The following is a 288,358-nucleotide window of genomic DNA, read 5'->3' on the forward strand; positions in this document are numbered from 1 at the left end:
TATCTCTTTTTGAACAGGTATCTCACTCTTCTGTATCCTCAGCACCGATCACAGTGCTTGGCACATAGTAGGGGTGCAAACTTGATGCCATGGAAATCGCACACTTTTGAGTTAGATAAGGCCTGAGTTCAAGTCCCAGTTTTGCCACTTGCCTTTGAACAACTTACTTCCTTAAGCCTCAGAATCCATATCTATAAAATGGGTAATAATATCTACTTTATTTTTTTAATTTATTTTTTAAAATATATTTTTATTGATTTCAGAGAGGAAGGGAGAGGGTGATAGAAATATCAATGATGAGAGAGAATCATTGATCGGCTGCCTCCTGCATGCACCCTACTGGGGATTGAGCCCGAAACCCGGGCATGTGCCCCTGGCCGGAATGGAACCTGGGACCCTCCAGTCCACTTTGCCAAACCTGCCAAGGCATATCTACTTTAAAGTGTTTATGTACTGAGATCATAGATGGAGAGCCCAAATACAGTGCCTAGGAAATTTTAGACACTCAAAAAATGTTAGCTCTTAATGATAAATATTTGCTGAATGATCTCATGGATAAAAAGAACTCTATTCAACACCCCCCCCCCAACCACCACCCCCAACCCTCCACAAAATAAACATGCTATATAAAATTTTCCTTTATGGATATCAAGACATAGCCGCCGTTCTTTGTTACAGTGGCAAAGGTTTCTTCCAGCTCTGACTTTGTGCAGCATGATCATAGCAAGCTCTGGTCTGTTCCTGGGATGTACACAGAACAAAAGTCACCGCCTACCCCCACTGCCATCCAATGTACACATAGAAGGAAAATGTGGTTACAAATAATGGGGAGGGAGTCTCACAGTCTCTCCCCCAAATACATATTAATTATCAATGGAATCCTCCACTGTACAGTAAAAAAATCTGACAGACTCCACCAGTGATGAAACATATTGGAATTATGTACCCCTACTATGGTACATGAGGAGGACACATATCTCCTGTGGTTTTCTTGCAGAGACTTCAAAACCCCAGTCTAGTCTTGAGAAAACATCAGACAAATTCACATAGAGGGACAGTCTACAGCCAGCATGTCAAACTTGTGACCCGCGGGCCGCAAGCCTTGTTTATTTGGCCTGTGTTAGCCTTTGAGTTTGACATGCTTGGTCTACAGAATAACAGGGGACTCTTCAAAAGTGTCAAGGTAGAGAAAGACAAAAAAGTAGTGGGGAACTGGCACAGGTTGGAGGAGTCTAGGGAGACATGAGAACTAAATGCAGTGTGGGACTCTGAACTGGACTGAATAAAGTGTACCAGTTGTTTGTTTTTTTAATGTCGAGGGCAGCCTCAAAGGGGAAAAGGATTGACAACAAAGGTCCAAATGAGAGGTGCATGGAGGAGAGAAGGCTAATCCCAGGACTTTGACCAATTGGAGGTGAGAAAGAGTTAGGAAAGGATTGAAGTCAAAGCTGCATTTCTTTTGTACCTGAGCACCAATGGTACATTCTTTCCTTCATCCCGATCCTCTCAAATCCAACCTGGAATAATGAATAAATCTGGGCCACTTCACCACAGTCTCACAGGAGCATAACTGCTCTTGACATTTTCATCAGCCATCAATATAAATATTAGCTGGCATACATAACACGGTAAGAGCTTTTTAGGCAAAATATGTCATTTAAGTGGAATCGCCAAATTAGGATGTAGCCTTAGGTTTAAGGTTTTCTAAAAAGTAAGCTCCTTGCTCCTCTCACATACCCAATTTCAGTTAAGTTTGAGTTTTAAAGTTACACACCAGTCCAAGGAAGGCTTTTATTTTACACTACAGGCCTGATGCACGAAATTCGTGCAAGGGGCTCGGCCCTCGCAGCCCTGGCTTCGTCCGGAAGGTCGTCCAGAAGGACATCCAGAAGGTCATTTGGCTGTCTGGTCTAATTAGCGTATTACTCTTTTATTATTATAGATTTGAGTGAAACTGGGCCCATGGAGGGGGAGTTGCTCAGACTCAGTGCACGCCCTGAAACCCGGCATGGAGTGATGTAACAGAACCACGCAGGATGCCATGCTGCCTTCTCCAAGCTGCTAGTATTCACTGCATCCTTATTGTCCTGACCAAGAAGAGGCCAGCTGACAAGTATTACAAAGAGCAGACACGTGGGCCCCACCTTGGCCTCTGAATCAGACTCTTTTGATGCTAAAGCTTATGCATTTCTTTTCTTTCTTTTTAATACTCACCAGAGGAGAGAAACATCGATGTGAGAGAAACACATCGATTGGTTGCCTCCTGCACGCACCTCAACCAGGACCCAGTCTGGGGAGGAGCCTGTAACTGAGGTACAAGCCCTTGACCAGAATTGAATCTGGGACCCTTCAGTCTGCAGGCCAATGCTATCCCCACTGAGCCAAACGGACAAGGGCTAAGTTTACACATTTCTACCAGGAAAGTATTCTGTAAGATAGGCACAGAGCAAATGCTGAGACCCACTATGCTTCAGGCCACACTGTGTGAGCATGTGTGTGCAGGCCCATGCTTATGCAAGTTTTAGGATTTCTAGAATGTATCTATGGAGGTGTACTATCTCATTTCCATTTCCTTCACTGTCCCCTTGCCCCCCTCCCTTTATTCCTCTTGCCTCTCTCCATTCTTGTCCTTGTCCACATCTCAGATTTTAGGGTCCACTCTATGTGGTATTTGGTCCCCTGATCTTTCCCAACCTTCCTGTTTTGGTGTACTTGAGGTGAGATGGTAGTAGCCTTGGTGCCAAAAGAATCCATTCAATCATGTATTTATCTATTCATGCATTAAAGATAATTTGGGGCCCTGGGGATATAATAACCCACAAGAAAGACAAGATCTTTACTTTCATGGAGATTACATATCAGGAGGGGAAGAGAGTCAATAGACAAAGAAAGAAAAATACAAAGAAATAGTAATAATGAGGAGGGTTGTGACAAAACTGAACCAGAATGATGGGATAGGGAGTAATAGGGGTAATAGGGGACTATTTCAGTTTGGGTGGTGAAGGAAGGGCCTATTTGAGGAGGTAACATTTACGTTCAGACCTGAACAAGCGAGATCCAGCTCTGCAAACACCTGGGAGAATTTAGTTCCAGGCCAAGAGATGACTAGTGAAAGGACCCTAAGGCAGGCTTAGTCTTGGCAAATTGAAGACAGTATGGCAGGTCATAGTGAGTAGGGGGGCAGAAAGTGGTCCCAGATGAATACGGATCATGTTAGGTCTTGTAGGGCTCAGTAATTGGTATGAAAAGACAATCAGTGGTTCTCGATAGAGGAGTTACAGAATCTGACTTATGTTCTAAACCAATATTTTGGCTGTTGTGTGGAGAATGGACTAGGGGTGGTGAACATGGGTCATAAGATCAAAAGCAGGGATAACAGATTAAGAGGGGTTGCAATTAATTAGGTAAAAAATGATGGTGCCTGGGTTAGGGTGGTAGACATGAGAATAGTAGGTGGATTTAGGATATGTTTTAGAAGAAAAGCTAATAGAACTTGTTGATGGACAAGCTGTGGGGAGTAACAGAAGGAGGGAATCAAGATTGCGTCTAGGTTTCTGTCTTGAGCACACTGATGTGTGGTGATATTACTGGTTGAAATAAGGAACCCTGGGAGAGGAAGAGTTTGGGGCACGAAAAGGAGAGTTTTGTTTTAGACACATTAAGTTTAAAATATTTATTAAAGAACTGACTGAAGCCCCCATCTTATTCTTTATATGTATCACCAGACAAAGGACTATGAAATTCCAGACATTGCCTTCCTTTTCCTTTTTTTTTTTTTAATCCTCACCACTCAGGAGTGTGTGTGTGTGTGTGTGTGTGTGTGTGTGTGTGTGTGTGTTTTAGAGAGAGAGAGAAACATTGATGTGAAAGAGAAACACTGATTGGTTGCCTCCCTTATGCGCCCCAACCAGGGATCGAACCTGTAACTTACATATATGCCCTGACCGGGAATCAAACTCGCAACCTTTTGGTATACAAGATGACACTTCAACCAACTGAGTTACCTAGCCAGGGCAACATTGCCTTCCTTTTCAACTCATTGTCAAGTAAGATTAAAGAGAAATATAACTGAATAAAATAGTCTTTTGTAAAACACTTCAGAGGTTTGGTAGTTGAGCCACATCCTTCCTGGTAGGCATCAGGAGCCAATCAATCACCATGTTGCAACCAAGCAATTGTTCAGGGTGCAAACTAATTAAAAATTTAATCCCATGATTTTCATCTTAATCTCGTTTCCCCATTAGCTTTAATCAATGCCCACAATTACAATTTAGCAGAACTTTTCATTTAGATAAATGACTGAGTAGGTTACCTAATTAGTCTGTTTGTTATGAACCAATTGATAACTAAAATTATATGCTAACTACTGAAGTCCACACACTAATTTTTAACGCATTTTATTAGCACAAAAACTATGTTTCTGTTACAAAAGAAAAAAGTCCTTCCTATGTTACACTCACCAATTGTTCAAACCTGTTTCTCTTAACTTTAAAAAATCAAGTTGCAGTGTGCTGTGTAGGTAAACAATACACTTGAGAAATGTAAGCCCACCTTGCCTTGCTCTATAACACAAGCAATAGTGAAAGTTGTGCCAATAAGAAAATTCCACAAACTTCTTAGCTACCTGGGAGCTTTTAAAATCACTAAGCAAAACTGAATGTGAGGATGTGAGAACTGGTTTGAGGAAGGGAGAACTTTTTAGCCTGTTCCAATGCCAAAGTGGCTGCTCACTGGGTCTGTGAATCATTTGGTGACCATCTTTCTTATCATCTACAGCAAAATTTCTATCACTTTCAAGTCCCACAGCACCTCTTAGGATGCCCAAACCCTTAGTTCCTTCAAGTAAAAGAGATCCTCATCTATATAATAAAAGCCTAAGTGACCATCATGGCAAATGACCAGAACAGCCAGTCGCTATGATGCGCACTGACTACCAGGGACAGATGCTCAACACAGGAGCTTACCCCTGGTGGCCAGTGCGCTCCCACAGAGAGGAGCAGCTGCTGAGCCAGAAGCTGGGCTCATGGCTGGTGAGCACAGTGGTGGTGGCGGGAGCCTGTCCCATCTCCACGGCAGTGCTAAGGAGCAGCGAGCCAAGCCGTAAGAAGCAAGCAGGCAGGCGGTCATGTGCAAGGATCCTGGACTGTAAGAGGATGCAGACTGGGCTGAGGGACACCCCCCACCAGTGCACGAATTTTGTGCACCAGGCCTCTAGTTTAAAAAATAAAAGTCAATGGCTCTGGACTCCTGTAACCTTTTCAGTCCCCTTAACAGTGCTATCACCACTTGGGTTTTTACTGCTATTTCAATAAGAGGATGCAAAGAGTGAAGAATGGTGCCTGCCATCAATGAAAACCAATGAAGGCTCCTTCTCATGCTGGACATGGTCTCAGGATCAGACAACCCACATAGATGGTGGTTAAGCACATTTAATGAATAAACCTTAAAGGAAATTAAAAACGGTTTTCAGGCTCAGGGGGCCTGTGCACACACACATTCATGGCAATGAAATTTTGGCCACTAAGTTCATTGTTTCTGCCCACACATTGCACCTGCCACTTCCACCGGGCCAATAAGAACCAGCTGTGGGGTGGGTTTTCAACACAAACTCATCCAATCTGCCTCCCAGCCATCTCCCCACATAGCCCTTCCCTTGACTGCCTCCCCGCTGACATTCCCTCACCCCAACGTCCCTTTCCTCAGCCCCTGTCTCACCGACAAGCCGCTGCGTGTGGACACTCGAAGATGCTCGGTCAGGCTTCGCTGTAGCAGAGGCAAGAGCAAGGAAGAGAAAAGGGGCAGTTTAGCTTCCAAGGAGCTCCAGGGCAACCGAAGAGGAAGTGACTTGGATTTGCCCCGGAAGCAGAAGTCGGAGCGGGTCCAGGTCGCCGCCATGTTGTGTGTGGCGGGCAGAGACTGCAGCCCTGAGACGGAGCTCAGATGCACCGCAGAGGAGACCCATGATCACTCTTTCTCTGTTTTCTCTCGTCCTGTCGTTCTCACGGTATTTACTGACCTCACTGGGTGCCAGGCACCGTGCTGTGTGTCAGGACCCACAGGGCACTTTCCCTCCTGGCATTCAAACCTCCTAGCAGTGGACACTGAAGGATCAACCATGCGGTGCCTGCTGTGGTTTGAAGCACCGAGGCCCACAAGGCATGTGGACCCAGTTGGTTTGGGGGCATCTTCTGAAATGCATTTCACATTGGCTATTTGGGCCAGGGAGAAGCAAGAGGTAGCTGGGAGGTAGGCAGTGGTGGATTGGGTGTGTGGAATGTGCAGAACTGGGTGAATGATGGGGTACCACATACTGGAAGGGAACACAGGAGGAGGAACAGATCTGTAGGAACTTTTGTGTTTAGACATGTTGAGCCTGTGGGACCCTCTAGTGGAGAAGCTCAGCAAAAGATGTGCCTATTTGGGCCACTTAGGTGAGAGGCCTGAGTTGGAAGTGCATGGCTTAGATTTGTTACTGAACTCAATGGGTTTGCCACTAGTGTTAATTTACTTGCTTTAAGCAAAGAGGATCCTGGATTCATATCCAACTCTGTCTCCCCCAAGGGAGGCCTAGCTTTTGCTTGTATATACTGTTTGGTCAATTGCATGTTGATTTCTTCTTTGCAGTTGGCTACCCTTTATCCGGTTGAGTTCCTATCAGTTCATCCTGGTTACAGCTGCATCTGCAAAATACTGTGCTACATTTAGCAAAAACGTTAAATGGAAAAAGACATGGAAAACAAGTTTGAGACCCTTGTCCCATCTAACAGATTTATGCATGGGGATGGAAACGGAGCAGAAATTTGCAAAAGATTGCCTGAAGGGGGAAATACCAGTTGGGAAGGAGGCTCAGGATGGCCTCAAGAGCTTCTCTAATTAAAGGAGAGCCGAAACCGGTTTGGCTCAGTGGATAGAGCGTCAGCCTGCGGACTGAAAGGTCCCAGGTTCGATTCCGGTCAAGGGCACGTACCTTGGTTGCAGGCACATCCCCAGTAGGGGGTGTGCAGGAGGCAGCTGATCGATGTTTCTCTCTCATCGATGTTTCTAGCTCTCTATCCCTCTCCTCTCTCTTCCTCTCTGTAAAAAATTAATAAAATATATTAAAAAAAAAAATAAAAAATAAAGGAGAGAAAGAAGAGCAAGTCACCTTAGGAGAAAAGCCAGGAGAGCATGGTATTTCAGGAGGCAAAGGAAAACTGCTTTAAGGAGGGGTAATTAACTGGGTGCATTTTCCTAAGGAATTAGTGAGATGAAGACGGAGAAACGGCATGACTAAACAGTCATGGCCATCAGCTAGAGCAGGTTCATTGGCGAGGTGGGAGGAGGCCAGCTTGGGCTGATATAAGAAAATGGGAGTGTGGTGATGAGAAAATGGAGACAAATGAGCATAGACAGGCCTTCCAAGAAGTTGCCTATGAAGAAATGACAATGATACTGGAAGGAGGATGTTAATATTTCTTATTATTTTTTAAGATTGGAGAGACCTAAGTTTGTTTAAATCAGTGGTTCTCAACCTTCCTAATGCTGAGACCCTTTAATACAGTTCCTCATGTTGTGGTGGCCCCCAACCATAAAATTATTTTCGTTGCTACTTCATAACTGTAATTTTGCTACTGTTAATGAATCATAATGTAAATATCTGATATGCAGGATGTCTTAGGCGACCCCTGTGAAAGGGTCGTTCGACCCCCAAAGGGGTCGCGACCCACAGGTTGAGAACCGCTGGTTTAAATGATGAGGATGAGGAGCGATGATCGAAATGACATGCCCAAGAGTAGTTTATGAGAACAAGTCTCAAGAAGGACAGGAGGAGAGAGGGTACTCAGAACACAGATGGAGGGCTGACCTCGGGTAGCAATCCTGGGAAAGGGAGATGTGGTGGGGGCAGGTAGATTTGTAGCATCTGTGCTGTTAGCAGGTTGTAGATTAAATGAATCCAAAGGGTACACCTGACTGCAATAGCACCCTAATTTTGAACAGTCATCATGACTACCTCCTGGAATTTGGTAGGAAAGAGCCTTGAGGGAAGGGGACTTCTTTCTAATTCACACAAAGTGGCCCTAGCAGACATGTGTAGTGGAATTTGGGCGCTGGAAGTTCAGGCACGTCCTGTCTCATGGTGTGTGTTCTGCCTAGAAAAAGGAGGTCGGTTTATTGAAGGAAGGGAATGGAGTCTCTGAGAGGCTTGTGGTCAGAGGAAGAGGTGTTCATAGTGGTTGCACTTGGGAGAAGGCAAAGAAGCACAAGCAGATGTTAGCCATGTAGATCGCAGACAAGTGAGGTCTGTATGGAAAGTGGGTGCAATCACCAGTGTTGACATTATCTCATTTCATTGAGGCGTTTCTAGCAAACAGAGGTAGCTTTTTGCCTCTGGTGTAATGTCTTGGCAGGCAGGTTGAGATGTCTAAACCTTACTGATCATCTTGTCTCCCACTGCAAACTTGTTTTCCATAGGGATGCTGTCCCTACAGGGAAATGTTTTGTTTTTGTGAAAGTGGAACCAGAGGCCATCTTTTAAAAATGCATCAGCTTCTAGGAATGTAGAGTAGATGTACTTTCCCCCTTTCTTCCACAAAATACTAAAAACCCCTGGACATCACATCAAAACAAACATAAGAAGATGGAAATGTGGAGAGAAGACAATGACTATGAATGTTGGGACCAAAAGAGCAACAGGGTGGCAAGTAACCTGGGCTTTCTTTTTCATCATATATCCCGGGGTTGGGGGTGAAGAAGCCAGTGACCCAGAAATGCTAAGGGATACAGACCCCTCAAAGAAGTGTATACTATATTATTCCAATGATGCAAAGTTCTCAAAAACTCTAATAGCGACAGAAATCAGATCAGTGATCACCTGGGAATGGGATGGGGGGAAGGCAGGATGGAGAGATTATAAAGGGGCATGAGGAATATTTTGGGGGTGATGGGTATATTCATTATCTTCATTGTGGTGATGGCTTCATTAGGGCATACATCTGTCAAAACTTACCAAGTTGTACATTTCTAAATGTTTGGTTTATTAGAGGCCACTTAAATAAAGCTTAAAGTAGAACCCACTACTGAGCTTTACCCAGTCTTAACCTTTGACATACGTATTTGCTGCAGAATTTCCCCTTCACCTGTATCCCTCTCAAACCTATCTCCCTCCATTCCCAGAGGTAAGTACAGTCACGCACTGCGTAACGATGTTTTGGTCAATGACAGACCACACATACTACGGTGGGGTACCATCTAGCCTACGTGCGCAGTAAGCTATACCATCGAGGTTTGTGTTAAGTGCACTCTGCAGTGTTCGCACAATGACTGACATTATGCATGTCTCAGACAGAAAGCGGACATGACTGTCCTAGGAAATGGAATTTTATGTTTATCATCCTCATGCATGATTATATATTTTACTATGTAAGCCTTGGTAAACGTCATATAACCTTGTTTTGCATCACTTCACATTTTGCATAAATGGAGTATCATTCTGTGACTGGCTTGCTTTGTTCATCATATTTATGAATCAGTTATTTAACCTGAACAAAATGTTGGGGTAAGTGTTGTTATTACCATTGTCCAGATGGAGAAACTGAGGTTCACCATGATGAGGTAAGTGGCCCAAGATGAGTGATGAAGCCAGGATTGAACCAGGTGTGACCTTAGTCAAGGTCAAAGCTTCAAAAGGTGACCACAGGTGCCAAAGGGCCGGGAGCTTTCTCCCGGGGGCTCCCTCCACTCCCTGGTGCAGCCGTGAGTGGCATCCTTCCCGGCTGTTCTTCTGGGCACTCAGGTTGGCCCAGGCCTCTCCTTGCCACATCCAGCTATGCCTGTGCCAGAGTCAAAGGCGAGCCCCTGTGCCCTGCCTTGCTCCTTCGACTTGATTCTCCCTGCCCCTTTGGCAGTCTGGTAAAACCTCTGGGCTCTTCAGCATAATACTTTTAAATGCTTTCCGCACATAAGATTACAGTTATACGGAAATACTATTATCAGAATGATGTTTAAAATCGTGAGAACAGTATGTATGCTTCTTTATTAATGCCTTACACAACAAGTTCCAGCGGTGGATTTAATAACCAATTTTGAAGGAGCACGAACGTAGGCTTTATTTCAGCATATCTGCAATAACTCCCACATGATGTGAAAAGATCTAATTTCTATTCATGACTATAGGGACTGATAATATTATTATGGTTTGCTGCTACTTTCCAAACTGAAAAATTAAATTTCAGAAGTAACAAATATATATATATATTTCCTCATCCAACTCCAAAGACCCCCCTGAGTCCCCACCATGAACGTGTTAGGAGTCTGTGGACCTCAGGATAAAAGTCCTTGGACTTGCACCTCACCAGAGCACAACCATGACGTGGAGGAGCTTGGAAGCAGCTGGTTTTGCAGGCAGAGTAAGCTGATCCCAGGGCCTCGAGTTTTACGTTCCAGATAATCATGTTTTCATTTCCCTGATCAAGAGCTACAGCGGGGCCTCATGCACTGCTTAACATACCGAGGAACTTCAAAAACAGATGCCTGACAAGAATAACTCTTAACTCGTAGATATAGGGCAGAGCACAATATCAAAGGCCTGAGCGAAGCTTTGCACATTTCCGATTGTCAGTGATCTAGTCTAATTCTGTGGTGCATTTGTCACAGACACATTTTTTTCCAAAGAAAATTATTTTATGGCTTAATGTGAAAGGAACCCCCCAGCAGGCTGCCCCCTGCTCTCACCAAAGCCCCTGGCAGGGCTGCTCTGGTTCCTGGCCTCAAAGAAGGCCCTGCAGTTTCCCAGGAGCCCACAGGGTCCGTTTCACACAGATCAGCACTGTGTTTTGTCATTTGTGAAGCTCACCGTGTTTGCAGTCCTGCTCTCAGTCTCCCCGAGGCTCAATTAACCACTGACGATTCCTTCCAGCGCAGCAGGGCCCCAGGCCTCTTCTCTCTGCCTCGTTATTTTATATAGTTGGAAATGCTGGCTTTTTAACTCAAAGATCAATTTTACTGCTTTTTTTTTGAGAGAGAGAGGGAAGCATACTTGCTCTTGGTAGAAAAATTAGAAAATACAGATAAGAAAAAAAGTCCTCCAACGTGGTTGTACCAAATTGTACCCCATCAGCAGTATGTGAGAACTCAGCTCCATGCCTTTGTCAGCATTTGCTATTTTGTTACTTTCATTTTAGCCACTGTCATTAAATCTGCATTTCATGTGTTTATTGGTACTCTGGACATCCTCTTTAATCCTCACCGGAGGACATGTTTTAATTGATTCGAGAGAGAGAGAGAGGAAAGGAGAGGGAGGGAGGAAGACAAAGAGAGAGAGAAAGAGAGAGAGAGAGGAAAGGAGAGGGAGGGAGGAAGACAGGGAGAGAGAGAGAGGGAGAGAGAGAGAGAGGTTGGCCGTTTGCCTCCCTTGACTAGGGCTCAAACCCAAAATCTCAGAATGTACCCTGAATGGAACCTGTGACCCTTGGATGCATGGGACGATGCTCCAACCAGCTGATCCACACTAGTCAAGGCTGGACATCCTCTTTTTTAAATGCCTGCTCAAATCTTTGACACACCTTTTAATTGAGCTGTATTCCTATTTCTTACTGATTTGCAGCAATTTGTTATAAATTCTGGATAGATAATAATATAATAATATTCCTTTGTCAGGTATATACTTTGCAAATATCTTTTCCAAATCTGTGGTTTGCCTTTCACTCTTTTAACAGCGTCTTTTAATGAATAAAAGATCTTAATGAAAATAAAGTCCAATTTGTTGGGTTTTTTTCTTTATGGTTGATGTTACTGTTAAAATGTTTCAAGAAAGACTTTGGGCAGCCTCACTGAAATGAGCATGCACTGTTCTGCTTAGCCTGTCCCGTGTAGGTCTGCAGGTCACCAGAAAGCACAATGTACAGAGCAGCATTTTTCAATAAAAATATAATGCAAGCCACATGGTAATTAAAATTTTCCTAGTAGCTACATTTAAATTTAAAAAAGGTGAAATTAACTTTGTTTTGGCGGTATATTTTACTTAATCTAACATATTCTGGAACTCAGGTCATTTCAATATTTAAAATGTTTCTTTGTTTTATTTTTTTCTTCTTTTTTTCTTTTTAATATATTTTTATTGATTTCAGAGAGGAAGGGAGAGGGAGAGAGAGATAGAAACATCAATGATGAGAGAGAATCATTGATTAGCTGCCTCCTGCATGACCTCTACTGGGGGACTGAGCCCACAACCCAGGCATGTGCCCTGACTAGGAATCAAACCATAACCTCCTGGTTCATAGGTCGACGCTCAACCACTGAGCCATGCCAGCTGGGCTTTTGTTTTTTGATTTAAATTCTAGTCACACTGGCCACATTACAAGTGCTTAGCAGCCATGTCTGCCTGATGGCTGTCATGGTGGATAGTACAATGAGCTGTGCAGGCAAATGACCTAGCTTCCAGTGTGACTCCATCAACGAATAACAAGAGCTCACGTCTGTGGACTGCTTCCTCCAGGCCTGGCTCTGTCCGTAAGAACTAAAGATGCTGCGTACTTAAGGGACACCAGGTCCCATACGTGGATTATCTCATTTAATCCTTCCCAAACCTTATGAAGGTGATATTCTGCCACCTGTGGTGGTTAATTTTATGTGTGCCTTGGCTAAGTTATAATGTTCAGTTGCTTGGTCAAATATCAGCATAGATGTTGCTGTGAAGATATATTTTATTATTTTTAAAATTTTTAGAATATATTTTTTATTCATTTCAGAGAGGAAGGGAGAGGGAGAGAGAGAAACGTCAATGATGAGAGAGAATCATTGATCGACTGCCTCCTGCACGCCCCCTACTGGGGGTTGAACTGGCAACCCCGGGCACGTGCCCTTGACCGGAATCGAACCCGGGACCCTCCAGTCCACAGGCTGATGCTCTATCCACTGAGCCAAACCAGCTAGGGCAAGATATATTTTAAATATGGTTAACATTTAGGTCAGTAGACTGATTAAAGCAGATTATCCTCCATAATGTGGGTGGTCTCCATCTAGTCCAGGGTTGGGCAAACTTTTTGACTCGAGGGCCACAATAGGTTCTTAAACTGGACCGGAGGGCCGGAACAAAAGCATGGATGGAGTGTTTGTGTGAACTAATATAAATTCAAAGTAAACATCATTACATAAAAGGGTACGGTCTTTTTTTTTTTTATTTCAATAGTTTTATTCATTTCAAACATTTTAACAAGAAGAATGTAAACACTAATTATTATAATTTGAAACTTCAAAAAATGGAGGAATCATAGCACAATAACATACCTTATATTGAAGATGGCAAAGGCAAAATAAAATTGCCTAACAAAGGAAAGGTACAAAAGCCTTTCAAATTAAACTTAAATATAATAAAATAATTTAAAACTGAAACAAACAGAAAAGAACAAAATGTGTAAACAGTAAATTAAACATTTTCTTTAGTGCAACTTCCAAATTATGCCTGGGACGTAGATGTAGATGGCAATGTAGACTGGGTTGAAAGGTTTTTGGTCTTTAAAACATCAACTTCAGTGGGAACAGTGTTGTTGGTCTCCTTTTTAGCTAATGCTCTGATACTGTGCTCTCCAGGGGCGTGTCTCCCTACATCACCAGGATAACGTGTCTACGCATTCCCAGGGTGATGTCGGGGGACGCGTCCGCGGGCATTACAAGGAGCCTCTGGAAGATTGAGAGGTTGTTCCTTCTACTGAATGGGCGGATATAAATCCGCCCACTCAGAAGAAGGAGTTGCGGCCGTGTTTCCCGACGTTGCCATGTTAACACTGCTGCTGGTGAAGGAGCGGAGGGGAGAGCAAGAGAACCCTCCGCTCTTTCTGCTCGGTGGGCCGGATAGAACAGCCAATCGGGCCGGATCCGGCCTGCGGGCCGTAGTTTGCCCACGGCTGATATAGTCAGATGAAGATCCTAAGGGAATAGGCTGAGGTCCCCCAAAGAAGAAGGAATTCTGTCTCTGGACTGCTTTTTGACTCAAGACTGAAATATCGCCCGGCCGGCATGCTCAGTGGTTGAGCGTCAACTTATGAATCAAGCGGTCACTGTTCGATTCCCGGTCAGGGCACACGCCTGGGCTGCAGGCTCAGTCTCCAGTGTGGGGTGTGCAGGAGGCGGCCGATCAACGATTCTCTCTCATCATTGATGTTTCTATCTCTCCCTCTCCCTTCCTCTCTGAAATCAATACAAATATATTTTATGAAAAGACTGAGTTTGTATACGCTTGCAATAAATATCCATGTTTTTGCTTAAAAACAAAAAAGACTGAAATATCGACTCCTGCTGGAATTTCTGCTAATTTTGCATTTTTCAGCCCCACCCCCCACCCAATCACAAGAGCCAATTTCTTAAAGTCAGTCTCTCTCTTCACACACTCACACACACACACAAACACACACACGCTGTACATAGAGGACATATATCCTATTGATTCTGTTTCTCTGGAAAACCCTAATACATCACCCATCCTAATTCCCCTCTGGGGAAACTGAGGCAGCCTGGCTCCAGTCCCCATACTCTCAGCCTCTCTGCCGCTTCCAGCCATTTGGAAAAATTGCTTTACTTTTCTAGTTTTTAGTTTTTTCATTGGTAAACTAAGACAAATAATAGCACCTATCCAGTAAGGTTGTTGTGAAGAATGTTCAAGATAATAGAATGCATCTGGCACATGGTAAGTGCTCAATAAAAATTATTGGTATTTACTAGTATTGATGCCTTCCATCTTAAAACACTCTGAGCAGAACTTATTACTAGTTGTACTATAGACATCAAAGAATTAAAAGAAAGGCCAAAGCTTAGAAAAGTGTATTATATTAGACTTATTGATCTCTACTAGATACTTGGAGAATAAATTTTTGCCATGCCTATGTCAATAAAAATTGCCATTTTTTAGGGAGTCCCTACCAGGTGCCCAGAACTCGGATTTCATCATCTATTGAAATCCTCACATTCATCCTACTGGGGAGGCATCATTACCATTTCCCAGTTGACACCAAGTCTCTGAGTGACTTGAAAAAGTCATTCAGTTTCTAAATTACAATCGGGAAAATAATTTTTCACTACCTTCATATTATCAAACCATGACATTGTTTTCTTTAATAATTCTTCAGAAAGCAGCTTGTAAGTGAATTGAAATTAACATCAAGGCCTTGTGGGGAAATAGAAAACTTAATCATCCCTTCTTCTCCCTTGTTTTATCTGCTGCTGGGTGCACACATTAGTAATTCAGTTTGAAGGCTGTCATATAATCTTATAATGTTTTTTTCTTTGCAATTTTGTGCAGGTAATCCTAAGGAGGATTTTTCATATTATTGTGTATGATCACAATTGAAAGTAGCTTATAAAAATGAATTGTTAATAACTGAGAGAGCCTTGTGTTCTTTGAAAATATTTGCTTTTAAATGAAAAGAGACTTCAGAATGTCAATACATTTCATTTTGCCCCCACCCCCTTCATTCTTATATTTTCCCCATCTCAAATTGCCATAATCCACAGATTAATTTTCAGGTATTTCTTTGAGTTGTGTTCATAAATGTCAGGTTTTACAGAAAGATTATTTTTGCATGTTTTAATATAGTTTTCTCCTTCATTCTCCTTTCTTTGATGTCAGGGCTGCATAAATCCAGTTTAATATGGCTTTCATTTGTGGGGCTTAACGCAGAAATCATTGTAAGGCTAAACCAAACCTCTTCCTGTTTTACAGTGATTATCTTTTTTCTGTCCAAATCAAGCAAGCCCTCTAGTTCAAGGACTTGTAAAAAATGAGTCTAAAGAAAGAGAAATAAAAGCTCCGAAGGTGAGCTCAGATTGTATCTAAGGGCTCCTTTATCTTGGCACCCACACTGTGAAGCGCCTTGTAAGCTGGTTATGCTGGTAGGGAAGTGGAAGTGAGTAGTCCTGAGCAGGTATTTCCATCATGTCCATTCTGAGGTTGGATGTTGCAATAGTCCTTTACTGCGGGGTCTCTAACCTCCCAGCCCCGGTACTTCTATGTCCCTGATTTTTGCCTGGCATAGTTACACTGGACTGTTTTGAATAATGTAGCTTCTAATTTTATATTGCAATAGTTATGTTCATAACTGGACCATTAACGGCTGTATTTCATTGTAAGGGCTGTGTGATGACCTAGGGTGTTATTAAATGGCACACTCACTTGAAATATTGCCCTTCTTCCTTTTTTTTGGTGATCTCTTGCCTTTCCCTCATTTTGATGAGCAATTCTTTGCCCTGCCTTTGAGAGCCAGGAGAAGACAGCAGCCGAACTGCAGAGGGTGTGCTCGGAAGAGTCTGGATTTATGATGCTCAAATTACAATCTCTGCACATTCATTAAGCTCCTGCTAGGTGCAAAGCTTTGTTCTAGATCCTGGGTATAAAGATTAGCACAGTCCCCTTAAGGATCCATCCCTGAGGTATAATTTACTACTGCTTTTCTGGTGCAAGTTAAGCAATGTACATCAAAGCCTCAGAAATGTGCAGATCCTTTGATGAGGTAATTCCGCCTTTATAAAGGTTACCTAGGTAACTAAATAAGGATGTGGGTAAATATTGAGCTAAAAGGGATGCTTATCACAGTTGTTTAATAATGAAAATTGGGAAACAGCCTATGTCCAATAGTAAAGGGTAGATAAATTAAGGTCCCTGTATGCCCATACAGTAGGATATTATACAGTCATTAAGAATGAGATTGTAGTTTGTTGACATGGAAGGACATTAATTATATATTGCCATGTAAGGGGGGAAGGTTATAGTAGTGTATGATTCAATTTTTGCAAATGAATATGTGAGTATAGTGCACTCGCAGGAAAAAGGCCAGATGGTTACTGAGCAATTGTAAAGAATGGTTATCAGAGGGTGTGTTTTCATTTTCTTCTCTTTGCCTCGCTTACCTGCATTTTCTAACTTTCCTCCGGAGATTGTGTGTTGCTTTTGAAATCAGACCATTCTATAAAAGTTATTTTCAAAGAAAAACAAAATTAGAGCGTTGTCCCTGGGCCATGACAGGGCAGCAGGCTGTGCAGGAAGGATACCCTCTGGTGGACATCCATTGTTTATGGAGCCACTCTGCTTTGCTATGACCCTGTCCCCTCTCACCTGGCCCTGCCCATGGCTTTATTTCCCAGCTCCAGAAAGCCATGCCTTCCTGCTCAGTGCAAATTACAGAACAGCCAGCAGCACTGGTCAGACAGACCTGAGTTTGCTTTTCCTCCTGTCACAAGAAAACTGGCGCCTTGGTGTCTGGCCTGGCCTCCTGGACGTGGCCTTAGGAGACCTCCACTGGGCAGGATCCAAGGTGGAAGAGAGTCCCTGAACCTCCAGAACTCTGAGCCTGCAGGGCACATACAACCTCTGTGGAATGTGAGATCATGGCTCTCCATCACCTACAGGGCAGCATGACTCAAATATTTACTAGTTGTCCCATTCCGGGAAAGTTTGCCTACCCCTGATTTAGGGCATCGTCTCCATTCTCTCCTTAATGAATCTGTTATTCCAGAAAAGCAATTCTCATGGGAAATGACTACAACTTCTGAAGTCTTTGAGTTGAAGTGTGTCAAATTCTGGCTCAACAGGGCAGCTTCTTTTACTTTCGTCTGATTACTCTTTCATGGCTTGTTTTTCACTCCAGGCAGCCTGAGCTGTCCTACCTTTGGGGTTGCAGATCTGTTCTCCATCCTCAGTGTGGGTCCAGCCCAGAGCCTCTCACTTTCCCACCTGGGGCCCTGTAGTCCTCTTCTTGGTGCTGGGAGTTGATCGCCCCCTAGAGGTGATTCTTTGTTATTACAGAGACATCAATCCTAGATGTATGAATGCTTGCCAGCATTTCCCTCCAAAGGTTCTTACATTCTCCACTTCCCAGCCCTCCCCACAGGCTCACTTTGTGCTCAGGATTGAATTTGCCTCCAAAGTTTTGAGGATTACACACTGCAGATTTTTCTCCTCCCAACAGCAGCCATCATTTCTAGCACCAGGGTGTCAGATCATCAAAACAGGCAACATGTCATTTGCATTTTTCAGTTTCCACATAGCTGCCAGTCTGACCTCTCTACCCTGCCCCATATTTTTTTGCCTTTTCATGCATTTAATATTTGGCCCTATTTTTTTTCTTTTCCAATAAGTGAAAAGAATGTAATTCTAGAAAGACATGGGCAGACGTATGCTTTTCTCTTGCTAAGTTTTTACTCTATAATGGTGTGACCAGTGAAGAGAAACAGAGAGACTTACACTCTGTCTGCTCTCTCCTCTCCTGCCAGTTATTTGTGACGGCTTGACAGCCAATGAAAGTCAATTCTTCCCCACCTTGCATTTTCTGCCTCCTGCAGAGCACAGCTTGTCTGGTTCCTGGGTGTTAATAAAAATAATAATTATTACAATGTGTTGAGCATTCACTATGAGCCAGAACTTAGCTAAGTGCTTTACAGGTAGAGGCATGAAAAGAAGGCTAGCTAGGGGCTCTCTGCCCTGCCCTGCCCTGCCTTCCCTTCCCTTAGCTGGAATAAGAGGTTGGTCAGCCTAGATTCTGAAATCAGATGGAAACAAATGAGGAGAAATGGGTGCCTCCAGGCCATTGAGCCAGGAGGGCGTGTCAGGGGGGAGAGGGAAGGGGCCTTGAGGTGACTGAGGGTGAGAAAACCTGACCTTGATTGTCTCTATTAGCAAGATTAAGTTTCCACTCCTGGGGGCAATAGGTTGAGAGTTCAGTTTCTTGGAGAGAAATCGATGGCATCTAAAATGGATGCTTGCTGAACAAGAGAAAACACATCATTCTCTTTGTAAAATATTTGAGTAACCCAGAATGTTAGAATGTGCCAGGCACCGATCTAACATTTTGTGTGTAGTTTAGGCCAAGGTCCTTAGTTACAGACAACAGAATCCACATTAGCAAGTTCATACCCGAAGACATCTATTAAAGTTATGTATTTGGCACCTTAGAGACTCTAACAGAACCAAAGAATCAACCTTGAATATTACTTAGACTCAGACCAGTACTGGGCTACCCTGGGATCAATAGAGCCCTAAAAATGCCTCCACTCACTGTAAGTCTCTTCTAACAGGAAGCTCTTACTGACACTTGCCCATGGCCACTCATGGTGTTTGGGATTGAATGTGCAAAATTCCTTCCCTTTTCCCCAGAGGATCTGCCTCTGTGCTTTCCAGTCTCCCAGCCAGGGGCCACCTCTTACACTGCTCACTTCCACATCTGAGTCCCAAGTGAGGGCAACGGATCAGTGGAAACCAGGCCACATGCCTGCAACCTAGCTGCAAAGGAGTCTGAGGAATTGGTTTTCCACCTTCGAAAATACAGGAAGGCATCCTGGAAGGAAATTGGTATGGGTGCTGAGTCAGCCACATGTGCAACTGAAATTTCCATTTTTCAGATGAAGAAACTGAGATGCTGAGGAATTGCATGTTTTGATTCTCTTTGAATCTGAGTGGTCAGGAACAAGCCCTACTCCTCCTGTTTGGGGGAATTTAGATTTATTTCACTGTTTTTCCCTTAGCATATAAAAGCATGTTTAAAAAGGATCCTCCATCAGGTAACCCACCCCAAATCAGGTTCCAGGACGTTCCTCCATCTCAGGAGCGCTGTAGCCTGCCATTTCTTTTCTGCATTTTCTAAGTCACCATCTGCTTGCTGGATAGAAGATGTATAATAGGACTTTGCTCTTCTCTTGGGACCTCTGACCTATTTATTACTTGTTGTGTGAGTTCTTCTGGCTGCCCTTCCATTTTTATGATGTTTTTCTTTGTGTCTGTAACTGCAACTTCCTATCTTTCTAACAACAAGGAGGCTATGATTTCAGATTGAAATCCTTATGAAATTGCTTCTTGATTCACTTACAAAATTGTTTCCGTTTGATACGTGAAGTTATGCTTCCTCTTCTAACACTAGAGAGCGGAGGCTGGATTGCAGGATGCATTTCCAGGAGAACAATTCAAGAGGTCGCCCCTTCTCTCAGAGGACAAGCAGAACTTCAGTCTAACCATCTTGGTGAATTCTTAATCTGTCTCAATTCAGACATGAGCAGGTTTGGCTGTGACAGCCCTGGGGAATTCTACTGTCGCCAGCCCACTCCTCATCCATCTTATACCTTGGAGACAGAGGTGAGGGCTAAAGTTAGGACTGACACTGAGACACATCATTAACAGCAATGCCTCAAATCAAACAAAACGCAAAGAAGGGAAGATAAAAGAAAAATCCTCGATGAAGGAAATCACTCACAATTACAACCTGAGTTCCAGGGAGTGGATTCAAGTCAACAAAGAACATTTAAATTTCAGTTCTAAAATGGATCAGGCAACTGGAAACTAGAGATGTAAGTTGTGTAAGGGGTCTAAGTGATCTGGGTACACACTATACCTGAGCCTCCTTTCCCTGCTAACAGAACACTGGTTTTGTTTGTGTAAATGGTCCAGCTCCCTTCATCTCAGGAGTGATGGGTCCTCTAGCACCAGCCCCACTGGGGGGTTGATCCTATCTAAGTGATTGGTCTGGGGCTTGCCATGTGACCTAGCTCTGGCCAATGCACAGGGGAAGCCTCCTGTAGGGCCTCTGGGAAATATTTTCTACCTGGGTAAAAGCACCAGGGCAGGAGAACGTCTTTGCTCCCTGCTCCTTACTTCCTGTCCTGAATGTAGGTTGTGACTCATGGAAAAAAAGGCCAAGAAAATGGCCAGGACGTACACCCAGAGCCTAGCAGGTGAGATAATTAAAGATCTTTATTGGTTAAGTCAGGGACCAGCAAACTTTGCCTGTGAAAGGCCAGATAGCTAATATTCTCATCTTTCCAAGCCCAACCACTTATCTCTGCCGATTGTGGCATGAGAGCAGTCACGGACAGCACATGAGTGAACGATGAGAGCAGTCATGGACAGCACATGAGTGAATGATGAAAGCAATCACGGACAGCACATGAGTGAACGATGAAAGCAGTCACGGACAGCACATGAGTGAACGATGAAAGCAGTCACGGACAGCACATGAGTGAACGATGAAAGCAGTCACGGACAGCACATGAGTGAACGATGGGAGCAGTCACGGACAGCACATGAGTGAACGATGGGAGCAGTCATGGACAGCAAATGAGTGAATGATGGGAGCAGTCACTGACAGCACATGAGTGAATGATGAAAGCAGTCACGGACAGCACATGAGTGAACGATGAAAGCAGTCACGGACAGCACATGAGTGAACGATGAAAGCAGTCACGGACAGCACATGAGTGAACGATGAAAGCAGTCACGGACAGCACATGAGTGAACGATGGGAGCAGTCACGGACAGCACATGAGTGAACGATGGGAGCGGTCATGGACAGCACATGAGTGAACGATGAAAGCAGTCACGGACAGCACATGAGTGAACGATGAAAGCAGTCACGGACAGCACATGAGTGAACGATGAAAGCAGTCATGGACAGCACATGAGTGAACGATGAAAGCAATCACGGACAGCACATGAGTGAACGATGGGAGCAGTCATAGCACATGAATGAACGAGTGAGGTGGGGTTCCAGTAGAACTTTTTACAGACACTGAAAGTTGAAGTTCATATAACATCCTCATTTCAGGAAATGTAAGAGAAATTCTTTCCATTTTTTTCCAGCTATTTAATCTATATACACTGTTCTTAGCCTGTGGGCAGCACAAAAATGGGTGGCGAGCGATTTGGCCCCTGGGTTGTCACTGCCGTTGGGTTTTCACTTACGGAAGCCGAGTGCCTTCTAGATTATTTGTTACCCAACCTTTCATTCCTCAGATGACAGAGCTGACGTCCAGAGAGGTGACACACAGCTAATGTGTGTGGGGGCTAATCAATCTAAATCCCAAAGCTCCCGACTCCAAGGCCAGGATTTTCTCCAGGATACACCGCTGCTTCCTGCTCATTCCCACACCAGTCATGATTCCTCTAGGCTGTGACATGTTCCTTCCTGTATGTGATTGCATTTCATTCACACAGAATATAGCTGGAGCCAAGAGGCCACTAACCTTTATTGAGGACCTGCCACATGCCAGATACTTCACATTATTTAACCCTACAAGTGAGAGGTAGGTATTAGTGTGCCCATTTCACAGATGAGGAAGTGGAGGCTCTGAGAAGGCTGCACCACACCCGAGTTCTCTCTGGGAGTAGATGGTAGGAGTCCCACCCAGCCCTTCCTGCCGCCCCGTTTCACCTCCTCCCCAGCTCCAGGACTCAGGGCTGGGTGTACCTAACGAAGGAGACACGGCCCCTTTCCTTTGGCCACTGAATACATGCAAGGAAACCCACATGCAAGGAAAGAGCCCACAAAGACATTTCTTTTTCTTCCTGAAGTTTTATTCTTCTAAAGTGAGCTGCTTTTTACCAGTTCTGGGAGAAGCTAGAAACCAGGGAAACGAGGACGTGCCATTCATCATCTTGGCCTCTAGAGGGCAGCAAGAGGCCGTGTGTATGAAGCTGCTCATGGCCTTTTCTCCCTTTTTCCATTCAATTCATTCAGGAAACTTGGGGAAGAGTATGTTTCAGCCTTCAGAATCACACAAGGTTCAGGTTGCTTCCCTAGGATCAGACATCAGGAATCCTCAAGTCAACAAATACTACTTGAACATTCATTAGGTCACAATATTACACAATCGGTGCATAGGTGGTGGAGGTACAGCAGTGGGCAGGGAAGACTGTGGTCCCTGCTGGCTTGGAGCCTGCAGTCTAGTGGAGTACACAGACAATGAGAAGTAATTAATGGAATCAACTAAATTATCAGAGATTGTGGGGACAGGAGGAGGGGGAGGGGAGGAACAAGCTCTGTGCAGATGGGGCACTTACTCCATCTAAAGGGGAAAAGCAGCCAGGCTTTCAAGGCGCTAAGGAATGAGGATTCCAGGAATAAGGAACAGAAAGAGGAAGAGGACTTGCCTTGTGCTGGAACCTGGCAGGCCAGCAGTGAGGCTGCATCGAGCCCAGGAAGGAAGGACACGTGACCACTCATTAATACGATAATGACCATGTGCTGGACATGCACTACGTACCAAGCACGGTGTTGGGAGTGTTATCTCTCTGCACGACCACAAATCTATGGCCTGCATGCTATTATTATCCCCATTTTACAGCCTCAGAGGCGTTAAGCCACTTGGCCAAGGCCACAAAGGGATTTGAACCAGGGCCTGTCTGACTCTAGCACCCATGCTGGTCCCCACTTTGCCAAACAGAGGCAGAACAAAGACTAGAATTCTGAGATCCTGTCTCCTGGCCAGGATTCTCCCCACAGTCTCCTCGTCCCCTTGTCTTACAGGAAAGCATTCTTCACTGTCAAGCCCTGGACAGAGCGGGGAGGCTGAAGGCAGAAGTTAAACAATAGGAAGGAAAAGATTTCTAGAGATTATCAAAGGCCAGGAAGCCGATTCCCAAAACTCACAGCAACAGTTGTCCCCTTTCAAAAGCAGCCCTTGTGAGAACACAGAGCTCTCTGACCACAGAAACACTCCTGAGGACCAGACGAAGAGCGCCTCATGCTCCTGAACGCTGCCTGGGAGCCTGCAGGAGTCAGTGGCTGGCTCTGGAAGCTGAGCTGACATTCCCGGGCCCAGGGAGATGGATGCAATTGTGGGCACTGGCATAACCCAGTGGTCGGCAAACTGCAGCTCGCGAGCCACATGCGGCTCTTTGGCCCCTTGAGTGTGGCTCTTCCACAAAACACCACGTGCGGGCGCGCATGTACAGTGCGATTGAAACTTCGTGGCCCATGCGCAGAAGTCGGTTTTCGGCTCTCAAAAGAAATTTCAATCGTTGTACTGTTGATATTTGGCTCTGTTGACTAATGAGTTTGCCAACCACTGGCATAACCCACCCCAATAACAGATCTACCTTGTGGAGTTACCTTCTGACTTTTGATGAATGAGGAAGGCCCTGGAACTGCAGGCTCAGGCCTGTGGTGTTGTCAATTGCAGGGTGGGACAGGAGTCCTCAAACTTTTTAAACAGGGGGCCAGTTCACTGTCCCTCAGACCGTTGGAGGGCCGGACTATAGTTTTTTAAAAAAAAACTATGAACAAATTCCTATGCGCACTGCAGTCCTAGGATGAGTCAGCTGCTAAGCAGGACAGGCAGTGGCACCTGGCGGGCCGGATAAATGTCCTCGGCGGGCCGCATATGGCCTGCGAGCCATAGTTTGAGGATGCCTGGCTTAAGAGGAGGGAGGCTACAGAGCAGATCTGTGTCTTCTTCCCCCGCTCAGCTCCCAGCCTCCTTCCTGCACCCCCCCAAACCCCCCCCCGCCCCCCGGAACTCAGGAACTCAGGAACTTCCCCCCGCCCTAAATAGATCATATTTACAGTTCATCTCCAGGGATTAGGACTTAGGCTTGTCTTTTGGGGCCGCCATTAACCCCACTACAACCAAATAATGGATGCAGGTGACACACTCAAGACAGAGCCGGGAACACTGCAAGTGCTCAGTTGCTAGGAGCGGTTACTGTTGTACATCTAGAGGTTGTGTCTGAGGTTAAACCGTGGAGGCTTGTTCGGCACAAGAACAGAAACCCAAATGTAGAAAGATGGGTCACCCTCTCCCTCAGGCCTCTGGCTGGTGGCCCAACTTGACATGCAGCATTTCCCAACGTGACTGAACTTGTTTCGGCTTTGAAATTCCCCCAGTTCTCTCTGTTCCAAACAGGCTTTGTGCAGAAATCACCAATTATGGCAACGTCTGCATTTCGCTTCACTAAAATTAGGCTCGAGGTGACCACTGGCCAGAGGCTGAGCAGAGTGAGTTACAAAACAGCCCATGTGGCGCCAGGGGCAGAAACAGCAGCAAAGGCGATCTTGATGGGTCATCATCTTGTCTGGTCTTAGGCTGAAGCCAGTTTGACCTTCTCAGGTAATGCAAGGGCATCAGGTTTAAAGGTCAAGGTTGTCTCTCATTGCAAAGAAAGGGGACCAGTTTCACTGTGAGAGTCAGTTCTGTGGATGAACCAGGTGGGGTGTGCACAGGTGCCAGGGGTGTATCTAGCTGAAGGAAGAATAGAACGAAAAAGAATGGCCTGGTCCTGAGGAGGTTGAAGAGGCCCGGCGAGGTGAGTCTGGGATCCTGACTCTCCCACGGTGTGGTAGAAAGAGAAAGGACAGCTACTGGTTCCAACCTCCACAGGCATGTGACCACGCAGAACCTCGATGTTCTCAGCCGTCAAATGGGGATCATCACAGGAATATTCCCTTAGGGACTTGGTGCTGTGTGGATACGCAGGTGGTGCTAAGTGGTGCCTTCTGTTATTCCCACAACTACCAGAACGAAGAACAATGGGCGGTGGAAGCAATTTTGGGTGATTGGCTCCAGGACAGTAGAAGGACCTGAGCTCCGAGTTGGACCTGCCTGTGTCTGGGATGGAAATGAAGCAGAAGCAGCGCCCTCACAGGATCCAGGAAGCACAGGGGAGGCATCTGTGCCGGCTGAGATCTCTCTTGTCCCAGAACCAGTTTGAGGACTGGATGTAACATCAGAAGAGTAATAGTTCATGATTGTTATGAAACCCTATCTATACCCCCAGGACCTCCCCAAAATAACTAGTGTTTGAGGTCCTTAATGGAAGTGACGTTTGAGTCGTGACATCACTGCTTGATGGCATTGACCCTGGGCTGATGGAGCTGGGTGGTCACCCTGTGATGAAGAACATTTACCCAGTATCCCCCAGATCTGCACAAAACCGCACAACAGAGAGGAAAGCCCACACCCCGCTCCTTACTATACCAGCTTCCAGGACCCTCAACCCCCTGAGGCCAACCTCAACAGATCTGGGCTTTAGTTTAGAGGAAGCTGTTTGCTCACCTGGCTGAAGAGAGAATCTTGAGTTAAGAAGCGAGTATTATTTTACCAACTCTCTTTTGTTCCATGGGTTCAGAATGGCTGTGGTAGTTCACTTTCTTAGAAAACTGCTCACTTGTCCTAGTGTGATTATTTTACTTTAAAGTTGAGAAGCACAGATCACCCTCACAGCCATCCCTTAGATCTATGGCAGCAAACCTGCAGAACACAAAACACAAATTGAACATCTAAAAGCAACCGGGGAGAAAAGAAAATCATTACACAGGAAAGGCCATTACACTGACATTTAACCTCTCTACAACCCCAATGGAAGCAGAAGACAGTAGAATAGTGTATTAAAAGTGCTGAGAGAGAATAACTGTCAACCCAGAGTTCTACAACCAAAGAAATAATCTTTCAAGCACAAAAGTGAAAAACAAAGCACTTGCTACTAGCAGACCCCCTCCACTACCAAAAGAATAGAGATAATCTTACTTCTTTCTTTCTCATTTGGATGCCTTTAATTTCTTTTTCTTGCTCAATTGCTCTGGCTAGAATTTCCGGTACAATATTGAATAGCAGTGATAAAAGTGAGCATCCTTATCTTATGCCTCATCTTAAGAGGAAAGCTTTCAGTTTTTCACCATTGAATATGATGTTAGCTTTGTGTTTTCATATTATTTCATAATGTGGTATATTACATTAACTGTCATACGTTAAACCATCCTTGAACTGCTGGAGTAAATCCCCTTTGGTTATGGTGTATAGTCTTTTTAATATGCTATTGGATTCAGTTTGCTACTACACTGAGTGGCCAGATTATTATGATCTCTGAATGCATAATAATCTGGCCACTCATATATATATATATATATATATATATATATATATATACACACACATACATACATATATATACATATATATATACATATATGTATATATATATACATATATATACGTATATGTGTGTGTGTGTATGTATGTGTGTGCATATATATATATATTAGAGGCCTGGTGCATGAATTCGTGCATGGGTGGGGTCCTGCCAGCCTGGCCAGGGGGAGGGGACATGGGCGGTTGGCTGGCCTGCCTGCTGCTCGAGGGGACAATTTGCATATTAGCCTTTTATTATATAGGATATACACTGAGTGGCAAGATTATTATGCGTTCAGAGATCATAATAATCTGGCCACTCAGTGTACTTTGTTGAGAATTTTTTCGTATATATTCATAGGGGACATTAATTTGCACTTTCTTTTCTTGCAATGTCTTTGGCTTGATATTACAATAATGTTGGCCTCATGTAATTAAAATTAAAAACATTCCCTCCTCTTTTTTTGAAGATTTGTACACAGAAAATGAAAACAAATTGCTAAAAGATTACAGAAAGAAATTTAAATAAATGGAAAGACATTAGTGTTAGGATTGGAAGACTTAATATTGTTAATATGGCAACAATCCCAAGTGACCTATAGATTCAGTACAACCAATCCCTATCAAAATTCTAGGTGCTTTTTTGTTCAGAAATTGAAAAACTTATTTTAAATTTCACATGGACTTTCAAGGGCCCCAAAATAGTCAAACAATTTTGAAAAGAACAAAGTTGGAGGGTTCAGACTTTCTGGTTTCAAAACTTACTACAAAGCTACAATAATAAAATCAGTGTGGTATTCACATAAGAACAGACATATGGATTAATGGAATTGAATTGAGTCCAGAAGTAAAGTAAAACATATATAGTAAAGTGATTTTGCACAAGGTGGCCAAGATTATTCAATGGGGGAGGGGGGGAATAGTCTCTTCAAAAAATGGTGTTGTCACAACTGGATATCCCTATGCCAACAATTAAAGTTGGACTCTTTTACCCCATATACAAAAATGAACTCAAAATGGATCAAACCTAACTATAAGACCTAAAATTATAAAACTCTTGGAAGAAAACATAGGAGTACCTTTTCATAGCATTTGACTTTGCAATGGTTTCATAGATGTGACATCAAAAGAACAAGTAACAAAAGAAAAAATAGATAAATTAGACTTCAGAAAAATTAAAAACTTTTGTGATTCAAAGGACACTATCAAAAGAGTGAAAAAACCCTCCAGAATTGGAAAAATATTTACAAATCATATCTCTGAAAGTGTAGCATTCAGAATCTCTTAAGAACTCTTACAACTCAACAACAACAAAATGACAACCCAATTAAGAATTGGGCAAAGGACTTGAACAGACATTTCTTCAAAGAAGATATATGACGGACTAATAAGCACATGAAAAGATGCACAATGTCATTAGTTACTCACGAAATACAAATTAAAACCACAATGAGATACCACTTCACACCCACTAAGATAGTTAAAATCAGTAAAACAGAAAATAAAAAATACTGGAGAGGATATGGAGAACTGGAACACGTATGTGCTGCAGTTGAATTATAAAATGATACAACTACTGTGGAAAACAGTTTAGTGGTTTCTCAGTGAGTTAAACATAGAATTACCCTATGACTCAGCAACCCCACTGCTAAGTATATACCCCAAAGAGCTGGTAACAAATGTTCAGACAAAATCCACACAAATTTCATAGCAGCGCTATTCACCTTAGGTGGACACAACCCAAATATCCATCAATCAATGAATGGATACAATAAATGTAGGATATCCATGCAATAGGCGATTACTCAGCTATAAAAAGGAATGAAGTACTGTCCTGTCTGGTGGCTCGTTGGTTGGAGTGTCATCCCATATATGGAAAGGTTGCAGATTTGATTCCCAGTCAGGGCACATACCTAGATTGCAGGTTTGATCCTTAGCGGTTGGGGCGTGTACTGGAGGCAACCGATTGATGTTTTTCTCTCCTTTCTCTCTCTCTCTCTTTCTCTCTCAAATCAATAAAATCTCTGGTGAGGATTTTTTAAAAAAAGGAATGAAGTACTGATACATACTACAACATGGATAAACCTTAAAAGTATTACCCTAACTGAATACATTCTGGATCTTTTATATAAAAGAACCAAAATAGGAAAATCCATAGAGACAGAAGGCAGATTAATAGGTGTCAGGTGCTGGGCAGAGGGGGATGGGAAGAATTGGCAGTGATTATTAATGGGAACTTTTAGGGAAAAGAAAAAGTTCTGGAATTAGGTAGTTGTGATGGTGACACAACATTGTGAATGTGCTTAATGCCACTGAGCTGTGCACTTTAAAATGGTTAACATGTGAATTTTGTTATATTTATTTTACCATCAAAAAATGTTTTCCAATAACTGAATCAAGCACTTAAAATATTTTCATTTAATATATGCATTCACATTGACAAGTGGTTCATGACTTTTAGAGGAATGATTTGACTTTGAATCAAAAGCATATTGGTTTCAAAACTATGTCCAAGTTAAATAAATCCACTAACTCTTGTGTCAACTCTGTATTATCAACATTGAATTCCAAGAAGTATTGCATACTCTAAAATTATCATTATCAACCAAGTGTTCTTCATATTTTTCTTGTGCAACCCTACCCACCCCTACAGCTGTACAAAGTTTCAGAGAGGACAGACTGGCTGAGCCAGTCTTGGGGTTGGGTCTACTCGATTTTCTCATTTTGATAAGCCCATGTGTGTTTTTATATTCGTTTTTTTATTTTATCTGTTTTTCAATGACTGTATTATGAAAAAAATAAAGAATTTAAAAAATAGGACATATGATCAGGTGCAAATGAAGGAACCCAGACAAGCTCCCTCCATGACCTTGGCCATTTTTAGAAGCCAAAGCAGGCACTCATAAGAGCTGAAGCTAGGCCCTGAACATCTCTAAACCCAAGTTCTGTGTGCTATAGCCTATATCCCCAATGGCAGAGGTAGAAGACGCCATTCTCCTAACGACTGTATGCAAGAATATAGATCCCTCATTCTGAGACGTAGAGACCACCCTCCTCAGAGCATGTGCTTAGCATGACACTAAAGATTTTCTCTAAGTGAATTGACACTCGGAAGCTTTTCCCCTAGGAGGAGGTGAGGAGCGAAGGAGGACAATCTGGATGAGTAGGAGAAACGCCCTTTCAAAGACAGAGGCCAGGCTGCACTGGGGAAGGTTGGGAGCTGAAGAGTTACAGGTTTGCTGAGCTCTGGTGACCACAGAGGGTGAACTCCAGGAACTCTTCAGCTCCTTCTCCAGCCAGTGTCATTGCAGGTGTTGAATTTCAGTCAAGGTGAGAGACTGTCCTTTGTCCTGGGCTCTCAAGGAAGGCTACCCTATTGCCCTTGACCTGGGGTGAGGGAGAGGGTCCTAGGAGCTAGAGTGACGATTGAAGGTGGCCACCACTACAGATTTTACCAACCTTAAAAATCTATAAAAAAGAGGCTGGAGAAAAATGGCGGCGGAATAGACAGACGTGTTCCGAGCCTTGTCCCGGAGCAGAAAGAAAGAACAGCTGAGGGTCGCACTAGGAGTGTTTGTTGGCAAGTTGGGGGACAGCTGAACTCCAGAAGAAGGTGGGAGACTGCTAGACGGGGTTCCCCTGACCTGGCAGCTCCCACTGCGGCTGGGTCCCTCCCGGAGCTGCGGGCTTGGATGCGGAGTCGCCGCCATCTGGAACCGGAAAGTGGAGCTTATCGGAAGCCTGAGAATCCACAACTGCGGCACCCACGGAACAGCTGCGAGCCCCAGAACAACGCTCCCCAATTGGCGCAAACACACGGGTTCAGAGGAGCTCTACACTCCACCACAGAAAGGTCAGATTTCGCCTAGGATAAGGTGAGGTCTCTGGTCCCAGCGCGAAAGAGGAACGCGCGTTTTGCGGGAGCTGGAGGACCAGGGAAGTCTGTGCCTAGAAAAATCGGTGGCTGCTGGGGCTGGCGTGATCTGTGAATGTGGAAGGGGGTCCTCAGAGCTGCTAACAGAAGGGCTCTCTAAAAAGCAACCCATTTTGATCTGAAGTGCAGGGACACCCTAAGAATTTCAGGGGTGTGCTAGACTTACGCGCAGCCACGGAGTGCGCACACTTGGGCTTTTTCCTCTTGAAATTCTTGCTTCTGATTACTAAGCCCAATTCATAGGTTCACCCAGTTGGGGACACCCTGGGAGACTGCAGGGGAAAGTTGTTTTTCTGGAACCTGGGGATCGGAGCGGGGAGAGCCAGCTCTGAGGCAGCCCACTCCCACAAACCGGGGAAAGAAGGCTCTAACACTCCCTAGAGAGGCCATAGATAAACCCGGAAGTCAATCCAGAAACACTGCCACCCAGGGGCTGAATCACAAATTGACTCTTGTGTAATCAAAAATAAAGGAATACGAATTAAGACACACCGCCTGCTTAAAATCAGGACTGGCTTACATCACTGAAGAGCAGTGGAACGCAGGGAACTGCAATACTGTCCGGACTGAGAAACAGGCGTGCCAAACAGAACAACAGAGGAAGTGAATGACCTTCACTACTCCACATTTTATTTTTATTTTTTATTTTTTTATTTTCATTTTTTGCATCTTTTACTCAAGAAACTAATTTTTTTCCTCACTTGATTTTACCTTTTTAATTATTACATTTTTATTTTCAATCCGTATTATTACTACTGCTATTTTATCTTTTTTTTTTTTTAAGTGTCATTTTATTTTCTCTTCATTTTGTTTTGGGATTAATGTTCTACATTCTATTTTTATCTTTCCTTTAGCATCATTTTACTCTATCTCAAATCTACCTTTATGCCATCACTCTCTTCCTCACTTTTCCCTTTTCAGTGTCCTGTTTATCTTACCCCTTTCCTGCTTTAGATTTTACCTATACTTTCTGTTTACCCCCTTTTAAAATTTCACCCTACTTATATATCTAATCTCCAATCCCCTGCTCCAAGTCCATACACACCTCTCTCTTCGCTGTCTTAACTATCCAAAAAATTGTTTTTCTCTCTGTCCTTTTGTTGTTGTTCGTTTGAATGTAGATTATATCGAATTTTTATGCTTTTTTGTGAGATTGTTTTGCTTATTCTTCTTTTGTTTATTTTTTTGTTTGTTTAGTGCTTCTGTTTTCCCTTGCCTCACTCAATATTAGTTGGTGTTGTAGTCTGTATTAATCCCCAGGTACTTGTTGCTGGCATTTGCTGGGATAAGTGATTGTTCTATTGGAGTTTTATCCCCAATATATATAGTCTGTTTCCCTTTCCCTCTTAGTCTCTTTCTTGTCTCTCTTACTTTTTTTTCTTCTTTTTTTCCCTTTTCCCAATTTCATTTTGACACCCCTTTTTTTTCTTCTTCTTCTTTCTTTCTTTTTCCTCTTCTTCCTTCTCTACTATCCCCTGATTTGCCTTTCTCTCTCTGGTGGTCACCTTTATTGGAGGTTATTAATATCGTGAATACATTTCTGTTCAGTGCCTTGTGTGTTGTACCTGGTAGTGCTGTATTTTGTGCCTTTAAATCGACGCAGGAGAGAGAGAACTACATAACCAGACACCCAGAGAAGAGAGACGATGGGGAGACAAAGACACAGCCCGCATATGAAAGAAAAGCAGGCATCACCAGAAAAGGAAGTAAACGAAATGGAAGCAAGCAACCTTCCAGAAAAAGAATTCAGAGAAATGGTCATAAGGTGGCTGAAAAGAATGGAAGACAAATTCGACAATATGAGCAAGAACCAAGAGGAAATGAAGAAGAACCAAGAAGAAATGAAAAATGACATCGCTGCTGTAAAGAACTCAATAGAAAGCATCAAGAGTAGACTAGAAGAAGCAGAGGACCGCATCAGTGAGCTAGAAGACAAGATGGGAAAAAATACCCAAGTAGAGCAACTTCTAGAAAAAAAAATTAAAAGGCAGGAGGAGAGCCTAAGGGAACTTTGGGACAACACGAAACAAAACAACATCCGCATAATAGGGGTTCCAGAAGGAAAGGAAGCTGAGCAAGGAATAGAAAACCTATTTGAAGAAATAATGACAGAAAATTTCCCTGATATAGAGAAGAAAAAACCCACACAAATCCAAGAAGCTCACAGAGTCCCAAGCAAAATGAACCCCAAAAGACCGACGCCAAGGCACATTATAATTAAATTGGCAAACACCAACGACAAAGTAAGAATCTTAAAAGCGGCCAGAGAGAGACAGAAAGTTACATACAAAGGAACCCCCATCAGACTAGCAACTGATTTCTCAACAGAAACTCATCAGGCCAGAAGGGAATGGAATGAAATATACAAAGTCATGCAAAGGAAGGGTCTGAATCCAAGAATACTGTACCCAGCAAGGCTGTCAATCAAAATTGAAGGTGAAATCAGGAGCTTCACAGACAAAAAAGGACTAAGGGAATTTATTACCACCAAACCAGCAATGCAAGAAATGCTAAAGGGTCTGCTGTAAAAAAAAAAAAGAAATAGGAAGCGAAGAAGGAACACAGGTGTAAAGAATAGGAATGGCGACAAATAAGTACCTATCAATAATAACTTTAAATGTAAACGGATTAAATGCCCCAATCAAAAGACATAGGGTAATGGATTGGATAAGAAAACATGACCCATATATCTGCTGTCTACAAGAAACCCACCTCAGAAAAAAAGACGCACACAGACTGAGGGTGAAGGGATGGAAAAAGGTTTTCCAGGCAAATGGAACTGAAAAAAAAGCTGGGGTAGCAATACTTATATCTGACAAATTAGATCTCAAACTGAAGGACATAACAAGAGATAAGGAAGGCCACTTCATAATACTAAAGGGAGCAATCCAACAAGAAGAAATAACTCTGGTAATCATATATGCACCCAATACAGGAGCACCCAAATACATAAAAAAACTCCTGGAGGATATCAAGGGAGAGATTGACAGCAATACAATCATAGTAGGAGACTTCAATACCCCACTATCACCATTGGACAAATCCTCTAAACAAAAAATCAGCAAAGAAACATCAATCCTAAATGACTCACTAGACCAGATGGAATTAATTGACATCTTCAGAACATTTCACCCCAAAGCCACAGAATATACATTCTTCTCAAGTGCACATGGGTCATTTTCAAAGATAGACCATATGTTGGGACATAGGCAAAGTCTCTTCAAATTCAAGAAGATAGAAATCATATCAAGCATCTTCTCAGACCACAGTGGCATAAAACTGGAAATCAACTACAATAAAAACAACCCAAAGAAATCAAACACATGGAGACTAAACAGCATGCTATTAAACCATGACTGGGTTACCAGAGAAATCAAAGAAGAAATAAAAAACATCATGACAACAAATGACAATGAAAACACTACAATCCAAAATCTATGGGACACAGCGAAAGCAGTCTTGAGAGGGAAGTTCATAGCTCTACAAGCCTACTGCAAAAAACAAGAAACAGGGGTAATAAATTACCTAACCCAACAACTCAAAGAGTTAGAAAAAGAGCAACAAGAAAAGCCCAGTGTAAGCAGAAGGAAGGAAATAATAAAGATCAGAGCACAGATAAACGACATAGAGACCAAAGAAACAATACAAAAGATCAACAAAACCAAGAGCTGGTTCTTTGAAAGGATAAACAAGATTGATGAACCTCTAGCCAGGCTCACCAAGAAGCAAAGAGAGAGGACCCAAATAAACAAAATCAGAAATGAAAGAGGTGAAATAACAACAGATCCCGCCGAAATACAAAGGATTGTTAAAAAATACTACGAACAACTCTATTCCAACAAACTGGACAACCTGGAGGAAATGGACATATTCCTAGAAAAATATAACCTTCCAAAACTCAATCAGGAAGAATCTAAACAGCTCAATATGCCAGTAACTATGGAAGAAATTGAAGCAGTCATCAAAGAGCTTCTGGCAAACAAAAGCCCGGGGCCAGACGGCTTCACAGGAGAGTTTTACCAAACATTCAAGGAAGAACTAAAACCTATCCTCCTCAGACTATTCCAAAAAATTCAAGAGGAAGGAACACTTCCAAATTCCTTCTATGAAGCCAGCATCACCCTAATACCAAAACCAGATAAAGACAACACAATGAAAGAGAATTACAGGCCAATATCCCTCATGAATGTAGATGCCAAAATCCTCAACAAAATTCTAGCAAATCGGATCCAGCAGTACATCAGAAAGATCATACACCATGACCAAGTAGGGTTTATCCCAGGAATGCAAGGATGGTTCAATATCCGAAAATCAATAAATATGATACATCACATAAACAAATTGAAAGATAAAAATCACATAGTCATATCAATTGATGCAGAAAAAGCATTTGACAAAATCCAACACCCTTTCTTGATAAAAACTCTCAACAAGGTGGGAATAGAAGGATCATACCTCAACATAATAAAAGCTATATATGATAAACCCACAGCTAACATCATACTCAATGGGCAAAAACTAAAACCATTTCCCCTAAGAACAGGAACAAGACAGGGATGCCCACTCTCACCACTCCTGTTTGACATAGTACTGGAAGTATTAGCCATTGCAATTAGACAAGAAGAAGAAATAAAAGGCATCCAAATTGGAAAAGAAGAAGTAAAGCTGTCCCTATTTGCAGATGACATGATATTGTACATAAAAAACCCGAAAGACTCTATCAAAAAACTAACAGACTTAATAAATGAATTCGGCAAGGTAGCAGGATACAAAATTAATGCCAAGAAATCTATGGCATTTCTATACACCAACAGTGAACTTACAGAAAGAGAGACTAAAAAAGCAATCCCATTTTCCATCGCACCAAAAAAATTAAGATACTTAGGAATAAACCTAACCAAGGAGGTAAAAGACCTATATGCGGAAAACTACAGGACACTGAAAAAAGAGATAGAGGAAGATGTAAACAGATGGAAGAACATACCATGTTCATGGATGGGTAGAATCAACATCATCAAAATGTCCATACTACCCAAAGCAATCTATAGATTCAATGCACTCCCCATTAAAATACCAACAGCATATTTCACAGACCTAGAAAGAACTCTCCAAAAATTCATCTGGAATAAAAAAAGACCCCGAATAGCCACAGCAATCCTGAGAAAGAAGAATAAAATAGGAGGGATCTCAATACCAGATTTCAAGCTGTATTACAAAGACACTGTTCTCAAAACAGCCTGGTACTGGCACAAGAACAGACATATAGATCAATGGAATAGAATAGAGAATCCAGATATCGACCCAAACCAATATGCGCAATTAATATTTGACAAAGGAGGCATGAGCATACAATGGAGTCAAGACAGTCTCTTCAATAAATGGTGTTGGGAAAATTGGACAGATACATGCAAAAAAATGAAACTAGATCACCAACTTACACCATACACAAAAATAAACTCAAAATGGATACAGGACTTAAATATAAGACGGGAAACCATAAAAATACTAGAGGAATCCACAGGCAGCAAAATCTCAGACATATGCCAAAAGAACTTTTTCAGTGATACTGCCCCTAGGGCAATGGAAGCCAAAGAGAAAATAAACAAATGGGACTACATCAAAATAAAAAGCTTTTGCACAGCAAAAGAAACCATCAACAAAACAACAAGAAACCCCACTGTATGGGAGAACATATTTGCAAATGGTATCACTGATAAAGGTTTAATTTCCAACATCTACAGGCAGCTTATACAACTTAATAAAAGGAAGATAAATGATCCAATAAAAAAAATGGGCAACGGACCTAAATAGAATCTTTTCGAAAGAAGACAGAAGGAAGGCCAAGAGACACATGAAAACATGCTCAAAGTCACTTATTATCCGAGAGATGCAAATCAAAACGACAATGCGATACCATCTCACACCTGTCAGAATGGCTATCATCAACAAATCAACAAACGACAAGTGTTGGCGAGGATGCGGAGAAAAAGGAACCCTCGTGCACTGCTGGTGGGAATGCAGACTGGTGCAGCCACTGTGGAGAACAGTATGGAGTTTCCTCAAAAAACTGAAAATGGAACTCCCATTTGACCCAGTAATCCCACTCCTAGGAATATATCCTAAGAAACCAGAAACACCAATCAGAAAGGATATATGCACCCCTATGTTCATAGCAGCACAATTTACAATAGCTAAGATTTGGAAACAGCCTAGGTGCCCGTCAGCAGATGACTGGATCAGAAAACTATGGTACATCTACACAATGGAATACTATGCTGCCATAAAAAAGAAGGAATTACTACCATTTGTAGACACCTGGATGGAATTAGAGAACATTATGCTAAGTGAAATAAGCCAGTCAATGAAAGAAAAATACCACATGATCTCACTCATTTAGGGATAATGAAAAACATTATAAACTGATGAACCAAAAGATAGTTACAGAGGCAGTAAAGCATCAAACAGAGTGTCTAATTACAGTGGTAAGGTTAGGGAGAGGTGGGGGAAATAAGAGATCAACTGAAGGACTTGTATGCATGCATATAAGAGTAACCAACGGATGCAAAACATTGGGGGGTGAGGGCAGGTATGGGAGTGGGGTGGGGGGGGCAATGGTAATATATGTACACATATAATACCTTAATAAAAATTTGAAAAAAAATAAAAAAATAAAAAAAAGAAAAAAAAATCTATGAAAAAGATATTATAAACAATTCCATTTAAAAATTTGGTGAAATGGGCAAGTTTCTGTAAAAAAGGAATAAAGTTGCCAAATGATCAAAGGAACAAATAGAAAATTTGAATTGTTCTATATCTGTTAAATAAACTGAACCTGTTAATAAAAATCTTCCTGGAAAGAAAACTGTGGACTCAGATGGTTCCATGGGATAATTCTTTCATATGCTTAAGGGAAAAATAATAGCAATCTTACTCAGATTCTTCTAGAGAACAGAAACAGAGGGACACTTCTCAGCTTCTTTATTGCACTAGCAACGTGATACAAAATGTAAAAGTGATGTTACAGAAAATAAATCAAGTACAGATAATTCTCTTCCATAAACATAGACACAAAGATCTTAAAATAGCAAATAATTAAATACAGCAAATTATAAAAGGGACAACACATTATAGGCAAGAGAGGTTGATTCCAGGAATGCAAGGTTTCCCTAACAGCTAAAATTGATCAGTGTAGTTCACCACATTGATAGGTCAAAGGAGAAAAAGTCATATGACCACCTTGATAGATGCATTAAAAATCACTGGATTCAAAGCCAACATAAAAACTCAATTATATTCCTATGTGCCAGAAACAACACACAGAAAACAACAATTTTAAAGTGAAACCTACAGTAGCAGCACAGAACATAAAACATCTAGGAATAAATTTAATGCAAGATGTGCAAGAACTCTCCATGTAAAACCATGAAACATTATTGAAATAAATTAAAGAACACGTAAATATTGCAAAGATGTTAGTTTTTCCCAACTAGAGAAGGTGCTAAACTCTACGAGGTATTAGAAAATGCAAAATAAAAGCACAATAACTCACTTACCAGAATGACCAAAAGTGAAAAGACAGTATCCACTGGAGTGACCCGAACATTTACACATTCCTAGTGGGAGAGCAAAGTCACTCACTGTGGAATATTACAATGCAGTAAGAATAAATGAACACTCTTGCTACAGGCAGCAGCATGGATGAAGGTCACAACATGATGTTCATGGGGAAAAAATCAGGAAATGAGGAAGATAGGGAAAACTGTTCTAGATGGGGGGCGGAGGAGGGGGGGCAACTAAAGAGACCTAATGGCCAGATGCAGTGAGTGAATTCGATTGTACTTAAGATTTTTATAAAAGCTATATAGTATGTTTTGAGGATAATTGGAGAAGTTTGGGAATGGACTGTGTGTTGGATGAAGTTAGTGGATTATTATCGATGTTGTTAAGTGTGGTAAAAGTGATGAGATTTGAATAGAAAAACATCCTATTCTTGGGAGATGTGTACTGATGTGTTTAGGGGTGAATACCATGATGTTCACAGCTTACTTTTGAATGGTTTGGTAAGAGGGAAGTGAGTGAATATATGTATATCCAGAGAGATGGAACCAGTGAAAAACGTTAACAGTGGTGAATCTAGGTAAGAAGCTACATGGGTACTCATTGAATTATTTTTTATCTTTTCTAGGAGCATACATCTTTTTCTAAAGAAAATAAAAGGAAAAACAAATGTAATGTCTATCAATTATAGGAAATGTGTAAAATAAAGCATAAAGAATGAAAAAAGCCACGGAGAATCCAAATAGACTTTTTACAGTTATAACCTAAAAGTAAATTCCATCAGTAGAGCAGAATATCTGTTATCCCTGTCTTTATTCAGTACTGCACTGGAGATTCTAGCCACTCAGTAATAGAAGAAAAAAAAAAAGAAAAGATTTTACAAGAAGAAACAAAATTGCCTACATAGAATCCCCAAGAGAATCTATGGACAAATTATTAGACCTCAGAGAGTTTGGCTGTGATTGCTACATATAAGTTCAATAAGCAAAATAAAATGCATTTCTATATCCTACCACCATAGACCTAGAAAAGTAATTTAAAGAAGATTCATTTATAATAGCAACAAAAATAAGTGAGCAAAAAATAAATTCAGTAAAAGATTTACAAATTGCTTTATGTAGCAGCCAGTAAGTCTTTATTAAAACCATTAAAGAAGGACACAACAATGGAGTGATAAGCTATGTTTATTGCTGGTAAGATTTGACATCATAAATATGTCAATTTTCTCCATATTGACTTCTAAATTCAATTCAATTTCCATCATAATCTCCAAAAGGGTTTTCATTCTACTTAAAAAATAGATTCTAAAAATATACATGGAAGAGCAAGAAAAAAACAAGACAATTTTGAGGGAGGTGGACTTTGTCCTGGTGGAGATAAAGCCAGTGTGGTTAAGATAGTGAGTGAGGGCCAGGAGAGAGACATGGATCAATAGGACCTAGAAACATATATGGTGGGTTTAGAGTCGCACATTCACATGGAAACTTGCCCGAAGTGGCACTGCAAGTCAATATGAAAAGGATGGGCTAGTCCAGTGGTCGGCAAACTGCGGCTCCCGAGCCACATGCGGCTCTTTGGCCCCTTGAGTGTGGCTCTTCCACAAAATACCACGGCCTGGGCAAGTCTATTTTGAAGAAGTGGCGTTAGAAGAAGTTTAAGTTTAAAAAGTTTGGCTCTCAAAAGAAATTTCAATCGTTGTACTGTTGATATTTGGCTCTGTTGACTAATGAGTTTGCCGACCACTGGGCTAGTCAAATAATCAATCATCTTACTGGGGAAAGAATATATCCCCACCTCCAACCAAACACACACATTACTCCCAGGTGGATCAATGACTTATCTGTGGAAAATATGTTTAGCGCTTCTAGAATAAAACATGGGAGAATATCTTTATTATTCAGAGTTTCCTTAAAACACACAGAGTGCAAACCATGAAAGAAAAATGATACATTTGCCCATCTTAACATTTAAAATGTTTATGGAGCAAACGCACCATAAATAAATTTCAAAACGTGAGCAAATAAAGATTAGCCTCCCTGGCTACCTTTTATTCATTTTCAGAATGTTGGACAAAGATGACTCCAGAGAGAAACTCACTAACTTCCTCCTGGGTGGGCATTAAACTGAGGCTCTAAAGAAAGAGTGGCTTGCCCAAGTCAGTTTGGTTCAGTGGATAGAGCGTCCGCCTGCAGAATGAAGGGTTCCAGGTTCGATTCTGGCCAAGGGCACATGCCTGGGTTGTGGGCTCCATCCCCAGTAGGGGGAGTGCAGGAGGCAGCCAATCAATGATTCTCTCTCATCATTGATGTTTCTATCTCTCTCTCCCTCTCCCTTCCTCTCTGAAATCAATAAAGAAGTACATATATTAAAAAAAAAAAAAGAGTGGCTTGACTGAGGCCACCGACGACTCTAACCGCCTGTCCAGGGTGCCCTCCACTGCACACCAAGCTTTCTCCTTGTTGTAGCTTCAGAGACTATATTCCAGGGAGTAGACATTAGTCACGACATCTGTCTGTCTGAGAAACCCAGTGGGTTCTAGCTGGCTCAGGCTCTTCCTTGCGTCTAGTCTTCCTTTATCTTTTTTGGTTTCTCCATCTTTCTTCCTCAGAAAGGCTCTAAGCACCTGGCCCAGGTCTGTCACTGTGGTGCCGGAGGTGCAGGGTTGAACAAGACGTGCTGGACCCCCCAAAGACACGCTCACCTAAGCCAGTCCTCTTGCTTGAGGTGGATGGCACGCAACCCACTTGGTGGGAAAGCCCACAACTGGATTAAGCCCCCCCGGAGGCCATGGGAGCTGCAGCGTAGAGGGGAGTGTGTGCAGGAGGGCCTACCCTCTGAGCAAGGTCGCCACCCTGACCCCCGCTCAGTGGAAAAGCCAGGCCTGTCAAGGCCACACGGGGAAGAGTCATCGGAACCAGGCTGGGGGGGTCCAGGTGGCCTTTGCTTTATGCTCATTAACCAGCCCCACAGGCACCAGGAGGGAGTGGGCTGGTGACCAAGAGGTGTTCACAGGCTGTTAGAAAGGCATTAATCTATTCTGCTTCAAATTAAAACATACGGTTTGAAAACCTAAATGACTAATTTTTCCACTCTCATTTTTCAACTTAAAAATTCTTTTAAATTAATATCTTATAGCAAGAGCATTTATCTGAAGGTCAGAAACTCATTGAGCATAGCCTCAATTTCATTTTTTTTCTGTTAAATTGAAGTGAAATTTAGTGCTTTAACCATGATTCAAATGCATGCATATCTTGATCTCAAAGCTTACTTTGTACTTTCCAAAGCCTGGAGGTACCAGCTCGAACTTCATCCTGGAAAAACTAAAATGAGACCCCACTACCAGCATGAAAATCCCTGACGTTACTTGACAGAATGGTGCTCTGGGCCCCACTTGGAGGCCCCCACCAGCCACAGTGATGTGGGCTTGTGAGGAGGCTGATGAGAATGTGGTTTCCTAGACAGCACCCTGAGTCTCTGCCTTGCACCCACACAGTGTACTAGGTCTCACTGCTCTGCGGGAGAAGCCCGGAATTAGAAGGAGGAAATGTCGGGGCTGGCAGGACCTAGGCCCTCTGCCTGCTTGGTTCCATGAAGGGGATGCTGGGCCAGGGTTAGGGGGTTGCTGGAATTCGCTGAAGTGGATTCTCTTCTCAACATTGCAGAAATGCTGGGAGGTACACTTTCTAGGGCAGAAAGTAATCACATTTTTAAAGAACCAAAGTAATTGCTGGACTCAGCAGACTCCAGAGGATTTGCCCTAAGTGCTTTGCAAAGCAACCCTAGCATCACCTCCAGCCCCTACCAGGACAGCTCAGAGTTGCTGATGACAAAATAACTGGCTGAAGTCTCCTGCGTGCCTGTAGATATGCGTGCATTTGAATCATGGTTAAAGCACTAAATTTCACTTTTTAAGAGGACTCCCGTGGACCCTGCCTCCAGGAGAGATGGAGGGGATTCTCCACCCTGGATGGCTGCTGTGTGAATTTTCTGAAGGCTTTGCTGGAATGCTATGCCTGTTGCAGACGGCATGAACCTGGATTCACAATCCCACCCACAGAGGGACCCTGCCTCCGTAGCTCACCCTACCCAAGCCCTCTTACCCCACCCAGGCTAGGGAGCCTTTCTTTGGGGTTGGATGACTCCTCAGGCAGGGGAACAGGTCTGCAGCCAAATCACGTGTTCACCCAGCTCCACAGACATCTCTACCTGCTGAGAACATTGATTGTCATTCATTCATGTCAATCATTCATTCAGTATTTATTGTGGACTGAGAACTTTGCTGTGGTCTGGGATACAGCAGTGATCAGAAGAAGCAGCCCCCACCCTTATGCAGCTTATACCCTAACCAGGACAGAGGCTCCTAACCACGGCACTATTGCCATCTGGGGCTGGATGATGTTTTTTTGAGAGTGGTGGCTGTCCTGTGCATGGTAGGATCATTAGCAGCGTCTCCATCCTTTACAAGTTGGATGCTAGTAGCAACTTTCCTTCTCTCAATTGTGACCACCAAAAATGTCTACGGACATTGCCAAATGTGCCCCGGAGAAGACACACACACACACACACACACACACACACACACACACACACACACACACCCTCCCCTCTCCCCCAACAACACATTTAACATGAGGTTCCCTATAGGAAGGGTCTTAGACAAGTTCTGGGTTCCAATGTTTGCCCTCAGGATCCAGCTAACCAGAGCTAATATTATTTTGTTGCCATTGACATTATTTTTTCCTTACATGACAACCTCAATATTAACCATCCTTGCCTCATATTATAGATGAAGAAACAGAGGCTTAAGAGAAGTTAAGCAACTAGCCACAGCTATTAAGTGAGTTGCTGACATCTGAACCAGTGGCCCCCGAATCAGCCTCTCTAGAGGTGTGCCCAGAAATGGGCATTTTGACATTTTTATTCATGGTGTTTTAATCATAGAATTAATTCTTCTCCTCCTAATCAGAATCACTTCCAAGCCTGTTGATTACTATAACGTGTGGTGATAAAGTTGATGACAATAAACACCTTGTCATTTATTTGGCACTTAGAAACCTTCAAAATACTTTTGACAGATTATTCGATTCCATTTTCTCAGTTATTCCCCAAATGCCCTTCGGGGTCTGCTCTGTGATTGGCCCTGGCGCTGTCTAAAGAGCTCCCCAAATTCACCAGCTGATTTTGCCACTGGGCGGTGGCAGAGAGAAGGTCTGGAGCTTGGCCGCAGCATCCATGGGACCTGGGCAAGGCCCTTCTCCTCTCTGAACCTTGGTGTCCCCGACTGTAAAATGAGGGTGTCAACCACCACCAATGGCTTCATAGATGCTGGGGAGTGGCTCCGAAGCTCCTTAGAGGTGTGTGGTGTGTGTGAGGTAGGGAGAGAGGGCTTGTGATGGAAGGGCCCCAGATGGTTCTTCCTCCCACGGCCCGTCCCACCAGAGCAGCTTGTCTTCTGTTTACAAGTCAAATTTCCACATAAGACCAGAGTGGGGGGAGATGTTTTTTTTTAATAACAACCATGAAAAAGGCTTCCCCTGGACCCTATGACCTCTAGTTTTCCTTTCAGCCCTAACATTTCAAAATAATGGTCATAATTTCCAACAATCCAGCACTTACCACCTGCCAGACATTGAGCTGAGCACTTCACACTATTATATTACTTAATTCTGTCCATTGTTAGATGGCAAAACTGAGCTTCTCCCAGATTAAACTCCTTTGCCACAAGCCACGCCAGTTCCCTGTTAAGACCCGGATGCACATTGGCTTGACAGCTGCACAGAACTGCTTTCCAGCTTGCCTGACCACCGGCCAGGCTATGGCACAGACCATGGTGCAGGAGCTCCAGTCAGAGCTCTCCCCACCCTGGAGCAGTTTAAACTCTGCCAGTGGTTTGCATGCATCTCCCTCAGGTCCCATGAGGGTACAACAGAGCCTTAGGGCTTGGGTTAAGGTCCATGAGGTAGGGTTGCGGGACAGAGTCAGGGCTCCTGCCTGTGCATTGGACATACTTACAGAGGTGCTATGTGTGCTAGGCACTGCTCTAGGGCTGGGAAACATCAGTGGATGACATAGACCCATATTCCTGCCTTCCTAGGGCCTGTATTCCAAAAGGGAGACTCAGGCCACCAAGACAAACAAGATCGGTAAGGGAAATTACATGGACTATTAAGTAATGTTAAAAGGAAGGCAAGAAAGGGGGCCAGGGAGTGATGAGGTGAAGGACAGAGGGCAGAGAAGGCCTCATAAAGAAGGTGACCCCGGAAGCAGAGACCAGGAGGGGAGGGCCCATTTCCCCCTATATCCTCTAGGTGGCAGCATTCCCCCATTTGCAGGGCGGCACAAGGGGATCTTCTACCCTACCCTAGAGGAGCACCCCTGGGAAGCTTAAGTCTGACGCTATGGGAACCAGGGCTACTCAGCTCATATAAACATTCTGGCTACAATGGGGACTCTGGAAAACAATGCATGGAGAATTTCTGGGGTGTGAGTATTGTTCTGTTTCTTGATCTGGGTGCCAGACAGACAGGTACGGTCACTATGTGAAAATCCATTAGCTCTAGTTATGATCTGTGTACCTTCAATAACAAGTTTTAAGTGACAGACACACCTTAAGAATTTCCCCTTGCCCTAACTGGTTTGGCTCAGTGGAGAGAGCGTCGGCCTGCGGACTGAAGGGTCCCAGGTTCGATTCCAGTCAAGGGCATGCACCGTGGTTGCGGGCACATACCCAGTAGGGAGTGTGCAGGAGGCAGCTGATCGATGTTTCTCTCTCATCGATGTTTCTAACTCTCTATCCCTCTCCCTTCCTCCCTGTAAAAAATCAATAAAATATTTTTTTTAAAAAAAAGAATTTTCCCTTAATCTAAATCATAGTTGTCATTGTTTTCCCACCTCTTGCTGATTAGAGCTCTGCCCCATCTTTCTTAAAGTTTGTTAAACACATTGGCACAGACAGAATGCCCATAGCCCTGCCTGACATGAAGGAAGCACTTCTAAGCGCTTTTTCCTCTGTACACACCACGATGCATCGTCTGTGACATCCAGTGTTGCTTTATTTACAGCAGAGACCTTCGAGACACCTGCCTAGCAATCTAATGGCCGGAGATCATCTTAGAGGCACCTGCCTAGCAATCTGATGGCTAGAGGAGATCTTAGAGACACCTGCCTAGCAATCGGATGGCCGGATCCTAGAATTTCATGATTCTTCCCAACCTTTCACAGATCACTTGCTCAGACCTATTTTAACAGAATTTCTAACAGCAACACACATTTCTGGGTCTTTCCAAAGTGCTCCCCTTAGTTTTTATAGAACTCACTCTCCTTTGTACTTCTAGGTCATTAGTTGACATGTTAGCTAATTAAAATATATAATCAAATCATGAGATTTCCTGGTATAAAAAGCCTTGGAGACAAACACAATGAGCCTTAAGTGAGCATACAACTTAACTGGAAGGGGAGAAAGGCTGAAGGCCACTAGAGAGGGGCCTGCTGGCCCTGAGGCCTCATTGGCTGTGGGCACCAGGAATGGAGAGCACAGGCCAGTCTGGAAAGTGGGTTCAGAGGAGGTTGGATCAGAGAGCTGCTATGATATTCTTTAGTTTTGGGGTCCCCAAGATTGATTTGTACACAACTACTAATGGGCTCGTGTACCCACTAGGCATTACTGGAAATGCTTGGTGAGGCTGCCTTTGGGAACTCAGGACAATAATCAAAGCCATTCATTGTGCAACTTCTGGGTACCAGGCCCAGTGCTGGGTGCCTTACATACACTCACAGTAATCCTATGACAGCCGGACTATCACTTACTATATAAATCCATCTAATTCTTTTTTTTTTTTTAAATATATTTTATTGATATTTTACAGAGAGGAAGGGAGAGGGATAGAGAGCTAGAAACATCGATGAGAGAGAGACATCGATCAGCTGCCTCCTGCACACCTCCCACTGGGGATGTGCCCGCAACCAAGGTACATGCCCTTGACCGGAATTGAACCCGGGACCCTTCAGCCCGCAGGCCGACGCTCTATCCACTGAGCCAAACCGGTTTCGGCTAAATCCATCTAATTCTGTGGTTGGCTCTTTGGGGGCTCGGCTGGGTGGTTCCACTTGCAGTGGGCTTAGTCACGTATCTGTGATGCACTGCCAGTGCAGCTCTACTTCTGGGATGGGCACTGTGGGTTAGGGTTACAATGGCCTCACTCTGGGGCCTCATCCGAGCACCTTCCCTCCTGGCCCTATGGCCAGTATCTCAGCATTCCTGGGTCTGCGTCACTCTGTTGGGGACCTAGGATACCCATCCCTTTATCTGGGGCAGCTTCCTCCTTCACACCCTGCCTTTGGGAAGGCCCAGGACTTGGGGAACCTCCAGTTAGCAGTGGTCCAGGTCGGAGAACCACAGAGTCATCAAACCACAGAGAGAGTGATAGCACAGAGCTGAAAAGTGGAGGTCAGCAGAGAAAGAGAGTGACTTGCCTACCACACCTGCCCTGTCCTCATGCCATCAACAATTACAGCTCATCATATAGCTATCCATGTCTTTAGGGAAGTGTGGCATCCCTCTCCTGGATGCCTGCTCTGACCTCCTCTCTAGTCCACCAGTGTCCACCTTGTCCCTCTCCAATATGTTCTCAATACTGAAGCCAGGGTGGGTCTTTTCAAGACACAAATCTGATCATATGCAACCGGTCTAAAAACACCCAATGGTCTTCCATTATGGCCTACAGGCCCTGTGGTCTGGCTCCTGCCTGTCCTTCAGGCTCATCTCACACAGAGTTTCTCCCATTTGTGTGCTGGAGCTGGGTCCTACCAGCTCACAGAGCCAACTGGTAAATATTCAGGAATTTATTGGTAGCTGGAAATTGACTGTGATATCAATTTATTTACACCAGAGAAATAAACAAATGCTAAAAATCAATTCCCCATGCCTTCCCCCCGAGAGCTGGTTGCAGCACACTGCTGCCCGCGCCCACTGTGCTGTTCCACCCCAGGGTCCGTGCACATACTGCATCTTGGCCTGGGGTACTCTTTTTTCTTCTTTGCTGAGTTTAATGTTATTCTCTTAAACCCCAGTCCAATTGCTACCTCCTCTGGGAAGCCTTCCTTGGTGTCAGAAGGAATTAAATCCCAGCCCTGAATCTGTTCTTCTTGGCTAGTATCACAGTTGCAATGTCACATGTTAGTATGATGAGTGATTACTGTCCATTTTCTCCACGGGAATGTAGACTGCATGAAGAGAGAGAACATGCCTGGTTTTGCTATCTTTGCTTCACTCAGCACAGTGCTTCATACATGGGAGAAACTCAGAAACCTTGTTGACTTCATGAATGAGTTAGAAACATGCACTAGGCAAGAAGTCCTCAGCATTGGCTTCTGAGGCAGAGGCTGCTTTTGCTCATGTTTTTCTATATTTCCCGGTTTCTTTTGTTAGATTTGTTTAGTTACCAAATTCTGACCAACGCGATGGGGTGGAAACTATGAACTCTGTTTGCAGCCATGGCACAGGTGGTCCTCAACGTGCTCTCTCTTCTATTTGCATGGCAGGGAGGAGAGGGGACACAAGACAGCAAAAGTCCAGATTCCTGAGATAAGATGAGATGCCCACGGGAGTCCCAGACCCTCCTTAAACTGTGATAGGAGCAAGATACACTTTTCACTGAGTTAATCCCTGAGAATTTGAGGTTGTTACTGCAGCAGAACGCAATCTACCCTGACCTACAAGACATTCCCAGCTCTACCATTCACTCCTATCCTTTGGCAAGCCACATCTCTCTGGGCCTGTTTCCCTGTTGGTAAAATGAAAGTGACCTCTGAAATCCTCCCCATGTCAAAATTCAGTTCTGCTTGTGTATTTGTTTTTTTCTTTCCTGACTAGCATGATATGCAGGCAGATATAAATGTTTGCTAAGTAGGAGAACCTTGTATTTTTGAAACACTTTCCTCAGATAAAAGTATTTTAATATTTTGGAAATTCAGAGTGACTACTCAGTTTATTTAATCATCCAATAAGTAGATTATTGATCTAAATAACAATGGTGACATTTTATCAAGAGACTAGGGAACCTTCCAGAAGGTTCCCCAATCTTTCTGCTCTGTCTGCCCTTGTAGTCTGGTGGCCCCAGCATTTCCAATTATTTTCAGGCCTCCTCCTTAGACTGTCTCAACTGTTCCACTCGGCTGATTCTATCAACCGCCTTTCTCAATAAAGATAACCTAGTTTTTCAAAGAGACCTCCTGATGCCTTTTCTTAGAGAGCTGTCATTAAGAGCTACTGCCTGAATATCAATAACCAAGAAGCAAAAATTGCATCTTTGATGTAGCCAAGGTGACCTAGAGTCCTGATGACTTAACTGGGTTCAAATGTCCTGAGGTCTACCCTAGCCCTGCCATGGGTTCACTGTGTGTGAAAAAAGCAAAAGGCAAGCTGTTCTTCTTGGGCTAGGGTCTCTCTTCCTGTTAAAGATGAAGGGCACTGATAGTCACTGTCATCCTAGTAACCATAGTAACAATGGACCACATGACAGCTGTCTGATCCCTATCAGACAATGTCTGATATTAAGTGCTCTTTATCCTTCCCCTCACCCCCACCCTAGATCCCTGCTACATGGCACTGAGGTCTCCCAGAGCAGTGGTCGGCAAACTGCGGCTTGCGAGCCACATGCGGCTCTTTGGCCCCTTAAGTTTTTAGCAAAGGCCAGCTTAGGAGTACCCTAATTAAGTTAATAACAATGTACCTACCTATATAGTTTAAGTTTAAAAAATTTGGCTCTCAAAGGAAATTTCAAGAAGGTGTTGCCTTCTCACACGTGCCCAGCACACCCACAGCACACCTACTCTGTTGACTAATGAGTTTGCCGACCACTGTCCCAGAGGATCAGCTCAGGCATGAGATCTGACAACATTAATTAAACCTTTTATTTCCCCAGAACACTTTGCATTGCCAGGCCCAGGAGCCAAGAAAACCTCCCAGGGAAGCTCTTGTGAGAGAAAATGCTATGTCTACCACCAGGGACTGAGACGCTTTGGCTTCACAGTTGGCAGCAAATGCAGCTCAGTAGGCAAATGTGCCTGGCATACAGCAGGCACAAAATAAATACTGGGAAGAATCAATTTAATCAAATGGAGCTATTTAGCAAATGGGACTCCTTCCAACTCACTGGAAGCCTTGCATGAGATGATCATGTGAGTCATTCATCCTTTCAGCAGTTACTGAGTGCCTGCTGTATGCACCCATGGGTGGCTCTAAAGCAGTGGTTCTCAACCTTTCTAATGCTGCGACCCTTTAATACAGTTCCTCATGTTGTGGTGACCCCCAACCATAAAATTAGTTTCGTTGCTATTTCATAACTGTAATTTTGCTACTGTTAATGAATCGTAATGTAAATATCTGTGTTTTCCGATGGTCTTAGGCAACCCTGCTAGCGACCCACAGGTTGAGAATCGCTGCTGTAGAGTCTAAGACCATCGGAAAACACAGATAGTTACACTACGATTCATTAACAGTAGCAAAATTACAGTTATGAAGTAGCAACGAAAATAATTTTATGGTTGGGGGTCACCACAACATGAGGAACTGTATTAAAGGGTCGCGGCATAAGAAAGGTTGAGAACCACTGCTCTAAAGACACTAATTCACTGAATGAAACCCCAGTCCCTGGGAGTGGTTAGGGCTCAAGGGCATGCTGGGAAGTGTGCAGAGGGGAGTCAGAAGGGATTGGCAGGGACCACGTCACAAAGGGCTTTGGATCTAACTGGAGGCTCTTGAGTTTATCTCAGGAGAATTTCTGACGGCTTATATGTGAGTGACAGTGTCAGCTTTGCATTTCAGAAAATTCCTTTTTAGATGTCCTGTAGGGAAAGGATTAGAGGGAGACTATTGCTTTGACCAAAGAAACCATGTTCTAGAACTTCTGAACACAAGCCTCAAGAGAACGGGTAGCTCCTGCTTCCACTTGGAACCTGGCTGACACACGGTTAGAAGCTCTAGCCACGTGGGCTAGAGTCAAAGTGCAACGGACGACGGCCCACTTGTGCTCCGCGGCAGTCAGCACCACTGCTCCCCATGTGGTCTGCCATCTTGGACATTGCAGCCCAGCGGACTGCAGCCCAAGAAGACACCATGTGCAGCAGGAAAACCACCCAGCTGATCCCAGTCAGCCCACAAACTCATGAGAAGAAACAAAATACAGTGGCCCCTTGAACAACATGAGTTTGAACTGCTGAACTGCATGGGTCCACATACATGTGTATGTTTTTCAATAAATGTATTTTCTCTTCCTTATGATTTTCTTAGTGACATTTTATTTTTTCTAGCTGACTTTATTGTAAGAATGTAGTACCTAGTACATGTAACATACAAAATACATGTTGTTTATGTCAGTGGTCGGCAAACTGAGGCTCTGTTGACTAATGAGTTTGCTGACCACTGACCTAGACTCTCGACTCCAATAATTACAGGCTGTTGTTGTTCCTTGTGATTAAGCCCCTATCCAGTGGTCGGCAAACTCATTAGTCAACAGAGCCGCAGATTGCCAACCACTGGTTTATGTGAATGGTAAGGCTTCCAGTTAATAGTAGGCTATTAGAGAGTAAAGCTTTAGGGGACTCAAATGTTCATGAGGATTTTCAACTATGTGTGGGGGGTCTGCACCCCTAACCCTGGCAGTGGTTTATTAGGCAGGGGTAGGTCCCTGGAGCACCGGGAGGCAGCAGGTGGTCGTCACTGCAGCTGCTCAGCAGGAAAGGTCTGGCTGGAGCTATCAGTTTGGGGAGTCATCAGCTTCGTGGGAAATTGAAAGCCCTATTGTGGATGGCATTGCCTTCTCACACGTGCCCAGCACACCCAGATCACAGCCACTCACTGCAAAGACGTGCGGAATCAGCCACTCCACATAATGAAAAACACCTCGCCGCACATCACTGTCGTGGGATCTAAGACAATCCTCCTCATGCCTGGAGTTCTCATCTCCGGTGAAGCATCCCTCTTTTATCTCCCCCTCCGCTCAAGTGTGGACTCCTGGCTGCTGCACTTAATGTGCCTTGTCCTTCTGAGACAAATCCTTCCTCTAAGTGTAAGGGGTGGACTTGAACCCGCAAACCTGAGTTTAGGTTCACGAGGACAGGATTTTTCTAGCTGCCCCACCTCCCCTCTGGGCCTCAGTCTCCTCCTCAGTAAGTGAACTTAAGAAGAGCTGCTGATCACATTAGAATCAGTGGTCGGCAAATCGCAGCTCTCGAGCCACATGCGGCTCTTTGGCCCCTTGAGTGTGGCTCTCCCACAAAATACCAAGGCCTGGACGAGTCTATTTTGAAGAAGTGGCGTTAGAAGAAGTTTAAGTTTAAAAAATGTGGCTCTCAAAAGAAATTTCAGTCGTGGTACTGTTGATATCTGGCTCTGTTGACTAATGAGTTTGCCGATCACTGCATTAGATAACAAAGGTGAATTACCGGTTCGGTGCTCAAGGAGATGCAGGTGTTAATAGAATCAGCCCAATCATCTTCACCAGAACCAGTGCCCTCCACCCGCCGCTTGCCTCTCTCCCAGGTAGCAAGCACCTGACAAATTCAAGCTCCTGAGCCGGACCTCCAGCTCTGTGTGCTTGGTTCCGAAAGGCTCCCGGAGGAACCAGTGTCATAGCGTCCTCACCAGAGAGGTGAACAGAGGGGCGGCGGCACCCACCCAGGAGCGCTGTTCTCACCGCAGCCGGTGACTGCGCCCTTCTCGGGCACAATGTCTTCAAGCATAAGGCGCCAGGCAAGGCCTGAGACCATCCTAAGGTTCCTGCCGCTTGAAGGCTCCGGCTGTTGGGGTGGGGGGTCCGGTCACGTGTTGGCGGGAAGGGTGCTCGCGTCAACGCGGTGCTGAGTGCGGGCGCCACCGCGGGCTCAGCTGGCCCCTCCTCTGACGTCCTCGCAGCCGCCCGCCCCTCCCGCCCCTCCCGCCCCTCCAGTGGCGGGAGAGCTGCTGGCGCCGGAGTCCGAGCTGCCTGGAGGCGGTGGGCGGCGGGGCGGGCCGGCCTGGACAGGTGCGCGGCGGCGGACTGAGCCCGCGCCAGGAGCGGGCACCATGGTGCTGTCGGTGCCCGTGATCGCGCTGGGCGCCACGCTGGGCACGGCCACCAGCATCCTCGCCCTGTGCGGGGTCACCTGCCTCTGCCGGCACATGCACCCCAAGAAGGGGCTGCTGCAGCGGGACCGGGACCCCGACCCAGAGAAGGCGAGACCCGGCGTACTCCAGCCCGCCCAACAGGTGAGCGGGCGGCGCCACGGCCTCCCCGGGAGAGGCGGGGTCTCCACGGTGCAGCGGCAGGGACCTGGGGTGCGGAGCCGGTGTCGCGGTTCTGCTTTGCGCCACAGAGCTGGGCAGGGAGCGGGGGGTGAGGGGGTGAGGGGTGGGAGAGGTGGGGGTGGCGGGGGGCGGACCTGGCTGAGGGGCCGAAGACGGCTGGGGTCGGCAGGGGGTTGTAATTAGGCGGTGAGAGACTTCGACTTGGGGGACCGGAGAGGAATGGAGACAGCCAGGGCTAAGGGGGAGGGAATGGGAAGGAGTGGGAAAGGGGACTTGGATAGGAATTGGGGCTGGGAGTGGAATGTGGGGGACTTGGAGGGGAGCGTGGGGGGCGGGAGGAGCGAGGAGAGGGAGTCTGGGGTGGGGAATGTGCGTGGAGGGGAATATGGGAGGGGCCGTGGGGAAGGTGGGGAAGGAGACAGGAAATGTGCAGAATGAGAAGCTTGCAGAACTGGGGAGAGGAGGAAGGGGACGGTGAGAGGGAAGAAAAGGTGGGGGAAGGAGGGATCATGGGCTGGTGTAGGGAGAGCACTCACATGTCTGAGAAGGGAAATCACTCCAAACCAGAGGGGAGGGGCTGCTGCACAGGTGGGGGCGGGGAGGGGGCTGCAGAGGGGTCAGCTGGACCAGGAGTGCCTGGGGTCTGGAAAGGCAGGCGAATGTGGAGAGGACTGAGGAGTCTGGCCTCACCCAGCAGCCCTCAGCTCCAGCCCAGCCAGAGGGGCTTGCTGTTGCCCACCCCCCCCCCCCCCTCGCCTTCCAGATGTATCTGAAGATGTCCCTGGAGACAGGAGGGCTTTTATCCTCTGCACTGGCTTGTCTCCAGAGGCCCTTTGGGCAGGAAATAAGTGGCGTCCCCACTGAACAGTGCACACAAGGGCCCTGGGAAGCGGTTTGGAAGGAGCCTCCCGCATAGGCTGTGAACCCCGGGATGCATCCCACGGTGGGAGAGCAAAATGTCCTCTGGGGATCGGAGGAGAGAGTCTGGCCGGCTGGAGCGTTTGAGGGCAGGGCCATGACTTAAGGACCTCCAAGGCCCTTGGATTCCTTATAGAGCTTAGAGTCCAGGAGTGGCACTACCACACTACACTTCCACTTTCCTATCCATCAATTATTCAAAAGCTCTGAGTCGGAGTTGCGTGGGGCCTGTGTCAGTCACTGTATAGTGGGAGCAGGAGGAAATGGCTGCTGTCCTTGAGGCACTGACATTCCAATAAAAGTGACACTGACACTGGCAGCGGGTGTGAGCCTGGAAGTCACCGGGAAATGGCAGGAGCGGGCTCCCTCCTGGGGAAGCGGGGAGCGGTGGTTGATGTGCCCTTCTCCAGAAGTTGTGGCCTGCTGCCTCTCAACCTTCTCTCCAGCCCAGCGCCCTAAAGGGACAGCCATTCTTCTGCCTTTCGCAGTGGTGGCTCTGCAGGCACAACCCCTCCCCTTCTCAGAGAGGACCACTGGGAAGGGGTTGCAATGAATGAGCCCTGGGATCCCTTCCAACTCTTCCATCTTATTGATGACCCACACAATGGCCAATAATCTGTTAAAGACAAACAGAGCATTCCCCTCCCAGCTGTCAATCCCCCACCACTGCTCACCAGGACACGTACTGTGCACTGTTCTAAGTGCTTTCCACTTCAGGCATTTAGCAACTCAATGAAGGACATAGATGTTGATCCCAGTTTAAAGATGAGGAAGCTAAGGCTCAGATAGTGTAAGTGACTTCCCCAAGGTCACACAGCTAGAGAAGTGTTAGAGCCGGATTCTGGAGTCTATGCTGTTAGCCTTCCATGCCACTCCCTTAGCTTGATCTGGGAGCTAGCTCACCAGCCAAACTCATGCCAGCTCCTCTTTGCATGGGCAGTCAGGAATTGTGACCCTCTTAAAGACACCAGCCCCTCCTGTTTCCCTCTGGCCTTTCACACAGATGGCTCCTTGTTATCCTTAAGTCTCTTTCTGTTCAAATTTTACATTCGCAGAGAGGACTTTATCTACTGCCACATGTAATAAAGCACCCCGTCCCCCATTACCCAATTGCCTATGTCCTGTGCACATTCTTTTATAGCACTTGTGACAATTGGATGCGATCTTTCATATCTGCTTACGAACATATTTCTTTCTAGCACCTACTCCGTATCTGGAACCCAGTAGGTGCTCAATAGGAAACTGTTGACAAATAAATGCATCTCAGTGTCCAGCCCTGTGGGATATTGTCCGAGTGATTTCTCCACATGTGCTTGCAGGCACCAGGCCTTTGCTAACCGGTGCTAGCTCAGCAGGGGCGCATGAAACGTTGGTGGGTACATGAGACTCATCCATCCACATCCCCTCCCCTGGTTTCCTCCCACGTGACAAGGATTGGGGTAAGCTGGGGCTGACTCTTCGGCTGTGAATGCTGGTGAAGCTGAGAGTTCAGCGTTAGTTTGCCTGCCACTGTGCTCAGGCTGATTCAGCCATGACCCAGATAGAGGAAACAGACAAAAGACAGCACAGTTGACATTTCAAAGAAAATGACAGAGGTGGTGGTGTGGTGGCAAGTGACAGCAGGGTGGTGGACCTGGCACATGTTGACAAGGGGGGAGGGGTTGGGGAAGGCTTTCTGAGGATGTTCTTTGAAGAGAGGGCATGGGGCTGGGAAGAAGGTTCTAGATTCCCATAGTCACTGAGGACTGGGATGTGTGAAGGATACGGAGTGACTGCCATGTCTCCATAGTCACTGGTTGTGCTTGCTAGAAAATGTCCTTGGATTTGCAGGCCATGCCTGGGAATCTGATTTCTGGCCCTGAGTGGTTGAATGAAGCTGAAGTTTGTAGTGATGGTGAAAAGAAATTTGAGGTTCTCCAGGAATTCTTAACCTCAGGTCCCTAGACCTTCCTTCCCACCCTCTCCCAAGGGGTCTGTGATGGAATTTAAAGGGCTCGGGGTCTTGGAGAGGAAAACCTTACATCGTTGTTTTCACTAACCTCTAACTGAAAGCTAGCATTTCCTATATGTAGGAATATAAACAACATAGCACAGGAGTATTAACAGTATCAGTGACTTCGTCCCTGAGGAGACCGCAGACAGCTTCAGAGCACACGGGCTGCTGCAGAGACTTCACAATGTCATTATGCGCATGTCTAATTCTAAATCATGGTACTTATTAAATCTCCTGCTTGATCCTATTACTTACTGAATGAATAAGGAGGCACACATAGAACTGTTTCACAAATTGATGTTATTAGATGTCCCTCTGTAGCCTCATATCTTTTAATATCAGCTTTTTCAAACATTTGGAAGAAGTGTTCCTAGGCTCCTCCAGACAGCTGAAGGAATCCACAGATGAAAAACGGGCCAGAGTCCTGCTGAGGAGGTGGGAGACGGTGGAAACCCTTGGTCATGCATCGCCTTTCATGCCTTCAGCCAGCGTCAGTAGTTCTTTGCTTTTCTGAAATATGAGTTCTGGACCCTTTATTCTGCCTCCTCAGACAATCCCTCAGCCTCACCATGGGCAGTCTGTTGGGAGACACAGGAATTCAGTGTCACTACGACACCCACTCAGGGTCCGGCAGGAACTCCCCCACTGTGGTCAGCCCAGCTTCCAAAGCTTGGTTATTGTGCATTGATGTGATGGGTCAGCTTGAGCAAGGAGACAGAGCAGAGAGGCAGAACAGGGTGTGTGTGTGTGTGTGTGTGTGTGTGTGTGGTCATCCCTTCGCTGCTGCTTCTGAAGCTGTCAGTGTGAGGCAGCCAGACTCATTGGTTCCTTCTCCCTGAATTTCCTTTTCACCCTTGTCTAGACTCACCGCATTTCTGGGTCCTTTTAGAGAAAGCCCTCTTTTTGGCTGACCTAAATCACTAAAGAGCGAGTGGGGAGAACTGCCCTTTTACTACTGCTCACTATCCTGGACACCCAGCACTTAGTGGGAGGTGGGTTCTGAAGTTTTTAGAAAGCTTCCGTTTCAGCATCAATGTTTCTCCCAACACAGTGCTTACCTTGTACCCTTCAGTGAATCTTCTGAAATGTGTGGCAGAGGTCCCCAGGCTGACCTTGGTGCTGTCACATTGAAGCTAACATGTGGTCAGAGGCTTTATTCAGGCTGCTTGGCCCCTCAGCAGGCTCCCCAGGCCGTTTCTATCAACCTCTACCATCCCCCACTGCCGATTACTACCAACTGAAATCCTACTTCCCTTCCTGCAGAGTAGGGAAGACTGAAGTGGCTTTGGATGGAATACTATGTGAGTCCGTTTGGGCCGCTAAAACAAAAGACCACAGATTGGGTGGCTTTTAAGCAACATAAACTGATTTCTCACAGTTCTGGAGGCTTGGAGGTCCAAGATCAAAGCTTTTGCAGATTTAGTATTGGGTGACAGCCTGCTTTTTGGACTTTTCACTGTAACCTCAGGGCGGAAGGGGCAAAGGAGCTCTCTTGAGCTGCTTTTATGAGGGCACTAATCCCATTTCGGAGGGCTCCACCCTCAAGACCTAGTTACCTCCTAAAGGCCCCACCTCTTCACCACATGGAGGTTAGATTTCAACATATGAATTTTAGGGGGCCAAAAGCATTCATATTGTAGCAAACACTAATAGATTGCTTCTGGGTTTTTGTGAAATAATATAAATAAGTGCTAAATTTGTATTAAACAATATACTATGTATAGTGGAGCCTTTTTCTCCAAAATCAGGGAGTGTATCTTTCATTTTTGTTGTATCCCTGACACTGTCTAGTGTGAGGCTAGGCACATGATAACTCTTCAACGTATTTGACTTAAATCATCATCATATTGTGACCCACCAAATAAGAGAGGGAAGACACAAAGGAGTGCATATTTTTAAGTTTCCATTTCCACAAGACTTGAAATCAAGCCAATTTATTTACGGTGCTATTATTAGGGGCTGGTCATGATGGGAGAGTGCTTCTGGGCTTTTGTTTATAAGCTCCGCCTCTTGACCCAGGAACTGGTTACGCAGGAGTGTGTTCACTTTATGAAAGAACGGCTCTGCATTTATGATTGTACTTCTCTCTAGGGAGTTACACTTCAGTATAGCATTTGTTAAATTTCGTCATATTGTGACATAATGTTTGTGAACATTAATTTCGTATCAACCAATATTTTTATTACCAGGAGGACTTTGGGGCCATAATCCGGAGCCGTGGCCCTCCTTTTTGTGGTTAGTTGCACACTATGGCCCTGGCCTGGCTGCTTTCCGCTGCTCCTCCCAGGGATGGGCCTCACGGCCATGCGTGTGGCCCTGTCAACCCTCCCACCTATTCTCTGCTTCCTTAGACCATTGGAGCAACATTCGGACCACTTGTCTGAACTCCTCCTCGTCAGTGTGAGGATGGACCAGAGCCCAGATGCTGCATTTCATTAGCTAATAATAAGTTCATTCATTAAAAGTTAATGAGCATTAAAGGTTAATGCTAAGCACTGTGATACAGCAATGAAAAGACAGGCATATGTTCTTTCTGATAAGTGGGGAGACAGACAATGAAGCCAGCAATTGCCAGGAAGCGTGTTCCTGGGAGGTACGGGGGCCATGGAAATGGGCATCCCACCTTCAGCCCAAAGTAGAACTTTCGCCAGTTCTGATTGGCTGCTCCGCTGAGGCCTCCCCTACACCTCAGGTATCACAGGAGGCTCCATGAATTGCAAACCCCACTCCTGGAACTGACTTGACTCTGGGCTGCTGTGAGGTCTCACCTCCATGGGATCTTACCCTTTAAAAGGATTCATTCCTCAGCTGGTCTTCTGGCCAGTAGTCTTCTGTTCATAAACAAGAAATAGATCCCATTTCCATAGAGAAATACAAAGTAGTGATAGTATAGCTAACATTTATTGAGTTCTTTTTATGTGCCCGGCACTGTACTAAGCACTTTAACCATATTACTTGTATCCCCATGAGCTTCAGAAACCTTTCCCAAAAGCTTTGGATTGCTTTGCTGCCTCTTACGCCCACCAGGCTTCAGGCACTGAGTGCAACCCAGGGCCTCCCAGAGACATTTATATAGTAGACATGTTTGGGCTGGTTGCTTAGCAACATGGAAGACAGTATGAATTTTTCATCAAGAAATTAGCATAGATTATTTCAAGGAAATGAGCACATACCCACTGGAAACACGAGGCTCTTGGAAACACAATGCAGCCCCTACGTCTGTGTCCACTAATCCCTTTCCTGGGGCAGGTCTTAGACCTATCACATCTTCCCTTCCCAGTTTCTCCTCTGGCACAGTGCACAGACAACTCAGGTGTGTGGCTCTCTCTTCACGGGATTGATGCTTCACTAGCACCCTTTGTTAACGCCAGCAGAAAACATTGCTGCATTCTCGGAAACATGCAGATGTTCAGAGACTGGTCCAGGTTACCCTCAAGCACCTGTGGTGCAGGAAGGAATAGAGAGGCCGTTGGACCACAGTGGAAGAAACACCTGAAAAAGAAATCAGAGGGGGCTTAAGGCAACGTCAGAAGGAAAGGGAGAGGCCAGAGGGGTGGGGAAGCAGCAGACCCAGGAGGAAATAAATAAAGAGCAACTGACCATCCAGAGTCTGGGACCAGCAGGACAAATCACAGAGAGCAGAGATGATCCCTGTATTGTCCACGCTATTTGACCGACAATCTCCCAGTAACCAGTAACAGTTCATCTCCCACTTCTACCTGAGTGCAACTGTGTTCACTGCCTCTGGAGCTTATTTCTTAGTAACAAACGTTGGGAAACCCTGCTTGGGGGATGGAGAAGAATAGCTTCACAGAGACAGGCTTTAAGAACTAAGGGATTCTGTATGTTTATGTCACAGTCAACATGCATATTCATACAACGGGCCCCCTTAACCCACTCCCTAAGAAATAATGTTTATAGATTTCTAAAGGAAAACAGATGAAAAGGGTAGCTATCTTCCTTCCTCTCCCCTCAGTCATGTTTATTGAGCATATATTCTGTGTCAGAACTGTGCTTGGGGGGTGTGGAACTGCCCTCTCCTCAATGACGCAGTGACCCTTTCTTAGTCCTCATGAAGCGTAGGGTGTAGTGGGGGCGACCAGAGTGAATAGAAGAAGAGCACGGAAAATGAAAACGTGTGATGCTATGAGAGTGTGAGATGGAATTGACCCAGTCAAGGTCAGGAAAAGGCTTCCTGGAGAGAGTGATGGCCAAGCTGAGAGCGGGAGCTGGAGAAGCTAACCAGGTCAATGGGGTGGAGTGTGAGGGACTTCAGGAGAGGAAGGAGCCTGTGCAAAGGCCCTGTGGCAGGAGAAAGCCTGGCACTTAAGAGGGTCTAGCAGGGGTCCTCAAACTACGGCCCGTAGGCCACATGCGGCCCGCCGAGGACATTTATCCAGCCCGCCGGGTGCCGCTGCCTGTCCTGCTTAGCAGCCAACTCGTCCCGGGCCCGCAGTGCGCATAGGAATTTGTTCATAGTTGTTTTTTTAAACTATAGTCCGGCCCTCCAACGGTCTGAGGGACAGTGAACTGGCCCCCTGTTTAAAAAGTTTGAGGAACCCTGGTCTAGGGAAAGGCCAGTGCACCTGAAGAGCGAGAGCAAGGGCAAGCTGGTGTATGATGAGGCTAAATAAGTGGGCAGGGGCCTGAGCAAGCAGGGCACTGGAGACTATGGACAAGTTCACTCATTCGTGCCTCAAACATTTATTGATGCCTATGTGAGGGGTATTAATACTTCAGGCACATCAAGAGAAGGCAGAATTGTTAGGAAAAGACAATAATGTTGGAAAAATAGAAGGCAACAGGAAAGGAGGAAGTCCAAATATGAGATAGGTTGACTCCGTAAAAGAAGCCACAGACACAGTCTAGGAGCTGAGCAGCGCGGCGAGGACAGGGCAGTATGGCCATCTCTCATTCTTAGGGTTGCCAGGAATCAGAACCACTCAACAGCACATAAGTATGCACACAGATGAGGGCCACTGACCTATGTACTGATGGTATTAAAGTTACTGTTATTTTCAAAGCTTTTTAAAAAATGGAGCTAAACTGCACACGAAATGAACTATTTTAAAGTATACATACAAATCAGTGGCATTTAGCACATCACACTGTTGTGCATCCACCACCTCCATCTAGATCTAAGGCATTGCCATCACCCCTGAAGACATTTTTTTTTAATATATTTTATTGATTTTTCACAGAGAGGAAGGGAGAGGGATAGAGAGTTAGAAACATCGATGAGAGAGAAACATCAACCAGCTGCCTCCTGCACACCTCCCACTGGGGATGTGCCCGCAACCAAGGTACATGCCCTTGACCGGAATCAAACCCGGGACCCCCCAGTCCACAGGCCGACGCTCTATCCACTGAGCCTAACCGGTTTTGGCACCCCTGAAGACATTTTCATTCCTCTCACCTCCCCCAGGCCCCAGCAGCCACCAGTCTGTTTTCTGTCTGAAGTGAACTGCCTGTTCTGGACATTGCACATCATTGGAATTATAAAACATGCAACCTTTAGTGTCTGGCTTTTTTTTCACTTAGCATAATGTTTTCAAGGTTCATCCATGTGGTAGTAGGTATTAGTATTTTCTTTTTATAGCTGAATGATATCCCATTGTATGGAGAGACCTCGTTTTGTTGATGGGCATGGGTTGATTCTACCTTTTGGTTATTGTGGATAGTGCTGCTGTGTACACTCCTATCCACGTATTTGTTTATCTGTTTTCAGTTCTTTCAAGTATATACCTAGGAGTGGACTTGCTCGGACTCTATGTTTAACTGTTTGAGAAACTGCCAGACTGCTGTCCACAGTGGCTGCACCATGTTCCATTCCCACCAGGAGTGTAGGAGGGTTCCAGTTTCTTCACATCCTTGCCAGCAGTTGTTATTTTTTTATTATAGCCATCCTAGTGGGTGTGAAGTGGTAGCTCATTGTGATATTTTCTAAGCTTTTAATTAAAAAAAAATCAAACTCTCATCCTATCTCATAAAAGTAATATGCAAATTAACCATCACTCCGCTACATCCTCAAGCCACGCCCACCAGCCAATCAGGAGCAAATATGCAAATAAACCCAACCAAGATGGCTATGGCCACAGAGAGCAGGAGGGAGGCTTGGGTTTCCCCGGCGATGGAGGAAGCCAAGCTTTCTGCCTGCCCTTGCCGGCCCAGGCCTCCACTCAAGGCTACAAAGTTTCAATGATAGAAGATACATAAACCCAAACAGAAATGGCGGCAGCCACGGAGCTGGAAAGAGCAGGAGGCTAGGGTTGCCCCCGATGATGGAGGAAGCCAAGCTTCTGCAGCCCTGGCCAGCCCAGGCCTCTGCTTAAGGCTACAAAGTTTCAATTATAGAAGATACATAAATCCCAACAGAAATGGCTGCCACCACGAAGCAAGCAGAAGGCTTGGCTCCGCTCCAGGCTACAAAGTTTCAGTTGTAGAGAATAAATAAACCCCAGATACCAGGGCCTCTGCTTGGGTCGCCAGGGGGCGTGGCCAGCCTACAAACCACCACAGGCCCCTCGCCCAGGCCGCCCCACGCCCCAAGGGAACCTTCACCCTGATCCAGGACACCCTTCAGGGCAAACCAGCTGGCCCCCACCTGTGCACCAGGCCTCTATCCTATCTAATAAAAGAGTAATATGCAGATTGACCATCATTCCAACACACAAGATGGCTGCCCCCATGTGGTCAAAGATCCTGCCCCCATGTGGACACAAGATGGCCACCACAAGATGGCCAGCAGGGGAGGGCAGTTGGGAGGGACCAGGCCTGCAAGGGAGGGCAGTTATGGGCAATCGGGCCACTAGGGGAGGGCAGTTAGGGATGACCCGGCTGGCAGAGGAGGGAAGTTGGGGGCAACCAGGCCTGCAGGGAAAGGCAGTTGGGAGGGACCCAGGCCTGGAGGGGAGAGCAGTTGGGGGGAACCAGGGCCACAGGGGAGGGCAGTTAGGAGTGACCAGGCCTGCAGGGGAGGGCAGTTAGGGGCAAACAGGCTGGCAGAGAATCAGGCATCAATCAGGCTGGCAGGGGAGTGGTTAGGGGGTGATCAGGCTGGCAGGCAGAAGCAGTTAGGGGCAATCAGGAAGGCAGGCAGGCGAGCAGTTGGAAGCCAGCAGTCCTGGATTGTGAGAGGGATGTCCGACTGCCTGTTTAGGCCTGATCCCACCAGACACTCCCCCCCCACCCCCCGCCATGCACAAATTTTGTGCACCGGGCCTCTAGTTTTTAAAATAATCATCGGTATCTGTCAAGTTTTCAATGAACATTTGCTCTCTGTGTTGAATGCCGATAACAATGAGTCCACATGGGCACATCCATGCAAAGGCCTCATTGTTCATGAGTCTCCAAAGAGGAGTGGAATGTGTGGCAGTCCTGGCTCCCCTGTTCTCCTAGCAAATTTACATCTGCTGCTCCATCCTTTAAATATGTTGCATGTTATCACTGTCACCTTCCCTCCCACCCAAGATTTAGCCCCTCATGGGTCCTGTCTGCCTCACCCAGGGACCTGGGGGGCTCTACAAACCTGGGTGCAATTGAGGTGATATCAACTATTCCTTCAATATAATTTTCCCGTGGATTGACATTACCAGGTCAGGACCATGCAGGGAGGAGCTTTGAACCTGTGTCAGTTCTCTGCACACACACTCAAACCTTCCCACTAAGGGGCTCCCTAAGTGCTAATTAAGTGAAGGGTGTTTTAATTGATTTATATTATAAAAATTCCTGGGAGATGTTTTCATGGTGTTTAAGGGTATTACAGTGGTATACAGTGGTTATTTTGGGAAGCTAATTGGGGCTTGGGGCAGACTTGGAATGCATTATAATTTTTCCCATTTAAAGTAATAGAATACAAGTGGCTGCTGTCTGAAATTCACTGGCCAGTATGTTTCCATGAACAGATGAGAGTCAGATAATGAGAGGTGGTTGTATATATGAATATGAATAAGAAAAAGGGGAAGGGTGTCCAATGGGAATTCTGTGAAATTGAGTTTTAGTGCATCTGGCATAGTCCCTGGAATATTTTGACATACTCCCTCGTGCTCCACTTATGAAGTCCAAGACATACTTTTTCTCCACAGGAAAATTGAAGTTGGCAGGTAGCAAGAGAAAGAGGTTGAATGACCGCAGGAGCCAGTGAATGGATGGATAGATGAATGGGGAGGAGGGATACTGGGGCTGTTGCCTCAGCTTGCAGCCAGAATAAAATCACAAGGTCAGGAAGCAGGAGAAGGCACTGAACTTGCTGGAGAATCTCTGCGCCTGCCCCTTGTGGCACACCAAGGAATCAAGACAAGCTTGCAGGGTGTGGCAGCCTTTCTGTTGGTTCCCTTCCTTTTGAATCTCCCATCGCTTGACTACTCTGTGAATAGTTTAAAACCCCTTTAGCCACAAGGCCAGTCAGATAATACCCAACAACCACGTTTGACTTGGAAAAGCATTACAAACCACACAGTTTGGGACTTGCTGCTAAGAATGGCATAATGAGGGAGAAGTAGGTAATTGAGGCAGGACAGTGAAGACCTGGCTTTTCAAATAAAGTGAAGAATAGTGTTGCAGAAAGGATGGCATTTGAAAATGAAAGGAAGGCTGGCAAAAGCCATTTAGTGGGGCGACTAGAAGAGTTGGTGGAAGGAGCTGCACGTGTAGAATAAGTTCAGGTAGCTCGAAGCTCAGTCTGTGTGTCAGCCCCTCCACCTTTCTCACAGTGCGCCCCAAGAATCTTCTAATGTGATCTCATTGCCAGCAAGTCACTTCACATGGAAGAAAGGGCAAGGCTATCAGAGAGACATATAGCAAAGGCAGTGATGGTATATCAAGAGATGAAACTCCTTAGGAAAATATCAGCAGGATCTGGAAGGCTTTTTGGCATGCTCCTTGCAATCTCGTCATCTGATGAGCCCGTCTCTTACTATGCAAGTGGGACAGATCCTTTAAGTGGCAACACGACTGTCACCCTTTGCAGGGCAGCCTCAAAACAAAGCACACAGAGACGAAGCCAAAAAGAACAGGAGTGAAGTGGAGATTAGGTAACCCACTGGTAACCACGGCATGGTAGACTTGAATTTGATTTTGGATACCTACCGGAATTAGTTCTATATAATAACAATCTTGGTTTTTTGAGACCACCCCAAAGGGGAAATTACCTCTTAAAATAAAAATGTTCATTTTATGATCAAGTTATTGAGATATAAGAGGAAGCAAGTTAGACTTAGACCCCAAACCTGAATTTGAATTTTGCCTCCACCACTTTCCAGCTAAGTGACCTTGACCTTGCTGAGCCCCACGTTTCTCATCAATAAAACAGAGATGATCACAATAAGGTTCTCTAAGGTAATGTTGATGACTACACTTTTGGAAGCACCCAGCACACTCCGCACTTGAATACTAATCAGAGTGTATTTTAGGCACCCGTGAGTCATTTTCTTATTTATTCTTTGTCAAAGGAATGACTTGACTACGTTCACTATGTAGGAAAGAGAGAGTCCATTAAAAGTATGCCAGACATGAAGAATGAAAGGTTTCTGTAAGTGTGGGAAGGGGAGCGCGAACATTCCACTTCTCAAATATTCATTCATGCAAAACTTATTTCTTGATCACCTACTATGTGCACGGCACTGAGTTAGCACTGAGAACACCTCAGAGACCGAGCAGACAACATCCCTTCCCTGCTGCAGCTCATGTTCTAGGGATAGAGATGTTCTCACATAGTCGAACAAATGATTACAAGTCTACAGCTATCTTAGGTGTGTAGGGGAGGTCAGTGGGCCTCCCAAGAAGGAATAACTGATGAATGCTCTGATCATCAACAATTTTGGAGATTCCTTAAACCTGTCACCCCCGAAGCCGACAGGTGGCTCAGGCAGGACACTGGCCCGAGCCTGGTTGTCCCCGTGGCCCCGAGACTGGAAAGTGAGGTTGGCACCACTGGTGTGTTTTCAGTTCCCTGGGTCTCGGCCTGAAATCCAGGCAACATTCTCAGTGCACAGCCTGTCCCTAGTAGAGGCACATCAAGGCCCTTGGCCTCTGCGGGAACAGAGAAGGAGTGACTCTGGCTGCTGCCACGGTTGGGAAGAAACCAAGTCCCTGTGACTCCCACAGGCAGCCTTGAGAGGCGGCACTAATCACAACTGTACGTGAAATGGTTACTGGATTAAGAAATGGCATTCATCATTAGGTTGCCATGAAAACAACTACTGTAAAAGGATTTGACTTACGTACTAGATGGGTACTCTTCATTCCCATCGTTTTACTTTTCCCTCTGCTTTATGAAACTTCCCTCAATAATCTACTTCGAATGTGCCGTCTGCTACTCCAAAACTCTTATTGATAGGGTACTCAAGCCATGTGAGCTATTACTATAAACCCTAATAATTAATCATCATAAAGGGAGAGTGTGTGCATCAGAGAATGTGTACAAACTGGCAAAGGTCAGGACCAACAATGACAAAGCCCTCTGTTTGCACAAGGCCAGATGGTTTCAAAACTGCTTTTGTTTTCCCGTTGGATCCAGCCTCCAGTGTGGGGCACTGTGCATCTTGAAGCCTTGATAGCTTCTGGCCAAACAGACACACATGCTGATAAGAAGGTGCAATTATTGTCCTCAAAAAGCTTGAAATGAGCTGAGGAAACAATATTTGCCATTGATAGTACCTTGGAACCAAATACCCTGATGTTACTGACCTTTAGTGACCAAATTGCATGTTTGTGACAACATTTGTAAACTGTTGGAATGTTGACTCATGTAATGCAGAAGGGAGATAGCGTAGGTTTGCATCTAATTTAAAAGAAGGAACAGCTACATCTATGGCTGATACTCACCAGCGTTGAGTCTGCCCGAATAACAGCTGGGAGGAGGATGCTAGAAGCAGCCCCTTAGTGGCTGTCCCTTGAAATCTCCTTGCTGACCACTCACGAAAGTCACACGGAAGACCCAGTTTGTTACCCAGTGATGCTCAGGGATTATGCTTTTTCAGAAGAGGTGACCTGAGCAGTGATCATGGACGTACGTTTTCTGATGCAGCTCTCTCTTATTCTTCCCGTTCCCTACACACTGCTCCACCCCTAAGCACTGTCAAGTCTTCCTTGGAGGAGTCACCTGCATTGCTGCTTTCCCTTTTTTATCTTGACAAGTATTTCCTGGCCTGGTCCTTGCTCCCTCTCACCTGGATACTCCCACCATGCCTCTGGCTGGACGGCTCACCTCCAGTTTCCCCCTGCATGCACCTGCTACATGGATTTACTGAAAATACTCTGTTGCTCATGTCATTCTCCTATTCATGAACTGTCAATCCCTCCACTGTTTATAAGATAGAATTCAAAATTGTTTGCTAGGCATTGGAAGCCATTCATGGTCTGGCCTCACATTCCTTTGTAAATCCATTTCTCCAACCCATCCAAACTTTCTCTTCGGCTGGTTTGCCAGACTCACAATGCCCCAAGTGTGCTCCCTGTACCCATGCTGCTGTCACTCTCTCCATTTGAGGCACCTCCCCCTCTCCTATCCATAGTTATCTTTGAATGTTGGGCTTAACCCCCTCCTCCAGGAAACCTTCTTGATGATGAGAAGCTCCTTCTTAGGCCTTCTGTAGCACACAGTCCGGACATTTGGCCTTTTAAGACTACCTTCTATGTGTATTTATCCTTTTATAAGTATGCATCAGGAAGGGCATATAGCTTTTAACTTGCTTATCAAGTCTTATTCATTGGCGGTGGCTTCCTGGAGCCCTAAGCTGGGCAGACTGTACCTGAGCACAGCAGGAAAGCATGCATTAATTGATTAGTCATGTCTGCCATGGGCATAGGTAGGAGAGCTGTAGCATAAGCACTTCATATTTCCAGTTTATGGGATGGTGTCCATCATTGGGTGGTAAACTTTCCAAGGACAGGGCCTTATTTATGTATCTTTTATTGTCTGTTTGGCTAGAAATCTGAAGGTTGCTTAATTGGAGGATTTTGGCTTAAAACCAAAATATAAGAAAAATCTAATAAAATAGTAATTATCCTGTTTTTAAGTCACACTTTCCAACTTGGCTGTTTCTAAACCTGCCAGGTTAGAAATTGATATGCCTTCAAGTGTCTGCACATAAGTGGGTGGATGTCTTCGGTTAGTGATTCTCAGGACTTATTTTCCTTAATGAAGGACGATATTCACGTGCTGCAAGGGTTCTACAGAATTCACCTCCTTTCTCTCCCACTAAGGAAAGCTTATCAGAATGCAGAAAGTATTATTATGTAAATAACCTTAAATGTGCTCTAACCAATTTTTTAAATGGGTAAAAAAAAGTATTAAATTTCAGTACTCAGCTATTATTTAAAAAATATTGGCATAACACAAAGGTTAAAAATTGTTGCCTTTGTAAATGGTTTCATCAATTAGCCGATCATCATAGAATCAAAAATTCCTACAGCTGATCTGGTAGAAGATCCAGAATTAAATGTCAAGGAAACTGGTATATAACGAGATATATACCAGCCTTTAGTACCAAAATGACTTTTCCACATTAAAAACCTAGCCCCCACAAAGGAGAAACTAAGAAAAATGCTTAAAGTATTCAAATGGACTCTGTTGGTTAAGACATAAAGATCAATATTAAACATGTATGTTCCCATCAGACAGAGTTATTTATGATGTATGGCTGAGATATCCCTCCGAAATATGGATTCAGTTTAACAGAAAGACTCTTAAGGCCCTAGTAAACCAATACAATGGGAGCGGGGGAGCAAGTGGAAAATTTGGAAGTTAAAGTCTGCCTGGGAGGCTTTGCTCTGAGTCAAATCCATTGCCAACAGCACTGCCAAGATGGCTGGAGATGGGAGAATAAGGATGAGGTAGGTGGGGTGGAAAGGCTGTGTTTGAGCCCCAGATTATTGATCAAAGGGGTTTTCTCTGACCTTTGAAAAATTCCAACTTTGAAATAGTGCTTACAACGAGCATTGAGGTTACAACATAATGTTGACATCTTGGCTCATGTCACAAATGAAACACATTTTCTGCACAAAGAATGTCAAGCCCAGATTTAGGTCTGAGCAGTAGCAAAGCTGATGCCCAAACATCTAGGCAGTTCATTAAAAAACCAAGATAACTGGATGCAGTAAGAATGGGGTCATCAAACTAATGATGTGGCACCTGCTAGCAAATAAAAAACAACCATCTGGACATTTTTATTTTTACCTGTTTATGGTTAGTATCCAAGACGTAGCCTCAGGGAATCAGGTAGAGCGTGGTTAGCAACACTGGCTTAGGGATGAACTTGGGTTCCGAGCCCAGAGCTGTCTGATGCGAGCTGTGGAATCTTGGACAAGTTTCAAACTCTCTGAGCCTTACTTTCCTTCTCGGTAGAGAAAAGAATTAAGTTATTTTTATTTATGTATCTTGGGGTATAGAATAAGAAGATATTAGGCACTTATTTATAGGGTTGCGTGAGGATTAAGTACAATGAAGTCTGTAGCACTTCCAAGAGCATCTGGTCCATAGGAAGTGGTCAAGGGATGGTGGCCTTATCAATGGCATTGTGGTGTAACTGGTGAAGTCCATGCAGGATCACCTATGAGAAGTAAATCTTTAGGTAGGATCTTGCTATTTTGTGGTTTCCAGTCCCTCAGAGTTTTGTTTTGTTTAATTCTGTTTCCTCGGAAAATGTTGGGATAATGGCAACACTCATTTCCCTCCTCTTCTCAGTGGACTTTTAGCTTTAGTTGCCCCTGCTGTTCTCTGAACATACCATAGACTTTCAAGACACTGCCGTGGCCCAAAATGCCATTCTCCCACCCTTCCACCTGTCAAACTGCTGCCCAGGTTTTGGGGGGACACCCTACCAAGAGTCAGAGCCTCTGAATTTCCTTAAAGTCACCTGTCTCCAACACACACACTGCACCTTGCATCCTCCCCAGGCAAAGTTTAATGTCTTTCTATATTCTCTGTCTCATATTTTGCTGGTCTCCATCATAGCAGTTATTATACTAATTCCCCCACTGCCCACTCCTCCCCATCCATATATTATGTGAGGGCAGTGACCAGTGTCTTTCATGGCCTCCATCACATAAAAGGTTCTCAATGTTGAATCATGACTGATGGAATGAATGAATGGATGGCTGGGGTAGGAGGTGGGACATTTGCCCCCAACCCCAGCATGCTTTTCCTTAAATCTCCCCAAGACCTTAGAAAGAGAACAGATCATTGAATGTTTGGTTCCTTGGTCTGACTCAGGCAGGGAAGTGCATGGATGATCTGGGAATCCTATATGCTCCACAGTCACATGCCTGGGTTCAAATCCCAGCTCTGTGTCTAGTTAATTGTGTGACTTTAGACTTATATCCTCTGTGCCTCAATGTTCTCCTCTATAAAGTGGGATAACAGTAACCCCTCCCTCATGAGGTTGTGAGGTTTAAATGGAAACCTAGGGTAAGATGATTAATTCTAGATATGATTTTTCTACAAATTTTGGGTTAAGAAGCCTTTAAATTCTTAGTAGATACAACTCTTCCTTCTACTCACCCCATTCCCATCTGTCTCTGTCTCAATTGTACTTCTATCTAAAATTGCCTTTTTTAATCTACTGGTTTCTTGTTCTCTATTCCACTAGCCATGCTCACTCCACGAGGAAAATGATTGGACAGTGTTATTTCGCAGCTGACCAGCATCTTAGAGATTTAATAAATACTGAACAAAAGATTGGAGGAATGACTACCAGCAGAGACAGGGTTTGCACTGAGCCTGGCTATTCCCAGCTGTGTCTCATTCCTGCCCGGTTGGAAGAGGCACATTTACCCAACTGACAGCAGGGCTAACCCACCAACAGTAGCAGCTAGGGGTTAAGACTGTGGTTGGCCAACCACACACTAGTCCTTTTAGATTTTATAATCACCACAGATGGGAAAGAGACTAGCAGGAAGTGAGTCCCCAGGGAAGGGATTTGAGAAAGGATGGGACAGACTTGTAATAAACGGAAGAGGTGTTGGAAGGGATAACAAAAGATGATGCCATGGCAGGGTTGCCATGGAAACACTGCTTGGTGCATGGACCAGACGATATGCTGCTTCAAAGTGAATTTCAACTTTGCAGCTTGAAATATGCTCTCCCCCTAGAACCTGACCCTGTGGGTTGGCAGATAAGCAGCCAAGAAGTAGAGATCTGGTCCCAGCAGCTCCCTAGGAGTGGAGATCTACCAGACAAATGTTTGTGGGGAGCCGAAAGGGCTTGATTTAGAGATGGGGAGGCTGTGCCTGTGAGCAGCTCACCATGCAAGAGGACATTTCTACATCTACCCGACCTTTCTCAAACCGGGCATTTTCATCTCAGCCTCCGGGAGTGCCCACATCATGGTCAGGTTAGGAGCCTCTTAGACATGCAAATTCCTCAGGCTCTACCTAAAACCTCTGAGTCAAACCCCTTGGGGGGTTGCTCTGGGAATCTGAATTTTACATTTTCCCAGGTGAAACTTATGACACCAAATGTGGGCACCAGCGTTTACAAGCCTGTTCCTCTGTCTGCAGGTGCTGGAGGGGGCAGAATAAGAGGTGGTAGGTCAGGCAGTGTCCCAGGCATCAGTTTAAGTGGCACAAAAGCATGGGTGAGTGGTAAAGTATGACTAGAAATGTGCGGAGGTAGGTAAAGGGGTTGGAGGCACAGCAGAGTGGCTCAATGTAGGGTTCTGGAGTGAGTCAGCCTGGGTTTGAATCAAACCTTTACTGTTCAAAAGCTGGCAATGTGTCCTCATCTGTAAGATGGGATTGATCATGGTAGCACTTCCTGATAGGGTTATTATGAGGATCCATTGAGTTCATATTCGAACAGTGCAGAACACAGGTGGACAGAACCACAAGGTAGAAGAGGCTGGGACTCTGAGTTGAAGAAAAACCAGCAGACCCTTTTCAGACTGTGAGAAATCAGCCTTTATTGTATTCAGGCACTGAGGTTTAGGGATTGTTTGTTACATAGCATTGACCTTTCCTGACTGATGCAAGGCTGTTAACAAGTGACCTGCTGGCTTTGAGGATTCAAGCAGTTGTTGGTGTGTGCGAGGATGCTCTACAGAGGGAAAGGGCAGAGGGAGTCAAGTCTTTATGTTGGTTAAGACCGTCTATGTCTATGGCTGCACCCCAAATTTTCTCTAGAAGAGTTATCTATATGATTGGAAGGAAAACTTGGAGAGAGGGTTGTTCCCATGCAGACTCAGCATCTAGGAGTTGATCTTTCCATGGAGGCAAAATTCCATTCACTTCTAGCTTCACTTATCACATATTGGCCAACACAGGGAGAGAGAGTCCTGCTTCTCCATTAGGGGAGAGTGGGGGCAGGAATGAGCAGAGGGACTGTGGTGCCTGCTAGTGTCCTGTGAATATCCTAGGTCACAAAATAAACAGGGGAAACTTTTCATGCTAAAACCATCTTATGGAGTCAAATACAAAATGTCACATGAATTTTAAGATAGAACTAGAAATTTCAAGAAAATTTCCCAACTGCTCCTGAAGACTTCTCGTTCCCTGGAGTAAGCACCCCCATTTTACAGATGAAAACTGGGGACAGAGACTAATTAATCAGACCCAATATTTAAGTAGCAAGTAATTGGACTCCAGCCAAGCTTGTACACTGACCACCAGGTTCTATTTCAAACTCCTGTATACATGACAGTGTGTGTACTGACCAGTATTAGAGCCCAGAGTGACAGGGGTGGTGGCTGCCTCTTCCCTGGCCCAGCTCCCCACGAGGGCTTCACCGTGCTTAGCTGCAGACCCCAGCTGCAATGGCCCATGTTTGGCATCATTCAAATACTCTGTGTCCATCTCTTCCTTCTCCTTTTTAAAGTTCGAGTATAAGGGGCAAAGCCCTTTTCGAGCTGAGTCTGCTTTCTGTGATGCTTTAAGATGGAGCCCCAACATGAAAACCCTAATCAATAAACGGTCCTTGGGTGAAAAAAGTATTCATGTCACAAAAGGGGTCGCCTCTCATCTCTGTAAAGTTAAATGTCTGTTTCCAGTTCATTAATTACATAATTAATTTCTCTTTTCCCAACATAAGCCTCACAGGGAAAGACAGCATCTGTCTTGTCACTTCTGTTTCCTTAACATTTAGCACAGGATCTGGCCTGTACTGGGGCTCAATAAATATTTGTTCAATAAATGAAGGTTTGCCCTCGTCCACCCCATGCCATTAATCTTACTTAGCCTGGATTACAGGAAAGCTGAGCCTGCCAGAGGCCTCTATCCAGGGATGTGGGAGGAAGGGGAGGAGCGGGGGAGGGGGGGGCGGGCATGCACAGGGCCCAGGGCATTACTGAGCCAGCCACCAGTTCGTGTGAAGGGCGACTGCTGGATCGGGGAAGTGTCATCTTCCAAAGGCCACTGAAGACACTCTTGGGAGGGGTAGTGAGGAGGAAGGGAAGAGAATTCTGTGTTTGGCTTCCAGCTTGAAGTGGTCAAGTCCCCCCTGGCCTCCATGGAGTTTTAACTCTTAACACATCTGGGTGACCCCGGGGTAGACACAGAATGTCCCTGTATGCCTCACACATCAACAGCCACTGAGAAGCCCCAGGGTGGGGGCATGGGTGTGACAGTGAGGCTGTGCCCTCTTGAAGCTGCTGGAGTCCGTGCAGAGCTGGCTATGATGGGGAGGAGGAAGTGGTCCAAGGCCCAGAGACACATAGACAGGGCGAATCCAAGGAGAAACATTGGAGGGTCTGGTGCCCCATCCGAGGGTGTTCCTCCAGCTCTGTGCCTGCAATGCCAAGCACAGCGGGACATTCCCTAATTGTTGAATGCCTGGAAACCTTCCCCGGTCCATCCTGCGTCTATGTTCCCAGGACATCTTCCCTGGGTTCATGGGACACTTAGAGAGAGAATCCCCACTTCCAAATCCTGCCACGGCTGCATCACTGTGTGAAGCACAGGTCCTTCCATGGGGATCTGTTCCCCTGCCCGCCTCCTTCCACCCAGGGGTTCTTGCTCTCCACCTATACCTCCCTCAACACCCAAACCTCTTTTCTGCTTCTTGGGCACTGAAATTTAAGCTATTTAAGTGTAAATATAGATGCATTTGAACAATGTGGTAGAACCAGGGTTTTGGAATGCAATACATAGAATTGTACAAGAGAACATGTTCAGTAATCAGCTGCTGCTCTCACTGCTTGAAGAGGCTCATGGCACTAGTCATCAGACTGCTCTCAGCCAGTCCAGGGCTATAAATCACCCTCCACCAAGGGCAGTCATTAACCACACAGGACCTTACCAAGGCCGGGCAAGGATAAACAGCGAACGAGGATGCCTTTGGCTGGATGCAGAGAGGTTTGGGGTTGCGAAGGGGTGGTATCTGACCCTAGGCAGAATTTCTCTACACCAGGGTCGTGACCTCCGATGATGCTGGTTAAAAATGCAGTGCATCAGTTTAGGGTGCTCTTGGCTGCAAGTCACAAAACCCCCAATGCAAGCCAGCTTAAACAAAGAGAGAAAACAAAGAAGCAAGTGGCACAGAGAGCATCAGAGGAAAGACTCCCTACGACAGGCCCAGGTAACTCCTGGGGACTCAGCCATAGGATGGATGGAGGAGGGATGGATGAACACGGCTGACACATCAGTGGGCCCTGGCTTGACTGATGTTGTAGATTCAGGCGGCCTTGGGGATGATGTTTTGCTTCCCAGGTCACACCCCTCAGAGCAGAAGGGAACCCCAGCCCTCCCTCTGCCTCCCATGAAAGGCCAGGTCATCACTACCCCTTCTGTGGGTGGAAGTCAGGCAGGAGGTCTTCTGGAAGACTAACCGGAGTGGTTTGTTTGCAGTTCAACATTAAAAAGTCCACGGAGCCCGTGCAGCCCCGAGCACTCCTCAAGTTCCCAGACATTTACGGCCCCAGGCCATCTGTGACGGCCCCGGAGGTTATCAACTACGCAGACTACACGCTGAGGACCACAGAGGAGCCTGCTGCATCCGCCAGCCCCCAGGCCCCGAATGACAGCCGCCTCAAGAGGCAGGTCACGGAGGAGCTGTTCATCCTTCCTCAGAATGGTAGGGGTCTGCTGCACTCACTGCTCCATGAGCGACACTCAGGGGGTCTGTCAGTGTCTGGGTAGATGCTAGGTGTGGCCAGCTGCAGTGTCTGTGACATTTGACCCTGGGCAAGCAGGTGGGCACAGAACCTCAGGATTACAGTCCTTTATTCCTGCTGACACATTGCCACATTGCTTCTCCCCAAAGCCCCTAGCTTTTCACTGGGAAATGGAAATGGCCTTTCAAGTCATATATACAACTACAGAGAGAGGGGTTAAAGAGTCGTGGCTAAAGCCATGGGTTCAGAGTCATGGGTCAAATTCTCTGCCCTTTTATATACTTGTGTGGCCATGGTGATGTTGCTAAATTCTTTGGGCCTCAGTTTCCTCACCTATAAAGTGGGTTCATACTATTGCCCACTCGGTAAAGTTGTAAAGTATAAATAAAATAATGCATATAAAGTGCTTAGGTCAGGGCCTGGCACTAGGAGGTCATACAAATATATTGTTGTTGCTCTTGTTTCTATTCTACTCATCAAAATCAACATCAAGAATGCAACCCCTTTAGGTGACAGTGCTGTGTTGGGCACTGGGGCAGGTATGCGAAGCAGTACGCAGATAACCCAAAGGAGCACGCAGGCCTTTATAAGGAGGTGACAGCTACAGCTGGGAGGATGGATTGTGTGGTTTGGGGTTTTGTTTGTGTGGTTGGAGGTGGAGACAGTAGAAGCAGAAGCAGCATAACCAGCTTTGTCATTGACCCCCCCGCCTCGCAAAACATGTCCTGGCCTGGCTCCAGCGCCCCTCCAACCTGGCTCAGAACCACAGTGATCAGCCTGGCATTTCCTGGAGAACAGATGCCCGAAGTGCCTATGGTGCGAATGAATCCTGGTTGGCTTTTAGCTCCCAGGTTTGCCAGCCCACATTTTAAATTCACCGACGAAGACCTGAGAGCTTACGGTTGGGAGGAAAACCATTTGCTTGAGGACCCTTGGGGGTGCTAATTATAATCATAATCATGATGGGCTCCCTTTTCTTGGGAGCCCCAGATTTCTCAAAGCTCCGATAAAGCCAGGATTGGACACTCTCCCCCAAGGAGAGCAGGAGAGCAAATCAGAGTCTGGAACTTAGAAGAATTCAGAACACATTAGTGTGTCTTCTCCTTTTCATGGTCCCTCATTCATGTCCTCATCCCATAAGGCAACAACCAAGTTCTGAGTCCACAGAAATCTATCACGAGTTGCTTGATTCACAAGCATGGGCCAGAGGGGAGGCGGATGCCAGATCCCTCAGACACTGTGCCCGTGACGTGCTGGAGGTGTCTACTCCCATAGGCCACAGTCCTCATCAGCTCCTTGTAGAGCTCAAAGTCCCCATTCTTTTTCAATTTTGTTTTGTATTGGTTTCAGGTGTACAGCTCAAAGTCCCAATTTCTGAAGCAGGATCCACTCCTGCTTCTCCAAGTGGTGCTGGCTTTGGTTTGGTTTTTGTTTTGAAGGCTGAGGTGGTCTGAGGGTGGAGAGCTCTGGGTGCCCAACAAGCCCCCTCTGACCCTGACCTTGCTGTGGTTATCCTTGCGGAGCCCTCGGAAGCCAACGGGTCCTGTGTGCATGTGTATCTCACTTTACACATTGCTCACATCCCAGCCAATCTGTTTCTTGTTTAGATGCACCAGGGATCTTTTTCACTACTTGCAGGAACCCAATAAGGAACCATTTTAGAAATCAAATACTCCTTTATATTTATGCCCTCTAAATTAGTTCTGAAAATAAAAAAATTTTAAAATTCCAATTTGCTTAAAGTGGAGTCTGCGGCAGCTGCTGGATCCTTTCCTTCCTGTATTATGTTTGAATAATGAGAGTCTTCCAGATGTTTGGCTCCTATTCAAGTGAGGGGCAGAGCGAGAAGTAAGTAGTTCTGGTTTTAGGAACTTCTGAATTAAAGATAAGGTCATTCATTCATTCAGCAAGTACTTATTGAACATGCACAACAATCAAGTCCACTATCTCTGACCTTGCCCCTGCATCTCCTCCTGACTCATTCTTTGATGCTTCTGTCCAGCCATGAACTACTGGGGAGCAGGGCCTGCACCCTGTGGGAGAGGTGGAGCCAGAGATGGGTTGGGGATGATTCACCTGAAACAGGGTGACCAGAACCACACAGGCTATGACAGTTTTTCTTACTGAAAGCTCAACACGGGTCAGGTCTTGGGCTAAGTACTTTCCCCATTTTATTTTATTTAATACTCACAGTAGCTCTAAGAAGAAGGAACTATTATCATTCTCTTGTAAAGGTGGGGAAACTGAGGTTCGAAGAAATCAAGCAACTTGTTCAAGGTCATATAACTATTAACTGGGCTGTGACGGTCTCTTGAAATAAATGCAAGGCCCAGGAACACAGGTGCTGCCACCATGATTTTGCACCTGCCGGGAAGCTTTGGGTTTGGGTTGGTGGCAGAGATGGCAGAGATGGGAAAGGTGTGATCTGGAAGAGAGGACCCAGCGTGGGTGGCAGGGATGGCGTTACCTTCTTAACAGGTGTGGTGGAGGATGTCTGTGTCATGGAGACCTGGAACCCAGCGAAGGCTGCCAGCTGGAACCAAGCCCCCAAGCTCCACTACTGCCTGCAGTATGACCAGCAGAAGGCAGAACTGTTCGTGACTCACCTGGAAGGTAAGCTCTCAGTTGACGTTCAGGGACTTCTATGGGTCTGTCTCCCTGGAGGAGCTGCACAGGGGGGATGGGAGCACCCACAGCTGGGGGCTGGTGCTGGATTAGCACTCTGCAGCAAGCAGACCCTGAAGCCTGTGATGCTCAGACACACAGCGGGTTTTCTGTCTCTCTCATATACCAGTCCAAAGTGGAGGTGCCTGGTGGGCAGACATCTTTCCTCCAAATGGTGACTCAGGGACCAGGCTCCTTCCATCTGTGGCTCCATAATCCTCTTGGGCCTCCCTGTCATCTGTATCCAGCAGGTGGAAGGAGGGGGAGAACAGGGAGAGGGCACAACCATTTCTTAAAAACTACCTGCACGTGCGATGCATCACTCCTGCTCACATCCCTTTGGCTGGAATCAGTCACAGGGCCACTGATTGCAAAGGAGGCTGGGAAATGTGGCCCATCGGGTGCCCAGCAAAAAGAACAAATGGGGTTTTGATGAACAGTAAGCCATCTCGGCCATGGGTGCCTTTGACATTGGATAGGGCTTTGTGCTGGACACAGAGTGGGTTCTGAATGGGTAGTATTCCTAGCACCAGGTGGTCTTTCCTAAGAGGGTCATGCTGTCTCTGGTCTCTCTACCCTGACAATTATGTTACTATCAGCAAACAAAGAAAACTTTGCGAAGGAATCAGGGGTAACAATGGGCTACTCCGTGGCTCCTGGAAGCTGGGGCTGGATAAATTGGATTTTTGTATTTAATTTAATTTTTTTGAGGGAGTATCTCTCCTTTTTATTTTTAAAAGATTTTTAGCATTTTTATATACTTTATTACATTTCGTCTTCACAATGGTCCCATTTTGCACATTAGGAAACTGAGGTCTAGCAACATCAGGTGACTTGTCTAAGATCACTCCAACTATTGGTGCCAGAGCCAGGACTGCACCCAATTCCCTTGAAGCTCAGTGCGGAGTTCTTTTTATCCGGACACGTGGCCTCAGTACTTCTCTTCCTGGGGAACATCAGCTACAGCGTCTCATGTTATCATTCAGAACCAGTCGTAAAAGCAGCACAGGTGCACATTTCCTCATTGCGAAGCATTGAAAACACCAAGGTTCAGGATATAAAACAACGTACTCAATGATCCACTTCACAAGTGGTTGTGTGACAAACATCTAAAGCACAGAACAAATGATTATGGTGTCAGCAGCAACACTAATGAATCACCTTGGGCAAATCTCAGACTCATGGGGTGGGAAGGGCTCTGGGAAGCACTGAGTCTTATCCCTGTTCTCCAAGGAAGACTAGCACGTGCTGACCTTGGCCCCTCAGGTGAGAGAGCTCTCTCTCAATGTCTTTCTGAAAAGTGATTCTACAAAGCCAAGGTGATCAGCTCTGGGCTTTCTCCACACACCTGAGGTCATGACCTTTAAGCCAGATTCTGCAGCTCAAAGCAGGGCCATGCTTCTCCCCTCCCTGGGTTCTCAAGAAGTTCCATGTCTGTGTTGCTTTGTCCTTGGCTGCAGCTGTGACCAGTGACCACGACGGAGGCTGTGACTGCTATGTCCAAGGCAGCGTAGCCAACAGGACAGGCTCTGTGGAGGCCCAGACGGCCCTGAAGAAGCGGGAGCTGCACACCACCTGGGAGGAAGGCCTGGTGCTCCCCCTGGCGGAGGAGGAGCTCCCCACAGCGACCCTGACTCTGACCCTGAGGACCTGTGACCGCTTCTCCCGCCACAGTGTGGCTGGGGAGCTTCGCCTGGGCCTGGATGGGGTGTCCGTACCTCTGGGGGCCGCCCAGTGGGGGGAGCTGAAGACTTCAATTAAGGTAGAGTTATCTCTCCCCAGGACAGATAAAACCAGTTAGTGGAGCAAGGTATGGCAGGACTGGCCAGTGCTCATGCTCATGGTGTGTGTGTGTGTGTGTGTGTGTGTGTAAGGAAGCCTGGAGTCTTGGACAGTGAGCTGGAGCAGACCCACAGCCAGGATTTGGGATTCCTGGTGTCTAGTTTTACTTCTAGCCACACAAAGACCTCCACTGCCATCGTGTTATGAGTGTGTTGGCTCTGGTGCTGGCGGTATCATCCTCATTTAAATTCATTTCTCATTCCTATGCTCCTACTATGTGCCTGGCACTGCAGGGAAGATGAGCTGCAGGTGGTGCTGTGCCTCCCCGGGTCCAGACAAGGGGACTGAGGCTTGGAGCAGTTCAGTCACTCATGCGGGGTCGCTGTCTGGGACATGGCGAGCTCTGCTGTGAGGCCAGGTTGCTCTGGCTGTAAGTCTCATGCCGTCCCCTCGCCACACGCCATGGAACGCCAGCGGCAGGCACCTTTCCTGGTGGACCCTGCCGGAGTGGGGAGTGCACTTTCACTCCCACCTGCTCCCATCTACATCTCTGCCTTGCCTTATTTTTCTTTTTCTAAGTTTCAGAAAATTGATAAACATTGCCAGCCATCCTCAGCTGGAACTGGGCTGCTCCAAAGCACACTCTCTAATTAGTGTGTGGTTTGGGATTTGTGTGGAGTCGGAGCTGAAGGCCCTGGGAAGAAGAACAAACGCTTTGGTTTATTCATCTGGTAAACCAGCTTTCTCCAGGGATGCCCCCTCACCCACCCCCCCAGCACTCTGGAGACTTTGGTGCCACCCCAAAAGGGCTGAGCTCCAGCCTATACAGGCAAAGTCTCAGGCACCAAAGCCGCTTCTGTCCTTCCCCTGGAAGAGTAAGTCACTCCTTCATTCCACAAATACCTTGCTGGATTTCTACCGTGTGCCAGGAACATTGCCACGAGCTAGGGACACGGCAGTAGTTAGACAAAGCCCTGCCTTTATGGCACATTCACTCTAGTAATCATCACACACGTAGCTGTCATTGTTGCACAAATATACTCTCACAACCATTTGGCCGGCTGGCCTGTTTCCTGCACACGTGAGCAATCTCAGAGGGCAGCCTGGAGTCAGCAGTAGAGGTGGCACTCAGTGTGTGTGGCAGGAGAGACCTTGTCCCAGCTGGAGGGTGTGTGTGAACAGGTGGGCGAAGCCTTCAGTCACTGCAGCCCAGAATGGGTTAACAAAGGTGCCAGCAGTGCCCCAGTTCTCACCGGAAGACACTCAGCCAAAAGTGGCATATGCATCACCAGGGACCATACAGTGACCCACTCCAAGGGAGGCTTGAAGGATTCATTGAGAGCTCAAGAGAAAGATGGGGGGAGGGGGCAGGAAAAGCCAAGGGAGAGCATGGATAAAGGAAGAGAGTTCCAGGCATACCTCGTTTCCTTGAGCTTCGCTTTATTGTACTCCACAGATGTTGCATTTTTTTACAAATTGAAGGCAAGACCCTCCACCTGCAGAAAGATTACGACTCGCTTTATTGCAATACTCACTTCATTGCGGTGGTCTGGAACCGAACCTGCAATATCTCCCGTGATGCCTGTATTTTTGTCAGCAGGCACTTAAAGCAGCAGAGCCAAGGGTCAGGTTAAACCCTCTGGCTGTGGTGCAGCCAGCTGGGCTTGTCTGGGGTCTTGGCACCTACACAAGGTGGTGAGCCCTTCCCGGGCTGACAGGTCCAGCTCCTTTCACCTGGGCTGCAGGGAGTGGAGCGCTCAGGCCTGGTCACCCTATGGCTGCCACCCAGGCCAACCATGGACTTCCAATAAGTGCCCTTGAATCAGCAGGCTGGTGCCCATCCAACTCTGCTGCTATCCCCCTGGGTGCCTGGACAAGGCCCTGGGCCTCAGTTTCCTCACTGTGAAATGAGAGTCTGGGGCAGACTCCAAGGACGCTGGAGAGCAATGGGGTTAGGACTTGGGCTTTGCGGTCAGACCAGACCTCCTTTAAAGGCTGTTTTGCTTCTTGCTGGCTACAGGACCTCAAGCAGTGACATGCTTTTCCTGAGCATCAGGATCTTATACCTAAAATGGGAACAAAATCAGTACTGCTCTTAGAGTTGTTGCCAAGATTAAATGGGATGCCTCGCCCTTCTTTCTCACAAATATTTTTTGTGTCAGCTGGGTGCTGGGTGCTGGGGATGGCTTTGTGGTGCTTACAGCCTAGTGTGACAGCTAATGTAATTACACCCGGCACATAGTAAGTGTTTAATTAATGTTAGCTGCTATGATTCATGACATCGCCAAAGTTCTGGCAGCTCCCAAATCATTCCATCATATGACTAGTCACTGGTGGCAAGTTGAATGGTTGGGGTCACGTTGAAGACAGGTTTCCTGGATGAGAGGTGTGACTCAGGCCGAGGCTGGCCAGCTCCTCCAACCAGCCTCACTCCCAAAGCCCAGGCTGGCCCCATCCATCCAGAAACACTGTCTCACTTAATCTCAAGTAGTGATGGGCGTTCCTTAATAACTCATGGTGATAAAGCAAACAGGTCTACAGTGCTGAGTGTCAGGCACTGTTCTAAGCCATTAAATGTGAACTCAGTTAACTTCTGTAACCCCACCGGTTGGTGTTATTATTCCTGTCTTACAGATGAGGAAAGGGAGGCTTGGAAAAGTTAAGTAACTCGCCCGATGTCATAGCTAGTAAATCGTAGGACTGGAACTCAGACCCAGAGGGTCTGGTTCTAAAGTCTATGCCAGTGGTTCCTAACCTGGGGCACATGCCCCACAGAGGGGCAATTTGATTTTTAAGGGGGGCAATTCAAGAATGAGTGATTAACAGTGAAATTTTTGCCTTTCTTATGGCAAAATATACAGTAGGGGCCTCATATACAGTATATAAACACATATTGTGACATGTTTATGCATCTCAGTCCTCTATTATGTTTTGAAAGTTTATTTGATATTTTTCATATCACTTCATATTATTTTTAAACAATTTCTTCCTTATTACTTCAACTATCCTTTAGTTCTTTTACTTTTTCTCTTTCATGGATGCCAAGTTCTTTGGAAGCTTGTTTAGACCAAGTTAATAGCCTTTTAGGCTTCCTCCATGTGAATAGGAGTTCATTTTTTTAATGATAAGAATTATATGTTGGGGGGGGGGGGAAGGGGCATCAGGATTTTAGAGATGCTTAGGTGGGGCATGGCCAAAAAAAGGTTGGGGACCACTGGTCTATGCTCTTAGCACTACCTTTGGACTGTGACAGACATCTGCCTCCTGTGGGGGCTCTTTTGGTCAATTTTGGTCCCCCAATGGATTTGTTAAAATTCCCGGTAAATTATTGTAGCACTTTCAGGGGAGACACTCTGTGAAGCTGCAGATGGGGATAGACATTTTGGATGCTTCTCCAGGCCTCCACACCTCCTGCCAAGTACAGGGATTACAGGCAGTCTCTGGTGCATTGCCTAACATCGTATGCCTGGCTTTTGTTGACATGGTTGGCCATTCTGTCGACTAAGCAGGGCCCTGCTCAGCATTAGTACATGACATTATTGACTCTCTCAGCTCTGTAGGGGCTGGAAGGAATTGTCTTTTCAAACAGAGTAATGAATCACAACTCCCCACGGCCCCAGGCACCGGATGGGTCAATGCGGTGGTTCTCCACTGTGCTCCCTAGACCTAGCATTCTGTAAAGATGCCCTAGGAACTTGGGCAAGGGCAGATGAAGGGTGAGAGGGAGTCCTGAGCCTCTGCCCAGCCACATCCTGAGTGGCATCCTTTGATCGGTCTTATATGTTGGGTTTGAATATAAGGTAACTGGAAAATCACATTTTGTGGCAAACGAAACAAACGCTTATTGAAACAGATGCACATGTAATCCTTCTGTGCCTCCCTCCCTTCTGCAAGGGTGGAGAAACCAGTGTTGACGGGTAAATGGTTTCTGGGATGCCCGTTGGATACAAGTAGTGGGACCCTAGCCTTACCATTTGTTGATGGGGCAGAAGCCACCCCTAACTGAAGGCATCTCTGACATTCTTGTGTTTCAGGAGCCTTCTGCAGGAACTGGAGAGGTCCTTCTCTCCATCAGCTACCTCCCGGCGGCCAACCGCCTCCTGGTGGTGCTGATTAAGGCCAAGAACCTCCACTCCAACCAGTCCAAGGAGCTGCTGGGGAAGGGTGAGTGAGGTGTGAGAGGAGGATGTGTGCAGAGGGAGGTAACACCTGGAAGACAATGGGGACAGGTGAGCAGGGAGGTGGCAAATGAGGACATTTGTGGAGTCAGCTCAGCTGTGTCCTCTACCCCAAGCTCAAATGAATTTTTAAAGGACACACACTCACTTCTTTAAGTTTGTATCATTTATCCATTGGCCAATCCCATCCGTTAGAGCCCAGGTATGAGCTCACACTTGCCGGGGACTCCCAACCTTGGAGATCCACTGGGAGAATGATCAGTCTTACTCCTGGGTCACAGGAAGCCAAGGGTCGGGCTGTAGCCATGGAGTGGAGTATCTGGTTATAGAGGAAACTTGGCCCAGACTTTTTACGACCTGGCTGGGCCCACCTCACAGGCAGGTGTCAGCATCCCAGGTTCCCTTCTCCTGTCTCAACTAGCCATTCCTGTGCTCCCCACACCCACCCAGTCTCTTCTCTTTTCTCAGCCTTTGCCAACCTGGCACCCCCACACCAGCTGGGTGTGGGTGATGGCAGAAGGTGTGTGGGTGCCTGGGCAGAGGCAGCCTGAAGCTTCAGGCATCTGTGCCCCACATACTCAAATAAACATCTCTTCAACATTCTGGAAGCCTCAGTTTCTCCTTCTGGATACTCAGCCCAGCCCCCAAGTCAGGGGGCCAAACAGGTTCTCTTGTCAGAGGAGGAAACATTGCTGGTTACCATATGGTACCTGGACCCGGAGCCAAGTGCTCATGGCAGCATATAATAGATAGATATTTATAGCAGGATACAAATAAAGAATTACCACTGCGTTCAGAATCTCTGAGCAAAAGCTCTTGGGTGAATGAAATCAGAAGAATTGGCCTTGCTGACAGATTCCTGAGCCAAAGGTCAGACATCAATGCCTTTTCCTCACCCCCTGCAGACACTTCTTTGCTTCTTGCTCCCTTTTTATAGCTCCTGTCAGGACAATTACAGCAAAACACTTTGTCTCTCAAATATCTGCTGAAATAACAAACTAACCACCCAGGGGTGATAATTATAGCAATAAATGCAGAGGAGCAATTATTCTCACATTAGCTTTGGGAACTTTGACTAATGAAAACTTGATCTGGGTCCCGAGCCTTGATGTACATGAAAGCTCTTCTGGTGGCCTGTTTCCCTGGGGGTGGGAGGTGAGGTGGAATTCCTAGGGGGGCAGCTCTATCAGTGCAGTGCCCACGGGCCAAGGCAGCCTACCCTGACCCTCCACGTGCAGTTGGAGTCCTCAAGTAAAACTTAAAAAAGAACAGAGGAGAAGAACTCATCCAACCAGCAGGTGACCCACTATCTTCATAATAGACAAACATGCTTGGTTGGAGAACCAAGGACATGAAGACATGGGGTGGCTTCGTTTTTCTGGACTGAATTTAAAATGAAGCTGCAGGATGTATGAGCCCTTGTCCTGGGCCTGGTTTGATGTGGGACGTACAGGCACATGGAAAGGCTCATGGCAAAGGGTGTTTTCCTGGTTGTCCGCTAGCATGACACAATCATGGGCCACCCACTGACCAGCCTTACATATTACTAGAGGCCCAATGCACAAATATTTGTGCAAGAATGGGCCTTCTTTCCCCTGGCTGCCGGCAATGCCTTTGCTCTGGCTGGTGCCGCCTTTCCGTCTTCCCACGCTGCCCAGAGGCCCGGAATGGCTGGGGCAGTGCGGAATGCCTGCGTCGTCACCATGGCGATGATGCAAGCGTCCCGCCCCTCCCCCTGCTGCTCAGTGCCTGCATATGCAAATTAACCTGCCATCTTTGTTGGTTAATTTGCATACTCACTCCTGATTGGCTGGTGGGCATCGCGAAGGTACGGTCAATTTGCATCTTACTCTTTTATTAGTGTAGATGCTATTGTCTGTTTTCCATACTTGAGTATACATTCTATGAGGCAGGGACTTTTGCTGTATTCCCAGGTCTAGACCAGTGTCCTCCACATGGTGGGCACTGAATAATTGTTGAATTAATTGGGGGGGGGCGCATAAAGAGGGAGTCTCAGTGCAGACCTTGAACCAGAGACCCTTTCTTTCCATCCCTAAGAGAGAGCATTGTCCTGGGCCTCACCACATCCCAGAAACTCACTCTTGACCCTTCTCTCTGACTCTCTTTCCCTCTGTCCCTGCCCAGATGTCTCTGTCAAGGTGACCTTAAAGCACCAAGCTCGGAAGCTGAAAAAGAAGCAGACAAAACGAGCCAAGCACAAGATCAACCCTGTGTGGAATGAGATGATTATGTTCGAGCTGCCAGATGACCTGCTGCAGGCCTCCAGCGTGGAGTTGGAGGTGCTGGGCCAGGAGGAGGAGGGGCAGAGCTGCGTGCTGGGCCACTGCAGCCTGGGCCTGCACGCCTCAGGCTCTGAGCGCAGCCACTGGGAGGAGATGCTCAAAAACCCACGCCGGCAGATTGCCATGTGGCACCAGCTGCACCTGTAGCAGCTTCCCAGTCCACCTCCTTTCTCGGGCACAGCCCTGCCCCTTCAGTCCCAGCTGTCCTCTGTGACCTCTTCTTTGTGCTGCATCCTCATAATGACACTCAGAAGACAGACATCTTTGCAAAGACCAGGACCCTATTCCTCTCTCATCACACCCCTGTGTCTAAACAATGAGCAGGAGAGGGCAGTGTGTGGACATATGGGTCACACTGGGGAATGCATTTTGCTGATCTGTGTCACAGAAGAGACACTTAGCAAATACAGACCATGTGCGGGTTTTGAGGGTGGGCATGTTAGTCCAGATGCAGAGAAAGCTGAGTTTGGGGAATAATAGATACAAAGAATGTGTTTTCTTAAAAGTGAACATTTCAAAAATGATGAAGAAAATAAAAGTATCCTGGATCTACTCATAGCATTAGAGATTGTTAGGGTGAGTTGGAATCTCAGCCAGCATGAAGTCATGCTCCCGGACCAGGCAGCAGTAATCCAGCAGTTCTCAAACCCTCAGTGTGTGAAGAAATCACCAGCAGACTCCTGGGCCCACCTGTAGACATTCCAAACCAGTGTTCCTGGCCGGACCCCAGGAGCCTGCCTTTTAACAAGCATCGGTGGTCTGGATGCAGAGGTTGGAGCACTGCGCTTGGAGGAATCCCTTCTACAACATTCCAGACAGGTTTTCACACCCTTAACACCCTGGGGCAGCCAGTTCCAGCACTGGACATCTCAACCATCAGTGTGACATTTGGAAGCCTGTAGATTTTTAATTATTTTAATTCTTAACATTTTTCATTTGTGCTTTTCAGATTCTGCTCTTGGAATGAATTTGTACTTTTTATTGAATAGCTTTATTGTTTTATCTCAGAAACAGTTTATATTATATTTGGGGGGGACCTTCCTTGAGAGCGTGGGATCCCCCTATTAGTTATTGGGCCCTAGTTGTCACATCCACCAGCATCACCAAAGTGACCCTCCAAGATAGACTCATCGCTTCTAGCAGTCCAGCCACTTCAGTAAGAATTCAGTTTGGGGCACATATTAATTTAGTCTATTATGTCTGGCTCCGTGGAGTTGGAGAAGGAAGATAATTTTAAATAGGAAACAAAGACTTTTACAAATGTGCCTCCCACTTCAGTTTTCAGGGCCTGTCGCTTTAAAATCAATAAGTAACCAGCAGCTAGGTTTCAGATTCCTACCTTATTATTCCAAATAGCTGTCCATATCATTAATTAAATGATGAGCCTTGTGGAGTGGATATACTTGCCCTTGAGCCAGGACTTCTGGGTTCTGTTGTTGGCTGTCTTCTAAGCAGGACTGATGACATGGCATTAACTGGGTCAATGCTGTGATTGATAGATGAAAGTGTGCTTGAAAACTGTAGGCACTCCCTGGCTAGAAGCAAACTCTGAAACCACCAGCAGATCATCTTTAAGCTTTAAGTTGGCAGCTGACAATGCCTAGAAAGTGCCAGAACCATCCCAGGCATTTTCAGAACCATGAATTCTGCATTTGGACTCCTTAATACTGACATCCAAATTCTGGGCCTTCCAATGTCATCCTAGTGCTGATCTAAATGAGAATTTCTAGACAAGGTGGGTTAGGGCTATCCTTCAACCTCAACAAGTCATTCTTGGCCTCCCCCTGAGAATCTGAGAAGGGATCTTATCACCCTTAGTTATCATTTTTCCTTTCTGTACCAAAGTAGAAAATCATTAGAAACAACTTCTACCTACCCTCTGAAGAAACAGAAAAAATATCTAATCCCTCTTTAATGGGAAAATCTTTCAGATAATTAGAAATCTTGATCACTAACATTTACCACCTCCTGCCAAGTTTTTTTTTAGGCAAAGCATTTGTTAGTGATTTCCTATATCATGTTTTTGAGATACCCTCACTCTGGTTTCCTTTTTCTTTTTTTTTTGGTTGGCACAGCTAAAAGAGAACAGAACATTCCCTATGTAAGCTGATCAGTACTTTCTTCTTGGTAACATCTGCTACTTCAATCTAGAAAAGTTTGGATTCTAGGCTTAAAATCAGGAAATATGGTTCCACTTCCTTACAAATCTATGTACCTGCCTTATAGTCACACCAAAGGATGCTTGAGATGGGTTGGGTAGGGTCTCTGATTCCAGAAATATCAACTCCACCCATGCTCATTCCACCATGAGGCATTCATTTCTTTGGATCTCAGAGGTTTAGTTTTCCAGAGTCTGTAAACTAAAGGTTGCCACTGATAAGAATCAAATGCCACCACAGAACATGTTGGGTGTCAGCTGTCATCTCTCTTACCAGACAGGCACAGAAATGAGATAGATTTTACAGGGTTTTTGTCTGGTGTGTTTTGACACCTTGAATAAAGTTGGCTCATGGGCCCTAAGTACAGTATTTGTTGAATGAATTAACGAGTGAAGGATGGATAGGGGAGTAGACAGAAAAGGACACTGCAACTGGCATAACAATCAGAGTCCTAGCTGATTTCTCCATGATAAAGGCATCAGAAATCCCAGTTGGCCTAGAAATTCATGACATTGAGTATTACCATTCACCTACTCTCAATTTGTAACTCTGTGTAAATGTCATTGATGATAGAAGAGAATATAATCGCTGTGCTTTTCTACCCAAACTTCGTCTTGGTGAATTTTATATTATTCAGAGATATCAGACTGCCAAACCCAAAAACTTCAGCACTCTTTACATCAGCTTACCTAGTACCAGATACATTTGCAATTTACTACCACATTAGCGTAATTGGGTGTGTGAGTGCATTTGATTTTTTGAAAGGAACACCTGGTCCTTTGCCAGGGAGTGTTTTCTAAGAAGGGCATGAAGCAGAGATGAAAATAAAGTAAGAAACCATCTCCAACTGGCTGTTGCCCACACGGTGATCTGGTTCTTTCATAGATATGGCAATGGATATAAAGAATTGAGAGTCCACCCTCATTAATCTTGGCTCCACTTCTTACATCACATTAATATCTATTTGTTGAGTGCCTATTGGTCAAGATCTTGCACGCGTCCATTTCCATTTGGGACATGACTCTTGCTGTGGGTTGAGTGACAAATCACCCCATGTAGAGAGCAAGATGGGGCAATTCCGTTGGGATGTGAGGAGTCCTGGGTGGCAGGCAGCTATTGCCTAAGCCAAACTGAGGTGAGGACCGTGAAACAAGAGATCTAGCCCTTGTGATTTGTTTCTGCCACCCGTGTTTCCTGTTGTCAATGCTAAGTGTGTGTTTGTTTGAAATTATGAACCTAAGCACAAAAAAAGACGCATGAGACATTGTAGTCATATGTCTGGTGTCACACTTTGGAGCAAAAACCTTTCAGTGGTAAATAAATAATTTCCAACTGGGTTAGCTACCTGGTGTTTTCTTCTTTTTACTTAACATTTAAGACATATAAAATGCAGAAGTAATAATTTGATAAACACTCATGAACCACTGCCAGGCTTTATAAAATTTGACAGATACAGTTGAAGTTCCTTCAGCCCTTTACTGAGGAGACCACCATCCTGAATTTATTTCTCACCACAAGCATTTCTTTATCCCTTTACTGCATGCACATGTAAACCCTGGGTGCCAAAGAGTATTTTTATGTGTTTTAAAACTTAATTTAAATTTCATCACACTGCTTTTACTTCACATTAAAATTTTGAGCTTAATCCATGCAGACATATGTAGCTCCAGTTCAGTGCATTTTTTGTTGCTGTATAATATTCCATTGTATGGATGTACCACAATCTCAGTCTGTTGTTGATATACACTTAGAGATTTCCTTTTCTTTCTTTCATCCTTCCTTTCTCCCGCTCCCCCTCTCACCTTTACTTTGCTGTTACAGAACCGCTATGAATGTGCAATGTCACCTGAGGCTCTGAGTCAGTCTCTTCTCATTTTCTTAATTGCTAATGGAGCTGGTAGTAATTTTCCACCCAAGGGTTTCTATTTTTCTAGAACCAATTGGAAGCACCACCACTGCAGGAGCTCTGATCCCTAGCATCTGTTCTGTCTCCCTCCCGGGGCAGGTGCCTGTGCAAGCTTCTCTCAGATATCTACCTAGGAGTGAGTAGGATTGCTGGATCATAGATTGCTCTGTGTGTGTGCATGCCTGCGTGCACCTTGGTGGTTTTGCTTGAACACCGAATCAAAGGGACTACATACAAGTAGGGATGCAAGTGCTCTGGGGGCTCTGACTTTATTGTTGAGAAGAAAAATCAGTTGGAAACTAGAGACTCCTCTTTCTCTAACCTCCCAAATCAAAAACTCTGGAAGAGTCAATGCAGCAACCGGTGGTACCTCTATACTCCAGATGGGGGGCAGGGACAGGGGGACTCCTTGAGCCCTGCCCCCTAGGCCCTCCTGGTGGCTGCTGCAGCCCTGGTGTACAGAGGAAGGGGCTCTGGCCTTAAGCCAGGGGCAGGGCCTGGGTTTTAAAATCAGTAGGGAATTAGCCAGGTCACATGTAATTAAAACTAAAGGTTCTTTAAAAGGATCCATAAAGGAAGCCATGAGATGTCTTCGCTTTCCAAGTCTGTGCATATAACTCCTTATTTTATATTACATACATATCACATTTTAATAACAACCAGGATTTTTATTTTCATAATAAAATTGGAGGAGTGGGCTTTATCTTGCATAGCCAAATATTATATAAACTATGTTTCATAGGTAACTATGCATATGGCCCATCAGAGCCCAAAACTAATATTTGAGAGTCTGGATTTATAGAAAGGAGAAATGGGAGAGAGAAGTAGATTCATTAACCACTTTATACAAGGCTTTCCACGGAATTGCCTTAAATACGCTCTGCTCCTGCGCATAAACCGAGTTAAGAGCACTGCATTTAGGAGCTGAGCACCTGCAGCCCGGCCTGGCTTTGTCTCAGGCCACCTTCATGGCCCTGGGCAAGCCACTTGCCTCTGGATGTCACTTTCCACATCTGTGAAATGAATTTGGGTCAAATGATCACTCAGGTCCCTTCTAGATTTACGTTTTAACATTTTGTGATTCTGTAGTCTAGACTTTTCACACATATTTTGGGCTCCAATCTTGTGCATAAAACAACTAAACCCACATACGTGTGCACCTGCCCTCCCTGCCCCATGTTGGTAATCCTCCCTGGCATCTTCTGAAGTCCGCCTGGCAGCCACTCACTCCTCCAGACAATGTGCAATGTCACCTGAGGCTCTGAGTCAGTCTCTTCTCATTTTCTTAATTGCTAATGGAGCTGGTGGTAATTTTCCACCCAAGAGTTTCTATTTTTCTAGAGCCAATTGGAAGCACCACCACTGTAGGAGCTCAGATCCCTAGCATCTGTTCTGTCTCCCTTCCGGGGCAGATGCCTGGCAAGGAGAGAGCCACAGGATGTAGCTGTGGATGGATTTAGGGGGTTGGGCATTTTCTTGGTGTGAGTGTTGCAGTACTGCCCCGGTGCTCCTTCCTTCATCTCCTGCAGGTGAGCCAGCACAGATGGTCCATCGGCAGCTTCCCCAAGCCAGAGCTGGAGGCAGGTGCCTACCTGGGAGGAGGTGGGAGAAAGCCAGTCCTGCAGGCTGGAAGCCAGACATTGCCATGGAAACAGGTCCTGTGGTGGCCGCCATGTGATCAGGGCCCTGTGGTGGCTGATCCTCAGCCGGATGTGATCTCCTGTCAGCGCAGCCCAGGCTGGAGCATGGCTTCCCTTCCCGGTGTTCCAGGGCATCCCGTTGACAAGTGGGTGATGGCAGAAATCTTATTTCAGAAACCCAGGGAGACCATCCAGGGACAAACAAGGAGAAACCTGTCTTCCCAGCCAAAACAAACCAACAAAACCTCTACCCAGGGGTCCTCAAACTTTTTAAACAGGGGGCCAGTTCACTGTCCCTCAGACCGTTGGAGGGCTGGACTATAGTTTAAAAAAAAAAACTATGAACAAATTCCTAGTGCACTGCGGGCCCAGGACGTGTCGGCTGCTAAGCAGGACAGGCAGCAGCACCCGGCGGGCCGGATAAATGTCCTCGGCGGGCCGCATGTGGCCCGCGGGCCGTAGTTTGAGGACGCCTGCATTCTACACAGTCTCTTTCCCCCCAGAGCCAGGTGAGGTGAGCTGTTAAAGCAGAAAAAGGATCTCTCTCTGGGTTGAGAAGGAACAGGTGTTCTCCATTCAGCAGAGGTGTCCATGTTGGCTGCCAGAATAGGGACTAGAGGCTCTGTAATAAAAGTCATGGGCAGTCCCTCACGGAGGGTGGCAGGAATTCTAGGTGAAAGAAGGAAACCCATCACTTCTTAGCACCTACTCCATCCTGATCTAAGAGGTAACAACAACAAGGATAATGATAAACAGTCAGCGTGTATTACCCACTGCTCTGTGCTCAGTACTAAAGACACAGACTCAGATAAGTGACTTGTCCAAGATCTCACTGCCTGTAAGAGGCACAGGGGGGATTTGAATCGGGCATACCTACCTCTAACCCTGACGTCCAGGCTCTGGCATATAGCCAGTGACCAAGTGTCTTTCTTGGGAAGGTAACAGATCCCAAGGCAGTAGCTTCAAAATGCTATCCAGAACCACTGACTCTGAGAATCACTAAGCTGGAAGGAGCTGGAAAAGATTTCTTCCCAGGGGGAGTTAGGGGGCACCTGCCTGGCTTGGGGCCGGGCATTAACCAAGGCACCAGAGCTAGGTGGAGGGGAGGAGAACTCAGGGCAACCTCCAGCTTTGTATAGAGAAGGGGCAGGGTCAAGGCCAGATGTAGTCAGGAATCAGGTGCAGGGTCATTCTGATCAAATGAACAAACCGAGACAGTGACAGGTGAAGTAGAAGAATCCAGGACTTCCACTGTGAGCATGCAGTGAGGGACACATACATGCTGGGAGGGAGATGGCAGGCACTAAGAAGGAGAGGTTAAGGAAAGGAACAAGGGGAGGCCAGTGAAGAGATGCCAGACAGGACGGGGATAGAGGTAGAGATTAGCATCTTGGAGGAAAAAATAACACTTACCTGTACCTTCATTAAATGTATGCCCATCTTCTTTCTAAAATAATTTGGGTAAAACATCACTGGGAACTACTGGGAAAAGACCCTTCCCCAGGGACCTGGCCCGCACGTGGAGAGTCATGGGAGGCAGTGGAGAGAGAATTAGAACAACCTTTCATCTGCAATAGATCTGTGTGTTTTCTCAAAGAGATTCTTGTAGGACAAAGCATTAGGGGGTAGGTAGATTTATTCATTATTATTTTTTAAAACATATTTTTATTGATTTTTTTTTTTTAGAGAGGAATGGAAAAGGAGAGAGAGAGAGAGAGAGAGAGAGAGAGAGAGAGAGAGAGAGAGAGAGAGACATCGACAAAAGACAACATCGACTGGCTGCCTCCTGCATGCCCCTCATGGGTGAGAGCCCAAAACCCTGCGTGTGCCCTGATCGGGAATAGAACCGGTGACCTTGTGGTGCATAGGTCGACGCTCCACCATTGAGCCACACCGGCTGGGCAGTAGATTTATTTTGAATGGTTTCAATTGCACCTCTGTTTGGCCTGACTAGTAGATGAGGCCTGAAGGTGACCCATTGGAAGTAGACTTGAATAACAGAAAAGTGAGAGCAGCATGAAGGGGCTCAGGGCCTCTTCTACTTCCTTCTAAGCTGGCAGCAGGCAGGCTGCTAATCTGACAGCAGAGGCATTGAGAGGGGACCCATTCTGAATCCGCCTGAGCACAGGCCAGGGATAGAGACAAGGAGGCAGGGATTCGACCTTGGTGAGTAAATTTAAATGCTTTTATTAACAATCTCCTTACATTACAAGGATAATATGACAAAAGGAAGGTTCTGCGTACATATTATGATAAACCAACATAGCTCTATTTGTATCCAGTGTTCTAGGTCCCGTCACACAGGTACTATAAAGCGTAGTCTGCAAAATAATAACATCGAGATTTTTTTTCTTTTTTAAGAAAGAAAGTATTAACATAGTCATATGTATGTGATAATAGACTCCCAGGTATCCCCCCTCCCCCACTATATTTTCCTTGATGATTGAAATGAAATGGTTCAGCAGCGTGGGGGTGGAGAGAAGGAGAGAGACAGGGGCTGAAAAAGACTGAATCAGACTGCTGGCTCTTCCGGAGAGGCGAGTGAAGACTGAGGGTGCCAAGGGCAGCCTGGCCCTTTTTGTGAGCAGTACTGTAACCGGCTGTCCCTGGACGGAGGGCCCGGTGCCTTGATGCCCCGTGGCTGCTCTCTCTCTGAGGTACAGTGCATTGTGGGATTGCTACCCGGGGGTGCCCATCCCCTGGCCATGGGTCTGATCCACCGCGGTGGGAGGAAGGCTTGGGCCAGGCCTGGCCTTTCTTGAGCCAGGCCCTGGAGGGTGTTCCAAGACCCAGTTGGCAGCTAGCTGTGGCTCAAGGAGACCCAGGAGGACTTGGAGGGGGAGGAGGTGGGCATTGGCAGAACAGACCCGCCCCAGACTGTCGGTATAGGGGTGGGTCTGCTGGAAACTGAGGTCCGTTGGTAGGATGGTGGGGAAGAGCAAGACGGGGCTCAGAGATGGGAGAGCCAAGAGGCAGAGGCTGGTCTGGAGCACAGAGGACGCAGCTGCCCTGTGTCCCCCTTCAACTGCAACCCCATCAGCCCCTCCTTCCCGCCTTCAGGGGAAAGAAACTACAGAGAGAAACCTGGAAGCAAAACGGGCTTCTGATTCCAACGGGGCTGCACCAGCCCTCCCTCATGGGGCGTCCGGCTCAGCCTCTGCCTCGAGTCACAGAATCAGAACAGTGTATGTGAACTAAACCTGCCTGTTACGGTGGCGGTAAGGTGAGGGGTTGATGGGCCTCCGTGCAGGAGAGGGAAGAGAGTTAGTTGTCCTGAGTACAGCCAGCAGCAGCAGCTGTGCAAAGTGGGCTGGGCCAAAGCCCTGCTTCGGAACTGGAATTGCTACTGAATTCATGAGTGTGCGGTATGTCTCCCCCGCCCCTCCCAGTTAGCTGACGACCCCTGCCCTGGCCAGGAAGCCTCTTGATGGTGGGCAGCACTGTCTGGTGATGCTCATGCTGCCCACTTCACTTCTCCAGTCCCTGGCAGACAGTGATGGAGTGGGTGAGGGAGGTACTCCAGAGGTTTGGCCTCTAGGGGGCAGTAGAAGCGTGGGAGGAGGGAGGGGCAGCATCTTTCCTGGACCACTCTTGGTCCAGTTTGCACCTTTCCTATGGCCACCAATGCTGCTTGCTCCTGGGGCGGGGGGAGGACGAGGGTATTTAGGGAAAATTGTGCAGTGGTCCCTACACCATGGGTCAGTGATCACGACCTACTGCCAGGCAGCAGCGACCACACCATAGGCTTGCAGGGGGAATGGAGGGGGCACTTCAGTTGGAGCTCAGGGAGTGAGTATCTCCTTCCAACCTCAGACCAAGCCTGCGGTGAAGGAGAGAAAGTGCACGGAGAGGGCCAGGACCCAGTTACGCTCCTCTCCACCACTCGGGGTAGGAGGCCCCATTCCTGGCAAACCCTGCCTGCTTAGCTCCCTCATCAGCCCCTGCAAAAGGCTCTGCCTCCTCCCTCTTTGCACAACACAGGCTTTCCCATTGCTCTCCCAGCTCTCTATAGACTCTATTTTTATATCTATTTAAAACATAAAAATGTATAAATATATAGGATATTATTTATAGATATATAGACGTGATTCAATCTCTTACTCTGTGTATACGTACTGTATATGTCCATATATACAATATATATGCTGTAGCATTTGTATTATACACTGCACATACCCCTGCTTCCATGCACTCTCCTAGGGAGACTGGATTGCATAGGTATTTCTAGGGCGATACCACTTGAAGGGATTGGGGTGGGGGAGAGCCAGATGGAAGAGGTGGGCCGTACCATTTTCCTCCCCAAAGGGCACTTTTACTCCCTCCGGCTAACACACAAAGATCACCTCAAAGGCTCCATAAAATATCACAGCTCCATCCACTCAGCTAAAGCACCCAGAGCAGAGGGCAGAGAGGGGTCCTCCTCCAGGCAGAAAAAGGGCCCTGCGTGTCTCTAGACATAGTCTTCCCTCAAGACCAGACTGGAACCTCAGACCCAGCACCACCTCCAGAAGGCCGGTATCTGGAATGGAACTGCCCCAAGCTCACCTGCCTGGGAACACACGCCTTTCTTGGTTAAGCAGCCCTGGCTTCCCTGCTAGGGCTGTCCCAGGCCGGCCTGGCTGGGCCTGCCCCTAGAAGAAGCGGGGAGTGTGAGTCCCAGTGAGACTGGAGCCTTCTGCCCAAACTGGGTGTTAGGACCAAGGAAAAACACGAATGCTGCTTAGAAATCAATCCAGACAGTAAGCCCAAACCGGCTCTAGATACCGAATTCCTGCTCTTAGAGGGGGTGGAGGAAAAATGAAGGGGGAGGAATCTAGAAGAGAATTTCTATTTCAACCCCCCAGGCCACTTGCTGGACCCCATGAGGCTCCAGGGAACAGCTAAAGTGACTCTAGCCCCCCAACCTGGGCTGGGCCAAGTCTGTATTCCATTTCACTCTCTCCATGATCATTTTCAGCATTCTACTGCTTTTCCACGTGGAAAGTATTTCAACATTCCCTTAAATAATTACAAGGTCCTTCCTCCAAATTACAGGATCAACAGAAGCAAGTCAAGGAGAAGGGCTAGGCAAGACGACTCAACATGGTAGCATGTGGGAAGGGCTGGGGCCAAGACCCCCAACTGTCCTGGAGTCAGGGTCCAGTACTGAACCCTGCTATCCAGGGATCTTGGAGCTGGAGCCTGTTCTCATTCCCAAGCGAGGATGAGGAAATCAGGCTCCAACCAGTACTATAGGATGTTGCCAGCAGTCCAAAAAAAAACAAACAAAAAAACAACAAAAAAACCAACAAACACACACACACACACACACACACACACACAAAACCCTGGTGATTCAGATGCCTGAACTCGTATTCAACCAGGCAGTCAAAACTTGGGGATTCTGACACAGCAAGAGTTCTAGGCAGGACTGGGCTGTCCTCAGTTTTCATGGATGGTAATGGTTTTTTTTCCTCCATTGGAGAGAAGCACACCATTTTAACCACAAGGGCCTCTGGTTCCCAGGCTCAGCAATGTATCTGCTAGGCATGATTGCCACCCCCCCCCAACCTGATCTCACTTCCCACCCCCTCCAAAAACCACAGAAAGTTCAATTAGGACAAGTCTCAAGCCCAGAGACACAAACATTTTATTCTAAGCCAATGGTTGTCACTCCTAGGCCGGGGGCTGAGTTAAAGGGCTCTGTCTTGTCTGAAGCCACCACATTAGGGATGTAACGACTGCCCAGCCACCCATTTTTTATACCCATCAAAGGGAGGCTAGGTTAGCCAAGCATGTGCCTCCCTGGACTAGACCCTGAGGGTCCCATTAACCCAAGAGTCCTTCTCAAGAAGCAGAGAGTGGGAAATGCCTGTGATAGAAATCACGGGTAGTCACATGCCCCAGGCACAGGACAGAAGCACTGAGCCTCCTGGGAGCATCCAGGCTGAGAAAAGCCCCTGTGTAAATTGCAGTGGTGTGTCACCCCAATTATTCCCTGGTTACTCCCTGTCCCAAGGGAAAGTGGCCTTCAGAGTATCTGACACGGCCTAGCTGAATCCAGCAAAGGGCATGCCCACCCAGAGTTTGGGAGCCTTGCCAAAGTTCAAGACTCCAGAGAGCTCATCCTCTCTGTTTCAGACCCTGGCTGGACAGGTGGCCACCCGTAGCCATCGCTCATGCTTCTATCCCAGAGGCAGGTCACTGGCTCCCAGCTCTCTCAGAAGGTACAGGCTGAAACTGGCATTGGCCCAAAGGATGGTTCCCTGTGCATAAACACTGAGTTTGACCATGGTCTCTAGAGAGGACACATTCGCAGCCCCTGACTAGATGCTCAAGCAGATACTCTCTTTCTGGTTTGCAAATGAGTGGTTTAGGGGGACTATCCACAGAGGGTCCCAATGCAGTGTGTGGGGAGGAGTGGAGGTGGGGCAAGAGAAGGTGTAAGGCATCTGTTGGCTAGAAGAACGGATCCCAACCTACTGTTTCTGCCTCCACCAAGGCCTGCCCACCTTGCCATCCACCTCTGCCTTCAACCCATCTTAGTCTGTGTGGTGGAGAGGAAGCTGGGGAGGGAAAGGTGGAACCGTGTGCTTTGCAATAGCATCCCACCTGACCACAGTTACTGACCCTGATGGGAAGAGTGGAGTGGGGGGAGGAGACATCAGCTTAAAGTGGGGAAGTGGAGTGAGGCTGGGAATTTCAAAGCATCAGAAAGAGCTCTGGGTCTTTCCTTGCTAGTTTCTTCTCTCTCCTTGTTCAGAGGAAGGTGGGGAAGTACATGTGACTGGGGAAGGGGGTGGGGGGCTGAATGCCACAGGCAGGGGTGCATTGATTTGTTGAAGAAGGCAGCATATGAGGCCTGGCAGTGGGACCGTTAGAGAAAACCAGGTTTTGTTTTTTGTTTTAACATGCTACATCACTGTTGAAACAAACAAAAAAAAAGTTTCAAAAATAATATATAATATATATAATATATTTATGTAATGAAAAGCTATCAACTAGCAGCAATGATTCTAAAGTTATCTTAGCACCAAGACCATGGGGGTGGGGAAAGGGACCTGTGGGGGGTGAAGGGACTGGCAGGACAGGAAGGGGGAGTGATATGTTCAGTGTTGATGACGTTTCCACTATGTTCTCTACGGTGGCATGAGGCCTCAGAGACAAGATAAACCAGAAGGAAGGAAGCCGCCACAGCTTGATAACGTCTGAGCCAAGCAGGTTGGGGACCCTGGGGCCAGATCACATGATCCCTTGCTCACCCTCTGTCAGCTGAGAGGGGTGGCTCCCTAATGACACAGACGATGCGGATCTTCCTCCCTCCCCCAAATATGACCTGCACCCATGGTACAGGATCTCTGCATATCCAATATGCATAAACCAAGTGTGAAAACATGAACAGAAGTTTCTAACAGCTCACGCACATTTAGAAAAACAAAACTCCCTTGCGAGGTATACTGGTAGTTAAATGAATGAAAGAGCATTGACCTGACTCCTCTAGCTTAAACCACTACTCGCCCCAGGGAGTTGGCCAGTGGCTACTTCTAAAGCTTATATCGTGGTTGTGTGTGTGTGTGTGTGTGTGTGTGTGTGTGTGTAGGCTGATGCCTTGAGAGTCCTATCTTACCCCTTGCTTATTCCTTTCTTCTAGGACATCTCTACCCTGTTCAAAAATGGAAGTGTTCACAGGCATAGATGCATCACCCAGGTTCCCACTACCTTCCTGCCAGGGGGTAGGGCTGCTTATCAGCCTGTTGCAGAAAAAGGACTAAATCTCTAGAGACTCTCATTTGCATAACCAGGGCACAACTTGCATTGACATGTCCTGCCACGGAATTCTGGCAGGCATTTCTTGATTATTAAAGGAAAAAAATACCCCGCCCCCACATTATATGATTATAAAGATAGAGTATAAATAATTTATGTAAATTGAATACATTTTTTTTTCATTTTACTTATTTTTAGCCAATAAATCACTGCCCTTTGGGGTCTGGATTTCTCGGCTCTTCATTTCTCCAGCAGCCCTGGATCTGAATAGAATCAGATTATTTTATCCCACACTATTTAAAAACAGGAATGCAAAAATGCTCATCCCCTCTTCTTTCCCCAGGATTTCAAGCTCGGTTGTCAGGCAATTTTGCCTTCAGTATTACAGGTAATAAGGATCCAGGGGGTCTGAAAGGAGGGAATGAACAACCCAGGGACGGGATTGGCGACAGAGGTGGGGAGTAGTGGGTGTCACAGTTTGACCAACACATGTTTCTAAGACAGTGAAGAAATGAGTAAAAATCTCTCCAGCTGAAGTCAGGTGGGAGAGAAAGTCAAAACACCTGATCCAGATACACAACCCGCCCTCCTCCAAAATCAGAGATCGGACTCAGCTGGACCAGCACGTCAACGAAGAGGCTGAGAAACCCCCATCATAAAACCAAACAAGAACAGGAAAGGCAAGGACTTAAACCCCGACCCAAGCCCCTCACCCACCCAGACAAGAACATGGACAACATGAGTTACCTAAAGGTGATGACAGAGACCCGTCATTTTAGCTTATGCTGTTGGCTGGCCGGTAGGTGGGAACACGTGTGGCCCCGGCACATGCTTCTGTGAGTAAAAATGAGTTGCCACGGATGTTGCAGCTGCCAAATTTTGTAGACAAGAGTCAGTTTCTGACATTATTCCTTTCTGAAAGTTCCCAGTAGCTTCTGGTGGATGTGTCACCTTGGTTTTAAAAATTTTTCAGTGTGGGTTTTTAATATATATAATATAATATATATTTATATAATATATCAAAGCTTGTGAGTATAGATTAAAAAAATATTCAACAGCTTAGTGACCTCTGTGACGCTGCTTCCCTAAATGTCCGGGTAAAACTCTGACCCGTGGTCTACGGTCTGCAGCACCGGCTTCTGTTCCAGCGCAGACATCCTGCTGAGGACCTCGGCAGACAGAGAGTAACTGTTGCCAGACTTCTCCTCAAACCAGCTGTCCAGGGCTCGCTTGGCGTCAAAGTTGGCAATGGGCGGGCCGTTTACTGCGATTGTCAACAGGTCGCTGAGCTGCTCCAGGGTCAGGCGGGAGCGGTGGTTCTTGCGAACTCGCTGCAGGGCATTTCGGCCTTTCTCGCAGCAAGCGGTGGAAGTGGGGAGGACCTTGAGGACCTGGATGATCTTGTTCAAGAGCGGAAACCTCTGTTTGTATTTGCAAATGTGGCCGATCAGGTCCTTGAAGCCATTTTTGGTATAGTAATCAGCCTTGAGTTCTCGCCACTCCATCAACAGACTCCCCCGGGGGTCCAGTCCTTCCCGACAGACATCCCGGGAAAAGGTCGGGATAGCCTCCAGGTGATCAAATATCTGAACCATATCCTCCTTGCCATAGCTCACGAGCTCCTCGCTGTTCCTGGGCCAGGCGGCTAGGTCGAACACCTGGCAGGCCTTCACAAAGATCCGGCTGCGGGAGTCGAATCTCTGAGCCAGGATCACTTGGGTCTTCTGGCAGATCTTCTCCCTTATGGACTGGAACTTGGCTTCAGCCACCCTGAGGTTCTTCATGGCGATCCCATTGAAGCTCTCACGGAAATTCTCCTCGAACTCCTGCAGGTATTCCCCTGGGCAATCAGCCAGTCGGCTGATCTCCTGGATGGCCTCCTCGATCTTGTCATCCACCTGAGACACCAGGAGGTACTGGCCCTGAAAGACGTAGGCCAGGCGTGAGAGCACAGCGATCACGTCCAGAAGGAAGTAGATGAGCTTCATGGACTGATAATCCATGAGGAACTGCAGCAGGGCCAGTGCGATGGCCGAGGCGTCCGCCCGCTGGGTCTGGCTGCTGACATCCTTGAGGTGGGCCACCACCTCCAGGTAGTCCTTGATGAGGGCGTTGAGGACATTCTGCTCACCGATGATCCACCTCACGGCCCGGATGTCCCCCAGGAACTCGGTCTCCTCACAGAGGGTAGAGGCCGTGGACCGCAGCTCGCACATGAGTCGCGGCGAGTACCGGTAGAAACTCAGCAGCTGCTTCAGGTTGTTCTCCAGCTCCTCTAGGCAGGGGAGCTCCTTCCCACTGATGGCATCCAGGATTTCTAGGTGTGGCCGGTGCACCATGAAGGGCAGGCACAGCAGCCAGGGCAGCGTCTTGCGGATCGTCATGAACATGCTGGCACGCAGGCTGGCTGTGATGTTGGCCCCGTCTATGCCCAAGCCAACGGTTGGCTTCTCATCCTGCAACCGGATACCCAAAGCAGAAAAGGCTCGATCAAGCGCCTGGAGATAGCTCTCTGTGCTAGAGAACCCCAGTTCCTGTAGGGACAGGAACTCTGTGGCTGGGGGCCCGTCGCTGCTGGTGTATTGAACGTAGACAGCCACCGTGTCGGCCAGCAGGTCATCGCTCTGCCCATCCAGGATGATGCTGAGGCAAGGTGACTGGCGGATGCGCTCCACCAGGTCTTCCCGCAGGGCCCGGGCGATGTGATGAATGAGGATCTGGCAGTCTCCCTCATTCATGTACTGGTCCACCACCTTGAGCTCGCACTTCCTCAGTAGCTCAGCCAGGGGCCGGAAGTCCAGGTAGGGCCTGCCCTCGAGAGCCAGGTGGTAGGCAGTGTTGAAGAGCAGGGTCATGTTGCGGCACATCTCCTCCGTCTTCTCGGGGTGCATGCGGAGCTTGTACAGCTGCAGGCACTTCTTGTGCAGGTTGCTCTGGCTGTGCAGTTTGATGGTGTGGATCTTGAACTGCTTGGAGCCGATGATGAAGGCCGAGGTGCGGGAGGACTGCACCGTGTACTGGCGGCAGACGTGGCACCACATCTCGTTGAGGGTTGGGGAGTACCGCAGGAACCAGAACTTCTTCAGCCACTCCTGCTTAAAGCGCCGGATTCGGCGCCCGGTGGCAGACGACATCTTGGAGGGCTCATCGGTGGCAGTCATCATATCGTTGGAGACCGATTCATCTGCCGAATCGACCTCCTGGTCATCGTCCTCCATGATGGCGGGGCCGGAGACCATGCTCTCTGAGGCTGGAAGACAAATGGGAAAGAAACCTTTACACCTGTGGGGGAACATAGACGTTTCCAAAATGAACAGGAAGCACTGCCCAGAAGGTAGGTGCTGCCACACTATGTGAAACATAAGCCAGTTCCTACAATGGACTGAACCCTAGCCAGAATGTATTTAGAAGCACTCTTGTTATCCATGTGTGGCTTTCCCTCTTTGTGGATTATCCATGGTGGCCACCATGCTCCAGGCTTCCTGCCCTCGCCCTCCACTAGTGGGCGCTCAAGGAACTTCAATGTTTGGTATCAACGGACCCGCAGGACCAGAGGAAGAAGCTTATCAAACATCCTTAAGTCAGAGAGCAAGGACATGAGACTCTTTTGTCCCACCATTAAGGTGGCCAGGGGTGGCGTGCTACCCTCAAATTGAGGCAGCTTTGGCATGGCCCCAGGTTATTTCAGGGTCAGAACACAGATGTATGCTTTGAATATCTGAAGCACCTCCTTCTGAGCTAAGAGATGTGGTTAAAATAGAAAGTGCTGTGTAAATACTCTAAGCTGCAGATGTGTACTGAAAAACCCTCCTTGTCAACCAGCTCTAAGACATCCAGGCAGCCACAGAGAAGGGCAGGAGCATGCAGCTGAATGCCCGGGATCCAGGTCCTTCCAAGACCCCAGGCAGGGAGATGGGAGCGTGTGGCAGAGCAGCAAGTCGGGAAGAGAAGAATGAGGTGTGCTCCTGGGCTGAGGTCGGGAGAGTCAGGAGCTCTCCCAGACAGGACTGGGCAGAGAGAAAGACTGGGTTCAGAAGTTGGGCTGTGGGGGTCAGACACCACTAGGACCACCAGAGAAAGGCAACAGTTCAAGAACACAGACACACCCCCTTCTGCAGCGGAATGTCCTTTATTAACGAGAATACAGGGCAAGACGTGAAGCACCCACAGGAGCTGCAAAGTGACCTGTCAGAGGCGGGCACCTGAGGGTGTGGGCTGTGGCCAGAGCTCACCTCCAAGTCACACGCCTCAGGTTTCCCCAAAGGTGGCTCCTGCAGAGAGCACCTGCCACCCTCATACTGCCCCCCATGTGCTCTTCCCTCCGACACCATCTCACCCACACCGACTTACCTGCAGGGTCTGAGAACTCTGGGAGCTCCAGTACCTGTGCTGGCAATACAGGGGGCTCAGGAAGCTTCCCAGACTTAAGCATGTCTAGTTCTGCCTGGAGTTCCCGAACCTTCTTCTTTAGGCGAATACAATTAGGACAAAAGGAGGTGGTGGGAAGCTCATGAGGGTCGGACGCAAGGGAGGCCTCAGCAGGACTGTCGGCCTTGAATGACGAAGGCTCCTCTTCTTCATCATCCATTGGGCCTGGCTCCGTAGAAGCCCCTTGGGGGGGTTTCCAGTCCACCTCCCCCTGGGTCCGGCTGACATTCTGCATGCCATGCGACATGGCCATTGCACACCGACTGTAGGCATCGCCCTGGTATTGGGGGACCTTCCTGATGACCAGCGAGGTGCTCAGGGCCAGCTGGCGCGCTTCCACCTTTGCAGATTCCAGAGAGGCCTCCAACACATCTTTGAAAATGAGGTCAATTTTCTTCTTCTTGGTCTGGGGGTGCATGTCCCCCTCGTCAAAGCCACGCTTGTAGGAACTTTTGCCCTGTTTCAATACAGGGAGGTGAATGGGACCCCTCAGTTCCTCTAGGTGATCCAGAGCCTGCTCAGACTTCTCCCTCTGTAACCGCTTCTCTCCTAGGAAGGAAAACCAGGGTGTGAGGAAGTGGGGAAAAGCCCCAATGTGGAGAAACAGGCAGAAAACAATGCAGGCCTCCAGTTAGGAAGTCGCTTGAAACATCCCTCTGGGTCTGGCCTCGTGGGGCAGGTGTGACAAAAAGGGAGAGGCGATCACTCAGTAGATCATGGGATCATAGGACCCCAAAAAGCAGAGAAATCTTTAAAGAGACAGTTTCAATGGAGTCTTATGTATACAAAAGCTCTACATTTATAAGTTGAGAAAAATGCTATGGGGGAAGGTAGTTGGAAGGTACTTGCCTCCTGGCTCGATCCAATGAATGGGTGGTGACATTCCGGAGAGCTAAGTGAGGATGGATTCCCCACCCCTCCAGGCTTCTGGTCCACTCCTAGCAATCAGAAGATGGCTGCTTCGACTTGGTAAAAGGTACACACGAAATACTGAGTCCCGCTCCTTCCTCCTCCCTCACACTCTGAAGTCGGCCCACTTAGGGCAAAGTGTGCCTAGAGCAGCCGTGGGCAAACTACGGCCGCGGGCCGGATCCGGCTGTTCTATCCGGTTCTCTTGCTCTCCCCTCCGCTCCTTTAGTTTGAATTTATATTAGTTCACACAAACACTCCATCCATGCTTTTGTTCCAGCCCTCCGGTCCAGTTTAAGAACCCATTGTGGCCCTCGAGTCAAAAAGTTTGCCCACCCCTGGCCTGGAGCAAATGTCCTTTCTATTTCTCCCAGTAGTCAGAAAACGAGCAGTCTGTGAGAAAGCGTGCCGACTGAGGCAGGAAGACAGCACAAGATGGGCCACCTTCAGTGGCTGCAGCTCCAAGCTGGCAGCCTCCAGCAAGGTAAAGAACAACGTGGCCACACTGACCCGAAGCATTCTCAAAATATAGCTGTTTCCTTACCTGGCAATACAAACAATGCTTCCTTTTCTATGTCTTCCTATCATGTAAATGACTTAACAAAACCTTGGTGAGCTCCCCAACAATGAATTATTTTAGCCAGATTTTCACAATGGCTGGCACAGTTTCATAAACTGCTCAGAAGTACGAACACTACCTGAGGGTGGGTGGGTGGGAGGGGGGAACAGTGCTAAGTGGGGAGTCCTCAGAAGATCCTGACAGCAGCCTGTGGAGCTTGGAAATCTTAAAGGCTTCCTAAACCAGGGGCAGGCCCTGGGAGATGTGACTGAGCAAAGACTTAACCTACTCATATGTTGTAATTAGGCTGCTGATAGCTGCATTTTCGAAAGACCTCTGAGGGAAGGCCAAAGGATCTCTGTGCAAACCAGAGCCACACTGTGGCCAAGCCTCGGCTTCCCACAGCTGGCATGGGATGGTGTGCCCTGGCCCATGTGTGACTCCACATTTCCTACAGGTAACAGCAAAAGCAAGTAACCTATTAGGGAAGCTCCTTTCCTGTCCTCACGTGACTGCTTAGGGCATGATCTCACCTCCAAGACTCCTGATACTCAGGCGCTCCCCATAGCCAGCATTTCTATAACAGCTGAGGGAAAGAAAGCGTGACGATGAAGAGAAGTTTTTAAAAATGCAATATGTTTGTGCAGATTATATATGACCCTTGCTCATTCAGAATCTCTAAACGACAAGGCCAACCTTACTGTTTCTCCTGGACCGATTAGGCAGCAAACAGCTGAGGATGTCTGAAGGTCAAGTCTGCTCATCACCAGGAATTCCTCATGCTACTAAGCTCAGAGAAAAGCTCATTCAAATGTGCTAAGATGAGCAGGCGGCCTCTTTGGACTAAAGGCTCCTGTGGGTCAAAAAAGACCTTCAAGCATCATGAAATTGATTCTAACACCTCCATAAAACATGGGGAAAACACCATGACGCAAATCAATGACTCAAAGTCGATCAAATAACATGAATTCTTTAAATACATACATTAGATGCTCCTATTCTTAAAAGATAAACACAAAGAAATAATTTCTACATTCTTCAGGAAGCAGTTCTTGGCACCAACTAATATCCCTATTTGATAAGGACTAATAATTCATGCTCTGGCCTTTATCAGGGCTCCAGCCTCCAATTACAAAGAAGCCTCTTTCCAAGTAAGACCTTAAGGGACTGAGCATGGGGGATCCCCCTTCCAGAGCAGGACTTGCATACAGATCTAAGACACCGCTACCCATTTCCAGTGTCTGCCAAAGCTACAGGTTGCAGAGACACAACATCTAAAGGCCACTGAGATCCACAACTGCTCACAAGGACTTCGGGACCTACCTCCTGCCTTGGCCCTGCCCCACAGTGGCTTTCAGTTTCCTTCCTGTTTCCTACTTCTCAGCCTGGCCAGGAAGAGACATGCCCTCCTCCTGTATCTTCACTTGTCTAGGTGTATCTCATGTCGAGGCTGTCTGCCAGGCTCCTTTAAACCACCCCTGCAAGCTTACTCCCTTGTCTGAGCATTCCCCTGGGGTCTCAGGGCTCTCTGAGGATGATGCAGCTTTGGAGAAGACCCTGGGGGGAAGGGACATGACAAATCCAGAAGAATTCAAAAAGATTATAGCCAAAGGATGGAACCTGTGTCCTCAGACATGACTTCTCTTGATTTTCTCCTCTTTGGTGGTATGATTCTTTTGGAGACTTCTTGGTTGTCTTCATCGTTTCTTCTTTTATCCATTCAACAAAGATTGAGCACCTACTATGAATCAGATGCTTTTACACGAGGCACCTCCAGAGGTCAATTGGAAACCATGGCGATCTCATCATGGAAAAATGCCTTACCAGCTGAAATCAGCATGTGCCCAACCCCCAGATCCGAAGAAGACAAGAGATGAGTATGTCTATTGGGTCTCTTCTCACTGCCCATCCAACCACCAGATACCTTTTACCAAGTCAGGCAGCCGCTGGGCACTCAATGTCCACAATCGGCTTTGTTGTTTTTTGTTTTTAAAGGTAGTGTAATTTCAGAGGGCCAGTCCTACCCCCTCTGTTCTTCTCTACTCATATTCCAAATGGAGCTTTATTTCCAAAAGGTAGGTTGGTCAGGGATATGATATAGTGGGGCCTGGGGATAGCCTTGGTTCCTGAGACCAAATGGGACTCTGGGTCTTTGAAGGTATGGTTTTAGTGCAAGGCAGTCCCATGGAAAGAAGGACCTGGACTCACCAGTTTGCCCTCGCCAAGCTGAGGGTGGAGTAAAGAGGCAAAGGGCTAGGGACTGGGGGTATTTTAAGCCATTTTCAAATGACTCATTTAAATGGAGCCCGGATGGACATCTCACCCACCAGGCCACTGTCCACACCTAAGGTCACCTCCCTCCAACCTTCTTGTTCTAATAGACACTTCTAATAGACACTGTTCTCTCACAATGTAGCGTTAGGACCTCTGGGAATGAGACCAGGAGGAAGCGGGGGCGGGGGGGGGGGGGTGGGACTAGTTTTGCCTGGCAGTTCATATAGCATTATAGGTTAGGGCTCAGACCCTCAACTCTAACAGATAGAGTTAGAAACCCAGCTCTGCCCTTCCTGGCCATACGACTCTGGGTGAGTCACTATATTTATTTGATGCTCAGTTTTGCCATTTGTAAGATGGGGATACTAATCCACATGAATCATTAGTTTTAAAAGTGTACAACTGAGGGCTTACAATGGTCAAGGTAGACATTGTTCTAAATGTATTCTAACCAGCTAATTCTCTCAGTACAGGTTCAGGGAGGCGCTCCTATTGCCCTGATTTCATGGGACGTGATGGAACACATGCTTAGCACATATTAAGTCCTTAGTAAATGTTACGTATTATTGCAGCAGTGGCAGTTTATAGCATTTTTCCATCACTTTGAGGGGGGGAAATAGGATTGATTTTGATTAAATGTATGTACTTTGCTTTGGAGACTTGCCTCTCTCCATGATACTCTTACGTTTATAATAAGACATTCATATGTAATAGGGTTTCTGAGACGGTTTCTCATGGAGGATAAGTGGTCCCCACAACACTGCCCAGAGCTGCTGCTCAGACCTGGACCATCTGTTTGTCCTCCGGGTCTCCCCATTGCTGGTGTACTGTATTTCCCATCCGTTTTCTTAGGACGCTTCTAGAGAAGCATTCTTGGCCTCCCAGGGGGCTTGGTGGCATGGGCATGGCCCTCACCTAGAGGGTGGGCACTCACCTCTGGTCAGATTGCGATGGATGGTTTCCTGGGACATGCTGTGCAGGCGCTTCATATAGTCCTCACTGTACCAGACCCGCAGCCACTCCCCGGGCCGGATGTCCCGGCATGCCCGGAAGTAGATGTGCTCACTGTGCTGAAACGCCAGAAGGTTCTGCTCCCTCTCCTCCCTGGAGATGAGCACGTACCTGGGGGTGAGGAGGACAGGTGAGAATGCATGAGCCACTCCTTGGTGAGTGTCTGCTGGTGTTGGGCAGTGACAGTGGTTAAAAATCCACCAGCATGTGGACTTATGCAAAAGTCTACAGGGCAGCTGCCCTCCTGAGGAAAGGAATGCCAGCTAGAGCCCATCCCTTATCTCAGTGTCACTGTTTTATGTGACCTTGAGCAAGTCTCTGAAACTTTAAAGTCTCCGTTTTCTGAGACTGGGCGTGACACCTACCCTGCCTTCCTCCCAGGTTCTTCTAAATATAAGATTCAACACCAGATAAAAAGGTGATTGAAAAACTGACAGATCACCTACTTTTCACTAACTTTTAACCACAGGGGTCCCCCAACACCTGCAGGTCTCTGATGGTGGTAAGAGTGGGTCCTTGAACAGTTTTCAGTATTTCACAAAATCTAGTAGAAATAACTCATGAGACAAGGGTGCCCAAGAGATCAATTAATAAACACTAAAGATCAAAATCTTTAAAAATGGGGACAGTGGGGACAGAAGAGGAAAGGCTAGCAACCACTGGTTAACTGAAGTTATTTTAAGGTAAGGAAAGTGAGGCTCAGAGAGGCTAAGTGACTTGCCTAAGGTCGAACAGCTAATAAATGGAGATGGAGCCGTGAGGTCTATTCCCACGAGAACTCATGGCTCCTATGTGGGCAGGTAAAGCACCCACTCAGCAAGCCCAGATGACCTTTAAAGCTCTGCCAAACCCTCAGAATCTATGGTCCTCACTCATCCTCCCTGAACTGACAGTTCTAACAGCCAACCTGCGACCTCACTCACCTCCAAAAGGTGAGATGACACATCTGCAGAGAGGTGGACATGTACAGACCAAAAGGGAAGAGGAAATTGTTTGGAGTTTGAGGGTTCTGGGTTACACCATTGTCTAGGAAATTTGTAGTAAAAAAAAAAACCCTTTGTTTTCCTTAGGTTATGATGATTTGTCTCAAAAGCCAGGGAAGAAACCAAAGTCTGTCTAACTGACATGATCCAAAGAATTATATTTGGGGCAATCCAGGAAATAATGATTCACAGAAAAAATCCAAATGGAAAACAAACGCATGAAGAATATTCAGCATCAGTATTAAGAAAGGCAAAGTAGCACATTGTCTCATTGGCACAGATTTTTGTTTCATTAATCCTCACCCAAGGATATTCTTCCATTTCTTTTAGAAAGAGTTGAAGGGGGAGAGGGAGAGGGAGAGGGAGAGGGAGGGGGAGAGGGACATTAATGTGAAACACATGGATTGGTTGACTCCCACATGCACCCTGACTGGGGCTGAGGAACGAACCTGCAACTCAGGTACATGCCCTTGACTGGGACCCTTTGGTGCACAGGCCAACGCTCCAACCACTGAGCAACACTGTCCAGGGCAGCACACATTGTTTTCTTAATGATAATATCTGTATTGGTAAAGGTGGCAAGAAAAGTGTCTCTATACTAATGGTGGTGAATAAACTGGCACAACCCTTTGGGAAACAATTGGCAATATGGACTCAGTAAGAATTTGTACCCCCATGTTCACAGCAGCACTATTCACAATAGTCAGAAAGTGGAAGCAGCCCAAGTGTCCATTAATAGATGAATTAGATTAAAAAATGTGATTATATACACATGAAATATTATTCAGCCATAAAAAGGAAGGAGATTCTGACATATGCTACATGAGTGAACCTTGATGGTACACGCTAAGTGAAATAAGCCGGTCTCAAAACAGCAAATACTATATGATTCCATTCATATGAATGGTCAAATTCATAGAGGCAGGAAGTAGAATGATGGTTGCTGGGAGCTAGGGAGCAGGGGCTTGGGGAGTAGGTAGTGGGGGATTAGTGTTTAATGGGTATAGAGTTTCCACCTGGGAAGATGGAAAGAGCTCTGGAGATGGATGGTGGTGATGGTTGCACAACAATGGGAATGTGCTTAATGCCAATGAACTGGACACTTAAAAATGGTTAAAATGGTAGAGTTTGTTACGTGTATTTTGTCAAAATTTCTGAAAAGTAAAAAAAATAAAAAAGAACAGTAACATACGGACCAAATATGCAAACTGCATCCCACCACGCTGTCTATGTATTGTTTATAATAGTGCAAAGGAAAAACATCCAAATGTCTAATACTAGAGAAATGATTTAATAAACCATAGTGTGTTCATATAATGGAATGCTACTCATCTGGAGAGAAATCTTTTCGAAAGATCTTTTATGACATGGGAAATGGTCCTCATACAATGGAGAGTGAGCAATAAGGAGGTCTGAAAGCTATTTACTCGATGGTTCCAGCATGTTTTGAAAACAAGCCCCAGTAAACCTGAAGGAAATATACCAAAGTTTTAAAGTGATTATCCATTATAGGTGGATCTACTTCTTTGTAATTTTCTGTACTTTCCAAGTCTTCCTCAGTAAGCTATTATTACTCCCATCCCCTAAAAACAGAGATGATGTACAAGAATGCCAATGCCAGTGTGGGTGGCAGGGGTGGCAATTGTGGCGGCCAGCAGCATTGCAGATCTACATTTGTGATGCCCTTTCCCATCTGGACAGTCCCCTGAGCACTCTGCTCAGCGCTGGAGGACGCCGTGACCTGATGAGGCGGACCACTCAGGCCCAGGAACCAACCCACTGTGGCAACAGGATGTCACACAGACCCCAGGAAGGCAGGGAAGAGGACACCAGCTTTGGCTGCCTCACCCATTTGAGAGAAGCAAGTCAGAGTTCCACCGGGAGGGTGTGCAGCGTGCAGGATTTATGGTGCTTAGATCCCAGAACTTGCTTTTGTCTGGGATCTTAGCCTTAACGCATCTGTGTTCTCATCAACATCCAACATGAGTGTGGGTCTCCCTGTACTGTGGAGACCACACCATGACCTCCGTGACACCCAGCCATGTCATTATTAACAAAGATTTCAGGGAAAAGAGAAATCTTTCCAGATTCATCTTTCCCAGTCTCAACTCTCCAATTGCAGGAGTCTACTTTCCCCCATATCTGAGATGTCTTTTGAGTATGCAAAATATTTTCCAGTCCCAATTTAACATGAGTCTTGAAGTTGACATCCAAAATTAATCAGCCTTGCGGTTAGCATGGAACAGAACTGAGGTAGACCCAAATTTTCCTCCTCCCGGACACAGAAGGCAAACCATTCATTCACCTTTTCCCTCACAGGAATTACTTGCATCACAGAGCACAGGAAAGAATACAGTCTCTCTTTTCAGTTTCTAAATAGCCAGCAAGCTCTAAAGACTGGAATTATTTTTCCCGGCACCCAACTTTAAGAGAAAAAGAGATGAAGGCCACCTAAGTAGCAGGGGTTTCTTCTAAAGAGCAACTTCTGAAGTCAGAACACTTAGAAAAATTCAAGTCCATTTCTCTTTCCACCTCCTGGTGTTCTCCTACACAACAACAAAAAGAAATCAATATTTAGGAAGAGAACCCAAATCTTTGTATTGATCACAATGTGGCTTCAAAGACAGATCAGAATTTGTTCAGCATCTGGTTGCATTTGGTTGTTTTGAAACTCAGCATTTGAAATATGATATATAAACTAGAGGCCTGGTGCACAAAATTCATGCAAGGGGCTTGGCCCTCGCAGCCCTGGTTTCATCCGGACAGTCACCCGGACCGTCGTTCTGCTGTTTGGTCTAATTAGCATGTTAGCTCTTTATTATATAGGATAACAACTCTTAGTGAATCGTAACAACTCATTCCCCTGAGATGTTTATGCTATATGATTTCTGAGGTCAAGCTAAGTGGAGCCAGCTAAGTCTCAACATCAATCACTGTACATTTCACAGTAACACCCGATGGCTTGATCCACTCACAGAACCCTCCTGTCCCCACACGACAATCCCTTTATGTAGAACCTTGCCTGTCCCATTCTATGGCCACGTGAGCAAGAGCCCTCCAGGCAATGACAATCTATTTGTTGAGTCTCCAGGTTACCACCTTATTGGAAAGAAGGCGCAGAGTATGTTAGGAGGGGGTGGGAAATGCCTAACAGACCGCTCTGCAGTTGTCAGTGCTCATTGGATGGCTTTCAAATAAAAGCCAACGAGTTGGGGACCTTAGAAGCAATTGAGGGGGTGGGTGGTAGTGGTGGGGGAGGTGTTCTGGACTAAACCTTTCATGATAAGAATGGATTGTTTGTATTCCAACCTCCTCGCTGACTTTGGGTACAGGATAGATGGGCACTAAGTCCACACTTCTGACCTCCCTTGCTGAGTTTTATTAAGGGCACTACATTTTCTAGCTGGGTCAGGAAACCACCAATTCTAACTCAAGAGCGAAAATAACCCACAGGGCATCTATTGTGTTGGAAGGGACAGATGAGGGCCAGGCTCAGACACTTCTGCTCGGTGGGTATGTCTCCGATGGCAAGGAAGCTGCACTGGTCATGGAGGCAGACATGGGAAAAGGATAACCAAGGAGAGGCTGGACTCTGTGTTCCTGCGTGCATTTAAGTCTCTGGGCTGGGAGGGTCTTTGGATCATGCATCCACTACCAGATGGTCACTCGGTCTCTGACAAAACACCCCCCGGCCAGCCCTTGGCATGGCTGGAAGCCTTGGACTCTTAGAAGCTGAAATCGACTGCCCACTCGTTTCCATCTCACTTTCCTGTTTTGACATGCTAGTCCCACAGTCCCCTCTGAAGCCAAGAAAAAGAAACTGGAAAAGTATCCATCAAAAGGTGACCCGTCTTTTAATATCTCTGTCTCCTCTGCCTCCAACTTGACCCTTTCTCTCCTCAGGACTAGAGGGAGAGGCATCTGTCACTGCTTAGTACCTTGACCTTGGTGGGAAAGACCCCAGGCATCTCTCACAGCATCTTTGCATCTCCTGGAAATCAGGTTATTTGATTTCATGGCCATGCATTTTGGCCAAGAATGGCAAAAAATGACTTAGATTCCAATGGAACCTTCCAGAAAGGGGATGCATCCTTGGTCAAGACCTGGGGGTTTTCTGCTTGGGAGAATCTGTGCAATTGGCAGTAAGCCAAGGCAATACATGTCAGGAGGCCCCTGCCCTGCTGAGGAGACCCCCCCAGAGGAGCCAGAGGAAGCCAAATCGCTCCTTTGAGAAGCCTCAGATCTAAGTGGGGAGGGCCTTGCCTGTGACAGACAGATCCTGGGATGAGTGGGGAGGTATCCAAACAGAGCTCATGCCTTAGGATAGTGCCTGGGCTCCAGGGCAAATGGACAGCCCCTGACCCTTCTGGAATCTCTGGCTGGAAATGGTGGTGTTTTTCCAGAACCACTAACTTACTTTTGGGGAACAAATGGTCAAATTCATTTAGCAACATCTCACTTTTGATGTGCATAGAAATTAAATATAGCTGAATAGTTTCATATGTGGATGCTTTGCTTCCTTCAGCCCTTCAGTTCCTTTCCTTCCCTCCAAGGGCCTCACATGGTTGTGAATACAGGGCATCTGAGAGCAGTGGGACCTGGGAAATGCCAGGGGCACCTGAGCCTTCTCGCCAGCATGCTTTCCCTTGGTCATCTAACCCCTGCTTTGGGGGCCTTGAGGTTTGCACAGGAAGCGAAGAAAGAGAATACACACCAAAGAAAGATCCTGGAGCCTGGGTGTGTTCCAAGTGTGAGATCAATTTCTTTTTATTGCCATCTTAACAAAAATACTTGGGAAGGCAATCTTTGATTCCAGCATCGGAGGGCAGGGCAATGCCAGGCAATAATCAAGCCACTGGGCTGTTACAGGGGAGTGTTCAGTTTGGGGAAACAGGAACCCCAAAAGAACCAGAGAATGGGGAGATGGAGCCAAGGCCATGAGGACAATGCAGTTGCCCTCCATTCTCCCTACAAGGGACAAAGCGTGGCCTGGGTGTAGAAGCAGCACTCTAGAAATGGCCCGGCGGGCACTGGGCATGGCAGTCCTCCCAGCCTCACTATGGCTCTAGGGGGCAGGCGTGGGAGGGTGAAGGGCTGGGGTATGAGAGTTTCTGCCAGGGTCAGTCTTAGTCCAAGGAGCAAAGAGGACACAGAGCTGAGTTGCACCCATGTCAGAGCTAAGCTTGCATCTGCCACCCCCCATGTCCCTTCCTAACTCTAAGAACCCAGCTCTCTCCTCATACTCCAAAACAAAACACGAAGCTACAGATATGTGTAACTGATGCGTATGCAGCCCAAGCAAGCAGAGGCAAGGCATGCTGGAACCTGGAACAGACAGGAGCTCTTCTGAGCTTTGGGCTTTGGGTACTTTTAGAAGCCAGAGGAGGGGTTTCCTTCTGGATCCCAAGACTTGGGCCCTTCCTCCCCTCAGCCACCCGTGAGGTGGGTGGACTCACCTCCTAACTGCTGCTGCTGCCTCCCACTCACACCCAGGAGAGCTGAGGCAGGGGCAGGCAAAAAGCAACACCTCTCCCATCCAGATCTGGCCCACGACAGAGGAGCTGGGAACATACACAGACCTGGCTTCCAGTCCTGCCCACCACAACTGGTGTGTCATTTGTCGTCTATGAAATGTGGGTGATGATGGCAATCAGGAGGATAATAATACCCGACTGGGCTGCCTCTTGGCTGCCCTGAGAACCCAGAGATCACACACCTGCAGGTGCGGGAGAAGCATCCAGTGCTCTCCCTACGAACGCCAGGTCATCTTCTTCCCAACGCCACCCCGTGCTCCCCACTCCACAAACGGCAAGCACAGCAGCTGAGCACACGCACACAGGAGGGCAAGCGAAGGCCAAGGCAGGGGTGCCACCCACCAGGGTCAGAGCCCTGGGGGAGGGGAGGACAGACCCCTCCTGGAAGGGCTGGGCCCCACCGGCCCATCCTCAGGCCTCGCTTCCTTTGAAAGCAGCAGAATCAGGGGCCTGAGAGGCTGACACAGCCCTGAGGCTGGAAAGCGGGGTTCCATTCAGATGCTCCCCACGTTTGTTCCCCCTTCCCTGCAGGCCTGCTGCCATGAGGCACAGACCAAGAGGAGGCTGCCCTCCAGGCCAAGCAAGCATCAAGCAGGGAGCTTTTCCTGCATCTTGAGCATCTGCCAGAGATGAGAGAGAAGGCTGAGTACATGCTCGGTCAGAGCATAGGGTGCCGACCTGCCCTCGGTGAGGAGATGACAATCCCCCCAAATCCTACAAGGGTCATCAGACCTGGACAGAAGAGACCGGCTCCTGTCTCAAGGCCAGACACCCTTCCTCCATTTCTCTTCCTCTCAATGCAGACTGGCCAGGTTAGAAATTGTGCTTTCTCTTCCGAGACCTGGTAGTCCGTGCAGGGGTGGGTGCTGGGGGAGCCAGTGGGGGCTCCGGTGGGGGAGCCTCGGCCTGGAGTGCAGAGCCTGTGGGAGCTGCTTCATCAGGTCCCTGCTGAGATGCCTGAACTGTATCCCGGATCTCTGTCAGCGTCTGGCACATCTGACTGACACGGCTGGTCAGCTCGGCCATGGCCTGGCTGATGACGTGCATGCTGTTTGCCATGTCCCTGTGCACAGTCACCAGGTCCTGGCAGAACTGCTGGAACATCTCAGTCTGCTGGGCGTGGGCGTGGAGGAGCTGCCAGTCAAGGCCCGTTCTGGGCGGGCTGGGGTGCGGCTGAGGGGTCCTGCAGGAGGCCTGGGCCTGGGGCGAGGGCCGGGGCAGGGTCTCTGGCTTAGGGCCCACGGTCTCAGATTGGTCTGAGGAGGAGGAGGAGCAGAGCAGGGTGGGCCTGGCCAGACGGGCCTCTTCTTCCCGGGACTGCGGCAGGGACACCCGCATAGCCTGCCTTGAGGGCCCGGGTGTCTCCTCATCTTCATCATCTTGGGGAATAGAACAAAGAAGGGCAAACAATTACATCAGGGAGAAAGGAGGCAGCCCTGGGCTTGGATCCACCACCCAAGTTACCTTAGCCTCCCCCTCCCCTGTCACCACTCAGCCTAGCTTGGCACACGCCCACTGCCCGCCCACCCGTAGAAAAACACCTGCTCCCCAAAGCGCTGAGGTAAGCGGGCAGGAACCCCTGGGGAGAGGTCTGAGCATGAGCAGCGCCCGGCCTCCTTTCTTTCACAGGAACAGCGAGTCTGGTGCGAGAGAGCCCAGGTCAGGGGACTTGGAGACCCCAGCGTCACTGACAGCATGTCAACCTAATCACCCTCTCCATCTCTCTGTGACTCAGTTTCTGAAAAGCAAAGATAACCACTCCTCTGTTTATCTCCTCAACCACTGGCCCACCTAGCAGGGTTGTTAGGAAGGCTACACAGAGAACAGACGCAAAGGTGCTTGGCAAAGATGACAGGGACACCTGCCAAAAAGCACTATGATGCCGCTCTGAGTCTCAGCCTCCAGGAGGCCATTTCTGAATTGTTTGGGGCCACCTTGTGGCTTTGCTGGAATCTGCAACTTTAAGTCACGCGGGGAGCAGGGAGGGGGATATTGACAAGCTGGAGAAGGGAGGCAAAGGATGGCGCCAGACAGACAAGCCCAGAAAGTGCCGAGCCGAACATCTACCTTTGCAACCAGCCCTGACGTCCCCCTGGGCCACTCCAGGCAGGCTACCTGGACAGGCATAGCCCTCCTGCCAGGAGTCTGATGGCACACAGGGACCGTCAGCCAGCCAGGGAGGGGCCCGGCCCCTGTACACACAGGCCTCGGCTTTCTTGCGATCAGGTTATGAGCTGGTTCCCGTGGCAGGAATAAAAATACACAGGCTGACCCTGCTGACAGGCACACCTGTACTTGAGGGGCTGAATTCAGAACCACTCCCGGCGGATGTGAGGGGAGGACAGACAGACTCATCTTGCCCCTGGCTGGATGCCTCCCCAGGGCCCCGGGGTCTCTCTTGGGCCAGCACAGTAAGAGCAGTGCCTCCCCATCTCTCTCGGTGGGACAGCAGCCATCCCCCTGGAATCGGGCCACCGTTCTGCGAGGCAGGGTTGGAAGGAGCAGGCAGGGCTGAGGTGGTGCTGCCCCCTCCCTTCCAGGGCCCCATTCCACCGAGCCCTGGCCAAGTGCTGTGACAGCTGGTCGACTGGTGGGGAAGGAGAGGAGGGGCTGGCCCAGCCTGCAGTGGAGGGTCCCGGGCCCCCTGCCCAGCCCAGTTCACATTTGGTAACCTCATTACCTTCCCTCTTGAGGAGACAGAGGGGTGAACCGGGCAGGATTTAGGCAACAAACTTAACTGGTGCTGGGCCCCCTTCTTTTTCTCATAATTGTACAGAATTGTCCTGGAATTTAACAACACACTGATACACAGGGAGCTGGCAGATCTGGGTTGGAGTCCTGGTTCTGGGGACCCCTCTGTTTCTGGAGTTCAGATGCCTCCTCATCTGGGAAAGGAGGAAGTTAGACTCAATCTCCACGTTCCTTCTCAGTCCTAAAAATTTGAGTCTGAACGGCCACCTGTCAGGAGCCCCAGCCAAACAGGAAATTAGCAGATCCCAATAGCAAGGGGCCCAGGAAGGGAAGGCCAGGTCTTTGTGAACCGCCCTCCGGTGGGCTGGCCAGCTTTTCTGGAGCCTCCTGCCCTGCTCATCTCTCAGAGGCCACATGGCCTCCAGTTGGGACTATGAGTTGAGGGTGGAGGTGGGGGTTGTGCCGTAGCAGAACTGAAGGGGGTGCAGCTCCAGCACAGAAGGGCTTCGAATGCTCCCCCTTCTAGTGAGCCCCAGCTAGAAACACACAGGGCTGGACAGGAGACACAACATCCTAGCCCCTGGAGTCAAAGTCTGTCCTGACACACAGGAAGCAGAAGGGAGAGAGGGAAACAAGTGCTGAGGGGGGAGAAGGGGCATGAGGGTGGTGTGGACTCAGAGGGGACCCCCTGAGCACAGAGGCAGGGATCCTGGGGGAGCCTCAGGGCAGGCAGCAAGAGGCAGAGTGCAGAGAGAAGTGGGAGAAGGCAGAAAATAACACAGAAATAAAGACGTTAGGAACAGACAGGAGAGAGAGAGAGGGTTGATCTCTCCATGGCCTGGGCCCTGAAGACTTGGCTGGCTTCCTCTCATCCCCCTCCCCCTCGCCTGCTCCACTGGGCTTCCCTGGCTCCTCTCTGTTCCTGGAACGTGCCAAGCGCCTTCCTGATGCGGGGCCTTGTACATGCTGTTCTTGCCTATGAGGCGCTCCCCTCCCCTCTGCGCCCCACGCAGTCATCGGCCTGGTTAACTCTTGCTCACCCTCTGCATCTCAGTGCACTGTCTCTCCTGGGAGCCCTCCCCAGCCCCTGGTGGAGAGCCTGTTCCACCCCGCTTACTCTCAGAGAGGCTGCTACATCATTTGCAGGGCCAAGTGCAACATGAAAACGCAGGGCGCCGTGTTCAAAAGCTATTATGAGTTTTGGGAAGGGAACAGCAGAGCGTTTAACCCAGCTCGGAGCTCTGGTTACAAGTGATGGCAAGGGTCATGCACCCGTGAAGTCAGCCCTCAGGACTCCTTGTACTGGTCCCTCGTTCCCTCATTACAAATTTCCTTGCGCGATTATTTACTTAAAGTTTGTCTATTCCCACGAGTCTAGGAACTCCCCGAGAGCAGGGCCGGTGTAGATTTTATACACAACTCCTGGCGCAGTGTTCAGGAAATATTCTAGAATGAATGAACGGAAAGGGGTGGAGAAGACAGAGTGGGACGAGGAGGGAAGAATGAAAAGATGGGCGAATCAGATGGGGACAGAAGAGAGAAGGCATAGGCAAGTGAGTGGGAAACCGCCAAGGAGGAGGCTAGGGAGCAGGCGGGAGGAGCCTGGGGAGGGGAGACGGTGGTACTCACAGCTGGTCGAAGGGCTGTCGGTGCCATCCAGTTCTGCCCTGGGGAAGTTGTGCCCGGAACGGGCCGAGAGCAGCGCTGACTCGATGGCCCGCTCATGGGCAGTGAGCACAATGGCAGGGCCCCGGCCCCCGGCCCCGGGGCCTGACAGGGACTGCTGCATGAAGGCCAGCTTGTCCTTGGTCCTCCGTTTCATGTCATCCCATCTGTGCTTAATGTCCTTGATGGAGCGGGGGACCTGGCTCACGGAGGTGATTTTCCGAGCTATGCCTTCCCAAATCTTGTCCCTGTCGGCATGGGACAGCCGCATGGTCTCCCTCCCAAAGAGAACAGCTTCATGGTGGGTCACCTCGGTGACCAGAATGTCCAGCTCCTCCTTGGAGAACTTGGGTTTCCGCTTACGATCGGCCAGGGGTGCCACATTCCTTGGGTGCAATATCCCACAAAGCACAATTGGGTAAATGACTGTCAACGTGGGTGGTCCTCCTCCTTCCTAATGCAGGCCCCCAGCTGGGGAGCCAGGAGGCACCTGGGCGCCCTCTCCAGCTCACCACCACTACACCCTCCTCCTACCGAGAGATCCTTGCACTACTCCTCGGGAGGAGGGAAGCCACACGGCGCACGCAGGTGGGAGCACTGGGCTGAGCCCACCTCTGGTTCTGGGCCTTACCTCTCAGCTGTGCCGGCCAGAGCAGTCACTCAGCCTCTCCCAGCCCACTCTCCCCATCCGGAAAAGGAATAACAACCGCACCAACCTAGGGGATTCTTCCAAGGGGGCAAAGGCACTGGGGTGTAAAAGAGCTTTAAAGCCCTGAACAGGAATAATGGATGCCTATTGGGGTTAGGATTAGGTCACTGCTTCTATACATGGCTTGGAGGAAGAGTAATTAAACAGGGAAACTATTCACAGCGGCCTTCCACGGTCTGTGGACTTGCTGGTGACGCTCAGAATTAGGGTATGGTCACAGAGAGCTTATTCTGTCCCATGGCTCTCTTCGTCCCCTGCACCCAAGTCCCCACCAGGTCCCGACGCCCCTCCCACAGGAGCGCTGGCTGGCAGCTGCTCCTTCTGGATGTAGGCGCCTGTGGCTTTCTGGCAGCTCATGGGTAGGATGTGAGGAGCCCATGAGCACCCACTGGACGGCGAGTTCCATTTCGATGGAGACCAGGAGTGACCTTAGCCTCCATCTGCATAGAGCAGCCTGGGGCCCTGGGCAAGGGGACAGCGTCGCCCTTCCCCCTTCTGGCCTGGCACTTGCTCTGGCTTTGAAACCAGTCTCCACAGTGTGGTTCTGTGTACCCTTGAACTAGTGCCAAAAGGTCCATCCAACACAACAACTCAGGGTGAGGAGGGAGACCTGGAACCTGATTCACTCTTCTGACTGCTGCCGAAGCTTCAACGGGAGGCCAGGAGCACAAAGACCCTTGAGGCCGGGCCTTGCCCTTGGACAGACCTGGGACTAGAGGCCCAGTCTCCTCTGCAAACTGTTTCTGTAAAACAAGTGTGGTGCTTCTAGTGCCACGTCCCAGGGCTGCCAGAAGGACTGCGTGCAGGGGGGTTCAATCTCAATGCTGTTGGCATTTGGGGCCGAAAATGTCTTTGTTAGTGGGGGAGGGGTGCCCTGGGCAGTATAGGAGGTTAATCAGCATCCTTGGCTTCTGCCCAAGAGAACTCAGCAGCATCCACCCTAGAGTTGTGACAGCCAAACATGCCCCTGGGGTGGCCCACCGATTTCATGACCGTAGAGCAGCCAGTGTAGGGCTGCCTTAGAGCCAGCGCTCACTCTGCGGGCGCCCATTCTCTTCCCGGCCCACTGCTTATTTGAAGAAACTCCGTTAGCTCCTCAGAAGACCCGAGGCAGGGACAGTGCACGTGACGGTGTCTGCAAATGGGAAAGCTGCACAGACGGCAGCTGCGCGCTAAGGGGGAAGGAAGCTCCCAGGATGAACTGGCTTCCTCCTCCAACTACCACCAGAGGGGCATCTCCATGGCAACGAACCACACACCGAGCCCCACCGACTCCTGGAGCCTCCCATGCGATGAGGACCCCACAGATGTGACTACCCTGGTGTATCCTGGATCAGAATGAGGCCTGGAGCAGAAACAGGACAGATCCCACACCGCAAGACAGTGGTGGCAGAAGCTGCCCACAGGCCTCAGGAAGCCATGCTGCTGTGCACAAGCAGGAAGGACACTAGCCCACAAGTCCAGGGTCACCCACTGACCCCGTGACCTTGTTCTGCCACTGACCACATGACCTTGCCTTGCTCTGGGCCTCGGTTTACCCAGGAAGCATGAAGACTGGTATAGAGCTGTGGTTCTCAACACTAGTGGCACATCAGAATCACTATGGAGAGCTTTAAAAAACACCAGTGCCCTGGGCTCAATCCCAGCCCAAGTAAGTCAGACTCTCTGGGGGGCCAGGTGGTCATTCACTTAGCTCAGATGATGAACCCCTGCTTTGGAACTGCGGTAAAGCCTCATCCCCCAGCTGCAAGATCAAAGATGGGTGGGGAAGTGGGACAGAATCAGCTCTACCCGACAAAGTTTCTGAAGTGACGGTGCAGGAAGGCCTGAATCAGACTGTCTCAGACACACTCTCCTTTGCTCGCCGACAGCCCCTACAGCAATAGGACAGGAGCAGAGGCCAGGGGCCTGCGCCACGCAGCCATCTGATGGCCCACCGGACGTGTGGTCCCCACTGCTATGCCTTTGCTCACAGTGCCTTCAAATAAGAGCCTGGCCCCCTCGAAGGCTCAGTTCAAAGGCCCCTCCTCTCTCATCCGGGCCCCACAGCACATGGTCTGTGCCTCCACTCAGTCACTGTTTCAGAAAAAGCAGTTTGCGTGGTGGAAGGTGTGTCCTGCGAGGGCAGGGTGCCCGGTACAGGCTCTGGCTCCCTGTAGGTGCTCAGGAGCGGGTGGTAAATTGCATGTGCTGAGCTGACATGCACCCAGTGGTCGGGGAGAAGGAAGTCAGGAGTGTGGGTTGCCTTCCTGGAGCCACTTTCAGGGCATGGCTGAGGTTCAGGTGGGAGCACAGGGATGCAGTGAAGCCACAGAGAAGGGGACCGGAGACAATGTCACACCCTCCCCACCTCAAACCAATGACTCCTCATTTGCTTGGAAAGTCTCATTGTTTGAATACAGCAAACTTCCTCTTAGGAAGTCCCTAACTGCCCTTCCTCCAAGCACAACCTCTCAGCCCCCAGTCTCCACAAGTTACAGAACTGCCCACAGAGGGCCCGATCCATGGTGTGGCTGTGGCCTGGGTCCAGCCACCCGAGGCCTCCCTTCCCTCCCAACCCAGATCCAAACCTCCATCACCAATCCCAAGTCCCAGAGAGAGACCACCAAAAGGGCAACAAGGCAAGTCAGACCTCCCACACCCATCCACAGACCCCTCGGGTGGGGCCCGGCACACGGCACAGACCAGCAGCCAGAACCAAAAGGGGAGCCTTCAGAGTTCCTGCTCAGCTCAGCCGCCTCTGGGCAACCCTGGCCAGTCGCCTGCTCTCCTTGGCTGGCCATAAAGGATGCTTCTAGCGCAAACTTCTGTCCCAAACACCAGACCACAGTAAAACCACTCTTGGAAGTACTCATGCCTGGGCTGCAAGCACCATCGAAAACTGTGCCAGGAGCCTCCTTCTCCATGGAGCCATTGAAACACCTGCTGTGGCTGCCCTGGGTTAGTCCTGCACCACTCCAGCAGGATCTGCTCTGCGAGAGGTGGCACAGTCCTGGGTGGAGGGAATGCTGCCAGGAGCCGGGGCCTGGGTACTCCAGACACACTGAAAAGTGTGCCAACTCTAGGGGTCCCTGTACCCGGCCCGTCTGGCCACAGGCCTCCTCCAGAGCCCCATGATGGAAAGACTGGGGGAGCTAGAGGGTCATCTAGAGCTAGACACATCTCAAACCCTGCAAACAGCAGTCCCGGGGCCTTTGGGGGTCCCCACCACTGGAAACCCCACAGGCCCAGCATCTTTCTTGTCTCTTTCCAGAGTCCAGGCCAGTCTCCCGGGAAGTCAGCAGAGAGCAGGACTCACCTCATCCAGTTGGCTTTAGTCTCGTCTGACCCGTCTATGGACTTGTAGCGGTTGTTCTTGTCCACAATCTGGAAGACAGAGAAGAAGGCTCATTCTACAGGGGGCTCTCATATCCTAGGGCTCCTCCCCAAACCAGGGCCCAGGGCCTGGCTCCATCTGCTACCATCCAGAAACTTCCTTTTGCCCTCCCGCCACAACGCCCCCACTGCTGCAGGGCTGAAACCCAGGCCTGGCCAGCAGCAGTAAAATCCAGCGCTCGCTCTCTCTCTCTCTCTCTCTCTCTCTCTCTCTCTCTCTCTCTCTCTCTCTCTCTCTCTCTCTCTCTCTCTGTTTCTGTGGGAGACAGAGGCTTTCCCTGGAGGACTAGAACATGGTTTGAGAGGGCTCCTCCTCTCCCAAATCTCTGAATGTTCAAGAGCCTCGGGGTTTGGGCTGGGCCCCTGTACCTTCTGTAAAACTGACATTCTTTCACTATCATTCCTGAACCAGAATTCAGCTGGGTAGGCAATTTTAAGCAGATGAAGTTTTATTCTTTTTCAGCGCTTCTGAAGATTGTCAAGAAGACTTGCCACGGGCTCTCCAGCAGCCCACTCTTAGTCTAAGGTTCTTTTGAGGATAACCTGTCTATGGTAAATTCTAAGACTTTCTCCTTATTCTTGATTTTCTGTACTTCCACCATGTGGTGATTCACTTTTTTTAAATGTACGCATTACTTGATGAGCAAGCACATTATTTGATGAGGACTTATATCTCCTTTTTAATTCTGAAAAATTCTCAGCTGTTATGCTTTTGAGTATAGCTTCTCAATCACTTTCTCCAGTCTCCTATTGAATAATTTCTATTGAACATATTTGGAGTAGTTCAATCTATTCTCCATGTCTTTTAACTACCCATTCATATCCTTCTCTTTCTGGACAGTGCTTTGGGAAAATTTCTCAACCCCTCTCCCAATTCTCTAATTTTCTCTTTAACTGCACCCAGTCCAGAGGTTGTCCATCCATAGAGTTTCTTCCTTTCTTTCCTTCCCTTTTTAATGAGTACTTTCAATGCAATGAATATTTTTCATTCTCAGAATTTTTAATTGTTTTTATTTCACATCCATCTTTTCTTACTCTGCCTTTTTGTTTCATGTCATGTTCCTTCTTTTTCCTATTCTAACAGCTTTATTGAAGTGTAACTGACATAGGTACCATTTGGTAAGTTCTCACAAATGTATGTATCCATTATCACAATCAAGAAAACAAACATATCCATCACCCCCAAGAGTTTCCTTATGCCCTCTGTAATCTCATATTTGTCAGCTGCATATCTTTTTTGGAGAAGTGTCTGTTCAGATCTTTTTCCCATTTTTTTAAATTGTGGTTTTTTTTTCTTATTGTTGAGTTTTGAGAGTTTTAAAAAATATATGTTGGGCCCTGGCTGGATAGCTCAGTTGGTTAGAGTATCATCCCGATACACCAAGGTTGTGGGTTTGATCCCTTGTATAGTCCAGGCATATACAAGAATCAAACAATGAATATATAAACAAGTCGAACAACAAATTGCGCGCTCTCTCTCTCTCTTTCTCTCTCTCTCTCTCTCAAATACATATTTTGGAATCAAGTCATTTATCAGATATATGATTTATAAATATTTTTATCTAGTCTGTGGCTTGTTTATTCATTCTCTTACAGATGTCTTTCTAAGAGCAAACGTTTTCAAACGAACAAACAAACAAAAACCCACTGTCTTGATCTCTTTAATGGATGCTCTCCTTCCTTTATTTCTTTGAGGGATCATAAGCCTGTGACTGCTGATTATCCCTCATTATCTGTTATCCCCATTGTAACAAAACCCCAGAATTACAGCTGGGCATCTGGTTACCTGTAATAACAGAATACATTTTTTGGCTTCTCCTCTAGCTAAGGTCTGGCCAATAGAATGTAAGTGAAAGTGTCATGTGTCAGTTTCCTGAAAACTTCTTCAAAAGACAACTGAGACATGCCCTTCTACCAGCCTGCTGCCTAGAATGCAGATGTGATAGGGAGCTCTAGCTACCAACTTGAACTGTGAGGCTAATCCAAGCAGAGAGAGTGATGAGCTAGATCAAGCTTGGTTCTCTGAGAACTCAGTGGAGCAAAGCCACCTCACGAGGTCTAGAATCTGTATCTATAAAAGCCTAAGTGACTGTTCGACCAGTATCTGTGATGCACACTGACCACCAGGGGGCAGATGCTCAATGCACAGGCATGGAAACATGGAACAGACTGATGAATCTCAGAGGGAAGGGGGGAGAGAAAAGGTGGGAAGAAATTAATGAAAGATCTTACATGCATACTAGAGGCCCAGTGCACGGATTCGTGCACCGATGGGGTCCCTCGGCCTGGCCTATGGGGACTGGGCAGAAACTGGCAGTCTGACATCCCCCGAGGGATCCCGGATTGTGAGAGGGCACAGGTCAGGCAGAGAGACCCCACTGGTGCACGAATTCGTGCACACGGCCTCTAGTATCTTAATAAAATTGTGTGTGTGTGTGTGTGTGTTTTTAAAGAAAATTGCCCTTCATGCCCCACTCTCTCAATCCTGCTCTCCCACCCCCAATATCTAATCCCTCAGCAAGTCCTTCAAATCAGGTTTCAAAAATGTTCCTTTCCACAGATTCCTGCTTCCCCCTGGTCTAAGCCATCACCAGCTCTTATCTAGACAACTGCAAGAGATCCTAAGTAACTTCCCTGATGCCATTCTTAACTCTCCACCAATTCTCCTCAAAGCAGCCAGAGGAATCATTTATTGATATAAATCAGACATGTCTCTCTCCAGCTCAATGTGGCATCCACTGCACTTATAATAAAACTCGGACTTAGGGTCGCAGCCTTCAAGACCCAGTTGACCTGGTCCCTGGCTACCTCATCAGCTTCTCTAGAGCCTCTTCTCCCTTCACTTTTCTGCAGCCACGATGACCTGAGAGTGAACCTTCACACTGGTTGGGTCTGCTGCCTACAACCTCTTTCCCCCCATTCTTAAAACAACAATAATCATGAAATATTTCAAGCATCCAGAAATTATAAAGAATAATGAAGCTGATAGCCTGGTACCCACCAGCTAGAGCCAAGGAAAATTACCACCACCCAAATCTGTCCCAGGCCTCTCCCTCCTCTCGCTTTAAGAAAATACCAAGATGTAGTTGAAGACCATCACTGCCTCTAACTCATTCTCCTTCTCTCCCTCCCCACAAGGGTAACCCCCACCCTGAAGCTGGTAGGAAGCCTCCCCATTTTCACTCTACAAGGACTGTTCTAAGAGCAATGGACAGAACTGCTCTGTGTGTCTGTAAAGTTCACAAAAATGGCTCCAAGGAAACATATCCTCTGCCCCCTTTTCCCACTAAACTTTGCATGGCTGGTCCCTTCTCATCCTTTGGGTTCCTGTCATTTAGAAGCTCCTCCTGGCCTGAACTGGAAGGGGTTTGTTTCCCCCCTGCCACACTCTGACCTCCACACACCTATGGACTTAGCGTTTTAACTATGACATCATCCTATTACATCTTGTTAGAAACCTACTTACAAGGTGCATTTTTGCTATTGATGGTGTTTACCTACTTATCAATTTGGTAACGGACTGTCTCCCTCACTAGACCATAAGCTAACGAAGGCAAAGCACATGGTGACTGCGTTCATGAGGGCACATGGCACATGGTAGAATATTGGTTGAGTGAATGAATTATTGGGTAAGGAGTCTTTTAAATAAAATCAAGTTACAGAAAAAAATTTGAAGAATGTTACTATTTTAGTAAAAAGGAAATGAGTGTTGAGCTGGCACTGGCTTGTACTGCCTATGAGAGACGACTGCAAAATATTCCAGTTTCACGAACCAGTCGTTAAACCCAGCCACTGTTAAAAATTAAATTATCTAAACTTACAATTCAGTAAGTCCTATTTTTTAAAGGGTAGTAAACTCTCAAAGCTTAGCACTTCCCTAATAATTTCCCTACATTTTACTGTGATCTATGTTCTTGAAGGTATTGGCACCTACTGTACCTGTACAACAGAAATACTATTAATAGTTGCCATTGTATTTCTCTTCCCCCTGCTCCTGCAGTGCCTTTATCTTGGCAGCTTGAAATCAGCCATGGTGGGAGCATTTATGTAAACCCAGGAAATAGGGACATATAATCCCACCACAACCCTGCCAGCAGGTTGTTAAGCATTTATCAGCATCCCATTATGCCTCTGTTGATATGTGCATAGAAAGGCTGGGAGATACATTTCAAACTCTCAGCTCTACCTCTGGAGTGAAGGAATGAGGTAAGGGCGATGAGGCTTTTGCTTTGTCTATTTATGAGACTACTATAGGCCCGGTGAAGGAATCCATGCACCAGTGGGGTCCCTCAGCCTGGCCTGTGGGATCGGGCCGAAACTGGCTCTCCGACATCCCCCAAGGGGTCCCAGATTGCAAGAGGGCACAGGCCAGGCTAAGGGATCCCACTGGTGCACGATAGGGGCTGGGGAGAGACGCAGGAAGTTGGCCAGCCAGGGAAGGATGGTGAGAGAGCTCCAGGGCATGTCCGGCCCATCTCAGTCCTGATCAGCCAGACCCCAGCAGCAAGCTAACCTACCAGTTGAAACGTCTGCCCCCTGGTGGTCAGTGCATGTCCTAGCGACTGGTCGACGGGTCAACTGTCTACCTCCTGGTGGTCAGTGCACATCATAGCGAGCGGTTGAGCAGCCTTAGCATATCATATTACGCTTTGATTGGTTGAACGGCCGACCGGTCGACCTGACACTTAGCATATTAGGCTTTTATTATATAGGACTAGAGGCCTGGTGCATGAAAATTCCTGCACTTGGGGGGGTCCCTCACCCTGGCCTGCACCCTCTCGCAGTCCAGGACCCCTCAGGGAATGTCCACCTACTGGCTTAGGCCTGCTTCCCAGGGGATCGGGCCTAAGCTGGCAGTCAGACATCCCTCTGGTAGCCCGGGAGCCCTCGGGGGATGTCCGACTGCCGGCTTAGGCCCGTTCCCCATCTAAGCCGCAGTCACATCTTTAGCACTGCCAGGAGGTGGGAGAGGCTTGTGGCTGAGCAGAGCTCCCCCTGTGGGAGTGCACTGTCCACCAGCGGGCAGCTCCTGCATTGAGCGTCTGCCCCTGGTGGTCAGTGTGCATCATAGTGACTGGTCATTCCCAGTCATTCCTCCATTAGGGTCAATTTGTATATTAACCTTTTATTATATAGGATACTACCTTGTGGTTTAAAACTCTCAGACAACAAGAGAAAACATGCAGCTCAGTTCCCCTCCCCAGCAGTCTCTCCAGACGATGCCCCAGTCTTCAAGGAACCCTCTCCTAGAATCTCATAGAACCCCATCCTTTATCCTAATCCTAATCCCCCTACATCATCATTTTCCGATTACTCCTCTCTCTCCTGGGGCAAATGAGAAGCAGCTGAAGACCTGGAAGCCAAGAGCAGGAATACCTAGTGGATGATACAAGCCATGGAGCCAGAGGAACTGGCTAGATCCTCAGCCTCCCCACTTACAGGTGAGCGGCCTTGGGCAGCTGACTTCACTGGCCATGCCTCAGTTTCCTCATCTATAAAATGGAGTAAAACCCAACCTCACAGCACTGCTGTAATGACTGATGTAGATTACTATTAGTGCTGTGATCAAGATTGTGATTATTAGTGAAGGGAACAAATGTTAGTTATGATTAATTCTGGGCAATGGGATGTCTGTAGATCAATATTGGGATGTGGTAATCAGCCTTTTTTGCAGCGTCAACTGTCAGAGAGGCCTGGGTGGGAGTTGTGCGGGACCTGGGAGCTGCCTATGACCTCTGTTGCTGGGTTCAGATCCGGAGATTAACTGAGGGATGTTTCTTGGCTTATCTTTCCCATCAAGCAGGATTTTTCTCAAATTAAGCATTCATTCATTCAATAAATATCACTGAGGAAGCAGCCACAGGCTCTTGGGATGAAATGGTGATCTAGGCAGAGAAGGTCTTTGCTCTCACAAAACTCACTGTGATATATCACCTGGTCAGTACTGTGGTGGGGAATTCTGTGGAATATGGGAACTCTAAGCTACAGCCCTGTACCTGGGAGTCAGTTGAGGACCTTCTTGGGTATGTGAAATCTAAGCTGAGGTCCTTTTTTTTTTCCTAAAATATTTTTAAATATATTTTTCTTGATTTCAGAGAGGAAGGGACAGGGAGAGAGATAGAAACATCAATGATAAGAGACAATCATTGATTGGCTGTCTCCTGCACACCCCCTACTGGGGATTGAGCCTGAAAGCCGGGCATGTGCCCGTGACTGGAATCGAACCGGGGACCCTTCAGTCCACAGGCCAACACTCTATCCACTGAGCCAAACCAGCTAGGTCTAAGCTGAGATCTTGAAGAAGAGGAGGGCCAGGGTGTTCTAGGCAAAGGGAGCAGCGACTGGCAGGATCACACAGGGCATGTAGACCATGTCATTTGTCAGGGATGAGCCCAGGCTACCCTGAGTAGAGATCGGGATATGGTCCTCCAGTCCTGGATTGAGATGATCCTGGTCACCCAGGGCCAGATGCTTGGCACCAAGCCTCCAGAAGCCTAGGTTCCCAGAGTCCTCCCTTTTATTATCCTTAGAGTTCAACTCCTTGGACCCTCTGAGCCTGGTAATTCAGAGACCAGCCCATGCTTTGAGAACTGAGATGTGAGAAGGACTTTCGCAACCTGAACCTGAGCAGAGAAGGATGATGAGCATGGTAATGGGATCCCTTAGCCTAGAGAAGAAGAGGCCAGAGAAAGCAGAGCCATCATCAATGTAGGAAGGACTGCCACACTGGGGAGGCAGGACCAGGACCAGCATGCACTTAGAAGATGCTGATGTTGTGAGGCGGTGAGCTCCTTGTTACGAGGGGAATTTAAGCAGTAGCTGGATGACCCTCTGTCTGAGGCTGAAGGAAAGATTTCTCCACTGAGTGCAAATCTGTCCTAAACGACCTCTAGAAGTCTGTCTGGCACTAAGATTGCGTGTGGACAGGTCCTCAGAAAATAATATGGAAGCACGAGTTTCAGCCCCCTGGGTCAAGCATGGTCCATGTGGACCATGATGTTCATCCTGACCGTGGTATCATTAATAAAGGCATCAATAATAAAACATCAACAGCTGCCATTCATAGAGCAATTTCATGGTGCCACATACTCTGTCTCATGAATTCTCACAACTCTATGAAGTAGCTACTATTATCATGCCCATTTTATAGATTAGGAAACTGAGGTTCAGGGTTGCTAGGTAACTTGCCTGACACCACAAAGGAAATGCTTGGGGAAACTGGAGTTCAAACTCAGGTCTCTGCCAGTATAGCCCATGCTCTTAAGCACTCTGCGGAGTGAGGGATGCTACCCACAAGCTCCCCCGGATGACCTTGTCAGAATCAACCAGAAATGTCCTGGCATCCTCTATGAACTCCCATCTTTTCCTCTGGTTTGAGCAAATTTGCTATGTGAACATGCATTTAACAGGAAGGGATATTCTGCTTTGCCACAGAATGTCTGCCGCAATCGAGGATTCACTGTTGGCCTCTCCTAAATGATGACATAACCGAATGCTGCGGAGATTGGATTTTCAAAAACCTGATTTGCTTGCAACTTTCCAGGAATCCATCAAATCCATAAAACATTTTGATTTTCAGCCCTACACCTCGTCTTAGAGCAGAGCGCTCACAAAAAATGATTTGTGAAGCCATTCATGGTTGACAAAGTGCTTTCGTACCTCACATCTCAGATGCTCCTCCCAGAACCCCAGGAGGCAGACAGCATCACTTCTGTTCTCCAGCTACTTCCCACTCCAGCAAACAGAGAAGCAGAGAGATAAAGAGGCTGGCCTGAATCTGAACTTGAACTCTGGTATCTGCTACACCCAGAAACAGGAACACTTAAGCTGTCAGGAAGCTTCTGAGATGATTCAGGTTTGGGTCCCTAACCTGCTGTCCATGGACAGACTAGGATGGCTACAATTAAAAAGGCAAATAACCACAAATGTCAGCAAGGATGTGGAGAAATCAGAGCCCTCATATATTTTTGGTGGGAATGTAAAATGGTCCAGCTACTCTGGAAAACAGTATGGCAGTTCCTCAAATGATTAAATACAGAGTTAATCCCAGCAATTCCACTCCTTGGTATATACCCAAGAGAAATTAAAAAAAAAAATGCCCACAAAGAAACCTGTACACAAGTGTTTACAGCAACATTACTCATTATAGCTAAAAAATGAAAACAACCCAACTGTCCATCAACTGATGAATGGATAAACAAAATGTGGTATCCATGCGATGGAATATTATTTGGCCATAAAAAGTGATACATGTTACAACCTTGAAAACATTAAGCTAAGTTTAGAAGGAAGTCACAAAAGACCATATACTATATGATCTCATTCATTTGAAATGTACAGCACAAAGAAATCTATAGAGATAGAAAGTACATTAGTGGTTGCTTAGGGCTGGGAGGGAGAGGGGAGAAGAGATGGGGTGACAGCTAAAAGACAGCATTTCTTCTCAAGGTGATGGTTGCATATATCTAAATATATTAAAGACCATTGAATTACACACTTTAAATAGGTGAATTGTATGGTATGTGACCTATATCTCGATAAAGTTGCTAAAAAAAATAAAATCTGCCACATATTCATCAGCAGCAATCAGATTTAAAAAAAAAGAGAGAAACAATCTTTTATCTTCAGCCTGAAAAGTATTCTCTAGAGAAACAGGAGGTTCCCCTATGAGTGGGGGGACCAAGTTCATTGAATATTCATATCTGGGGCTGGAGATTAGGAGCTTGAGCTTTGGTTTGAAGTCCTGGCCCCACGGTTAGCTGGGTAGCCCTGGACAAGTCACCTGGCTCTTTCAGCCTCGGTTTCCCAATCTGTACCAGGGACATAATAGTACCTAACTCACAGTATGCTTGTGAGGATGTAGAGTTAAGACACACAAATCTTTTAGTGCCCAATAAACGGCAGCTATTGTTGTTGCTATTGTGTTATCATCACGCAACAACCCGACCTAGCACTTGCTGAGGACCCCCCGAGGTTTAGGAGTACTGAAATAGGATCGAGGGGTGTAGATCAGGCAAGACCTCTACTGGAGGAACTTTCAAACATGAGAAAACCCCAAATTCCCTATGATTGAAGCTAGGAAGTTTATTAGAAATTATTGTTTCTCAACCTAGGGTCTTTGGAGATAGTCTGAAGATCTGAAAGTTCTAAAAATTTTTCATTCAATGTTTTCATTTAAAAAATATCAACATAAGGAACTAACCACGAGACTTCCATCCACACGAAAGTATTGTGCTGTGACCGAGTTGGCACTTGTGGTAGACGGAATTCTTGGCCCCAGTTCTTGCCCCTCCCTATCGCCCTTGGCCCCTTGGCCGGATGGATGACTCTGCAGTAGTTTGCTCCTTGACCTTGGATTCAGCCAGATTATTTGTTTGGCCAATGGGATGTTAACACACATGATGCAAGCAAAGGCTTAAAATGTGCTTGTGAGGATGGGCTTGCCCTCCAGGGCCTCTGCCTTTGCCAGAAGCGTTTTCCCAGGGAGGCCCTGCCCCTTCGGTCTGAGTCCAGAACAAGCACACGTGGGGCACACCTAGCTCCACCAGGAGGAGCCACACTCCCCGGACTGAAGCTGGAGGCAGAGCAGCCCAGCCACACCCAGCTAAGTCCACCAAGCAGTCAACGGCACATACTGTACACGGGCAAGAATAATGACTGTTGTCCTACACTGGGGTCAGCAAACTATGGCCTGCAGGCTAAATCCAGCCCGCCACCTGCTTTTGTACAGCCCACCAGCTAAGAATAGTTTGTACATTTCCAAATGGTTAAAAATAAATCAAAAGAAGACGATTTCAACGTGTGAAGATTACTTGGAATTTCAATTTCAGTATCCGTCAATAAAGTTTCACTAGAACCTGCCCCACCTGTGGCTGCTCTCACACCACCATGGCAGAGTTGCGTAGTTGTGACAATACACTGCATGGTCCACAAAGCCTAATATTGACTATCCGGCCTTTTACACAAAAAGTTGGCTGACCCCTGTTCCAGGCCACGGAATTTGGAGGTGGCTTGTTACACAGTAGCAGCTGACTGTACAACACCAGTTATTATTGATTAGCCTGTGAAGAAAGAACCGATGCAAACTTAATATGCACATGATGCATTTGGGCAAAAAAAAAAAAAAAAAAGACCAAGAAACATTATGGCAATTGCACTAACAGACGATTTCCCAGTGTTTCAAAGAGACAAAGGAAATAAAGATACCCACAGGAATGCCAAAGGCCGAAGAATCTGTCTCTGTCGTCACTACCATAGCCAACCTAGTCCCCGGAAAACGTCATCCAACACAGTAAGCTGACTTTCTTAATTTGAATTCTGTTGGGTTTGTGTAGTTCTTGTTCATTTTATGTTTGTAACTATGTCTTGGTTTTATAGTTGTTTAAAAGCTATAAGATGTGTTGTTTCTATCTAGCTTTAGGTGTACACCGTTTTAAGTAATATTAGAATAAAATTAATGTAATGTTGGGACCCCATGAACATTAAAAGTCACCTGAGCACAACACAAGTGAGGGAAAGCTATCATGTTATATTTTTGTATTTACTATGCTATCATGTTATATTTTATGTATCCTCTACTGCTGTAGAAGGGCTCAGGAGACAAGGAATGCAGAAGGTCAAGTTAGGAACTGGTTCATATGGAAATATAGGGCCATTCAGAATAGTTTTTCATGGTCTACTTTGGTTCCAATAGAAAGACTCTGAGAATCACAGACTGGTTCAATAGCATTTTATATTTTGGAGGGAATCTTTGGTTTTATTTATGATCCAAAAACCAAACTACCAGCATTTATAAAATAGTTATACAAGCCGAGCTCATTAAATATTTCTGATGTTAAAAGGAATCTTAGGATCCAGGTACATATTTTTACCCCTGGAAAGAGCTGATATTGAATCAAGAGTACCTTAAGGTCCATAACATCTTAGAAGAGGAGAAAAGGGACTTTTTTCTAGAATCTTCTTCCACATTTCCTTCTAAGCACACGCTACTTCTGCTATTGCCTATTACTATACCCAGCCTCAACATTACACCTGTGCCTCTGGGCCTTTGTACATGCTGTGCCCACAGCTTGTGATTCGTGTTCCCTCAATTCCTGACTCCGTACGCCACTCATTTCAACTCATCCCTCAAAATCTAGGTCAGGCCTAGAGGCAAGGAAACCCCAATAACAATGTGCACACCTACCACTTGGAGATCCTGGTTTCTAAACACCATTACCCACTACAATGAATCAGAGCTCCTAAGAGAGATGGCTGGAATACCTCTTTGCATCAGAAAGTAAGGAAGTGCTCAAATAATAATAAGAAGCCAGTGTGAACAAGCACACACTCGTCAGTTCTAGAGCAATTTAAACATTTAAAAAAAAAATGACAGTAACAGACTAGAACACATGAAAGAAAAGAAGAATTCATGAGTCCATACTGATACTAATGATAAACTGTAAACGGGGGATGAGGTGGGGGTGAATGTGAGCACTTAAAAAATTTTTAATCACTGATTTTTAGAGAGAGGGGAGGGAGAGAAAGAAACATCAACACGAGAGAGAAACGTCAATCGTTGCCTCCCTCCTATATGTGGCCGAACAGTGGATCAAACCCACAACCTAGGCATGTGCCTTGACCAGGAATCAAACACTCAACCTTTCAGGGTACAGGACGATGCTCCAAACCAACTGAGGCACACTGGCCAAGCTGAGCATTTTTTTTTTTAAAAAAAACACCTTTTAAAAAAAGAATGTCAAGTAATAAATGTAGGAAGAATAGTTAAACATCATTTTAAACTATGAATAATAATTGATACAAGCAAGAATCATTAATCGTTGGTGAGACCATCTGGTAAAAGACAAACTGGCACCTGTGCCTTCTGCCGTCCACAATGAGAAAGGCACAATGTCTGTACCGAGACACTATAATCTGAATGGACCACTAGGGAACCACCGAACGGTGGCACATTCTGCAAACAAGTGGCCTAAACTGGTCCCAAGTGTCGCTCTCACAGGGTGTGTGGGTATCCATTATACCATGACTCTCCTACAGGGTTAGCAGTTTTCACAATAAAGAGTTCACAGCAATTAACCAACAAGCAGGAAAAGCACTTGTTCACGCCGGTGCACTCAGACATGCCCCAACTGCCTCATTTGTCCCTTCTTTTCTTCCCAGACAAGCCCATTATTTCCCCTCCTCTGGGCTCCCCGCACTTGGGTAAAAACTGCCCGTTGGCACGGGCCTCTCTCGGCATCACAAATGTCCGCCTACACTTCCATCGATCCCGGTTACTTAGAGGTTTTCAGAGGCCTTGCCATGAACCTTGCACATCCAATCTCAAGTTTTAAAACAAATCCCCACTTTCAATAGAAGCTGGAATGGAAAACACTGCAACACCATTTCACGACTGCGTCCCCCCAGGACAGTAGGAGTCTGGCGGGCAGAGAGGCTGAATGACAGCAGGTGAGCAAGCTCACCACCCAGTATCCTCCTTATGGGGACCTCCGGGAAGTCTCGTGTCAGGGATCAGTACCCAGAAGGGCTGACCTGCTCAGGAGCTACCTGAGACTTCTCACGTTAGGGACAGAACACGCTGGCAGCTGCCCAGGCTGGCCCTTCCCGGGGGCTGCCAGATGTGGACCTCACATACTAAAAGCGCATATACAGGTCATTATGGTATACATTATTAGCCTCATTCCTGGCTCCATTTGGGGCCTCCACCCTTGTTTTTCTTTCTTAATCTCTCTCCCAGTTTTAATATGCTATCAGGTTATATTTTATGTATCCTGCTAGGCTGCCCTACATCCCTTCTGGAACAAGACTGGGTTCAAGTAAAAACTGAAATAGAAACCCTGTGCTGGCCTCCTCTTTCTTCTGCCCCTTCACCGGACCACATGGTTGCATGGCCCTCATCAAGCACCTCGTGCCTGAGCATAGTCTCCGGCCTGCTGTGTCTGAGGACAGCCTGGAGACCGTGGCAATGATTGATGCAGTTTATAATTCCCACTGAGCTGAGAAAGCAAAAGGAGGGGCCTTTCTTTTCTAAACAGCCTCAAGTGAGTACAAAACTCCTCCCAAGAAGGCCAGGCCATGAAGGAGAGGTGCAAAGTGGAACTGGCCATTCGGTCCATCTAAATCCAGGCCATGTCTCTACACCACACTGCACGCACTAGGACCAGCATTCCCACTGGTTGAGGGGAGACAGAGAGGGCACGAGAAAGATGAACAGAACAGTCAACCAAGGCCAGGAGGTAGGGAAAGGTGAGGTGAGGAAGGGAAATGAAGAGGAACAGGAGGCAGAATGGAAGAGTGGGTTCCGCAGTCACATTCTCCCAGTTCAGTGACTGTTTAGCTTTGTGAAGAATGACTCACCCTCACTAGACCTCAGTTTTCTCAACTGTATAACGGGTAGAATAATATCTACTTCACAGAGGCATCACTAGGATCGAATGGGATCTTGCTATAAGGTGCCGAGCAGACCCAGACACAGAATAAGTGCTCAATAAACATAAATTGCTACGCTACCATTAGTGCCACCATTTCTACTGGAGTTGTGGGAGGAAATATGTGGTGTTGGATGGGGGCCAGAGTTTGTGAAGGTAGCAGAAGGTCAGGAAAGGACTTCAAGTATGGCTTTGGAACACTGTTTGACAAATGAATGCAGTTTATTTAGAATGTGGGGCTTCCAGATCCTGATCCAACCCATCTGAGACACACACACTATATATATATATATACCCCCACACATACACATGCACACACAACATACACACATACACACACACACACACACACACACACACACACAACACGGGCCCTGCTTTCTTGAGCCATTTTGCATATTTGTTCTCTCAGGGCCTTTCAGGCCTCTCACTTCTCTGGATCGCGAAGGTCAAAGCCTTCACATGTGACCTCCAGCCACTCCCTCCCCTCTCCCATCTACATGCTACAGCTCATGGTCCTAGGAAGGAACCTGCAGGGGTGCAGTCTGCTGGCCTCTGGCCCCACCCCGGCACCATAGGCCATGCCCACCCCTGACCAGTGGAGCCGGTCTATGACCAGGCTGCAACCCCAGAGCTTCCTAGTCTCCCTTTCCTCCAGACCCCAGACTCACGCCTGGCTGTGTACCTGGGAAGCTGGCTGCTTTACAGACCTCAGCTTGCCTGGCTGCGCTGTCCCCAGGTGCAGACTCTGACTGTGGTGGGGGAGGAGGGGATCCTAGCAGCCCTCCCCTGGGCATGGCCCTAGATTTTCTCCCCCAAGATTTTCCTGCAGGCCGAGAAGCCCAAAGCCTCCTCTGTTGAACTTCTACCCATCCTTCAAGACCCATCTCCAATCTGCCCTGCCAAAACCAATCCCCTGCTCCCTGCCCTATAGCACTACAATCACCAGCAACACTCTGCCTGCATATCACTTGGTTGGGAATAAGCTGCCCCCTTCCTCATCCATCTCGGCCATAGCTGGACCACAGGTTCTGGAAGAACATGGAGCAAACAGCATGCATTTCTGTTAGCCCCAGAGCTCCCCACTCAGGGCCCAGTGCTTGGGAGTGGCTCTGTGTCTGTGAGGTTGGACACATAACCACACTCGCTGATCCACCTCCTGACATGTCTTTCCATGAAGGAATTCCTTAAGGCCCCATGGCGTCAAGGCTCCATCTTTGAAGGAGCCCAAGTCTACCATGTACCAGCTATGACAGTTGGGGCCACTTAACCTCTTTGGTCCTGGGTGCCCTCATCTGAACAAGAGGGCAGCAACCTCCCACTGTGGGACTGTTGTGAGGAGGAATGTAGTATGCACTGGCATATAACAATTGCTCAGGGAGCAGCCAGACTTACAAAATAAGCCAGCCATCCTCGCTGGGCCCCTCAGCTCACCTCCCACTCATTCACCTCTCAGTCCATAGCAATGTGGCTTTTGCTGGGAAACAGCCCCTGCCCAGGACACGGGGACCTGTGTGCGCTCTCAGGCCTCAAGCTTCTCACCCTCCACGGCACTGACCCCACGGCCACCCTGTCCTAGGGCTCCAGTTGCGTAAATGCATACATTTATTTGCTTAGTTTCCCCTGTCTCCCCGGGGCTGCAGGCCCACACACACCAGTGAGCCTCTGGGCAGCTCCACCTGGGCATCTGCTGGGCACCTCCCACTGTACTCCTCCCAACCTGAACTCGCCTTCTCCATTCTCCTCAGTGTCAGACCACCATTCTCTACCTCTCCACACGTCTTCGCGGATGGCCCCAAAACACATAAGCCCACTGGCTTAGTTTCCTATCGCTGCTGTGACAAACCTCCACAAACACAGTGGCTTAAAACAACACACATTCCTTAACTCTGAGTTCTGGAGATCCTAAGTCCTAAAATCAAGATATGAGCAGGACTGCGTGCTTTCTGGAGGCTCCAAGAAAGAATGTGTTTCCTTGACCTTCCTGGCTTCTACAGGCTGCCTGCCCTCCTGGGCTCCTGGCTCCTTCCTGTATCTCCAAGGTCAGCAGGAGAGCATCTTCCCATCTTTGGTCTCTGACCCTGACTCTCCTGCCTCCCCTTATAAACATGCATGTCATTACATTGGGCCACCGGGTAATCCAAGACCATTTCTCCATCTCAAGATCCTTAATATAATCACATCTGCAAAGTCCTTTCTGCTATGTAAGATAACACAGTCACAGGTTCTGGGGATCAGGACATGGGCATCTTTGGGGGGCCATTATTTGGCCAACTATCCTTACCCCCCTCCATCTGCTCCAAACCTCTAGAATATTCCTCCCATGACAAAAAAAAAAAAAAAAAAAAAAAAAAATGCTGACCCACCTCCTTCCCATATCCAGTGTCTCCATCTAACATTCTCAGGCAACATAAAAGCTTATCTATTATGCCTTATCTCTACTCTAAGAATCCTTCACTGGGTTCCTTAAGAATGTTCAAGTCTGTCATTAACGAATTCCTTTGACCCCATGTCTCCCTCCAGCCATCACCCTGCCTATGTCCTATCTCTCTCCTCGCTTCTTATCTCTAAACTAGAGGCCTGGTGCATGAAATTTGTGCATGCGGGTGGGGGAGAGGTGGGGGAGGGAGGGTTGTCCCTCAGCCCAGCCTGTACCCTCTCCAATCTGGGACCCCTAGAGGGATGTCCGACTGCCCGTTTAGGCCTGATCCCACCGGGCCTAAACGGGCAGTCAGACATCCCTCTCACAATCCAGGGCTGCTGGCTCCCAATCACTCGCCTGCCTTCCTGCCGGATTGCCCCTTACCACTTCTACCTGCCAGCCTGATCACCCCCAACCACTCCCCTTGCCAGCCTGATCAATGCCTAACTGCTCCCCTGCCAGCCCGATTGCCCCTAACTGCCCTCCCCTGGCAGCTTGGTCATCCCCAACTGCCCTCCCCTGCTGGCCCGGTCACCCCTAACTTCCCTCCCTTGCCAGCCTGGTCACCCCTAACTGCCTTCCCCTGCCAGCCAGATTGCCCCTAACTGCCCTCCCCTGCTGGCCCGGTCACCTCTAACTGCCCTCCCCTGCCAGCCTGATCTCCCCCAACTGTCCTCCCTTGCAGGCCTGGTCCCTCCCAACTGCCCTCCCCCGCTGGCCTGATTGCCCACAACTGCCCTCCCCTGCCGGCCATCTTGTGTCCACATGGGGGCGGCCAACTTGTGTGTTGGAGTGATGGTCAATTTGCATATTACCTCTTTATTATATAGATCAATCGTCTGAGAAGTGACTCTACTGCTCACCTCCATTCTAATAAGGTTTCCATCTCATCACTCTTCTGAAGGGGTTCTCCCATGCAGTACTATTGGCATTGGAGGCCAGATCGTTTTTTGTTGCAGGAGGCAAGCCTGTGCACTATGAAACACTGAGCAGCATCCTGGCCTCTACCTTCTAGATGCCCATGGCATATTCCCACCCTGAATTGTAATGGCCAAAAATGTCTCCAGACTTTGCCAAATGTCCCATGGGTGAGGGGAGAGGGGAGCAAATTACTCCAGATTGAGGACCATTGTCTTATAGTAACAGCTCTTGCTAAAGTCACCAATGACTTCCCTGGCACGAAATCCAATGGACACTATTAAGTCCTTTGCTTGCTTGGCTTCTCAGAAGAATTTGACATTATTAGCCCTTCTGGGCTCCTACCTGCAGGCTGCTCTTTCTCCCTTCCAGCATCAAGCAACCCTTCTGAATCACTAACTGTTGACGTTCCTCAAAGCTAAGTCATAAGCCCTCTCCATCTCTCATTCAGCCTGTTCTCTCTGGAGGTGCCCTCCACACCTTGACCGCTCTGACCATTTCTGCCCCGGTGACTTCAGAAGTGACACTTCTATACCTCCTTTCCAAGCTCTAAACCCCCTTATCAAAATGCCTACGTGACATCGTCACTAGGATATCTTGATGTCACTCCAACTCAACAAGTCCAAAACCAAGATCTTTCCCTCTGGCAATTCCCATTACTCAGAGAAAGGCGCCGTCCCTGACTTGTTGGGAGAGGACACTGCAGGAGTTGTTCTAGACGCTTCCCTCTTCCTTACTTAGGGCAATTAGTTTATTTCCAAGTCAAGTCTCTTTCATCTTTAAAACAGCTCGCAAACCACTTCACGTGTCTCCATGTCTCTGCTCCCACCCGAGTCCAAGCCTCTGATATTGTCGACTTCAAGAATAACCACAGCACTCTAAACAGGGTGTGGGCATCCATTCTTGACCAATGCCCTCACCACCCCCATCAGTTCTCCATGCTGTGGCCAAAGTCACCCTTTTGAAACAAATAAACTTTCTTGATTGTCCTTAAACTAAAGAACAAAAATCCCAATTTGGATCACTGGGCTCTACAATGGCCAAGCCTTCATCACCCCCTCCAGGCCCCTGTGTTGGCTGCACGCCAGGCACACTGGCCTTCTTTCTGTTGGAAAAATGCTGTGCTCTCTCTTGCCTCAGGGCTTTGCATATGCTGTTTCTGGATGCCCCTCATCAATCTTCACCTGGTGGGTATTCTCTTCCTTCCATACCAGCTCAACTATTAGGAAGCCTTCCCTGACCTCTGGCCACATACATTTTCTTGGTTGTTCCCTTTTCTCTTAGCCACTTTCTCCATTACCTTTCAGAGTCCTAATTTTCTATTTATTTATCTTATTCTTTCACCCATTCCCTCTTCACTACAGTAAACTCTATGAGGGCAGGACCGATGTCTGATCAGGCCCACCACTGTACCCCAGGACCAGCCCATCACCTGGCACAAAGGAGATCATCAACAAGTGTTTATTTAATGCATAATGAATGATCTTCCTACCCCCTAACCTGCCTTTCTCTACTGTCCCACATCCCCCATCTCTGTTCAAGCTTGACTCCTAAGAGTTGTCTTGGATAATTCTTCCTCTTTATATCTTTGAAAACCCTTCTTCCTCACCTCCACATCCCATCTATCACTAAATCTTGGAGATTCTCCCTCCTAAATCTCTCTCAAATATGCCCACCTCTAGCACCTGCATTTAAACCACCATTTTTCCTTACCCCCATCCCAGCTTCCCACTTAGAATCCCAATTCTTGGAGTCACGCCTCTGCTTGAAATGCTTCATTGGCTTCCCCTGGCCCATAGGAGGAATGATGCACCGACCCTGGCTTATTGAGATGCAGCAGGATCTGGCCCCTGCCTCCCTCTCTTTCTTATTTTTTTTAATTTCACCCAAGGAGTAAGGATATTTTTTCATTGATTTTTAGTGATAGTGGAAGGGGGAGAGAGAGAGAAAGATCGCTGCGAGAGAAACACATTAATTGGTTGCCTCCCACACCACACATACCCGACAGGCCTGGGGGTGGGGACTGGACCTGCAACCAAGGTATGTGTCCTTGACCGGGAATTAAACCTGTGACCCTCCAGTGCATAGGCCCATACTCGACACACTGAGCTACTCTGGCCTGGGCTCCCTTTCCTTGCCATGCTGCCTCGCAGGCTCATTGCTGCTGCCGCACAGGACTTCATGGAATTACTCTCTCAGCTGTTCTATCTCCAGGGAGCATTTTTCCATCCCCTTCTATTACTGCTATTCACTCTTCCAATCTCAGGCTAAAGAAAGTCTTGCCCAAACCCCTCGTGTAGGCAAACAATAATAATAATAGCTGATATTCTCTGAGTACTTACTAAGGGCAAGCATAACTCTAAGAACTTTACAGATTTGACTCATTTAATTTTCACCATCAACTATGATTATCCTGTTACAGAACAGGCACAAGGAGGTTAAATGACTCGTCCAAGGTCGAGGAGATAGTAAATAGCAAAGCTGGGTGACATAATGAACTTGGGCTCCAGGGCCCACATCCCCGAACACTGTGAACACGGCCGCCTCCCATTGCCCCCTTCAGTAGCAACAATCGCATATGCAAGTACTTGTTACCTCTTTATTATATAGGATCAATTGGGGAGAGGGGAGCAAATTATTCCAATTGAGGACCATTGTCTTATAGTAACAGCTCTTGCTAAAGTCACCAAAAGTCTGGAGACATTTTTGGCCATTACAATTCAGGAGGCAGGGACCCTGTCTGTCTTATTGAAGGCTTTACCTCCAGCAACCAGCCCAGCACCTAACATTACTGCTTTTTTAGCTGAATATCATGCTTTGCATCTCCACAGTCCCCAGCTCCAAGTCACCAGCTCCAGAGGAGGGCGTGCACAAACCTTTCGTAAATGCCACCGAATGGCCCACCAGACACCCACAAGGAGGATTCACAGGGAAATCGCTCCACCACGGAGTCTGCTGACTACTGCCAGATGAGCTCCTCAGCATGGACCTCAGCCACCAAGGGTTGCAGCCACTTAGCTAGCACAAGGGGACAGCAAGATTCATCATTCACCACTCTGGGAATGATGGCAAAAAACTCTTGAGCCAGGCCAGGCCAGCAGATGTCTCCCGCTGCTGGTTCCCTTTCATGTTCGTTGGCACCCTCTCACATGGCACTGCCCAGGGGACACTCACCAGCCAAGAGAAGAAGCCAGCTGATTTGTCTTGGGTGGAGATCTGTCCCTCATAAGGGCCGAAGATGTGGCCTTTGGGGATAACCTCATTTATGCACCGCACGTCATTCTCCCCATTGGCGTCCCTGACCACCTCCATGCCCTGTGGGATGGTGAGGGCGGCCCGGTCTGGGAGGCCCACAGGCACCGGCGTGTCCGACACAAACACAGGGGGACCATGTTTCGGGCATTCATCCACAAAGTACTCCTGACAGGACTCGCAGACTGGAGGGAGAGAAAGAGGAGGAATTCGGTTGTTGGGGGAGGTAGGACCCCCATGGAGAAGGCTGAAGGGCGGATGGGAAGCCCACCCTGAGACCAGCAAGGGCAACGGAAAGCACTGCCTGGCACTCCCGAGCCCAGCCCTGGCTCCACCCCAGCCAGCTACGGGCCCCTGAGTCTTCAGTAGCAATAACCCAGTATCTTCCCTGGGGGTTCAAGGACATGCCTGCCAACAAGGAAGCCAGTAACTGCCTTTGTTTCAAGTTTGAAAAAGTGGAAGAAAGAGCATACTCTGGAATCAGATAGGTCTGGGTTTGAATACAACTGTGCATCTGTGGGCTGTGGGACCTGGAAAATGCCTCAGTCTCCTTACCTGGAAAATGGGACCAATGACAACCATCTCAATGGCTAATGGGGTGGATTAACTGAGGCATGAACCTGTGTCTAATACATAAGAGATGAGGGCCTATCATTAGTATTAGCCTTACAAATTCCCTAAGCGAGATAGGGTCAGGGGTTAGGGGTGAAGGGAGGAGTAGCCCAGGAAATAGCCCCAAATTCCACTTACACCAGAAGTCCACTTGCTGGAAACTTTTGGGCATGATGAGGTCACGCTTCCCCTTCAGTCTCTTGGGCTCCACTTCCATGGCAGAGGGGTCTGGTCTCCTAGAACTGTCCAGGACAGGGGCCATTAAAGAAAGCAAAGAAGCCATCGGAGAGGGAGAAGGTGGCAGCTAGAGAAGCCGAGGATCTGGCCAGGAGGTCACAGATACTGAGCAGGTGGAAGAGCCCCAGTCAGCCTGCCTGTGCAGGGGTCAGTAGAAAGGTGGAGAGGGAGGTGTCCTGAGACCTGGGACCACGCCTTCTCAGCCACTGCTTGGTTTTCTCTAAAGCCTGTGCTCACCTCTGGTCCCAAGAGCTGCGCGGAGCAGCATAAGGAATGTGGGCAAGGAATGGGAACTCTCCGTAGGGTCTCCCACCAACCCGATCAACCCAGCCAGTGATCCCCCCTTCTCCCTCTCCTGTCCCCACACAGGGGCCTCACCAGGGCTGGCCATACTCCTGGTCACGGAGAGGTGAGCAGACTTCTGTCTTCACCACGGTCACCATGTCCCCCACAGCTGCCTTGGTCTGCGCCAAACACTCCTTCATGTTCTCAGTCATTCTGTTCTGGGGATGGGAAGGCGGGACCAGCACAGGAAGAGGATCAAAGAGATAGGGGAAGAGGGGTGAGTGGTGGAGAGGGCAATCGGGGGTCCTGTGGAATCTGGTTACCCTCCCTGCCATCCCCAGAGGAAGCTCTTGAGAACACAGACAACAAAAACAGCTGTAGCCTGGCCAAGAGGAAATGCCATTTCTATCCCGGGCTGGTCCTGGGGACGACTGGAGCCACCAGCCCCATGGGGTCAGGGGCCAGGGGCAGCTCAGGCCAGGAAACAGGGCTGGATAGCACAGCCTGGACCTCAAAATCAAAGGGAAAAAGAGTATGAGGAACCCGCAGGAGCCTCTGTACAAAGCTCTGCAGTGGGGAGCTGAGGAGGGATCAAATCCAGTCCAGCGGGGGCCAAGGGGAGTAGGCTGATGAAATGGGCTCTCAGTGCCTCCAGACAAGCCCCTAGCCCTGGGGCTGGCAGGGAATGCAGCCAGGCCCGCTTCGCCAGCTCTGAGCAGGTACAGGTGGGGCGTGGGGGTCCCCATGTGGGCTGGTCCTGACTCCAAGCTCCACCCTGCTATCTCTAGGGGAGTCTCCCCAGTTGCTGCTTACCGCCCTCTTCCACCACAGCGCCGGGTTTCAGCCCCTCCCTCAGCACCCCAGGATCCTCATGCCAAGCCAGGGTTACTCTTCGGGTCAGCGCAGCGCGCAGCTCGGGCTGGGACCGCGCTGGCCCCGGGACTGGGCGAGCACCGTGTGTGTGACTCACTACTCCGGGCCCCGCTGGCCACACCCCTGCTCCTCGGCTAATCAGCCCCCTGCTCCCCACCGGGGCCCCAAAGCCAGCGGCGGCAGAGAGGGGTGTGGGGAAACAGGACGGCCTGCCCCCTCCTCGGAGCTGGCGAGGGCTGGGGGCGCGCGGAGGGGGGCGGGGGCAGCCCCAGCTGGGCCGACCTGCCCCGCTGCTGCCCCAGAGCCCGCGGGTCGTCCCGTCCGCGTGTCGGCGGGGAAAGTGTGATGGGTCGCGATCCGGCAGGGCCGCGCACGGACCGGACCCAGGGGCGGCGCGGGGGGCCGAGGAGGGCGCGGGCTGGCTCCTTCACTCTCACCAACCTTCCCGGTGGGGCGCTCCCTGCCTCCCCGGCCCGGCCCAGCCCAACGCCCGCCCCCCGCCCGCCAGGCCCGGCATTCCTTGCGGGGGCATGTGGCTTCTTGCCGGCCCCGGGGGCACGCAGTTGGCTGGCGGCCGGGAGGGGGGCGCGCGGGGAGCGGGAGGAAGCGAGCGCCCAGGAGGGGCGGGTTGGGGGGGGGGGGCGCTGCTGGGAGGAATTCCAGCCCCTCCCGAGGGCTCGGCCCCCACGCGGGGCGGGGGGGGGGGGCGGCGGGCGGGCGCCTGGTGCGGGTGATAGCGCGGGGGAGGCTGGGCCCTGTGGCCTGCGGGTGGTGGAGCAGGTCTGCGACATGCGCGCGCCCTCCAGGCCTCCGCCGCTGACCCACACCGACTGCAGAGCCGCCTCCTGCGCCACCGCAGCGGCCACTGCCACCCAACTCGCGGGTCGCGCCCCGCACGCAAGCCCCCTTCCCCACCTGTGCGGCCCAGGGTGGGGGCCCGGCGTCTGCAAGCTCGCCTGCCTCCCGCCAGCGGCTCCACGCTTGGTGCTAGGCCGACCTCGTTGCCCATGGATGAACCTCAGCCACCCATAAGAGGCGGGAACCTAGGGCAGGAAGGTGTCAAGTGGCTTGCCCACGGGCAAGCAGTCCACTGCTAGTGAAGTCTGGACTGGAGCCTGGGGCCCCCTCGGGGTAAATTGGAAACAGAACCCCCAAACTCAAGCGTGAGGTTTCAGGCCGGGTTTTCCTCCATGCCATACCCTCCGCGGGATGACGCGGATCACCTGGGGTGCGTTCAGGCCTCAACCCAAACGTCCAGCTACCAGGCACCAGGCCAGCTACCAGGCGGGAACAAGACCCAGTGGATTTGGAAGGGGTCACTGAACACCCTGCCCAGAGGAGCGCTCTCTCTTGGATGGCAAAGTTCACACACAAGCAACCTGAGGCCACTGCTCTGGTAGTTAGAAGCCTGGGTTCCAGAGCAGCTCCTCCTGTGTTCAAATCCCACTAGTTAGCTGTGTGCCTCTGGGCAGGTGTTATGGACTGGATGTCCCCCCTCCCAATTTACATGTTGACACCGGAAGGCCCAATGTGCCTGCATTTGCAGGCGTCCTCAAACTACGGCCCGCGGGCCACATGCGGCCGGCTAAGGACATTTATCCGGCCCGCCAGGGAGGGGGGTGGGGGGTGGGCGCTGCCTGTCCTGCTTAGCAGCGGACTAGTCCTGGGCCCACAGTGCGCATAGGAATTTGTTCATAGTTTTTTTTTAAACTATAGTCCGGCCCTCCAACGGTCTGAGGGACAGTGAACTGGCCCCCGGTTTAAAAAGTTTGAGGACCCCTGATTTAGAGGCAGGGTCTGCCTGGAAGGGATTCTGGTTAAATTATGTCATAAGCGAGGGGCCCTAATCCAATAGGGCTGGTGCCCTTATAAAATGAAGAGACACCAGAGCTTGCTCTCTCCAACAGGTGAGGACAGTGGAAAGGTAACACTCTACAAACCAGGAGAAAGAAAGTTCACCGAATTAGTCAGCACCTTTCTCTTGGACCTCTCAGAACTGTGAGAACTAAATGTCTTGTTTAAGACACCCAGCCTGTGGCGTTTTGTTATGGCAGCTGAGCTAAGACAGCAGGTTATCTAACCTCTGTGCTCTGATTTCTTCATCTGGAAAATGTGGCAAATATTAGATTCTGTCACAGATATTTCCGTATTAGACCGAGATGAGTTTGAAAGGAGCTATGCAATCCACGGAAGAAAGCTGATCAGGAAGGTGGGCATGAGGGACATCATAAAGGGGAGGGGGGAGGACTTTGAATTCTCTCCCCTGGATTGGATTTGCTCTTTTTTTAAGCTGATCATTTGCACACTCTGGCCCTATATTAGAAACAGACTGCTTGGGACCATTTTGCATTGCGCTCCCCTGCTTTGGCCCTGCTGCCCTCCACCAGCCCCACCTGTGTGCCATGCTCCACCCGGCCATGGAGCCTGTGAACTTGCTGTGTCCTCCACCTGCACACACCTGGAAACTCCTACCCCATCCTTCAGCTCTCACTGCCCCCCCCCATACCCTCCCCAGCCTCATCTTCCTTTCCTCATGGCACTTGTCACACTTAGAATGGTCTTTCATTAGCCTGATTATTTGACTAGTATCTGTTGCTCATAAGAGATTATAAGCTCCCCAAGGGCAGCATGCAGTGCAGGCCCTTTGCCCACCACCGAAGTGCCTGGCACCAGGGCAGAACTAGCCAAAGACAAGCCAAGTGCTAGGGCATAAACTTGAAGGAAGCACCCACTCTCAAGGTCATGTTTTGAATCTTCTCTGCCAGGCCATGTGGGTGATGCTGGCATAGAGAGGCAGTGAGGTGCAGTGGAGAGTGTGATGGAATGAGACTCGGGAGGCCTGGAGCCTGATTTTGACAATAAGTTGTAAAGTATAAGCTCTGTGGCTGTGGGCACATCCCTTACCCGCTCTAGGCCTTGCTGTCTTCCTGGTGTAATGGGAATGATCACAATCGCCAGGTTATCCCCATGAGGAATAAACGAGATAAAGGCAGGGGCAAGGCCTTGGAAAGAGCCAAGGGCTCTGGGTTTGTATGAAATGTCAACATTAATCCGGCTCCCCGGAGGCAAGGGGGTGGGCAGGAAGAGGAGAGAGGACAAGGGATGGAGGGAAGAGAGACTCTAAAGGAAGGAAGGGAAAAGACAGAAAAGTAGGCGATAGCGAGAGAATAGAAGATGGAGGGGAAGAAGGAGGAAAGTGGAGAGAAACAAATAGGTGGGAAGAGAAAGGAAGACAGAAGAAACAAGGCACACAGACATTTTTCTAAGTCTTGCATGGTCCCGGGAAAACCATCCCCTCCTGAGGAAAGCATTCATTTGTATCTCAAAGTAGAGAGGTCTACAGGCCACTTCCTTTCATGTCTTATTTCTCATTTACAGCCCACCTTCATCACATAAAAGAATTGTGATGATTTAAAACACATATTCAACCGTGGAATAACCAGAGGCCTCCTGGAGAAAGAGTGATGCCAATTATATCAAGAATCTGTTTTAAGATAGTGACCCAGCTTGTCAGTCAGCACTGAGCCTCCTAGCAGCTAAAGCAAAAAGGGAAACATGATGGGTTGCATAGTACTCATTTGACACCCATTTACTGACTGTCTGAACAATTAAGTTCTCTCCATTATTAGAGGAGTCCAGTTGCCTAGAGAATCAGGATCAAGCCTCACTTGCATGACTGATGTGCATTATAACTCCTGTGTCTGTAAGGAAGGCCATAGGGATGGAGGGCGGGGAGGGGGGGAGAAATGGGATGTGGGAGGATCAAATGAACTTTCATTTAGGAAGAGAAAGAATATGGACTTATGTCCTTCACTGAGTCTATCTCAGCAGGTACTGTAAGGCCTGAGCAGGTGAAGCTCCAGAAACCATTTCTGCAGGCTGCTCTGACCCTGCTTGACCAGTGAGGGACTTGGGGGAGGGGTGGTGGGTGGGCCTCATGGAGGACTCCAAGCTGCTGGCAATGTTCCCTCTCAGCTGGCTCCTCTGAGTCTGGACATGCAGAGATTAGGCATGTTGCAAACCCAGCAATGAGATGCAAACCAAGAGGAGGGGGCCGAATGTGGCTCAGGAGCCTGCAGCTCTGTTTTCACCTTGGCGGCGTGCCAGGGTCCTGGAATGCCCAGCAACCAGTGTGGCCAGAGGGCTGGGAGTCTGTGCCCACTTGGTTTCCCTGGAGGCTGGCAACATGAGAATCTGGCAGGTCTGTTCTGGTACCACCACAGCATCCTCTGTTTGTGCCCTCTGATAACAAAGGAATAGATTAGGGTCCTGGCCAAGTCACACACTGACCTGGGCTGGGTGTCCTGAGCTCGAGGTGTCAGTGGTGGCTGTTCCATAAACTCTTTAGGTGACCCAGAGCAAGGTCTTGCCTTGCCCTGAGCCTCAGTTCCCCTTCCTGGAAGATATAAGGTCCAACATGGTTCTTAACAGTAAATCATGGGATTAATGGGGGAAGAGCATGTGATTGTTACAAGGAGTTGTTGAATGGAGAGAACAAAATTATGACTTGAACTTATATATAAAATAGATTTGCAAGTATATGTAGATACTTTTGTGATGAACAAAAGATTAAATTATTAAAAAGTGTTATTAAACCAGGCCTGTGTGGCTCAGTGTTTGAGCATCGACCTATGAACCAGGAGGTCACGGTTTGATTCCCGATTAGGGCACATGCCTGGTTTCGGGCTCAATCCCCAGTGTGGGACGTGCAGGAGGCAGCCAATCAATGGTTCTCACTCATCATTGATGTTTCTCTCTCCCTCTCCCTTCCTCTCTGAAATCAATAAAAATACGTTTGTTTTTTTTTTAAAGTGTTATGGAATTCATAGAAGCTCTAGGTCACCATGTGTTTTATTACTCAACCAACACCAGGATGGCCACTCACAAGCTATGTAACCTTGAGGAAATTAATTAAGCACTCCTGCGTAGTTACTTGGTTTCCCCACCTGTCCAAAGGGACGGTTATAAGAACCTATCTCACAGGGCTGTTTTATGTAGCATAATGCCTGTCATATATTAAGATAATATACTAGTACTAGTAGACTTATAAAAGTTCTTATTATCATTCATTTTATTTATTACTAGAGGCCTGGTGCATGACATTCATGCACTGGGGGAGAGGCCGGGGGTCCCTCAGCCTGGCCTGTGCCCTCTCACAGTCTGGGACCCCTTGGGGGATGTCCACCTGCCGCGGAGGCTGGAGAGGCTCCCGCCACCATCGCTGTGCTTGCCAGCCGTGAGCCTGGCTTCTGGCTGAGCGGTGCTTCCCCCTGTGGGAGCGCACTGACCACCAGGGGGCAGCTCCTGCAATGAGCGTCTGCCCCCTGGTGGCCAGTGTGCATCAAAGCCACGGGTTGTTCCACAGTTCGGTCTATTTGCATATTAGCCTTTTACTACATAGGATTTTGAAAGTCTAACAGACATCAGGTGGGCACACTGATGAAAATTTTTGACATTAAAAGAGGGCCTTCACAGCAGTATTTAAGTATCTTTTTAAAAGATACTTATCCCAATAGAAAAAATGGAAAAGAACATGAAAAAGCAATTTGCAAAAGAAGAGAGACAAATAGCCAATATGCTTTATGGAAAATTGTAAAACTTTAATACTCAAGTAAAAATTAAAACAAATAAATATCCTTTTTCCTCTATTAAGTTGGCAAAGATTAAAAATATGTATTCAGTGTTGGCAAGAGTGTGGGGGGGAAATACCCTCCATGCCCTACTCATTAGAATATAAATTGGTCTATCCTTTCTGGAGGGCAATTTGGCAACATATATCAAATGAGCAAAACCTATCAGGAGCAATCCCCAGCCTAGGAATATCCTAAGGACATAATTATGTTATGTGTAAAGATTTACCCGCCAGGTTGTCTTCTCCAACACTATTCTTAGTAGCAAAAATACAGAAAACAATGTAAACCTTGAAAACAGGAGAGAAGTTAACATATAGTATAACAATGAAATACTAGACAGCAGTTCACAATGCTTTAGAAAAATATTTATTGACATGGAAACACATGCTCGACATACTGTAAAATAAAAATTATTATTAAGGGAAAGAAGATAATTTTAAAAGGCTACGTACTGTATGATCCCAACTATGTGACATTCTAGAAAAGGTACAACCATGGAGATAGTGAAAACATCAGTGGTTGCCAGGGGTTAGGAGTTGGAAGGGATGCATAGGAGGAACACAGGAATTTCAGAGCAGTGAAAATACTCTGTATGATACTATAATGTTGGAAACATATCCCAAACCCATAGAATATACACCAAGACCGAACCTTAATGTACACTATGAACTTGGGCCATTGTGATGTGTCGATATAGGCTCATCAGTTGTACAAAACATACCACTCTGGAGTGGGATGTCCTTAACTGGGGAGCTGTGTGAGGACAGAGGGTATTTGGGAACTTACTGAACGATCTTCTTGATTTTGCTGTGAACCTAAAACTTCTCTAAACAATGAAGCCTATTTTTAAAAAATGAAAACTATAAAAAGACAGATACAAAATAATATCATTTAAAATGTATGTGTATAGCTATATGGATTTGCATGCAGAGGTCTGGGAGGATGCATTCTGGGGTATCAACCACTAGTGGTTAGTTGGGGGAGAGGGATGTGAAAGAGAGAGTTCCTGGTTTTTTTGCTTGTGAGAAAAAGAAAGTTGCTTAAAAATTCTTTAAAGAAACTCCTTATGTTCATTTACTTTAGAAATCGCTAGAAAAGATATCTAAGGTTTTTCCATCGTTACTCACTGAGATCAAACTTATTGGTTAGGAGGAAGGAGAGACCCAGGCATGTAAGTGCCACCAGATGCACAATTGATGAGTCAATCAATCAATCAATTGATCGATTTATCAATAAGGTCCCTGATATTTCCACCATGAAGCACCTGTTTTTCGTTTTCTGTATGATTCCCATTTTGACAGATTTCTCTACTAAACAGACGGCATACATTGTATAGGAATTCGTTCATTTTCCTAGTTTTTATACATAGTACACAGGTTGTGCAATAACTAGGGTTAACACACTGGTTAGTTGCTATCATTCTAAGTAAAAGCAAAGAAATTTGGCACAAAACTTTACTTGTCCTGTTGACTAATATTAATTAATAGGGAACTGTTCAATATTCATTAAGCTTCTTTATGTTTTAAAAATAGGTCGGTGGATGGCCCTGGCTGAGTAGCTCAATTGGTTAAGAGTGATGTCCTGATGCACCAAGGTTGCAGGTTCGATCTCCGGTCAGGGCACATACAAGAATCAACCAATGAATGCATAAATAAGTGAGGCAGCAAATTGATGTTTCTTTCTCTCTCCTTTCCTCTCTCTCTCTCTCTCTCTCAAAACTCAATAGGTAAAATAAAAAAATAGATTGGTGAAGAATACTATGCAGAAATAAGAATGAACAAACTCCAACTATATGCTATAGTATGGCTGAGTCATAATGCTGAGAAGAGAAATGAGACCCCAACGAGTACATATTGTATAATTCAATTTATATAAAGTTTAAAATAGGCAGAGCTAGGGTGTCAGAAGAAGAAGTGTGCATGGTAGTCCTTGGGAATAACTAAGAGGGACAGAAAGAGGGTTCTAGGATGTTGGTCATGCTCTACTGATTTTGACGCTGCCCCCCCCCCCCCGGGGTGTGTTAAGTTTGTGAAAATATATTAAGCCAAGTACATATTATGTGCATTTTTCTATATGTACTTATATGTGAATAAAAACAAAAATATATGGGCAGGAGCCCTAGGGGCAAAGAACTCCCATGGGGGTACCTCTGGCCCTGTGCAGCCCTGATTGTGTACATGGAGGAATTGTGGCTGATGGGGTTTCAGGCCTTCATCTACAGAGCAGTTCCCACTGAGCATCAGCAGTGAGCTGCCTGACGACAATAGAACATAGTCTCCCAAGATGGTTTTGGTCCCTCCTGCAGAACCTAAAGATAAAAAAGGTGGACTCCAACATAGGCAAAACTTTTATTAAGAGGAGGTTGGGAGAAGCATGTAAAGGTTTGAGAGTCAAGTCCAGGAGGTAGTTAAGGGTGGCAACTTTTTTATGTGTTTGCTTCTCACAGAGGACACTGCTGGGGGCTTACCTGGATCCCCTTCACCCTTTCCGCCCCACTTAACAGAACTGGACAGCGTTCAGGTGCCACACCTCCTCCCCCACTGAGATTCAGGAGAAGCTGAGCCCACTCTCAGCTCCAGGGTGGGCTCCAACTAATGGAAGCCAATTGTTGTAATACCATCCCCGTTCCCAATTAGATCATGAACCTGGCCTTTAACTAATCACCTTGTCATCTCCTGAGATGACACCTGACCTACTTAGGCCCATCACTGGATGGGAAGAACTTTTACTTCATGAGTCAAAGGAGAAAGCACACAACCATTGTTGCGAATGGCAGCCTTGTCCTGCAGAGGACCCTGGCAGGAAACACCTTTAGGACAAAGCTAGGGCATCAGAGGAGTGGGAAGGTGTGGCAGAATTAGAAAGAGGTTTGGTCTTTGTCCCCAGTTCCTGGCACAGAGCTCCTAAAACAACCTGGAATTTCCCAAGTAATTTGTTATTAATAAAGAGCCCCTTTCCATCACACCTGAGTTTATGCTAACAAGGTGACTTAGGGTTGGGCCCCTAGGTACCCTCAGGATGCAGCTGGTCATCAGAAAGACTGAGTAATAGAGTTAGAACTTTCAGCCCCGCCCACTGGCCTCCTAAGAGAGGAGGAGCCTGGAGATGGAGCTCTACAAAAAAAAGTTTAATTGAGTTATAATTGACATAAAGACATTATATTAGTTTCAGGTGTACAACATAATGATTTGATATTTGTATATATTGTGAAATGATTACCATAAAAATCTAATTCACATCTGTCACCACACATAGTTACAGGATTTTTTTCTTGTGATGAGAACTTTTAAGATGTACTCTCTTAGCAACTTCCAAATATGCAATACAGTCATATTAACTACAGTGTCCATGTTCTAATGTTACATGCTGTACAATACTTATTTTAACTGTAAGTTCATACCTTTTGTCTCTCCACCCACTCCTCCTACAACCAACCCCTGCCCCAGCCCCAGCCTCTGGCAACCAACAATCTATTGTCTGTATTTATGAGTTTGTTTTGTTTTCGTTTTTCTAGATTCCATATATAAGTGAGAGCATATGGTATTTATCTGTCTCTGTCTGACTTATTTCACTTAGCATAATGCCCTCAAGGTCCATCTATGTTGTTCAAAATGGCAATATTTCCTTCTTTTTTATGGTTGAATAATATTACACTATATATATATATATATATATATATATATATATATATATATATGCGCGTGTGTGTATATATATGTATATATATATACACACACACACACTGAGTGGCCAGATTATTATGATCTCTGAACGTATAATAATCTGGCCACTCAGTGTATATTCTATATAATAAAAGGCTAATATGCAAATTGTCCCCTCAACCAGGAGTTCGACCAGCAGGCAGGCCGGCCAACCGCCCATGTCCCCTCCCCCTGGCCAGGCTGGCCAGACCCTACCCACGCACGAATTCATGCACTGGGCCTCTAATATATATATATATACTGAGTGGCCAGATTATTATGCGTTCAGAGATCATAATAATCTGGCCACTCAGTGTATATGGATATATATATATATCCACATTTTCTTTTTTTAAATATATTTTTATTGATTTCAGAGAGGAAGGGAGAGGGAGAGAAAGACAGAAATTTCAATGATGACAGAGAATCACTCTTCGGCTGCCTTCTGCACACCCCACACTGGGGATTGAGCCCACTACCCGGGCATGTGCCCTGACTGGGAATCTAACAGTGACCTCCTGGTTCATAGGTCAACACTCAACCACTGAGTCATGCCAGCCAGGCAAAACCACATTCTCTTTATCCATTCATTCATCAATGAACAGTTAGGGTGTTTCCATGTCTTGGCTATTGTAAATAATGCTGCAATGAACATAGCCGTGCATATGTCTTTCCGAATTAATTTTTATTTTCTTTGGATAAATACCCAGAAATGAAAATCCTGGATCATATTGTAGTTCTGTTTTTAATTTTTTGAGGAACTCCCACAAAAAAAACAGTATCTTCACCACACGTAATTTCTTGTCTTTTTGATAACAGCCATTCTAACGGGTGTGAGGTGATATCTCACTGTGATTTTGATTTGCATCTCCCTGATGATTAGTGATGTTGAGCACCTTTTCATGTACCTGTTGGCCATCTGCATGTCTTCTTTAGGGAAATGTCTATTCAAATCCTCAGCCCATTTTTAAACCAGACTGTGTGTTTGTTTTTTTTTCTCTATTGAGTTGTATGAGTTCTTTATATATTTTGGATATTAACCCCTTATCAGTTATATGATTTGCAAATATTTTCCCTCATTCTGTAAGCTGCCTCAAACATTCTTGAACAAGATTCAGAGAGCTTCCTGGTTGAAGGCATCAAGGTGCTGGGGGAGGGGCGCTCTCGGAGAGACAGGGAGGTCTGCCCCCTCCCTAGCCCTATGCCTGTCTTCCATCTGGCTGTTTCTGGTGTGTCCTTTGTAATAAACCAGCAATTGAAAGTAAAGCACTTTCCTGAGTTCTGTGAGTGGTTCTAGCAAATTGCAGGCCTTGAGGAGGGGTTTGTAAAAACCCCTGATTTATGTTGGTCAGTAAGCATGGGTATCCCAGGACCTGTGACAAGAGTCTGAAGGGGGTGGGACGGTCGCAGTCTCATGGGACTGAGCCCTCAACCAGTGGGCTCTGTGCTAACTCCGGATAGTTTTAGAACTGAATTGAGTTGTTGGACACCCAGTTGGTGACAGAGTATCAGAGAAGTGCCTGGTGTTGGCAACGTCTCAGAGGCGGGGCCTTTGACTAGGGTTAAGGTGCTGAATAGGCTAGCCTGGGAACCTGCCCTAATTCTGAATTTCCTGTTACACCTCTTTGTTACTCAAGCTCCTTTAGGACAGGTTTCTATCACTCAGCCACAGCCATCCTCATTGGTACCCTGTCCTATCAAGGTGCAGTCCCCACATCCCCGTGGGTCCACTCCCACTGGGTCCAGAACTCTGGCTGTGGCAATGGTGTCAGCCTACAAAGGGGCAAATCGGGTGGTTCCACAGCATGTCACCCCCAGCCACCTGCCTCGCTGAGCCAACACCTGAGTTGAAGCTAAAGCCTGCACACGCTCTCTCTCTCTTTTCCCTTCCCTTCCCTTCCCTCCCCTTCCCTTCCCTCCCCTCCCCTCCCTCCCCTTCCCCTCCCCTCCCTCCTCTCCCCTCCCCTCCCCTTCTCTTCTCTTCTCTTCTCTCGCCTTGCTGGGGGGAGTGCAAACTGGTACCTCCATGGGGAGCAATTTAGCAATGGGAAACTTTTGAAAAAGCACATAATCTCCAATCCTGAAATTTTGCTTCTGGAAATTTCTCTGAGCCACATGTGTAAGATGTTCATTGTAGCAATGTCTGGATAGCAAGAGACTGGAAACAACCAATGTGTTCATCTGGAGACTGGTTAAATACATGACAGCCTACCCACACACAACAGGCAGCTGTTTCAGAGAAGAAAGCAATGAAATAAACTCCACTCCCTCCTCCAGGGACATCACCCTGGTCTGAGCCACCCCTCCCCCTGGTCTCCCTGCTTCCACTCCGCCCCTCCTGTCCGTTCTGCACCCCGCAGTCAGGGTGAACCTGTCACAAGGGAGGTCAGATCAGCCGGGCCCCTGCTCAAAACCCTCCACGGCGTTCCATCTCACACAGCAAACAGCAAAGCTCCTCAGGGGCCTGCCAGCCGGACACAGCCTGCCATCGCCTCTGAGACCTCATCTCCTACCGCTCCCCTCCCTCCCACCACAGACACCCTGCTCAGCCGAAACACAACACATTCCCCTCTTCACTGCACACTGGCTGTTCCCTCTGCCTGAATGCTCTTCCCCCAAATTGCCACAGGGCCGGCTCCCCCCAGGCCTTCAGGCCTTTACTCAGCCTGGCGTTCTCTGGCCACACTTCCCACCTCTTTCCTGGCTTGATTTTCTCCAGAGCACTATTGCCAACCAATTGATATACTCATTTATTTGTTGTCCGTCTCCCCAACTAGAACGTAGGCTCCAGGAAGGCAGAGACCTCTATCTGCTTTGCTCACTCCTGCATCCTCTGCCGCTGGAACAGTGCCTGGTTGGAAGTAAGCAACCATACATCCTTGTTGAATGGATTTCGTAATTGGAGGTGAAAACAAAATTGAGGGAAAGAACAGCATGTGTAATGTGAGAGGCAGAGAAAATGGTGGCCGAGAGCGTGTTTCTGGTGCCCGGCTGCCTCGATTCAACCCTGACTGCATCTTCCTGCCGCGTGATGCCAGGGCGTTCCCTAACCACTCGGAGCCTGTGGCCATTAACGGCACCTGCCTGATACGGTTTCACTGAGTTAACGTTTGTAATATATTTAGAAAGGTGATGGACACTAAGTAAGCTACACAATCTATACTAATAATAGCCTAGGTGGTCGTCATGCCCTCATGAGTCACACCCTACCATCATCAACATCATCACAAGATGGCCGTCACAGGATGGCCATGTGCACAGTGGAGGCAGGGCCCGGCGGAGGAGGCAGGTTGCAGCAGGGGAGGGCAGTTGTGGGCAATCGGCCGGCAGGGGAGCAGTTAGGGGGCGGTTAGGGGGCGATCAGGCTGGTGGGCAGAAGCAGTTAGGGGCAATCAGGCAGGCAGGGGAGCAGTTAGGCGTTGATCAGGCTGGCAGGGGAGCGGTTAGGGGGCGATCAGGCTGGTGGGCAGAAGCAGTTAGGGGCAATCAGGCAGGCAGGCAGGTGAGTGGTCCAGGATTGTGAGAGGGATCCCAGATTGAAGAGGGTGCAGGCTGGGCTGAGGGACCCCCACCCACCCCCCGTACGAATTTCATGCACCAGGCCTCTAGTGTGTTATATAAAATAAAAGTGCCCCGTTTTAATAAAATTAAAAGGACACCCATTTACATGTGCTCATGTATGAGCATTACAGCTGGAGGTTGTGACAGCCGCTGCTCCTGGGATTGAGGGCTAAGGGGGAGAGGGTCTTACTTCTCATTGAATTTTACACCAGGTGCATGCATTTCTGATTTTACAAAAGGATTAGTGGTTCCTAGGAGTTACTCATTATTGGGGCTGGGTGATAGGTACGTATACTCTTCTATCTACCTTTTTTGCATAATCAAAAGTAAAAATACATGGATTAGTATTCATAGTTTACAAATAAGTCCCAGGCTGCCTGGCCACCTCCCCCCAGCCGGCCAGCGAGTAGAGCAGGAAAAGAGAAGGCATCTGCCCAAGGAGGGGGTGAGAGGAGGGGGCTCCTCCCAACCACCTGCCGTCCCCCTGGAAGGGGACCCTGAAGTCCAAACAAATTCCCTAAGGCCGACTAACGGCTCTAGGATTCCAAGCACAGCCAAATAAGGCCTGGGAGAAGGGGGTGCAGCCTATGGAAGGCCAGGGTCAGGCTGCAAGCATCACAGAGCCTCTGGGCTCAGGGTGACAAAGTGGGAGGGTGGGAAGGTCATAAGTGAAAGAGGCCTGGATACGGAGATTCACTTCAGGATAGCAGAGGCCGCCCTGCACTGATGCCAGGAGACCTGGCACAGCCTCTGTTTCCTCAGCAACTCACCCCCAAGATGCCAATGCGGAAGGTGGAGAGTTAAAGCCATCTGTCCCCAAGTGGCGCCTATGGCTCTTGAGGGACAGGGCTGGGTACAGTGTGCTCTCACATCCTCCTGCCTCCTGCAGGCTGGAGCTGAATGGATGCTCCCAGACCTCCTGTCCCAAGCCCCTCCTTTCTAGATGAGGAAACTGAGGCCCAGAGGGGAAGTGACTGGCTAAGACCTCTGAGAGGAAGGCAGTGGGAGGCAGGAACCCGCCACCATCCAGCCAGTGCTGGGCAGCGCCCCACGCAGTCCTCCGTACGATCTGTGCAGTCTCCCACCTACACTCTCCCTGACCCGCTGAGCTGGAGCCTCTCCTTAGTGAGTAAGACCCGGGTGAAACACCATGTGGTGTTTCAGCCACAAGGAAAGAGGTCCCAGGCTGCAGCCCCAGCATCAGCCTTTACTTCCCCAGACTCCTTCTCCTCCATCCTGCCCCTGCCATTCTCACAGCTGTTTATTGGCCCCGCCTTGCCCAGCATCTCAGAAGTCACCTAACCCCTTGCTTCTCATGGGTGGTCCACAGACCAGCAGTGTTGGCATCACATGGAACTCGTTGGAAATGCAGAGTCTGGGATTTCACCCCAGACCTCCACAGAGGGAACCTGTCCCAGACTCTGTCCTCTGAGAACCCAGCTGCTGGTGAGAGGGAGGTGCTGGGGTGGGACTTCGCTGACCTCCCCGTCTCTGCTCACTCTGGCTGCTCCCCAGAAAAGGAGATGCCCAGGAGACTTGGGTGCACAATAGAGTTTGAGAAGCAAGATGCTCAAACTGCAAGATGCTCAAAGCCACGGAATATATGACCACCAAGCATGCATGAGGACCTCTATCGGGCAGCCAGGCCACGTTGCATCATTGGACAAGACGTGTGCCCATGTGTGTGCATGTGTGTGTGATGGGTGAGGTGGTCTGCCAGGGGTTCTGAGCATCCCTTCTGAGTATGTCAAATTGTAAGGCCTCACCATCCTGTGACCCAGAGCCATTTCGGTAGCTAGACACACAGGCAATCAAGTAGGTCAAGGCGACCACAGCATGAATACTGTGTGACGGCTCACTCCCCAGAGAAGGGGAACTGGCTTGTTTGCCGCTTGCTACAAAAGGTGCCAAGGCCTTTGCCCTAAGTTATGGTGCAGTGTCACCCACTGTCTGCACAGTCACGTCTGAGTCCATCACGTCACCCATGGTGGGGTAACCGGTGCTACCAGGCTGGTTGCTGTGCTGGGATAAACTGACTTACTGACCCATGCAGTCATGGCCACTTTTAGCACCTGTGTCATGGGATTGGGGTTCTTTCCTGACTCTCTATGTATGTGTGTGTGTGTGTGTGTGTGTGTGTATAGGTAAGTGTCTGTGCGTGTGCCATTAGTGGCCATTTATTAAGATTTACCTTCCCACAAACTCATGGAAAGGCTCGTACATGTGGCTCAGACTAGACCTTGATTGAAGGGACTCAAAGGGAACCTGGCCTTTCTTGAGTACCTACTTTGTGCCGGGCCTTGTGTCAGACATTCCACTTTTTTATTATCTCACTTAATCCTCTTCACAACTCTGCAGCGTGGATTATATCCTCTTTTTACATTTGATGAAATCGAAGCTCTGCCTGCAGCTCAGTCTCATAAGAGCAGTAAACATAAAATATCTAGACACAGGCAATAAAGAAGTAAACAAAGAGGGAGATGATTTCTGAGAATGATACCTGTGAGTGCAAGGTGGTGCGATCACGAATTATCATTACTGTCAGCCAAGCTTGCCCCAACCAACGGCTGTTCTGGGGCTTCTCCGGCCACGCTCACAGCTCAACACTGAGGAGGCCCTGTGGAACCGAGACGCTCCACCAGGGAGGTGAACTTGGCAAGGACAGACCTTCACCTTGGTCCTCCAGGAAGGAGGCTGATACTGGGCTCTGCACAGGGCGTTCCACATACACTGCAGAGGATACCCATTCATTCACTCCTGATGTGTTTGCATGCTATAGAGCACGGTCCTAGGTGCTGGGAACCCCGAGGGAACTAGGTCCCTGCCCTCATGAGGCTTGCAGCCTGGGTAGAATGTCTGTAGCTTTTCCTGCTGGTATCCACTCGCCCTTCATGCACCCACCTCCCTGGTGTCCTTCTGCAAACACTCCACTCCAGGATGGGAACGTGACCAAGGGCCAAGCGATCAGCACTCCTAGCTGCAGGTCACAGTGAAAGATGCAGGAAAGGGTATAGGGCCCAGCCAATCATGAGCTGCAGTTGGGGGCTGGAGGAATCCATTGATAGAGGGGCTGATGAAAGAGTAGAATGTAAGTGTGCATCGGCTGGCAGCCAGTCACTGTGCCACCATGTCGGACAACCTGCCCAAGAATGGAGCCAGTACAGAAGCATGCAGAGCAAGATGGACAGACCATGTCCCAATGGCACTGTGTAAGCCCCTGGATCCAACTGTGCCTGAAGCTGTAATGCTCCTGGACTTCTCACGTTGCTGAGCCCATCAATTCCACTTTTGCCTAATCCCCTTGACTTGAATTTCTGTCTGATTGTATTTGGTTCTTTCAACAACCTAGTGAGTACAGTTTGACTTTACTTGTTTTCAGATAGAAAATGGAGGCTCAGAGAGGTTAAGTGGCTTGAACAAAGCTGCACAGCAGGCATCTGGAGGCTAAGTCAAAGCCCATGCCCTTTCTACTACTTCACAGGGGGTGGTGACAGCTACAGCTGCGGAGTGGGGTAGGGTCCTTCCAGGCAGGGAGTGAAAAGACTTCCTGGGAGAGGTGGCCACGGAGGGATAAGAGAACGAGAACCTGCTCCGACCAGACACAGGGCTGTAGGAGGCGGCAGAAGAAAGGACCCACAGGTTACAAACGGGCAGCTGTTTTTCCCCCAAGTTTTATTTTTGCTTCAGTTGCCAACTTTGAACAAACTGAAGACTGAGTTTAAACCCATGGAAGTTCAGCTTTTCTGGGAAATCAGAAGCACTAGGAACACCAGGCAGACAGTCCAACCGTTTTCTGGAGCAGGGTGGGGTGGGGTAGCCCTGATCGGGGCATTTAACCGCCGGATCTCCAGCCAGCCTGTGTCACTCAGGTCCGTTCTCTGCCTGGGCTGCGCATCTGAGTTTGCAGCCTGCGTAGCAGGGACCACAATGCTGTGTGGACACTGTTCCCTCCGAGAGCCTAGCTGCTGGCGAAATGGGGGTGCTGGGTGAGGGCTTCGCTGGCCTCCCAGCCTCTGCCCACTCTGGTCTCCAGTGCCCAGATGGTTCCTGACACCCAGCAGGGGCTCAATAAATGCATGCAGTTGTCCCTCAGGACCGTGGGGAATTACTTCCAGGACCCCCAAGGTCACTAAAACCCTCAGACACTCACATCTCTAATACAAAATGGCATAGTACTTCCATCTCACATACGCACATCCTCCTTCTACTTTAAATCATCTCTAGATATATGCAATACCTAATACAATGTTAATGCTATGTGGATAGTCATTATACTGTATTGTTTAGGGCATAATGACAAGTAAAAAGCCTGTACCTGCAACCCCATGTACTATGTACAACTACATAGTACATGTCAGCAACAATATAACATCTTTTTTGAATATTTTCAATTCCCAGTGGGTTGAGTCTGCAGATGCAGAACCCGCAGAACCGGAGGGCTGACTGTACATGGTGAATGGGAGAAAATGAGAGGGTGTGAGCTAGAAGCTTCCAGGGCCACTTCACAGCGACCTGGAAACCCACTCTGGGGGCGTGGCAGGGCGAGGGGGCGGGGGACAAGCAGCGCTGCAGCCCCCAGGCAAGAGCAGCTTCGTGCCGAAGTGGGATGTGGGATCTGGAGTGAGAGTACTTGGGTGCGAATCTGGGCTCCAACGCTTCCTACTGTGTCAGCTGGGGAAGCTATTTCACCTTCCGTGCCATCAGGGACCCCTCCATAAAACAGGGGTAATAGTCAGATAGGGTTGTTGTGAGCAAAGTGGTAAATAATCAGCAAAGAAGGATCAGCGTGGGCCACCTCTTGCGCTGACTCACCGACCTTCAGTAAGTTGTTTCCTTCTTGGAGCCTCAGTTTACCCACCTGTATGATGAGGCAGTTTGCTTTGATTTTTCTGTGAGGACCTGCCTGCTCTGGTGACCGTGCAAATTCAGCATTCATGCAAACTCCTGGAGCTGCGCCACCAAGAAGCACCCCGTAGGCCTCAGGGGTCCCTCTGCTAAACCACTCCACCACTCAGATCCAAACAGACCCTAACGATCATCATGGTAAAGCCATTTGATTCCAAATTCCTTTAGATTTCGCCAAGTTCCAGCCCCAGGACCTGCTGTGGCTAATTTATCCCAAATCCTGAAAACCCAAAGGCACAGGGACCCAGCTGGAAGGGGCTGGCCCTCGGGGGCCCTTTCCGGGGTCCTGGGTGTCCTACCCTTGCTTCTCAGAGCACACAAGCAGGGCTCACCATGGGTGTTTCTCTGCGGCTGGCGCCTGGGCATCCAGCTGGCAGAGCTGTTTCCATTTCTCTCACACGCCCCCAGATGGGAAATGATTCATGAAAACCAAAAAGGTAAAATTAGCCCAAAGGCTGCCGAGTAATTTATGCAGCCAACGGCCCGGGAGGGAGGGAGGCCCACACTGCCAGCTCAGTGTGGCCTCCCAGCCTGGCCATCAGGAGCCTCTGTCTCTGGGGTCTTCTATTTCTGGACTCAGCCTCCAGGGCTGTTGGCAAGGCTTCCGGAGCTTTCTCTGACCCCCGCCTCCACACTCAATAGACCCATGCTTGCCACTCAGGCCCTGCTGAGTGTCAGCAGGTTGCTAGGAGAAATACAGGCATTTCATCTGCACCTCAACCTCAGGCGAAGTTTTCACCTCCCCTATTTTACAGGTGAGAAAAGTAGGTAACCAAAGGTAAGTGGCAGAGCCTGGATTCAAACCCAGATCTTGTGACCGCCGAGCCCAGTTGTCTCAATTGGCAAGGCAGAGGGTCCCCAACATCCCAGTCTCTTTAAAAGGGGGATATTGGCTCTGAGGCCCAAATCATGTCCCTTAAAGGAGGGTTAGAAAAGCAGGTATCCCTGAGGCCCATGGTCTCATTTTACAGGGCCCAGAGAGGGGGTGGGACTTACTCAAGGACACACAGCAAAGCTGTAGTGGACTCTAAGGAGGGAACTGCATTTCCTGAGTCCCACTGCAGAGAGCCTGCTGTCAGATCTTTTACAAATATGAGTTGAGTCCCTACACATCGGGGGCGTCACCAGAGAACTCAAAGCACCCCCATCTGGTTCTGCCCCAGGGATCTGCTCCCACTTTTGGAACCTACAGGGGATACATAGCAACTGGGAGGGCTCCTCAGAAGGCAGGAGGTGAGGCTGGCTGAAACCCTGCTCTGCACCTGTGGGAACCTGGGCAAGTCAGCGCACCTCCCTGAGCCCAGGTGAAAGACAGGCTCAGAAGTTGACAGGAAACTGTGTGTGCGAACCACCCAGCAGGCAGTGAGTGTGCCACAGGAATGCAAGGGTCCCGCATGAAGGTGGTCACGGTGCTCACCCTCAGCCCCTCTGGCCCTTGGCTGTGCCCAGGGGAAGCCCAAGACCAGCCACAGGTGGCATCCCACAACCAGCCATGCAGAGAGAACTTGCCTCTGTCCCCCGGGGCAGGCAGCTGAGTTCCAGTGTGACAGCTCAGAGCAGCACCACCCACTCCCAGGACACAGTTCAGAGCAGCTCAGTGACACCATCGCCCCAGAGTGATCACGGCTGCCAGGGCCAGAGCCCTGAGCTTAGCACTTTCAAACATGACTGCACGGGACCCTTCCCACCGATGCCGGAGGCTCAGTGCTCGCTGTGCAGTGAGGAAACTGACCATCAGAGATGCTGGGTCGCTTGTCCAAAGCTTCACATTCATTCATGCAGTGATCCATTGGACAAAAGTATACTGAGCGTCTGCCACTGTCAGATGCCATGCCAGGAAGGAGACGGGTATGCCCTTGCCCTTGTGGCCCTCCCAGCCATAAGACGCATTGTAGTGGCTCACGCACAACCCGTGGAGCCACAGGGCCAGGATCTAAATCCCAGTTTCACCCTCAAAGGATATGGCCTTGGGAAATCACTCTGCCTCACTTTCCTCAGCTGCAAATGAAAATAATAATGGCATCTACCCCCTGAAGTTATCCTGAGGATTAAGTGAAATATTACAGGTTAAGTCTTGCAATAGCACCTGCCACATAGTATGTGCTCAATAAACAGAAATGGTCATTACTGAGCCAGGACCCAAGCCCACATTCCTCTGATACCAACGACCATGCTCTTAACGCAAAGCTAGGCAAGATCAATGTCTTGGGTGTGGGCCAGCAGTATGATTGGTGAGGACCTGTGTCTAGGAGGAGGAGGTGGTTGGAGTTTCCCTGTGCCAGCCCAGCCCGTGGGCCTTTCTGAGCCTTGCTTTCTCCGGTCTTAAAATGGGCCCCCAGTGGCTGCTCTCCTGCCTCTCTGGGAGAAGTGCTCGGAGCCCCCAGGGTTGCTGCAGCCCCTGCCCACACGACAGGACAGGCTCAGAGGGCAAGTTCTCTCCCTCTGAGGGGCAATGACCTCAGCCGAAGCAGCCACACTCTGTCTCCTGCCACCTCTGGCTGTCGAGGAGGTTTGTGGCTGATGCTGGGGAAGGGCTGGGCCCCGGGCCAGCCATGCTGCTTCTCGCCTCTCAGGAAATAATCCCAGCTCTCTGCACTCCCTGACCACACGTGCTACTGCCCGAGGGCAAGAGGGCAAACAGGGCTGCCCAGCCCGGCACCTTCTGCCAAGACTATCACACCGGGTGGCCTGTGTGAAAGAGCTGAACGAGGAGCCAGATGGCCTGGGTATATTACTAAGCCCATCAGTAGCTAACCATGTGGTTTGGGAAAGTCACTTAACCTCTCTGAGCCTCAGTTTCCACATCTGTGAAATGGCCTTAGCCAGGCTGCCTGTTTCAGTGGTGGCTTTGAGAAACTGATTAGATGGTGACATAAAGGTGGTTTAGAACCTGAAAAGGCAGAGGGGGAGGAGGAAAAGAGCAAAAAAGGCCATCCCTTCCCACATGAAATATACAACCACATGCAGTGATTTGCCCCAGGCAAACCCATGCCTGGACCAGCCAGTGTGGCCCAGAGAGGCCCCAGGACTCCCAGGGGAGAGGCTGGCCCCAAGCTGCTTTCTTCTCTTGCCCACCGTGCAGGCCAAGGGAGATCAAATCCCCGGCCACAACAGGCCCCATTGAGAGCCGGTAAATCTGCCCGAGGTGTGGGGTTACGTTACCAGGCTCCTGGCCACCACCGCCAAGCAGAGGGTCAGGCTGACCTCCTTCCCTCCCCGTAGGCCCCGGTCCAGAATCTGCAGGGCCAACCTGGGCAGAAACCCGATGCCCGCTGCATTCCCAGGCAGCAGCCTCCTCTGGGAAATCAGGGGCAGTGGGATGAAGCCGTTGGCAAAGGCTGGAGCCATCCAGGCTGCGCACCAGGAACACAGGCCCTCTGCCCACAGCGCGGGGTCTGGAGCTGATACAGACGAGAGAGTCAGGACAATAACATCACTGGGATGTTACTATTTGCCTGGCACAGTGTTTGCGCTTTACACGTGTTAGCTTACTTGGTTGGTCTGCACAGCAGCTCAAGACAATAGCATTGATGACACAGATGCTATTGTCATCTCTAGTTGACAGAGGATGAAACTAAGGCACAGAGAGGCTAAGTAGGATCCCCAGAAAGACCGGGATTTGAACCAAGGAATTCCGACTCCAGAGACCACTCACCGCCACAGCCGCCCAGGAGCAGGGTTACTCAAACGAGCCTTTGGAGTAAAGACAGAAAAACCCGAGTGAGAGGGAGAAAGGCTGCAGGGCCACAGCCTGTTCCCAGCTCTCTGGGGACTGGTGGGGACAGGGAAGCAGACGTTCTCTCTAGCTCTAAAGAAGTGAACCAGGAATAGTGGAGGACCCACGGGGAGACAACTGCTTCTATGCAAAGGCCCAGTGGACAGACTTTAAGAAGTGTCAATAACTGTTTTAAAACGCAACAGGTTCCCAGAACCCAACAGTGACTACTCTAGATACGCCCAGGGAGGCGCATAAGAACAAAATCAGATTTAATCTTAAATGTCCAGCAGTAGGGGAATGGCTAAATAAGTAATGATGATCCTCTCCAAAACCACTGTGTATCAGTAAAAAGGAGAGAGAGAGAGAGAGAGAGAGAGAGAGAGAGAGAGAGAGAGAGAGAAGAAAAATTACGGCAGCTCACTGTGTGAAACCATGACTAGATTTCCTAGATCCAAAGGTGAGTAAAGCAATTTGTAGAATGACTACAGGTACTACATGACATGCACACACACACTATAATGGGTCATATTCCTGTAGTGTGGCAATGTACAGGGAAAGATCTAGAAGGACAGATAACACAGTAATAACTGTGAGGATGAACCGTTGCAGAGGAAGCTAAAATGTTGTGTTATCAGGAAGATAATATTTAGCTTTTTAAATAATATCTGATTTTTTAATAGTAAAAATGTACTTGTATTCCTTACATAATTAAAACTTAGTAAAACAACATAGAACAGACACAAGGAGTTGCCTTGGGAACAGTGAGCTACTGGTCCCTGGAAGTTGGTTGGGGTTGGGGGATTAGAGAGAATTTAAATAGCTCAAGGAGAGGTGGGTTAGCTGGCCCTTCTGAACCTCAGAGCTTCATCAGGAGCAAGGCCCTCAGTATCCCCGCAGCCAGAATGGCTTTAAGAAAGCACAGAGCCTCAGACCCTGGAGGAGGGAGAGGCGGGAGCTGTGGGCCCTCACTGTGCTTCAGTCAGCGGTGCACAGCCCAGCCACCGAGAGTCGGCCTCCTGCTGCCCAGCCTCTCGCTCTCCCCTCCCCGTGACTCCTGGCCATCCCCGTCCCAGCAGCCCCCAGCCTTGGCCTGCATGCTCGGTGTCAGCCTGACTCCCAGAGTAGCAGATGTATCCTGGGAGGAAGCCACATTGGGGGCGAGAGTTTAGGAAGTAAGGAGAACGTGGATGTGAAAAGCTCACAGGGCTGATCACCTCTGACTGTGATACCCACTGAGCCCAGGCAACTACTGAGCCCTAACCCCCAAGGGGCTGGCCCTAGTCAGGCACTGGCCCCTGATAAGACAACAAGCAAAGGTCAATGAAGTCCTTACCTTCCAGACAGCTATGGGGTGGAGAGAAGGGCCAAGAGATGTGAGTCTGAGTCCCAGCTGTGCCCCTGACTTCCTATAAGACCTTGACAAAATCTGAACCCCCTGAAGCCTCAACTCCCTCATCTGCAAAATGGGCTCATAGTATCTACCTTCCAGCCTGCTGTGTAGACGAAATGAGATACATCCAGATGGCCTCCACGAGAGCCACTCAGACTCCCACACAATGTGATGCCACCTCAAACGGAGGACCTCCTGCGAATCTGGGAGCCCAGGGCTCAGCCAGAATGGAGCCAGTCGCTGGCCCCAGGGAGGGACCGGGAAGGAAGCTGGCAGAGGGATTCTCCAGGCATAGAGAAGGGAGCAGGAGCCAGGAGAGAGTCTGAAAGGGCAGTGGAGCCTTTCTTGGCCACTGTCCTGGGCCGAGGGCCAGGGTGCTCGAGGAGGGCAGGGAGCCACTGGCAGGTGCCAGGGAGGAGTCTGGTTTCTACCTGAAACTAGGGGATTGGGCCCCTTGGAGTCAGGCCAGTGAGTCCTCACCTCACCGGTAGCCCAGGGAACTGGGGCAGGGACAGGCGACAGACCACAAGGGGAATCACAGAGAGGAAGAGCAAAGCTCAGTCACCGAGAGAAGCTGACAGGCTGCCAAGAGCAAAGGGCGTGGCCTTGGAGGGTTTGATCGGGGAGGTTGAGTGGCCGGGGCCATGCAGAACAGGCTCAGGAGGTCCTCTGGGGAGAGGGATCACTGAGAAGCCAGGAGGGCTACCTAGTACTCACAGTGGAAGCACCAGCTCTGGGATGCTGCAGCAGCAGGACAAGCCTGAGGCGTTCAGCTGCCCTATCCCACCTCAGGGAGACCCTGGGATGATGGCAAATAGTGAGTCCAGCGTGGGAGCAGCATGCAGAGAGCCCGTGAGGTCCAAGCAGTCAAGCCTCCAAGAACAATCAAGGCCACTATCAAAACCAAAGCACCTCCATGACGCTTGGCCCTAAAGCCTGCCCAGCCCCATCCCACGGATCCCAGGCAGCTGGACTCCCCCCTGAAAGGCAGCCAGCCAGCCTGGCCTGCTGTGTGGGGCCCAGCTGACAGGGAGCTGCAGGGAGGGAGCGAGCGGCTGAGCCACCCTGAACAGGGGCCCCGAGGAGGAGGTTGTAGGTGGGGCTGGCGGGAGAGGCGCTTCCCACAGCTCCCTCCCAGGCAGGCTGGCACTTTCCAAGGACTTGTGGCCACATGCAGGCCCAGGCACAGCATGGTCTGTTCCCAGCAGCCCCAGGACAGGGCAGGTCGGCTCCTCTAGGGACAGGCAGTTGCACCAGAGCCAAGGACCATGGCAGCAACTCCCCAATAGTGACAGTCTGCTCCCTTGAGCTGGCCCAGGTTAGGTCATAAGCCATTCCTCATGGCTTTAAACTAGTGTTCACTCCTCAGGCTACAAACGCAAGCCTCAGCCCTGGCCTGTCAGGGGGTTTGTACGGGAAGCAACTTTAGCCCATTGTCCGTGCTCACCTCTTAAACAGACCGCACACAGTCACACACCAGGCTTCCAGTGTCTGGCCAACCCCCAACCTCAGTCTCAAACCTCAGCCCTCCCTCCTCCTGCTCATACTCCTGCGCATGACTCTGGACTCTTAGGGGGTGGCCGGCACACCCACTTTGCGCACTGCACTGATTGCTTAGGGCAGTGGTCGGCAAACTTATTAGTCAACAGAGCCAAATATCAACAGTACAACAATTGAAATTTCTTTTGAGAGTCAAATTTTTTAAACTTAAACTTCTTCTAACGCCATTTCTTCAAAATAGACTCGCCCAGGCCGTGGTATTTTGTGGAAGAGCCACACTCAAGGGGCCAAAGAGCCGCATGTGGCTCACGAGCCGCAGTTTGCTGACCACAGGCTTAGGGCAATGGAGACAAGAGGATTCTCCCATGGCCAGCCAACCACACCAGATGCCAAGCCACTGACCAGGACAGCCTGGGAAGGCCTGCCACGCACACCGAAAATTGCCTGCCTATCCAGGCAGGACTGGCTCACAGGGCAGCAGGCTGACCTACGGGGCTGCTGCCTCAGTAGGATGAGGAGCACCTTCCTGAAGGCTGAAGACCAAAGGGAAGCACCCGCATGAACCTGCAGTCCTGTAAAGCACCTATTTAGCTGTGATCTTAGCTCACTTCCACTGCCTCCAGGAGAGTCTTTACATCTCAATTCCTCAGCCTGGCATTCAAGGCCTTCCCCATCTGGCCCAAATTTGCCTCTCCGGGGAGGTCTCCCCCACCTCTTCTCCAAACACCCAGGTCACTTGCCATTCCCTGAACCACAGGTGCCTTGCGTTGCCTGCCATTGTACATACTGTTCTTGGTGCTGAAAATGCCCTTCCCTCTTCTTATACCTGCAAACTTCTATTCCTCCTTCAAGGTCCAGTTCAGCTCAGCATCACTTCTGGGAAGCCTACCCTATGCTCTCCCTCCCCCATCGCCCACGGCAGAATGACTAGCTCCCCTCCCCACCACATCCCTGAGCAAGTAGGGCACTTCCTACCTTCAATCACAATTAGGATCTGGGCCAGAGCTGCTCAAACTATTTGTGGTAAAGTGACTTTTTAAGTTTTCCAATCTGTTGCCAACTGATGCTTTTGTAAATTACAATAAAACATGACGCGGCAATGTCAAGTTGCAATATGAGTTTCTCAATGTTTACTCTCCATGTCTACGCCTATCTTGCTGTAGAGCAGGAACACAGAGCTCACAGATGGGCAAGGGTCTGCAGACCACCCTCTCTGAGGCACTGGCAGGGCCCTACACCTGGGGTTCCCATCAAGTCATGTGTTTATGTTTGGACCTCCAGGGCCCAAGGGGGCGCTCTATCTACTGACCCAAAATTGGATCGGAAGGTCCCAACAACCCTGTAATGTGGGCAGTAACTGCGCTAGGCAGCCGCATTTTTTTCAGGTGAGCACATAGAAGCACAGGGGTTGACTGGCCTGATGCCACAGCTGGCCAATGTTGTATCTCCTATGACCCAGCTTCACGAAGCTGACATTTGGAACTGCAAGTCCTCCAGTCCACCCTCCCTCCCAGCACAGGCTCCTAACACCATTTCCCACGGCAGTAACAGAGAGGCAGCCCCATGCAGTGGTGAAGAGCTCAGACTCCAGAATTAGACAGACTGGGTTCAAATCCCGCCTCAGCCTTTCATAGCTGTGTGACCTTGGGTAAGTCACTTCAATTCTCTGGGCCTCAATTTCTCCTCTGGAAACTGAGGCTAATAACACCAGCGCCACGGAGCAGCAAGTGAGTGCTTCAGGCAGGGCCCACTGACACCTATAAGCCTCATTCAGGCTTGGCTGTTATTGATGTTTATAAAAAGCTGGGGGTAGCTAAGCCAGTAACATTGCCCTGGATTCTTCCTTTCTGCTCACCTCCCCCCAAAACCCAACCTCTTCTCTCTGGGGTAAATTCTTCCCTGGCTGCTAAACTTGCTGATTTCCTTTGAAGATTTCAACCTGTCCTTCCCTTCCCCAGGCTAAGAGGCTTCTCCTTTCTCACCCCTATCCCTGGGACACCTTGACCCTCTGATCCTGTTCACTTCCTCCCCTCCTCCCTGCCCCCCCCGCACCCCCACCCTGGCTTTTCCTCTGGAACATAGCTGGTCTGAGGAGGAATCTTGAACCGCCCTGGAAAATGCCACCCTGTTTGGCTCAGGGCATTTGAAGGGCTGGGCTGTGAGGTCAGGCACAGCCCGAGAATGCAACCTCCACCCTCCCCACCCACCCACCCAGAGCCCACCCGCTCTGTACCTTGGGCCATGACAATGCTGAGTCCACCCCAGCTGGGTTTGCCCCAGAGGCTCATTCCCTTCTGGGGCCGTGGGTCCCTTGGGCTGCTCCCCAGGCCCCTCAGCTGGCCGGAGACTCCCAAGCCAGCCATCTCCATGCCCTGGACATCGGGCAGCAGGATCCCTTCCTGGCCCTCGCCCCTATCCCTTGGAGAAAGTGTGAGATAGGGGAAGAAGCCACTCTGGGAAAGCTGACATTGTGGAGGCGGTTCCATATGTACTTGCTTGGTGACGTCCATACAAGTCAAGTTGATCTTCTTGCGTTCTGGTCCCACTCTTGCCTGAACCCCACATGAGCCTGGGAGAAGGAGCCACCCCTCCCCACCCTAAGTTCCCTCATATACGTTCCCCGGGGTGAACTCCTGCCACTGCGGATATTCAGCCGGCCTCTCTGCTCGGAGGGTGGCGCATGGGACTGAGCCAAGCACTCTCAGAGGTCCCCTTTCTGTTGTGATTTTAGGATGAGGACTGGATGCAGAGGGAGGGGTGCTAGATTTGGGGGTAGAATTTTAACTTGGTCACTCCCTAAGCTGTAGGACCTTAAGTAAGTCACTTCCCCTCTCTGAGCCTCAGTTTTCTCAATTGTAAAATGGGGGTCATGAGAACTGACCTGCCCTTCTTGAGCTAACCATAGGGCATTTGGGAGGTGATGGTGGGAAGAGAGTCCTGGAACCCCTTATGGATCAGGTGGGGAGGGGGAAGAGAGGGGGTGGAAGGGAAAGCTCTAGAAGGCACTGAAGGCCCCAGAGGCCCAGTGCCTCCATTTGCAAACAGGGTCCCCAGCCTTCTGCACCCACCTAGATCCCAGGCTGATGCTGAGGAGTGGGATGGCCAGCAGCCTTCTGCCCTGTCCACCTCCACCCCCTCACCCAGTGTCACTGCATTGGAGGCTCTTAGTCTGTCCAGATGGGCCTGCCAGTTCTTCGGCAGGGAGAGGGTCCTGGAACCAGCATGCAAAGCGAAAGCTTATAAATCAATCCTGTGTTTAAAGCACCCAGGGGACCAGCTAGGAGTTATGCAACAAGCAGGCGACTCCTAAGACTTCCTTTATAAATGTGCGTTTCTCGAGGTGATTGGAAAGATTAGATTACGGCTGTGTGACGTAGAGCTAGTCACTTAACCTTTCTGAACCGGAGTTTCCTTGTCCATAAATGGATATGGAAGCAAGCTCACGGGGCTGTCGTCAAGTGCCCTTGTGCTCAATACATGTTCCTCTTAAACGTTGGTCCTGAAAACACGGAAGGAAAATGTTCTCCCACAGAATGTAATGCAAAACTGACAATACTGTCTCCATTGACAGAAACGGAAACTGAGGCACAGACATGCTTGGCTTTAAACACAAGCCCATGTGGGGGGTGGAAGTGTCTGAAGGTGTGGTCTGTTCAACTCTGGGTAGAAAGACACCTCTCTCTCTCTCTCTCTCTCTCTCTCTCTCTCTCTCTCTCTCTCTCCTGATCTCTCTCTCTCTCCAGCAAGGGGTATAAGATAATGTCCATGCCCTGGAGCATTCACACCTGAGGAGGTAGCCCCAGAGCTGGCCCTATGCCACACATTGGTACTTGGGACTTCTTTCTCTGCGGTCTCCATGAAACCAGCACTATTATCACCCCTGCTTTCCAGACTAGGAAACTGGCCACCAAAGAGGGCAGCCTCTTGCCCAGGTCTCCCATCTGCCAAGTGAGTAGACAGAACTGACCCTGAGGCCCACACCCCTCTCCAGACCACAGCGCTGCCCCCATCCACTCACCCCCCTGGTTCCCGCTCGCTTACCCACTCCCTGCCAAGAGGCCAGCCCAAGGCACTTTGCCAGGTCTTATCTGGGGGTGCCCTGGCTACTCAGAAACAGAAACTAGGCACACTAGGGAATCTGTGGCCCCCAGAACTGTGCTCTGACCCACCCATCCTGAACCCCAATGTGGAGGACCCCCAACCTCCCCTTTTGGAATGGCCACCACCAAGCCCTCTTCCTCCTCCTCATTCTCTCCTACCCTGATGACTGCAATAGCCTCCTAATCGGCCTCCCTGCCTCCAGCCTCACACCCAAGCCGCTGCTGCTGCTGCTGACTTCTGGGACTTGGATCTCATCTCCATGTGGGCTTTCTCGTCATAAAACCCTCTGTGGTACCTGCAGCCTCACAGACAGAATGTGAACTTCTCGGCATAGTGGTCACGACATTTTACACCCTGGCTGGGGAAAAGCAGGAGGCTCAGGAGCCAGGCAGCTTGGGTTTGAATCCCAGCTCTGCCGCTTACCAACTGAGACACCTTGGGCAAGTTATTCCACCTCCCTGAGCCTCAATTTCCTGTTTCCCCTAAAGAATGGGGAAATAACAGTACCAATATCAGGGCTCTGCTGAGAAGAGTAAGTGAGAAAATACACGAAAAGCACTTTGCATGTAATAAATTCTTAATGGACTCATTCCACACATATATGATGTCCTACTATGTGCTATGCACTGCTCATATAGCAAGGAATAAAACTACAAAAATCCCAGCTCTCTAGGAACTTACATTATAATTAGGGGAGGGAGCCAAAGACAAAGTAAATAAGTAAAACATAGGGCATGTTATATGAGCTATGTACTAAGGAAGAAAAGCAGGGAAGTGGGTAAAGGGGTATGGGTTGCAATTTTAAACACAAAAGTGTCCATGAGAAAGTGATATGTGAGCAAATCTGATGGAGGTGAGGGAGCCTGCCATGGAGATAGCAGGTAAGATTGTTCTAGGGAGAGGGAATAACCAATGCAAAGGTCCTGAGGAACGGTCAGGACTTGCGTAGTCACATGATGATCATCATCATCATCATTATTATTATTACTATTATTCTCTTCCAGCCTCATCTCTCTCCACTTCCTCCCTTATACACACTCTCCAGCCAAATGAATGACGAGAGCCTCTTTAAACCCTACTATGTGCCACACCTTTATACAAGCCATCCCCCATGTTGGAATGCCTGTCCCGTCTTTGCTTTCCAAATCCTACTCATCCTTCAGCTGAAAGGCCTCCTCCTCAGGGAAGCCTTCCTTGACTTACGAGTCCATGGCCCTATCCCTGGCATCCTTCTGCTATAACCTGTAACTGCCCACCTCCCACGCTGGTCTGTGAGTTATATGAGGAAGGTCTGGGTTCCACACGGCTCCCCAAGCCCAGCACGGTGCCTAGCCCAGGTTAAGCACATGTGACTGACCACCTGGTGAGTGAATGAAGGACTGAAGGGCACCCTGGCCTCCCTCTTACAGAGCCTTAGCTAAGGGACGCCACCACGAGTATGGCTGCACTGGGGGAACACAGGCCTTTCCAACGCAGATACAGATCTGCAATAGGAAACGGGCTTTTTAAAAATAACAGCACATTTTTCTTTCTTCTTCATTGTTTTTTATTTTTTTCTTTCTTTCTGCATGGCTTATTTTTCCAGTGCAGCCTCTGGGCCAGCTGCAGGGAAGCCCTTCCCAGGCCCCATTCTGAGAACATGGGCTCTGGGGCCTCCAAGAATGCCAGAACCCCAGCAGAGGTGGAGGTGCACCAGATGGTTCCAGACCACCCCTGGCACCGAGGCCACCAGGCACCTCTGAGCTACAACTCCCCCTTGCTCAAACCCCAATGTTGGGGGTGCGGTGGGGGTTACCTTCTGGAAACTTGCTCTGCAGTGAGGGTTTTATAACCCAATGTGACGTTTCCAAAGGGACTTCTTGGTGGGTCTGCAGTTCTCTGCCCTCACTCTCAGAGGGCAATCCTAAGGAGATGACATCAGACTGCCGGGTTCCAATCCTGGCCATATGACTAATCCTGGATCCCTCACTTCACCTCTTGGGGACACCAGTTTGCCCATCTGTGAAACGGGAATATAAATCCCTACCGTGCAGAGCTGCTCTCTGCACAGGGATGTGACATGCTTAGTACCATACCCACACACAATAAGTTTTCCATAAACATTAGCTGCCTTCATCTTCATTATTCTCATCTTCGTCACCCCTGCATCTCCTACTATGTGACCCTTCCCTGGATCACATTCTCTCCAGATCAGCAGAGGCCTCAACGATCTGTTAAATCTCACACTCTTGCCCTTCTGGAAATAAATTCCTCCTATACATCCCAGTAAAATGGTCCTTCCAGGTAGACTCGCCGGCCCATGCCCCAGGGAAGCAGGGTCCATTAATCCTGTCCTTAGCCCCCAGCATGAAGTGTGCCCACAGTCAATGCTCAGGGACTTTTCAGAAGGTATTTATCGAGCAGCTCGTGTGCACACACTACAAATACAGGGGCATGCACAAGCCAACCCAAGCCCTGCACTGGCAGTTTATGACCTGATGAAAGAGAGGCTGCCAATCAATAATACACTAATAAATATAAAATGGCCACTAAGATGAGTGCTACAAAGGAGGGGCCATGGGTCCATGAGAGCCTGTAATGGGGGGGGTGACCTAACCAGGGAGGGCTTCCCTGAAGAGGTGATGCTGAAGTTGAAAGATGAAGAATGAGGCCTAAGCAGCAGCGTGGAATGCGTGGTCAGAACAGAGGACAACATGAGAAAAGTACCAGGCAGAACATGACAAACACAGGGATGCAAGATGGTGTCCCTATAGGGTCTTGAGGCAGCTTAAGGATTTCTGTCTTTCTCCTAACAGCAGTGGGAGTCCCTGGAGGTGTTTCCGGCAGCGGTTGATAGACTCAGATTTGTCAAAAAGGTCACCCTGGCTGCGGAGGATGAGACTCCCCCAGTCTGTGTGTACAGCTGGTCTTTGAAGAACGTGGGTTTAAAAATCCACATATAAGTAGACTCGTGCAGCTCAAACCCATGTTGTTCAAGGGTCAGGTGTACTTGCCTCTGCCTGGAACACTTCTCTAGCGGCTGTGTCAGTCAGGACAGACAAGATTAGGTTACGCTGCAGTAACAAACAACCCCCAAATCTCAGCAGTTTAAAATCACAAAGGTTTAGTTTTCGCTCATGTTGCATGTCCATCGTAGGACATCATAGAGCTCCACTCATATAGTGGAGCAGGGACTCAGGCTAGCAGAAGCAGCCACCATCCCATCTACTACCAGTTTCCATGCCACAGGAAAAGAGCACTCTGGAGGGTCCCTACCAGAAAGTAAGTGCTTTGGTCCAGAAATGACATGTATCACTATAGTTCTCAACTCACTGGTCAGTCACATGGCCCTACTCAAGCACAAGGGGACCTAGATTCAATCCTACCATGTGCCTGGATGAACTGGAAATATTTATGGGAGAGCATTAAGGACCACCACTCTCCCTCCCCCTCTTGCTCTTTACCAACCTTAGCTCATTCATTAGATCACCGCCGTTTCAATATTCATGAAGGAGGGATCAGCCAGTACAGCGGCAAACAAGGCTTGGCGTGCAGAGATCCAAGGAGGATGGAAGATGAGGCCAAGAAAAGGGCAGGGGCCAGATCACTCTGAGGCCTTTAGGTCATGGTCATAATTTGGTTCCTTATTTCAAAAGCACTGGGCAGACTTTTCAGTGCCTTAAGCAGGACATGGAAAGCCTGATGTAATCTTTGGAACAGACACTCTGGCTGTGAAGCTAATGCTGAGATTGGCATGGGGGAGAGGTTGCAGTTGGGCAGCTGGGAGGATCTTGCTATTGTCCTGGGAAGAGACAGCGGTGACTTCACTAAGAAGCTGGGAGGAGGAGATGGAAAGAAGTGGACAGGATCTACGTATAGACTTAAGTTCTCTAGATCTGGAGATGGAATGGATTGGGGTGAGGGAACAGAGGCATCAAGCTTTCTGCCTTGAGGACTAGTAGGATGGTGGTAGCCTTGGCCAAGATTAGAGCCCTCGGGGCGGTTTAGGGAGGAAGTTATGACAACCTTGGACCCAAGGTGTTAGTCATGACTATGAGATAGCCAAGAGGCAGGTGAAGGAGGCAGCTGAATAAGCAGCTATGACTCCTAACTCAGTCCAGTGGTCTTTACTTCCTTCATACTTGCCAATAACCTAGAATCAGGGAGGAAAGATAGAGATGACAGAAGCCTTCTTGACATTGAGGAGAACAAATTTATGAAACACATCAACCCAAGGGGTCTAAAGGACAGAACTGTAACTCAGGTCAAAATAGTATATAAATGACTAGAGGCCCGGTGCACGAAATTCGGGGGGGGGGGGGTTGTCCTTCAGCCCAGCCTGCACCCTCTCCAATCTGGGACCTCTTGAGGGATGTCCAACCGCCCGTTTAGGCCCGATCCCAGTGGATCGGGCTTAAACGGGCGGTTGGACTTCCCTCTCACAATCCAGGACTGCTGGTTCCCAACCGCTCACCTGCCTCTGCCTGATTGCCCCTAACCACTCCCCTGCCAGCCTGATTGATGCCTAACTGCTCCCCAGCTGGACTGATTACCCCTAACTGCCCTCCTCTGCAGGCCTGGTTGCCCCCAACTGCCCTCCCCTGCTGGTCCGGTCATCCTTAACTGCCCTTCCCTGCTGCCTGGTCACCCCCAACAGTCCTCCCCTGCAGGTTTGGTTCCCCCCCCCCCAACTGCCCTCTCTGCTGGCCTGATCGCCCACAACTGCCCTACCCTGCAGGTCTGCGTTCCCCCCAATTGTCCTCCCACGCAGGCCTGGTCCCCCCCTCAACTGCCCTCCCCTGCAGGCTGGTCCTCCCCAACTGCCCTCCCCTGCTGTCCTGGTCCCCCCCAACAGTCCTCCCCTGCACATCTGGTCCCCCCAACTGCCCTCCCCTGCAGGCCTGCTCCCCCCCAACTGCCCTCCCCTGCTGGCCTGGTCTCCCCCAACTGCCCTCCTCTGCGGGCCCGGTCACCCCTAACTGCCCACAACTGCCTTCCCCTGCTGGCCATCTTGTGGCGGCCATCTTGTGTCCACATGGGGGCAGCCATCTTTGACCACATGGGGGCGGCCATCTTGTTTCTTGTAGTGATGGTCAATTTGCATATTACTCTTTTATTAGATAGGATGGTTGTGATGGTTGATCAAGGGCTCCTGGGACAACTGAGGGGAGCCTTGCATCCTTGAGAATGTCACTGGGGAAGAGAACTAGATCCTGCCCCAGCTGCTCCTTGGAGGCCCTGATGGTTTGGGACTGGACGGACCTGGGTGGGGCCTGCCCGGAAACTCTGATATTCCCAGGATAGTATATTCGGCACTAATTCCAGGAAGAGAGAACACCACTTCTTAAATCACGCGTCAGTCGTGAGCTAGGCATTTCATCTCTGCCATTTCATTTGATCTCACAACTGCCTTGCCAGACAAGCTTTGTTGGCCCCATTTTAGGGATGGAGAAGCAAGGTTCAGAGAGGTCAGGTAACAGTACCACGTCCACAGTGGCACAGTTATTGGGGGGAGGAAGAATTCCAACGGACAAGCCTCTTTCCATTAAACTAATGCAAGTTGCCAAGGCTGTGTTCCCAGAAGAGAAGGTTTTCAGTCATGCGCCCACAGAGTACTCTGCTAGCTCACTTCTCAGAGTTGACGGGCAAAGACTATGCCCACTCCCCAGGGAAGGAGACCACAGCCTGTTCTTTCTGGTCCATGGATGCCACCCCACCTCCCAATACCTTCCTTCTCCTCAAGGAGAATGTGGGCAAAGGCAAGCTTGGGTGCCACAGGCAGGATGCTCCATGGAAAAATTATTTTTGCCCCAGCACAGACAAAACCCCAAAAGTTTATTGGGTTTCCAGGCATCAAGAACAATCTCTCATTATTGTCTCCTGTCCCCGTGCACAAAGAAAGAGGCCTGTTTCCTTTCAGCCACTCTAAATTATATACTACAGCCTTTCTCCACATGAAGCAAACGTGTAAGAAGGAAGAGAGGTTTAACATTTTTCTCCAAGTCCCAGCCCTTCCTGGGGGGGTCTAAAGCCCCAATCACCCAACCTGGTTCAAGACACCAGCAACTTTCCAGCCAGCTTCCTCCAGCGCCCAAGACATTAGTATTCTTATTGCAGTGACTTGCCTAGGGCGCGCTGGCCTTGACCAGAGAAAGGTCATTGGCCTCTAAGTTTCCGCAGTTTCTGCATATGAGAGTACCTTGGGGACTGAGGGAGCGGGAGGAGGGAAAGGTGGGGGATGAAGGCTAGACTCCTGAGAGATTTCCCGAATAGTCTACACCGCAACTAAGATAACAATATATTAAGGAAACGGCCTCCGGCTTGGCCACGTATAGCGGGAAATGGGCCGTGAGGGAAGAAGCTCCACCACATCCCGAAAGGCCGGAGCCCCGCACATCAGCCCCAGGCGCCCAGCCGAAAGTGCCCCTAGAAGTAGGCCAGCGGCCGCGGACAGCCCTCCAGCCCCCGGCGCCCCGCCCCGCGCGTGTCGCCGGGTTCTCATTCCGAACGCTGGGCCCGGGCCACCGCTCCTATTGGTCGGCGGCCACGTCCGTCAGCGGGCGGAACGTCCGCGCAGAGAAAAGGCTACATTGTAACAAGGCGAGTGAACGCGGAGCTAGCGGGGAGGAAGGAGGCGGAGGGGCGGCCCCCAAATCCCGCAGCGGCGGCGGCAGCGGCGGCAGGAACTACCTGCCGAGGGTTAACCCACCTCAGGGCCGGGGCGAGCCGCCCCCCCACCCGGCCCGCACCCTCGCCGCCCCGGCCCCCGCTCCGCCAGGGCCGGCCCCGGCTGCCCGGTCCCCCCGCAGCCGCTCGCAGCCCCTGCACCGGCGGACCCCGCGCTCGCTGGCAAATTGCCGAGCGCTTTCCGAAGCCATTTTCAATGGCCACATTGGCTACCGGGGCTGACTCACCTTCCCGGGAATGCTGCGGCATTCGCGGGGCCCAGGTGGCGCGGATGGCCCGGCGGGCGGGCGGCTCGGTGGAGGCGGCGCGGCCCCGGCTGGCGGCCCCCGCGGCGGGAGCGGCCGCGCTGCGGGCGCGCTGGTCCCTGGCGAGGCAAAGTTTCAGCGCCAGCCTCGGTGCGGCGGCGGCGACTCGCTGCTGCTCTCCTCCCCTTCTTTGACCACCATCTTATTAGTACAGGAAATGACATGGAAAACGGAAGAAAGCGGCGTTTGGGGCAGACGCGGACCCCCCAATTCAGGGGCCGGAGCGGGGACTCACCAGCCGCGTCCCAGCCCGGCCCGGAGAGAACTCCCGGAGCCCCCGCGGCCCCCGCCCGCGCGCGGCCAGGAGGGGGGAACCTAGCTCCTCGAACCCAAAAAGAGAGGGCGAGTTTTATAATCCAGCCCGCGGAGAAATCGAGAAAAAAATAAATAAATGGAAAAAGAAAAGGTTAAAAGAACTTTCCAACTGGGATACTTTCTCTTTTTTTATTTTTGGTCGGAATTAAAAGTTCTAGAATTTTAAAAAGTCATTCCGTAGTGGGGGCTCCCAGGCTCTCCAGGCCCTGTCGCTGCCCATTTTGAACCAAAGAGTCGGGGGGCGGCGGGGCGGTTAAAAGCGTTTATATTTTTAACCCCTTCGAAGCCCCGCCACCCACCGCAGGCCCCCTCCTGGACCCGTTTAACCCTTTGAATGCCCAGCAGTTTGGAGATACAAACAAGTAAAAAGGCGTCCCCCTGAAAGCTAAGGGTAAGGGTCTGGGGGCTCGTTTAAAATGTTAACTATTTACGTGGGGCTGCTGTTTACCAGTCGCGAAACGCACGTGTTCTTCAGACAGAAATTTGTTCTCGGGATTGAGATTCTGAGAACCGGGCGAGCTGGTCCCTGGCTGGCTTGGAAACGATGTTTAAGCTGCGCTCACCTGCTCGTTTCCTCGGTTTCTCCATCTGTGAAATGGGATTCAGCATCAGAGAGACTGAAGATTGAGAGGAAAACACGGGGAATTTTCATAAAGACAAGGTGCTTAAAAGTCAGAAAGGCTTCCTTAGGTGCCTAGAAAACCGAAGGGCTGTGATGGGGCGGAGGACACTGCGGGATGGCGTAAGTAGGCAACCATTCCAGAAAAATCCCGTCCCCTTGGAGTTTGTCTGCGAGGCTCGTGGCCCGAACTGCCAGGTATCTCCTGCCACGGAAGGCTGTGCTGGCTCTAAAACGGGGCCTTACCCCCTCATCAGAGGTTGACAGGAAGGACTGGATCCCAGAAAGGAGCGGGGCGGGGCTGCCCAGTGAGAGGCGGGGGCCCCACCCAAACGTCCGTGGAAGCCCTGCAAGAGCTGGCACTGGCGGCTTCAGGGTACCACCTTAGGGAGGCCTCCTCCCAAGGGGATGGAGTTCCATGTAAATCTATGCTGGCTGGGAGCCTGGCCCCCACGTGGGCGTCCATGGTGCGGCCCCAGGACCTGCTCCTGTCTCTTGAAGTTCGTTGGGAACTGGGGGAGAAGCACTTTATGTACCACATCGTCTGTTTCCCTTGACTTTGGCATCACAAACACAGCTTATTGTTACCGCTGTGTGACCTTAAGTGACTAACCTGCTCTAGCCTCAGTGTTCTTACCTGCAGAGTGGGGCACGCTAATAACCCACATTGCTGGCTATGTGTGAGGAGCCATGAGTGTGTATTTACAGGACCAAGTTGAGCTGCTCACAGTAGATGCTCAGGTAACAGTAATTGACACCATAATTATGTGACATTCAATACAACGTTACATTTTCCCGAGCTTCTATCTGCTCCATGCCAGGCAGACTATTGGGTACTGGGGAGTACCAAGATTAGTTAGACAAGGTCCTTTAAGAAGGACTCAGTCTGGCCAGGAGGTGGAATCACTCGAATTCATTCAGTCATTGATGTACACCCAGCTTTGCTAAACCTTACATGGAGGCTAATGGCTTGGGCAGGGGGAAGGACACAGAGGAAGGAGCCATTGGTTTCTTTTGAAGAGGAGGGTTAACCAAGGAAATGACATCAGAGTCTGGCCTTGAGAGGGGTTTGAAATTTCCACCAGTGGAGGGATGGCATTCTGACATCGTGAACAGCACGAGCAAAGACCTGGAAGAGCCCAAGTGCCCAGGCGTTTGCCAGCTGGTCAGCTGTGACTGGGGTAGAGAGTGGGTGGGACTAGAAAGCCAGGTAGATAAAGAGAGAGTGTGGTCACATCCTCCAAAAAAGCAAAAGGGTCTTTAAGAGAATGAATGAGCTGGTGAGGCCAGGAGGGGCTTTCTCCTGTAGAGCTGCTTCTATATTTGGGGCTGGAGCTGAGGAGTGGGCCTGAACTTGGGCATTGCAGGCTGAGGAGGGGGGATCACATGTGGGGTGCACAGAGACAACGCGTAGTTCAAGGATCCAAGTCGGAGGGGCCTGCCACTCCACACAGTAAGCTGTGGGGCATGACTCTTCCCCTCTAGGCTCCAGTGTCTTCCTGTGTGACAAGGAGTTTGGGCCAGCGGTGCCATGTGCTGCCCTTAAGAAGCTGCCCTGCAGGCAGGTGATCAAGGCCAAGGCACAGGAAGGAATCTGGAACAGGGCTGGGAGACTTGCTGGAACCATCTCAGAAGGGAAGCCCGAGGCAGCTCAAGAGTGGTATAGGTGCTCTGGGTCATTGTGGGCAGAAAGCGTCCCTGGGGCCTGAATGTAATCACCACAGGCAGGTATTGTGAGGCTGCGCCTCAACTTCCCCCAGGGCTGAGTTTTGCCTGAAACATAGAAGTAGGGATGGGGTGGGAGCTCCCCTTGAGTCCCCTGAAAACTAGTGGGGGAGGATGAGAAGAAGGGGCTGAAGGAATGGAGCACGTGGCACACACTTTTGAACCTCAATAATCCAAGGCAGCAATCATCGTCACTATTTTTACAGATGGGGAAACCATGCTCAGAGAGGTTAAGACAGTTGTCCAAGGTCACACAGCTAGAGGTGGGAAAGGACTCAACCCCAGGTCTGCCTAACTCCATTGCTCGGTGTCTTCTACTCTTGTACATTTCTGGTTCGTTGTCCTTTTCCACACGCAGCCTTTCAGCCTAATGGTTGCTGAAATATTTCTTTAATTTTTCCCTCAGACGTATCACACATAAAGAGCTGACCAGAACTTTGTGACACAAGGTCAGGTACTTGATGACCTCCCCCTGCAAAAGCTGTGCTAACAATCCTGTCACCTCCATGTCCCTGTGAGGACCCTGAGATGCTCTAAGGGGAATGACGCTCAGTTCTTTAGAAGGAAAAGCCAATGTGGTCTTTCTCATCTTCTAATAATAATGATACTTAAGCTGAATATACATACATCCAATGAGCTGCCAGTTAAACGGCCACATCACTGGAGATTCACTTCCCATTTGCTCTAAAACAAGAACGTTGTTTGTTGCATCAATTAATGACCCCTTCTAAACCCTCAACAGGAGAAATTTCACTCAGGATTTCGTGCCTGGAAAAACTAGTACTGAAAACCCATTGCATTTCCCTCGAGGAACTGGCAAACATCTCCCTCGCTAATAAGAAGAGCTCCGTAACTGATCAGATTTTCCTTTTTGCGCAGGCTGCCAGGAAGCTCAGGGCCAAATTCCCAACAACATCGGCCGTTGCTTCCTCCTCATTTCTCTGTTTCCACTTCTAATCCTACTGACTCAGCCGTGATTTCTCTGCCTTTTATTAAAGGTATCCCCCTTTTTTAATTGCAAGAAATAAATGTTTACAATAAATTCCCATTTGGAGGAGTTGTTGAAGGGACCGGGATTCCATGGGCCTTCTGTTAAGCCAGGCACAGTTCTGTTCTGGTCTGGTCTTGTCCACTTGCTCGACAGCTGAGGGATCCCTCTCTTGGAAGGAAGGAGGGGCTGGCTTAAGACCAAGGGATTCCTCGCCCAGCTGCCGACGACAGCTAAGATCAAATGCCCTGGGTCAGCTCATCACTGCTATTTTTTGCTCTACTGACAAGCAGCTTGCCTCTCTTCTGCGTGCTCCCCAGGAAGCACAAACCACTACCCCCTCCCTATTCCCCGAAAGTATCCCCCATTAGTTTCTCCTGTTGAGGCATAGCCCCTCTTTTCTACATAAGCCACTGCCACTTACAGACTGCTTACCATGCGCCCAGCAAGGAGGTGATGGGGGTGGAGGTAGGGGATAGTAGGGTTGGGGTGAAGGAGCAACTTTATTTTTTTAAACAAAGCAGTTTTAATTTTCATTTTATTTTTGTACGTTTATTTCTAATATATTTTTATGGATTTCAGAGATGAAGGGAGAGGGAGAGAGAGACAGAAACATCAATGATGAGAAAGAATCATGGGTCGGCCGCCCCCTGCACGCCCCACGCTGGGGATCAAGCCCACAACCTGGGCATGTGCCCTGACCGGGAATCAGACCAGCGACCTCCTGGTTCATAGGCTGATGCTCAAAAACTGAGCCACGCCAGCCGGGCAAGGAGCCACTTTAGATCATGAGGACAAGGAAGGCTTCTCTGAGGAAGTGGCATTTCAGTGGGAGTCCTAATGAGTGGAAGAGTTCCTTGGCCGGCGACACAGCCCCTGCAAAGGCTCTGAGGCAGCACCTCGCTGGGCTCATTGCATGAGGAGGCAGAAGGCCAGTGTGCCCAGAGGGGAGTGCGGGGAGGAGACTAAGGGGAGAAGTGGGTGGGTGTGAGCCATGCTTTTCCACGCTTTAGAATTATTGGAAGCGCAATGGAAACCACTGGCCACTTCACAGCCGGGGAGATGAGCAGGACCTGATAATATGTTTTCACACAACCACCGTGGCTGCCGTGGGGCTTCTGACGTTTACCAGTGCCAGGTGAGGAGGTAGGCATTTCGGAAACCATCTTACTTAATTAGATGTGGGCATGTCTCTTTCTCCCCGGCTGCCTAGCATCTGGTGCCCCTTCCAGTGACTGAGGAACTTCTCGCCTTCTGAGCCGTGGGGGGAAGCAGGGTGTGCCCTCCGTTATGCCCACGAGAGAAGCCAAAACCGATAGTAACTCCCATTCCCAGTGCTTCCAAAGACTGAAGGTTTGCCCCACCCACAAAATTCATTTGTTGAAACCTAATCCCAATGTGATGGGGTTAGGAGGTGGGCCTTTGGGGAGGTGGTTAGGTCAGGAGGGTGGGGGCCTTGTGAATGGGATCCCCTTATAAGAGACCCTGAGAGGTCCCTGGCTCCTTCTCTACCATATAAGGACACAAAAGACAGCTGTCTATGAACCAGGAAGTGAGTCCTTCCCAGAGACACTCATCTGCTTGTACCTTGATCTCAGACTTCCAGCCCACAGCAGTGAGAGATCATTTTCTTGTTTTGAAGCAGCCTAGATGGACTAAGACAGACAGCCTCCCTGTGTGTAAGGCACAGGTACATGATAGAGGCTCAGCCAATCAGATGCATTCCCCTGACTTTGAATTGGGAGCTAGTGACACAGAGGCATGGACCATGGGCAGTCCTTTCTGGTGAGAGCCTGGATGAGTAGTCACTTCTCAGCGCTGGGCTGCCCGTGGCTGGATGCAGCAGAGCTGGGGAACGGGTGGTGCAAGCTACAGTCCCCGTTGGTCAGTGTTGGCAGCGTCCTCACTGCACTGGCCCTGTGGCATGATCTTGGCTGTGGCTTCGGCTCTGTGCACCCCCCAACTGGTTCTCCAGCCTTTCAGAGGGTCATGAGCTACCTGAATTCCTTTCTGTATGTTCCTTGTCTGATTAAATTAATGCACTAGTTATCTATTGCTGCAAAACAAATGATCCCCCCCCCCCAACTTAGCAGCTGAAGATTATAATAAACACCTATTATCTCACTGTTTGGGGGAGTCGGGAATTCTGGGAGCCCCTTAGCTGGGTGTTTCTGGCTCAGAATCTGTCATGAGGTTAGTCAAGCTGTCAGTGGGGCTGCAGTCATAGGAAGGCTTGCCTGGGGCTGGAGGCTCTACTCCCAGATTCTCTCCATGTAGGGTAACCAACCATCCAAGTTGGCCCAGGAGCGAAGGGGTTCCCAAGACACAGACTTTCAGCTTTAAAACCAGGTCGATACCAGGCAAACGGGTCAGTTGGTTGCCCTATTCATGTTGCTGTAGCTGTAGGCATGGTAATAGGGCTGCTCATGACATGCCAGTTGATTTCCTTTAAAGTGAATGGAGAGAAAGAGAGAGAGAGAGAGAGAGAGAGAGAGAGAGAGAGAGAGAGAGAGAAGCAAGCTGCATTCTTTTTTAACCTCATCTCAAAGTGACATACTATGCCTTCTGCCATATTCTACTGGTCACACAGACCAGCCCTTGTGCTGTGTGTCGGGACTACAGGAGGCTGGTGACTGAAATCAGCCAGAGTGATTTCTGTTGCTCGTGGCATTAAGACCTAAGAAATTATGTAACATGTAGAAGGCTGCACAGCTATTCTCCAGAATTCCCAGCAGTAGACACAGCCAGGGAGTAGGCAAAAGAAACCCCTGGCTCTCAGGTGAGGCCAGGTGTGGAGCTTGCCTTGCAAACGGCCCTAGGTCAGAGAGAAGCTGGACACGTCACCTTAGTGCTGCTTCCAGACCCGACTCTGGGGGACTCCCTCCATCTCAGGGGACCTCGGTTGTGGAGGGTGTTGGAACCAGTGACTTCTTCCTAAGTCTCAGTCTCCTCATCTGGAAATTGGGGTGGGAATGTGAGATTCAATCATCACTCAAAAGATGAAATGTGTTTCTAGTGTTGTTCTTTTCTTCTTGTCCATTAGAGCGAAGAAAGGAGGGAGAACTGGAGATTGAGAAGATAGAGAGAGAGAGACTGTTTTCCAGTCCCAGAAACTCTAGGATAAGACTCCTGAATGCCACACATTCCTAAACCTGCAGGACCCCATGCTGATGAGGGAGAAGATTCAGGAATGCTGGGTGGAACCACACTGAGGCCAACTTCAGCTCCAGGGGAAAAAACTGCCTAAGAAACAGAGCCCTTTCTCCCCTCCACCCTGCTTCCCAACACAAGGGACTCCCTTGCAAATGGTGAGCATCCTGTGTCCCACTGGGATTATTTAAGTGGACTTTACTTTTTAAACAGTTTTAGTTTTCTAGAAAAACTGTGAAGATATTACAGAGAATTCCCATACACGTCACACCCAGTTCCCCTATTTTTAACCTTACATTAGTGGTGCGTTGGTGATGATCAATGAATCAATATGGACCCATTATTATTAACTAAAGTCCATCACTTATTCAGATATCCCTAGAGTTTGCCTAAAGTTGTTTTCTGTTAGCCCCCCTCCTCCCCCCCAGCACATTAGTCAGTGTGTCTCCTCAGGCCCTTGGCCGTGACCGTGACCAAACTGTCCTTCTTTTCATGACCTCAGTTTTGAGGAGTACTGCTCACGTACCTTCTAGAATGCCCCTCTATTGTCGTTCATCTAATGGTTTTGACCAGGGCTACGGACTTGGGGAAGGAAGCTATGGAGATTTTGCTGGAATGCCATTAAATGTATAGGATAATTTGAGGGGCACTGACTTCTCCACAATATTGAGGATCCTTCAGGATGTGGTATGCTTCTGCCTTGTATTCACGTCTTCGCTTACCATCTTCAGTGAAGTGTTATAGTTTCCTTCTTACGGACCTTACTATTTGTGGTTAGGTTTATTTCAAGGTATTGTATAGCTTTTGCTGCTATTGTGAGTAGGATCTGTTTCAATTACATTTCTCTTCTATATTGTCCTTGCTGTTATATTGGAGAGCTATTGATGGTTATATGTTTATATTCTGACTGGGGGCCTAGTGCACGAATTCATGAACCTTGAAAGAAACTGTGGGCCACAAGGCTGCGGTGGGCACAGGGGCAGGTCTCTGCCCATCCTCCACACCCCTGCCTGGCCCCTCTTGCCGCAGCCCCCAATCCTGTCTGCTGGCAGCCCCACTCCCGCCGCCGCCGCCACTCCCATGTGCTGATGGCGCTGGCCCCGCTCGCACCCACTGACAGCGTGGAGCGATTGGGGCCAGAGCCAGCAGTGGGTGCAAGCAGGGCCAGCACCATCAGCGGGTGCGAGCAGTGGCTGCTGCCCGATCACCCCTCAGGAGCAGAGGGAGGTGGAGAAGCCCTCAGGAGCGATTGGGGCCAGCAGCCACTGCTCGCACCCACTGACGGTGCTGAGCGATTGGGATCGGTGCTGGGTGCCAGCAGCGGATGCGAGAAGTGGCTCCAGCATGGGCAGCGGTGCTAGTGGGGCCAGTGCCGGCAGCAGGTGTGAGTGCCCAGCATGACTGCAGCACGTGGGAGCAAAAAATTTTCAGTAACCACCAGAGGCTCGCCCCATGACAGCAACCAGCGCCCCAGCTATTGACAGCAACCATCAATAGCTCTCCAATATAACAGCAAGGACAATATAGAAGAGAAATGTTCAGTTGTTCCGCCATTTGCTCTATTTGCATATTAGGGTTTTATATATATACTAGAGGCCCATTGCAGGAAGATTCCTGAAAGAACAGGGCTTCCAGCAGGCTTCTCTCTCGCCACTGCCACCCCTCCCGCCCCCTGTGCTTTCCCTTCCCTCCCGCCCACCCCACGCTTTCCCTCCTGCAGCTGCCCCTCGCTTTCCGCTTTCCCTCCCTCTTCCTTCTATGCTGTCTTCAGTCTTCACTCCGTCTGCGTATGCAAATTAACCGCCATCTTTTGTTGGGTTACTTTGCATACTCGCTCTGATTGGCTGGTGGGCATAGCGGAGTGATGGTTAATTTGCATGTTTCTCTTTTATTAGTGTAGATATTAGCTATCTTACTGTTTGTAACAATTCTGAGTTGTTTCTCTTGAATTTTTTTGATAGACAAAAGTAGCTCATGCAAATAATTTGCTTCTTCCTTTTAAATATTTATGAATCTTCATTAATTTTCCTCTATTATTGCATTAGTTAGAAGCTCCAAAAAATTGGCGATTAGGATGGAGATGACAGCACGCGTCTTTTTATTGGTAGTGATGCCAGCTTTTAGCAGGTTTTTATATATTTGCTGTAGGTTTTAATCATCTCTTTCTTATATATTTGGACATGTCCTATTTCTATTTCAGTGAGAGCTTATATTAGGAATAAAAGTTGCAATTTAGCAATGCCTCTTTTGCCATCTTTCAGAATCAGCACCTATTTTTCCACATTAACTTCTTAATGCAATAATTATCGCTCTATTTTGTTTCCCTGCAGGGTGCCAATCTGCTTCCTGGCCCAGGCACCTTGAAGGGGAATCTCTGTGCCAGCCTTTGCCCTCTGTAGCTGGGGTGAAGCTCACCTAAGACTCCCTAAGCTTCTGCCACCCTCCAAGAGCAAGGCACACACACGGAAATCAAGTAGTAAAAATGGGCTGGAATTCAGATGTCTTTGGAGGGGATGCTGTCTGTCTGTCTGGCATCTCCAGAGCTCCAAGGAGGGGCTCTGCACAGCTGTCACTTAGACTTGTAGGGAGAGGGTACTGATTGGCTGCTGACTTCTAGGGAGAGGGTACTGATTGGCTGCTGACTTCTAGGGAGAAGGTACTGATTGGCTGCTGACTTCTAGGGAGAGGGTACTGATTGGCTGCTAATGGCATCTCAGGATCTCAGAGGAGAGTATCATGTGGCTGGGACTCTGACCCTTATGGAAAGTGCTAGAATCTCCAAGGAATGCAGTGAGGCTGGTTGTGGGTCTGCTGAAGGAAGCTGGAAATAGGAACCGATGTCCATTGCAACCTATCGCCACTACCAAGGTCAAGAGCCATTGCTAGGGTTACACTGACAGGAATGGATTTAAGCAAGAAGGACCAAGTCCTTTCTCCCCGTCTCTTGCCTTGTGCTCTCCTTCTAGTCACCCTCAAATGGCAGAGAGCCAGCTGGCAAGAGAGAGATGAACTTTTCAGAGTGAACCCGGCATTGCAGAGCAGGGCACAGAAGAGGGGGCATGGAAATGTCTCAAAAGGGGAGATACTTGGTCCTGACAGTCATTGTTTCCTGCTCTGGGGTAATAGTCACAATGTTCACTGTGGGTGATGATATTAATTACTCCTCAGGTTGAATCACAGTTTCACCTACTCTGGAATCTAAAGACTAAATTATAAAATTAACCTTCATCAACAATCCTTTAACAAAATCATCAGGGGAAAGGAGGATAGTGAAAAAAAGAAATTAGTAATATATACAAATATAAAATATACACACATGATAAGCAAGAAGAAAATACACATTGGTACAACACTCCTTGCTTCCCTACTGGTCACCAGGCCATAGCTGAGTTTTACAACGTCTTTCTACTATTCATGCCAAGTTCCATTTTCCTTCAGCCAAAACCTTGGTTGGTTGGGGTGACCCAAATCTTCGTTTCTCAAGAGTCTGGTGTTCCAGAGGTCCAGCCTTGTGTGATTGCTGTAGCTTTACATTTTGGGACATGGAAGAATTAAGAGGTGACCCCAGACAGTCCTCTGGGTTTTAGACAGAGTGCATCCATTGTAGAGTAGCTGCCCAATTTATGGATCAGTTACCCCAGACCCGTGGTCAGCAAACTGTGGCTCGCGAGCCACATGCGGCTCTTTGGCCCCTTGAGTGTGGCTCTTCCACAAAATACCACGGCCTGGGCGAGTCTATTTTGAAGAGGTGGCATTAGAAGAAGTTTAAGTTTAAAAATTTGGCTCTCAAAAGAAATTTCAACGTTGTACTGTTGATATTTGGCTCTGTTGACTAATGAGTTTGCCGACCACTGCCCCAGACAATAGAAGAACCTCCTCTTGTGACTGTTGGTTCACGGCAGGAGGAACCCAGAGTCCCCATTCCTATTGACTAAGCCGAGTAGGCCCATTGCTTGTTCCAGGGTGGAAGGGTTTCTCCCTGGGGAACAAAGATTTCCAAGTTAGCAGAGTTCGAAGTTGTGGGGACAAGATGCAAAAATTCTGTAAGTGGTTATTAGCTAATAGGGAGAGAAGGCACACGCACTCTGTGTGTTCTGGCCCTGTTATTGTGGATATGAGAGGAATAATGCCCTGTTGCTGAGCATTTAACTGAGTCTTCCAAAGGCCATTCCACTTTCCAGTTAGGCCACCTGCTTCTGGGTGATAGAGTACTTGGTAAGACTAGTGATTGCCATGGGCCCAAGCCCATTGTTGCTATTTTGCTATGAAATTAGTATATTGTTCAGAAGCAACTTTGGGTATAAAATCATGATGACAAGGTTGCATCAGTCCAGAGATGACAGAAATATTGCAGACAGTGAGAGGCAGGGAAGAGAGAGTGTGTGCGTGTGTTTGGGGGAGGGAGAGTTTGGGGCTCAGTGAGTCCAAGACGATGTCTAAAATGAAGAAATCAAGAACTGGTACTACATGCAGGTCATTTGGAAACTTGGAGATGAAACAGCAGAGGTTCTGTAAATAGGAAAAAGAATCTTAGTCTTAGAGTCTGGAGAGCTGATCCTCATTTCCAAGATTCCTGCTGCCTAAGAAGCACAGTGGTTTCTGGGCAAATCAGAAAAAGGCGCCTCCTCCTTGTAGTACTTTACTGCCCTCTGCTGGAGAACTGGAGTAATAACACTACAAACATGGAGTGACTTAAAGTGTCCTCTGTTGGTAGAGTATTAAATTTGACAGTAAAATAATAATCACGTTTTCAGATTAATTTAAATAGGCTAATTGAAATAAGTGAATATTCAAGAAAATTTAATTGTACTGGACAAAAAGCTGTTCCTAAAGTAGTAACTAAAATTTCTATTGGTAGTTCATCTCATGGTAAAATTCCTGAACATGCAATGAACCTAAAGCAGTCATATTTTTGTGCAAAAAATTAAAATTTAAAGTTTTCAAGGCTGCATCATAAAATTTACAAAAGCCTCCATTAATCAAAAAAAGGGGGGATAGCAAGGTAATATCATGTAAGGAAAAATATCCTAAAAGTAAATTACATCTAAAAAATTTTCACTTTACAAAATTAATTTTCATTTGTAATGCTAACAGCAAGACACCCATGAAAAACACACATGGTGTCTAAATAAGACAAAGGGAAATCGTTTGGGCAAAAATAAAAAGGATCTCAAATCAATTATATAGAAAAAGATTCCTTTATTAACTTTTGGTCGAGAATATGTTTGTATATTTTCAGAAAACAACTCCAAGACCATGTGGATTCCTGAAACAGAGAGGAATTGACAGGTCTGCTCCAACCACGAAGACAAGAGGAGAAACAGTCCAGAGATGGAAGACGCTGACGACGCCTTGCCACGCTAGCAGTCAGCAGCTGTGCGTCGCAGCAGGTTGCCTAGGACCAAACCAGAGAGGGTCGGACCTGCATTGCCACCATGTGCCCACCATCCAGATATCATTGCTGACATGTACACTTAAGGAACTGTTTGACATTGAAACGGGGACTCAGAACTGTTGGACATTGAAATTGGGACTCAAACATTTTTTGTTATTATATGTTTATTTCTAGTCTACAGAGGCAACATTTTTTAAAGGAAAGAAATGGGGAAAAATAGATACAGAGGCAAAGAAGCATTGAACAGACTGTCAAACTACAGTGGGAAGGCACGGGAGGTTGTGGGGGGGCTGTAAGAGATCAACTGAAGGACTTGTACGCATGCATATAAGCATAACCAATGGATACAAGACACTGTGGGGGGGCAGGTGAAGGCATGTACTGGGGGGTAGGGGAGGCCGGGGGGAGGTAAATGGGGGAAAAAAGGAGACATATGTACTACTATTTGTAATACTTCAAACAATAAAAAAAAAGTGTCCTCTGGGTTATACAGTGCCTGGGTTATGAAGCCACCATGCAGCTGTCGGCAGTCACCAATCTGGCACTCTGATGGGATCCTTTGCCTTTGAGCTGTTAGGTGAGGTGGTTGTGTCGGGGTGGCCAGAGCAGCGTGGCCTGTCCTCCTCCTGAGTGCCGTCACCACAGGTCACGGAAGCACCCTTTGGCTGTACCTGCCTGCTAGATGCTTGGGTTTCAGGGGCTCCATCTGTGACATGTAGAGAAGAAATTCCTGGAAATCTATAATGTGCACTTGACTCTCTTCCTTGTTTGTAGGGAGCGGTTATAGCGTTAAGCCTCAGACTGACCTGCTGGCAAAGCCGCAAACAAGTCCCAGCTTAGAGGGCACAGCCCTCTTAGCATAATTAAGCTTGATCTTGTGACTGCTCCTTAGATCTTTCCTGGGTAGCTAATGGGCTGTGGGAGGTGCAGCAAGTGCTGCCAAAACAAGGGAAACTTACAAGAACATTGTAAATTACCTTGTTTACCTCTGACTATAAAATAAAGGCTCAGCTTGCCGTCTGGATCTGTTCTGTGGCCTCAGCCAGGCACAGAAGATCCACCTAGACCCAGCTTATTCTCTGTCTTGTCTTCATCCTTCGCCGGCCCTCCCTCAGGCTCGCCGAACCCTTGGCTGTGCTGGCGCGGCACACTTGTTCTAATGCTACTGCAACCCTCATTTCTGTCCACTGCACACAATTGAACATTTTCTTGGTGAACTCTGACAGGGTTGGGGGTGAGCTGTGAGGAAGTCAGATCTCCGCAAGTACATTTTACTCGGGCCTGAACTTTTCCACTCCAACCCTTGGCCTCCACTTCTTGGCTCTGGTTTCAGAAGCATTCATCTTTCGTGGGTGAGAAGTTGTCCCACTAGAAAGGGGATGGGAAATTCTTTGTGCTAAACTCAGCATTGCCAAGATTTTACATACGGCCTCTCCCATGGGTGTTTGCACGCAAAGAACATAGACCACAGCAGTAATGGAGAGATTCAGACTAAGGTTACTTTGAGTCATTAAGTTTTCCTATTTGCTAGAATCCTGACGTGTAGGTGGCCAATTACCGCACCTCTGCCGAGAACCAGTCTCACAGAGCCAGGCACCCACCTGCTCTCCCCCTGTGCCTCCAGCTGAGAGAGGAGTGGTGACTTTATGCAGGTCTGGTCACTGGAGCAGGGAAATGACATCCTTGGACAGGGCTTACAGAGTATTGTGGAGTCAGAGTCTCAGAAAGGGAGCAACTTTATAAGATAAACTAGAGGCCTGGTGCATGAAATCCTGCATGGGTAGGGTCCCTAGACCTGGCCAGCAATCAGGGCCGATCTGTGGGGCAACTGGCGGGGCTACTGGGGGGCCCTCTCTCCCCCCGTCCCCCGCTGGCACCCGCCTTGGCTGGCCTGGGGCCTGCTGGCTGGGGGCAGCTCCTGCATTGAGCGTCTGCACCCTGGTGGTCAGTGCTCATCATAATGACCAGTCATTCCACTGGTCATTCCTCCGTTCATTCGATTTACATATTAGACTTTTATTATATAGGATGGTCCACTCCTCCCCATCTAGTGCCTCAATCCCTCCACATTTTTTCTACAAGATTATCAGCTTATGCTTACATGCGCCCAAGGACAGGGAGCTCACTATCTGATAAAGTAGATCTGCCTGTCTCTGGAAGGATATGACTCAGGAAGTACTTCCCTCCCATCCTTCTCCTGCCTCATCCATCTCCTACATCTCAGTCTGGGTTCTGGCCCATGAACCCTGCTCCCCATGATGGCCTCCACATATTTGCAGGTACCCCAGAGTGTTCTCCTCTCTAGGGAACGTTGATTGATTAGGACTCTTGCGGATGCAAATGACAAAGCTCAGCTCTTGTTAGCTTAGGCAAAATAAGAGGAATTTATGGGCACCTTGGGATAGCCAGGGTTCTGCTGGGTCCAAGAGAGTCAATGATGTCATCAGTGTGCTGCTGTGTCCCTTGTCCCTGGCTGTGCTGCTTTCCTTCACAGGCAGGTGAATGATGGTCCCTGGCACTGCCAAGCCTCTGTCCTACCTGAGCAGAGTCCATCTCTTGTGATGGCCCCAAGGCACAGGTCAGGATTAACTACAGTTCAGAGGGACCAAAATTAGAGGTGGCTCAAGGAGGGTGTCTGTGCACAGGTCAGAGGTGAAAGGTCAGGGATCTAGTCTACCCAAAGGTAGAAGCCAACATTTTTCAAATTTCCAGCTGCCCAGAGGTCCATGGCACTGAGCTGGGGTGTCTCCAAAGCTGCAGGATGAGCCGATTATCTTCCTGGAGAGTCGATTTTCTTCAGTGGAAGTAATTTCAAGCACTATTTTTAGATTTAAACAAAAACAGAAACCTCATGGAGCGGAATGCAAAATTTGTGTATAATTTTGAGACAAAACCCAAGACTTCAAAGAAATTTCTCACTTGTGCCAGCTGCCTGGCCTGCTGGCTAAACGTGTTCATTCTTGTATTAGCAGGCATTTTGGGGGTAAGATGAGCAAGTGCTGGAGAGGGGTCCTGGGCCCCACAGTCGAGGGGTGCTGGGCCTGGGTCTCCACATAGCTGCAGAGGAGGCCAGTGAGGAGATGGGTCCAAGGAGGCAGAGACAGCTGCCCCTAAGTTGACTTTTTATTGAACTACCAGTATAACTTACATAAAGTACACAAGTGTTACGTGTACAGCTCAATGGCTTTTACAACCGTGTAACCACCACCGTTTACAGATCATTTCCAGAGCCCTTCAATCAAAACTCACCAAAGGTAACACTATAAGGGTAGGTTTATTTATACCCATTTTACAGATGAATAAACTGAGGCTCAAGGGAGGGCTGTGCATAGCAGCTAAGGGGTGGGACCAAGATTCATCTGTCTCTTACCAAAGTACATGGTGATTCATATAGGCTATAAAACAGTATTTCTTCTTTCCCTTCTCACCCCTCCTCTCACTTTCCTCCTCCTACACCGCTCCCACCCCAGCCTCTTCTTGAGGGCCCGTTACTATTTTGTAGATTTACCACCAGATGGAGCCAAAGGACCTGGGATCTAAGGACCTGGAGGCCTTGAGCCTGGCCAGTGGTCAGGATTTCCTGGCTTTAGCGGGGAAGCAAGGGGAATTCATGGATGTTCATCCTGGGCCCTGCCCAGCTGACATGGCAGAGGTGACCCCATCCCAGGCCCTAGACCAATGACACCCAGACAGACAAAAAGATAGAAGTGCAGATTGGGGCTCAGTCTAAGATAAACCCTGGGCTAGGAGCAAAGAAACCTGAGTTCTGGTGTTACCGGTCACATGCTCTCTGAGTCACCTACCTGCCCGACCTCAGTGAGTGGTCTTCCTCACCTACAAGGTAAACTCAGTCCCACCTCCATCCCTTTGCATTTGTTATTCTCTTCACCTGGCATACTCTCCCCTCCACAGTCTGCCCAGCAGTCAGCCAGCATAAGAAGCCCAGCTCAATGCCACCCTCCCCGCGCCCCTGCACTCCCCACACCCCCTCCCAAGGAAGGCTTCCCTGACTGAGTAGTCATTGAATTGATTATCTCAGCTGTCCAATGGTTTAGTGAGAGTGAGACTCCTGTCCAGGCTGCTGGTGTCTTCTATCCCTCTTCCTGGGAGCGACTGGATCACAGCGGGCAGTGAGCCTGCCTGGGCCCCAGCTCGGGGGCTTCGCCTTGTGCCAGCCCTGGGGGACCGTTGAGAGGCTGGGCTTGTGTCTTCCCTCCGTGTCCAGCCCCTGAAAAGTCAGCCTCCCAGAAGGCAGGTCAAGAAGGGCCATCAGAGCTCATTCATCACACAGCGGCCCAGGTCACGCAGCACCTTGACCACAGGCCTTGACTCCATCGGGCTTTGGGCCTGCAGCTCAGGGCTCCCCAGAAGGCCCTATGCCCAAGTCTAAGGACCTGGCCACACCCTCTCCTTGGCTGGAAACTCCTTGCCAGCCCCCTCCTCTGACGGAGCAGGTACACCAGGGACTACTCTCAGCCAGCAGGTACGTGGGGGGCAGTGGGGAAAGGAGCCTGGAGAAGCTGCCTTCCCAGGAAAAGTCTGTGGGACCCCCACCCCAAGCCCTAGCAAACGGTACCACTGTTGGAAGGTGCTAGAGCTGTTAGGTGCCCAGCGTTTGGAGTCAGACACTCGGGTTCAAATTCCTTCTCTACCACTTGTCATTGGCATGACCTTGGCCTAACCCTTAACTTCGGCAGTTTCTTCGCCTGAGAAATGGGAGGAGACACAGTCTTACTGTTTCTTTTACCGGTGGTTGTGCATTCAGCGAAGAAGCACAGGCAAAACTTTCAGTGCAGGCCTGGCTGCAGAAGTCTCATGCGCTCAGTCCCCGGGAGAGGGCATGTGGGGGGCCTGGGTGTCGATCAGCTGATAGCGATGCAAATGCACTACATGTAGATCTGTGGAGGAGAGGGCTGCTGCTTAGGGCCATCTCGCCAGCCAATCAACAGCAGCAGGTGCCCAGCACCTGTGGGTGTGGCCTGCCCAGGAAGAGGAGGAAGGAAAGGGGAGGCAAACAGGGAGGACAGGAGAGCTCTGGGCTGCCAGTCAGGAGATAGGGGTTAAGCGCGAGCTGGAAGATAATGAGCTATTTGAGCAGGTTGTGAAAAGCCAACATGAGTTTTTTCATCTGTGACCTAGGGCTGGCTCCTCTGCCTATTTTTCTCATAGGGTGGGAGTGAGGATCGGGTAAGCTGATGGATAGGACAGGGTTCTGGAAGGTTCTGGAAATGCAAGGCATAGCAAGGTCTCAGTCCTCTGGATCTTAGGGGCAATTTGCCAATCTGTATAGCTGAGGGCTTGCTCTTTTGATTATTCATATTTTCTAATTTTATTTTAGCCTTTGGGTGAAAAAATTTTTTAAATGTGACCTATTTCCATACTTTATTAAAGAGTATCCTTCGTGTAAGTTGTATTGATTCTTTTGAAATCTACCATGTGATGCCCAAGTCTGGGCCTTTAAAGAAAGGTTTTGGTCTCCTAACGCCAGCCGTCCTTTCTCACTGCTATCCGGGGATCTGCCTCAACCACTCTCCCATCCTGTGAAAGTTTCTGCTTCGAATCTGCTTTGTGTGTAAAGTATGACTAGCTGGGTCCTGAGCAAGAGGGGTTTGTGAGTCAAGTGCATGAGCTATAAAGTGGGCAACCTACGACATGGCTTTCTCACTCCCGGTCTTGGCTACGGAGCCAGGAGATGGGCGACCAGAGCCCTTGGTCTTAATCCAAGGTCATGCCTTCCTCAAGGACTCCTGTAGTCATACCCCTGCTCTATTGCTTCACCCCAGCACCCCCTTGCCCTCCCTCACCTGGCATTCTTCAGCAGCCCCACTACCTGTTACCGATGGTCATGTCTAGACCATCCCAAAGCACTGTCAACCACTTTCCAAAAGCCATATCTCTTCCATTTCCTTCGATTCAAGAAACCTTTTGGTGTCTCTGCAGTGCTTCAGAATAAAGCCCAAACTCCATTGCTTAGTATAACACTTCCCAAGGTCCCATCCTTGGGGACCCTTCTGGCCTCTCCTACTACCATCCCATCCCCACACCCTTTGCAGTAGCCACGAGAAACCAATATGAGATGCTACATTTCTCTGGCTTCCCGTGAGTTATTCTCTCTACTCTGTCCCCACTTCCTCACCTGGGAAAATTCAGCCCAGGTGTCATGTCCTCCAGGAATTCTCCATCACCATCTTCTAGGCTGACCCAAGTGTTTCCCCCTCCATGCCTCACAGTCTGTGGCAGGATTCTGGAGCTTGACTACCTGGGTGCAAATCTCAGCCTTGCCTCTTTAACCCCGAGTGACCTGGGGCACGTCAGCTGACTTGGTTTACCCATCTGTAAAATGGGACTAAACACAGTAGCCAGTTCATTATGTGTCAAGCTCCTAGTGCCATTCCTGGCATACAATCACCCAATTAGTGTGAGCTATTTTGCTTAATTACTGATTTCCAGTCTCCCCCACTAACCCTAAGCTTTTCAAAGGTTGGCCCGGTCTTCATTCATCTGTATTCTTCCTCCTTGGTGCTTGTGCAGAACCAGGCACATAGCAGCTGCTCAATGACAGCCAACTGTGTGAATGGAAGTCAAGTCCAACATTGGTTGGAAGGGTCCTTCTGCAGCATGAATGAACACCCGGCACTCTGTGCTGAGTTTTCCTTGCATGTCAGTCTTCTCCCTGAACCAGATGGTAAGTCCCCCAGTGGAGGGGAGCAAAGCTGTTCCTTTCATTGGCCGTGGTGCCAGGCACTGTGTCTGGTACACTGAGGCCTGGGTGGGAACCTAGAAGGTGAACCCAGGGTGCTATCCATGGTGCTGAATAGAATTGAGCCGTGACTAATTCCCCTCCCTGAGAAGGATGTTGGGAAGTAGAGGGATTTGCTTCAGGGAAGCCAGGAATGGATTTTTCATTTCCAGATCTCAGCCAGCACATTTTGTTCTGACATTTCCCTGGCACCTTTGACAATGATGTGATGTTGCCTGCACAGCTCTTTCCCCAGCCTCCCAAATTTCTTGGAAAACTGTCATATGCCCACCATCCTCTCCCGCCTGCAGGCACCTCCAGGCTTGGATGCATTGTCCAGAGACCTGGATTAGAGACTGGAGCACAGCTGTCCTTTCATAGAGATGCCTCATGATTTCAGAACTGGAAGAGACACTCATCTAGACTGTTCAGTTTACATACAGGGATACTGAGGCCCAGCCAGGTGAAGGGATTTGTTTAAGGTGACATGGCCAGGAAAGGAGAGGGTTCTGGATAGAGAGGGCTCTTCAAATTCATGGTATATTGATATGTTATGACACCAGGATGCTGCAGTCAGAGGTCTGGGATCACCCACAGGATGGAGGTCAAGGTATTTTCTATTTAGCTGCAGGGAATGTCCTTGATTAAAACCTAAAACCAAGTCCCCTTACCCTACACTTTATCCCATTTACCTCTCAGCCATTCTGTAAAGTTGGTGTTGACATCCCCACTCTCTAGATGATAAAACTGAGGCTCAGAGGGGGTGATGAGACCAGTTCAAGGCCACACGGCTGCCTCCCTGCCAGGGTTGGCATGAAGATCGTGTGAGGTGAGCCGGCAGGAGTTCCTGAAGCGAGTCTTGGTAATGAGAAGATGTGCTTGGAAATGACACCATCCTCTTTTCCAGCCTGAAACAAACCGTCTTCACATTTCAAAGTGGAAAAAGGCCTATCTGTTCACGCTTCTCAGTGCCTCTGTGATTCCACAGCCTTTGAGCACCATCTCCTCGGAGATAAGGGAAAGACGCTGAAGATCAAAGCCAGTGGGGCGGGTGCCTGGGAGGCAATGGGGCGTTGCTTAGCTTATGGAGGGAGAGGCTGAACGAGTGGATTTAGGACATCTGAGGGTGACTGGCCTGGCCAGAATAATGAACACCCACCGGACACGATCCAGGGCACCTGGGCTGAAACCCAGTCCCACTGCTTACAGCTCCGCGATCCGAGATCGAGTCACCTGTGATCCTGGAACCTCAGTTTCCATACTTGAAAAATGGGAATAACAACTCTTACCTGAGAGTGTTAGGAAGAGTGAATGAGATGATTCACACAAGGCGTCCAGCACCGTGCCTGGCTCAATAAGTGTCAATTTCCTTGTCAATTCTTGCCCTCCTATCCTCACCTACGTTTAGTCATCAAGCATTTATTCAGCACTTACTATGTGCCAAGTGCTATTCCAATTCCTGGTGACCTGGCAGTTAACATGGTCGGTGGTCGCTCTCACAGAGTTTACATTTGATTAGAGAAGTTAGAAAAAAAGAAACCAAAATAACAAAATGTTAGCTATTGGTAAGTGCTTCTATAAAGAACATTCAACTTCATTGTAATAGGGAGTGGAGGATGGCAACATCAGGAGAATCGAGTGGGTCCTTCTGAGGAGATGACAATGAGCAGAGGCCTGAATGGAGGTTTGGAGGGAAAAGCATTCTAGGCAGAGGGAATAGCAAGTGCAAAGGTCCTGAGGTAGGCACAAGCTTGGCACCCTGGGAAGGAAGTCAGTGTGGCTGGAGTATAGGCAACAGGAGAGGAGGTGGGAGAGATGGGCAGGACCTCAATCAGGTAGGGCCTTGTGGCCCTGTTGAGACACTTATTTATATTACCCTCTTCCAGTCTTTCGTTGTTGTTAATCCTCTCTGGAGGATATTTTTTCCATTGGTTTTCAGAGAGAGTAGAAAGGAAGGCGAGAGACAGAGATAGAGGAGAGAAAGAGAGAAATATCTATCGTCTGTCTCCAGCACACGCCCCCACCCTTGACTGGGAGGCAAACCTGTGACTTTTTGCTGCAAGGGCTGGCGCTCTAACCACTGAGCACACCGGCCAAGGCGAACCCTCTCCCAGTCTTGATGGACCCTCAGCTCTTGGGAACTCTTCTATTTTTCTGAGTCTCCTGGTAGGCTGTAAAGTCAGTTCACTAGGCAGGGCCTTTAACCTCAGCAATGAACCTCCACCCTGGGTTCTGTCCTTAAAATGTCAGAACAGGAAGGGTCCTTGGAGATGCTGGTCCAAAACTCTCATTTTGTTCAAATGGATCAACTGAGGCCCAGAGGCAGAAACTGACTTGGCCAGGGTCATACCATGAGTTAGATATCTACCAATTAGCATTCTATACATTCTGTCTCCAGTGAAGAACAAGAAGTAGCCCTAACTGGTTTGGCTCAGTGGATAGAGCGTCGGCCTGCAGACTCAAGGGTCTCAGGTTCGATTCTGGTCAAGGACATGTACCTTGGTTGCGGGCACATCGCCAGGAGGGGGTGGGCAGGAGGCAGCTGATCGATGTTTCTCTCTCATCAATGTTTCTAACTCTCTCTCTCTTTCCTTTCCTCTCTGTAAAAAAAGCAATAAAATGTATCTTTTTTAAAAAAAGAACAAGAAGTAAGCATCTTGGGCTGGTATGGCAGCTCTACGATCATCAGGGATCCAGGCTGCTCCTAACTTGCTCTGCCATCCTCAACATGTGACTTCCTCCTCAGAACCCAAGATGGCTGCCCCGGCTGCAGCCATCAGGTCTGCATTCCAAAGCAGAAAAGTAGAAGGGCTGGAAAAGAACATGCCCTTCTCCAAAAGGAAGTGGCCCAGGTGTTGCAGTTATATTACATTGGCCAGAACTTAGTCACATGGCCACCTCACAGCAAAGAAGACCCGGAAATGTAGTCTTTACCCAAGACAACCACTTGACCAGCCCAAATTGAGGGGTGTCATTCATTAGGACATGCGGGAGATAATGAGGGACAGCTGGCCGTCTCTGCCACAGTGACAAAGTTGAGACTGACCCCCACAGGTCCTGACTCTGTAGTGCTCTCTGCGCTGCCCTTTCTTCCTGCCCGCCCACCACCATGATGAGCAAATAGCAGCCAAATGTAGGGGAACCCCTTGGGAGAGTGCCCTGGAGGATGCAGAAAGAGGAAGAGGTGCACCCGAATGTGGGCCCTCCCACCAGCTGCTGGGCCTTCCCCATTGCTTGCACTGAGCTGGCAGGTGGCCTTGAGGCCCAGGACAGGGAGGCATTGCTGCCCTTCCCCGCCCCCCCTTTTTGGAGAGGCAGCTGGTGACATAGCTCCCGCAGCTCTGCATTGTTCCCAGTGAACAGGGTGGCAGGTTGGTGGGGGCCCACTGTGGCAGCAAGTGGAGGGAGGAGGGAGGTCATTAAGCAGCTGGCGAGGCCAGCCTGCCCAGCCCTGCACCCCACTCTGCCTCCCCCTCCCCCATGCCTGTGCTGGTGGCTGGACAGAGCATGGGCAGGGCTGGCCTGCGGCTCTTGCTGGGGACTCTCTCCTCCTGTCTGATAGGAACACCAAGAGCCTCCTGCTCCTTTTCCTCCCTTCCATCCCTCTCCCTGTCCCTCCCTCAAGTCCACCCCTCCTCTTTCTGTCCCCTCTCCTCTCTCTTCATTTACTCCTTTCCCAGTGTCTTACCACGCCTCTCCTCCTTCCTCCTTTTCATTCTTGTTTTCCTTTCTTCTTCCTACATTTTCTTTCTTCCTGTCTTTTTTTTTCCCCTCCCTCTCCTGCCCTCTTGGCTTCCCCTACCCCTTCACTGTCCATGCCCCACTCTTGTGGGTCCTCCTTGCAGCTGGGGCAAGACTGGGTCAGAGGCCCTTCGCAGAAGCCCCTTCCTCCCCGTCCAGCATCAGGGGTCAGGAGAGAGTGTGGCTAGCTGCCAACCTGTGGCCCCAGCCCTTCCCCAGATGGAGACAAGGGACTCGTGTCCATTGAGCTCCAACTACATGCTAGCCACTAGGATGTCACTTAAATTTAATTCATCTTCACCACAATCCACCGAGGCTGGTTATTATTCCCATCCTATCTAATAAAAGAGTAATATGCAAATTAACCATCACTCTGCTACACCCACAAGCCACGCCCATAAGCCACACCCACAAGCCAATCAGGAGCAAATATGCAAATAAACCCAACCAAGATGGCTATGGCCACAGGGAGCAGGAGGGAGGCTTGGGTTTCCCGGCAATGGAGGAAGCCAAGCTTTACGCCTGCCCTTGCCAGCCTAGGCCTCCACTCAAGGCTACTAAGTTTCAGTGATAGAAGATACATAAAACCAAACAGAAATGGCGGCAGCCATGGAGCTGGAAAGAGCAGGAGGCTAGGGTTGCCCCCGGTGATGGAGGAAGCCAAGCTTTCCGCACACCCTGGCCGGCCCAGGCCTCTGTTTAAGGCTACAAAGTTTCAATTATAGAAGATAAATAAATCCCAACAGAAATGGCTGCCGCCACGAAGCAAGCAGAAGGCTTGGCTCCGCTCCAGGCTACAAAGTTTCAATTGTAGAAGATAAATAAACCCCAGATACCAGGGCCTCCGCTTGGGTCGCCAGGGGGCGTGGCCAGCCTGCAAACCACCACAGGCCCCTCGCCCAGGCCGCCCCATGCCCCAAGGGAACCCCCACCGTGATCTGGGACACCCTTCAGGGCAAACTAGCTGGCCCCCACCCATGCACCAGGCCTCTATCCTATCTAATAAAAGAGTAATATGCAGATTGACCATCACTCCAACACACAAGATGGCTGCCCCCATGTGGTCAAAGATCCTGCCCCTATGTGGACACGAGATGGTCACCACAAGATGGCCAGCAGGGGAGGGCTGTTGGGAGGGACCAGGCCTGCAAGGGAGGGCAGTTGTGGGCAATCAGGCCAGCAGGGGAGGGCAGTTAGGGGTGACCAAGCTGGTAGAGGAGAGAAGTTGGGGGCGACCAGGCCTGCAGGGAAAGGCAGTTGGGAGGGACCCAGGCCTGCAGGGGAGAGCAGTTGGGGGGGGGGACCAGGCCTGCAGGGGAGGGCAGTTAGGGGTGACCAGGCCTGCAGGGGAGGGCAGTTGGGGGGGGACAAGGCCTGCAGGGGAAGGCAGTTAGGGGTGACCAGGCCTGCAGGGGAGGGCAGTTGGGGGGGACCAGGCCTGCAGGGGAGGGCAGTTGGGGGGACCCAGGCCTATAGGGGAGAGCAATTGGGGGGGGACCAGGCCTGCAGGGGAGGACAGTTAGGGGAAAACAGGCTGGCAGGGGAGCAGTTAGGCATCAATCAGGCTGGCAGGGGAGTGGTTAGGGGGTGATTAGGCTGGCAGGCAGAAGTGGTTAGGGGCAATCAGGAAGGCAGGCAGGTGAGCAGTTGGGAGCCAGCAGTCCTGGATTGTGAGAGGGATGTCCGACTGCCCGTTTAGGCCCGATCCCACCAGGGCAGTCAGACATCCCTCGAGGGGTCCCAGATTGGAGAGGGTGCAGGCTGGGCTGAGGGACACCTCCCCCCCCCCCCATGCACAAATTTTGTGCACCGGGCCTCTAGTTTTATAGATAAGAAAACTAAGGCTCACAGAGGCAAAGTGTAGTTTGAAGCCTCACAGTGAACTGCTGGGAGCCTCACTGTCGAGCCACTGCCAGTCCCAGCCCTCGTCTGACTCAGTCCCCATGCTTGTTTGGCAGCCCACTCCTCAGCCTTCGCAGAGATTGAGGGACCAGGAGAGGACCACAGCAGCAGGGCCCAGATATTTGTATCCAACTTCTTGGTTCCTCAGGGCTGCTCAGCCTCAAACTTCAAATAGTCTTCCCTCACCCCCTCCTGCAATAACCACCTGTCATACACAGATCCACACCCACACACATGAAATATCCACAACAGATATGACCTACCTGCACAGGCAGCAGAGAGCATACATAAAGAGAGTGATGGTGATGGGGATGGTGATGGTGATGGGGATGGTGGTGGTGATGGTGACGATGATGGTGATGGTGATGGTGACGATGATGGTGATGGTAGGATCCTGAAGGCGCTTTCTCCAGCCCCCTCACCAAGGCAGCCCGAGGTTTCCCTGAGCTGCATGCTCCCTTGCAGCTATGAGCTTAAGAAACCTAACGTGTTCCTATTACAAGTATTTTGCTGGTCTTTGGTGGGCTGGCTTCAATAGCTCAACATTCAGGTGGTGGATAACCTGGGCGGGAGGGTGGGGTGTGCACGGGGCAGGGTGCACAGGGGTCTTAGGAGGCGCTGGCAATGCAGTTTTTAGGCTGGCGGTGAGGCCTTAATTTGTTTTGTTATAAATAAACTAGAGACAGGGTGCATGGATTTGTGCACCAGTGGGGTCCCTCGGCCTAGCCTGCACCCTCTCACAATCTAGCACCCCTCAGGGGATGTCAGAGAGCCAATTTCAACCTGATCCCTGCAGACCATGCCAAGGGATGGGCCCCTAGTATGTATATAAGATCTTTGGTTAATCTCTTCCCGCCCTCCCCCCTCCCCACTTCCCTTTGAGATTCATCAGTCTGTTCCATGTTTCCAGGCCTGTGCGTTGAGCATCTGCCCCCTGGTGGTCAGTGTGCATCATAGCTACTGGTTGAACAGTTGAACAGTCACTTAGGTTTTTATATACCACTATATAGATTATTTTTAATGTGGATATGTTATATACATCATTTTATCTGTACATAATATATTTCACAATGACAAGAATAAATTAGAAAGTTAATATAAAAAAGAAAAAGGCTACAGAAGCTAAATCTCTGCCAGATGCCCAAGGATAACTTGACTAATTGGCGCCAACTGGCCTGAGACCAGCAACATAGCCTCCAGGCCATGAGCAGCCAGGGATTGGGGGGGGGGGGACATGCAAGACCCCCTGGAGGGAGGGGGTCTGAACAAGCAAACTGTCCTCTCCTCCACTCAGGGACCCCCCCACCCACCAGACCCAGGTCTTGGCTCTGCCTCCCTTGTGGAGAAGAGGGTGGCCTTTAAGTGTTTGTTTAGAGATGCCATGTCCTTAAATGGCTGGGTTTTTAAAATATGTATGTGCCTGCATCTAACTTCATCTCTCCAACCAACAGCTCGGCATCAGCAGCCAGAGGGCAGGCTGGAGAGGAGGTAGGGAAGGGAGCTGGGCCAGAAAACCCAGACGGCAAGGAAGGGGGAGACAAGGCACAGACAGGGGCCATGGGGCACATGGGGAAGAAAGTATTGGCCCAGCACGTCAGTGACAGTGCTGCAGAGAGTATGCATAAAGGCAGTGATGGCGGTGGTGATGGGACTCCAACCCACTGGTCTGCTTTTATCCACATTGTCTGTTTCTGGCCCTGGGCCTCAGCACCTGCTATTCCTTCTGCCTGGATCACCTTTTTTTTTCCTAATGACAAGCACCTTCTCTAAAACCCACCTTCTGATCAAGGCTTCCCCTACCCATGGTCACCTAATGAAGGACCCACCTCTCCATGCACCAGCTGAACGAATGAACCATACTGACTGCAGGATGGATTGATTGGAGTAGGTTTCCTTTTGACAGGCATTTACTATGTCTTTAAACAATGATTTCTGTTTTATGTTTGCTTTTGCAGCTACATCAGAAAATCAAATGGCACTTTAAAAGTTGTATTTACCGAAGCTATTTGAAGCAGGCCTTTCTTAGGCATGTGAATTATAGGTTAGATCATAGCTATTGTGAAGCCCTGAGAACGATTTCTGAAGTGTATCCAAGTCAGAAAGTGTATTATTTAACCAAAAGAATAAGCTTTGGCATCCTGGTTATTTTATTTCAATGAAACTTAGTATTATTTTAACAGACATAAGCTTTGATTTCTGAATTTTTAACCTTTTGGACTGGAAATATGAAATGGAGTCTTGTTTAAATAAAACTGAAATGGAACAATTTCAGCCTGGTCAATGAGAAACTCTAAATTTGGGGGTAGGAGGTTAATTCTGTTTTCATTTTCTTGATTTTTCATTGCCAAGAAAAGCAGTACAAGATTTCCTGCTTTTTAATTTCCCAGATGATTTGTAGATTTAGCACAACATTATTTATGGGAAAATATCAGGAGAAAATAACCTTTCTGTGTTAACAGAAGGAATTTCGAAAGGTATTATTCAATTAATAGTCTTCCTGTGTCCCTGGCCAGGTCTCTCCCTCTCAGAACCCTTTAAGGGATGCGCTGCTCCTCGAGCAGGGCCTGCAGAACCCCCTAGGAGCTCACAGCTCCTAGAGATCTGGCTCTGTCCTTTGCTCAGCTGCTGCCCTCAGCCCTCTGTGCTTCCGTCTGGTTGACCTCCAGTTTCCCAAACAAAATCTGCCCTGTGCTCTCTCCTGGCCCTTTGCACACACTGTTCCTTCTGCAAGGCTTGCTCCCCTCCCTCCCCCACTACTCATTTGCACCGCCTAGATGTCACTTCTTCCAGGAAGCCTTCCCAATACTCCTGAATGAGTGATGCATGCCGCTTCTCTTTGCTCGGATGGCTTCCCACATGCTCTCTATCATAATGCTTACCCTGCTATATATCATCTTGGTGATTCTTCAGCTCCTTGTCTGTCTCCTTTGCCAGACTATACGCTCTGTGAGGGCAGGCACCCTGTTTATTTGCTCACTGTTGGCTCCCTAGGCTCTACCATGATGGTTGACACATAATAGGGGCTCAATTAGTGCCAGGGAAACAAATGAATATGGGCTAGAACTTGATTAATATTCACCAAATGCTGGTGTCACATCACTTATAGTTTATCATGAATAGTTTTTATATGATCTCCTCTTAGTCATTAATTTGGTCAATCACTCCATCCATTCATTCTATCCAGCCATCCTGCCATTTATCCAACTATCCATTCATATATTTCTGTGGCTAGGCAAAAATATGAGTTTGAAGTCATAGTAAGTCTTAGGGGAAGAAGAAAATCAGGATTTTTTAATGTTAATATCAAACTCAGCAAATAGTAGGCACGCCTAGTTAGGGAGGAACAGAAATAGCGCAGAAATGGATTATCCAGTAAAAGCTAAAGCAATTCAAGCCTTACACCCCAAAATCTTAACTCTTCCCTCCCTCTCTTCCTCTTTTCTTCCTTCCTTCCTTGATCAAGACTTCTCTTTGATCCAGGCCCTGTCTGACTATTGAATCAAACCCAGATTTCAACCCTGAAGATGCTCTGAATGTATAGGGGACACTAGGTGATGCAAAGAACCATATAGAAGGTACAAAGTGGCCTATGCTGTAAGGGAGGCCTAGATAATGTTTCCCGAGCACCTGGAGGGAGGAGAAGGACGGAACACTGCTTGGAGGAGGGGACATTTGAGCTGGATATTGATGGATGGATAGGACTTAAATATATGAGAATGAGGGAGAGCATTCTAGAAGGAAGCAACCAAATGAGCCAAGACACAGAAGCGTGATAAAGCCAGGCAGGTCCAGAGAATGGGGCAGCCGGGGGGGGGGGGGGGGCGGGGGTGTGTGAAGGGGGCGGGGAGGCAGTGGGAAGAAGAGGAGAGGAGTGGGTGGGGAGGTGAGGGAGGGGCCTTGAGCCAGGTCACAGCCCCAGCCTTGGAGGCCAGCTGGGGAATGACAGATTGAGTAACTCATTCAGCTTGTCAGTATTTTTTTTAGCACTTGCATTGCCTGCTGCCTCTCCCCTAATGGTCTGTCGTAGCACCTGGCCAGCTGCCCCTGCCCCCAGCTTGTCTGTCCCTCCTCCCCCTCGTAGGAAGCAGAATCTCCGTAAAGGAGCAGATCATGGTGCCCCTCCCCACCTATAGCCCTCTATGGCTCCCTATTGTCCTGAGCATACATTTTAAGCTCCCTGTCCGGGACCACAATCACCACCCTCCTCCCACATACAGTTTTACTCCCCTGCGCTGAGGCCTCATGGGTTTACTTTCATTTCTGTGAATGTCCCTATGTTTTCCTCTGCTTAAGACAGCCCAGCCCCCACGGCCCCACTCTGCACAGGCTGCTCTGCAGATACTGATTCCTGGGGGGCCCTTCTCAGGCTGAGGTAAGGGCCCCTCCTACTGGACCACACCGGGAGTTGTTGCCTGTTCACTTACCTGGCTTCCCCACTGGACTGGGAGCGGTGAGGAAGAGAGGCTGTTTGGGGTGCTCACCGTTCCATCCCCTTCCACCTCCAGCCCAGGTGTCCCCCAGCAGGCCCTGGATTTCTGGGTCTGGAGGGGCCGAAGAAAAAGACCTTAGAGTGGAGTGGGGTGCCTCCACCTCCCTGCTTCCAGCTCCCTGCACTCCACAGGCCGGAGGGGGCCAGGTCATGAGGGGCAGCAGCTGCCACCACAGCCTGAAGGTGAGAGTCGGGACAGTTGCACTTGGGAAGGGGCCCTGGGAGGTCTGGCAGCTCTGAGGCTGCCCCCAGGCGGGGAGGAAGGGCCAGCAGGGGTAGAGGATGAGGCAGGGGCACCTGCTAAGGACAGGTCGCCACAACCCAGCCCCCAGGTTTGGGCGGGAAGGAGCCACCCCTTCTTGGTCTGGCCAGGATGCACTGTGATTTTGGACTCCGCATTCGTTTTGCCTTTTCTCCCTTTTTCTCTGTTTATTTTTCCGGCTAACCCCACCCGGGGCTACTCGTATTTTTGCTTTCTCCTGGTTCAACTGCTGAGCGGCCTTGTAGCTTTAACTGGCCCATTTTGTGCATGCCGGAAAGATCTTCCCTCCTGCCCTGCCACCCACCCCCACTCTCACCCCCACCCCCATGGGGCCTGGGAGTAAAAGCGAGAAGTAAGGCTGATTATGGAGAGAAAGGCCGCTGAGACAGACCGCCCAGGAGAAGGAAAAAGGGAGAAAGCAGAGACAGAGAAACAGAGAGAGACAGGGCCAGCCGCACAAGAAGGGTGGGAGCCTGGAGAATTCAAGACAGAAACAAATAATTGACATAAGAGAGAGAAACACCGAAAGAGAAAGAGACACAGAGAAGCAAACAGATGGATTTATATTCATATTGAGCGACAAGAGCAAGAGAGACAGGCAGCCACAGAGAGGGGGAGGCAGCCAGGAGCCAGACAGCAGAGGGGAGCAGTGTCTCCAGGGAGGCGGGGGCGGGAGGGGGGGTTGGTACATGGAGGTCTCCCACGAGTGTCCTGCTTCTCGGGGCCTAATTGCAGCATAGGGATGATAGATCACAGATTCCTATTATCTGCAGGAGACTGCTGGCAAGGATGTCAAAGTGCTTTGTAAATGTAAGGTCTTTACAAATGGGGGGGAAGGAGGAAATCATTATTCTGAGGAGGGAGGCTTCCTATGGGTCCCTCTGTCTGCCTCTTGCATTTCAAATGCGTTAGGGTGGGAGAGGACAATGCCTACCACACTCATTTGTCATTCAGTCCTGTGACATATTTCCTGACCGCCTCCTAACGGTTTGTCAGCCCCTTTCTGGGCTCTGAAGATAGAAGGTGACGGAGGCAGTTGCCACCCTCCTGCTCAAGGCCTTCCCTGTGTTAGGTGACCAGTAAACGTTGAATATTTACTGAATACATTGTAAGAGGAGCAGCTGGCATAACCGTCTCCACTGTACCGTGGCATTTGCTGTAGCGGAGGGGTGTCCAGAGGAGGGGGTCCCTACCTCCATCTGGGGGCAGTCGGGGACAGCTCCCTGGAGGAGGCGATGTGGGAGAAGGCCTTGAAGGCTTTTCGGAGTGGAGAAGCCAGGGAGGACTTTCCAGGCAGAGGGATCAGCCTATGCAAAGTGAAGGGGTATGAGTATGGGGAGGAGGGCACTCAGGAAATGGAGAGGTGGGGTGGGGGAAACAGGGAAATGAGGCTGGGAAAGTAGGCAGGGGCTGGACTGGGGGGGGCCTTGAATGCCAGACAAGTAGTTGGGACAATTGGTGGTGATGACCAGCAAAAGAATAGCATGACCAAATCTGAGTTTTTTCAGAGAAATCCCACTGACAGTCCAGATAGGAGCTGTGGCTGGGATGGGGGTGGGGACAGGGGCTGGGAGAACATGAGGAGAGAGGAGTTGGGGGACAGGGGCTGGGAGAACATGAGGAGAGAGGAGTTGGGGGGCAGGGGCTAGAGAACATGAGGAGAGAGGAGTTGGGGGGCAGGAGCTGGGAGAACATGAGGAGAGAGGAGTTGGGGGGCAGCGGCTGGAGAACAGAGGAGAGAGGAGTTGGGGGACAAGGGCTGGAGAACATGAGGAGAGAGGAGTTGGGGGACAGGGGCTAGAGAACATGAGGAGAGAGGAGTTGGGGGGCAGGGGCTGGAGAACATGAGGAGAGAGGAGTTGGGAGCAGGAGCTGGAGAACAGAGGAGAGAGGAGCTGGGGGGCAGGGGCTGGAGAACATGAGGAGAGAGGAGCTGGGGGGCAGGGGCTGGAGAACAGAGGAGCTGGGGAAAGCCCAAGGGAGAGAAGGAGGGTCTGCATTGGGAAGGAAGGTCCGCGGGTGGGCAGTCCTGCACTGGGCCTGCTGGCTGAGGCATTTGGCCTCTTGCACCAGCCCTGCTGCCTCTCCCTGGCCTGTCCCATAACCCAAGGTCCCGAAACCTAGAGATGAACTTCATGGAAACTCTGAGACCAGCTGACAAGGGTCTCAAACTCAGGTGCCTTTGGGGGCCATGGCAAGTGGCTGGGTGAGAGAGTAGGAAGTGGTAGGGCCCAGGCCAAACTGGGGTGTGCCTACAAATCGCAATTTTCTTAAAACGAGATGGTAGTCCAAAGAACCGGCGAGTAAATTTGTCCCTCAGGGTCATTAGTGTTTGACCTCTGACTTCACCCCTCCCCCACATTTCACAAGGGGGAAACCGAGGCACAGAGTGAGCAAGAGAGGAGTCCAAGTGTGAGCCCTCTGTGCTCCTAATCCAGCTGGATCAGCACCTCCCCCTCTGTGTACAGGAGAGGAAACTGAGGCTTAGAGAGGGGGAGTGGCTTTCCTGAGACCACACCGCTGTGGGGGAGGGCGGAGGGAGGAGGGAGGGAAATGGTGGAGGTCGGACCTCTTTCTCAGGCAATAGTCTTTTCAGGAAAATGGCTCAGCCCCTGGCTTCACCAGGGACTGAGGGGAGGAGAAACCTAGGAGGAGCAGGAACTGCTAATTGTGTGATAAGAAGTAATTGGTGGTGGGAGGGGGAGTGGGCTTAATGAGAGGGTGGCTGGGAGGGGAGACACAGAGTAAGAACCAACAGGGGAGAATGAGGCATCCGAAAGGGGAGGCGCTCCTGGTTGCAGCTTACCCAGGCCCATAGCTGCCAACCAGCTGCTAGACGCCCCCCTCCCTCCCCTCCACCAGGGCTGGGGGCAGCTCAGCCTCAAAAGCCCAAATCACCCAGCCTGGGGCCTGCTGAGCTGCTGATTATCTGCCAAGCTGGACCTTAGAGAATAGCACTACCATAATGACGCCTCCCACCTGCTCCAAGCTTTTAACTTGTTCAGCCACCAGCAAGCAGCCTGATCTCACTTGGAGACAATGGGCAGTGGCCTTGGCAGTGGCCCTAAGAGCAGAAAAGAGTCCAACAGAGGTTAAGGACAGAGGTTACCCCCCTGAGCCCCAGTTTCCTCTACTGTAAAATGGAGGTGTTCTCTGCCTCTGATTATCTTTTCAGCCTCATCTTCTACCTCAGACCTCCCCCTGGTTCCGTCCACTCTCCCCAGCCCCAGCCACACACTCGTCATTATAATTCTGATCCACAGGACGGTGGGTCAGCCCCTCTGAGGTCTCTACCTTTGTTCTGCATCAAATGCCAACCTGCTTCAGGCTCAAGTCCTCACAGTGAACTCCTCTTCTACCCACAAAGCCCAATGCCACCTCCCTGATTCTCTCCCAACAGAATGAAAACACTCCCTTCTCTGGGAGGCCACTGTTGTATGTAAATGACCGAAAGGGATTATACTTGTATCATTGCCTGTCTCTTTCCCCTCGGTCTGGGGCTTCCTCGAGGCCAAGGCCACTGGACCTTACCTATCTCTGTATTCCCGAAGCCCAGCATGAGGCAAACACACAGTAAGTACTCAAGCAGCAGTTCTTGGATCGAAGGATCGATCACATGAGCTTATGTTTGTTATTTCAGTGCCTGTTTCCTCCGCTGGACAGAAACAGGGACTGAGGGAAGCCACGGGGGATGGGGAGAGTGGGGGGGGGGGCAGATCTGAACTCTATTTACGTTTCTCTGTATTTCCTGGCACGGATCTCCACAAGGTTGGCAGGTGGGGTAAACAGAGGAAAGCGCTTTGTTCATGATAAAGCAAGATTTATGGGGAAGGAAAGAAAAAGGAGGAAATCCCTGGATGGAAGAGGAGTCACATGAGCACAGCATCAGAGTGTGTCTTTAAGGTGGTAGGTCTGTCTGTCTGCATGGCTGTGACTATCTCCGCATATGTGTATGTGGGTTCTCATTTGTGGGTGTATGTGCCCGTATGTAAGGATGTAGGTGTTTGCTTTGTGTGTGCACGAGTTACTGTGTGGCGTGTGGGTGCTATTGCCTTACTCTGTGTTACTTGTCTAGAGTCTGTGGTAAGTCTGCATGTGTATAACTGTGTATGTGTCTGTGGCTTGTGTGGAGGCGTGTGCCTGTATGTGTGGGTGTGTGTAGGCGTAGTGTTGTGTCAGGGGATGGACGACGAAGTAGAAGGAAGAAGAAAAGACAAAACTTGCGATTGTCAAATGCTAAGTATAAAGAGCAAGTACAGATATTCCCGGCAGAGACCCACATGCCCTGCCAATCCCATCCCCAGCATCAGCTCCAACGGCTCATTCCTTCGCTCACTGAGGCACCGATGCTGACTCTGCTGGGCTCTCTGCTGCTTGCTCCAGAGTGTCCTGTTTCCTGGGGGAAGGCAGGCAATAAGCAGCCACGGAAGTGTGCCACCAGCGCTATGACAGAGGGACACGGGGGATGTGGGGCTGCAAAGGAGGGGCCCCTCATCCAGTTGCGGGGGTCAGAGCCGGCGTCCCGGAGGAGGGGCCATCCCGCTGAGCCCTGGGACAAGCATCTTGCCTGGTGGCATTCCTGGCAGTCGAGGCTGCTGTGGACCTCTGCCCTGGAGGGGCTCCCTGCCTTGGAGGGCCCCTCCTCCCCTCCAGGTACCAGCTCGGCCTAATTTGTTGAAGTCCCCACCTTTGCCGCCTTCCGGCCCACGCTGGCAGAGACGAGGATTAGTCTAAGGAAGAAGCAGTGGAAGAAAACAGCAATGAGTGAAAACACTCCCTTTTCTGGGCTGCCACTCTTCTATGTAAATGAACGGCAATGGGAAAACGGAGAGGGCTCCTGGCACTTCCTCTCTGCAGGGGCCCTGGCCAGGTGGGCGCACAGATACGGACTTATCTGCATGTCCCCAGCCTGTCTATTAGCCTGGCGATTCCTGGAGAGCAGAGGAAAGAGGAACATTTTTCAGTGTCTTCCTCACCACCCCCACCCCCACCCCAGGACCTGTGTGGCTGGACAGACCTGCAAATACTGCAGCCAAGTGGGACAAAGTCACACCCAATTTGGCTGAAAAGAAAGCTGATTAGGAGACACACTCTGGGAGAGAAAAGATTGGGCTCTTGTGACTAATGTGATTTTAAATCGTTATTCATAGGCAGGTCTAGAGTTGTTTTTGTTTTTCATTTAAGAAAAACCCTTGATAGAATAAATGAGATGGCAAATGAGTCAGAACCCTGAAGGCTTTCATTTCGCTTAGTGTCTCTGTCATTACTGAGCACCTATGACGCACCAGGATCGGTGCTGCGCGTGCAGAGCTGGAAAGTCGTGCCCTTGGTGAGGTAGTGGGCGGGGATGTGGTTCAGGCCCCGGGGCTGGGGCTGCAGAGAAAGGCAGATTCTGTTTGGAGGGAGGAGAATCTGGAAGAGCTCCATGGAGGAGGTGGTATTTGAGATTCACTCTGAACAAGGAAAGGTGTTTTTGAGAAGAGATCAGCATGTGCAAAGGCCCGGAGGTAGGAACGAGCAGGTATTTTTCAAAGAGTAATAAGCAGCACCCTTTGGCTTTAGACCCAGATACTGGCAGGAAGTGGCACAGTGAACTCCAGTGAGGACCTTGTGCCAGCCCTGGGCTCCCGTCTTCCGTGACATGTCATGTGGCCTGGCCCCATTCATGTCTGCTCTCTGCGGGCTTGTGTATGGGTGACAGAACCAGACCGGAAATACGGCAGCAGAGATGAATGAGACGTGTATGTGCTCACATTGGTGCCATCCATGGATCAGATGCTGGTCATTAGCTCATCATGAGTGTTTGTGTTGTTTCTGGAGATGGGGCTCCAGGCAGCCACTGTCCTTCGGTTGCTCTACCTGATTGAACCCAATCTTCTAACTGTGGACGGGAAGTCCCTGCCCAGGGTCTCAGGGACACGGAGGTCACTGTTTCCTGAGTGTGAGACCAGAGATTGTTGCATGGTAGCAGTTACAGCTGTCCTTGCAGAAGGACCCGTCAGTGCTCAAGACGGAGACACCTGGAGCCTTGGTCTCCCATCTGGGAGGGGCTGTCTGGTCTGAGGCCCTCCCCGCTCTGTCGGCTGTGACCATCACCCACAGGGCTGGCCCCGGGGACTCAGCACTCGGAATGGGGTGGCCAGTACCCTTCCTGACCAGCACGGTGTCCCTCTTCTGGGGGTCCGGGCCCAGATCTCCACCACAGAGCCCCTCCCATGCTCTCCTGCACCCTCTCTCTCTTCTGTTCCTTCTCGGGGGCTCCAGCTCCAGCTCCAGCTCCAACCTGGGGTCTGAGGCTTCTCAGAGAAGATGCCCTTGAGGAGGGAGGCCCAGGCCCTGGTGGCCCGCTCCAGCAGCCTGCTCCAGCCTCAGTGACACTGGAGCCAGGTGGCCTGGGTCTGAGGGACACGGGCATGAGATGGGCCCTCTGGCAGGGAGCCACATCCAGGAAAGCACAGGTGCCTCCTATGGTTCCCAGTCCACCTGGGCCCGCATCCCCTGGTGGTGGGGCAGGAGGAGGCTCATTAAAAATGCAAATTTTCAGGCCTTCCACAAGACCTGCTAGATTACCTTCTGGGGCGGGAGGCCCGAAAACTGAAAACCGAAAACCGGTGTGTGTGTAGCAAGCTCCCCAGGTGACTCCTGCACCCACAAACTAGAGAACATCATGCTCCAGGGACAACACAGGTAGGGAAGCCCTCGTGCCTTCGGTACCGTCTGTGCCTGTCACCGTGTGTCCCTCAGACTGGGAGTCAGCTTTTCCCGTGACAAGCCCAAGCCTGAGCCTTCGCTCCTTTCTCCCCAGCTGCCTACACTGCTCACACTTTCCCCGCAGTTTCTAAATTCAAAATGGGGCTCTTTTGGCTGTGTACCAACTCCCTTCCCATTCTTCTGCTGCAGGCCAGCGGTGGGGGTGGGGGGCCCCTGGCCTGGCGCATGCCTCTGACTTTCTGGACACAGCCGGGCCTGTTAGCTGCCTCCTTCCACGAGTCCCAGTCCTTTCCATTCATTCCCAGGGGCAGCTTGGTGCCATCATGCTCACCTGCAGAGGGACCCCCATACTGGGCCCTGGAGCTGGCGCTGGGGTGGGGGCGAGGGAGTCTGACACCCACTCTGGCCCCTACAGATGGTCCAATGCTTCCTTTAGTAGGCAAGCTCCGTTGAGCACCTGCTGAGTGTGGTTGCTGTGCTGGGTGCTGGAGGGGGTGGGGTGGGGATGGGAGACTGTTTGGGGGCGTAGAAAGAAATAGAAGACCGGGGGAGTGGAGGAGCCCACACATGGTCTTAGAACAATCACAAAGCAGCATATGCCAGGAAAAGCGAAACACACTCATCTCAAGCCAGTCAGCACGCCACACGCCTGTTCGGCAGGCCCCAGGCTGGGTGTCTCAGAATGTGGGGTGTAGGGGGAAGGGGTCAGGCAAGAGACAAGGGTAAACAAGACGAGTTCTAGTCCTGAGGACACCAGGGACTTGCTGTGTGGCCTTGGGTAAGTTGCTTACCCTCTCTGAGTCTCCATTGCTCCTCCCTCTCATGTTCTCCCTCCACCCCCAGAAAATGGCAGACTTGAATCAAATTTGCCTGACATTAAGCGAGGGATGTGGCTCCTTGGTCGTCTGAGTAGACTCCCTGCTGGAGAGCTGACATCACCCCCAAACAGGCAGTAGAGGGTAATGGTTAGAAACCCTGGGATCTGGGTCACAGACCTCCATGGAAAGCCAGTTCCGTCCCTTACACATCAGTGTCTCCATCTGTAGAACGGGCAGATCTCTAGCACCATTAGGAGGAGGATTCCATTAGATAATCCTGACTGGGGGAGGGCTGCCTGGATGGGAGCTCAAGGACGGGGTGGGGGATGTTTAGGTCATAAACAAGGAGCTGGTTTTCCCCTTTGCTTTTACTCATTGTGACTTGCAATATTTACTTTTGGGGGGTTCACCTCTATGAAAGACCGCGTGAGGCATGAGGTTGGAGGAATTCCAGGATTACGGGGCCCAGCGCAGTGCCTGGCAGATGCTAAGCTCTCATGGCTGTTAGAAGACACGGCTCTTGCTTCTGATTCTTCCATTTAACATCTCCTGCTGCCTCCTTTCTCACCCTTCTCCTTCTCTGCCATGTTTACTCCCTGGAGACAGCCGGAGCCCTCCATTGTGCTGTATCTCGCTGGGCCTCTCCCACAAAAATTTGGTTCTGGGCTAAGCCTGACCCCTTCTCTAATAGGGCAACGTGGAGTTTAGGGCTTACCTGCACAGAGCTTACAGAGACCTGTATTTCAAGTCCGGTTTGCTATTCACAGGTTGTGTGGTCTGGGCCAAATTACTTAGCCTCTCTGTGCTTCAGCGTCCTCTGCCATATAAAGGATTAACAAACTGACATCATAGAGCTCTTGTAGAGACGATGTGAGCAAATGCATATAAAACACTTAGCACATACTAAGCAATTGATCAACATGTTGCTGTTCGCAGATGAAAGCCACGTGAGCTATTAAATGCCTTTTAGTTTCTTAACTTTAGCAGAGCTGTGCCCGGCATGGGCCAGTCATGTAGAAATGGTGGGAGTGAATAATGAGAACAATCACTGCGTGTGTGGTCAAAACAGAAGTTGCTGTGGAAAGGCAAGAGATGAGGTGTCCAGGGAGTGCCTGTCTGAATGTCGTCAGGTGCGGTGGCCTGCAGGTTGTCACAGAATGAGCTGCTCGCTGATGCTTGCTGAGCAGTCTTCCGGGTACAAGGTGCCAGGGCTGCAAGGGCGCATCCAATGAGCTGTCATCAGCGAGTGGCTCATTCTGTGACAACTGTAGGCCCATCACAACTGACGACATTCAGCTGTATGAGGGCTGAGCAAACAGATCTGAGCCCTAGAGGGTTAAAATTCCTCCTCCCTCCTCCCCTGTCTTCCTCCCTCCTGCCCCCTCACTCTCCTGCTTATGATGACCAAGCAGAAGAGAAAATTCCATCTGATCCCTTTTTATGTAATTGTTTTTAAGAGTTACTACATCCCAAGACTTGCAAAGGAGGGATTCCATCCCCCTTAAAAGTCTTGACTTAAAAGGGTAAATACGTGTACATATGGTCAGAATTGAAACATGCAAATGTAACCATGTAATCAATCTCGTGTAGACATAGACATGACCTACGGAGTGTGTATATTACCAGAATCCAGAGATAGGGCTAGGGAGCTGGGGAGACAAGCCCTTGTTTGTTTAAGCCCATGACAGCGAACCTGGAAACAGGATGCAGGGAGGCCCTCGGAGGCACCAAAAAGAACCCAAGCAACATCCCAGGAGAAATTTTCCACCCTTGGCAACCTCCACTAACTGGGCTTATTAACTGCCACCCGGGGGGCAGGGGACTCCAGTTAATTCGGATAATGGTCCTCCTTAGTGTGTGCACGTCCTTGAACTCCAGGACGGTTTGGGGTTACATTTAGACAGGCCTATGGGTGTTAAAAGAAAAAGGCAAAGTGAGAGGCAATAAGTGTTTATTTGGGATTAAGAATTGCAATTTGGGAGCACAGATTCAGGAAGAAACCCAAATCGTGTCTTGATTTCAGGGTGAGGGCAAGAGGTTTTAATGAGAAAAGGAAGGGGACAATTACGTCAATAGAAGGAGGAGATTCCTGTTGGTGCTGAGTTACTCGTTAGCTGCGCATTCTGGTTACTGGTTTTATCTTCAGAAAGAGAATTTATAATATCAGCCCTTGTGGTCAGGTTAACAGGATGTCTGCTTTCCTGTTAACTTTAGAAACAGCTGTTTGTAAAACAAAATTGGTTTGGCCCCGTCCTAAGGTGGTTTTGCCCGGTTCAAACAGCCCCCAGTTTCGAGGAGCAAGACATGCAAGGCTGTCCCTCGGGTATGGCGGCTCCACTTACGTCAACACTTCCCTGGGAATCAGAACCACCGAGTTTTATTTTTCTGTTATGTGCTTCCTTGTCATGCTAAGAAATTTTGGCCTATTAATGTGAGAGTATAATCATTCTAATTTAACATGTAATTGAGTAATTAACTTTGATGTGTGGGTGTCAGTTGAAATTTTACTAAGTAGACTATGGAAGGGAATTTTAGGTTCATCACATAGACACATTTAGTTTACTAGATGTAGAAGAATTAGTCAAGTACCCAGGGAGATTTTGTTAACAACGGACACATAGATGAAAAAGAAAACCTAACAGCTGATGTGAAGAATTTTTTTAGATATACCATACACTGAGCAAAGCCCCTAGATCACAAAGTAAGCCAGAACCAGATCGAGAACTCTAACATTGCTGGAACCCCAGAAGCACCCCATCCCCACCCCATGCCTCCTCCACTCACTCCCCCTTAAGGGAAACCACTCACTCAAAACATTAAAGTTATACACACAATAAGAATTGTTGAAGGCATGTTTAATTAATGACTTACATCTGTAAACGGGACCAAATATAATTTACAAACTGGACCAAATATCACTCAGAGACTTTGCAGAAGTGACTGCTAAAATCTGCTCCATGTAAACAGAAAAAGATTTGCAAGCAGACTTAAACGCTTAAGAGAGAACTAAGGTTAAGGATTTGGCAGCTTAATAAATTGAACTCTAGTTATTTAAACTCAAAGTAAACTTCTGCGTCATCTTTTCTGGGCACAGAAACCCCTGGTGAAATCACCACGAAACTTAAATGCATGTGTAAAGTCTGGCTCGAGCTCATGGCCCACTGTCCTGAAGGAATCTTTTTTAAATTACACATCGTGCTCATCTATGTACTTCCCTTATCAGTGGTTCTCAACCTTTCTAATGCCTCGACCCTTTAATATAGTTCCTCATGTTGTGGTGACCCCCAACCATAAAATTATTTTCGTTGCTACTTCATAACTGTAATTTTGCTACTGTTATGAGAATCATAATGTAAATATCTGTGTTTTCCGATGGTCTTAGGTGACCCTGCTAGCGGTTCTCAACCTGTGGGTCACGACATTAGAAAGGTTGAGAACCGCTGCTGTAGAGCCTAAGACCATTGGAAAACACAGATATTGACATTACAATTCATAACAGTAGCAAAATTACAGTTATGAAGTAGCAATGAAAATAATTTTATGGTTGGGGGTCACCACAACATGAGGAACTGTATTAAAGGGTCACGGCATTAGAAAGGTTAAGAACCACTGCCTTAGATGGAGGGCACATCCCAACTCCCAAGATATATTTCCAATGCCGCAGGCTTTACACCTGACCTCAAAGGACTCCTCCTACTTTGACACACGCAGAAGTTCTGATGGCTTCCTTCCCCCAGCTGAGCGCTGGTCCCCTGCTGGCAGGGAGCCTCGTATTGTCTTCACATCCATCTGCTGGCCTCCTTGACCGGCCAGACAATCAACCATGACGCCAGCATTTGGTTTCTTGGAGGAAAACAGCTCACACAATATGGGGAAGGCAGCTGGACGGGGAGGGGGAAAAGTAGCCCTAAGTGGGTGCTATTTCGGGAACAGTGTCTTAAGGTAATACGTAAGTATGCAGCTCATTAGATGCTGGTGAGAAGACATTGAAGGAAGTGCGGTCACATGGCCCTGGCTTTGTCAGCTGAACTGTGAGCTGCAGGGAAGAGAGTTAAAAGCCTTTTAGTGCTCAGTGCCCCTCCAGCAGAAGGAGAGGCTCCTGCTCACACCATCTTTGCCTCTACCCCTCACTTTTGCCCCACCCATGCTCTCTCCTTCATCTCAGAACCTGCCTCTGCCTCTGGGAGGTGACCGTGGACAGCCCCCCATCCTACCTCTCACATGCAGTTTGCCTAGTGACCGTCCATCCTGGCAGTTCCCTCCTAACAACAGGGCTCACTTTGCCTACAGCCCCTCCCCTATGCCATGCCTGAGTAGGACTGGACCATTGGAACCTGTCCAGACGGGTCTCAGACTCTGCACTTTGACATCTTTTCTCCCTCCAGCATCCCTTAGTCCTCAAGGATATTACAGAATCCAGGATCCTGAAAAGAACAAGGGTTTAGAGTCAGAAAGACCTGGGTTTGAATCTGGTCCCCTGAACTCACTATCTGTGTGACTTTGGGTAAGTCACTAACCTCTCTGAGCCTCCATTTCCTCATCTGAAACGTGGACACTTGCAGAGTTTCCTGGGGGTTAGCATGCTTAGGGATCCAACCAATTTCCTGGCTCAAGAAGTGGCGGCCCTGCCTCCCCATCCCCTGCTTGGGTGTGGAGGAGGGCGGACCCAGGGCTGCATGGGGACTCTGAGCCTGGCTGGCCGGCTCTGGTGCACAGGCTGGGGCTGCCTGGCGAGCACGGCTCAGCATGGTCTCTGCCAGCCATGCCCTGGGCTGTGTTTCTACAGCTGGAGAAGCCTCAGCCCCAGAGAGCAAAGAGGTCTCTGAGTCTCCACCCCTCGGTGGGGAGCAGCCCAACCCAGGGGGCCCCAGGGTGGAGGTGGGGGTAGGAGTGAGAATGGCAATCAGAGCTGTCACCCTTCTGAGGCAAGAACTGTCATTAGTTGTTCTGGCCCATAATTGGGATCCAACCACCCTCTGGCTCAAGATGAATTTTGGGACCGTGATTATCTGTGATTAGCCTCTTCGTGCTTCGGAATGCTGATTTCACAGTTCCCTCCTCTCCCGCCCAGCCCTTCCCGAGGACGCTGCCAGAAACACTCAGACAAGAGCGCCTTGCTCAGTGAGACACGCACAGCAAACTCTTGCCTCCACTTTGCTATGTTCGTGCAAGTCAAAGCCAGACACCAGGAAGTGAATGCCACTGAGCTGCTCTGGTTCTGAGGGGAAGGTGCCTGCCAGCCGCTTCCTCTCCTGCTAGGAAGGACACAGGCTTATGGAAATCCAGCCCAGATTGAGTGGCCTGGTGGTGCAGGTGCAGACGCAAGTCAGACCCGACTAGGCCCCCACACCTGCTCTGCCACTTACTGGCTGTTTGGCTTTGGACAAGTTCAGAAGCCCTTCTGGGCTTTTCTCGCCTGTGCAGTAGGGCTACCTGCCTCAGGAGGTGCAGGGAGGGTTTTATAGGTCAAGTCATTCAGCTGGTCAGGGAGTCACTGCCTCTTCACTGAACCCCTCCTATGTGCCCGGTACACACCTGCAGATGCAGGGAAACAGGACAGAGACCTCGGGCTCAAAACACTTCATTCTGGGGAGGCAGGATAGACCGGGACATTCACAGAGCACTCCCAGGGGCTGGTCACTGCGATGTGGTGAGCGTCACTTGGAGCTGGGGCCCTAGCGGGGGTGGCAGGGAGAGCTCTCGGGGAGGCAGCATTTGATGGGACCTAAAGGCCAAGCAGGGTCCAGCCGGGCGATGGGACAGCGAGGACAGAGCCCTAAGAGGTGGATAAGCATGGCTTGTGCCACTGGGGTAGCAGCACCCTAACAGAGGGGCAGGGGGATGTCATACAGGGCCTTGGTGGCCACGGTGAGGCAAGTGAATTTCATTCCAATCACAATTCGGGGGAGGCCTGGGGAGGGCTTTCAGCAGGAGTGACCAGATCCGTTTTCAGCTTTACAAATAGCACCTCGGACTTCTGTGCTTCCCACTGGCAGCTTCGGAAAATAAGATACCTGTCTCTTGCCTTTGATCGACGCTGTCCAGGCATTGCTCAGAGTGTCAGCTGATTCACTGACTTGTTAGGTTGGAGGTTGGAGGGGTCAGAATGATACTCGAACCTCGGCCAACTAGGCCAACTGCTCACCTGGTGCTCCAATCCCCTCTTTAGTATCTGCTCAGGTACCTGCAAGGATGAGGAACTCCCCACCTTTAATGCTAGTGTATTACCTGGAAAACACCATCTCTTAGGAAGTATTTCTTACAGTGAGTTGAACTTAACCTCCTCTCACTCACACAGAGCACCATCTATGCCTCCCCCATCTCACCCCCTCCCCTCAGAACTGCTGAGGCTCAGCTCCTGCCCTTCCTCAGGCTCCTCCCGGGGACCTGCGAGCAGGGGAGCAAGTTCTGGCAGCTGTGCCCAGGAGAGCCCCTGACTCCGGAGGAAACATCTGGCTGATGCTCTCCCTTCTGAGGTCTCAGGGTGTTCACGGGCCCCTCCACTTTGGGCCTCTTTCCCCAGTTCCTCTGAGAGGGACGGAGGACACAGGACAGCCCCGGGCACATTTGAACCCACTGCCTCTGCAGCCGACCTGGGCAATGCATGCCCACTCTCAGCATCATCCACTGCCTGCTCCCTCCTCTCTGCACGGCTTTCTCCCGAGGCTCCAGGGCAGTGCTATCTCAGGATGCTGCAGGAGTGGGCACGACTGGGAAGTCAGCCTCTGGGCCGCCTGGGGGAACAGAGGAACCAGAGGGTGCTGTCTACTGCCCTCTCATCTGCCTGTAATGAGTGCTTTCCAGGAACTGAGAGCGCCCTCCCTTTCGTTGGGCTGTGACTCTCTGCCAGGCACTGTGCTCAACAGGGCTGTCCGCGTAGCTGCTGACGTTATGCATTGCCCAGTCCCCTGGAGGGAGCGGTGCTCAGCTGGAGCACCCGGACATGCTGGTCCTGGGAGCGCTTTGCCTGCTTTGCCTCACTTCTTCCTCACACTAGAGGGCAAGGCTGTGGGGATGTCTGTTTTATAAATGAGCACATGGAAGCAGCTCAGAGAGACTGTGTAACAAGTCCAATGTCAAAAGAATTGAGGGTTGGCCAAGTTGGAAGTCAACCCGTCAACTCCAGAGCCAAGGTCTTTGCCGCTGAGCTCTAATTGCCAGGAGTTGCATAGCGGAGTGTTCAGCGACACAGATTTTGAAATCGGCCTCACTCAGACTCCGCCTTCATCATTACTATCCATTCTACCTGACTTGGGGAAAGTCACTCTGAACTGCTGTCTTCTTTTCTGTAAAAGGGAGATGTGAGTCCTACCTCACAGACCTGTCAGCAAGACTCAGAGAGACGTACGTGCCAGAGTTGCTGGTACAACCCAGCACCTTGTAAGAGAGAATGGAATGATGGCTTAAAAGACCATACTGTCCAGAGGCCCATGGCAGGGCTGGGGGCCACCCAGGGGCAGCAGTGACCCCTAATGCCCAGCAGCTGGGAACACCAACGCAGCCAGCCCCAGTCCACTTGGCTTCCCAGCCCTGCCCTCACCTGGCCACCAGGGGACTTATTTAGGAAACGGCGGGTTTCAGGCCAGCAGCGGGGCACTGCAATCTGGCCAGCAGCAAATTGCCTCATGCACAGCGAGATCAAGCTTCTTCCGAGGAAGGGTGTAATCATCACTGCGTTTTAGTGTTTTAGCGCCTGCATTGTGAGCTGGAGCCGCTCCTAGGGGGCCGAGAGCTGAGTAAAGCGAAGATACCGTGATGGGTAGCAGCTTATTGATTGGGGCTTTTCTGTTGCCTTGGGATTGCTGCTCAAGGGACAAAGCTGAAAGCACTGTGTGCTGAGTGGTCCCACATTCAGAACAACGGGCCAAACAGACTTACTCAGAGGAGTCTAAGCAGTCTACCCCCTCCCCCACAAGCCCACAACCTTATAGGGACTCTGAGCCTATAGAAATCAAGGCCTTGGGAGTCAGGAGAAATTCTGAGAACTAGGCCGCCATCCAAGGCAGTGTGATGTGGCTGTTCCCGCCCCTTCCCCTGGGTATTCTTCCACCAAGTCTAGTGAGACAGGCCCTAGAGGACAGGGGTGCCTAGAAGAGGCCCTTAGCATCTTGGCCCCTATGGGCATCTGTGGTGCCACCTCAGCTCTAGGCAGAGGCTACAAGCAGAGAGCTGGAGAGATGGCAGAGAGAGAGATGAGTCTATAGGGAAGGGGTGTTGCAGGCGTGCCCACCCCTGGTGTGGTGAGGATGTAGGGGTTTGGAGTGGGGACTTGGCCTGAGCCATCCTGCTGAACTGTAGATGAAAGGGCTGGTCCCCAATGAGGGGGTCCCTACAGCAAGAGGTGAGGGAGCATTCCCAGTGAAGAGGTGAGTGAGGTTCCCTGCCTCTCCCCTAGGAAAGGGGGGACGGGAAGAAGTATCTTTTCCATGGCAGGTCCTCCAAGCCGAGGCTGGGCTATACTTAAAGTAGATACTGAAATTGAAACCTGCATCACTCTGGACTGGCCTTACGTCTTTTTAAAAATATATTATTATTGATTTCAGAGAGAAAGGGAGAGGGAAAGAGAGATAGGAACATCAATGATGAGAAAAAAATCATTGATTGGCTGCTTTCTGTACGCCCCACACTGGGGATCGAGCCCACAACCTGGGCATGCGCCCTGACCGGGAATTGAACTGTGATCTCTTGGTTCATAGGTCAGTGCTCAACTACTGAGCCACGCAGGCCAGGCTGTCCTTATTCCTTCACAGAGTGCCTACAGACCTGTTTGGGTATCATCTAAGCATTGAATGGAGAGTAGGCAGAGCGGGGCTGGGGCAGTGATGGGAGGAAAATGAAGGTTCCTGATGGTGTCTACTTAGTTCAGACTATTCAATAGGAAAATAATGTTTGACTCTTATTTTGGTCTGTCTTTTAAAGGAGGCTGTATTATGAGGATAAAAATGTGTGTGAGAGGGAAACAGAGACAGAAAGAAAGCTTGGATCCTAAAACTCTTCAAGGGAAAGGATGGTTTTAGGTCATGAAACAAAGCCTTGGAAGAAGTTGGTGGACCAAACATAGGACCCACTGTTGGGCTAGAAGCAGAATCTGAGAAATTGCAAGTGAAGAGAGAAAGAGACAGGCTGACTGAGTATTTCCAAGCATGGATTTGGGGGTCACGCTCATCCACCTGCAAGTTGTGTGGCCTTGGCAAGTTGTGTAACTTCCCGGGTTACCTGGAGGCCTTCTGTACAAAATGTGGAAAATAAAACTTACTTTCTAGAAAAGTCACTGTGAGGGTTAAATAGTCGATGAAAGCATTTAGTTCAGTTCTCTGACAAGAAAATGCAAAAGAAACAAAAATAAGGAAGTGATGCTTTCCCTATACAAATATTTATATTTAAGAAAAGTCACTTTCCTGTTCACAGTCCTTTAATATGTATGCTGCGTGTACTTTTGAAGTCAGGTCCGTCTCACTTGGACTTACAAGATCCTTTTCAGAAATAATAGACACAGTGAGCATGCATTAAGCTCTTGCAGAGGGACACATTCTATTTGTGTTCAACTTGTATTAACCCAACAGCCATTGCTTATCATGAGGTCTACCTGGGTGACCTGGGTGGGAAGGTTTGCTCTTCAATCTAGACCTCCACTACAGCCTCACCTGGATGGGAGACCGTGAGTGTGCCATGTCCCAGGCTCCTGGGAGCATTAGTGGAGATGAGTGTGTGCATGTACATGGGCACCGACACCAAGGCCACCATGAGAGATGGGCACAGTTATCTGAGGTTCTGGGCACTCTTGTCAGAGTACTGAACTACCAACTGTTGAGTGATACTGGTCTTCTGCTTATTGTGATGGACAAACCCTACAGTGGCCCTCAATAATATCCTGTTTCCTGGTGTCCACGCCTTTGTGTAATCCCCTCCCCTTGAGTGTGTGCAGGAACTATTACTTGCTTCTAATCAAAAGAATATAGCAAAGGTGATGGGATGCCATCCTGTGATTATATTTCACTATATAAAACCGTCTCAGCAGACTAGAGAGATAAAAAGAGAGACTCTTGCTGGCTTTGAGGAAGTAAGCTACCATTTGCTCAAGCTTATAGGAAGGGCTATATGGCAAACCACCATGGGTCATATGTAGGAGTCAAAAGTGGCTCCTGGATGACAGCTGGCAAAGGAATAGTGATCTCAGTCCTTGAGCTACAAAGAGATGAACTCTGCCAACAACCCAAATGAATGTGGAGCAGATCTTTCCCCAGTCAAGCCTCTGATGAGACTGCAGCCCTGGCCAGCACCTGATTGCAACCTGGTGAGAACCTGAAGCAGAGGACCCAGCTAAGTTGTGTCCAGACTTCTGACTTACGGAAACTGTGAGATAATAAATGTGTGGACAGTGTTAAACTTCGTATTTGTTGTATTTGTTATGCAGCAATAGAAAATGTGAGTTCTGCTTTTGGTAAGGCAGGGAGAATAAATAACTTGGATTCTTTCTTGCCCCATCACTCCTGCCCACCAATCTCACAGGGATGCAGATAAATAGCTATAAATTGTTCTAATCTCCTGGAGAAGAGCACTAATACAATGTGTGGTGATTATATCATCAAAGAGGCTTTTAAATTCATCCAAAAAGCAAATCTAGTGAATTGGATGAATAGAGGATTTTGAGAAGTTTGCAAATACACTGTGCTTGGTAAATGCTGGAAATTGAGAAGACTTTCATTACGGATGCTCAGTTTCCATGATGGGTAATTATCGAGGCAGAACAGGATCTGCAAAGCAGCCCCTTCCTGGGTCCTAACAACAGATATAAAAGGATAGGTTCAGAATCACTAATGAGGAAGATAACTGAAGTTGGTGTCTCAAAGAGTAATTGTCACCCTCAAGAACAGCAGAGCCTCCTCATTAATGTTTTATCCTGGGACCTAAAGTTCAGATGGTATGCCTTTTGAAGGTGGCATAGCATGGGGCAGCCATTCTTATTGCTTGTAGATAATTAATAAATCCCACATCACTGGGCTGAAATTTTTCCACCTTACCTCAAAGCTTTGGATGTCAGCAGGTTTTAATGTAATTGGTAGACTGTGATGATTAAAGACATTGACTTTGGAGTCAGATCAGACAGACCTGAGTTCAAATCTTATCTGTATCACTGTATCAGTTAGTTCTTGCTGCATAACAAACACCCCCAAATTTGATAACTTAAAGTAAGAAGCATTTGTTTAGCTCACAAGTATGCAGATTGGCTGGGCAGTTCTGCTTCTCTGGATTTAATTTGGTTGATTCTTTGCTGGGCTTGGTCATGAATCTGCCATCAGAGGCTTGGCTGGGGTACAGCTGTTCTTGGATGGCTTCAGGGGGGAGAACTGAGCTGCCTTGGCTCTACCTCATGGTCTCTCATCCTCTGGCAAGCCAATTTGAACTTATTCATGTGGCAGCTGGCAGAGCTCAAGAGAAAGATCAGAAGCTTGCAAAGCCTCTTGAGGACTAGGCTTAGAACAGGCATAGCCTCACTTCTACTGCATTTCATTGATCAAAGTCTTAAAGGCAGCTCAGATTCAAGGGCTGGGGAAACCACCTCACCTCCTGATGGGAGAGGCTTCAAGATCACATGCAAAGGGGGTGCTTCTAGAGAATCTATTAATTAGGGTCGTCAATGTTTCTTCCCACGCAATGCTGTGCCAAAAGCAGCAATGGGCACACTTCAATGTACAAGCACTTTTCAAGAGGACTTTAGTCATGTTTGCTAACATCCTACTGGCCAAAGCAAGTGGCATGGCCAACCAGCTCAAGGGGTGCAGAAATAGACTTCACTTCTCCATGGGAGGGAAAGATCTGTGGCCACTTTTGGCAATCCTCCAGACTAGACTTCCAAGGCTTACCTGGGAAAATCTTAACCATCACTAAATAAATGAACCCCGGATGAGGCCAATGTGGCAAAATTTAATAATTGTTGAACCTGGGAGGATAGCCGTCAATAGGTTGATGAACACAGAGTCTAGCATTGCCACAGGAATCTCTGAACCCCATGTCTTCCCCCCCCACACACCATTCAAATCTTCTCCAGCTCCTGCACAGCCAAAGCCCCTGCTCTGAGCCCCACACCTTTGAGCAGCACCCTGCAATAGAAATCAAGTGTGAGCCACACCTATACTTTCTAATTTTCTAGTAGCCATGTTTTAAAAAAAGCAAAAAGAGACAGGTGAAATTAATTTTAATAATATATTTTATTTAACTTAATGTATCGAAAATATTGTCATTTCAACAAGTAAACAATAGAAAACGTACCGTTAGGTGTATTTTATACATCTGTCTTCAAAAGCCAATACATTTAATATCTGACACAGCCAATCTCAGTTTGGCCATGACTGCAGTGCTCAGTGACAACGTGGTGAGGGGCCACCCCCCTGTAGTAAGGACCTCACCTCTTAATTGTTTTCTCCAGCGTGACCACCCTGTGAATTTCCTTCCTATTTCTTATGGTCAGCGATGCAATGATTATTTTGTGTGTCACTTGGCAGGCGTTGCCATTGCACTGTGGCCTCTTCAAAGGCAAGTTGGTGTCAGCTTTATTCACTCTGGGTCTTGAGGGCTGGGACAGGGGAACACAGTACAAGTTCGCTGAATAGGTGTGTGAGCGACCCAGGGCTGAGTGGCCCATGGACGTAACTCCTGCAGCCCCTTGGAGAGAGGAGTCTGTGCAAATAGCTCAGGCCAAGGGCCAAAGATCATCCTCGCTGGTGCGGCTGCCTGTGCATCCTGCAGACCCTGCTCCCACCTCCCACCGAGTGTCTCCTCAGAGCAGGCTTTCCTCTCCCTTGTGTGGCAGACACCTCGGGCCTCCTCTAGACCCTCGGGAGCCCTGTTTCTGATCAGAAATACTTGACATCCGAGTGTTGATGTCCAAGGCCTTGGCTGCTACAGGGCCTCATGGCCTTGCCCAAGAAGTGAGCTCTCCCTGTGGAAAAACCCACATTCTTCCATTTAGAAACCACAGGGCTTTGTGATCTCAAATAGCACATCCTTATATGTAATTTTGAAATCTTAGCATCTCAAGGGCTCCACCCAAGGAACTGATCACCCTCTTGTCTTCCAAAACCCTTTTAGGCAAGCACCACATTTGTATAATGATGAAGCTGCAGGATTGCATGGTCCACCCGCAGAGCTGACTGCCCTTCGGAGACCCATTTTTGAGTAAATCCCACATCCTCGTGTTTATGAGGCCACGGACCTTCAAGGTCCCCACCCATGAGGATGGGCCCCTGGTGTCCCTGAGCCGAACTTTGGATAAACACCATAGTGCTGGGATGATGGAGTTCATGGGCCAACATAAAAAGAGATGTTTTGGGTTTTATATGCTATACCTATAGTTATAGGAAGACTTGGCCGGCACCCGGCCAGGTCCGCAGAAATAAAAACAGTCCCTGTGGCAGGATGGGTGATATTTCACTCTCTACTTCCCATGCTTTCTGGAATATCTGCCTTTATAAGAAAAACTGTGACCAAAAAAAACCAAAACAAAACAACAAAAAAAACCCCACACACAAAAAATACCAAAACGTTTTGTTCCTCCCGCAGGGTGATGAGGATGATTTATCAGAGTTTAACAGCTGAGTTTCCTCTCTGCCCCAGGGCTGCTGACCTTCTGGAAAATCACTGAAATTTATCATTATTATCAAAATTGATGCCTCCAGTGCCTCTGTGGTTCGTGTTTGCTCTGCACAGTGATGGAAGAGGGTGAGAGCAGTGCCTGAGTGAGGGCGGTGCATCTATCTTATCAGGGCATGCTACAACTAGGCAATTATGGTCCATTTCCTAGCGGGGACCTGGTGATGATGTGAGCCCAGGATGAGAGCCCTGTCTGCTCTCTGGGGAGAGCCCATCACCCCAGCAGTGACGGGGAGCGGGGAGGAGGGCTGCCCCCAGGAAGATGTGAGGATGCTGATTTGGGGAAAGGATCCAGAAGGTCTGTGCCTGGGCCCAGGGAGGGAAGCCCTAAAGCAGGGGTGTGTCAATTGGGGGTGTTTTTCCCCTGCCAGGGGGCATCGGCAATGCCTGGAGGTACTTTTTATTGTCACAACTGGGGAAGGGGCGCTACTGGCATCTGGTGGGCTGAGGTCAGGACCCAGGACAGCCCTTCACAACAAAGCATTATCCATCCCACAATGTCCATAGTGCTGAGGTTGAGAACCCTGCCCTAGGGCAGGGGGCGTTCTTCTCAGGGGCCTGGGGCAGCAGTCAAGGCCCTGGTAAGGAAGTGGGCTCAGCACTAACAGCGGTGCTGGTAGTGACAGCTGACACTGGACTGGAAGGGTACTATAGGGGCCACTGCTAAGCTGGTTCCATTTAAGGTTCCAGGGTCCAAGGCTTATCAGGGCCTCCTGATGTTGAATGAGCCCCACCCCACGCTGCCACACCAGAGGGACCCCATAGTATCCTTCAAGCATGCCCTACACCAAGCATATCAAACTCAAAGGCTAACACGGGCCAAATAACGAGATATGCAGCCCGCGGGCCGAGCGTTTGACATGCTTGCCTACACTCTGCCCCTCTGTACCTTTTCCATGCTGTTCCTCTGCCTTTCCCCTCCCCCAATTCTACCTGATTTAATCAGACCCATCCTTCAAGGCTTAAATGCCATAAAGCCTGCCCTGACTTTCTCCCCCTTCCTTCACTGAGTTGAGGTTGAACATTACCTCCAGAATAGAGGAGGGATACAGAACGTTTCCATGGTTAAATGCACGAACTCTGGCTCCCCATGCATCTGGGCTGACATCCTGTTTTTGCTGTTTGTTACTTAGTTGGTGTTAGACAAATAACTTTAAACCTGCTGAACTCGGTTCCCACATATCTGGAATGGGGCTCAATTAAGGGTTGTTGGGAAGATTCGATGGAGTAAAATGCATTTGCAAAGCTTGGCGTGCAGTAGGATGGATACACATCAGAGCTAACCTTCACTGGGCCCTGTTCTCAGAGCTTTGTCTTGTCTGTGGATGCCATCATCGCCCCAACTTTCCAGATGAAGAACTGAGGCCGCTGAGAGAGTGGGCAGCTCACCGAAGTCTCCCAACTGGGAAGCAGGCGCCACAGCCCGCAGTGGAGGCAGGTGCAGTCTCTCAGCTGATCCAATCTGTGTCTTTGTAGCCCAGCGCATACCTGGCTGTCTCTTACGTAAAGTGCCAGGTCTACATTCCATTCAAAGGTCAACAGGCCTTTGAGATCAGTACAACTGTTGTAGCTGTTTTACAGATGAGGAATGAGGCTCCCAGAGGCTATCTGACATGCTCAAGGTCACACAGCGTATAAAAGTCAGGGCCAGGTTCAACCTAGATCTCCTGACCCCAAAGCTAACAATAGTATGTGTTTGCGTGATAATAACCTAGTAACCATCACAGATGGGTAATAGCGAACATTAGCATGTTCCGTGTTCTAGGTACCGTACTAAGCACTCTGCAGGTATAACTTACAGGGTCTACTTTTGTCACCAATGTACAGGTCAGGACACTGAGATCTCCAGGGAGAACGACTTTCCTAAGGCTCCCAGCCACTCCGACTCTTTTACCCTGTGGTCTGCTAACTTCCCAGAAACCCTCTCTCCCATGTCAAGAACTCTGCGCCCCAGCTAGGCCCCCGCCCCAGAAGTCATTAGCAAATTGCTCTGGCCACAGCAGCATGTCCCTGGCAGGCCTGGCCTTTGGAGGTTGACCTCAGCTGGTGTCTAATGAGCATCTCTGGGGACAAAGACAGCTGGACTCCTTATTTAGGGCCTGTTGTCAGGACAAAGCATGAATTGGTGCGTGCTGGTCTTTGGTACTAAATAATTGGCTTCAATTAAGTGGGTTGGATGGAGTGGGGCACATGGAGGAGCAAGAACATGAAACTTATAAAAATGCAGGTCGGAGGGTGGAGAGTCAGGGCCACCAGGGATCCATGCTGCCCTCTGCCGCCTTGGCAAAGGGTCGTAACTTTTCCTTGACTCAGTTTCCTCCTCTGTAGAATGGAAAGAGGAAAGAGGAGCCTCTGGCAGGAGTTTTCACATTGCACTTGGCAAAGCCATGGTGGTCCCTGGGGTGGCAGGATCTCTAGGTGTCCAGCGTGTGGCACCTGGTCAGCCAAGTGCTGCCAATAGGTGATTTGTAGTATGCCTCCCTCCTCTCCCCACCCTGCTCTCCATGGGGCCCAGCCCCCGGCCTGGCTCAGCCCGTGCCACTGCCCAGGAGGGTCTGCAATCCGGAGAGGCAGCACCATCCCCAAGGAGCCCTGTGAAGTCGGGCTTTGGACCCAAAGCATCCGCTGATGGTGCTCCTGCCTCCCCGGCTTTCGCAGGCGGCTCCCCTGAACTGGCACGAGGTGTTTCATTGCCTTCCTCCAGCAGTGTGCGTGCCTTGCAGATCCCTGGGAGAGGTTGCAACTTCGCCTTTTCACTGGGGGCTCAGCCAAGAGTTTCTGGATTGGCACTTTTCTCGCCCACCATCTTCTCTGCTGTCCCACTGATGGGCACTTCCTTGGCAGCTGGGGTGCGAGCTGGCGAGTGGGAGTGATGGCTCCGGCACAGCTCTTGGCTCAGAGCTGATGTTCCCCAGACGGGAGGAATCGGAGTCGAGAAGGCTCCCTCACTGCAGGGACACCCCATCTCCCACGGCAGGCTCGAGAATAGGGGAGATGCTGCCAGTCCCTCTCTTTTTCTCCCCAGTGGACAATGGCTTGAGAGGGGGATGGTGCAGATGGCAGCCCCACATGGATCCTCGGCAGCAGGTGCGTGTTCTGCCCACCTGAGATACCTCCTCACGCCCCAGCCACGATGCCTGTACTAATGCCTGGTATTTACTGTGCAGGTAGGTTCTACCCTCAGTTTAAAAAGAAGGTACAATGCATGTGATAGATAGTACTCAGCCTTAGAAAAGAAGGAAATTCTGACACACGCTGCAACACAGATCAACTTTGAGGATGTTATGTTGAGTGAAGTAAGCCAACCACAAAAGGACGGACCCTATATGACTCCCCTTATATGAAGTACCTAGAGGAGTCAAGTTCATGGAGATGGAAAGTAGAATGGTGGCTGCCAGGGGCTGGGGGAAGGAGGGGACAGGGAGTTCGTGTTTAAAGGCCACTGAGTTTACATTTTACAAGATGAAAACGGTGCTGGAGGTGGATGGCGGCAATGGTTGCACAACAAAGTGAATGTACTCAATGCCACCGAACGCTACTTCAGTGAAGATGGCATACTTTAGGATCGGTGCATTTTACCAAAATAAACAAAACCCAGAGGAGTTGTTGCCCAAGGTTACATAGCTACTAGGAAGTGGAGCCTGAATTGGAACCCATGCAGGGTGACTCTAGAATTTACACTCATTATCCTGAAACCTTTCCCATGGACCGCTGTGGTGAACAGGGGGAGAAAGACCCTGAGCGAACAAGGCAGGGCCAGCACAGCACAGGCCAGGGATGGAGGTCCACGGGGGTCTCCCAGCCTCTCTGAACCAGTGCCTCCCTTACGGAATGGAGATTGTAAGGAATCACCTCAAGGGGTGACTGTGAGGATAAAACTCGACCAGGCTCTCAGGGTGGTGCTGAGCGCAGGGCAGAGGGTTAAATACGTATGAGAAGAGGGTAGCCCGTGCCACAGTGTGGGCCCATCACTAACGTTTGCGCAGTCTGCTGTGGGAGTGATGCAGGAAGTAACGTGACTGTTAACATCAAGGGTGCTCCTTGAAGGAGGTATTATTTGAATGAAGGGTAGAGTAGGGTTTCAACAGGAGGCTGAGAGGTGGGATGGCATTCTTGGTAGAGGTTACAGCTTGAGTAACAATCAGGAGGTGGGTGTGTGTGAGGGTGTCTGATTTGTTCTGAGACCTTGCAACTACGTTCTTGTGGCTGGAGTGTAGGATTGAAAATAACTGATCAGTTCTTTGGGATGAAAGTTACAGAAATTTAGCTCAAAGGGAATTTTTGCTCATGTTATCAAGAAGAATGTGGGCCGTGAGCTTCAGGTGCGGCTGGATCAAGGTGCTCCAGTCTTTCTTCCATCTCCTAGTTCTGCCTTCCTTGCACTGGTTTCACTCTGAGGTAAATAAATGTCTCCGGGCTTTTCTCCCACCTGCTTCAACCCCAGATGGGAAAGAACAGATCTTTCCCAGTCATTTCAAAGTCCCAGGGCTGACACTGATTGACCCCGTTTCCATGTCAAGCCATCCCTGAAGCATGCCATGCTCAGAACTATTTCTTGGACTGGGGCTTGGGCTTATTCCTGGATTTAGGATTGGGAGGGGAGTGTCATCCTGCCTGGATGCCATGGGCTGGGAGAGGAGGCTGGGCAGTTCCTCAAAGGAAAACCAGAATGGTGTTTCCAGAAGGAGGGAAATGAATGGTAAGCAGACAAAAACACCGGATGTCCTCTAAAGGTAGCAAGAACTAAGACTGCAAAGAGAAGCCCTCCTAATTCACACTGCCTCCCTCCCCCAACTCTCTCCACCTCCCAGCCCCCCACCCCTCCAAGATGTACTCATTCGCACCTCCTTGGTTCCTCTCTGCACATGTTCCCAACCTCCTTGGATGCTGGGTGTAATCTGGTCCCATCAGAGGTGCCAGTAACACCTTCTGGCAACACAGCACCTGCCAGCTGCCACCCCCAACCCATTTAAATGTATGGGAACTGATGGCAGGGATGTGTGTGTGTCTCTGGCTGACCTGTCCCTGCGACCCTCACCCCAGCCTGTGAGATCCCTGGCCGTCTGGGAGAGCATGAGACATTCTGGCCCAAACGAACCTTAATCAGGTTTTTGAGTACAATCCCAGAAGGCTCTCACAGGCTCTGCTGACATGCCAGCGCCAAATATAGAACAGGCCCAGCCACCCCACCCCTTAATTCTGTAATTTGTTCAAAATCAGATGATAACACTAGCCCGGGGAGACATTATTTGTGATAACCCAGCCAGTCCCCCTGGGTTTGATCCAAGACAGCATCACTGTGGAGAAGCATGCCTGTGGCTTCAGCCCCCTTCTCTGCATCGTCTTCCCTTTTTAGCTCCCATTCCTGGTCCCAATGGCCATCTGCTGCTGCCGCCTCTCTGCCCTCCTCCCAAAGTCCCTGAAAATCTCACGCGGTATGAAGGAAAGGGGCCATGTACTCATTCATTCACCCTACACATAATCGTTGCGCTCATACTACGTGTGCAGACACTGAGAGGTGCTGGGGACAGAGGCAGGATGTCACCCACTGGCCCTCGCCCTCAGATGACAGCCTAGGGGGGGAGGGGAAGCCGAGTCCTTCTTGGGAGGATTTGGGGTCTTTGGTGACAAGCCTCCCAGTGAAGCAGAGCCAGAAGGGTGTCAATCACTATCGAGGGGCAACCGGGCCTGGAAGTGTTGCCCAAAGTGAGTAACTGGGCATGCCCAGTAGATTCCCGCTCTCAGCTCCCTCAAGGGCTGACCCCTTGACCATGGCCATGGGCTACTGTCCTGTCCAGGTTTGGAGATGGTCTTCTCTCTAGAGAGAGATGAGAGCACCTCGGTCTTCGGCTCTTCCTTTTCTGTGTCCTCCCCACTTCAGGGGACAATTCCCATTCATTTCACAGCAGAAAAGGGTAGTAGCACCTGCTAAGTGCGGGGCGGGGGGGGGGGGGGGGGGAGGGGGTGTGAGGGGGCAGCTGCTGGGGGACAATGGTGGTGAGCCAAAGCCACGACAGAAACAAAAGGGATTCACACGTGAATGTTGAAGGATATCTGTCTGTAATGAAGGAAAGGTTCAGGGCTGTGAAAAGCAGTAACAGGGCAAATTAACTCCTGCGGGGCGGTGGGGGGAGGTGTCAGGGGAGTGAGCATTGAAGCAAGTCCTAGCAGACAGCTGGAACTAAGTCAAGGAGATGGGGGAGGGGCCGGGGGAGAGACCCCTGCTCCAGGCCAGAGCACAGCCAGGACAAAGGTCTGGAGGCTGGAGCGTGGGGGTTGGAGGAACAAGGGGCAGGGTGAAGCTGGAACCTTGGCCCTTAAACTTCCTTTGGTGCAAAGATGGCCACTTTGTGGGACTCTGGTTGGTCTCCCGTCCCGCCTGTGGGTGCCCCTCCTGGGCAGCTCTGTCACCCTGCTCAAGGCCTGCACTCATGACAGCCAGTTGCATTTGACTTTCAGATAAGCGAGGAATTATTTTGCATGAGTGTGACCTGGCTTCTCCAATTGAGACTAAAATATTATCTTCTGTTGATCTGAAATTTGAATTGCACTGGTGTCCTGTTGTGTTTTGGTTTGTTTCTGTGCTGAAGCTAGCAGCCCTCGGTGGGGGATGTAGACCGTCCTGCTCCTGCTTGGGCAGCCACTGTCCGCAGGCTGACTGACGAGACCATGGCCTGCTCCCACCCCGTCCTTTGCTCTGCCCCTCCTTTCGCTGCCCCCTTCATCCTGCATCCTGCTCCGGGGATTCCACTGAGGGAGCCATGGGAGGAGGCAGCCGGCCAGAAGGCCTCTCCAGGTCACAGTCAGGAGCAGAGAGAGAATTAGGACTTTTCAGTTGTAGGGCCCAAATAGGGCCCCACAGTCCCACTCTGAGCCATCTCTTAGGCTGTTCCCTCTGCCTGGCACTGCTTCCTCACCTCATCTGCTTGTCAAAAGCCCAGTTTGTCACGAGCTCAGAAGAGTTTTCTCTGACCTTTCCATCTCTCCCAGTTTCGGGAGACTTTGGTGACAATGATAGCATCAGCCACCATTTGCTGTGCCAGACACTTCATATGTGATTCTCCCGTCACCTGTGGGCTCCTCTCTCGTTGTACAGATGAGAAAACAGGCTCACAGAGGCTAGACAGCAAGGCCTCACTTGGGACTGCATGCTCCCTCACTCCCAGGCAACCAGGGCGTAGCGAGGCTCAGTAGCGTGGACCATTACTGCCAACAGCATTTTCAGGCACAGAAACCCCCTCAGTCACTCCCCCTTCACACCTTTCTCTTTCCAATTATAAACCCATTTCCTGTTCAAACCAGCAGGAAGCAAGGTTTCCTGTTTCCTTTTAAAATTCCCAACAGGATTTTTCTTTGACCTCTGAACCCTGAGGTTGGTCTAGCAGAAATCCATAAAGAGTTCTTGATTAAAAAAATAATAAGTCGGCCGTCTCCTGGGCTTTCGTCTTCCTCTCGTCTGTTGTCATCTCGAGCAATTTCATGATGCTCAGCCTGTGACTCACGCATTTGCGTGGACCTCAGTCCTCGCCCCCAGCTCAGAGCAGCAGCACGGGGCCTCTGCCTTGCTCACTGGCAGTCTTCACCTGTGCCAACCTCTGCCCAGAGCTCTGCATCCCAGACTCTCGGGCTAATCAGGGTGATTGGTCTTAATCAGTTCCCTGCTGCCAACAAGCCACTAAGCAGCAGAGTGGGGATGGGCGGGGGAGGGAGTCTGATTCAGTGGGCAGGGACTTGCTGTGTATGACTTGCTGAACGATGACCTGCTCTGAGCTTCAGTTCCCTCTTTCATATAAACCGGAGAGAGAGAATCAGATTCTATAATAATGAAGGCATTGGTTCGTGAGGTTTTTTTGAGCACCTGCGACAGGTGCTGGAAAATGTTTGGGCCCTGGGATATATATTTTTGAACAAAAGGGACAAGCTTCCTCTTCTTAGCAATTATATTGTCTTGGGAGAGAGTGAGGCTATAGACATGCCCCGCCCACTATGGAAATCACTGGCCCATGTGGAGGTGTTGCATGTACTGTTGTCTATTGGAGTCTTGACACCAGGGCTGGAGAAGTAAATGTGGGTGTTATCAGTTGATAGATGGTATTTAATGACCAGGATGGTGTCACATAGCACTTTAGGCTTAGTGACAATTGCTATCATTGAGTCCTACTTCACATCAGGCATACTATTATCTACTTTATCTTATTCAATCCTTAAAACAACTCTGAGATTAACCTCCAATTTACAGCTGCGGACACACAGGCCCTTGTTCAAGGTCACACAGGATTTGACCCAAGCCCGTCTGGTTCCAAAGCCCTCACTCCCTCAGTGGCCCTAGGAGAGCTGTGGGTGTGTTCTGACTGGAGCAGGCTGACCAGTTAGTATGGACCTGGCTGGGGAGGACCTCGGATGCCAGCCATGGAGCGCAACTCCATGCAGAGGCAATGAAGTCAAAGTCTCAGCAAGGGGCGGAGGCCACCTCGCTAACTTCCCTGGGCTCTGCTTCCTCCTGAGACCTCATCCTCACCAACTTGCAGCCCTGTTGACATCCCACCGCCTATGGGTCTGCCAGACAGAGCTGTGGCCTGATGAGGGGCAGGGAGGAGAGGCCTGGGGGTTGCTGTCAGCTCCTCTGAAATAAGCCCGGGGAGCACAGAATGCCCAGGTCTCCCCTCCTGCCCAGAGACATGACTTCCCAGGGAAGGACAGACTTCTTTCTTCCCCTCAGTGTCAGGGCTGCTGACAGCTGTCCTCATTCACCCCTCCTCGCGGGACTTCCGAGCAGAAAAGGCCTCTGAGATCATGTGAGCAATGCTCTCACTCACTAACAGATAGAAGCCTGAGGACAGAGGTGAGTCTAGACTGGAATACGGGTCCCTGCCTCCGTCTCATGAGATCCCATGGTCTAGAAGCCTTTCTCTTCTTCCCCCTGTCTCAGAACGGACAGTGATGGTTCTGAGTGTACCTCCCCTGGCCAGCAGATTGGGGCAGAAATTCAGTCTCTGGGCCTGGGGCCCAGCGACCTGTGCATTCCCAAGCTCTCCAGGTGGTGCAGTCCTCAATCTTTATTGCATTTAACTGAGTCATTCTAAATACAGACACGATCACGACACATGGCCGCCCCAAACCCTCAGTAGCTCCCGGAATCAGACAGCCTTGGGCACCACTCCAATTTTCGTCGCCGTGCCTCTCATTTCAGCCACAGCTGTGACGCCCAGCCCCATGCAAGTTTGCTTGTTGGCTTTCCATGCAGATTTTGACCAGCTTCACCCAAGGCCTGTGCTGTCTCTAGCACGAACACATGCACAGCCCAGAAGTGCAGAAGTTGCTGACCTACAGGGCCACCGTGGCCAATGGGAGATGGGGCCTGTGCATGAACGCTTCCCCCTCTTCTGGCGCTGTCCTCCTGGCAGTCCCATGGGAAGCAGTAACCTGGGACACACCCTCAACACATGCTTCCAGTCCCTGGATCACACACTCTAACTAAGTACTCACACTCAAGTGTCTGTTGTAGGCTCTGCTTTCTGCAGGCCCCTGGGCTCAGGCATGCCCATTACCTATTCATGTCCAGCTGAAGAATGTTTGATTCATGCAAGGCTAGACTCTAGGACAGAACTTATACACTGAACAAGACAACCTGCCCTCCTCCAGGCCCTCATAACCAGTGCATCATCATAGTTGGGAAGGTAAGGGCCCTCCATGAGGCCTCCCTCCTTTCTTAGAGGTGTCACTGTGAGGTGACATCAGACTGCAAAGGGAAGGAGCACCCTGCTTTCTGGAAGTGGAGACATCCCCGGCAAGTCCTTCTTTTCTTAGACCTGATCTCTCTTTCTGTTTTAGATGGGCTCCTCTCTAACCCCTGCAATCTCTGAATCCCTAGAACGTCTGCAGAATGACACAAATTGTTGTGACCATGTGCTGAGTGTTTACTGTGGCTGGGCTCTGTGGATAATGGTTGACGGTGTGGATTTGGGAACCAGACTCCCTGGGTTGGAGTCCTGGCTTTGCCACCTGTCACCCGCACAAATTTGGGCAAGTCACAGCCAGTCTGCGCCCCAGTGTCCGTATTTGTAAAATGAGGACAGTGATACTTGTCTCGTGGAATTGTGATGTGAATGTGCATGAAGTGCGTAGAGACATGCAGTGTTCACAGTTAGTGTGATTTAGGTGTGGCTGTTATCATTAAGTTGTTAATCTCACCATAACCCTGTGCTCTAAGCATTACCATCCAAGTATTCAGTTGGAAACGGAGGTTCAGAGAGGTTAAGGGACTTGCCCAAGGTCACAGAGCTGGGCAGAGGTGGAGCTGGTACGTAAACCAGTCCAGTCCAGAGCCCTCAGCACTGAGGGACTGTTTCCTGGTGCTTGGGCACTGAGTGGCATTGCTAAACCTTTCTTCCACCTTGAAGGGAGGCCTGGGTGCTGCCTGAGCTCCCACCTGTGGATGGGCTTTGTTTATGTGATGGACAGAGACCATCCAGGGACTTTTATGGGCCCTTGGGGTACAGACCAGCCTCCATCCCCCCAAACCTTGCTCCCTTTTCTCCTGAATCCAGTCACCGTTTCCCCCAGCATTAGCTGTGGCCAAGTGGTGATGTCCAGGCTGCTGAAATCAGGAAAGGAATTTTTCTATGACAGTGTTTTCAAAGCTTCATCTCAAGGAAAATGTGTGCCCTTGGAGTCCTAGTGGGGTTAAACAAAGAACAGCTCTGTGATTAAATATGCCTGGGAAATGTCAGGTTAAATCGAGTGAAGAGGCCTTTTTGACCGGGACTTCTGAGAAACTTTAACATGTCGTTATGATTGTGACTCTTCAAGGGGGAGTGAAGCATGCATGTTTCCCAAACAGATTTCCCCAGGGAACCCTTCCTGAGGACAATCTGTTGGATTTACAGATCTCACTTTGGGAATAGCTGCTGCTATAGTGTTTGGAACACTTCTACCCTCTTCCAGACGGACAGGTTGCCTTAGACAGATGGGGGCTTTCCTCCTGCCTGGGAAGTCTGTTTCCTGCTCTTGGAAGAAGCAATGAGTCACCCATCTTGAGCTTTGGGTGCCAGCTCTGGGGTGTGGGGAAGGATGTGCTCAGCGGGAAGGCACAAGCAGCCTCCTTGGCCATGGTCCTGTGGCCTAGAAAGTGAACGCCACCTCCCAGGGTAGACCCGATAGTGGCTAAGGTTCTGCCATGATGCATTGTTGATTACAGCCATCTTGGTAATTAAAACTGAAATTCTTCCATACCAGTTGGTTAAATGCTTCTCTGAGCACACCAGTTCCCTCACCTCTATGCTGACCCAGCCACCCTAGCCCCTCACCTGGGATCCTCTTGGCCCTTCCCAGCAGCCAACGGGTTATGTTTGGCACAGCCTCCAGCAGGCCTGGGTCTATTCCAGCTGGTCACAGCCCTGCCACACCAGATGACAAACAATTTCACTATCATCCTTGGTATCAACTATGAGTACCCATCAGATGCTCTAACGTCGGCATATGGGCAGATGAAGAGCATTGAGCCATGAGGAGAAAGAGGCTTGGGACTCAACCTCTTTCTCTGCCATTTCCCAGCTGTGTGCCCTTCAGAGGTTACCCTCTCCCCCTGCTTCTCAGCATCTCACCTGCAGGCTGGGTGTTATGAGGGTGAAGGAGCCCTCTGGTCAGCCAAGGGCTTGGGCCACAAAGAATGTCAGTTGTTTCTTCCTTCATGGTGGCACCCAGGACATGATGCTGGGAGGCGGAAGGTACCTGCAGTGATGTTCCTCTTAAGTGTCCCTTGCCCAGAACGGCCTCCTTATTAAGGGAGCTATTCCACATCCACAGCTAATTACCCTCTAACTGCTGCTCCCCGCTGGGCCCCGCCTGCTTTCTGCCACCTGCCTTCTGCCTCCTGCCCGAGCAGGAGATGACGTCTAATTGGAAGTCACTGTGCCAACCTGGCAGGACTCCACTCCTGCTGGGGGAAGCAGTCTGGATGGGAGGCTGGCCCGCCTGGCTCTTGCAGACCACTTCAGCTGAGAGACAGGGACAGCAAAGGCGGTTCTGGCTTGGGCTGAGTTACTAACCCAGGGAGAGCAGGCCGGGAAGGGTGTCGGCCGAGCTTGTGGTGTGGGAGGCTCTGCATTGGCTTGATGGTCTGTGAAAGCAATCTGGAGTAGTGGTCAGGGGTACACAGCTGGAGCCCAACAGACGTGGTTTGAATCTTTACTCTCTGATGACCAGCCTATGACTTTAAAAGCCTCATTCGATCCTCAGTTTTCCCATCTGAAGAAAGGGCATGGTGGGGAGGAAAAGGGAAAAAGACATAAAGGGTTTAGCACAGAGACCAGCCCCCAGCAAGCCCTCAGTCACTGGGGCTATTGTAACAGTTGTACACTCCTGATTTCGTCCCACCTTTAAGGGTCGAAGGCCCCATCCAGATCCTTTCACATCATTTAATGCTCACAGCAACGGAATGAGGTTGGTTTGATTTTTATTCACAGAAAAAGAAAAAGATTCAGAGAGGTCAAGAGACTTGTTCGAGATTCAACCAGTAAACAGAAGAGGTCTAGTCCAGTGGTCGGCAAACCGTGGCTTGCGAGCCACATACGGCTCTTTCGCCCCTTGAGTGTGGCTCTTCCACAAAATACCACAGCCTGGGCGAGTCTATTTTGAAGAAGTGGCATTAGAAGAAGTTTAAGTTTAAAAATTTTGGCTCTCAAAAGAAATTTCAATCGTTGTACTGTTGATATTTGGCTCTGTTGACTAATGAGTTTGCCGACCACTGGTCTAGTCCCATTGCTCTTTCTGCATCTGCTCCTGACGTTCATTCATCCATGCACATTTATTGGGTGCCTATCATGTCCCCCACTAGATTCCAGCAAGGACTGGCCTCCAGATGTTTGGTCACCTTCACATCTGGGTAAACACTGTAGCTTTATCTCCCACCCCCTTTTCCCGGCGTGCCTCTGCGGTGGCGGTGAGAAATATTACTCTAGACACTCTGGAGCTGCAGCAGCATCCTGTGACCATGAGACCTCAAACAGAAAGGACTCCAAGACCAGTTGGAATTCTGGGTTGCTGGTGGCATTGTTGAGGCCTGAACTACCACTCCAGTCATCTCCTCCACATTGGTTTAAGGGATAAATTCAGGCCAATGGTTCTCAAAGCGTGGTACCTGAGTGAATAGCAGCATCAGGATAATATAGGAACCTGTTAGAAAAGCAAATTCTTACCCTTCACCCACCACCCAGACCTGCAAAACCAAAAACTCTGAGCAATCTTGGTTTTAACGCGCCCTCTGAGTGATTCTGAGGCGCACTGACGTTTAGGAACCACTGGTTTAAATGCCTGGGTAATCGGGTGCTTTTTTATTGCATCTGAGTGCAAGTCTCATTGAAACCACCTCTCTGAGCTTTTGCTCAAAGCTTTGTCTCTTCCTCGAACGCCCAATTTCCCCCTCCCCTGCCAGTCTTCCTTGTTAAATGCATTCATTTTCATCATAGAAACCCAGAATGGCAGAAAATTCAGCTGCTGCGACTTGGCAAGGTGGATGATCATATTTTGGACTTGGTCTCAGCCATCTTGGTGGGCTAGATATAGATGGGCAAAAAGCTGCACGATTGTCCCATTTTTAAAAATTTCTGGTTCCAGCTGGAAAACTCAGAATCAGTGTTTGTCTCTCTCCCTTTTACAGGAGACTAGAAGGAGGATCTGCATGCTCCAGTATCCTTACTCTCGGCAGCCACAATTCCCAGAGCTTCTCTTCTCAGTAGGGCCACAATCTTGTCCATGGTGGGCTGCTAGTACTTCGAGACAGCTGTTTAGTTAGAATTTGCTGCGTAACAAACCATGCCAAACTCGGTAGCTTAGAATCACAGTTCATTCTTTCCCTGACTCTGCAGTTGACTGGGCATTTGTTCTGCCTGTCTTGTCTGTATTCAGCTGGAAGGTCAGCTGGGCCCAGAAGGCATGGCTGTGATGCTGGGCCCTTCTCTCTCCACGTGGTCCTTCCCCCCCAGACTTCTTCACAGATGGTGGTCTCAACACAGAGTTTCTAGGGGACAAAGGCAGATGCTGAAAAGCCCCTAGAGACCTAGGCTCCAAAACTCACACAACCTCACTTCCACCAGATTCTACCGGTGGAGGGAGTCACAGGCAGCTCAGATTCAAGGTGTCGATGTAAGAACGTCCAAACCTGTAGAGAATTTTTGATTTATTTGGGTCAAACTGACAATTGCTGGGAAGCAAAATCTCAGTGGATTGAGAAAATGCTCCAGAGAATGGGCAGTTTTGCAGCTTATTTATGCACTAGAATCAAAGGAAGAGGCATAAAGAGGGTTACATGAAATTCATTGGTGGCAGATGAAGGGGGTGGGAGAAAAGAAAGCCGGGTAATCTCAGGGACTGGATAAAAAGTCAATGGAGAGACACATACTTGTTTTACATGGGTGGGTAGGATAGTTAACAATTACCATTTACATCCCACAGAGGTGGTGGTTGGGGACCAAGGTAACAATGTCTCATGATCTGTGAGGTGGGTGTGCACTGAGGGGTCTGGAAAAGAAGATTGCTCTGACATTCCAAAGGTATGTTCATTTAGATGCAAAAAGACAACAGACAGGCTCACTTCAGGTAAAGACTGAACTTTGTCAAGGAAGCCACAAGCTTGGGATGTGACTATTCCCCCTGACCTGCTTTTAGTTAGGAATTTATGTCCAGACCATCCTATGTGGTTACTTTCTGTCTCTGAGTTTGTAGGGCCCGCTATGCTGGCCTCCCCGAGCTTGTCAGATTTAGTATGTGGCCCCGTTTACGTCCACAATGGGGATGGAGCGTCAGGCTCCACCTCCACCTTCAGCGTAGTCTACGTTGCGGAGACCGGACGTCCTAGGATGGGAGGAATGGATGGCCATTAAACAGCTCACCACAGCTTCTTCCTGGCCTACATTTGCTTTGACCCACAAATGGCTTCATGTTTCCTCTAATAACTTACTATTGCAAGTCCATTCTTGGTTCCTGTTTTTCTGTTAGGGATTTCTTAGCTGCAAGGAACAGAAAGGACTCAGACCAGCTCGGGGAGGGCACAGGTGTCATGCACATGGAATGGTGATGGGCCTCATGGAACCTGGAGCTTTGAGGAACCAAGAAGGCAACTTACTCTCATTTACGACCTATCTCTCTTTCTATGTGGTCTGTCTTCTGTGCCTCTCTCTCTTCATTTTTTCCCCCTACTTACTTGGCATCCTTGTGGCTTCTCTCCTCCCCTGTAATTTTGGTCCAAGATACGCAAGTGAGAGTCTGTTGGTCTAGGGGGCAGAGAGGGCACAAAAGAGAACCTTGCCAATTTGACTTGCTGTGGTGTCCAAACTGGCCCCCGTTCCTCAGTCCCTACAGACCCAGAGGCTACCAGTCATTACCCAGAGACTTCATGTCTCTTAGTTCATGTTTTTATTAAAGAAAAATGGTTCCTGCCTTGCAGTGGGCTGGCTCCCTGGATTAGCTATCCATCCCTCAGATCCCAATGTCCAGGAAGATGTGACATAGCAATGGCTTCCCAGCTGCACTCCCGCAGCTGGGAGGTGGGCCTGGGTTCTCGGGGCAGCAGGCTGCCGAATTCAGTCAGGACTTACCCTGGATGTCGGGATCCAGAGAGAACCCTCCAGTGTGTCTCCTGGAGACCAAGGTAAGGGGACATCAGGAGATGGTCTTGCTGGTCAACCCACCAACCCTCCCCACCAGGACCTTTCCTTCCAGATCTCCTCAGGAATTGCTGTTTTTCTCCTAGAGGGTGAGCCATTCCCTGTTCGCGAGGGTGAGCTGCTCTGGGTCTGGCACGGAAAAGGGACTCTCGTGCTGGTCCTGACTTATGAAGGCGGGACCATCACTCCATCTGGTTCTCCCTCTGCAGGAGGGGTTGGGGGAGGGGCAAAGGTAGGGACTATCAATGCCTAATATAGCTTATGGTACTGGAAATCCTAAAAAAATGATGGCTGAATAACAATAATGGTAATAATTGGTAGCATATGTCATTAATAACTAAGCTCCCTTGGCCTGTGTGTTTTGAGGGACTGAATTCCCTAATGCTTGCAGATGACTAGGACCCCGCAGCCTTGGGGATACAAAAGGTATCAGGGTGTGGCATGACTCAGTCAAATGACACCTTGGATCTCCTTGATGACTGGTGGTGGTGGTGGTGGTGGTGGTGGTGGTGGTGGTGGTGTATGTGCAGCAGGCCTCTGAGGATCTACAGCTCACAACCGTCCAGCTCTTAAATCAGCCACGGCCTGGGGTGGGGTTCCTGCAGCAGTTTAGAGCGATGTCTCTGGAGCAGGGACCCCCATAGCCTTTCCATCTATTTCTGAGGTTAGCTAGGTCCCTGTGAGGCCCCAGGCCCAGCACCCAGGTAGATCTTAGGAGGCTCTGGGTGAACTCTGCGGAATCCATGGATGGGTATCTGTCCCCAAACACTTCTCTGTTCTCGGCTTTCTGCTTCGTGGCCTCCACCTGCTTGGAGCACCCCTATTGGAACATGGGTCAGGACTGGGTCAGGCAAAAATGCAAATTTGTGACTCAGTTCCCAGACAGCAGCCAAGACTGAAGATCCAGGCATCTGTGTGCATATGGGGGTGGAGGCTGGCCCTTGCTTGCTGGCTTTGGAAATCGGGTGACTCAGATGACAGCTGTCGGCCATCCTGCCTCCAAGATCTAAAGGAGATGGTCTTTAAGGCCTTTGTTCCAACACCCAGTGAAGTTCAAAGCCTTCTCCTATACCTTTGCTAATTTCCAGCAGGAGCTGGGGGTGGCGGAAGGGTTGGTGCTCACCTCTGCTGGAGGTGCTGCCTCTGAGCTGCACCTCAATGACCCTGACATGAAATCGGATTGATTTCCAGAACAGCAACAACAAACATTTACATAAAGTACTTTCGTGTCAGTATCTTCTACTGGAAATTGGTTTGGAAATCCTGGGGATGGGCCTCCTCTCAGGATGCACAGCCTCATACCCTTCTCTGCTGCTTCTTTGCCTTTGCCCCATAGCAGTGGTCAGGAGCACATATCTGGAGCCAGACCCCCTGGGTTCATATACCAGCTCTGCTGATGCTTACTGGCTATGCAAGCGTGGGCACCTTCCCCTACCTCTGGTTGCTTCTATAACATGGGGATACTAACGTTACCTGTCCGATGGTTGTTGTGAGGCAAGGACAAATTAAAAGAGTTAATGGTTGTAAAGTACAGCCAGTCCTCTCATAACATCCTTTCATTATAAGGTTGACGAGGTGCCGTAGGAACTTAGTTCTGTTTATATCAATTGGCCTGTGGTAAATTGGTTTCATTATGTGTTGTTTCGAGAATGTTAAGTGAGGACTGATTGTACTCACGGCAATGCCTAGTTCAGACCAAGTGCTGTAACAGCGACTGGTAAATTTCACCCCTTTCACTTGAAAACTGGGACTGATCATAGGACTTACCTCAGGGTGGTTGTGAGCAGGGCATGACATCACCCGTGCTGTGGACATTTGTTTTTTGCCTTTTGGCTGTGCCTGCTGCCATTGATGTCACCATAGCTGTGGATCCTGCCCCATGGCCACCAGGGTTCCTGACCAGTTTCTGAGCCTGATACCCCAGCTTCCTAGCAGTCCTGTGAGCTCCCCAGCCTCCAACTGTGGCAGAGACTCCTGCTTCCCCGGGAGCATCTCTCCTCGTGCAGTAATAGACTATTTTGCTGGCACAGTGGCTTGCTCAGAATACAGCTCTATTGTCCAGCCTCCCTCAACCAGGTGTGGTCATTGAGCAGGCGCTGCACAATGGCGTGTGAGCAGACAGATGTGTGCACCTTCCAGGGGGCCACATTAGGGGAGGGACAGCCTCTCTCCTGCCTTATTTTCCTTCCTGCCGGCTGAAATGTACAGAGGCCATTGAGCCTTCCTGGACCATATGCGGAGGGCCTGAAAAATTCATAGAGCAGAACCAGCGTAACATTGCAGCTACTTACTAAGAAAGAAAGTCATTGCCACCTTATTTAAGCATTGCTATTTCTGGTCTTCTTTTTCTAGTAGCCGCAGGCCTTATATATACCTCATACATCTCTTAGATTGTCTCAGCTGCTACCGCTAGCCAGAGGGGGTGCCTTTGTCTTGTCCTTTTCTGTTCTGCTCCTTTTCTTCCTTCCTTCCTTCCTTCCTTCCTTCCTTCCTTCCTTCCTTCCTTCCTTCCTTCCTTCCTTCTTTCCTTCCTTCCTTCTTTCCTTCTTTTGTAATCAGGCACCTGATTGCTGCAATATGCTAAGCATAAAGTGTGCACATTCCTTAGTGGAGTTGAGATATCAGTAAATATTATTCTATTGTTCTGCATCATTCTGCACTCCCACTGTGTTGGATGCCCTGCAAGCTGCAACCTCCCTCACAGGGCAGCGCCTCTCTCACTCTGAGGCTTTGGCCCGTGGCCCACAGTTCTTACCTTCCTTCCAGCACTTGTCAAAATATTTTTTCCCAAACAATGTTATATTTCCTCCTATAATGGGCTCTGGGGTGAGCTGTTAAGTTAATAAAAGTTCTTCCACTCTCATAGGTTTGTTTTGTTTTGTTTTGTTTTGTTTTGTTTTGTTTTGCATGTAAGTGTGGTGTCCAGCATTTCTGTCCCTTTGATCTCTAACTGGAAAATAAAAGCCAAGGGGCCTGGGCTTATGGCCTGTGGAGAGAGGCCAGCTGGGTCAAATTCAGCAACTCCTGGGCTGGACCAAGGCTTTGGGTGGCAATTGGAGAATATCAGATCCAGACGTCCCTGAGATGCCAGTGGGGAAAGGGAGGCCATTGCTGGATGTTACATGGTGAGCCAGGGGCCACACCAGGGGTTCTGCTTCCTGGCCAGTGATTCTGCTGCTGGACCAGAGGATCACCTAGTCCTAGCTGTTCCTGTGCATGTGTGTGTAAGGCACACAGAAGCATCAGATATGGGTCCTCTCCTCCTGGAACTCACAGGCTCATAGAGGAGCCGAGACATGCTCATCAAAGTCAATACCATGGGGTAGAGAGCGATCATGACTTAAGAGGGCTGTGAGCACCAAGGAGGGAGGGCTACTTGTCTCAGAGCGGAAGCACAGGGAGACTTCCTGGAGGAGGGGGCACGTTCGTTGGTTCTGGAAGGATAGGGAAGTTAGGAAGGGAAGGCTTTCAGAAATAGGTACCTTTTATTCCACAAATGTTTATTGTGCTGGGTTGATGAACAAGACAGAGATAGCCCTGCCTCCAGGAGCTTACTGTCTAGAAGAGAGACAATGAGTGAGTATAATCACACAGGCCAATATCTAATTACAATCCAAAGGATGCTGTAAGGAAGCCCAGGAGACATACAGCAGGCCCTGATCCAGCTGGGATGAGGGAGGGGTCTCCGAGGAGCTGTCATTTCACCTGAGAGCTGGAGGATAAGTAGGTGTTGTCATATCAGAGACGGGCTGAGCTCTCAGCAAGACACCTGCCAGCAAAGGCACAGTGTGTGGGAAGGCCCAGGGCAAGGAAGAGGGCAGGGTGCCCAGAGCACAAAGAGGGGAGAGAAGGTGCCGGAGATGCAGGAAGAGGCAGCCATGTGTTCCCAGCAAGGGAGTGAGGGTACAAGGGCTGCCATGCCAGCTCCAACCAATTTAAGTGAAGTGAGTGTGGCCAAGACGGCTAGTTGCCCCGATCTCTGTTCTTCCTTTCTTACCTGATCTCAGAACTCCAGTGTTTCTGCTGAGCATGTAGCCAGTCAGATTCAAGACCACATTTCCCAACCTCCCTCCCAGCTCTGTGTAGCCGTGTGACTAAGCTGTAAACATCAGAGTATAAATAAAACCAGTGTGTGCAATTTTCAGGAAGTGTCTTTATATGGCATGGAAGAACCTTTCTTTCTAATAGCTGGAATGCATACATGATGATGGGAGCTTAAGTAGCCATCTTGATCCATGAGTGAGGAGACGTTTTTAAGTGTAATGAAGCAACAAGCTAGAAAGAGCTTGGATTTTGATGGTCATGGATCTTCTGTGCCTGCCCTGAATTTGCCTCTAGGTTTTCTTCACTTGTGAAAAACCAAAAGTTCTTATCCAGCGTAATTCAAGGGCTTGGGTGATGAATCAAGAGATAATGCAAAGTGCAAGTATTTTAAAGTATGGAAGTAAATACTCCAAAAATGCAACCCCGAAAGTTGAAAGTGCAATAGTTGCTTCCGAGAACTGATATGAGAACTGGATAGCAGGAAGCAAGTGTTGCTTTAAAAAAAAAAAAAAAAGTACTATTTAATCTGTAAAGCTATACTTTGAAAATATAAAATTTAGAAAAACTGTGACCTGGATGTGGACTTTCCCCCTTTTTAAACCCCTAAATCACGTGGACAGTATTCTCTGAGGATAACACATAGGCTTCGTAATCAAAGTGACTGTGGTTGGTTTGCAATTGTATCCACTACTTAGTAGCTGTTTCCCAGGGAAAGGAGTGACTCTCTGAGCCTCGGTTTCCTCATCCATGTAATGGGCACGTGAGTCTTCCTCACATGCTGCTGTGGGGAATTGATGCAGGAAGTGCTTGGCACACATCTGGCTCTCAGTCCTCCAGGTGGCGTTTGCCATGGTTGTTTGTCTTGTTTGTTCTGGATTAGGCATTTGTAAACTCATCTCATCTCCCAGTGATTCCCAAACTTGAGCGTGCATCTGTCACCTGGAGGGCTTGTTGAGAGATGGCTGAGTTTCTGGTTTGGTAGGGCTGGGCTGGGACTGGGTCCCAGGGGAGGCCAGAGCTGTGCTGCTGCTTCAGGAACCACACTGCTCTGCTGCAGAGCTGCTTCGTGATGGAGCCAACGTTGATCTTGGGAAATAGACTTACAAGAAGAGCTTCTTGGGGGGATAACTCTGAGCGGGGCAGCAGCGCCTTTGTGAGAGGTTTCACAAAAGAAGTAATGCTTGAGCTGAGTATTGACAGCCCAGGAGAAATTTGCAAGGCTAGCTAGATCAAAAGCATCCCCAGCGAAGGGAACAGCTAGTGCAGAGGCCAGAACTCAGGAGATGATATGGCACATCGAGAAGACACGGCGCCCATTTCCCTAACTCCGATGACATTTGTAGAGGGCACGGCGGAACGAAGGGGGCACCCGGCAGCCTGTTGTTTGCGCATTTGAAGATCTCTTTGAAGGGCTGCGGTGATGAGTAACTCACTCAGGAAGGGGTGAGAGGGTCCGAGCTGGAGAGACAGCGAGAGCCTTGAAACTGAAAGGCTGCCTTAACACCCTCCAGACGGGATGGCTTTGATGGTTCTCACGCATCAGTGATATCACGCACATAGAAGAGTACACAGCCTCATTATAAATGTCTTTAATCCCAATACTGCCCCTTCCGTGGGTGTCTTTTCACATCCTCAGGGAAAATGGAGCTTGGAGGCTTACACATGAGCATTTCCAGGGTATGCTTGTGGGAGCAGCAGGGCAGACTATAAAATGATGTCTGAACCTAAAAACCCAGGTTGCAAGGTTACTCAAGGGCGCAGCTTTCCCCTGTGGAGGCCTCCTCTCCTCAGCCCCTTCTCCTTTCCCGCCTCCATCTCGCCTGTTGCCGGGCTGTTTTCTGCTCTGCTGTAAATCTCACCCCAGAGAACACAGTTAGTCACTGGCCTGCTATTCCAATTACGCATTAATGGAGGGTCAGCAGTGACTCACGCAGCAGATCTCTGGGCATTTGAAGGTTCTCATGCTGAGTTCAGGTCCCACTTGGCTGCTGGGGCCCCGTCCCTCTCTGGGGGAACTGCAGGCTGGACGCCTCCAATTGCCACCACCTGCATCCATGTCCCATGTTGGTTCAGTCCCTACTGTGCGTAAGGCTAGTTGCCGCAGGGCGAGGTTGTGGCTCTGTCTCCTCTATCCAGTGACCTCTCCTATCAAATGCCTACCAATGCCCGCCCAGCATGGCTCCATGGTTGAGCATTGACCTATGAACCAGGAGGTCATGGTTCGATTCAAAGTCAGGGCACATGCCTGGGTTGAGGGCTCAGACCCAGCGTGCGGCATGCAGGAGGCAGCCGATCAATGATTCTCTCTCATCGTTGAGATTTCTATCTCTCTATCCCTCTCCATTCCTCTCTAAAATCAATAAAAATGTAATTTTAAAATGTCTACTGTACGAGGTCCCTGTGCTGGAGCCTTTCCGCACATTGTCCTTAAATGAGGTAGGCACTAATGAGCATATTGTATAGAGGGGGAAAGTGAGTTTCAAGCAGCTTAGATAAGCAAGGCATCTGAGGGGACTGTGGTGTAGGGGTTGAGCGTGTAGACTCGGGCATCAGCCTGTCTGAGCTCACGTCTCAGCTCTGTTCTAACTGGCTGTGTGAGCTTGGGCAAGTGACTTCACTCTCTGTGCACCTGTTTCCTCCTCTGGAAAATGAGGGTTTCTTTGAGGATCATGTAAGCCGAAGTATGTCAAGCACTTAGAACAGCGGCTGCCATGTTTGTGATAATTCTATTGCTGTTGTTAAATGAATTCATGGGCTGCAAGTGGCTGACCCCTGCTGGCTCCAGGCTCCTGTCTGCCCCGCTGCCCCTAAGGCTGGTTTCTGGGTGGTAGGGGGATAAGGACGTGAGGGATCACAAAGGTATCCGCACTCTGTCCTTCAGAGTCAGACTGTCGTGGGTTTGCATACTGGCTGTGTGACCTTGGTCAAGTCTCCTGACTCTCTGAGTCATAGTTTTCTCATCTTTAAAATGTGTCACGAGTGCTTTGAGGATGAAAGAACATAATGACACATTAGTTAACCCAGGCTCTGGAACCACACTGCTTGGGTTAAATTCACAGTTATACCATTTTCCAGCTGCGTTCTTTGGATAAGTTACATACTTTCTTTCTCTGTCCCTCGGTTTCCTCATGTGTAAAGTGGGAGTGGTGATGGCTCCCACATCATTAGGGGGATGAAATGAACTGTCCCACTCAGAGCCCTTTGAATAGAACTTGGTGCATAGTAAAAGCTACACAAGTGTGTGCTGAGACCATCATGCCCACAGCCACCAGAGGCCTGGCACGTAGTAGGTGCTCAATAAACATCAGCAATGAGGAGGCTACACAATTCAGCCTTTCCTCTTACTAACTTAAAGCCTCTGGGCCAAGGATTCTCAGTCCAGACTGCTCATTAGAACAAGGTGGTAAGCATACCATGTGCACACACACAGACCCACAGCAGCCACATGTGTGAAATTAGATTCAGACATAACGTGCTCTGATATGAGTGAGACAAAAACACAAAGACACTGCAACACATGGACTCACAGACAGACATGAGAAGGACACACATAGATGCTTACCTAATTGGTCTACACAGGGCCTGGCACTGAATGCTTTATTTGAAAGCTCCCCAGACACTTCTAACAAGCTTCTAGGACTGAGAACCCCTGAGTTGGAAAGTAACTGAAGGGCCCACTTGGCGGGGACATTCTAACTAAGCAGATGAGGGCAGGCCTCTCTGAGGTGACATGTGGGCTGAGATCTGAATGGTGACAAGGAGGGAGCCAGACAAGGACCTGGGTGGGGGATGTTTCAGAGAACAGAGCAGGTGCAAAGGCCCTGAGCAAGCATGAGCTCAATGTGTTGGAAGAAGAGCAGGAAGGGCCAGCGTGGCAGAGGGGTCCATGTGAGTTGAGAACCCAAGCCCAGATGTCAAGTAGGAGAAACTGAGTTCCCCTCCGGATGGAGGGATACGTTTAGCCCTCGGACTACGCAGAGAGCAGCAGGGGGCATCACCACTCATGTCCACAGCTGGAAATCTCTGTTGATTCAGGCCTCAAACTCCCAGGAGAGTTTCCTCCCCTCCATCGGCCCAAGGAGGATCCTTTTTGACAGCAAGGTGGGGAGTCATTCCAGGGTCCAGAGAGGGAGGAGGGAGAAGAGGCTGGGCTGAGTGTGCCCTGGGGGCCCATCACAAAGGCCACTTGGGCTGGTGGCCCTCTGGCAGCGAGGGGCAGCAGGACTGCCAGGAAAATGCCAGTCTCCTGTGAAGGCTTAATTAATCAGCTCTCACGCTGCCGGGTAATGGCTTGGTGGGGAGCAGGTGTGTCTGTTTTCTGGCACAATTATGTGGACAGTGAGGCAGGGGCCACAGCAGATGTGCCTGCTGCTGTGTTCGCACTAGTGCTAAGGAGTATCTGTGTGGGTGTGCACGGGTGTCTGTCTCATGCAGAACTGCATGTTTGTGTGTCATCCTCGAGTATCCTGCTGGGTGGTATGTCTGTGTGTCCTCATTTCTGTCTGTGAGTCCATGTGTTGCAGTGTCTTTGTGTTTCTGTCTCACTCATATCAGAGCACATTATGTCTGAATCTAATTTCACACATGTGGCTGCTGTGGGTCTGTGTGTGTGCACATGGTATACACATATCTGCCTAAATGAAGGTGCGGCCTGGCTCTCAGACCTGCAACCTTCAGAGCAGGCTAGTCCCACCTCTGTGCCCATGTCCTCAGCTGCTGAGTCGGGCCACAGGTCTCGGTCCTGGGGCCACACAAGCACACATTGCTGTGTTGAATCTCCTGAGAATACGTCTCAGTCCAGCCTCTTTGTCCAGGGCTGTAGCCTGGCCACACCCCATGCCACATCCATGTGTGTGCTTTGTACCGTAGGGCCAGACGGAGCCCAGCTGCATCTTGGCTTGGGCTCTGACGTGGGCTGGGCCGTGAGGCCTGGCCTGGGGTTGCCTGAGCCCCTGGGTATTGTCTGTGTGTGTGCATGTGCGTGTGTGCCCCATGGGACGAGCCTGGGCGGCTTCCCTAACAGCTGGGGTGCAGGGAGAGGTGCAGAGGAAGAGGAAGTGACTCCCCTTCACGGGGCTCAGGAAACATCATCACCCCAGGGCCAGCCAGGAGCAAAGGATATGAGACCTTGGGGAGCCTCTCTAGTCATCAACAGGGATGTGACGGGTTTCCATGGAAACATTTCACAGCTTATGCCTGAACCCTCACTCATTAGCCACTTGTCCAGCATGAATTGAGCCTTTGCTCTGGGTTGGGCTTTGAACCTGGGCTGATATCAATCACAGAGACAGTAATAATGAGGCAGCCCATCTATTCACACCACCGGCACAGACTTCTTCACATGCTCCTCCCACCACTTTGCAGACCCCCAGGCCTCCTTGCAGAGCCCCTGGGTTTCTGAGCCTCACCCATCCACCCCGGTCCCTCCTCAGGGCCTTTGTATGTGCTATTTCCAGCGTCTAGAGCAGGGATCCTCAAACTTTTTAAATAGGGGGCCAGTTCACTGTCCCTCAGACCGTTGGAGGGCCTGACTACAGTTTAAAAAAAAAAACTATGAACAAATTCCTAGGCGCACTGCGGGCCCGGGACGAGTCGGCTGCTAAGCAGGACAGGCAGCGGCACCTGGCGGGCCGGATAAATGTCCTCGGCGGGCCGCATGTGGCCCGCGGGCCGTAGTTTGAGGACGCCTGGTCTAGAGCATCCTTTCTCCTGATCTCCCAGTGCCTGGCTCCTTCTCATCATCTAGGTCTCAGCTTAGAGGTCACCTCCCCAGAGAGGCCTTCCCTGGCGCCCTGAGCATGGGATTGGTGCTCTTGTAAAAGAGACCCCAGAGAGCTGCCTGGCCCATTCACCGTGTGAGGACACAGCAAGGAGTCGGCAGCCCGCGCTCCAGAAGAGGGCTCTCGTGGTAACCCCACCACGCTGGCACCCTGATTTGGACGGCTGGGGAGATACGAATTTCTGTTGTTTGTAAGCCACCTAGTCCATGGTATTTTGTTACAGTTGCCCAAACTAAGAGAACTATAGAGGGCAAGAAACTAACGTCTCTTTCTATCTAGACCCACAGGGCATTGCAGGGGCCTTGGAGACAGTTCCTGGGGTGCCCATGGATAGCTGCCCCATGAGGTCCCCTCTTCCACTCACTGATTTCTGGCCCAGGGAGGGGCACTGGACTAGGAGTGTAGCCCCCCATTCTCACTTGCTGTGTGACAGAGGGTGGGTGTCTGTCCCTCTCTGAGCCTCAATTTTCTCACCTGCACAATTTAGGAATTTGCACTTAACGAAGATGACCTCTTCAGAGAACTTGCAGCTTCTACTCTTTCCGGCTTGGAACCTGCTGCCACATGAAGCAGCCCGAGCTAACCCACTGGGGAGGCCAGGTAGAGGCAAACTGAGGCTGCCAGCCCAGCCAATCACCAGCCCTGCCAGGAGGCCATCTGGGGCCAGCCAGCCCTCAGTCAACCTGCCATCTGACCTTCCCTTTTGCCTAAATCTAATCCAGCCAACACCACACGGAGCAGAGGGGAGCCATCCCAGCCGAACCTTCCCCATTGCCAAAGCCTAAATCATGAACAATCCATGTTAGTTGTTTGAAGCAACTGAGTTTTGGAGTGGTTTGTTTCTCAGCAGTAGATAACAGATACGTCTGTCTGTCTGTCTGTCTGTCTGTCTGTCTGAATCCTTGGCCAGACCTGTCTTACTCTTCCTGTTTCCTGATCACGACAGAGCAGAGTGTTAAGAGCATAAAGCAGTTGTGGACCCTCAGGACCTAAGCACCTTGCATACACCCCACCTTCTAATACCCTCCCCTTGGGTTTTCAACATCACACATTTTAGGGGGATATGAACATTCAATCTATAGCACCAGCCTCAAGCTTACTCAGCCGAAGACCCACTTTGAGCTAATCCCAAGGCTGACCTTGTCCCTCCCAGTCATTCCAGGAGTCAGGATATTGGAATCCAAGCCCCACTGTGGCCCTGCTCCCATCCTCCCTACATCACCACCTGGAGGTCTCTTCCTCAGCCCGTCTTGCATCCCTCCCCATAGAAAAACTTGCTGTGATGGTCCCTTCATTTGGAAGCACGTGCTCAATGTGCCTTGTCAGCTGACCTTCCTCACATCTGACATCTCTTGTGGTTATGTTTATTGTCGCCTTCCCCACCAGAATGCCAGCCTCATGCAGGCACAGGATTTCATTCACAGCTGGCATGTAGTAGGTGCTCAGCAAAGGTCTGTGCACAACCAATGGAACCATGGGGTAGTGTCAAAGACTAAGAAGGATTTGGGTTTTGGTGGAGCCACACTTTAAACCCACATCAACAGGGCTCCCATTCTGGCTTGGCCCTTACCTGCTGTGTGATCTTGGGCAAGCTGCTTGCCATCTCTGAGCTACAGTTCTTCATCTGTAAAACAGCAGCGTGCTGGAGCACTGTGCCCGGGGCCTGACAGACACTGCTTCCCAAGCCTCACACTGAGCATTCATATTCAGGTGAAGAAAACGAGGATCCGAAAGTGCCAGACTCCTGCCCAAGGGCACGCAGGGATCTGAGGCCAGGCTGCCCTAATATTTAAACTCAGATTCGTCTGCTTCCAAATCCACCAATTCTTTCTGCCTCCTGACCCCTCGTTCTGCATCTGTCTCACGAGGATTGGACGAGAAGGTTCAGCAGGAGGGAGCTGCTCAGCTTCTTGGCCCTTGAGTGCCCCGCACTCGCCCACAGCCCGCAGCTGCAGAACCACAGCCTCTGGGGAGAATGCCAACTGAACGGGGTGGCCGCTCTTCCCAGACGTGGCCTGGCTGCATGATTAAGGCTCATTTCCCGGCTGCGACTGGAAGGCATTTATTTCCTTTAAAAATGACAATGTCAGCGGCATATTTATGATTTAATTTGTGTTTTCTCCACCACAACTCCCCACAAAACTACTGGAGGAGACACTGCAGACTGCACGCCGCCTCCTCGCCAAGCGGCAACGCTGGCCTCTCACGAGGCTCAGGACAGCTGCCTCTTCCGTCCGCCGGTCTTGCACCCCCCGCACCCACCCCTTTTCCTCTCAGAGTTGGGCTCCAGCGTGTGCATGGATCTACCTGGGAAGCCTCAGCCCCTGGCCCCACCACCCAGACCTGGGGGGAGGTGACCAGGAGTGTCCTCCCTCTAGAAGGGGTGGCTTTGGGGACAGCATATTTTCCTTTTGTTCATTGCTTTCATTTATATAACCTTTTGGTTTGAAATCGTTTTTTAGACTCACAAAATGTTGCAAAACTAGTTAAGGGTTCTCACCCTGCACCCAGGTCCCCCTACTGATGATATGTAAAGTGGCCAAAGGACATTGTCCAAATCAGGAACCAGATGCAGGCACACATTACTAACTCAGATGCAGACTTCACCAGTTTTTGCAGGCACTCCAATTGTATTCTTTCTTTTTTAAAAAAAATATATTTTATTGATTTTTTTACAGAGAGGAAGGGAGAGGGATGGAGAGTTAGAAACATCAATGAGAGAGAAACATCGATCAGCTGCTTCCTGCACACTGCCTACTGGGGATGTGCCCGCAACCAAGGTACATGCCCTTGACCGGAATCGAACCTGGGACCCTTGAGTCTGCAGGCTGACGCTCTGTCCACTGAGCCAAACCGGTCAGGGCCAATTGTATTATTTCTAATCTCCAAATGTCAGCAGTTGCCCAAGCTCCTGTTTAGAGTCAGCCGGGCGAGGAGGTTTGTTAAGACAAGCGGCAGCTTCCAGCTCGGCTCCCCTCTCCCGCCCACACCCTCTCCCCCAGAAACAGCTCCTTTCAGTTCCTTGGGCAGAATAGCTGTGCTCAGCCCTATGGCTACAGACCATGCTCGTGTGGTTCTGTATGGTGATCGGTGGTAGGCCTCGTCGCTGCTTCCCTGCTATAGGAAATGCCGTTTTAAGTCCCTATCCTTCCCTGCCCTGACCCCACACTTCCTTCCCTCGCAGTCTCCTCAAATAGCCATGCCATAATTTGGGGGAGACTGGTACTCAGTGTTACAACTGAGCTTTCCATTTGCTTACTTTTATGTACGTTGATCCCTAGTTTTTTATTTTTTTTTAATCCAAACGCTTTGCCAGCTGTCCAAAACTTCCTCGGGACTTTCTTTCACATCCAACGTTCTATCAGTTTCGTCGTTTTGAAAGAGGTCTCTCCTGGAACCTTCTGGCCTCTGCAGCTGGCACTCTGGGATCTCCCTCCCCCATCAGCCTAAGGATCCCTTCACTTCTCTTCTGAGTTGGATTCCGTGCTTCCTGGATCCCAGGCTTCCTGTTCCTTGGTTCACTCCTTCATTGTGTTGGGGCACATCCTTCAGTAGTTTCCTGAGAAGGAGTAGGTGGGAGGTAAATTGCTCAAGACCTCATATGTGTTAGGGCAGTGGTCGGCAAACTGCGGCTCTTTGGCCCCTTGAGTGTGGCTCTTCCAAAAAATACCATGGCCTGGGTGAGTCTATTTTGAAGAAGTGGCATTAGAAGAAGTTTAAGTTTAAAAAAATTTGGCTCTCAAAAGAAATTTCAATCGTTGTACTATTGATATTTGGCTCCATTGACTAATGAGTTTGCTGACCACTGTGTTAGGGTGTCTTCACATTTTTGGCTTGACATGGACTAAAATTGGCATAAAATTCTTTCAGAATTGTGAAGGCGTTGCTCCTTTGTCTTCTCACGTCCAGAGTTTCTGTTGAGAAGTTGAAAGCCATTCTGATTCCATATTTACTTCCCTGGACGTTTGTTGACTCTCCTCTGTGCTGCCAATGTCCTGAGATTTCCCATTGACCTTCCCAGATGGAAATCTGGCTTTGTGTGCTGTGCTAATCACTTCTGAACTTGAGATGCATGTCCTTCACGTTGGGGTAATTTTCTTCAACTATTTTAATGGTATTTCCTCCCACTATTTTCTTCCTCTTTCTAAAACTCCTATAATTTGAGTATTTAAGCTCCTGTACCAGTCCTCTAATTTTCTTATCATGTATCTCCTCTTTCCAATGGTTTATTTTGCTGTATATTCTTGAGAAATATCCTTAACTTTATCGCTCAAATCTCTGGCTGAGTTTTATATTTTTGCTGTCATATTTTTTTGCAAGGGCCCTTCTTGTTCTCTGTGTTCCTTGTTTATGGCATCATGTGCTTTTCCATGGATGCATTATCTTCTGTTCTCTCTCTCTGGATGTAGAGGGTTTTGTCTTTATTGTGATTATATATTTTTATGACTTTTCTCTGTGCACACTGTCTTTTTCCATTCCAGTTCCTTTGGTCGGCAAAAGCAGACCTCATGAGTTGTCACTACCCTGCCCCACTGTGCCAGACATTGCTAATCAATTATGACACTCCTTCCCGCTGAAATAGAGAAGAATTTCTCACCTTGGCACTATTGCCATTTGGACAGAATCATTCTTGGTTGGAGATGGGGGTGGGGTGGGGTAGGACTGTCCAATGCACTTTAGGACTTTAGCAGCTTCTACCCACTAGATGCCATTATCTCACCCCACCCTAGTCATGACAACCCAAAATGTCCCTGGACATTTCTGTCACATGTCTCCTGGGGGACAAAATTGCCCTTGGTTGAGAACTATGGGCCCAAACTCAGCCTAAACATCTTTGTCAACATGACGCTCCCATAGCTAGTCAACTTGAGTAGTGCCATGGAATGAAACCTGTTTCGCCAACAGAGCTGACCACTTCATAGAGTTTCAGAGCCTGGTAGGTCAATAACCTAATTTGGCAACTCCATAACCCAACTTCAGAGCCTTCTCTATGAGGGTGACAGCAGACCCAACCTGCCATTTCCTGTCATAGACAGAGATCACGGCTGGGCCTGAGGGCTTCAGACCTGCTGTGTTAAGTGTCACACTGACAACTGTGGACTTTGTCCCACGGGGCTCCCAGAACCACCCAAATGTGTTGGGAATTGGGGCAGAGTTGTTCTTTGTCTGCAGAATATGGAGAGAAGATGTGACCAGATGTCATCAGGGTTCTGACCGCTCTTGACCTCAAGCTTGTACCTCTGGCTCCAAGCAGGAAGTCAGAATAGCCTCAGAGTGATCTTCAAAGTGTCAACATGCAGTTCCCCAGGCTCCAACCGAGATCTTCCGAGTCAGCATTTTGGGGATGGGGTCTGGGACCTGCCTTGTTAACTAACCAGCTTTCTGGGTGAAAACTAGTACCATGGGTAACACATGCAGACATTGATTCAAATCCTGGTTGTGTTTCTTGGTAATATATAGCCTAAATAGCTAATATTACTAAGAATGGCTAATATTTATTATTTATTATGTGCCAAGCACTGTGCTAAACTTGACCGTGCATTAGCTTAATCAATCACTCTATGGCTGGTTCTATTTTTAACATGTTTTAGATGAAAAACAAAAGTTTGGGGAGGTTGTGTAATTCAAGATCGCACAAGTTGGTTGCAGGGAAAGCTGGGACATGTACCTGATGGTCTGAAACAACATTCTTTCAATTGCACTAGAGCCTTAAAAGCTGAGACCAAGCTTTAACAGCTGCGGGAGATCATCAATACACGGTCATGTTCTATATCAATAAAGGGTAACTTTTGTTATTAACAACCCCTGTGAGGCAAGAATCCTTAGCCCCACTGCATGAAAGAAAATGAGGCTTAGGGAGCCTAGAAGACTGCTCCTAGAATGTGGTAAAGTCAGGACTTGAACTCAAATCTGTGTGACTTCCAAGCCTAACTTCTCAAGTTTCCTGTGTTTAGTCACTCCACTGCCCTCTCTTGGGGTCAGGTTTGATCCATACCCAACATCTCACAAATAGGCAGGTGAGTTTGACCATTCAACCTGCCCCTTTGGGATGTTCTAATGCTCTGCCCAGGATTTGATCCCATACCATCTCCACCTTGACCCAGATAGCCACAGACACTCCATGGCATGGGAGTGGGTGATGTCAACCAATAGGGTGAATTTTAGGGTACAGAGGTTTAGGATTTCTCAATTTCTCACTAATTCACTCATTTAACAAATCTTTGCAAGTGCCAATCATGTGACAGGACTGAGGATGCAACAATGAACTAAATAACAAAGCTTATATCCTATTGGGATGAGACAAACTATAAAGGAAATTATAAATATGTAATTTAAAATAAGTTAAGCTAAGGGGAGAACAAGCAGCAGAGAGGGGGCCAGGGATGGCCTCTCTTGGGAGGTGACAATTGATGGGATGACCTATAGGAAGCCAGGCAGTGAGCTGTAGGGACAAGTGGTTGGGGCGGGGGGAGGGGGGACTTCAGAAGTTGCAAGTGCAAAAGTGTGTGAGAGTGGGTGGGGGTGTCCACACAGTGTGCCTGGTTGGGGGATGATATGTCATTCCTGCGGAAATAGTCCTAGCCAAGGTCACTCAAGGTCTTCAAGACAATGAGGGGAAAAGGAAGACACCAGTTCTGGCCAGACCAAAATTAGGTCACAACCGAGCTTTCTGCAAGGAGAGCAAAGAGACTTCCTTCCCTGGTAGCCCTGAGCACTTCTGGATGGGAGCAGGTCCAGGGCTGCCCTGCTTACCCCAAAGCACAGAGTCCTGGGAGAACTTTCAGACATCACACAGGAATTGAGGCCCTACTATGCTCTAGGCATTCTATCAGGGGACCGTACACACTGCCTTGCAATCTGTGGGTAAGAATTACTGATTGCATTTTACAGTTGAGGAAACTAAAATTAATCTTATCACTGGAAGGTGGCAGAAAAGTAGCTTGAGCCTAAATCTATGCAGAATCCATGTTCTTACTATTACATGGTACTAAGAAGACCAAGAGCTTTAGAAGTGATTACCCAGACTGCAAAGTGAGAAGACCAGAACATCCTGAGCCTTCACTACTTATTGACTACATGGATGATGGATGGATGGATGGATGGATGGACAACGACAGACAGACACAAATAGGCAAGCAGGAGTAATTTTATTGAGGTGGAAAAATGGCGGCAGAATAGACAGATGTGTCCTGAGCCTTGTCCCGGAGCAGATAGAAAGAACAGCTGAGGGTCGCATGGGGAGTGTCTGTTGGAGAGTTAAGGGACAGCTATACTCCAGGAGAAGGTGGGGGACTGCTGGATGGGGGTCCCCTGATCAGGCAGCCCTCACTGCTGCTGGGTTCCCTCCCAGAGCCACCAGCTTGGACATGGAGACCGTGCCATCTTTTTTTTTTTTTTTTTTTTTGATTTTTTACAGAGAGGAAGGAAGAGGGATAGAGAGTTAGAAACATCGATGAGAGAGAAACATCGATCAGCTGCCTCCTGCACACCCCCTACTGGGGATGTGCCCGCAACCAAGTTACGTGCCCTTGACCGGAATCGAACCTGGGACTTTTCAGTCCACAGGCTGACACTCTATCCACTGAGCCAAACCGGTTTTGGCATGAGACCGCGCCATCTTGAAGGGGAAAAGTGGATGTTATCTGCAGCCTGAAAATCTACAACTGTGGCACCCACTGAACAGCTGCGAACCCCAGAGCACCAGTCCCCAATTGGCGCAAACACTCAGATTCAGAGGAGCTCTACACTCCACCACAGAAAGGAGAGCGAGAACTACATAACCAGACACCCGGAGAAGAGAGACCATGGGGAGACAAAGAAACAGCCCGCATATGAAAGAAAAGCAGGCACCACGAGAAAAGGAAGTAAACGAAATGGAGGCAAGCAACCTGCCAGAGAGAGAATTCAGAGAAATGGCCATAAGGTGGCTGAAAAGAATGGAAGACAAATTCGATAATATGAGTAAGAACCAAGAGGAAATGAAGAAGAACCAAGAAGAAATGAAAAATGACATCGCTACTCTGAAGAACTCAATAGAAAGCATCAAGAGTAGACTAGAAGAAGCAGAGGACTGCATCAGTGAGCTAGAAGACAAGGTAGGAAAAAATACCCAAGTAGAGCAGCTTCTAGAAATAGGCAAGCAGACCCTTTTCTATAACTTTTATGCAAATGTTTTTTAAAAATGTATTTCCCTTTTGTTTTAATATTGAAATTCTGTCTTCAAATGCTACCTATGGAGAAAGTTGGGCATAATACAGGGGTGGGCAAACTTTGACTCGAGGGCCACAATGGGTTCTTAAAACTAGACCGGAGGGCCAGAACAAAAGCATGGATGGAGTGTTTGTGTGAACTAATATAAATTCAAAGTAAAGGAGCGGAGGGGAGAGCAAGAGAACCCTCTGCTCTTTCGGCTCTGCGGGCCCGATAGAACAGCCGAACGGGCCGGATCCGGCCCACGGGCTGTAGTTTGCCCATGGCTGGCATAATAAAATAATTGCTCTGGATGGAGTTGGATAAAGAGTTAGGCAAATTGCAAGAAGCTCTGCTCCTGTACCTTACCCTCATTTTCTGTAGGAGCACTAAAGACACCTTAACAAAACCAAAGAAGGCCTTGGACAAAGGTGATCCAGAACATTCTGGTTTCAGAAACAAGAACAGACATATTGGGGAGGCGTAGCAGAGGAATGGGACATCTTAGCCAAATCCCTCACCTTCCCTGCCCACATCAAATATTACTACCAAGTGGGTTAGCAAGGACCTGCCTAGTGAAGAGTAGCCCAAGGCAGCCTGGTAACGCCTGCTTCTGGCTCTCCTGAGGATGCACGAATGGGAGGGTTGGGTGTTACTTGCAACGCTGCCACGTTGCTCACTCAGCCCAGGGGCCACAGAGAGGAGCAAGTCACTCTGAGCAACCTCTGCCACCTACTGTGTCCCATTTGTGAATCAGACCACAGAGTGGGAGCTGGTCCACGTGACCAACCTCACTCATTGGGTGATGGGCTCCTATGAGCTTCCCCAGAAGGTGGGACTAGCCAGACCAGGCAGGACATTAATTTGATTGGTCTGGGGATGCAGAGCCCAGACAGGTTGAGAAATGCTGGAGCCACTGGAGCTGGGTGGGGGTGACCGTTCTGTGTGCTGACACCAGGAGACAGCACTCTCAGATGGAGTCCAGTCCCAGAAAATTGAAGGAGTCCACCTAGACAGGTCTCCCATAGAGTTCTTGGCAGATGAATATCCTAGTATCTCTTTTGTACAACATTCTACTGAAAGAATTAGCTGAATGTTTAGGTACATGGAGTCAGCTAGACCTGGGCTGGAGTCCAACTCTGCCCTTGACTGATCAGATGACCTTCAGCAAGTTGCCCATCTTTCTGAGCCTGAGGGCAGAGAGGAAAATGCTTGGAGCTGTCTGGCCCGGTTATACCCTATTTACTTAGGATAGGGTCCCAACTGCTTCACATGACTGGCCTGGCCTCAATTTATCTCCCTGTCTCCCCGGGCATCACTGTCCTCTCTCTCCCTAGGACTTTTAAACTCAAGGTTTCCTCTGGAGCACTCTTCTTCCTTCCCTCCCTTTCTCTCCATGGGGTGCCTTCTCTTATTTCCTTTTAAAGAACACAAGGTGCTGTACCAAATGAACTCCAAACATCCGTGGCTTAAGGTAACAGAAGTTTATTTATTGTCCTTATGGCAGTACAAAGTGGGTGTTCCCGCCCTGCAGGTGGCTCTCCTCCACACAGAGTTGGGGATCCAGCCTCTTTCTGTTCTGTGTCTCTGTCTTTCCCCAGCATCCATATCCAGATGGGGGAAGGAGATACTGGAGAAGACACACCTACTTCTTAAAAGCCTTAACCAAGGAATGGCACATATAACATCCACTCATGTTCTGCTGGCGAGATCTCATCACAAGCCCCCACCAGCAAGAAGAGGGCAGGCTGAAAGATGTAGCCCCTTCAATGACAAGTCTATACTATGCAGGGACAACCAGCCATCTCTACCACATCTGGCGAGTTTCAGCTCCTCCTTCAGGTGTCAAGTTAAATGTTGCTCCTCTAGGAAGCCTGCCTTCAGTCTCCATCTAATGGGGATTAGATGTCCCTCCCGTGTTCACCCAGCATCCCTAACCTTCCCTGTGTCACACTGCACTGTGTTCTTGTTTGTGTCTAGACACAGAACATATGCACCTTGAGGTCAAATTCTGTGTTTACCTGTGTTCACCTCTGAGGGGCCAGCCTCTGTTATGCCTGGGACATAGTGGGCACAATATATTATGGATGGGTGGATGGATGGATGGATGAAGGACAGACAAATCTTCCCCACGCAAGCCTTCAAGCTTTCTCATGCCTCAGTGGTTCTTGATTCCCTGGAAGCTGGCAGTAGACTGGAGAATTCCTGGGTATACATTCTTATGACAGTGCTATGAAAACTCTGCTGCTGAAGAGCCACCTGCCCAGGTACAGGGCTGCTTCCCCTTCTGCTTCATTGTTCCTGACAGTCCCACATGGGCAACGGCCCCTGGGTCTCAGCCTGGAACCTGCTGCAGCCACAGGCTGGCTCCATTCCACGCCAGCCCCAGATCACCTGCTCCCTTCACTCTTTCTGTGGGGAGGGTCCCATGAACTCCACCAAACACCTTTCTTCCTTTATCTTTAGATTCACAAGGACTTACAAAATTGGTACACTAACTATATCGGAGCTACATAGTAAAAGAACTGCATTTGAGTAAGAATTCAGAGCTTAAGCCAAAGCTCTGACAATGAAAGTTTGCAAAACCTGGATTCTAGGCTTCTCTGCATGACCTCGGCAAGTCACTTTATGCTTTAAAAAAAATTTTTTTTATTGATTTCAGAGAGGAAGGGAGAGGGAGAGAGAGAAACATCAGTGATGAGAGAGAATCATTGAGCGGCTGCCTCCTGCACGCTCCCCGATGGGGATTGAGCCCAAAACCCTGGCATGTGCCCTGACTGGGAATCAAACTATGACCTCCTTGTTCATAGGTCGATGCTCAACCACTGAGTCATGTGGGCCAGGCAGTCACTTTACACTTTTGAGTCTTATTTTTTTTTAATTAGTGAAGTAGGAATAATAAGAATAATCTCTATGTTGTATAGAAATGAGAGATCCAGGAAGTTATAAATAAGTATATCCTTTGACCTAGAAAGTGCCCTTGAGGTGTTCATGTTGATATTTTTGAGGGGGTTTGATAAATGTCTCCCTTCTTCCCACTCTGAGTTCTGAACCAATTGAGAAATAAGATAAAAAAAATATTATTATTACCGATGAAGCCGATGATGGAAAATGTAGCTTATCTCCCTGGGCAAAGGAGCGACGTGGAATTAGGCAGGAGTTCTGTGCCCCTCCCGCCCCGGGGGAGGGGGCGCGGGGGGCTTGGGCTCCAGTCTCAGTGCTGAGATGGAGAGAAGAGCGTGACTCAGAGCCTAACCCGGTGGTGGAGCTGACAAGGTTTGCTCGTGGATTGATGTGGGTGGTGAGGGAAAGGAGAGCAACCAGAATGGCTTCTCTGTTTGTAGTCTGGGGAACTGGGGGATGTGGTGCCCTTTACAGAGACGGGAAAAATGGGGGTTGGAGCAGGTTGCCTGGAAGGGAGCAAACCAGTTCAAGCAATGAAAGCCCACAACTGCCTCGATAGATCACAGAGGGCACTGGCCCCAGGTGGAGTGACCCTAACCCTGGCCACTCTCTAAATCCTGTCTCTGCTGATGTCCGTGATTGTGCCTTTGGTGCCCAAGGTCCCACAGATGAGAGTCAGCTAGAGGGGGTGGGACTTGGGAGGCCCATTCAATGGCCCTCTGTCCCTCTGGAAGGTCAGCTGTCACCTGGGCTTTACTCTGCTTAGGCCCATATGGCGCCCCCACATTTCCAATGCAAGGGGCACCTCTAAGACTTATGGGGAACCAGGCCCTCTGCAGGCCCTGGGACCACAGACAAATAGGACCCTGGTCTTACGCTTCAGGAGGGAAAGGCCCACCATGCAGTAACCTCCCCTTAGAAGAGGCTGAATGGCTCAAACACGGGCCCCATCCAGTGCTCTTCCTACTCCTTCCATATCCCCTTCAGGAGAGTCATCTTTCCGCCAAGGACAGCCCATTCCCCAGGTGCCCCCGCTCCCACCAGAGGAGACAGCTGTGATGACAGCCCCCCAGGTCCTGTGTGATACCGACAATGCTCATAGGCTCCAGAGGATTTCACCAAGCTCTCTGCTTGCAAATGGTCACAAGACCACCGCACCCCTCCCCCCCCCCCCCCCCTCGCCTCGCCCGGAGCTTCAACCCAGATCACATACAGATTTGGGAAAATATTGTTCTCTCCCAGCTGGGAGCCCGCAAGTGCTGAAGGCTGGGTGGATGAGGAGGGGTGAGGGGAAGGGGTTTCCACTCTGTACTGAGCTCAGCCCTACTGTATGGGGTGTATCAGGGGGCGGAGGGGTGCATCCTGAACACAGAAAAGCCAAGGGCAGGGACCCTGCCCCCACAGGATGAAGTTGGGGCAGTTCCTGGCTGCCTGAGCCCATCTGACCTAAGAAGGTGGTGGGGGGATGGCCTTGTGAACCGCCCTCAGGAAAAACAAGCAGAGCGACACCAGAGAACACTGGGAAGGTGAGCTGAGGGCAGATGGTTCCACCTCCCATCTGCTCGGAGCTTGCCCAGCACGGGTGCAAACCGGGAAAGTGCACCAAGATCCAAGCAACCAGCAATGGAAACATGCACCTGGCTTTTTTCCCCTTGGCCTGTAAGCCAATTAACAATATACTTATTCAATATTGTTTTTAGTGACTAAAATAATACCATCCATTGAGAGTTTACTCCAGGCACCATGCTAAGTACCACTTATGCTTCAGCTCATTTAATCCCCTCATGAACCCTGAGAACATGATTATCCCCATCTTACTGAAATGAACTTAGAGGAGATAAGCAGGTGAGCCGAGGTCCTCCAGCTAGGAGCGGGGAGGGGTAAGAATTGAACCAGGGTTGCCCCTGCAAAACCCACACCGTTGCAATTTTTTGTCACTTTATAGTTATTAAGTAAAGTAAAATCTCCTCCTCATTATTTTATTACTCTTCCTGTCCAAAATGTTCTTGGCTAATCTCAAGCTATTCCTGTTCCAAATGAACTTCACATTCCCACTGCTCTTTTCCCTGGAATTTCATTATGTTTATTAATTATATAAAAGAGAACTGATGTCTTTGCATTTGGGATTTCCTTCCTAAAAATCCGATGTGTCTCCATTTATTTAGACATTCTTTTTTCCCCCATGCAGTAAAGTGCTAATAGGTTTCTTCCTAGAGCACTTGCAATGCTTAAGCAAATTGCTAAGAGGGCTTTCAGCTTTTTGTTGCTATTATGAGCAAGATCCTTTTCTCGAATAACACTCCGGAATTAAGTATAGTGACTAGATGGGGAAACAAGTAATTTTTACCTCATTCTTCTATCTAGTTCTTTTACCGAACTTCCTTCCCCGAGCAGATTTGTTTGGATTTTTCAAGGTAGAAAATCAAATCGTCAGCAAATGGTTATCACATTTGCCTTCATTTTCAGGTTATGGTTCCTATTGTGTTTCCTTGTCCATTCGGCCACCTGGCACAGTTCTGTCACGTGCCGAGACTGGGGCCGTGGCAGGCGAGGGAAAAGCCAATACTGTTGTACATGGCGCCTGCATTTTGTATTTTGCAAGCACTTTACCTACACTGTCTCATCTGATCTTCCAATGGTCAGTCAGTCAGTCAGTCAACAACCATGTGCCGAACACCTCCCATGTGCCAGGTGGCATGAGACATATTTCTTGTCTCCACGCAGCGCAGCCCAGTGTGAACCCAGAAAGTAGATAATGCACAAATTAATTAAACATTTACAAGTAAATAAAAGATCAGAAAATGTGTAAAGTACCATCACCTCCAGGGTACAGATGTGAAATTAAGACCCAGGATGGGGAAGTGACCTGCACAAGGTCAAGGTAGCCCTTTTTGCACCTGGATCCTGGGGGCAACCTCCTGACTTTCTCTCGCCTGTACACGTGGTTCTTCTGGGCCCAGAGGGCCAGCTGTCCTCCAGGCCGGGCGGCTTCCTTGGCAGGGCCCGTTCCAGCTGGCTGAGGAGAGCGCTCCCTGGCTTTCCTCGATGGCCAGCCAGGGAGCAAAATGCTGCCCTTGGCAGCGCTTCTGCGGAGCCCACGGCAGCCAGGCTAAGGACCTTGAGCCCCACAGCTGTTGCCACCCAGCCGGCACTGCCAGTCCCCCGGGTTTGCCCTGAGGCTGAGCCCTGCTTCCCTTCCTGAAGGCTCTGCCCTGAAAAGTGAGGTCTGGCTACCGGATGTAACCCGGTTCCAGGGCACGTGGCTTCAGGCCCAGCTGAGGACCGAGGCCAAAGCCAGGCCTTCTAAAGTGGGAATGAGCGTGGCTGCTGAAATGAGGTCACATTTGTTTACAGATGCCCAGAATATGCTCAGAATATGGTGGTTGGGGTTGAACCTTCTATGGCCCAACTTATAAAACCAACCCTGAAGCTCCCAGCCTCTGCCCTCCTCCATCTGGTCCAGCCACATTTCACCCTGAGCAGTCTTCATGGTCAAGGCCAAATGGTGTTATTCCCTGTTTTGCATTTGCATCCAAAACTCACTCCCTCTGTGACTTTGCTCACTCCATTTCTCCCACCATGAACTCTATCTCCCTCTCACTCTGACCCCCATCCTTTTTCTACATGATCATATTCTCCCCATCCCACGTACCCCCCGCTTAGATGTCTTCTCCATCATGCCTTATCTGCCCACCCGGCTAGGAGTGACCTTGCTTCCCCGGAACTTCATGTCAGACAGACGGATTCTGATTGGGTGTGTTGGTGGACCTCTCTGACCCTCACTCAGTGTTGCTGTCTGAAAAATGGGATGCTAGTCCCACTGCCTCAGAGAATCATAGGCTCAGAGGTAAAATCATGATAGCAGCTGCCACTCAGCAGCCCTGGCTGGGTGCCAAGCCCCGTTTGACGTGCTTTACAAACGTGATCTTATTGTTCTCAGTCCACGAAGACAGAACCAAGGCACAGGGAAGCAAAGGAGCAGCTCCCTGCTCTCAGTGCATGCACATAGCATGTGTATGTGTGTGTGCCTGTGAGTGCCTGTGTGTGTGACAAAGCTCCAGCATAGGACCAGGCACCGAGTTCAGGGAGCACTTCCTTTCCACAGCCCTTTATCCCAGCCACTGTTTGACTTGGCCTTTTCTACTTCATTTCACAATTCTGCTGCTCATGGCCGTCTCCCGCCTGTCTTTGAGCTCCTGGAGGGTAAGCCTAGCTCTCCCCCATGTCTGAGCCCCACTGCCTGACCCAGGGCTCCCACATCCTCCCACCCTCAGTGAGCCTTTATGCCTTCCTTAAGCACGCACATCTTGCCAGCTTGCCAGGGAGGACCTAGCACACGAGCCTCTGCAAGCCCGAGGCCCCTGCTGCAAGTGCCCCTCCCCTGACTGGGAAAGGCCTGGCCCCTCCTCCTCCTTCAGGTCTCAACTCCAATGTCACCTGCTCAGAGAGGCCCTCCCTGGCCACCCTTCCCAAAACGGCTCACTTCTCATTCCCCTGTTTTATTTCCTTCAGGGAACACGTTGCTGTCTGAGATGGTCTCATCGTATTTATTTATTTGATTGTTTGTTTCTGTCTCCCTCCCACTGGTGTCTAAGCTCCGGGAGTGAAGGTCCTCGTGCCTGGGTGGCTCAGAGCAGAGCTCTGTACACTGCCGTGTGCTCATGAGTCACCAGGCAACCTTGCTGAGAGTCTGCATTTCTAACCAGTGCAGGCGATGCTGATGTGGCTGATCCCCATGCGCTGAGCAGCTGGGTCCCACCCAGTGCTGTGTTTCTCAGCCCCATGGACCTGAAAGCTCTGGGTGGGGGTCCAGCAGCAGGTGTTTAAACAGGTGATTCTGATGCACACTCAGGTGTACAGTCCCCTGGCTTAGAGCAGCGTCAGGGGGACCAGCCCGGAGCCAGGGCTGCCTCGGCTCAGATCCTGACATGACTTCCCTTTCCTGTGCCTGTTTTGCTGTCTGTGTAATGGGTGTGATGGGAGTCCCTTCCTTATAGACTGTCTGTCTGCCACCATCTGGTGATTTGTCCAATGAGTGATTAGGCGTCAGCCAAATCTGTCCACCGCAGATGAGGGAGTCAGAACGGAAGGTTGTGCCAGGTAAGGTGTGACCTTCTGGGCCAGCTGTCTCCTGGCTGATGAGAGTCCCTGTTTGCAATGACTCCCATGCTCCAGCGAGATTACAGCGTTGACCTAAGCGCCCAGCAGCACCTGCTTTAAACAGCAGCTGACTTCTCAGTGTTTGCTGAGGTGTTGGCAGCACAGGAATCGAGGGGCCCTGGTGGCCAGCGGTGACCCTCGCGCCTAGTCTTGCTGCTTCACAGATGCTGGCTCGTGGGTGGCCAGAGTACTGGGGAGGATGTGAGGTGGCTCTGTTAGCAGCCCAGATGGATGGCAGTTCACTGTTCATCACGCTCTTTCCTAGGCAGCCTCATGGGAGCGAGTGTCAGACTGCAAGCTGGACCTTATTATCCCCATTTAACAGCCAAGGAAAGCAGAGCTCAGGAAAGCTGCTGGGAGGACCCACAACAAAGCTACCTGTCCCTGATGATGGCAAGGCAGGAGAGATGATTCTGATTCAGAGGAAGGTCCAGGATCCCTGCGTGGGGTCACCATCCTTCACCCATTTATCGCTACAGGCTGAGGTGGACCCCCCCAAAACAAACTCAGGGTCCCAAAGCTGCCTTTTAACTTAGCAGCTTTTCACTCAGCCCCTGTGACCGGCTGAGGGCCAGTAAGAGTAAGCGACATGTCCACTTAGGAGAGAAGCAGGTTCCAACAGGGGGTCATGACCTTGTCTATGCCACCCCGCTGGCTGCTTGGTGAAGCCTACAGACCCTTTCTCACAGAATTGTTTAATCATAAAATAAAATGCATAAGAAGCCAATTATGTTAAAATATGATTATCAAAGTAAAACAAAAATTGCAATATAGTAACATATGGGCTTGTTACTGACTCACTGAAGAGCAAGATCCAAAGGTAGGCTTAATAACGAACGTGATTTCAAAGTCCCCAAGAGCACAAATGGCATTTCAAGATGCCACAACTAGAATGTGACATGAAAATAGCTGGGAGAGCTCTTGGTGACAAAGTCACAGGTGTGCTAATCACTGTGGTTTGTTGCCAACACACACTTGAAGGAAATGCTGTCTTTCAAAGAATAAAGATGCATTTCCCCCCCATTCAAATCCATGGACATCGGCGGAGAGCTCTTTACAGGAGGCTAGGGCTCAGGGGCAGGGCTTGGGGCTGATGGCTGCATGATGCCGCGGCTTTGGATGGAGAGAGACAGAACTTTCCCAAGGCCCTTTGCCTTTGACCGTCCCCTCTCTGCACCTCCCAGTGTGACCACTGGTGCTCACACCCACGTGTCACGCTGCTTCCTCTACTGTCCTCTCATCATAGTCTCAGCAGCCTTTCAGTACGTTTCAGAGTTCATCTCCCCTGGGTTTGCAGAGATGCCTTGCCCCCACTACCAAGGCCAATGTCACACAGCGGGAGGGGCGGGCAGGGCAGGGAGAGCTGGCCACTGCTGACTGAGTCCATCCTTTAGCCCAGCTGTGGGCAAACTATGGCCCGCAGGCCGGATCCGGCTGTTCTATCCGGTTCTCTTGCTCTCCCCTCTGCTCCTTTACTTTGAATTTATATTAGTTCACACAAACACTCCATCCATGCTTTTGTTCCGGCCCTCCGGTCCAGTTTAAGAACCCATTGTGGCCCTCGAGTCAAAAAGTTTGCCCACCCCTGCTTTAGCCAGTTCTTTGCTGTTTACAGGGCTTTCCTGCTAATGGTCTCATTTAATCTTCATTACCATCTTGTAAATTAGTACTGCCATCTCCATCGTATAGATGGGGCCCAGAGAGGTGGAGCATTTGCCCGAGGTCACACAGCCAGAAAGTAGAAGTTGCCACTGTGGCTGGCCACTGTCCCTCAGAGAAGTCGAAAGCAGGTCTCTTGTCTCTACAGATGTGGCTGACTAGCTGGGAAGCTGGCATTTGCATTGTGAATCTGGCTTCTTCCATCCATCCATCCATCCATCCATCCATCCATCCATCTGATAAATATGTGCTGGACACTGTGCTAAGTAAGCCCAAGAAATGCAGTAAAAGCAGACACAAACTGGCCCCCGTGGAGTTTATGGCTGGGGGAGAGGGGTTGCATAAACAGAAAGGTCCTAATTGAATAATGACACAAATGAATGGAAATGGCAACGGTGCCAAGTGCTCTGAAGCAAAGCTGTGATCTCCACGGGGCTTTAGCAGAGGCAGAGGAGGGAAGGGAAGGTGGAAAGCCATATCAATGGTGAGGCAGGCTCCGGGGGCAGGCTGGGATTCCAATCCTGAGGGTATCGCTGACCAGCTGTGCAAACATGATAAGCCCTTCACACTTTGAGCCTTGATTCCCTGGAAATTGGGATTATAAAAAGAGTACCTACTTCTCCGGAGTGTCATGAAGATTTAATGAGACGAAGTGAGTAAAACTCTCAGCATGGTGCCTGGCCCCTGGTAAAGGCTCTGATTTAGCATTTTAGCTCCTAGTAAGTGTGGACACCAAATAAACAGCTCCATCCATGCACTTTGTGGGAAGGTCGGCCACGGCATTAACTGAAGGGGTGTGAGGAAAGCTCACCCAGCCGTAGCTCAGCCTTGTCTGCACCTTAGACTCATCCAGGGGCCCAGTGTGTCCCCCAAACCGATGAAATAACCAGGGTATCTGAGGGTGCACCCGGCGACAGCAGCTTTTAAAGTTCCCGTGTGATGCCAATGTCCATCCAGGACTGCAAGGAGGGTTTCCTCAGAGTCAGGAGCAGCTGGGGAAGGGTCCTGGGGCAGGTGGCGATTGAGAGGCCCTCCAAGAATTGAGAAGATTTGGATACACAGACAAGGCCAGGGCGGGCATGCCAGGCTTTGGGGAAAGGCTGAACAAAATCTTGGAGATTGGAGGGCAGCACGGCATTTGGGAAACGGGTGCAATGAACGAGCCGGGACTGGCTGGGTAGGAGGCTCCTGCAGTGGGGTGGCTGGACACAGAGGTGGGGTCAATTGCTGAGTTGGCTTGAGGGTTAAGAGGGGCCTTCGGTTTGACTGGAATGGAACCGTTGCATGTGGGTAGATGGGCTTAGAAAACCTCTCATCTGTAGGCTGCCTCGTTGGAAGCAGCAGGGATGGCAAAGGGTGCCATCTTACATGCCAGTTCCCATGGACTGCAGTAGCTGCTCAGAGAGCTGTGTTGAGAAGGATTCTGAGTCTGCATCTGAGTGTGGCCATTGAGTAACAATGGTGGCCGAGGGCTTGGGGACCAGATGGCAGCACATGTGCCAGACATTTCCCATCCTGGCCAGGGCTGCAGGGGCCAGCTAGGGTCGAGAGTAGGAAGTGGTCTTTACTTCCCTTCTGTGGTGCTCTCCCTGAAGTCGCTTCAAGGAAGAGCCCTTTCCTCACATCTTGGCGATAAAGGAGCCAGCCAGGAGCAGAGAGTTGGGTCTGTAAGCCTTCGATGACTCTGAGCTGCTGGGATGACAATGGGACTAGCAGAAGCATTTCCACCCGGAGGGTTCCGATGAGGAAACTGAGTCTCAGAAAGGTTAAGTGAGCAGAAGGGGTCACACTGTCAGAAGCCTGTTCTGGATATAAGGACAAATTAGATACCATCCCTTTCTGTATTGGAGTGGGGGGGGGACACAAACATGAAAACAGCGCCCCCCCAGCCCAGTCAGTGCTGCGACAGAGACTGGGGGGCCATTAATTTTTCCCGGGGAAGAGGAGGGCACTGGGGGAGGGGAAAGAGGGACGACTATGGACTTGATGGAGGCATGTGAGGTGGAAGGCACAGCGCCAACAGCTCAGAGTCACTAAATGGGCAGTGGGTAAAGGGAAGGCGAGACGTTGAGGGTGGAAGGGAGGGGCAGAAAAGGCAGCTGGGTAGGTAGGCGAGAAGTTAGCATAAATAGATGGGACTGGAGGAAGCAAACAGGAAGGGCAGGCCTGCAGGAAGTCCACCATAGAGGAGGCTGAGCCAGGACGAAACACAAGTGAAAATTTTCTCATCTCCTACTGTCCACCATCTCCATCTTCCATCCAGCTGGTGGGTGAGTAGGCTTTTCCCATTGCACGTGCACCCCCCCCCACCCCCACCCCCGCCACGTGCACTCAGCCATTGCACTTACCTGGCCTGGGGTTCAAGAGACAGTCACAGTTTGGCACCAGTTGTATTGAAGTAAATTCGATAAATAAGCAGCACAGGACTCCAGTGTGCCCGACTCAGCTGTCACTGAGTTTGAGGCCTGGTCTTCCGAAGAGAGCCCAGGGCCTGATGCTGCCTGCCTCTGCCCCGCCTCCCTGTCCAGGGTCCAGGAAAAGCAGAGCCCTCCCACACCATCCCTGCAAACTCCCCAAGCCACGCTGTCAGGAATTAGGGCAAAAGAAGCTGCTGGGGAAGTTCAAAGCGAAACAGCCAACAGGCTCTTCAAAGCCTGTCTCCAACAAAAGACTGAGAGGAGGTAGGACAAATAGGCACTGGCCAGCAGGGGGGCGGATCCTCGGCTGATATGACAGACCCCAGAGACAGGTGAGCTATATGAAGAGGCAATTAGAGCCCCCAGGCTCTCTGATCTTCCACAGAAGCCCCTCAAAGGCCCTTAAATCCCTCAAGCAGTGAGGGTGGTGGCCCAGAACGGGGAATTGAGAGGCCTGGGTGCAGTCCAGCTCTGCCGTTGACTCACTATGTGACCTTGAGCACATTATAGTCACCCTCTCTGTGCCCCAGTTTTCTCATCTGTAAAATGGGCATAATAGGGACCATTGACTTGGGTCAGATTTTCTGGAGGCAGAGCCTGAGACAAGGATTCTCGTGCAAGTGACTCATTGGGAGGAACCTGGAGGGGAGGAAAGGAAATAGGCGAGGCTCTGGAAGAACCAGGCAAAGCACTGGGTTCAGCTGAAGTCTGGTCTTGGCAGAGAGCTTTGGAGTATGGACCACACCGTGGAGTTGTTACCCTGAGACAAACGCACGACTTTTGTACCTGTCTTGGGGCGGGGGGGTAACATGTCCCCATCCTTCCCCTGCTGTGAGCATGTGAATACTGGTCCCCAAAGATGTCCACATTCTCATCCTCATCCCCTAAACCTGCTGGATGTTACCTTCCAGGTAAAAAGGACTTTGTGTTAAGGATTTTGAGACAGAGAGGTTGGTCTGGGTTGGTCTGAGAAGGCCTGGTGTGGTCGCAAGGGTCCTTGTAAGGGAAAGCAGGAGGATGGAGTCAATAGCAGGAGAGGTGGCGATGGGGGCAAGAGGCTGGAGTGGTGCAAGGAAGGGGCCACGAGCCAAGGAGTGCCCTGTGGCTCTCAGATGCTGCAAAGGCAAGGAAAGCGATCTCTCCCAAAGCCTCCAGAAGGAACTCAGTGCTGCTGACACCTTGGTTTTCGACGTCTGGCCTCTAGAACTGAACGAGAACACATTTGTGTGGTTTCAAGCAACTAGGTGAGTGGTTATTTGTGAGAGCAGCAGTAAGAAACTCATACAGCTGCCAAGGCTCAGTGGCCACATGACGTGCCCAGGCTCAAGGGCCCTGGTCCCAATCTGTGGTGTGAGCAATCGCTGCTCCTGCTCACTGAGCACCTTCCCTGTGTCACACAGGTATCCCTGATCCCCCGGATGCCTCTTCCCAATCCTGATTGTCCCACCTCACCCTCAGCTTCTGTGTGCTTCTAGCGGCCTTCAGGCCTGGAGCCTCTTGGACTCAGGTGGAGAGAATTAGAAGCCAGGGTGACCCTCGGCCAGTGACTGGGGGCCTCACCTCAAGTCTGACCAACTCCTGGGTGAAAACTACCCCGAGAGCACCTGGTTGTGACACCCTGGCTCAGCTCCTGCCCTCCCCCTGCCCTGCCCTCCCCAGGTCCCCCAGTTCCCTTGGGAACATGTCCTTAATGATCCATTGCATGCGCAAGAGTCCTTGTCTCCAGCTCTGCTTCCAGAGCCGACCAGAGGAGCACTGTGCTAGGAGTGGCTCTATCCTGTCCTCACAATCACACCCCAGGGTGGAAGGAAGGATGGCTCTCATTTTACAGACTCTGCCCAGCGCAGGGTCACCAAGGGTTAAACCGGTATCTACATCCAGACACTGGAGACCATGCTTTCATTATTTCTTACATATATTTTTATTGATTTCAGAGAGGAGGGAGAGGGTGATAGAAATACCAGTGATGAGAGAGAATCATTGATTGGTTGCCTCCTGCACATCCCCTACTAGGAATTGAGCTCACAACTCCGGCCATATGCCCTGATTGGGACTCAAACCATGACCCCCTGGTTCATAGGCCGACGCTCAACCCCTGAGCCATGCTGGCCGGGCAGGAGATGGTGCTTTTAATCCATAGGCCCCACCACCTCTCAAAGTCCTCTTCCTGGGGCTCCCCCAGCCCTTGGGAAACAGAATAATCACCTCTTTTCCTGCAGGCAGGGAGTGTTTGCGTGCAATGAGCTGGTGCAGGAGAGGGGCTGCCCGTCTCCCCTTCTGGCCCAGCCTGGGTCCCCAGAATGGACCGGGGTGGAGGGAGGTCTGAAGAACCTGTTGGCCCCGAAATGTAGTTGCTGAAGTAGGGGCTCCCTGAAGCCATGAAAACTATTGAAAACTGCATAGGCTTTGTATTGACTCGGGCCCAATCCTGGCTAATGATTTACCCCTCTCCCACCCGTCCTCTCCTCTGTGAGGGGAGAATAACAACATCCGTCTCACCTGGCCGTGGGCGGGAAGGACAGAAAGGAGTGACAGGTGAGAACGTGGCCAGGATGGAGCTTGGCATGATGGAGTCTTGTTCTGTGCTTGGCCACTCTCTCTGAGCCTCAGTTTCCTCTGTAAAATGGAGGAAATCAAACAACAGTCCCCACTGATCCGTGGTTTTGCTTTCTGCGATATCAGTTACCTGCAGTCAATCGTGGTCTGAAATTACTAGATGGAAAATTCCAGAAATAATTCCTAAGTCCTCAATTGCGTGCCCCATCCTGAGAAGCGTGATGAAACCTCTCACCATCCCACTCCGTCCTGCCGGGGTGTGAATCATGCCTTTGTCCAGGGTCTCCACGCTGCTTTCGCTCCCTGCCCATTAGTCACTGAGTAGCCATCTCGCTCCTCAGAGCAGCCGACCGTCCAGGTGGAGCAGTGCTGTGGTCAGGTAACTGTTATTTTACTTAATTATAGCCCGAAAGTGCAAGCGCAGGGATGCTGACAATTCAGACACGCCATAGAGAAGCTGTGAAGTGCTTCCTTAAAGTGAAAAGGTAAACATCTCAACTTAATGAGGAAAGGGGAAAAAATAATTGTGCTGAGGTTGCTAAGATCTACAGCAAGAACAAGTCTACCTGTGAAACTGCCCCATTTATAAGTTAAACTTTATCGTAGGTGTGTATGCACAGGAAAAAAAACAGAGTATATGTAGGGTTCCATACTATCCTCGGTTTCAGGCAGCCACAGGGCCCTAGGAAGAATGTATTCCCCCAGGTAAGGGGGCTGCTGTATCCGCCACACAGTGATCCTGAAGAATGTCTCAGCATCCCGAGGGGCTGCACTGGGGTTCAGGGGTATAGCTTCTGGAGTCCCAGTCCTGGGTGACTGTGCATTAGTCACTTAACCTCTCTGTGCCTCCATGTCCTCCCCTGGTTGTGAGGACTGCATGAGTGCATGCGAGTGAATTGCTCATTGCTCGGAAGAATGCCCAGCACATAGTCAGTGCTGTTGTTATCACATATGCTAAGGGCTTGGCCAGCATCTGGTACATTGTTAGTGCTCAGCAAACAACAGCTGCTTTATTATTGGAGTTTCCTGGCCCCTCTAGTGAGGAAGGTCACCCCCACACCTCTCCACTGCCCGGTGGCTTCCATCCCAACCTCCCAGAGCCCCACTGGGTTGGTTATTGGGCTCAGGCCAGTTGGATAGAAAGTCAAATTTATGAGGAGCAGGGACCCTCCATACCCTCTCCACCTTCTAGGGCAGTGGTCGTCAGCCGGTGGGCCTCGGACCACTGGTGGTCCTTGAGGTTGGAAAGGTTGGCGACCGCTATTCTAGGGCACTTTTCATGCCTCCAGCTCTCCCCCCAAATAACCCTTTCCATTTTTTTCTCTCCCTACCCAAGGGCCCAGCCTTCCCGTCACCCCCTCCTTATTCCCTACCATGAGCTAATCCAGTGACTCACCACAGAGCTGGGCCGAGGCTGCTGTGGGTTCTGCCATACTTCCCAGAGGCACTTACCTTCCCACAGCTCCTGAGGGCACATTGTCTGCTATCTCTGAAAGTGTGCCAACCTCCGGGACCCTAGGGGTTGCTACTTGCCTCTTCTCCCCAAAGAACAGTCTAACGTGGCAGCCTTTTCAGGTGGGAAGAGGCTCCCTGTGTTGTCCCGCAAACACCTCCCCTGTGCCCATGACTCTGCGTGTTTGCTTCGGTGCGTTCCTGCCCCAATGGGGAAAAAGCAGCTTCCAGAAGCTCTGTCTGGCGCCTCCGGTACCGGAAATGTTGTAGGCGGCAAGAATGGCTCCAGGTGTTAGACCCATGGGGTCAGACTGCACCTGGGCTCAGCCACCTCCGTGCTTGAGTTCTTGCTAGGAAAGAATTCAGAGCCAAGACTCAAACTGTCAGAGAACATTTATTATAAAATCACAGAGGGAGAAGAAGTAATCTGTGGGAGAAATAGGCTGAGGAAACAAGTTATCCTGGTAAAGGAAGAGTGAGGACGCTAATGTAATGAGCCTGGGGGAGTTGAGGGGATGTGTGCTCCCAGGAGGGAGAGCGCATTGGGTCCTCTGTCCTAAGGGTTTTAAGGGTGGAGATTTTAGGGGAGGTCCCAGGGGAAGATCTTAATAGAATATTCAGCAGCTTTCCAGGGGTGTCCTTTCAGGGTCTAGGTCTCCACTGATTGATGGATGGGTGCCAGGGCAGCTGATCCTGAGGGCAGCCTTGGTGTCCCTTGTCTGGTTTTGCTGCTTTTCTGGGCCTGAAGCTGACAAAGAACTGAGGCCTAGATGTTACCTCTAGAGATGTTACCTCCATTTTCCTCCCTTTCTGAGCCCAAATGCCTGGGACACACAGGGCAGCCCAGAGTTGGTCAGACTGCTGAGAGAAGAGGGCCCCCCGCGGCCCTGGGCCTGCTCAACAGTAAGCCTGGCCTCCCTCCTGGCAGGCAATTCAGCGGCCAGGCCAGAAGCCCCCATCACTTCCTGTGCTCCCAGGACCTCAGCTGGCACTGGCCAACCCAAGTTGGAAATGGCTGGGGTCATTTTCACCGTGCAGGTGAGGCTTGGGTTTGAACCTGAACCACCGCCTTTGTTAAATAAAACCAACCTAGAAAACAAAGAGTAACAACCTCCGAATCCACCCACACAGAGCTCAGCCAAGTACAGGTTGTTGTTGGAGTGCCAGCCATGTTGACGATGCTGACAGGTTCTGGCTCTGGGATGAAGGCCCACACTCCCTCCCCATCACAGTCCATGGAGGCTCAAGGCGCTGTGCCAAGGGGACCCAATGCCCAGGTGCGCAGACACTGTGACGTTCTCTGCAGATTTCCAAGGCTCCTGCAGGGAGTAGCACATCACTGTGTACGTATCTCCTTTCCCTCCGCCAACCCCTCTGACACTGCTGCTTTTGCTGGCTCCTGCTCTCACGTGCAGGCCCTTCTCTCTGCTCTTCCCCTCCTCCTCCTGGAAGCAGCCCCCAGCCTCACTTGCTTCAATCTGCTCTCTCCTAGATCCTCCCTGGTTCCCCACTCCTCACACACTCCACATGCCTCCTGTATCACCTTCTGTTGCTTGAATGTCCCCTCTGTCACCACCACCATCCCCTTCCTCCCCCCAACCAAGAGACCCCTCTAAGTACAGTCCCTGAAGGGAACTCTAATGACTGCAAATATCTCAATCTTTTGTAAAATATATTTTATTAATTTTTTTTACAGAGAGAAAGGGAGAGGGATAGAGAGTTAGAAACATCTATGAGAGAGAAACACCGATCAGCTGCCTCTTGCACACTCCCTACTGGGTATGTGCCTGCAACCAAGGTACATGCCCTTGACCAGAATTGAATCTGGAACCCTTGAGTCTGCAGGCCAACGCTCTATCCACTGAGCAAAACCAGTTAGGGCTCAATCTTGTTTCAAATTAAAAGAAGCTCAGCTTTATCAAGGGCTAAAATGTTGATGAATTTTGAAGTTCAAACTCAAGGCTGCAAAGGCATTTCCTGCCCATGAGATTAAATGAGACAAAGTGGGTGAAGCTTGGCCCACGTTTCAGGGACACTGTGCTGGTGGAGGCTGCTTTAGACCACCCTGGGGAGATCTTTGCTCTCCTTGGCTGTCAGGCACCTTGGAGAGGAAGACCAAGAAGCCTTGCAGTGTGTGTGAGGGGGCCCCAGGTACAGTCACGTGACAATCTTCAGGCATGCCTGTGAAGGGGTACATGTGCATGTACATGCATATAACTGATGGGGAGCATAGGGAGGCATGTTATAGGAATGTTCCCACAACCTCCTGCTGAGTCTCATCTCTCCCTTGGGGTCACACTTAGCTGCTCTGTCTTGCCGCCGCCACCATGCTGGCCTCAGGAGGTCACTGTGGTCAGCACAGTCCCTTCTGGCTTGGCCTGAGCCCCTTTCCTTTAGTTCTCCCCAACTGTGCGGAGACTGGCTGTCATTTCCAGGATGCCTTTGCAGGAAGAACAAGGTGAACACCCGATCATACTTATGCTGGCTATCTGCCCCATAATTATCGCTGAAGGCCTGGTTTCTGGTTTCAAGAGACACTGAGGAAGCAGCAAAGACATTTCAGCCTCTGATTCTCCATCCTGAGATAATCAATCACAAGACACCTGTCGATCCTGGGCACACGAGCGTTCTTCTGCACACTCCCTGCTGACTAAGGGTCAGCTGTGGTCCGCGGGCATTGAGCAGGGGGAAAGCGACTTCCATATACGAACAATGCCTCCCCTGCACAGGCACGCATTGCCCCATAACAACCCGTGGCACAGGCCCAGATATGTCAAGTTCCTCGTCTAAGGTCACAGAGTTGGAAATAATAGCTCCATTGATGGGACATTCTCTGTCAGGTGGAAAGTTACTCCACATTATATATGTGACAGCACGGGAGCCTCCTAAAACAGCAGTAAAGCGTTAGGTGCTATTGTCGCCCCATTTCACAGATGAGGAAACTGAAGCTCAGAGAGAGGAAGTGATTTGTCCAAGGTCACCCAGCTGATTGGAGGCAGCGCGGGGACCCACGGTCAGGGAGTGGCTGAGAGAAGCTGCATCCCTCATTCTCCCAGGCTGTCTTGAGGAGGAAATGAGCAGCTCTTAACTTTCTTAGAGCTCTGTCCCAATAACCACAGTTAATTCAAGGATTTACAAGGGCTCAAGCTTAATCTGGGGAAGAAGTACTGGCTTTGGTAGGTGGCCCAGAGCCCAGCTCTGCCGGCAGCCATCGACTCATAACAGTTCTTTCTCTTGGACTCAGTCGGAGCAGGAATTAGGGATGCTGGGGTCCTGATAAGCCTCTGCCGGGCTCCCTTACCCTCCCAACTCCCGAGTCTTCCTGCCCCAGCCAGGTTCTGGGTCACTTCTGGGTCCCCATGGACCTTACTTTTTCGAGCCCTTCAGTTCATTCTTTCACTTTCTACTCTATCCTGAGATAACGTGTGCAACGCATTTTGGTATAAAATTTGTTTGGATTTCTGCTGTCCTCTCCAGCAGGGGTAATAGCAGGGTGGAACCAGGGTGCTCCCCCTGCCTGGGGTGCCAGGAACCTGGGCTTAAATCCCAACCCCTCCCATGCACAACGCCTGCTACGCACAACCTCAGGTGCATTCACTCACCTCTCTGAGCCTGTTTGCCTCCTAAGTTGCAACCAACAGTAGTACTCGACCCCAAAATGACGTGAGGCTTTCTTCACCCCCAATCCCACCCACCCCCCTTTTTAAATTTTCAGTGAACATTATTTATGTAATACTTACTGTTCCCGGCACTGTTTTAAACTCTTTTATTCCTAATTTAATCCTCATAACAACCCGATGAAGGAGGCACTACAACTATTTTATTTTACAGATGAGGACTCTGAGGCACAGAGAGGTTAAGTAACTTGCCCAGTGTCAGACAGCTTTTTGAAAATGGAAATAAAATTAACATGGAACATTATATTACACACAGCTTTTAAGAGGCAGAGGCAGGAATCAAACCTAGGAAGGCTGGCCCTAGCTTTCATGCTTTCACTTCTACTCTACACTGAGATAATGTGTGGAAAGCATTTTGGTATAAAATTCAACAAAGGGAAATGCTTAATAAATGGTAGCTGTGGTAACTGTGTAACATTGGTTACACCATTTCACTCTGTAAGTCTCCTCCCTGCCCGCACCCCCCGCCCCCCGAAATGGGACTAGTGATGCTTCTCTGACAGGTGTGTGGTGCGAATTCCATAAATAATGGGTGTTGAAGTGGCCACCACAGATCCTAACGCAGAGTAGGTCACAGGCTTTTGGTGGGTTTCCTTGATGGAAGGGCGGGGGGAAGAGGTCAGAACTGTTAGACACGTTCACTGAGCCAGCAAGAGTAAGGTGTAGAAAAACTGCCAGCGTTGGGGGCCCAGGTGAAGCAACAGGTGTGCAGAGCATAGGTCCAGAGCCTCTGAGGCGGGGGGGGGGGGGGGGGGGGCATCTGGGGGTCCAGGCAGGGGGAAGAAGGATGTGCACAATTATGGGGCCATTTAATCCACCCTGAGAAAACAAGAGTCTCAGAGAGGGGATGTGACAAGACCATGCTTCTAGAAAGGGGGGTGATGGGCTTTGCATCCATGACAACTTGTGATTTCTCTACCCCCTTCCCAGATGGCCCATCAGCCCAATGAAGGGCCCCAGCTATGGGGTCAAGGTCAAGAGTAACTATTTCCTGAGAGGGTCTAGCAGAGAAAGGTGAGAGTCCCTCCAGAAGAGTCATCCCAATAGGCAGGTTTCCAGCCAGCCCCTGAGCGGTGGGAAGAGGGGCCTGGCCTAGCACGGGGCAGGCAGGCAGGTGGGTGAACCAGCAGCCGGGGCAGCCAGATGCAGCCTTGAGTCGGACTCTGTCCTGGAAGGGGGCTGGGCCCAGCCAGGACTCAAGGGAGGATCCCCTCTGGGATCCAAGAAGGACGGTGGGGAGGGTGCTGCCCCTGCCTCTGCCCATCTCTCCAGAAGACATGACCCATGCCCAGGGTCAGAGCAACCTGCCCAGAATTTACGCCCAGCGGGTGACAGAGCCCTTTCCAGAGAGGCTGTCTGCTGTCTTCAGAGGCAGGAAAGCCACTTCCTGTGGCTCCAACTGTACCCAGTGAAAACCCAAGCCCCCGACCACAGCTTCTCCTTCCTTTAAGCCAGAGGAAGCCTGGGATGAATTCCCCCAGAGCCCTTGCCCTAAGAGGGCAGATCTGTTTTCTCTGGAGAGATTCCTCACAGCTTTTCCACCCCTTTTGAGGGTGATGACAGCCCAGTCTGAGTCCAGTGGCTCCAGAGTGAAGTCACCTGGGTGATGCCTGACCTCAGTGTTGCCATGGAGACGCTCAGCCTGCCACTGCCACCTGTCAGCAGCACCCTTACCCCAGAGGGAGTGGAAGGGGAGCGTAGCTGATGTTGACTACGGTCACCCTGCTCCTGGCTGGCCCCGTTGTTTGCCCCCAACATATGTTGTCAGATCTCAGCCCAACAGGGTGGGTCAGGGTGTGTGTGTGTGTGTGTGTGTGTCTGGCCAGCTTCATCGTGTGTGTCTGTGTTTGGGGCATGGGAGAGGTGTTTATGAGACCTCCCAGGGTGCCTCATTTCCTCCCTCCCTGGGCCCAGCTGCGATGCTAATCACTGTGCTCCTCATGGACCCAGACTGACATTCACAGCAACCTGGTCTCCATAGCAACTAGCTGTGACATCACGAGGAAGCTCCAGACCCTTCAGCAGGAGCAAGAAAGCACTTTTAGAGGAAGAAAGGCATCTGCTTCCCTTCTGGAGGCCCCTCGTGTGGTTGGGAAAGTGGGCGTAGAAACTTGGAGAGGGCGAGGGACTCTGCTTGGAAATGCCAGGTCTTTCTGTGAGTTGCAAACCGACGCTTCTTGGGAGGTTTGAGTGGATTCTAAATGAAGTCTCTCCCTGTGTCTTCCTCCCCTCGCCCTCCCTCCCTTAGAAACTACATCCCGATCTCCTCAACCGTAAAATGGGGGTAATAGAAGTCGCTCTTATGAAAGGCTTGTATGAGCCAGGCACGTGGATTTCTCATTTACTCGTCACAACCCAATCAAGTATTTCCTCGTACTACTCTCCCTTTTATTAGCGGAGGAAAATGAGGCATCGCACGGGATCTGAACCCAGACTGCCTGGCTCGAGAGTCTGTGTTCACAGCCTCGCAGGCGCTCCGCGGCACCTCTATTTCCAGCCACGCTGTGACAGGCAGTTCCCCACCGGCTTCCTCTCACGATGCACCGAGCACCTGGCCTCATGTGAGCACGGGGCGTTTTCCCTTCCTGCCTCAGGCTTGTGCGGTGCCCAGCACGGGCTGCTGGAGGGAGCAGGCTCCGTGTGAGGACATGTGGAGGGAAGGTGGGCCAACCTCAATCAGGGGGGGCATGGGAACCGATTGGGGAATGTTCCTGCCAGTCTGCCATCTGGCTGTCAAGTCCAAGGGTCCTTCTATACACAGCTCAGGAGTGACCCGACACCCACGGCAGTGACCTGACAATGCACTGTTGGCTTTTCTGCTTTCCCCCCCACCCACGCTCTTATTGGTCCCTCATTTTTGCTCCCTAGGATCACCCCCAGAATAATCTCCCTGCACACATGTTCTTGCAATGGCTCTGCTTTGAGGGGACCCTGGGCTAAGATGGTTGGCACTAGGCTAGCCCTGAGAGCAACATTACAGGGTGGCAGATGGAGCTGGGCCACTTGGTGAGATGCAGCAGGGACCCCCTCCGGCCGCCTCTGGCATGCTGAGCCTCACAGTTATTGACTGTCACCTGTGGTGCGCTGGGATGACATGTGGGTCGAAGGTGAAGCTTGGGGTTATGTGGAACCTCTAGCATCTGAAGGATTTGGGGCAATGATCATTGTAAGGATCATGGGGTTGACTGGCTTTAGTTCACTGGTTCAGAAGCTTTAAACAAAGAAATAACTCTCCTCCCGCAGCCAGACGGTACCCTGTGCTGGAATCCAGGTGCAGGATGGAACTGGGGGGAGGCAGGGCTGCAGAGGGGCCTGAATGCACAGCTCTCCTAGGCGACGTCGGAGCCCTGCTGGGGACAGAATGGGGCCCTGAGATGGAGCCACTCTGATGGATGATTCTGAGAATCTGGGAGACCCAGACTCCACTGACACTTTGAGCTTTGAGCTCCTATAACTCAGCAAAGCACTCCTTGGCCAGGCAGGGCAGGGGCTAAGGCTGGGCTGCCTCCAGGAAAGGCCACCATGTCATTGCTCACCACCCCACCTGTCCCCGGCTCAGGCTCAGGGCCTGACTGAGAAACCCCAGCCACTGAGGGGTCCGTGTGTGTCCTCGAGCAGAACGCCAGGCCCTGCAGCTTGTCTCATGTCAAATGAGCCTGGGATGAATCGAGTCCTGAGCAGAAACACAACTTGGTGAAGTGGGGACTCGGCTCAGGCTTGGGCTCAGCTAGACCTGGTTCTAATCCAAACGATCAGTAATAAAGCCACCCTTTGATGTCTCGCTAAGTGGCAGGCTTGTTCTGAGCTCTGCAGATCTGCAGGATCACAAGATCACAAGTGGAAACAGGTGGTAGGGCTGAGACGGCACTCGAGTCCCCGCCCTCGGCACCTGCTTGTTTTGAGACTGTGACAGCCTCAGCAGAAGGATGTCCAAGGTTCAGAGGAGACCGGTTTGGCCTGGTGGGAAG

General features: G+C 49.3%; 2 protein-coding genes across 6 annotated transcripts; one reads left to right on the forward strand and one right to left on the reverse strand.

The window, feature by feature from the left end:
• Nucleotides 1-51,655: 51,655 nt before the first annotated feature.
• Nucleotides 51,656-88,789, forward strand: SYT13 (synaptotagmin 13). The gene is made up of 6 exons (XM_080641774.1): nt 51,656-52,370; nt 74,098-74,323; nt 76,842-76,976; nt 78,488-78,789; nt 82,844-82,973; nt 85,133-88,789. Exons 1-6 carry the CDS (start codon nt 52,188-52,190, stop codon nt 85,435-85,437), a joined length of 1,281 nt encoding a protein of 426 aa, XP_080497900.1. The 5' UTR covers nt 51,656-52,187; the 3' UTR covers nt 85,438-88,789.
• Nucleotides 88,790-99,477: 10,688 nt separating this feature from the next.
• PRDM11 (PR/SET domain 11) lies at nt 99,478-180,783 on the reverse strand. Of its 5 annotated transcripts, none has more exons than XM_080641560.1 (8): nt 180,308-180,783; nt 144,126-144,250; nt 143,649-143,752; nt 142,821-143,083; nt 122,803-122,870; nt 107,846-108,033; nt 103,092-103,718; nt 99,478-101,991 (listed from the first exon to the last, which is right to left on the reverse strand). In XM_080641560.1, the coding sequence occupies exons 2-8, from the start codon at nt 144,242-144,244 to the stop codon at nt 99,827-99,829; spliced, it is 3,534 nt and encodes a 1,177-aa protein (XP_080497686.1). In that variant the 5' UTR covers nt 144,245-144,250; nt 180,308-180,783; the 3' UTR covers nt 99,478-99,826. The 5 variants fall into 5 exon arrangements, with proteins under 5 accessions (XP_080497686.1, XP_080497687.1, XP_080497689.1 ...); XM_080641561.1 differs by lacking the exon at nt 180,308-180,783 and adding an exon at nt 144,846-144,983; XM_080641563.1 differs by lacking the exon at nt 103,092-103,718.
• Nucleotides 180,784-288,358: the final 107,575 nt, after the last annotated feature.

The sequence above is a fragment of the Plecotus auritus genome (genome assembly GCF_963455305.1).
Source record: "Plecotus auritus genome assembly, chromosome: 9".
Classification (NCBI taxonomy): Eukaryota; Metazoa; Chordata; class Mammalia; order Chiroptera; family Vespertilionidae; genus Plecotus; species Plecotus auritus.

Coding starts and splice junctions, on each gene's coding strand:
- PRDM11 (XM_080641560.1), bottom strand. CDS start 144,244: ATGACTGAGAACATGAAGGAGTGTTTGGCGCAGACCAAGGCAGCTGTG. Junction 143,753..144,125: donor CAGGAGTATGGCCAGCCCTG/GTGAGGCCCCTG, acceptor TGTCCTGGACAG/TTCTAGGAGACCAGACCCCT. Junction 143,084..143,648: donor CCAGCAAGTGGACTTCTGGT/GTAAGTGGAATT, acceptor CTCTCCCTCCAG/TCTGCGAGTCCTGTCAGGAG.
- SYT13 (XM_080641774.1), top strand. CDS start 52,188: ATGGTGCTGTCGGTGCCCGTGATCGCGCTGGGCGCCACGCTGGGCACG. Junction 74,324..76,841: donor GTTCATCCTTCCTCAGAATG/GTAGGGGTCTGC, acceptor CCTTCTTAACAG/GTGTGGTGGAGGATGTCTGT. Junction 78,790..82,843: donor AGCTGAAGACTTCAATTAAG/GTAGAGTTATCT, acceptor CTTGTGTTTCAG/GAGCCTTCTGCAGGAACTGG.